The following is a 288,358-nucleotide window of genomic DNA, read 5'->3' as shown; positions in this document are numbered from 1 at the left end:
TACATTAAATAAAGAGCTGCTGAAAAAAGTATTAAGAATCAACTGGAGATTCAATAATTTCATCTCATATTATTGAGAGGTCAAAGAATAAATGATAGAAACAATAGATAATTTCATTAAAGATAATGAAAACCATTAAACATCATACCAGAATTTTTGAGATGCAACAAAAGCAGTTCTTAGGGGAAAATTTACATTTTTAAACAGAAACAGATCAGTGAAAGGGTCATTTAACTGAAAAAAAATTGTTTTTTTAAACTGTCAATTTTGTTAATCTCTTTCTTGATTTTCTGAATTTCTTTTCTAGTGTGTTTTTTTTTTCATTTGTACACTTTCTAGTTTTTTTGCTTTGAGATGGCTGAATTTCATGGCCTTCATTCTTATAATTCTGCCCTTGTCTGTAGTCTTCTCGTGTTTGATTTAAGAAACAATACCATTTCAGGTATAAGTAGCTCTCCTCTACCTTTTAGGTAAGAGCTAAAAAGCACTGACCCTGAAAGAGAAATTAGATTTATCATTGGAAGTGCTTATTATTAGACATTTTTGTACCTTTGGGAGGAAAAGCACTATAGAAATCTCAAATTCTATTAAAATACTATATTGTTCATAGTATTCTATTACCATTTTTAGTAATTCCTTAATAAATTTCAAGGAGCACTGAAAACAGGAAAAGTTTTATAAATGTTTCTTAAAATGTGTAAACATTGTCCTTCTGTATTTTCCCTCAGCCATTCTGGTTTGTAAATGCTGACTGTATTTATATTTTTACAGTCTTAATTACTGAAAAGTATGCAAATGAGAGAGAATTGCAAGAATCCAGTCTTTCTAAGCCTACCAATTTTGTGGGTGTGGTTTTCAAAGACTTCATGTCCTATGAACTGAGGTTTTTTCCTGATATGATCCCAGTATCTACTATCTATATGAATTCCAGAGGTAAGCATCCCTACTCAAGTTTTTGAGAGTTGTATCAAGTAATTTTGTTACGATTTTGATCCATGTTGGAAGTTAATAAGGGAGCCATATTATATGTTATATAGTAATACTTTTAACATATTGACAGATAGTATGGCATGGAGACATTATTTGTGGCATATTCCTATATGCCATCCTTTCCTGGTCTTCTTTGCCAGGTAAAATCCTAGCTCTCTACTATCTCTCCTTTGGATCTCAAGTTTCCTCATCTGTAAAATGAGGATGTTGGTCTGGGTGACCTCGTAAGTCCCTTGAATTCAAATTTATGATCCCATAATATGTTGCATCAGCCAAATTTAATTGCTCAGAGAAACATTGTCAAAAGCAGAAATTTAAATTCAGTTCAATAAAGTTAAATACCTATCTGTGCAAGGCATTGTTTTAGGCTCTGGGAATAAAATTTCATGGATCTTAGTTGGGGATGGAGGGGTTGAGGACTACAACATGTGAACAGATATATAAATTAAATATAATTTGAGGAAGTAGGCACTAAAAACTAGGGAGATAATCAGAGGCTTTGTGTAGGAGAAGATATGACAGAATATAAATACATCAACCAAATGGACATATGCATTATGTAATAATCTTGTCTTTCTTTGACATTTCAGTGTTACAGCTATTCATTACTTTCTTAGACTTTCTCCTTTTTTCTCTCTCAAATTAATACAAGTACTTCTGTGATACTAGTCCTATAGTGTTACAGTTAAAATTAGTAAAGATTTTTTTTTTCCAAGTAACAAAGTTATTTTCTTATTTTGAATAAGGAGCATTGACTTTTGGTTGTGCATCCATAGAAAGTTATTTAGATTAATACAGTACATGCACTCATGTATCTCAGTGTTCATAGCATTGTGCTAGGGTGCTGAGATACAAAGTTCAAATAAGATATATAGCCCTTGCCCTCAAGAAGTTTATTGCCTAGTAACTTAGCATCATCATCATTAAAAGTTTTAGTGCCTGATATGTAGCATGTACTTTGATAGATACTAATTTTGTGTCTCATTCAGAAGTCGTGTTTGTGTGTGTGTTTTTTTTTTTTTCCTTGTCCTGCCATTAGGACTGTCCTTTTATTTGTAGGAACTGAACCTAATGAGTAATTGTGATTATGGCAAGTTTAATTGATTAAAGAAAATTACTTTGTTTTACGTAACTCTTCATTACCAGTTTTACTTTTATTTATGTGATTGATATGACTTTTAGTGTCCTATTGGATATAGATATGTACCACAACAAAACATTAATTATCAAAAAACTTGGCAATACAGTATATTTTAGAACAGTTCTTTTGTTTTCTATGGGTAATAGAAGTTGGTTAAATATATTGTTTCAATAATCATAATTGCGTATAAGTAGACTGTATTATATTACCAAATATAAATTGCCTACAAGAACTGAAATAAATGAGCATTGTCAAGGAGCCATGTTATTAGAGAAGCAGGTAAGCTAGGCTTATTGGAAAATCTTAAAGAAAGCCTCCAGTATGTTAATTAGCAAAATCCTTTATGGAAGATTGATGAAAGTCAGAAAACAGAATACCACAGGAAGAAGTACAACTGAATTGTGATTTCTGCTGGTAGCGTGAGTGTTCATACTGAGGATGAGGATATGCCATTAACATGTATCTTTCTTATTTATGCTGTGTTTAGAGGGGAGTGCTTGTATCATTTTGCAAAATTATATATTGCCTTTTTCCTTTACAGCTGGTTGTTCAAAGTCATGTGAGGCCGCTCTGTACTGGCACTCAGGGTTCATAGCTTTGCAAACCTCCATTGATGCTGCAATTATACAGGTAACTATGAAAAAGGAGTCATAGAAAAGAACATTTTGTAAATTATCTTACTCTTTGCAAAGCAGCTAGCTTGACTTGTAAAAAAAATCATATAAAGTTTTGGCTGTGTTGAATTTTAGAAAAGGGTAAAAAGTAGAAAGCTAAGTTTTAAAATATACCTATAAATATTTAAAATATGAAGACCTAAATTTCTGTAGTTATGTGATTTAGTAGTCCATTTTTGGGTATAATTATTGTTTTCCTTGGATAATATTTTAAAATATCATATTTGATTATCTTCCTTAAACATTTTTTCTTAGCTTAAATAATTGATACAGTTGTTTAGATAGAGTAGTATTTATGTATTGAGCCAAGAATCCATTCCTGTACTCATGTACATGTGTATTTCTACACAAATTCAATTATATACATATAATACTGTAATGCTAAACATTGAGAAAACCTTAATCTGGAGATTTATTATAGCCTAGACTGAGTTTATTCTAGTCAGAACTCAGGTTGTGTTAAATAAGAGTATTTTGCCTATATTCCATATCACTGCTTACTTTTCATTTTACTTCATTCATTTTTTTCTACCTTCATTTCAGTGGCTTGCATAGTAATTTTATTCACACTACAAGTAAATTTTATTTTGAGGTGGACAGCCAGATCCTGGCTACTTTCCTTATAGTAAGGCTTTAAATTTGATATAAGATTCTACAAGGCAGTAGTTTCAGTTGTATTTTACTTGTATAACTACTATTATTAGTATAATCAAGTTTAAATATATATTTGTTTGTTAAGTATAGCAAGAATTTTATTTAAAAGAATTCTTCATGGAAACAATAAAAATTGAAGAATCTTTTGGTGATTTGAATTTCTTAGATTCAGTTCAGCAGCAGTCTGGCAGAAATTAGGTATAGACTGTTGGAATGTTAAATGACAAGACCAAAATCTCACATCATATGTCGAGATAAACTTCAATTGGAACATAACTTTGACATAAAGGGTGACATTATAAAATAATTTCGAGGAATATATCAGTGACTAGGGACAGAGTTCATGACCAGAGGATAAAAAGTATCATGGAAGGTAACATGGACAATTTTGATTGCATAAAATTAAAATGTTTTTGTCACAAAGTCAAATTCAGTGCAGATTAGAAGGGAAGCAGGTAAGACTCATTTATAAGATATATAGGGAATTCAAATTTATAAGAGCCATTCCCTAACTGATAAATGGTCAAATGATATGAATAGACAATTTTCAGATGAAATTCCAGCTTTCGATGGCCATATGAAACTGCTCCAAGTCACTAACAATTAAAGAAATTCAGATTAAAATCACTGAAGTTTCACTTCCCAAACATCACGTCAAAAATGAAAATTACAAGTATTGGAGGGGCTGTGGGAAAACATGCACATTAGTGTGCTGTTGTTCAGTTAGTCCAGTCCTGGTGGAAAGTAATTTGCAACTGTTCCTCCAAAGCTACTAAACTCTTACATATCCCTTGACTCAGTGATACTACTACTAAGTCTAGACCCCAAAGAGATAAAACAAAGTGGAAGAGGACATACATATACAAAAAAATTTTTTTGTAGTCTTAAAGAACTGGAAACTAAATGACTATCCAACAGTTTGGGAGTAGATGAACAAATCATGATTTGTGAATGCAATGGAAGACTGTTGTGCTCTAAGAAAAAAATGAGATGGTTTCAGAGAAAGGTTTCTATCAACTGACATAGAATGAAGTGAGCCGAACCACAAGGATAGTTTTATACAATAACAATAACATTGTAAAAACAAATAAATTTGAGAGACTTAAGAATTCTAATCAATGCAGTGATCAAAAATCATTCCAGAGGAATGATGATGAACCTTGCTGCTCACCTCCTTATAGAAAGGTGATGGACTCAGGCCACAGATTGAGAGGCACATGGTTTTGGACGTGGCCAAAGAGGGAAGTAGTTTTGCTTGATTATTCGTATTTTCTCCAAGGTTTTATCCTTTTTTTTTTCATTAGAAGGATGAGAGGGAAAGAAAATAGGTTTTGTCAGTTTAGAAAAAAGAAAAAAAAAACAGTATCCCAACAAACATTTTTAAGTTGTATAAGTCTGTATTTTAGTATATTAAATTTTCTTTAAAAAGGTCTTATTTATAAATAACTTATAGACAAATGTGACAGATGTCTTTCTTGGGAAAATTTGTTTCAACAACATTATAATTCTTTTCTAATTTTATATTTCAAAGTAAGGCCTGATGATTCTTGGAATGATAGATTAAGAAAATCTTTTGCCAGTTGGTAGAATGACATCAGGGTTATTCATTTTATTTAGTTCAGTTGTGTAATCTGTTGGTGTTTGTTAAAATTTTCAATTGACTTAATTATTTTACAGTTATTCTTTACTTTTCCTAGGGAGAGCTAATTAGAAAGCAAATTGATTAGAAGGGACTTTTCTTTTATAGTTGAAGACCAATTATTCAGCCTGGGAAGAGTTGGAGTCTACTAAAGCAGTTGTCATGGGAGAAACTGCTGTTATGGAAATAGATAACTTTCCTCGAGGAGTCATTTTAATTTACCTAGTTATTGCTTTTTCACCTTTTGGATATTTTTTGGCAATTCACATTGTGGCAGAAAAAGAGAAAAAGCTGAAAGAATTTTTAAAGATAATGGGGCTTCATGATACTGCTTTTTGGTATGTATTTTAAAGTTTTTTTTTTTGTACTGTAAACATCTCTAAATTTTTATTCATTTTAAATATGCTAATTTGTTTAACTTTCCTTTTACATGCTTGTGTCTTCAGTATCAGAGATTAACTTGATATTATCAGGTCAGATTCATACTGCTGTTGGTGTGGCATTAAAAAAATGCATTGTTCCACTTATATTTCTGGCAAGGTGACATGTCGAAGATGAATTTGCTGATCTCCAACTTTGTCCCGCAAATTTTGTTTGATACAGATGTTACGTTGTGAAAGAGAGCAGTGGATTATAGATATTCGGAATGAGAATGACTTTGATCATAGCAGTGTACACTAACTTTAAATTTTAAAATGGTAAATGTTCTCATCTCTTATGAGTATATTAGCATATTAGCATTGGAAAGGACCCAGTAAGGCCATCTAGTACAACCACCTCGTTTTACAGTTGAGGCATCTTAGACTTACAGGGAGGCTAAGTGATGCCCATGATCAAATAGTTATAAGTGTTCAAAGTATGATTTGAACTCAGATATTCAGGACTCCAAGTTCAGTTCTCTACTACACAAAGAATAATACAACTCTGTCTTCTCGCCTGTCCATTATGTAGACATAGGGAATGAATGTAGCCAAGGCAACCTGGTGTCTTCTTTTAATGTCCCTGCCAGTTTTTCATACCATATGCTTCCTTGCTGGGTGATTTGTTCTATTGGCTCTCTTGGCCCTGTGCGCACGCATACACATATACTCCTTAACTTTTCTTACATCATTCTTATGGAGTTGCTGATTGGGTACAACTGCTGTTTAAGGATAAATCACATATAAACAAGTCCTTTTGGACTGTGGATATGTAGCATATATACTACTTTGCTGTCTATAGTTGGTGCTTGATAATTTCTAAATACAATTCAAATGCTGATTTTTTTCTGTCAGTATGATTTTGGTCTTAGTGTTGATTCAATTTACTGTCATGGAAGTTTAGACTAGTTCACACATTTTATAGAATTAATTTGGCTGATAATGCAAGATTCATTTTCATTGTGTATTTTCTAATCCCTTTAAGAGTTTTAGATTACAAATTTAATTCTTGAAAAGCTGGAAAGTAATTAGCTGATCGGTTTCTCAAATACCATGATTTATATACATTACAAATCTGAATGATTTTGAGTATATAGAAAATGAACTTTTCTTCCCAGATGGTCAGAGTAACATTGAGAAATTAAAATTTAGTGAATGTAAATACTACAGGGAAGCACATAAAGAATTTCTATTTTTATCTGATACATAGTTGCATATTCAGTTAAGCGAGGCTTTTGTTTAATTTTTATAAATCATTATCTTATGATTAAAAAAAGACTTGAATATTTAATTTGAAGGAGCATTGTCATATATAATTTGTAATATGAACATGCTAATTTCAGATCATGGTGAATTATGTTGAACCTGATTTTCCTACTATTTAATAAGCATTTTGCGTGGAAGAGTGTAAATTAGCACATTGTCACTAAACCATAGTTTATAAATCTGTGCCATTTGCACAGAACTAACTTTATACTCCTGTTTTATAAAAGGAGTATCTGGCACAAGTGCCTATATGTTCTCTTTTCTATCTTATTCATTATCTTTGGAAATTTTAAAAAAAGTTTTTAGATCCACTGTAGTTTTGGAAATTACCTTTATTAGTGTTTTTGTTTGTTATTTGTTGTTGTTTTCAAAAGCTTCCCATAACAGTTGCATAAGGTCAGACAAGTCACTTAATCTTGTCACCTTTTTTCCTTCAGTTGAAAAATCATAACATTAGACTAAGTAATCTAGTGAGTTCCCCTCCAGCTCTAAAATTCTCAGATACATCCCAAAAGCATCCTTTAGTTAAGTTGGCAGAATGGAAGTTAAAAAAAAAAACACCTAAATAATTCATCTCTTCCACTGAACTTTGGGTTTTATAAAACTCAGGTAAATAATAGAATGGTTTTGACTAAATATACAATAGATGTTACTTTGGTGATGGAGGGTTTCTACATAGTCTTTAAGTTCACAGCTTTCACTTTTAGCACATATTCTAGAGAAAAGTGTCACACTGGCTTTGCTTTTTTGTATTTTGTGAAATTTCAATCGCAGTTTTATGTTATGTGGCTCTTTATAATATTGCTTTTTACATACTACGAGTATGTATGTACAAGTCACTTTAAAAAGTACAATTAGCTAGCATTTGTGTAGTGCTAGTAGTTTTTAACTCTTGGAAAGAAAATAATTTTATCTTCATATTTAACAAAATTTTAAATTTTAACTTCGCAACTATCTTGTTTATGACGTTTAAATTTTAATGCATTATTGTTAGTTTTCACAGATAACTGAGTAAATTATTTAAACATCTTTTGAAAATAAATAAGAGGCTAAAACAGTTTGATATTATGGATTCTTGTGATTCTAGTCCTATATATTTTGAGTCTAAATGTATTTGTATTTTATTTTTAGGCTTTCTTGGGTTCTGTTGTATACAAGTTTGATTTTTGTTATGTCCCTTCTCATGGCAGTCATTGCAACAGCCTCTTCATTATTTCCTCAAAGTAGCTGTTTTGTGATATTTCTCCTTTTTTTCCTGTATGGATTATCTTCAGTAAGTATTTAACTTCAAAACTGGATAAAGAACGGTTCTCTAAATATTTGAGAATTATTAGAAGGATTTTTATTTGGTTGATTTGTAGTTCCATTTTGTCTTCAATTAAGATGTTATCAAGTGACCATTAAAAAATATAGCTGCATATACCATCATTATCACTTTATAGCCTTGCAAAGGACAGAGTATTATTAGCGTCATTACAAAAATGAGTTGTGTTTCACATGATATGAGTTTGTACACTAGGATTTAATTCTGAATGTCTTTATATAACCATACATTTGATAATTTGATAGATCTGTGATTTTACTGATATATTTCCTGAAAGTGCTTATCTTAACAATTCTCACTTTGGGTAAACTCCTGTCCCTCTTCTTTGCAAGTGGTACATTCAGTGTGCTGGGGTACTTTCTCTAGACCTAACATTGGATGGAGTATATAGGCCATACATTGATTGTCTTTCTGATCTTACTGTGTGAACATCCTATCTCTTTTTGTGGTCACACATTTTTTTTTTTTTGGATGATAGTCTTTATACTATATATTTTGCATAATTCTTCATTGATGTTCTGTTTTAGCTTACTCATGCCCACATGTGCTTCTCCTTAGCTCTTTGGATGACACATGATATACATGATTTTATATTAATTTTATTAATTATATGTAAATACATGCAACTTACCTAACAAGGGAGGCATGTGGATTAGTTGAAAGAGCTAGTTTTGGAGTTAGTTTGGACTCATTTTAAGTTCTGCTTCTGACATATACTAGCTGTATTACATTCAGCAAGTTACCTAGCCTCTGATTCCCCATTTGCATTTGTGGAGGAAGTTTCCATACTGTGTTCCCTACATTGATGAAATCATAGTTCTATACTCTCCCCTCTCTCCTCAGTTTACTATGTATGTATTTTTATTTCCATTAAATACTGACTTGAAGATATTGCTGGTATAGAAGATTTATTAATCTCTGAATCTGTTGGTCACTATGTATATGTATACATATATATATAGTTTTATATATATATAAACATATATATAACATATATACTATAGCTTGACAGCAATTCTTTAGTGTTTGTCAAAATTCCTTGCAAGGCAAGTACTTAGTTTCAGGTTCTCTAATACATATACATCTATATGAATAAAATGTGAATATATTTGCAGATATCTTTTATATATCTTTTAATATTTGGGCATTTTGAGTCTGTAAGCTTTTTCAGAATTTGTATAAATAATGATCGATGAAAATTAAATTTATTACTCATGTACCAAATGTTGATTTTATTTTAGATAATAATTTTATAATTAAAATTAATTTATTAACTGTGCAATTTTTTTTTTTAGGTTTTCTTTGCCTTAATGCTTACACCACTTTTTAAAAAATCAAAACATGTGGGAATAGTTGAATTTTTAGCAACAGTGGCCTTTGGATTTGTGGGCCTTTTGATTATTCTGCTGGAGGATTTCCCTAAGTCTTTAGTATGGCTCTTGAGTCCCTTCTGTCAGTGTACATTTTTAATTGGTATTGCACAGGTGAGTAAATGATAACTGTACATTCATTGAATCCTCTCATCTCATATCTCAAGTGAAGTTTTATATGACATTGGACAAATTTGGATATGCTGCAAATGCTAAATCTTAGAATATGAAAAAATTAATGATATAATGAGGATACATTTTATTTATGACTTAATTTATATTCTTATAGTTTTTCTATAACTTATTTAAGCTCTACCTTACTAATTGAATGACTGAATAAAGCATTTATCTAAGAGTTTACTATGTGCAAGGCACTCTGCTAAGTGTTAGAGATATAAATAAAAAAGTAAGAGAGAAGGTTCCTTTTTGTCCTCTTTACGTAATATAGTAATTACTGAAAAAAAATCAAGATCACATGCTCTTATAGCTGTTAGGAATGCCATTTTCTTTTGCAGAGTATAGCACGATCATTGCTGTACTGGTGATTTTAAGATTTTTTTTTTAGATTTTATTTTAGATATTGCAATTAAAACTTTTAAGACAGTTTTCAGGAATACAGTTTTAAAAAATATCAGATTGTATTAAATTGGGTTATATTTTTATACAGAGAAATGTTAAAAGTAAGGATTGTAGTCCTGACCAAAAATCAATACTCTAAACTCGTGTTAAAGAGGTTGTCTTCCTTCTCAAGTAGACTGCCTCCTTAATCTCACTTTAATCTTCAGTGTTTCCTATTTAATGATTCTTTCTTTTTTCCTACAGAAATGCCTAAATCCACCCTACCCTTTAAGGCCAAACCAAAAAAACCCACCTCCAAAACCTTTACTAGGCACTCTCATCCCTTCCAGCTACTGCACTCTGTATATATCTCTTCTCCCTTTGTCCACTTGTCTGCACTTGTTCCCTCTACTTCTCTCCTCTAATTCTTTTCCAAAATTCTACAAATTGTCCTATAAAAATTCTGCAGAAGGGTAATAAATAATGAGTCACTTCGTATTTAACTTTTATTTTCTAGGGTTTTCTTATTTAATCCTCACAGCACTTGTTCATTTATTTGACAGACAAAATTAAGTGAGTAGGCAATGTTAGGTAAGTAGGAAAGATTATCTCTGTTCTGCAAATGAGAAAACTGAGACTTGCAGAGTTTGAATGATTTGTCCAAGGTGACACAGCTACAGAGTGCTCTTTGGTATTACAACCTAGGTTTTCTAATTTCTGCTTCTGTATTTTGTCTACATGGTGAGTTATTTGATTATGAATGGGGACATCCATTATACTACATAAAGCATAAAACACATGGCAAAAATAATGCAATTGTTTTTTGAAGTTGGGCTATTTAAAATTAAAATTAGTATGCTAACATTAATAAATACTAGATATTTTATTAATAGTTTTTCTTAACATTTAGAAAAGTTCTTAAGTGATGAATTGATGATATGGATGACCCATGTGATATATGTCGTCCAGGGAAGTTTGACTTTTTTCCTTAATCAATTTCAGTGTCTCAAGTACAAATGAATTCAGAATTATTTTGATTGATCATTCTTTCTAAAAAATAACTTTTGCAGCATTCAAATATTTAAAAAGTTGCTTATCTCTAAGGCTGTTAGTTGTGATGGATTTTAAGTATAGGACTTAATTGTACTACTTTTTTTATACTAACTCAGATATCCTCCTTATTATTCCAAATAACCTATTCCATTCTTCCTTCAGCCAAAGGCTGCTTCTTCTGAAGGGGAAAAATTTTTTATAAATTTTTCTGCATCATATAAATGTATCACATTGAGGTGTCCAATGAAACTCCATGAGTGGGCAAGTTCGAGGTAGGAACTCTTAGCAATGTACAAAATAAATTGGTTGGTTGTTGTCCTTCGTCTTTGAAGAGGACCAAAATGATATCACCATGATAAAGTGAAATTTCAGCATGTCTGACTGTGGCTAATCAGACCAATATGAGCTCGGAATGCTCTACCACAGGTGGGGCACAGATAGTCAGTGTGAATATTTAGGTTGGATATCCCAAATTTGCACATCGTGCATATATTTTGTGCTATCTCAGTTCTGCTTTGCTCAAAGAGTACAGCACCCTTTCTGATATGGACACGCTGTGTTGTCCAGTCCTGTGCCAGTGTCTCCCACGTTGCACGGCCGAATCCAGAGTTCTTAAGAGAGACCTTAATAGTGTCCTTGTATTGCTTCTTCTGGCCACTTTGTGATCGCCTGTCCCATGTGAGTTCTCCATAAAATAGTCTTCTTGGCAGGCGTACATTTTGCCTTCCAACAACGTGGCCAGCCCATTGAACTTGTGCTCTCTGAAGCATAGTTTGAATACTTGACAGTTCAACTCAAGCAAGGACTTCAGTGTCTGGTAGCTTATCCTGCCAGGTGATCCTCAGAATCTTTCTAAGACAGTTCAAATGGAAGCGATTCATTTTCCTGGCATGGCGCTGGTAGACCATCCATGTTTCACACGCATATAACAGGTTAGCACAATGGCTCTGTAGACCTTCAGTTTGGTAGTCAGTCTAATACCTCTTCTCTCCCCAACTTCTTTTGGAGCCTCCCAAACACTGAGCTAGCTCTGGCAGCGTGTGCCTTAAACTCATTGTAAATGTGTACATTGGAGAGTAAACTACCAAGGTAAATAAACTTATCCATTTGTTGTGACCGATGGTTCCACCTATGGATGGTATGGTGGTGACTGATGGAGCACTTGTGTTTTCTTGGTGTTAATTATTAGGCCATAATTAGCACAGGCAGCAGAGAATTGATCCATACTTTGTTGCATCTCAGCTTCAGAGGCTGCACTGATGCATAATCACCTACAAACAAAAAATCATGCACAAACATTCCCTCCACTTTGGTCTTGGCTTGTAGCCTTTTCAAATTGAAGAACTTAGATCAGTACAGTAATTGACCTTGATGCCATGTTCATCCACATTGAAAACATTTCTCAACATGGCTGAAAACATCATGCTAAAAACATGGGAGCAAGCACACAGCCCTGTTTCACTCCATTGGTGACTGGGAAGGCACGAGATCATTGTCCACTATCCAGAACCCGGGCAAACATGCCATCATGAAATTGACATACAATACTGATGAACTTCTCTGGGCAACCAAATTTTGACATAATTTTCCATAAGCCCTCGTGACTAACAGTGTCAAAGGCCTTGGTCAAATCTACAAATGTTGTATACAGATCTCTGTTCTGCTCCTGGCATTTCTCCTGGAGTTGTCAGGCAGCAAACACCATAACGACTGTTTCTTGGCCCTTTCTGAGGCCACATTGGCTCACAGGTGTATGACCATCTTCCAGGTGCAGGATCAACCTATTAAGGAGGACTCTAGTAAGAATATAGAGAAAGAAGAAAACAGGATGGAGGACAGAGCCCTGTGGGACACTCACCATTAGTGGGAGTGATCTGAATGAAGATTGAGCAAAGGAGACCGAAAAAGTGGTCAGATATGTAAGAAAAGAGCCAGGAGGGAGTAGTATCACAAAAACATAGAAGTTAGCGTCAAGGAAAAGAGAATGACGGTGTCAGAGGTTGCAGAGAAGTCCAAAAGGATGAGGATTGAGAAAAAGAAACATTGTATTTTGGTAACTTTGGAAAGAGAAGCTTTGGTTCAATGATAAGACCAAAAACCACATTGTAGAGAATTAAGAGAATAATGAGAAGTGGAGGCATCTATTTTAGATGGCCTTCTTACAGAGATTAGTAAGGTATAATATGTATCCTTTCTAAGCAGTATGGATGATGATAGTGGGGAATGAATGGATCAAGTGAAGATTTTTTTGATGAGTAGGTGGTGTGGGCCTGTTTTATAGGCAGTAGGGAAGCAGCCAGTCACCAGGGAGAGATAAGCGGACAGTGGTGATGACAGAGTGTACGTTCTGCTGGAGGAGACAGAATGGAGTGGAATCACTTTTACATGCACTTTGGTTTTGGCAATGAGAAGGTCTACTTCATATGAAACAGATTAAAGAAGAGATAGTGGTAGAAGCCATCTAAGTGATGTTAGATAAGGGGGAGTGGTGAAAAGGAAGATTTTGGCAAACAACCCCCTTTTTTCCAATAAAATATAAGGCAGTGCTCTCATTTGAGAAGGTAGGTAGAGGGGGAGCTACGGTAGGTTTGAGGAGGAATGAAAATGTTTGGAAGAGCCACCGTGGTAGGTTGTAAAAATGAATTAATTGTTCTATTGCATCTGACTCTACTTGAGACCATGGACTTTATTCATTGGATTTTTTTGGCGAAGACCCTGGAGTAGTTTGCCATTTCCTTCTCCATTGTGTTCCTGTTTTACAGATGAGGAACTGCGGCAACTAGGGGTTAAGTGACGCCCAGGGCAGCACTGAGCTTATTACAATCAGGAAGACTCATTTTCATGTGCTTAAATCTGTCCTCAGACTCTTATTAGCTGTGTGACCTTGGGCAAGTCACTTAACCTCATTTGCCTGGGTTCATCTGCAAAATGAACTGGAGAAGGAAATGGCAAACCACTCTAGTATCTTTGTCAGGGAAACCTCAAAAAAGGCTATGAAGCATCAGATGTGACTGAAATGACTGAATAACAACAAGGAGACTTGCTCAGGGTCGAACATCTAGTAAGTGTCTGGGGCAGGATTTGAATTCAGATCTTGACTCCAGGTCCTATGGTCTATCCACTACATCACCTCATTCTCCCATAATGAGTTAATTTAGGGACATGTAAAAGAATTGCCTAATAACAGAGAGGGCCCTGTTGAAGTTCTATATAACAGATTTATAGTACATGTATTTAGATTATTTTTGTGATTTTCAGCTTTATTCATCAACATTTGTAGGAATGAAGACACAGGATACTGGGAGTGATTCAAGGTTGAGGGTTGGCAGGGCAAAATTGGTGATATGAAAAGAGGAGAGGGAACTCAAAAGATGAGGCAATGTAAAGGTGAACTGGATCACCAAGAGGTCAAATTGGGGAAAGGAGGAAAGTGCGACAGTCCAAGGATATGATGACCTGGGAGAGAACTGAGGGATGAAGGGATTAGAGGTCGCAGTGTGGATGAAGAACAGGGTTTAGCATTGGAAGGCAAAGGGAGAGGTGGAAATAGTAATCTGAATTCCAAAGTTCATGAAATTGGAGATGGTTCATTTGTGGGTAATAGCATGATCAAGAGTATGATCTTTGTGTATGCCTGGGGTAGGATGATGGAGTAAGCTAATCATATATCAGTTCAATATAAATTCATTTAAGTGTATATGGGGTGTTGAGGGAGGACTAGGACCTCTGTTGTCAGGGTTTGCTAAGACTTTATCAGGATTGCTCATCTACCTTGGTGCCCATCTTTCACCAAACTCACCTGTGGCTCCAAGAAAGTGTAGCATGCAGAGTTGACACACACAGCAGATGGGCTAAACCAGGTTGAGGGTAACAGGCAAATCCATCAATGAGTTAGGCGAATGTGTACCCTAAGCATGTGAAAACTTTCACCAAATAACTTGTTCCAATAGTCATGAAGGTGTCTAAAGCAGGTTCTGTGCACCACTTTGAATTTAGTCAGCCATTAAAGTCACTGAGGTCAACCACTGCATCTTGGACTGTTGCCACTGGACTTAGATGACTCAGGAAGAGAGTGTGAGGCTGACTACTTTTGTGCAGTTCTGCCTCACTTAAATCCAATTTATGTCAAATCAAAATATCAATTGTGATCTAATGGGTCATCTTTGAAAATGAAGGACAAACAACAGTTTAAGTATTCTGGAGAATGCTACATGTTATGAAATTGGCAGTTTTGTCTTCTCCAGTAGATAGGTAAAGATATTCGATTAAGTACAATTGAAAAAGTAGAGTAGTTGATCAATAGTCAGTAAATGTTTATTAAGTACCTACTGTGTGCCAGGCATTGTCTTAAGTGCTACGAAATAAATGTCAGGAAACAGAGGTACTATCTTGCTAGATGTAAGTTAAAAAACTTTTTCCTTAACTTTTGTTAGAGTTGAAGTAGATGACCTATCAATTCAGACATTTTATGATTCTTCACTTTCAGCTTGTTTTAATGTCTCTGTGTGCTTGTCTTGCAACCATTTCATTTTACTCTTATGTACTTGTGGTATATAGGACGTTTAATATACTTAGTCCAACTAAATAAAGCAGGTAGGCGGTGCAGTGCATTGAGTACTGGTCCTGGAGTCTAGAAGACCTGAGTTCAAATTTAGCCTCTAACACTTTTCAGCTATGTGACCCTGGACCAGCCATTCTTCCTCATTGTCCGTGTCTGTAAAATAAGGATGGTAGCACTTTATCTCATTTTATGAGATAATGTTTGTACAGCACTTTCTAAACCTTAAAGCATTATATAAATGCTATTATTTTTGCTATTATTGAACTTGAGTGCTATAAATGTGGATGTTTAAAAATGTCAATACTGGAGATATGTGTGTGTGTATAATTTTTAATGGAAATCAGCCAAATTGTTTAATTCATGTTTGATTTTGATCTGTCAAGGGATATTAATTATATTTCTAGTAAGTATTATTTATTTAGTCTATATATGAAGGTTAGTAAAATATATCCATCAACAAATTCTTATTCATCTACTCTGTGCTAGACTCTAATGATAAAAATGATGGAATAGAGAAATTACTGACTCTGAGTTCAGAGGACTTGGGTTCCAATCCAGATTCTGCCAGCTATTATCTGTATGATGCTGGACAAATCACTTAATCTCTCTGGGTCTCAGTTTTCTCACTTGCTAAATTTCTCACTCTAGCTCTAGCTCCACGATCTTTTCTCTCCAGTTGTTATGTATCAAATATCTAGTTTTACTATTTGAATATTAGCTGTAACTCCTGCATTCTATTAAGAGAGTATTCTTATTTTCAGGTGAGGAATAAAGGTATGATAGTTGAAATCTATTTTTGTAGAATGACCTAGTTACTCCTCTCTTTACTGTTTTCTTGTAACTTCATTGTTGCATTTGAATTACTTCCAACTTTGGCCATGAAGAATAATCTTAGTAACAGTGATAGCTAATATTTGTTTTGTAATCTGTTGGTATGCATTTATTTTGACATAATAATCTTAAAATTCAGTTTACTTTTTTTTTTTTCAGGTCATGTACCTGGAAGATTTAGATGAAGGTGCTTTGTTTTCCAACTTGATCAAAGGTCCATATCCTCTTATCATTGCCATTATAATGCTGGCACTCAATAGTGTATTTTACATCCTCTTAGCTGTTTATCTTGATCAAGTCATTCCAGGTATGTCATAAGGCCATCTTTAGTACATATATATATACATATGTACATATATGTACACACACATATATACACACATATGTGTGTGTATATTTTTAAAGCAGACTTTTTTTAGACATGAGCCCTTTTAGAACACAATTAGAATAGTCATTCTAATAATTTGATTTATTATTATACATTAGTCACTTCAAATAAAAGATTATGTCAAAGATACACTAGTTTAGGCTTTTAAACATAAATTTCTAAATGAACTAACAATTAAAACAAATGTGTGTATTACATGTAAGTTAGATTAAAAAGTAGAGAGTATCTTGGAATTCCACTGAAGACATATTTTATCTTTTCTTTGAATTTTAGAATTCCATTTATGATTTTAGGTTCTAAGTTGTCATAAGTTTCACATGGTTACCGTTATATGTGATTCAGACACTAGCTAACAGTAATTAAAATATTTTAGAAAAATCAGTATTTTTTTCTTTTCAGGTGAATTTGGACTACGAAGACCATCTTTATATTTTATGAAGCCCTCGTATTGGTCAAGGAGCAAAAGATATAAAGAACTGTCTGAGGGCAATGTTAATGGAAATCCTGGTTTTAGTGAGATTATTGAATCTGTTTCTTCAGAATTCCTAGGAAAAGAAGCCATCAGGTGTGAATGACTAGTACTCATTTATAATTTAGATAGAAATCAGAAGTGCTTCAAGAGAGAATGAGTTGCTATTGGTGAGGAAAGTTAGGAAAGACAAAAGATACATTTTAAAATTTACATTGGGGAAAGATAAGAGAAGGATGGAAGATAGGATACTACTACTCTGGATAGATGGGATAATGTTAACTGATGACAGAGAGAAGGCAGAGCTGATTCAGTTTTACTTGTTTTCTCTGCCAAGGAGATTCATGTTGGGGTTGTAAAGGACAGGACAAAACTAGCTGGTAGGCACCTAAAGCCCAAAATTAATAAAGAGATAGTTAAATAACACTGAGGTGCCCTTGATGAGTTGAAATCACTAAGCCTAGTCTCTCCCCTGAATTTAAGTTTTACGTCATTAGCTTCCTATTAGATATTTTAGACTGAGACATCTTTGACTTGGTGTAGCCAAAATAGAACATGTCATTTTTTCCTTAACTCTACCCTCTTCCAAACTTCCCTTTTTCTGTGGAAGGCAGTAATTTTCCTAAAGCGTACATCTGACGTTGTCACTTCCCCTACTCAGTAAACTCTAGAAGCTCTGTTACCTCCAGAATCAAATATAAAATCCTCTCTTTGGCATTCATGGCCCTTCATAACTTAGTCTCCCCTATCTTTCCAGTTTTCTTAATACCCCCTTCCCCACCTCTTTTCCCCATTTGCTATTCAGTTCAGTGACGCTGTCCTCCTTCCTGTCCCTTGAACAAAATATTTTCTTTCCACTTCGGACATTTTTGCTGGCTCTCTCCTATGCCTGGAATGCTCTCCCTCCCCATTTCTACCTCTTAGTTCCCATGGCTTTCTTCAAGTCCTAGCTATAATCCCACTTTCTACAGGAAGCCTTTTTCAGTGCCTCTTAATTCTAGTGCTTTCTCTTTGTTGATTATTTACAGTTTATCCAGTATGTAGCTTGTTTGTACGTAGTATTTATATGTTCTCTCCTCCATTGGAGCTCTGTGGGAGCAGGGAACTTTCATCTTTCTGTGCATCCCCAGAGCTTAGAACAATGCCTGGCACCTAGTAGATGATAAGTAAAAGTTTATTGACTTTGTGTATTTCATAGCAAATGACTCTAAATGAATGGGAAATCAATATCTGTGCTAAAGAAAAGACGGCCTACACTTAAAAAACTTATGTTTCCAAATGAGATTTATTGAAACTGAGCCAGTTGAGACCTCAATATGGATGTAAATGGAAGGGTGCTGCAAGTTCCCAGGTTTTTACCTTGTGAGGGGGCCTCCCCACTCTCTTTTGGTGCCCATTTGGGCAGCATTGAAAATTGCTCCTCAGGTTTCTTTTTATTGCAGACATGCAGCAGTGTTAGTTTATCATTTTCCTTTTTTGAGTGTTTAAGGCAGTGATTATGATCAGAGCATTGTTAGCTCTACTCCCCCAGATCTGTGTTTTGAGATCTCTAAGAATTGTAATTGGTTGAGTAGGTGAAGTAGGGAGAAAAATAAGCAAAAAGAAAGTCTGGCTCACTCTATGGCTAACTTTGGGTTTATTCTCATTGATGGGCATGCTTCCCATGGCATTGAATAGACTTTGCAAAAACATTTTATCTATAAATTTCCCCAACACTTTCCCCAAAGCAGAACAAACAACAATAATAGACAGGTAGTCATTAATTCGTGAGGAGCTTTATGGCAAAATAAGAAATAAAAAAGTGTCATTAAGTTGATTCATAGCCTAGATTATGACTTAACTCTTCACTCTCCTCAACCAGTTTCTGGACTCTAAAGCATACTTTTAGGTGTAGATTAACATTCACTTAGCACTTTTGTGTTCAGTACATCATGTATTGGGGTGTCTTGAATTTGTGAAATGTACCAGCAGGGAGTTACTGCTAACTCGAATAGACTTTTCAGTATTCTTAGTTATCACTGTTTCCATTCTAAGGACTTCCAAACCATGCCATTAGTAATATATTTTAGAATTTTTCCAAAAATAAAGGTCAAGTTCACTAGTCTGTAATTTATTCTCTTCCCTCATTTCAAAATTGGACCTTATTTTCCCATCTCTATCTGTGTGAAACCCCTAATTTGGAACCCCTAATTCTACGTGATTTTTTGTTTTTTAGATGTTACTGCTTTATTTTGTTTTAAAATAGTTTCATTTCTAGATAGATTCCTCTTCTTTCCCATTCCATTACCTAGGGATGGAGAACCTACAGCCTCAGGGCCACATGTTGCTTTCTAGGTCTTTCTGCGTGGCCTTCTGACTGCGTCCAAATTTTACAGAACAAATCCTTTAAGGGAATTGTATTCAGTCAGAGGGCTGCACTTGAGGACCTAGAGGGCCACAGGTTTCCCACCCTTGACTAGTGAGTCATCTATGGTAACAAATAGTTAAAAAAAAAAAAAAAAGAAAAAAAAATAGTTGAGGTAAACTTTAGTCTGATAGCATAAACAACATTCCATATCTTCCATCTCCTGCACAAAATGGGGTTGGATAGAGTAGTATTTTCTCAACTCATCTCTAGAGCCAAGCTTAGTCATTATAATTATGCATTATTGAATTTTTTGTCTTTTAATGTTATTTTTTTATTTGTATTGTAATCATTGTGTATGTTGTTTTCTTAGTCCTGCTTCCTAGTTCTCTGCCTCATTTCATCTAAGTGTTCCCATGTTCCTGAATTCTTCAGTCATCATTTCCTGTGGCACAGTTATAGTCTATTATATTCATGTAACATAATTTATATAGCTATTCGTTACTCAGTTTATAATGATTTTTTTTAAAAAAGAGATTATTGACAGTTCTTTAGCATTGACATCTTTGTTCTTTCAGTAATTCATGTGAGTCGGAATTTAAATTAATTGAATGCAGCTAAGTTCTCTATTGCCCTTCTCCTCTGAGCCTCAGTTTACCGACATTAAACATATTAAACTAAACCTCTCCCAAAAAACTGAACATACAATAGTGCAGGGTCCTGACCTATACTATTGTCTTTTGGTCATGATGCATAATTTTTGGAATCATAAACATGGAGGTGTTCTTGCTGAAAAAATGAGGAAGAAAATATGATTAATATAGTCTGACTTCAGGCCTGTAGGGTTTTAAAAATTGATATTAGCAGTTTAAATTGAATATTAGGTCTTCGAGTTTTTCTTAAGATGGCTGAAACTGAAACAGAACTACTAGTTGCTTATATATATTTTAAAATAACAATGCATTATTGATGAGATGTATGCTGCTTTTAGAGTTTCACAGAAGAGTGTCTTCAGGCTTTGAGAATGGAAGAGAAGAAAATATCTTTCCTGTATAGTTTTTAAAGAGAACTCAGCTTTTGGTTATTTTTTAAATTATTATGTATTCATCAATGTTTGATGCAAAATGGTAACATGTTATTGTGTTTTCTTAATTTCTGTTCCCTTTTCACAAAAATATATCTTCCAGAATCAGTGGTATTCAGAAAACATTCAGAAAGAAAAGTGAAACTGTGGAGGCATTAAGAAGTATGTAATTTTCTAGTTTAATTTACATTAAATTTAAAAACAAATTTTTTTTTTAAAAAGTGGTACATAACTATTGTGAATGTTTTTAAATAAACTTTTATTGTTGCCCAAATTAAATCCTCCTTTACACCCACACCCAGTGACTCTGTCGATATTATCTATCACGTTCTGTCCTTATTGTCTCCTGCCTCTTCTGAGGGGAGTAAGATGTTTCCTTATCTGCTTCCTAAAACCATTATTAGTTTTTATATTGCTCAGGAATTGGCTTCCTTTTAGTGATCTTTTAATTTATGGTGTTATAGCCGTTGTGTATATTGTTCTTCTGGTTCTGCTTATTTCCATATCAGATTATTATCATCATTATTACAGTACTTATATAGTGCTTTATTTACAAAGAGCTTTCCAAATATTTCATTTGATCCCCACAACAACTCTAGGAGGTAAGTACTATCCTCATAGTATAGTTGAGGAAACTGAGGCAGACAGAGATGAAGTGATTTACTCCATGATTTACAGCTAATACGTGACAAACTGGATTTCAACTTAGGTGTTCCTAACTGAAGCTCCAGTGCTTTATCCACTGTTCCACTTCCCACAAATTTCTTAAGTTCCTCATAATTGTGATTTCTTACTGCACAATAGTATTGTTGTACTCATACACCACAACCTCGTACTAATCAGAATGTGCTTTGTTTCAAGTTCTTTGTTGGTATGAAAAAATATTCCTTTAACTATATTAGATAATAAATATGTAAATCTATATTGCACCTTTATTTCTTTTTTTGACCTCCTTAGGTTATGGACCCAGTAGAGGGGTCTCTGGATTGAAGGGAATGAATAGTGCAGTCATCTTTCTTTCATAATTCCAAAATGATATTCAGAGTGGTTAGACTAATTCACAGTTCCACTGATTATTGTGTCTCGTCATATGGTTTTAATAATCTCAATATTCATTTTCCTTTTTTGAATTAGAGTAAGTGCTTTTAGGCTTTCGAGCTTCTCTTCTTAATATTCTTTGAACCTCTGTGTATAGAAAATTACCATAAAATCACATATTGTGCTAAGATTCTGGGTTTAATTTAGGGTTAAATGAAGGACATTCAGATTCTCCTGACTCCTTTGTTGGTGGACTATTTTTCCTGTAGTTCCATTTCCCCCTTCTCCTGCAGTACAACATATTTCAGTAGTTTGATACACCAACTCATATCCAGAAGAAATGCTATATCTGTAGTAGCTTTAATACCATTATATTTTGAAGTTTAGCAAGTAAAGCTAAGGTTTCTTTTACTCTTTCATTCTTCTAGTAGTCCTCACCCGTTTAGAATGTCATTTATTTTTGGGACAATATGGTGACATTTTAAATTTATTTTTTACTTTGCCATAGTAACTAAAAGTTGTTCTGTTGTTGTAAATCCATTAAAAACGGATTTTTTTTATCTGTACTGTCACTATATTCATGATTTTCTCCTTTACTTCTTTCCTTAATTAGATTTATCTTTTGACATATATGAAGGTCAGATTACAGCATTACTTGGCCATAGTGGAACAGGAAAAAGCACATTAATGAACATTCTTTGTGGACTCTGCCCACCTTCAGATGGTAAGAGTTTATATCTTCCTACTTTTGAACAATTTAAAAGATTCTTTCATTTTGGTGTTTTTTCATTCTGTAAAGGTATCATGGTTTATACTAGTGATCTTCAAACTTTTTTCATGGTGCACTGCTGTCATTAATTTTACTTTTCCTAATAGAATAATGCTAATGGTGGGGAAAGAGGCATAAGTATTTTTTTCAATGACCCTTGTGAAGATACTGTTGAGAATCTCCTGTTGTAGGTTATAACTTGGCTCTGAAGGAGGAAAGTTGGAAGGTGGCATAGTAAAAGGAGGAGGCAGAATGGGTGATTTGGGCTGTAATAAGTGAAGGGTAGGTGTGGTTGTATTTGAGACAAACCTCATGATTCACTCTTGCTGGAAGGAATAGGATATTAACTTTTTAGCCCCTCCTTGGTTAATGTCACATTTCTTAATTCCATGAGCATTCCATTCTTTGTTCCTCGAGATCATAGATCCCCACGGAAATAAGCCCCAACTTGGAAGACCACTGGTATAGTCTGCTCTTATTTGATTTAGACTTGTAAAAAGTATCCAAATTGTTAATGATTTTATGTGACTTTTCCCCCCTTTTGAACACATTGAGTATGTGTTTTAAAATTGAATTCGTTTTAGTCTCCCCAAAGCTCTCCCCATTCCCCTTTTACCCCCATCTTTCTAATACCAGTAGCAATAGCTGAAAGTAAGATTTCAAAGGGGAAAGGGAAACCTAGAAGTGACATACAAAAACTGTCCCAAAGATCAAAGGAGCATAATTTAAAAATTGCATCATAGCACAGACTGGTAATGTGTGCTGAATTAGGAGAAGCCATCTAGGCTCTGCTGTCAGGGATTTTTGATCCTATTGTATGTAAATCTCAGATGTATTCCAGAAGACCCACAGAACACCCAGTAGTTCTGATAACTTTGAGTTGATGTGAATATGTTAACTAAAGCTTTACCCCAACAGCTTTGAGGTGGTTTGGATATGTTAATGAACTAACCCCAAGGTGGCAAAAATAAGAGTCTATTCCACTAAAAAGCCATGTGAAAATGAGACCTCAGACTCCTCCCTCTCGATCACCCCCAAGTATTTTTCCATCTCCATCTGGGTCCTTGCTGCTGTGTGTTCCTAACTCTAATCCATGGCCATGTGAATGATTATCTGTTTCTCCCCCTCCCCACACTGCCTGTTTTCCTTAACTACCCTATTTCACATCCCCACATTACATATTTTTTGCTACTTGTCTCTGTTCTTTTTATGCCATTTGTCCTTATGCTCTCTGTGCATCATTAAAGTGAAATTGCAGCCTCATTGCTATTGTGGCCTTTCTTGGCACATACCCAAAGAACCAAGTATATCAGCCCCATTTTATAATTTTATAAATTACGTATCAATTCAGAATAGTTTGGATAGTGCTAATCCAGAGCGTTTAAAAATGAAAACTAAAGACCTCCTTAAATCTTATGAAGCATCGATATGTTATTGATTAAATTTTGTATCTGTTAGATGCTATCAGTCATTATATATGATTTAAATATTTTAATTCAGAATATTTTTCAAGATTTATCATCAATTTTAGATTCAGATTAAATGAAACCCCCAGAAAATTACATGTTTAAGGAAATATTTGTAAGCTTCTAAGGTATATGATGGTAATGAAGAGGATAGGCCAAAAGAGCTAAGGTTTCACATGTGAAGAATATTCTTTTGATTTTTCCCTAGAAGCAGGAAAAGATGTTGCTTATAAAATGGCGATTCAGTTATCCTTTAGAGAGGTAATGTGGTCTAGTAGGTATGGTGTTGGACTCAGAGTCAGACCCCTCACACTTACTGGCTTTGGTGCCATGTCCTTTAACTTCTCTGAGCCTCAGTCTGTAAAATGGAAATAATAATGCCTACAGTATTTGTCTCATTAGCTCTGTTTTGAGGCTTAAATGTTGTATAGTACGCAGTGTTTTGTAAGCCTTAAAAGTGCTTTATGTGTATTAGTTATATAAAACAGTACAATATTTTACTTTGAAAAGTAAAGCATTCACATTTCATCGTTTGGTATTTTCATTGGTAAAAAGTTGCTTTAATTTTCAATTGTTTTATTTTACTCTTTTCCCTCAGTTTAGAATAATTAAAGAATTCAGTTTACAAATGAAAGAAAATGCACCAATATTTTCTGATAGAAATTGAAACTAATGGGTACCATTTAAGAAATAGATTTATATCATTAATCGCATGATAACTCTAACAGGAATATAGTCTATCATATTAAGAGTTAAGGTTTTATATATAAAATAATTTTTATGCCTGTACTTTTAGGGCTTGCATCTATTTATGGACATAGAGTCTCAGAAATTGATGAAATGTTTGAAGCAAGAAAAATGATTGGAATTTGCCCACAATTAGATATAAATTTTGATGTGCTGACAGTTGAAGAGAATTTGTCAATTTTGGCCTCTATCAAAGGGATTCCAGCCAACAGTGTAATACAAGAGGTATGTTGTTCAAACAGAAAATCATATCCTTACTTGCCATACATATAGTAAATAGTGATAATAAGCCTGAAACCCTGAAGGCAAATCTGCCTCATGCCAACTGAAAAAGCTTATGTTTGTTTAAAAAAAAAAAAACAATTAAAAAAGTGTGGAACATTAGGATGAACTTTTGCAAACTTTTGTTCTTACCAGATTCAAAAAATGCTGTTCTTAATGTGGAAGATACTATTCTAGCACTGTGCTGGGCATAGTTAAGTGGGTTTTTTTTACTTCTTTATTTTTTTGATAAATGTATGTCAGTACTTTAAAAACAAGCATTTAAAAAGCAGTATTTACAGTTAAGCAAATTGTTTTCATTGCTATATGTATACATGCATATGTATGTATGCGTACATGTATTTGGGAAAAAATAAACTTATTTTATCTGAATTAATATTATTAGCTACTCTCTCTTTCCCCTGAACAACAACAATAACTAAAGAAAAAAACGCCATCATAAGCATAGATAATCCAGCAAAATAAATTCTAATATTAGCCTTGCCCCAAAATGTATGTCTCCCTGTGCATCTTAAATTCACCAGTCACATCACTAACAGGAGATAAGAGGTATGTTTCACTTTTTAGATTTCTAGACAAGTGGTTCGTCATTTAACTGATCAGAGAGTTTTCCTCTATAATGTTTATTGTCATTGTATAAGTTTTTTTCATAGTTCTGTTCACTTTGCTTTTCATGAATGCACTATGGTCTTTCTCGTTTCCTCTGAAACTGTCCATTTCATCATTTTTATGGCATAATAATGTATTATTTTTTAATGATTTCTCCCCTTTTTATGAAGGTGCAGAAAGTTTTGCTAGATTTGGATATGCAAGTCATTAAAGATAACCAAGCAAAAAAATTAAGTGGAGGTCAGAAACGAAAGTTGTCATTGGGTATTGCTGTTCTTGGAGATCCCAAGGTAAATATTGTAAACTAGTAAAGTGTCTAAACTGTATCTATAGAACTACTACAATATAGTCTTCAAATTGGAAAATAGAGAAGTGGCACTTGATATGTAGATATAGAGGCACTTGAGATACTTAGTGTTTCTGTTGAACAATACCCAGCTTGTTGAGAAAGTCAGACCAGGTTTACTAAGCCTGTACTCGCTGTTTGATTACCTGTTACTGTAACCTCCTCAGAAATGATTTTTGTGAAGAATTTATTGAACCTTAAAGTGATTGAACCTTAAATGGGAAAACCTTAGCATTAAGCAGTTCATATTAGTCCTGTGCTTTATAATTTACTCAGAGCCCAAAGAAATTTGATTACTGTCTATTGTGTCTCCACATCTTAGCTGAATGCAATTAGAAACATTTTTTCTTGCCTTTTACCACAATTTTTTTTTGCTGTCTTATTGTCCTTTAAAACGAAAACTAATCAATATTCACCAATCAGTAAATCTGAATAGTACAACTGAAATGCTGTAATGATGCTTACTTTGGAGTAATGGTAAAATTGCACATTTAGAAATGATTATTTGTACATTACTTTTGTTTTATCATCAAGGCAGTGCCCACATTAATGAGGTCACAGATCTATGAAAGTATTGAAATGCCTTTCCTGTTTTCTTACACCTTTTTATCACCTCCCTCCTGCATTTTCTTCCAGTACAGTGGTACTAGACACCTTGCTCTTCCTTGAACAGGACATTCTATCTCCTCTAATGCTGAGCATTTTCTTTAGCTGTCTCCCATGTCCGAAATGCTCTTCCTCCTTATCTCAACATACTGCCTTCCTTGGAGTTCCAGCTAAAAACTCACATTCTTCAAGAAACCTTTCCTGATTCCTCTTGATTCTAGTGCCTTCTTGTTGATTATTTCCAGTCTATCTTGTATATAGCTTTTTTGTACCTAATTATTTGCTTTTTCATTGGACTGTGAGCTCCTTGACAGTGGGGACTCTTTTTGCCTTTCTTTGTATCCCTAGCACTTAGCACATTTCCTGGCACATAGTAGGCACTTAATAACTGTTTATTGACTGACTGACTGCTTTTTCATATTAATGAAAAGAAAACATTTTAATCTATTGATCTTGGACTGCAGATAGATTTCCTTATGTTCATCATACATTGAAAGAAATTATCAGTCAATAAATAAACATTTATTAGGTACCTGCTATGTACCAGGCACCATGATAAGTGCTGGTGTTACAAAAAGAGGCAAAAGACAGTCGTCCTCAAGAAGCTTATAATCTCATGAGGAGTAATAGGACATAATTAGAAGTGGGAAAGCACTGGAATTAAGAGGGTTTAGGTATAAAAGGTGGGATTTTAGTTGGGACTTGAAGCAAAGATGAATCATTAAATAATTGTTGAGGGTTTCTCTTTTTCTTCCTTGGAGTATATGACAGTAAGGGGAAAGCATGGGAACTTGTGGGAGCCATCATCGCCATTGGGAGCCATGTGGCTTTGACTCTTAAAGAATAGATGTTCCACTCACAGCCCCACCGAAGTTTGGAGGCTCATTCCCTCATTGGAATCTTCTGCTGGGGAGTCTGCATATGTTTTGCTCTGAGTCATTGCCAGTAAGCTGGGACTGGAGGTAGAGGTGTCTTTACTTGATTGATGAGGATGGCTACCTAACCTTTTAGAGAAGAAGTTTGGAAGTTGCTTCCTAATGTGGAGATCCATTCTCCAAGAGTATACAGCTGCTGTGCCTTGAATCATTGTAACAATGGTGCAGTTCTTCCATACCATTGAATGGATTGGATTTTGAAACTTGAGCCTGTTGCCGCCTGTGAAGATGATATTCTGACTAATTTCACCAAAGCAAATGACGAAAACACCACCATCCTAACCATCCATAAACATTGAGCACCCAGGCACTAGACCTCTCATTTCCAGGACCCTAATGAGCAGAACCCTTAGACACCAGGCCTCTTACTTCTAGGAACTAGTATTGGAACAGGGTCTCAATACGTAAGTCTCAATGAGGAGCCAAGGATATACTTCACATGCAGGACTCTACGAATTTTACATTGTATTCTACCATCTCAGAATTACTTCAGGAATTCCTCAGATTTCTGTTTGAACTTCTTGGGCACCTACCATTTCTCTGATGAAGAGGGCTAGCCATAGCTTATTCCCTCAGGGCAGTCACCGTCCTTCTCCAGGAAACAATGATAGGATAAGCCAGGGGCTTTTTAACCACAGATGAGAATTTCCCAGTCTCTGCCTCTAGGCTGCTCCCCTTCTCCAGTCTCATGGCTCCTTTCTCAGTAGGAACCTAACCTCAGAGTCAGAGACAAAAGGGGTAGATTCCTGGCTAGGGCCCCTCACTCTCTACTGATGTCAGGAGAGATCTCTTTACTTGCCTCACCATTAGCTTTGCTCACTTCCCTTTGACTTCATTGCATTTGACTTCTCCTGAAAGTTGAGAACTGAATGTGCTCTCCTGGTTTACTTTCATTCTGACTACACTGACTGTCCAGCTTTTTGAACATAGTCAACAACTAAGGCCTTGGCATTTTGTTTGTCCCCACTACCACACTCCCTTCCCAACATCCTCTTCCAACGCTCACAGAGATAATTTTCCCGAGTGTGAGCGTGCTGCTTGTCCCATAGAGATGGGTCCCCATATGTGATTATACAGAGAAGAGCTCTGGCAACAGGGAACTAGGCACTGTCCCTCCAAAACTAATGCCTCCTTTCCTTTCCTCTATATTTCCTCCAATTCAGTCAGCCATGAGGCCTTCTCCTAACCTGATGAGTACACAAATGTAGATACAACTCTACAGCCAGTGATCACATAGTTCAGGTTCAGTGTTGGGACAAAATTAGGTACTCATGAATCATTGAACATTTAACACAGAAGGAAAATTATGTTCCTCTAACACAGCAAGGGTATGCAAAAGGGGTATGGAAGTACTTAGCTTCTCTGGACATGACCTACCCTTATCTCAGTTGGACATGTATCTGGTCAATCAGTCATCAGGGCATAGTGACTCCCATGGTCTCAGGCCCCCACTGTAGCCGAGAGCCCAAATGGCTTGGGCTTTTTATTGGTCCTAGTCTAGAAAGCAGCATCAGAGAAGCTGGGGCCAGTCAGATCTCCTAAGGAAAGGAAGCTTTACCAGGCAAGATGTTAGGGAAGGTGGGGCTAAATAAAAGAAGTTGTATGGGGACTGTGTGTGGGGCAAAAGCTGTGTCAGAGTAAGGGTAGCTGCATCTGAAAACTGCTGTCCTAACAGAGGCAAAGCAAATACCATTGAATATGAAATAATTCAGACCCTTGATGATCTCTTCAGTCAGATATGAGGTTCAGTTTCCTTTCTTCCCTGGTGTTTGAGAGAAAACAAACAATGCCATTTATAGTCATCATAGAACCATTGAGTTTGGGAGCCTCAGTAAATAGTATTTCCCTCTTCAGGCAGTGGCTAATAAACTACCACCACCCTCTTAATTACTGGGATTGATAATCTATAGGAGCTTACCTCATTCACTTCCTCCTAATTCCTGTAATTCTGAGTGCACAATTCCCTTACCCTGCTACTAGTCTGTACTCTCCAAGTACCTCAGCCTTACCCCTACAGAATGTATCCTCTTCTGGTGGAGCCTCTCTTCCATTGTATTTCCCAAAACCCCCAATTATGTTAAAACATAAAGACATACTTCCCTTCATCTTAGATTTCTTCCTCATATTCCTTCTGTTTTCTTGCACATGTGGAACTCAGTCTAGGGTCTCCCTCAGAAGATACTGGATCTCAAGCCATCCTCTTCAGGACTGGGTGCACCTTCTCTCATCCCCCTCAACATGTTTTTGCTTCCTTTTGCAACCATCACTGAGCAGCCTCTTCTCTTTTGAAGTTCATAGCATCTATCTATAGCATCTTTTCCAAATCTGTCTTTCAGGCATCTTCTAGATTACATTTATATAAACACATATGTAGACCCACAGAAAGAGAAACTAAGACTAAAGATTTAAGGGTAGGCACATAGCATGACGTTCATTTTGAAAATATCAATTTGGAACCTATATAGAGGATAAATTAGGAGGAGAGACTGGAGATAGAAACTAATTAGAAGACTGGTTATAGGGTAGGCTAAAAGTAATTAAGGTCTGAACTATAGGTAGAATATATAAAGAGAGAAAGGGGGAATAGCTATGAGAGATATTGTAGAGATAGAATAAAAAAGATGTGACAGTTGATTAGATGGGGGTGATGAAAGAGAAGGAAGAATCAAGGTTGCCTCCAAGGTGACAAATCAGGGTGAATGGAGAGATGGTGGTACTTTCAATAGGAATGGATAAATTTGGAAGTGGGATGGATTTGGAGGGAAATATGAATTCTTTTGTGGATGTATTTCCTATATAAGATATTTTGGAACATTCATATATGGCGATCAGTTAGTTAATCATTAAGAATATACCAATTCCATACTACGTGCCAGACATTATGTTAAGTCTTAGAGTACAAATACAAAGGATGAAATAATGTAAGGAACTCCTAGAGAAGGAAATTTACATTCGAATGGGAGAGACAAGTACAAATAAAACTAAGTACAGCACAAAGTTAAATAAAAGGTAGTTTGGGAAGGAGAGCACTACTACTAGTAGGAAATCAGGAAAAGTATTAAACAGAAGATGGGGCTTGAGCTACATCTTGAAGGGAGACTATGAGAAAAAAGATAGGGAGGGAGTGTATCCTAGACACATGTTATAGCTGTACAAAAGTACAGAAACTGGAGATACTTTGTCACAGGTTTGAAACAGAAGGCCTTTTTGACTGGATGGCAAAATATCAGAAGGGACATAATTCAAAGTGAAGCTGGAAATAGTTTGGGTCCAGGTTGCAAAAGGCTTTAAATGCTGAATAGGAGTTCTAGTTGGATCATGGAGACATCAGGTGCCATCGGTTGAGTAGAGAAAACACATGGTCAGATCTCTGCTTCAGGAAAATGATATTGACAGCAAGTATGTAGGATAGATGGGATGGTGAGAGACCTGACAGTTGGAGTCACTTTATTAGGAGGCTGTTAACATTAAGTTGGGTGAGAAATATTGAGGGCCTGAACTAAGGTGTTAGCCATGTGAAGAAGGGGTTGGATTTGAGATATACAGAGGTAGAAATGACAAGATTTAAAAACTGATTGGATATGTGGGTTGAGGGAGAGTTGAGGAGTAGTCAAGGTTAATGATAAGATTAGGAATCAGGGATCCTGGAACGATGGTATTTCCTTCAACAGAAGCTGTGAATTTTGGGAAGGGGGAAAGTGAGAGGGAAAGATAATGAGTTCACTTTGGGATATATTGTTTGGAACTGAACTCAAAAGAGAAATTAAAGTCTTGATACATAGAACCAGAATTTGTCTGCATAGAGATGATAATTAAACCCATGGGAGATGATAGCTGATGAAATCACCAGGGGAGAGATTGTATTGAGAAAAGAATAAAAGGCTCAGTACAGAGGTTGGAGGAGGAGGTACCTACACTTAGTGTGTGGGAGGAATATGATTATCAGTGGAAACTGAGAAGGAATTGTCTCAACTAAGTAGGAAATCCAAAAGATCTTCCATTGTTGCAAGGTGCCTGTGGTGAATGAAGGATAAGATAGTACTTCATTTTCCTGGCTACTAGAGTGAAATCATAATTCACACCTAGAGTAGAACTTCACCCAGTATGTCAGGGATGAAGGCATGCACAGAAGGTATTCTCAGAAATGATACCTATATTTCACAGATAACCCTGGTCCTTATCCATGTATCATAGCTCTGAAATTCCTCTCTTGATCACAGGCTCCCATTCTTCCATTTCTCCTTCTCCCTCATATAGCCCTAGACCAGACTATCCCATCCTTTCCAGATTCACTTCACAATATTCCACTTGATGTACTCTATGTTCCAAGACTTAAAGTTTACCAAACTTGGTAACCCATGTCCTACCTGGGCAAAAATTCCTTTGTGTCTAGAATATATTTCCTTCTCACCTCTACATCGTAGAATCCTTTGAATCCTTCAAATCACGGTTTAGGTGTCATTACCTATGTAACGCATTTCTTGATTACTTTAGTTGATAGTGCCCAATCCCTCCTCAGTTAATCATGAATTTACTTCTCCTTTTGCATGTTATATCCTTAGAATGCAAACTTCTTGAGTGTAGGGACTATTTTGGATTTTATATCCCCATTGCCAAGTAAGGGCCTTATACATAATAAGGGCTTAATAAATGTGTACTGAATTGCAGGTAGACTTAAGTGGACACCCTTCGAATATCTCTGTGTTAAGTTCATTGAATAATTGTCTTGGCCATGACTTGAGTTGTCCTGTAGTAAAACAGAAATTGCAGAATTGCATGAATCAGAAATTTTTGTATTATGTTCTCCTTTCCACCTTATTTATTTCTTTTCTTTTCTTTTTTTTAATTAATTAATTTAACTTTTAACATTCATTTTCACAAAATTTTGGGTTCCAAATTTTCTCCTCTTTTGTCCCCTCTCCCCACCCCAAAACACCAAGCATTCTAATTGCCCCTATCACCAATGTGCTCTCTCTTCTATCATCCCTCTCTGCCCTTGTCTCCATCTTCTCTTTTGTCCTGTAGGGCCAAATAACTTTCTATACCCCTTTACCTGTATTTCTTATTTCCTAGTGGCAAGAACAGTACTTGACAGTTGTTCCTAAAACTTTGAGTTCCAACTTCTTTTCCTCCCTCCCTCCCCACCCCTTCCCTTTGGAAGGCAAGCAATTCAATATAGGCCAAATCTGTGTAGTTTTGCAAATGACTTCCATAATAGTCATGTTGTATAAGACTAACTATATTTCCCTCCATCCTGTCCTGCCCCCATTGCTTCTTTTCTCTCTTTTGATCCTGTCCCTCCCCATGAGTGTCGACCTCAAATTGCTCCCTCCTCCCAATGCCCTCCCTTCCATCATCGCCCCCAACCCTGCTTGTCCCTTATCCTCCACTTTCCTGTATTGTAAGATAGGTTTTCATACCAAAATGAGTGTGCATTTTATTCCTTCCTTTAGTGGAATGTGATGAGAGTAAACTTCATATTTTTCTCTCACCTCCCCTCTTTATCCCTCCACTAATAAGTCTTTTGCTTGCCTCTTTTATGAGAGATAATTTGCCCCATTCCATTTCTCCCTTTCTCCTCCCAATATATTTCTCTCTCACTGCTTGATTTCATTTTTTTAAGATATGATCCCATGCTATTCAATTCACTCTGTGCATTCTGTCTGTGTGTGTGTGTGTGTGTGCATGTGTGTGTGTGTAATCCCACCCGGTACCCAGATACTGAATAGTTTCAAGAGTTACAAATATTGTCTTTCCATGTAGGAATGTAAACAGTTCAACTTTAGTAAGTCCCTTATGACTTCTCTTTACTGTTTACCTTTTCATGCTTCTCTTCATTCTTGTGTTTGAAAGTCAGATTTTCTTTTTAGCTCTGGTCTTTTCATCAAGAATGCTTGAAAGTCCTCTATTTCATTGAAAGACCAATTTTTCCCCTGAAGTATCATACTCAGTTTTGCTGGGTAGGTGATTCTTGGTTTTAGTCCTAGTTCCTTTGACTTCTGGAATATCCTATTCCAAGCCCTTCGATCCCTTAATGTAGAAGCTGCTAGATCTTGTGTTATCCTGATTGTATTTCCACAATACTTGAATTGTTTCTTTCTAGCTGCTTGCAATATTTTCTCCTTGACCTGGGAACTCTGGAATTTGGCCACAATGTTCCTAGGAGTTTCTCTTTTTGGATCTCTTTCAGGTGGTGATCTGTGGATTCCTTGAATACTTATTTTGCCCTCTGGTTCTAGAATCTCAGGGCAGTTTTCCTTGATAATTTCATGAAAGATGATATCTAGGCTCTTTTTTTGATCATGGTTTTCGGGTAGTCCCATAATTTTTAAATTGTCTCTCCTGGATCTATTTTCCAGGTCAGTTGTTTTTCCCATGAGATATTTCACATTATCTTCCATTTTTTCATTCTTTTGGTTTTGTTTTGTGATTTCTTGGTTTCTCATAAAGTCGTTAGCCTCCATCTGTTCCATTCTAGTTTTGAAAGAACTATTTTCTTCAGTGAGCTTTTGAACTTCCTTTTCCATTTGGCTAATTCTGCTTTTGAAAGCATTCTTCTCCTCATTGGCTTTTTGAACCTCTTTTGCCAATTGAGTTAGCCTATTTTTCAAGGTGTTATTTTCTTCAGCATTTTTTTGGGTCTCCTTTAGCAGGGTGTTTACTTGTTTTTCATGCGTTGCTTGCATGTCTCTCATTACTCTTCCCAGTTTTTCCTCCATCTCTCTAACTTGATTTTCAAAATCCTTTTTGAGCTCTTCCATGGCCTGAGCCCATTGAGTGGGCTGGGATACAGAAGCCTTGACTTCTGTGTCTTTACCTGATGATAAGCATTGTTCTTCCTCATCAAAAAGGAAGGGAGGAAATACCTGTTCACCAAGAAAGTAACCTTCGATAGTCTTATTTTTTTTCCCCTTTTCTGGGCATTTTCCCAGCCAGTGACTTGACTTCTGAATATTCTCTTCATACCCACCAAGCCTCCAGATCTGCGCAGGCAGCAATTTGGGTCTGAGATTCAAATGCTGCTTCCCAGCCTCAGGGCTTTTGGTGGGGGCGGGGCTGCTATTCAATGTGAGATTAGGTTCAGGTGCTCAGGTCGTGGCAGGGCCACCTCACATGCTCAGTTCCCTCAGGGGGTTTATGCAGAGACCTTCAACAATGGATCCAGGCTCCTGCCTGTTTGGGGAGCCCCTGTCTGCTGCTGCCTGTTTGGGGAGCTCTTGTCTGCTGCTGCCTCTGCTGCTGCCTCCCAAGGGGGCCTGAGTTATGGGGGCACCCCACTCCCCTCTCAACCCGCTGAAGAGACCCTCTCACTGACCCTTGTCACCTGTGGGTGGAGGGACCCGCGCGGCCGCTGGAGATTCCGTCTCTGAAGCCTGCTTGGATCTGCTCCTCTCGGCACTGCATGGCCAAGGCAGGGCTGGGCTGGGCTCGGCTCCGGGTCTGCAGCGCGAAGGACCTTTTGTGAGAGGTTTTCAGGTCACTCTGGAACAGAAATCTCATCTGCTCTGTTGTTCTGTGGCTTCTGCTGCTCCAGAATTTCTTGGGAGTTCTTTTTTATAGATATTTTATGGGCTGTGGGTTTCGGAGCTATCGTATGTGTGTCTTTCTACTCCGTCATCTTGGCTCCACCCCCCACCTTATTTATTTCTATATAGCCAAGTAGGAGTGCAGAATTTAGTTTCTAAAAAATTTCAGTACTAAAGATAAACTCATATTTGCATCTCAAATGATTGTCTCTAGCCAAATTGGAGACATCTATAATCAGTTTTCTGTTATATGTTTAGCAATTAAAAACATCTACTTCTGGTTTGAAATTTTATTTTAGAAAATAAAGCCTTTGGATAAACTCAGAAGTTTTGGATTCTAGATTTCTAGATCTCTCTATATATGTTTTCTGTGAATTTTTTATATTTTCTTTTAATGCAGGTGTTACTATTAGATGAACCAACTGCTGGAATGGATCCCTGCTCACGTCATATTGTTTGGAATCTCTTGAAATACAGAAAAACAAATCGAGTAATAGTCCTTAGTACACATTTTATGGATGAAGCTGATATTCTTGCTGGTGAGATTTTATTTATCTTAAAGAAAATATTGGTGTGGACTGTGGGTACTAAGGAAATAAACATCAAATGTTCCATTTTGAGGAATGGCTAAGGTAGTTCAAAGACTCAAAAATATTACCTAAGAGCATTTGCTCCAAGCCAAAGTTCTTAACCTGGTATTTATGGACCAAGGGGTCTATGGACAGATTTTAAGAGGTCCAGGAATTTGTATGGTAAAATTCTATCTTTATTTTCACTAACCTCTAATTGAAATGTAGTGTATAATATAGTTACCAAAATATCCTGAGAAGAGGTCTGTAAGCTTCAACAGACTACCAAAGGGGTCTGTGACAAAAATGATGAGAAGCCTTTGTTCTACACAAGCAGGTATTTTTTTTTTTTTTGCAGTACAGATTTAATAGCAAGAATAGTTTGTTTTTTTTTTTAAATAGATTGGGAGGTGAAAATTGAATTCTGTGATCTGCTACTAATTTATATCTGAGAGGTCACTCCTAGTGTTCTCTCTGTTAAAGCTTAATACTTAAAAGTGGTTTTTAAATATTGAATTTTTAAATATGTAATTATGAAAACAAAATGACCAGTACCAAAGTATAGCTGTTATGAAAGTGGAATTTCTTAAATTGCAAATTTCTTTACAGATAGGAAAGCTGTAATATCACAAGGAATGCTGAAATGTGTTGGTTCTTCTTTATTTCTCAAAAGCAAATGGGGGATTGGCTACCGACTGAGGTACTATTTTAAAAATTTTCTTCACATTTGGCACTCTTACTGTAGCTCAATTGTTTGTGTGAATTCAGAGTAGTTATAGTTTAAAATGAACTGTTTTCCTAGTTTATTCTGTAATAAACATCATTATAATTTCTGGGTTTTCTTTAGCATGTACATAGACAAGCATTGCATCACAGAATCTCTTTCATCACTGGTTAAACAGCATATACCTGGAGCTAACTTATTACAGCAGAATGACCAGCAACTTGTCTATAGCTTGCCCTTTAAAGACATGGACAAATTTTCAGGTATTTACTTATTTTTGTGATTTCTTGACTGATTAGCCCCATCTGTTGATAATGAGTTGAGATTTAGGACTAACAGAGGTTTTCTGCCTACTTTCCTCTGTACCATTTAGTAGTTGTAGTAAGTTGTATACTATTATTTTTTTTCTAATTAAAGAGAAGGCTTCTTTCTTCTGTTTTACTTTTGATAGAAACAAGAAGCAACCTATACTTTCCAAGGTGTCTTCCTGGTCTGAATTCTGGAATCCTGTTTACATTTCTTTTTTTGTTCTATACCCTGAACTTTTGAGGTTCAGCCCCTGGAATAAATTTCTCAAGCCTCACTCCTTTAGTGTGGATTTCTGAATTCAGTGTTTTCACAGTAATTAAAATATTGAGTAAATAATATCAGCATATTACCAGATCACCTCACTGAGACTAGAGTTTTGCAGATGAAAGTGATATCATAATTTCTAATTTACATCATGGCAGAAGATTGTGTAGGAGTGGGTATGCCCAGTCTGGATTAAAGAAGTCTTATTAACTTCATTTGGGAAGAGGAGTTGGAAGGTGTGTTTCATTTTCTAAAAACATTTTATTTATATGTTATTTTGTATTACTTTTATTTCAGAGTAATATCCTTCCCCTTTGTCTTCTCAGCGAGTCTTACTGACTTTAATGAAGAATTTGTAAAGGATAAGAAAATTATTTGAAGGAAACAAGGTGCTCTGTTTGATTGTAGCCCTACCTAGGACAAATGCACTTGATAGAGATTTTATATTTCCTTCCAGCTTCAGGGTATGATATTAATGGTTGATGAAAACTCAAGTGTAATAGTAAAGAAGATAATGAAGTCTTTATTATAGTTAATCCATTTGCATATCTTTTTATGAAGATAAATATTACATTTTACTGTTTTTTGGAGTTATTTGGAAATCTTCCACAAAGCCTTACTCTACTACATCATCCTGGCATAGAGATATCTGAATTCTCAAAGGCTATAGCGGCTGAAGGTAGGCTCTGCCGTGTTAGAAGTGCTTCTAGTAGTAGCCCAGCAATAGACTCCATAATGTTTTCTGAGGACCAGAGTAATAAAGAGACAAATCACCATTAGGTTGTGTCCACAAGGTAATGTATTCTTTAAGCAATAGCAATGCGTGAAATAAAATAAAAAATAGCACTTGGTCCCTTGCAGCTCTTTTCAGGTTCTATAGTAGTAGTGGTAGAGTAGAAGAAAAGGGGTTAATGGTGGGATGGGGCTAAGAATCATATAGTTTTGATGTAATATTTGCATAATAACTTAACAGTAGATACTTTTAAGTGTTCAGTCATCCAGTGACCAGTGAATGGACATAATATTTCAAGAATGGAAACAGAACAGTATTGATAACTTTTACAATAAGTGAAATAAAACAAGATGTAATTAAATAGAAAGATTGTTTACAGAGTCTCCTTAGAGATGTAAATACATAAATTGACCAAGTTGGTTTCATCTCTTTTCCCAAAGCATTAAGAAATATAATTTCATGAGATGCTTGGCTATCTTACATTAACGTGCTCGTGGTAAACCATAAGCAAAGGAGATCACCATGAAGACAATAGCAACTTATTTCTCATTGTCTAAGGTAGAAAATGAAGAGAATACCTATAAAAAACTTTACAAAATTTTCTAATTCAAGTCAGTGTACATTTTGACACTTGGTGCTTTGATGGGAAGATGGAGGATAGGATAGGACAGAGAAAAGTTTCTTGGAAAATATGGCTCAGGTTTGAGAATATAGAAGAGGCCACGCGTTTATAGTCTAGTCAGAAGCCTCATGTTTCTATATCATAAATATGTCTAGAAGAGATTTAAAAAGTGCTAGATACGATGAGCAGATACAACAGCAGAAATAATGTTGTTGACACCATCTTAACATGCAAGAAATCACTGTTTACAGTTGTGATCAGTACCGTATTGACCGTAGCCAGACTTTTCAACAGTTACACCAAGATCAGAATTACCAACAAATTAAAAGAAAGGGTAATGATGAGAAGACATTTCAAAACAACTGCAGCAGCTTCATCCTGACATATTTAAATGTGCTGTTGGTGATAAAAAGAAATGGAAACTTAAAAAACACCTTGCTTATAACTTTCCTATAAAAGTTTTACAGGTATATAACAGCTGCTGCAACAGGCAGTCCAAACAATCCCCACAGCTTATTCTCCTTGCCAAGCAAAGTATCAGGATAGCAAAAGGTGGCATTGGATTTGAAGTGAGGTAATTGAATGCCCAGATTTTGAGACCCTGAGTTTTCAAAAACTAGACCCAATCTTGGATTGCATACTATCTCTCATTGAATTTGCATCAAATTTAAATCATTCTGAATTTCCTTTGGAAGTGTTGAAATTTGACCTGTATCTAGGGCTTTACAGAAAAGGGAAAGTATAGTTTACCATACAGGGTAAAATTTAGTTACCACACAGGATTACAAAGTATCAAATACAGTAAAGACTAACTTGAAAAAATAGAACAATAAAAAAACCGAAGAAACTCATACCTTAACTCCTAAACAGTAAAGACAACTTTCTTTTCCCTCTTGAATATTGCCTTCCTTCCTTAGAAACTCCTTATCATATATAAAACTATCCTGGATTTCGTTTCCCTTTCCCTTCAGATACTTGGCTTTGCTAGAGTCACCCCTGTGCACCTCCCAGTGCCCTAGTCTTACAGTATTACTCTGGGTAGAACAAAGGAGAAGTAACTTGAGGTAGCTAAGCTGAGAGCCAAACACCCTTTCCCCTTCAGTGAATTTCTTCAAGGATCATTTCAGCAAGCACAGTCTTTCAGATATAATGGTTTTAGGGTGGGTGAATCTCCACCTCTAAAGGAGGAAAGCATTTGGGGTTATTATTGTTATATACTCAACAACCTGCCTCTACTGTGAACCTTACTTCCCAGGGACCTGTGCCATCCTCTAAATTGGATCTTTAAAGGGGGGTGATATTCTTATAGAAGTATTTCACACACGGAGGCAAACTCTTATTCCCTGCAGAGAAATCCTTTGTTTTGGGAGGTATTTACTGTGTGTTTACTCCAGTTACAGGGATGAAGAGAGGGGTAATGGTGAAGTAGTTTTGAAAGTGTTTGTGGACTCTCACTATTAGAACCAGCAGAGGAGTTCCTAGACCAAGAAAAAGCTGGAGCAGGATATGGAGCCACAAGGAAGAGCCAAACCCTGTTCTTGCCCTTTAGTGGTACAATATGTTATCTGGACTGTGCAGTTCAAAGGAAAGGGATCAAGTTGACTTTGTAGTGATCTTGGGTTCTTTCCATCAATGGGAGAGTGCAACCCCAGGATAATACTGTAAGTCTGGAGAATTGTATAGTTCCCTTCAATAGGTGAGGCTCATTAGAGGGTAGAGTTGTTGAACTCCCAAGAAACTCCTGAGTGCTTTTCTTCTTGAAGAAGGAAGGGACAGAGAAGGCTCCACCCTACAACTCTAATTTTTATCTCTTGCTTCATTCTTTCCATCTACTTTGGGAGAATTGTGGCCTAGACATTCTTTTTTTCTAGTGCTTTCTGATATGCACTATGGAATTACTCTCTTGGCTTTACCACTTTGTGATATTATGTTTGTTTTCTTCAGTGTACTCAAATCTCCAGCCTTATTTCTTTGATTGGGACAGGACTAGGCTCCGCTCCTCCCACTATCCTGTGAATGGAATGCCACGTCCTGCTTCTATCTTTTCTACAATCTGGATACTACTACTTTTGGCTTGAAACAATTCATGATGTAATTGCTAGCTTCTAGGATGCCTCCCCATTTTATTCTTTAACTCTGGTCTACATCAAGGGACTAGACCTAGAAGTGGGACTAGACCCCATTCTCTGCCTCATTCCCTGATTTCTGCCTCTGTAGCCTAGGGGCCTAATGCAGGCCCTAGCTTTGACCCCATCTCCTTGAACTAAATAACTAACTGTATATTGGCAACCCCCTACTGCTACCACAACAGGATATAGAGAATGTGCCTCTTAGGGAGCCATGGCACGGACAAACTAAGCATCTCTGTTCCATTTGTATTTCCTTATGTCAACCTATAGGGAGCTGACTTCATTGCTGTGGTTCTGACATTTTGGGATTGATCTTGCTTCGAGATCTTTTTACTAGAGATCACATTAGCTTTGATCTTCCAGCTTGTACTCTTGGTCAGAGTCCCCACAGCCCTACAGTCATCTTCTTTTGAACTTCAAGACTAGGTGGAAGAGCTTACTGGTATTTCCCTTTGATTTGATTGTTTTCTTAGATGATAAGTTGCCCTTTTAAATATTTCCTGAGATGTTTCTGAGGGCAGTTGACTTTAACCAGAACCTTTCATGTCACCATATTTGTCACAAGTTTGAAATACTATAGATCTAAAGAACTATATTAACCCCTGGAGGAAGTAGAAGCCTTCTCTTCAGAAGAGACTTCTCTTAATTGTTTATGAGCTTGAATTGCAAGTCCTTTTTTCTGTTTTATGTCGTGTTATATAATGTGGTTTCTTTATTTGATATTTTTTAGAACTAATTGCTTACATTAGAGCTGCTTTTTTTTTTGAGACCTAAACATAATATAAACCATAATCTGATATTTCCAAGGAGAAAAGCAAGCCAGATTCTCATGTACCTGGGGGAAATCATGGGTGGGAAAATGACAAAAAGAAATTACATCATGGACCAACAAGACTAAAACTGATTGTTATGAATGTTAACTTTAATTCTGGTTAATATCTTGTGGAAATTCATTGGTAAAAGACTATAAAACAACTTGGTAGATTATAAGTTACATAGCTTTGTAAAACAAAGAGAAAAGGACTTGAAGTAAAAACTAGTCTGGAAGAGCTTAGTGTCAGATCCAACTGAGCCACATTATCCTAAGAATTTATAAATGAAAATGATGAGAGAACAACAAATTGGTGGAAAATGTAGCAAATTTCTTAGTCATCAGAAATAAAAGAGCCACTACATTTGAACTGTAACGTTATAGTGTTCAGTATGTTATACGAAGAAATTGAAATGACACATAAGAAGACAAAAATCAGGGGAGTGATTCTTCAGACTAAGTACATAGAGAAGAAATTTGAGACTACAGTTGGCTACATTATCTTGAAAGCATTAGGGCGTTGTCTTATAGTTCAAGGAGAAGAAGATGCCCAAGGAATGGGGAAAAAAATCATAAACTGTTATTATACATGTAAAGGAAGTTGTTGATGCTGATATGGGTAGTTTTCTCAATAGTGATACAACTGCATTTTCTTTTTAAAAATTAAATTAATTTATTTTCAGTTTTCAGTAGTCACATAAGTTTTAAATTTTCTCACCCTCTTTCTCCCTTCCCTCCCCAAGGTGGCATGCCATCTTATATGGGTTCTACACATACATTCTTATTAAATACATTTTCACATTAGTCATGTTGCATAGAAGAATTGAAATGAATGGGAGAAAGAAAGAAAAAAACCAAACCAAAACAGAAGATAACACAAGAGAAAATAGTCTGCTTCATTCTGCGTTCTGTCTCTATAGTTCTTTCTCTGGATGTGGATGGCATTTTACCTCAAGAGTCCTTTGGGAATGTTTTAAGTTCTTGCATTGCTGTGAAAGGCTAATAAGTCTATCAGAAACAGTCCTGGCACATTGTGGCTATTCCTGGGTATACACCTACATTTTTCCCTGAAAGAGGAAAGACTGGTGAATGAGATGACTGTTCCTTCCAGGGGCATGGTCTGGGATAGCTACTCAGTGAAGTCTCAGTACTAGGTGAGACTCAGAACAACAGTTCTGAGATAGACTGATAGCCTTAAGTCTCTTTCATGTTGTGTAAAGATAGGAGTGCTTGCCTGGATCCCTGTATCCCCTCTCCCCCAACCTTCCAGTGCTTGTCTGGATACCTTTATTTTCTTGTCTTGATCTAGAATTTAAAATGTAAAGATCCCTTATGTGAAATTTTATAAATTTATCAAAATTGACTTGTTCCTCCAGTTTCCCCAAATTATTCTAATCATCATGGTAACTTTTTATGATGGAAAGGAAAATACATTGGTTTAATAGAGTAGAATACATTTATTGAATGAAATCAGCATTTTGAAAATACAGTAATCAAACTTACGGAAAATGCACTGTTCTGTAAAGAGCTGAAATCGCCTACTTCCCAGTCTTGTGTTGACTATTCCTGGCAAATCCAAATGATTTTAGAAGTATACCATCAGTGGTGAAGGGTGAGAAATCATTTAACATCCACTCTGGTTCAATAAATAAGTAAGCCATCAAAGGACTTACTGTCTTAGTGTTTTCCTAGAAGTACCCACTGTAGAATCTCTCTTTGGCACCTTCTGTGCATCCTCTAGTTTTTTCTCTGGCTGAGCTCCAGCTGGTCTTTCTAGTGTCTTTTCTTGTGGCCATACCTCCTGACCTTGAAGGCCTATGAGAGAAGTGTGGGATTCCTTTATCAATATCAATTCTTATCCACTATTGTAAGCTCACCATACTCTCGCTGTGTGTATCTATCTTGGTGTCCTAATGAATAGCTATTCTCTATTCCTTTGATTAAAAATGCCATGCTTAGCACTACAATTAACAGCCTTTTGTCTATTTTCTTTACATTTTGAGTTCTAGGCATTTCACTCTAGTGTTCTCTATATTTGCTGTTATTGTCTGGGTTGTCCAGATGACAAAATGCAAGGAAATGTTAAAGAAGACAGCCTGGTTACACAAGTGAAAAACTTCTAAAAAGGTGGATAAAATATTAAATAAAACCCTTATTTTTAAGAGTGCCTCTCTGAGGACTGGGCTCTAATCAGCCATTTTCCCCTCTTTCCTTTCCATTAGCAGAAATAATGTGTCCTACATATTTATTTTGCTTTCACAGGAAAGTATTTGACTACATGCAGCTTTATAAACAAATTTTAGTTTTAGAAAGGATCTTAAATATCATTTAATCCAATTCTCTTGTTTGAGAGACAAGAAAATTGGACTTTAGAGAGGTTAAGAAATGTGCGAAGTCACATATGTGGTTATTAGAAGACCCTAGAGCAGTTTTTAGATTCTCAGTTTAAGGTTCTCACTGTTTTATAGTGTTGCCTCCGAGAGAAATTGTAGAGAATGAGAGATTAGTGTTCTTAAGTAAGCAAGTTTTTTTTTTTTTTTAACTTCTTTTTTTAGGCTTGTTTTCTGACCTAGAGACCCATTCTAATTTGGGGATTATTTCTTACGGAGTTTCCATGACAACATTGGAAGATGTGTTCCTAAAGCTGGAAGTTGAAGCAGAAATTGACCAAGCTGGTAAAAAGCCTTACGTTCTTTGACAACTCAGAACCAGAAATTCAATTCAGTTTAACAAACATTAAGCACCTACTATGTGCAAGGTATAGTGCTAAACAGAGGAGATGCAAAGAGAAAAATGAAACAATCCCTGCCCTCAGAGAGCTTGCATTCTGCTGAGGGGGGAATGCAAATTGTGCACAGATAAGTAAATAGAAATAATTGTGGGAGGGAGAGGCTACTAACAACTGGGAGGTCAGGGAAGACTAGTCAGGAAATAGCATTTAAGTTGTATTTTGAAACAAGTTAGGGATTCTAAGAAGTGGAGGTGAGGAGGTATTAGTGCTACGTGAATATCATGATGTTGATAGAAATGTGTGGTTTTACCATTTTATAGTTTGTTAAATATATGATAGTGAAGGATATGTGATGTTTGCTTAAGCCACTTCCCTATACCTGTACTTCTTTAGGAAGACTGTGCCTGGAACATCTGTCCATTTATGTCCAGGATATTTTCAAGTAGAAAGGTCTTGAGAAGGCATAATTTTATTTAGTCTATTAAATGATCCTTCTATGTCCTAAGAGTACTGAAGCGCAGTCTGTGTGTTCATTGGCCAGGCATGCTATAGAATGAATTTCTTGGATTGGGTGAGAATTTGAACTCTGTAATATGTAAGGCCTTTTCTTCTATGTTTAGCATTATTGGAGGAAAAATACCTTAAGTGTCCTCTAGAGACTGTTGTTTATTTAGTTAGAAGATAGTGGTAAAAGTGATTATATACTAGTACTTTAAGGTTGCATTTCATAATAAAATGGTGACGTGTTAGACTGGTTTAAAAACCCCTCCGCTTTGTTGCTCAGTTTAATCAAAGATGGTTAAAAGATAAATTGATAATTTTTACTTTTTAACTGAAGCACTCATGTAGTTATTTTGGAAATACCTATTTTAAACATTGCATAATTTCATGTCCATCAGTGTTTGAAAGATTTGACATTAATGTTCTTGGATTTGGGCCAGTTGAAGATAAATAGATATTGGAAGTAAATTTATTTTTCTCTGTGCACATTAAAGTGTCTATTACAGGAACCTTTTTACTTTTGAGAGAAGTATACCACTTAACATTAATAAATTTTTCTTTTTGGCATATAGATTATAGTATATTTAGCCAGCAGCAATCAGTGGAAGAAACAGATTCAAAATCTTTTGATGAAATGGAGCAAAGTCTGCTTCTACTTTCTGAAACCAAAACATCCACAGTGAGCACTATGGCCCTTTGGAAGCAGCAAGTGTGTGTGATAACAAAGCTTCATTTCCTTACTTTGAAACGTGAAAGTAAATCATTGAGATCTGTGTAAGTATAATCATCCCTTCTGTCTGAATTTAATTTTCTCCCTTAAAAGAGATATGCACTGAGCTTATCTTCACATTTTTTAAATGTAGAAAATGGTTCATATAATTTAGAAAGCCTAAAATAGCCACTAGTACATATTACCAGAGATGAACAAAAATACTACTATGCTTACAGTTACTTCAGTTAATAGACTGCTGATAATCTTTATTTTTTCATTTATCTATAAAATGAAGGAATCTCACTAAGGTACCTTCCACTCAAAATTCTGTGCTTAAATATTCTATGTTCTTCTTCATTGTCATAACTTATATTTGTGTAGTTCCTTCACCCTTTCCAAAGTGTTTGTATGCTTTTTATCTCATTTCTTCTTCACAGCAATCCTGTGTATTAAATAAAGACATTATTATTATCCCTATTTGATAAGTAATGGAAACCCAGAGAAGTGGAGAGATTTCATCAAGCATTTATGTCAAGAGCCTGATCTCCAGTGTAGTTCTCAGAACTCTCAGTGCATTTTCTTAGAAAACAATGTGGGATAGTGGGAAAAGACTGTACTTGGAGTCAGGAGATGTGGATTCATATTTTAGTCCTGACACTTAATAACTAGTCAGCTGGACATAAGTCATTTCACCTCTTGAGACTCAGTTGCCTTATGAGTAAGACGGTGCTAATTCACAGGATTGTCACGAAGAGAATGCTTTGTAAACCATAAACCACTGTACAAATGTATTTGTGTCACACTGTTCCTCAACCAAATGTCTATAAGGTGTCATAATTACAAATATTGCCTTCATGAAATAAAATTTATTAAGCATCTCCAATGCAAATTGTACTTATCTTCTATGGTTTCTTTAAAAAAACTAATAGAAATTTAACTTAATATTTAATTGAGATAAGTGTAAATGATGTACTTATGAGGTTTTTTCTCATATATATGTGTATTATGTTTTATATATTATTAGCTTTTAATATATGAAATAAATGTGCAAAAGCAGGATCAGTTAGGCCGAACTCCACATTGTCACTGAGTACAAGATACCAGAGTACACAATTCTGAGATAGGGATTTGTGACACCTATTGAAGATAAGAATGTGACATGAAGTCTCTTGCAAAAGAGACTAAATGTCAAGGAAAAGCTCAAACAATGGGCAGTAGACAGGAATTGCTTAATTTATACTGAAAAAGAAGCTAATGTTTAAATAAGATAGGGTAAATTCAGGACTCTCCTCTCTTTGCTTTCACATCATGAAGAAATTTGTAATCACCATGCTGATCCTGCTTATCTGTCTGGGATTTCTCAAATCAAGAGTGATATACTGTCCAATCCAAAGTATGTGTGTTTATACCAGTTTAGTTTTGCATGCTCTGACTGTGTAGAGTTAACTTGATTCAAAAATCTCCTTTTTGCCATTGCTTAATTTCAGTATCAGATATTCTGGCTTTTGTACTTGGAGCTGAAGTTGTAAAATTAATTTGTCCATGGAACTGAATACTGTATGCTTTTTTTTTAGTCTTTCTGCCAGTGCCTCAATCTGTTCTTTTATCACAGACTTCATACCTATCATGTGAATAAGGATTTGTTTAAAACATTTGCTAGTGACTTAGAAAAAATTGCCGTGATTTGCAAGTCCTTTAAATTAATAGGCTTTTTTTTTCTTTTTAAGGTTGCTCCTGCTTTTAATTTTTCTTGCAGTTCAGGTTTTCATGTTTTTGGTTCATCATTACTTTAAGAATACTGTTGCTCCCATCAGACTTACTCCAGATTTATATTTTTTGAAACCTGGAGAGAAAGCTCACAAATACAAAACAGGCCTTCTTCTTCAAAACTCTACTGGTAAGATTTGGGATTCAGGTAGATTCTTAAAATATTCTAAGGTGAAATTTTTAACCAAACATAAAATCTACATAATTTAAAACAAAGTGAAATAATCTTGTTACTAATGAAGAGCAATATAAATATAGACATGACAGTTTATTTTGCATGTAAACATTTATAATTATTTAATGTTTCAATAATATTTATGATAAAATTATAATTATTTACTATCCCAACATATTTTCTATAATTATAATAAATTTGCCTTCACAATACAGTAATGTTGAATTATCTAATTTTTTAATGAACCCCAGATTTTCAAAGTAATTGATATTTTAGTCATTAGGCACAAAATCTTTAAAATTAACTCTTTGTGGAAATTTTTTTGCAATATATTAGATATTTTATTTTTTAAAACAGAATAGAATGAATATAATTTAATGTTTTCTTAGTGACTTAGGGGCATTATTGATACTTCTAAATATCGTGTTGGTTTGTAATACATATATTGGAGTGTGTACTGTTGCTTTCTCTTGTAACATAATTGGTGTGCTTCTGTGCCACAGTAATGACTTGAGAGACAGCTATATATTTTAAAATTGTCTTTTTTCTGCTGTCAACGTCTGTGCTGACTGGTTAGCTCTGTTGCCAATTTTAATGTTTCCCGTGCTTCTGAGTACCAAAGTACTCTTGTTTTTCTATGTTTTTTCCCTCTAAAAATTTTTTGTTTCTTCTACCATTTCCTCTTCTGTTTTATTTATTTTTTTTAACCTGAATGGCTAGAGAGGTGAAATGTGAGGTAGAAAATAGTATCATTTTTGGTTTCTGAGAATTTTTTTTTTCCCGAGTGGAGAAGACCCTAAATTATTTATTTCATTCTTTCAACCTTAACACGCCTCGCACCAAATAATGAAGGCATTCCTTTTCATATTTTTAGCAAAAAAAGGAATTACATTTTGTTTGGTGTAATTTTTGGGTGTTCTGATTTTTAGTTATTCTCAGCTATTCTGGTGGTTGTTCAGTGTGTAGAGATTTTTTTTTTAAACTGTTAGAAAAATGTACTTATCTGTGTATCCATTTGTTTCTTAATTTTCTTTATAAATTTTTGATTCAGCACCATTATAGTTTTGGGGCCTTCACAGAATTAAGGTATTACTATTTTTCATTTAAAAAATTATGAAAATTCCTAAAAGTCTGATTGCCTAACATTGTGCTTCCTACATCTGTGCTTCTTCTCTCCCGTTGCATGCATGAGGAATGCTAAGTAAATCATCAATCATGTGCACAACCTTCCTAAAGCAGAACTGATAACAATACTGACAACAGTAAACTTGTTTATTCATATCTATTAAAAAGAAGCATTTTACTTGTTTTAAAATTGTCAGCACCTGTTGAATTAAAATGAAGAGAAATGCCATTTATAGTTATAAAGTACAAAATTGAGCAGAGTAGATAATGGCATGCACAAAATTTTGATAGCCAAATTGATATGCCATGGATAACAGAATAGACTGTGTAGTTTATTATAGTATGTAAGAATCCTTCACTTCTCAGTTTATGGGTTTTTCACAAAGTGGTATTGTCATATTAAAGACATTGTTGGTTAAATTCAGCAAGCATTTACTAACTAGCTACTGTATGCCAGGTACTGTATGAAGTGTTGGAGATATAAAGGCAAAAAAGAAAACAGTACCTGCCTTGAAAGGCCTTGCATTCTGTCAGGGGAGGCAACATGTATACAATTGAGTATGTGTATGTGTGTGTGTATGTGTATGTATATTTTTTTAAAGATTAATTTTGGGCAATAGGCACTAATACTCAGGGGAATCAGGATAAGGCATATGTTATTAGGTTGAGTTTGAGATCAATCTTGAATAGAGCTAGAAATTTCAGGAGGTCGAGATGAGAAGGGAGACCATTGTGGGCATGAGTGACAGCTCATACAAAGGCAAAGAGACAGGAATGTCAGCAAGAGCAAGTAGACCAATTTTGTTAGTGCATAGATTGTGTGAGAGACAGTAATCTGGAATGATTGCTTGGAATTGTTGGATTGTGAAGTGTTTTAAATGTCAGAGAGAGGAGTCAGAATTTTATTCTGGAGGCTGTAGGAAATTTCTCAAATAAAGGAGTGACATGGATCAAACTAGAGTTTCAAACAGACATATTATGTATTTAAAACTTTATTTTAATATGTTTAATGGTGCAGTTGCTTTTGGCTCTCTGGCTTTTGGTGACCAGACAATAGCATAGTTAATATTGTAATATTCAAAGATTTTCCTGTACTAGAAAGAGCTCAGAAATTTTGGAACTGTTTTCTTCCACATTTTCTAATCATTGCACGTTTCACCATTGTCATTTGATAGCTTGAGCATTGACCTTCACTCTTTAAACCTGGCACATGGAGAACATGTTTATATTTAGATCATCTGTGATGATGAAGACTACACATATCAAAAATGTTTCTTTCTTGATAGGAATTTTAATTTTAAGAAAATCTAACTTAAAATTTAATTTTAAGAATTTAGATTTAAGAATCTAAATTCAATTTATTTTTAAATTTTGTAAGTAAATTATTATGCTTCTGATGCTATTGGCAGAAGAAATTTAACTTACCTAATACAGCCTAGCAAATATGTATTATTTATTATGTTCACTGTTTTCAAGATCTAAAGATGAAAAATGATATAGTCACTACTATATCTAGGAGTTAACAGTGTAAGAGTGGGGATGAAGCATGTGCGGAAATGATTATAAGAAAAACTAGAATGTGGTAAGAGCAAAGGAAGGGTTCCACATGTTAAGAGGAATAGTAAACCTAGGGAATCATAGAGGGTTTCACAGAAAACGTATCATGAATATAGTCGCGAAGGAATAAAAGATTTCAGCAAGTAGACATGAGGAGGGCAAGTATGTTTTTAATCAAGTGAAAACATGAAGGCAGGGGAAGGCTGAACAGGCTTGAGGGACGGCAAGTGGTTCTTTTTCTATGGAATATAGAATGTTAGAAGTGTGAGGTAAGGCCAGAAAGTTAGGTTTGAGTCAGACCATAGGATTTGAATGTCATTCTAAATTGCTGTTGTGCTGTGTGTGTCCAATAAGTGATGGGAAGCCAGTAGAGCCTGTATAGTTTTCTGAGCTAGGAAATGGTAGAAGTATATTATGAAGATTGTTTTGGCAGCAAAGTAAAGAATGAATTGGAGTGGAGAGAAAGACCAGAGACAGGATGGTTAAAGTTAGGAAGGTCTAAATTAGTGTGTTGATTGTATGAATAGTGAACTAGTGTGATGATAGTATGAAAGGCAGCATTGTGGAAAGAGAACCTAGTTTCAAATCTTGTCTCTGCTACTTACCTGCTCTGTGATTTTGGGCATGTCACTTACCCTTTCTGTGCTTTAGTTTCCTCACAATAAAATGGGGGAGAGAAGAAAGGTTGTACTAGATGACTTCTAAGATCCCTTATAGCTCTAAATTTATAATCCAGTGATCCTAAGATCAACAGACTTGGGAAGTAATTGAATGTAGGTTTAGATAGAATTATGGTTTAGGGAATCATAGAATATATATGACTGAGAGAATTACGGGGTTAGGGAAAGGGAAGAGAGAGAAGTGATAACAAAATCAAGAACCTAGGTGACTAGGAATGTTACTGAGAAATGGGCAAGGTAGGAATAGGGAAAAGTTTTCATGGAAAAGGTGATGACTTTAAGTTTTGAAGTGACCATTGAACAGCCAGGTGGAGATGATCAATAAATATTTGGAATTTTGGGAATGAAGTACAGTGGAAATTTGAGAGTCTTCTTTATAGATGAAGCTGATCATTAAAACCATAGGGGAGTGTGTAGAATGATGAAAAGACAAAATACTTGAAATATTCTGTTTTTAAAAAAGTAATTTTTGATTGTGGTGGTATAATTATTTTTTCACCTGAAGTAATTAATGCATTGGTATTTTCTTATTCTTTTGTGCCAGACACTGATATTGATGACCTCCTAAGTTTCTTCACAAGTCAGAACATCTTGGTGGATTTGTTAAATGTCAGTGACTATATCACTGCTGCTCCTCACAGTGCAGCTTTAAATGTAATGAATTCAGAAAAGGTAAGACAAATGTATATAGATAAAGTGTGTGTGTGTATATCTGTATATTAGTTTTTGTTGATAAAACTCGACTTATCAAATGTATATTTCCATGGAATATAAGAGAAGGGGGGGGTTGGTTCATAGTTCATAGTTCAAGGTTCTGTCTTCAAAGTTACACTATTTTTAGTGTTAATCAGGAAATTGTAAACACCAAGTTCAGGAGCTATCAATATCTTAAGAAATATTCGGAGAGCCAAAGAAAGATAGATGGCATTTAATAATAGTTACAAAGTAGCATATCAGTAATAGGCAAATACAAAATCAAATGCACGGTAGCAATTATTTTTCTCTTTTGTTGTAAGATATTTGTAACTTTTCATTAGTACTATGATTCATTCTCTAATATCAGTCACAGTAAAATACAAAATCAGTTGCACTCTAGTAATTATTTTTCTCTTTTGTTGTAGGACTACATGTTTGTAACTGTTTTTAATAGTACTATGATTTATTCTCTACCAGTATTAATGAATGTTATTAGCAATTCAATTCTTTATCACTTAAATGTGACAGAAAATATCCAGATCTGGAACACACCATTCTTTCAAGTAAGTTGACTGCAGATTCTAAGCTAATATATAGAAACTTCCTTGGAACACTGAGAGATTAAGTAATTTGTTCAAGGTTAAACAATTAGTAGGTGTCAGAGGCTGGACTTGAACTCACGTTTTTGACTCTGTGGCCATCTTTTTCTGTTGTGTCATGTTGCCTCTCTACAAGGCTGCAGGAAGCAAAATGCATCAAAAAATGAAAATAATTAAAAATACATATACTTACAAATAGTTATATGACTATAAAATTAGGCTTCATTTAAACATCTTTTCCTTTCTTAACACTAGCAGTAGTTCCTAGAAATCATGTTAATGTTTTTGCTGGCCATTTTCTGTTGGTGAATCTCTTCTCTAATTGTCAGTTTCTATCTAATTGTCAGTATGTTCTTCCAAAAAGAATTATTTGAATATCAAAGGATTCAGGAAAGCTCTTGCAGAAATTGAAGAAACTCTCAAATGTTTTTGCAATGATGTCTATTTTTAAATTCATTTTTTAATAAATAAAAGTCTACTTTCCCTTCTCTCCTCCCAAATTGGGGGGTGGGGAAGGGGCGCCAAAACCAAAACAAAACTCACGTAACAAATATGCATAGTCAAGCAAAACAAATTCCTACATTAGCTATATCTCAAAATATGTGTCTCATTTTTCATCTTTGAGTTCATCACCTTTGTTAGGAGGAGAGTAGCATGCTTCATGATCGGTCTTATTGTAATTGTGGGTAATTACTATGTCAATCAGATTTTTTAAGTCTTTCAAAGTTGCTTATCTTAATGTTTTTGTTACTGTAACAGTTGTTTTCGTGAGTGTTCACTTCTCTAGGATTTTCTGAATATACCATTATATCATATGCAAAGAGTGATAGCTTTGTTTTCTTGTTGCCTATTTTTATTCCTTCATTTTTTTATCTTATTGCTATAGCTAGCATTTCTAATACAGTTTTGAAAAAGAATGGTGATAGTAGTCATTCTTGCTTCACCCATAATCTTATTGGGAAGGCTTCTAGTTTATCTCCTTTACACATAATGTTTGCTCTTGATTTTAGATAGATGCTTCTTATTTTAAGAGAGGCTGCATTGATTCCTGTGCTTTCTAGTGTTTTTAGTAGTAATGGGTGTTACATTTTATCAGAGGCTTTTTCTGCATCCACTGACATAATCACGTGATTTGTGTTGCTTTTTTATTATTTATTATGGTCAACTGTGCTGATAGTTCTCCTGTGCTGAACCTGTCCTGCGTTACTAGTATGAATCCTACCTGGTCATAGTATATGATTTTTCTGATATATTGCTGTAATTTCCTTTCTAGTATTTTATTTAAGAATTTTTCTTTGATATTCATTAGGAAAATTGGGCTATGGCTTTCTTTCTCTGTTTTTGCTCTTCCTTCAGGACCATATTTGTGTCATAAAAGGAATTTGGTACGACTCCTTCTTAACTGTTTTCAAATAATTAATACAGTATTGGAATTAATTGTTCCTTAAATTTACTTGTGAATTTACTTGTGAATCTCTGTGGTCCTGCTAATAGTTTTCTTAAAGAGTACAATTATGACTTATTCAATTTATTTTTCTAAGATAGGTTGAGTATCTTTTATTTTAATCTTATTTTAATGTAAATATTCACTTAGATAATTACATTTATTGGTATATAATTGGGCAAATTTCATCTTCACTGCTGCTGAATTCACCCTCTTTATTTTCAATTTTCTCTTTTCTTTTTTTTAATCAAATTAACCAATCTGTTTTATTTATTTTTTCATGAAACCAGCTCCTACTTTTTGTTAGTTTAATGGATTTTTTACTTTCAGTGTTATTAATCTCTCCTTTGATTGTCAGGATTTTTAACTTGTTGTTTAGTTGGGGATTTAAAAGTCTTTTTTTAGTTTTTTGGGTTGTTTTTTTTTTTACTTGCGTGCTTGATTCATTGATTTGTTCTTTCTCCCTTTTATTGTTGTATATGTTTAAAGATATAGGTTTTCTCCTAAGTCCTGCTTTTGCCGCATCCCACAAATTTTGTTATGTTGTCCCATTGTTGTCATTCTCTTTAATGAAATTAAATTAAATTAAATCCTTATTTATTGAAATTATTGTTTCTATAATTTGTTCTTTGACCCACTCATTTTTTAGGATTAGGTTATTTTGTTTAATTTTTAATCGATGCTTCCACAGCTCTTTATTGAGTATATTTTTTATTGCTTTGTGATCTAACAAGGAAGCATTTAATATTTTTGCTTTTCTGACTTTGTGAGGTTTTTATGCCCTGCTACATGGTCAATTTTTGTAAAGGTGCCATGTTTAGCCGAAAAAAAGGGATACTCCTTTCTATTCCAATTGCTTTTTATTCAGAGGTCTAACTTTTCTAAAATTCTATTCAACTCCTTGATGTCTTTCTTGTTTATTTTATGTTTGGATGTATTTAGCTCTGAGAGGAGAAAACTGAGATCCTCTACTAGTACAGTTTTATTGTCTGTTTCCTCTTGTAACTCACTTAAGTTTTCCTTTAAGATTTTGGTTGCTGTACCATTTGGTGCATATATTTTTAATATTGATATTACTTCATCGTCTGGTGCCTTTCAGCAAGATGTAGTTTTCCTGTTTATCCCTTAGGGTTTGGGGTTTGGTTTGTTTGTTTGTTTTGTTTTTTTTTGCTTTTGCTTTGTCTGAGATAACGATCATTACCCCTGCCTCTTTTACTTTAGCTGCAGCATAATAGATTCTACTCCAGCCCCTTATTTTAACACTTGTATTTCAAGTGTTTTGCTTTTTTTTAAACAGCATCTTGTTTGATTCTCGGTTTTAATCCATTCTACTATTTGCTTCCATTTTATGGGTCAGTTCATCCCATTCACAGTTGTAATAACTAATTGTGGGTTTCCCTACCTCTTATTTTTTTCTGTTTATCTTTCTCTCTTTCTTTTTATATACTGTCCCTCTTCTAAAGTTTGTTTTGCTTCTGACCACTGCATTCCTTTATTTCTCCTCTCTTTTATCTCTCCCTTCCTTTCTCTTATCTCCTTCCCCTCCTGCTTCCCTGTTGGATAAGATAGATTTCCATACCCAGCTAAGAGTATGTGTGTGTGTGTGTGCGCGCGCGCGCGTGTGCACACGCATGCGTGCTCGTGTGCGTGTGTGTACATGCACGCACACTCCCTTTTTGAACCAGTTTAGGTAAGAATGAGATTCAAGCATTGTCTTACCCCACCCCTGGCATTTTTACCTCCACTTTAAAAGTTCTTCCTTAGATTCCTCTATCTCACATAAAGTGAGATGATTTTCCCCATTCTTCCTCTGCCATCCCCTGTCTCCCAGTGCATCCTTCTTTCTTACCCATTCATATTTTTTTAGATCACCTCAACATAATAGATTCATACCAATGCTCTCTGTCTATGTAGAGTCCTTCTAACTGTCCCACTAATGATAAAGTTAGAAGTTACATGTATCGTCTTTCCATATAGGAATATGAACAATTTAACTTTATTGAATCCCATATAATTTCTCTTTCATCTTAACCTTTTAATGCTTCTCTTGAGACTTGTTTTTGAAAGTCAGATTTTCTGTTTTCTTTGGTCTTTTCATCAAGAATTCTTGAAAGTCCTGTATTTTATTAAATGTCCATTCCCCCCCCCCCCCCCCAAAGGACTATACTCAGTTTTACTGGGTAAGTTTTTCTTGGTTGTAACTGTAGCTCCTTTGCCTTCCAGAATATCATATTCTAAGCACTCTTCTCTTCTAACATGATAGCTGCTAATTCTTACGTGATGTTGACTGTGGTTCCATGATATTTGAATGGTTTCTTTTTGGCGGCTTGATATGTTTTCTATTTGACTTAGATTCTGTAGAATGTGTCTATGGTATTCCTGGGAGTTTACATTTTGGGATCTCTTTCAGGTCGTGGTGGTCAGTGGATTTATTCAGTTTCTATTTTGCCCTCTTGTTTAGGATATCAGGGTACTTTTCCTTTATGATTTCTTGAAATATGGTATCTGTGTATAACTGATATAAAATTGCTTACCATCTCAGGGAAAGAGGAGAGAGGGGTGGTATAGGATTGGGAACTCAAAGCTTTAAAAAAGCCCTAATGAATGGTTATTGTTTTTACATGTTAAAAAAAATAAAGAGGAATTTGAAACAACAGTAAAAAAGAAATATAATGTCTAGGGTCTTTTTTGGAGTCCAGTAATTCTCAAATTATCTCTCCTCAATATGTTTTCCAGGTCAGTTATTTTTCTGATGAGACAGTTCACATTTTCTTCTATTTTTTTAGTCTTTTGACTTTGTTTTATTGTTTCTTGATGTCTCATGGAATCATTAGCTTCCATTTTGCCCAGTTCTGATTGTTAAAGAATTATTTTGATCACTAAGCTTTTGTACTTTTATTTATTAAACCATTTGGCCAATTCTGCTTTTTAAGGAGTTTTCTTCAGTGAATGTTTGTGCCTCTTATTAGGCTAATCCTCTTTCTTAAGGTGTTATTTTCAGTTGTTTTTTTTAAACTGTCAGTTGTCTTTTCATGATTTTCTTTTCTTTAATTTCTTTCCCTAATTTTTCCTTTACTACTCTTACTTGATTTTGAAAATTCATTCTTAGGTCTTCTAGGAATTCTTATTAGTCTTGTGTCTAACTCAAATATTTTCTTTGAGACTTTACTTGTGGTTATTTTGACATCTTCATCTTCTTCTGAATTTATGTCTTGATCTTTTCTTGTCACTGGAACAGCTTTTTAATGATCATGTTCTTTTTGCTTATTTGCTCATTTTTTCCTAGCTTGTTTTTTGACTTTGTTATAAAGCTGATGTCTGTTCCCAAAAGGGTTGGGCCAAGGTGGGGGGGCTGGGAGCTGTTGAAGGCTTCAGGCTTTATTGCATTGCTGTTTTTGGAGGTAGTTTTGGGGCTTTGAAAGTTGTTGGGTCACTGCTTTCTTGATCTGAACTCTGATTCTGATCTAGAAGGGGCCTCTGACCCCTCTGTTAATACTGCGTCTCAGGGTTCCTGCTCCCTTGGTAACACAACTGCTACTATTGCTCAGGGCCTTTGCTTCCTCATGACTGAAAATGATCTTCTCGGCCCTTAAACTTGACCTGGAAGTGGGTTTAGGCAGTGAAATTGTCAAACAGTGTCTGGTCCTATGCCTAGTGCTAGACTAGGATCCCATGTAATCTTTTTTATTTAAAAATTATTTTATTTGTTTTCAGTGATCTGCAATACTTCCATAAATCTTACTTTTTTTCCCCCTTCCTGCCCCTCTTCACCCTTTCCGTTTCCACTCCCTCCCCAAGATGGCATGCAATATTTTATAAGTTCTACACATATATTCCTATTAAGTACATTTTCACCTTAGTCATGTTGAATAGAAGAATTAAAATGAATGAGAGAAACCATACAACAAAACAAAACATAATACAAAAGAAAATAGTCTGCTTCATTCTACAGTCCAAAATTCCATAGATCTTTCTCTGGATGTGGAAGGCATTTTGCCTCAGAAGTCCATTAGGAATTTTTTAGTTCTTGCATTGCTATAAAGGACTAAGTCTACCAGAAAAATTCCTTGCACACTGTGGTTGTTGCTGTGTACAAAGTTCTCCTGGTTCTGCTCCTTTCACTCAGCATCAGATCATATAAGTCTTTCCAGGCCTCTCTGAAGTCTTCCTGTTCATCATTTCTTCCAGCACATAAGTATTCCATTACATTCATATACTGCAACTTGTTCAGCCATTCCCCAATAGATGGACTTCCCCTTGATTTCCAGTTTTTGGCCACCAGAAGGAGATCGGCTGTAAATATTTTTGTACGTGTGGGGCCCTTTCCCATTTTTATGATCACTTGGGGATATAGTCCCAGAAGCAGTATTGTTGGGTCAAAGGGCATGCACATTTTTGTAGCCCTTTGGGCATAGTTCCAAATTGCTCTCCAGAATGGTTAGATCAGCTCACAGCTCCACCAACAATGCCATATAATCTCTTTCTGACCAATTGCCTCATGCCCTTACTCCCAAAGCTACTCCTGTTGCTGCTATTGCCATCAACAAGTGCTACCACTGGGTGATACATCCATGTGGGCTCTGGGTTGTTCTCTATTCCCATATCAAAGATCTCTTCTGGAGACCTCATACATTGTCTTTGGGTGGAAGAATGTCTCACCCAGACCTTTTTTTGTTGGCTTTAATGCTCCGGAATTTGAGTTGAAGTGTTATTTTAGAATTATTTGGTCCACATCCAGAAAAAGAACTATGGAGTCTGAATGCAGATCGAAGCATATTATTTGTTCTCTTTTTTGGGAGTTGTTGTTTTGTTTCATTTCTTCTTTTTCACGGTTCCTTCCATTGGTTCTAATTCTTCTTTATAACATGCCTAATGTGAAAATATGTTTAATATGAATGTATATGTAGAGCCTATGTCAGATTAAATGCTATCTTGGGGAAGGGGGAAAAAATTTAAAACTCAAAAGCTTATGGAAGCGAATGTTGGAAGCTAAAAATAAATAAATATTTTTAAAAAGATATTTGGAGAGGAATTTTGGAAGAGCTCAACTGTTATACTTTGTCAATTCTACCATTTTGACTCCACCCCTCAGATCAGCGCTTTTTTCCTAGAATTTTAATTTCTTTTTTATAGCTAAAGTTCACACTTTTAATAGCCAAAGACAAAGGGAAAATTCAACTAAAGGGCTACATAGATCTGAATTCCTATGTTCTAGCACTCATGCAGTTTCTTATTCATTTGTTTTGTTTTCTGTTAGGTTCTGCCTGGCTTGTACTCATACCATACTCTTATTATTATCTGTCTCCTCCAGTATTTGTTCAGCCATTTATATTTCAGCATCTCCTGCTCACCTTCCACCTCATTGGCCCAATGGCCATGTGTTCTTTTTCTCAGAATGTGCATGTTTACTTTAAGTAAAGCATATTTCATCTTTCACAATAATGGAGTGAAGTAGATTTGATAGATTCACTTTCTTGTCTCTATTCCACACGCAGTGAAACAGAAACTAAGTGATTTACCCAAGGTCACACAGCCAGTTATTGGCCTAACTTTGACTTGAGTCTAGGTTTCTAATCAGCCTCCTAACTTTATATATATATGAAATGTATATTTTTATGTGTTACTTAGTCCTTTTAATACTTTAAAAGAAAAGATAAGTTACTTTGGATTCTATATTTTTTTGTTTTAGGAAATTACTGACATAGTTTTTAGAATTGAGTTGTATTTTCAAGCAGCTTTGCTTGGAATCATTGTGACTGCGATGCCACCCTACTTTGCAATGGAAAATGCAGAAAATCATAAGGTAATGTAAATACTTTAAAAAAATGAATTGCATATTCATATTGCTTACATACAAAAGTTGAATTTATAAAAATAGATTTGGGAACAACTTTTGCATTATAAAATTTCTTTGACCAAAATATTTATGCTATAAGTTTTCTTTTAATACTCAAGTCTTTAGTTGCTATTTGTCATTCATTCTCAGAGAGGACCACAACATCAGGGAGATGATGCCATGACATACAAGTTAATTGGATTTAAGTGAGGGAAGGCTGGGCAGTCACTAGTGTTCCTTTCTTCTCCAGAATCATCTGGGTCCAGTGGCAAGATATAGATCAGGACAACTGGAGGTGACTCAGGAAGTAATGGGGGATCTTGGCCTTTTCAAGCTAAGGTTTTTAACAGGTCTTAGCTTAACTGAGGCAATTCATTGATTAAGGCTTAATAAGAAATGAGTCAGAGAATGGCATCTATCTCTACCTAGTCCAAAAAAAAAAAATTTCCACAGAGAAGAGAGTCAGGATTTCTGAGCAAAACAGAAACAATTGCTATTTACATTCATGCTGAGTCAATCAGGACCAAACAATGACCAAGTAGGGCTTGAGTGGGACCTATTGTTGACCAATCAGAGGCAGAGTTAGTACTTAAGTCTTTAGTACATTTTAAATAACGATTCTTTTATACATAACTTTTCAAGAACATAAATATTGCACTTGCTGAAAATGTACTTTTTGGAAATTTTAAATTTGTTAGATTTGTCTCATATTTGTTATAGAGAGTATTCGGGGCTTGATCATAGCTATGATGTTTTAGAGGCAGGTTTTAGAGACATTAACTCTTGCTAATCACAAAGCCAGTTTTCAATATAATAATAATGTTAGCAATAATAACATTTATATAACTGTATGCCAAGAACTATGCCGAACACTTCGCAGTTATCATATTTGATCTTCACAACAACCATGGGAGTGCTTTTATAGGTGCTTTTTTTAATTGATGAGAAAACTGAGCCAAAAAAAGGTTAAGTAACTTGCCCTGTGTCAGCTAGTCTGATACATAGTCTGAGGCCATATTTAAACTCATTTCTTGCTTACTCCCGGCTATGCGCTCTATCCACTGTGCCTTCTAACAGACTGTAAGTTGGAGAAAGCAGGTACCTGTCTCTGTTAGTTGAGGAAGTTCCCTTTAGCAATGAATCACGAATCCAATCTGAAAAACAGTATGAAAACAGAAGTACAAAACCATGTGCTAATGATTCTTGAGAATCATTCATTTGGAAACAGTAATACAATGGTCTTCTAGATCTTCTTACATAAATCAAAGAAACATAGAATTTGAGAGTTGGAAGTCATTTCATTTGTCATGTAATTTAACCTCTACAAGAATGAAATCCACACTGTAACATACTGGATAGATGGTCATCTAGTTTCTGTTTAAAGACCTCCAAAGAGGGACAGCATATGTGACTGCAGGAGTAATTTGACTTTTAAAGTACTGTGTAATATAAATTTTTGTATCTCTCAGTGCCTGTCACATAATGATAGGAATTGGAACTGGGTGGAAATTCCTTCTGCCAGTTCATGATAGGTACTTTTCCTGCAACTTGTAGCCGTACAGAGTTTCCTCCAATACTAAAGGATTATGTCACTTGAGCAGGACCACTCATCTAGAAAGTATCAGAGGCAAGATTTGAACCCAGGCCTTCCCAGCTAACGAACACCATCTCTCTTTCCTCTCTGCCATGCTGCCTTTTGTGTTAGGTGTTGTGGTGAATGTTAATAAATATTAGTTTATTGAAAGAATGAATCTCTTTTAGCTGGCATTTCTACTTTCCCCCAATTTTATCCATAAAGACAAGGAACAGGTTTAAGGCTTTATGTTGTAAACATTTAATAAAGCTTTATTTGCAACTCTGTGTGATTCACTGATTGTGGGAGGGTTATACCCAAAGCCAACTCAATTTTGTTCATCTTTAATGTTACTTAATCTTACATAATATTAACTATCACACTTGAGCATAGTCAGGTACTCCAAACCTTTCCTTTACCCATGACCTGCTCTTATAAATCCTGGGCCTTTTCATAATCTTCATTTTTCTTGACTTAGAACATTGACTAAAGTCAGATGAAAAATTAAATTCAAAGGTAGTATATATTGAAATTCTTATAATTCTGCACTTGCATATTATTTTGTTTGCTTGTGGGTTTTGGGTGGTCTTTTTGAGCAGTTTTGACCTGACTTATGCTCACCCCATGTTTTTCTTAGTATTATTCTCCAACTTTTGTCCTTATTTACATAGAACTATTATAACCTTTCCTGTAACTGCTTGCTTTCCTTTTCCTTATTCTCGTTGATTGTGTTGCACCATTTGAATACTTGATCACCCTCCCTTTCAAAGTTTTCCTGAAGTTTTCTTTGATTGTTCTATCTGCATGACTACTCCCCAGCATCCTTTGCTGAATCATTATCTATATTTAGCCCTATAACTATGGGTATATACTAAAACTGTCCTCTTTTTTTTTTTTTTTTACAATATCTCTTAGAAACCTCAGATTTGTAACTTTGAGAATTATCCTCAACGATTTACCCTTCCTTAGCTCCCATATCCAATCAGTTGCCAAATCTGTCAGTTCTGGCTCTTCTGTACAATCTCCTATCTTTCTTTCTACTTATTCAACCAACTCTTTAGTTCTGGTCCTTCTCAACTTTTACCTGTACTGCTTCTATAGCCTTCTAGCTGATTTCTCTGTCCGTTTATTTTCCATATGGCTTCCAAAGTGATATTCCTAAAGCACAAGTCTGACCATGTCACTTCTTTACTTGCTACTCCAGTAGTTTCCTATTTCTTCTAGGAATAAATACAGACTTTTCTGTTTGGCATTAAAAACTCTTAATAACCTAGGTTCCTTTTTCTCTCAACTCTTCAGTATCTCCCTGTTTGCTAATTCTTTCCCTGACGCCTAGAAATACCTCCATGTCTCTCTCATCCTCAAAAAACATTCATTATCCTGTTACCTTTGCTAGCTAATGCCTTATACCTTGTCTTACCTTCTCTGCTAAACTTTTTGAAAAAGTTGTCTACACTTGGAGCCTCCACTTCCTCTGTTCTCAGTCTCTTCTAAAGCCACCATAGTCTGATTTCCAATCTTCTCTTTCAACTGAAACTGCGGTCTTTTCACTCACTTGTGCCTCTGCTGGCCTTTCCTTAATCTCATCCTTCTTCAGCTTTCTGTAGCATCTGATATCATTAATCATTATTTTCTCTTGGGTGCATGCTTCTCTGTAGATTTTACTGACACTGCTTTTTCCTGATTCTCTTCCTACCTCCCTGAGCAGTGTTTCTCAGTTTCATTCATTGAATCTTTATGCTTGTCCTGCCTCCTAACTATGGGTATATCCCAGAGTTGTATGATGGGTCCTCTTCTTTTTTTCCTCAGAGCTTTCTCTCAGTGAGCTCATCAGTTCAATTATCATTTCTAACATGAGTCCCAGATCTGTCTGTCATACTGTAGCAGAAAACACCCTGACATACACAGGAGGGCCTGCTTTCTTTGATCTGCTTTTCTAAAAGGAAAGGCAACTATTGGGGGTGGGGGTCAACAATCACTTTAATTAAGCTCATGTATCATTTGCTTAGTTCAGGGGAAAAAATCAGCACCCTGAACTTCAAAGTTCAGAAAAAATACGGAGAAACAAAGATGAACCAGCAGAGAGGGCTTCCACGTGTCTGACATAAGCAATATATACATGATAAATCCACAGACAGATCTAACTATCTGACCATACATACATGGCTACCAGAGTGGGGAAATGGGGCTCCTCAGCTGCGGCCCAGAGTCTTGTCTGGCCAAACAAACACTTTTAACGAGTAAGCCCCAAAGTAGAACCTCACCTCAGAGTATTTATACATTTTTCAGAGCCAGAGGGCATCACAACTCTTGAGAACAAGAACTTCATTAGAAAATTAAACAAAAGGTGTGGACCTCCCCTAATCAAGGTTTCCTTAATGGGCAAGCCCATTAATGGGTGGAGAAGATCTTTAAACTCTCATAGTTACCATTACACATTCCCAAGTCTGTCTTCTGAACTGTAATTCCACATCTACTGCCTACTGGAGAAATTGATTGACTTTCCCTTGAAATGCACTATACTTGAACTCTTATTAAATCTTGGAAAAATTTACAGCCTCAGCATCTCCCTTGACCCTAAACTCTCATTCATCTATCAGAGCCAATTAGTTACTAGATCTTATCATTTCTACCTTTATAACGTCTCTGCTCATTCACACAGCCCTCTAGTTCCGGTCTTATGCAGTGACCTTCTTAATGGTCTTCCTGCCTATTGTCTCTCTCAACTCCAATCTTCTTTCACACTGCTGTCAAGCTGATTTTTTCTAATGGGCAGTTCTGATCGTGTCACCTAATCTCCAACCCCTTCTTAAAAAACTGCAGTGGTTCTCTCCTACTTCTGGGATCTAATATAAAGTCCTTCCTTTGCTATTTAAGACTCTTCTCAACCTGGTCACTTCCTATCTTTTTTCACCCTTTACTCCTTTCCACACAACTCTCCTTACCTGTGCCTCTTAACATCTCCACCTTCTTTCAAGACTCAGCTCAAATGGCACCTTCTGCAATACTTCCCAGTCCCCTTAGTCACCTGAGCCCTCTCCTCTTAAGATTACTTTCTTTCTTCTCTGTATCTATCATGCATGTGCCTACTTATTTACATTTGGTCTCCTCGATTGGTAAGGAAACTCCTTTATGTTTTTGCCTTTATATCCTGAGAGCTTAGGACAGGGACTGTGCATAGTAGGTACTTAATAAATGTTGTCAATTGAGCTTATTTGGTCCTTCCAACTTAGGTACAGAGATGATTATGGAATTAAAAATGAGATTTGACATAAAAGGGCCATTCCATTAATAAATTATATAAGTTGAATTAAGTAATTGCTAAACTCAGAGAACTTAAGGATTTAGCAGAGTTTTTGTTCCTTAATTAAATGTTTAGGAAAAGGAGGTGAGTTGAGATACCTTTAGCATCAGTTATAGCATAGGTAGGGGAACTAAATCTATTTAGCACCCTTTTCCTAGACTTAAAAGCATTACAAAATCGTATTTTTCCTATTGGTGTTTTTTCAATTTTTTTACTTTCCCTTTATTTTAGTAGTGGCAGTTTTGGTGGTAATAAACAAACTGTTACTGGACTTGGGGGCAAATGGATTGTTTAATTGGATATTTGTAAGAGACTAGAGACAGGGACATTCCCTCTCCCCCAACAATTCTAAATCTCCCCCGTCCCTATTAAGCCTTTTTATGAATAACAATACAACAAATTAAATTATTCACTGGAAATGAGTACAGATAGTCAATAAACATTAAGTAACTACTATGTGCCAGATACTGTTTGCAATTGCAAGTCATTTTTATTTGGCTTCATGATGTCTTTTTATATGTTCATTTGAGTGTAAGTGTTTTGAAATTTGTCATTTCACATAAAATAATGAAGGGTCTTATGATATGTGAGTTGGAAAGTTGTTCATTTTTCCTTACTGAACTTTCTTCTTCACTTTTTTTTTTCTCATAAAGCATGCTGGTTTCTCACTGGTTCAAGGTTTATCTTCTCTCAAAACTTCCCTGGAACAGAAATGTCAGATACTTATACACACACACTCACACACACATATATGCATATGTACACATATTTTTAATGTTTAAAAGCAAAATTTGACTTTGGGAAAATTGATGATCTTAGTTTGCTCTTAGACACATTCTCTGTGTAGATTGTCCTCAAATTACCTGATAATTTTCTATTTTCAATTTCATTTTGGCCTAGCATACTGTGATTTTAATAGTCTTCCTGTTCTTGAAGACTTGTTGAAATTCTTGAAGATGAGAAATATTAGCCAAGTTGGATGCTTTATGTAAATTGGTGTTGGTGGTAGGAATTTTCCTTAGCTTGCAGATGAGGAAGTGGGATTGGAGATGTAGATAGGCAAATGACTTTTGTATTTTTTATGTCATGTTTCGATTATTTCAGGAATTCACCATTTTATATGTGTGTATGTATATGTATATATGTATATAAAATTTTAATTGTATTCAGGATAATTTGGTTTTTCTTCCCTTTCTTATAGATCAAATCTTATACCCAGCTGAAGATCTCAGGTCTTTTTCCGTCTGCATATTGGACTGGTCAAGCTCTAATTGACTTTCCCTTATTTTTTGTTGTTCTTGTTTTGATGCTAGGAAGCTTATTTGCATTTCACTATGGAGTTTATTTTTATGCTCTGAAGTTCCTTTCTGTGGTAAGTTAATGTCTTTTATATGTCAGCTTGTCTTTGTATACTTTAAAACAATACTTTGAAAGTTCTACAATTTTTTGATGTATGGTTATTTACCAACATAGATCATTTAATCTTCACTTTCTCTTTTCCTCCTTCTCCTCTCCCATCTTTTACCAGAAAAATGAATTGCATTTAACCAAGGTGGTCTGCAGACACTAGTTACTCGGTTTGTGACTGAGCAGTATAACTTGGCAAATCTTACTAAAATTATGTTCCTTTGAAATTGCAACCTCACTAGTAGGTGAACTTCAGTGGACGATTTATGAATTACTCTGTTTTAATAACCAAATCTATAAAGTGTCCTGGCCATTATCACTTAGCTAGCATAGCCAGTATGTATGGTATTAAGATTTTGAGGAGTTGAAATAATAATCAGCATTGTAAATTTCTTGAGAGCAAGCAAGAGATAGGTAGGTCTATGTAGTTCTCCTTATATAGTGCCTAGCATGCTACTATATACAATTAGGTGATAATATATGCTTTTTTAAGAAGTGATCACATTTTATAGTTCTGTCAAGGAGACAAGGCCACTTTCTCACATCCTAGTTAATTTACCTTTTATGATTGTAGGGGTGAGTGGTTTCCTGTAGCCTTTCTCCTACTTTTTGAAATGTATCTCACCGTTGAAAAGCTCGTCATTTCATAATAAAATAAGATTTAAATTGCATGTACTCCTGAAAGAATTATTCAGATAATTTAAATTTACAATAATGTTTGAAAAAATTAGACACTGTGAAGTTTGGAGGAAAGGGTGCTGGACTTAGAGTCAGAAGGGAGTGGGTTCGCATTCAGTTCCAGCTCTGACTAGCCATACAAGCTTGACTCCTAGTGTCCTCATGTGTAACGCATGGATACTGATACCTCTGTTGCCTGCTTTAGAGAGGGAGGGTTAGGATTGGACTGTGATTTCATTAATTTGAGAACTTTCAGGTAAGGAAATTCTATCAGTGCAAGTCAGCACTTTCCCTACAGCATTGTAGTCTTAGAGGATTTCCTAGAGCCCTGAGAGGTTATATGACTTTGCTGGCATATAGCTAGTTTGTGTCAGAGGTGAGACTTGAACCTAGGTGTCCCTGACTCCAAGGCTGGCTCTCTGCTCTGCCATGCTGCCTCTCTGTTGACAACGAATGTACATGAAATGATTTTCAAATCTTAAATGGTTATATGAGAGGCAGCATATTATAGTGGACAGAGGCCTAAGAGTCTGGAAGAGTAGCATTCAAGCCCTGGGCATATTTATGGGGTGTGAGACTCTGGCCAAGTCATTTAATCTCTCTAGTCACAGGCAACTGAAGGCCATAAGTGGCAGAGTAATTACTGACCTGTGTTAGGAGAATAGGTTTCCTCACTGAGAGAATGAAGTCATAGATCCTGCCCGAAACGTAATGGCTCTACAAATGTCAACTACTATATGAATTTTTTTGTAGTGGGAGGAAGAATAATATAACAAATAGAGCAAAAGGTTCCAGTTGTCTGATGTGCAAAGGTGTGGAAGGACTTACATGAAAGTAAGGTTGGAGGTTTTAAACCTAACTTCAACTATTTGATAGTTTTGCCTAAGGGAGAAGAGAGGAGGAACACTTAAGTAATTTACTTCAAACTGCAAGTAAAATTCCAGGTTTTTGTTAATAAAGATTACTTTGACACCAACAATTAAGGTACTGGTTAAGCAAATTGTATTATATTATGGAGGAGGAAATGAAAGTAGTGTTAAATTCAAACAAGAAGTCTTATTTTCTTTTGGAGGTTACAGATGACTATTTTGTTTCTTACTGACTTTGTGCTTTGTTTCCTGCTAAGTTTGATTAATAATGCACAGATGAGGAACCTTTGGCCTGGAGTCCATATTTAGCCTTCTAGGTCCTCAAGTGTGACCCTTCAACCTATCCAAACTTCACAGAACAAATCCCCTTAATAAAAAGATTTGTTCAGTAAAGCTTGGACTCAGTCAAAAAGACAATACCCAAGGACCTAGAAGGCCACATGGAGCCTCAACACTGAAGGTTCCCCAACCCTGGTGTAGGAGAAAGCACATGGTATTTGGTTACAAATCATGGCTTGGCTACTTCGGGCCTCAATGTCCTCAACCATAAAATAAGGGGAGTTGAACTAGATGGTCTCTTAATTGTCTTCCCAGGTCCTATAATCCTATATTAAGTAGATAAATACACTTATCTCTCAGTTATCATAAGTTAGTGAAAGTGTATTAGTCATGAGGATATTGAAAAATGCATTTGCATATTCTATGGAATACTTTGGTATTTCATATGAATATAGGTTTATTTTAGGAAGTCATAATTCTTCAAAACTACAATAATGAGATTACACAGCAGAGACTAGCCCCCAGATCCCTGCTTTTCATGATGAAAATCTCAGACAACTGCAAAGCACTAACCTAGCATAAACATAAAGTTATTGGTTTAGATTTTTCTCTCAGGTGGAAGTGATTGTCTTTAGTTTAGGGGTCCTATGGAGAAGCAACAAACTTCATAGGGTAAAGGAAAAGTAGACTAATGATGATTATTAGTAAAGAACTTGGTAACCTAGTACTTTACATAATTTTATTAAAAAACTTTAAGACCTAGATATGTGATAGATAAGGAGAAAGGTGACAGATTCCATCTTAAATTATCAAGCATTTGTGTAACTCTTATTTCTTGAGAAGTCAAGGAGCACAATGTAAAGAGTAGATTTTTTGCTCTTTTAAAATGTGACTCTGGCATTCTCTGTTGCACATAAATTTTTCTGGCTATTGATATTTTTTACATAAAGCATGCTTCTCTCTTTTTTCTGCAGGTTTTTTGCCTTATTGGTTATGTACCATCTGTTATTCTTTTTACCTATGTTGCATCTTTCACCTTCAGAAAAGTTTTAAATACTAAGGAGTTTTGGTCATTTATCTACTCAGTGGTAAGTTGTATTTTACTTTACTTTACAAAAATCTGTTAATTCTTAGTTTTCTTATGTTTCTAGTCCTAAAAGTCTTTTAATTGCATTCAAATTTTCATGAGTAAAATACGTGCTGTGGTAGCATCCCTTTTTGAGTCATTTGTCACATCTGTTTATCAGTACTATCAGTAATTTTATCAAGAATGGGAAGAAAATATAGGTAATTGAGTGTAGTTTAAATGTCTAAGGACATTTATGTCTATTTTCTCAATTTTTTAGACGGCCTTGGTTTCCATTGCAGTCACTGAAATAACTTTCTTTATGAGATACTACACAGTGACAGCTGTCCTTCATTATGCCCTCTGCATAATCAATCCAATCTATCCACTCTTAGGGTGCCTGATCTGTTTTATAAAGGTAAGTTTATTATCTCAGTCTATATATATTTAATAAAAGCCAAAAAAATCTTGGAATTTGATTCTTTAATTAATATTAGAGGTTCTTTCTCTCTTTGGCTAGACATTAGTAATACAACCAGTTAATAACTGGTGAAATTTTAGTAAGTTCCCTTTTAGAATGGAAATTCTTTAATGAGGAGCATGTTTTTCATGTTCTGTCATGCTTAGCACAATGTAGGTAAGTAAATATTATCACGGAGGAAGGAACATCATTTTAAAGATTTTTTTTTTTTTAAATATGAAGTCTGGACTAAATGTTAAAATATCCAGAATTGGAGTGGGAGGAAATGAAGCATAAAGGGATTTTAAGAAAGATTAATTCATCTAAAGAATGAGTACCTACAATGATTGGGTCACTTGATTACAAAAAAAAAAATTGAGTTCTGTCTTAGTAGGACCACTGATTAACTCTATGCCAATCACATAGTAGTTCTACCTCTTAATTAGTGCTGGCCCTGTCTTCAATAGACAAAAATGTTTTAGGAACCACTGCATGAATTTAGATCGCCCCCAAAAGAAGACTTTGCTGAAACATAGTGGAAAACCATATACTTGTATAAATGAAATCATAAGAACTGACTTGGTACTAGAAAAGGAATGTTTATTATTATTATTATTGTTATGTTTATTATTTAATTTTGATCATAATTTATTTTCTCCTATAGAACACGTTTAATGATTTAATTTTTTATGTTAGATTTCATGGAAGAATGTACAAAAAAATGAAAGCAGTTATAATCCATGGGACAGGCTTTTAATAGCTGTTTTATCGGTAAGAATCCGTTCAGTTCTTTGCAGTTGTATGTTATTTTAGCATGCTTTTGACTTATAATCATGTCTTTTAAAGTATTATCTGATTCCTTCACTCTCAAATAAATGAGTGTCTATGAAAGATGATAGTTTGATAGTTTGACTACTTGGAAGTATCTGCTTACCAAACTGAGGTCAAGCTTGGATGGTGATGCTTTGATTTCCCACATATATTTCATTAAGAAAAGACTTTTTTATTAAATTTCTGGTCTCAAAACCAATCCAAGAATGCTAACTAATCCCAAAAAAGATGATCTTGGGTCTTGTGTTCGTTTATTTATTCACCATGTAGTCATTTTAGGTAATGCTGTCATTAATGCCTTTTGACCACAACCTCTGATTATTTATAGGCTAAAAGATGACTCAGCTTGTTTAGTTTTATTTCAGTTGTATTGAATTGTTTATATGCATAATTATTACATACACAGTTATTTATGTACAATAAAACAAACTTTTCTCATGAAATTTGCAGCAAGAAATATTTCACACTTTCTCAGGAAATTTCATTCTCAGGAATTGTGAGAAAATGTGAAGGGTACTGCGTATTATAAATTATTTAGTTCTTTTTGAATTAGTATTACTTTAATTTCTTAATCATATAAGAATCTCAAATTGTTCTGTGAATAATTCTTTGGCTTGAGAAGGAACCAGACTTATTTGCATTTTATTTCATAGTACATGAAAATGCTAACCAGTTTAACAATGAGTTTTTAGAATTTGTTCTTTTTGTTTTAGCCTTATTTGCAGTGTGTGCTGTGGATTTTCTTATTACAATATTTTGAGAAGAAATATGGAGGCAGATCAGTAAGAAAAGATCCGTTTTTCAGGTCAGTTCAAGTTCAAAGAATGAGCTAATTATAAGAGAAATTACTGATACTAACTTGAGAGTGTAAATTTCCTAATATATAATTGTCTTGAAATCTCACATTGTTCCTTTATATACATATAGAATCTTTTCAGCTAAACTCAAAAATAGAAAATTTCTGGAAGTGCCAAACAATGAAGATGAAGATGATGATGTTAAAGCTGAAAGACTAAAAGTTAAAGAGATGCTAACTTGCCAGTGTTGTGAAGAGGTAACCTTGTCCTTTTAAATTTACTGGTTGGAAAAATGCTCATTTCCTAGGATATTAGAAATAACCCATATTAGGTTTGTAGCGAGAATAATAATTAATAAACATTTATTAAGCATGCATTAGCTGCCAAGCATTGTGCTAAGCCCTGGGAATTACATGCATGCACACACACACACACACACACACACACACACACACACACACACACACACACACACACACACACACACACACACACACACACACACACAAACAAACACCAAATATGAAACAGTTCTTACCTGAGGATATGGGGATATTCTACTGGTTGTGTTGGAAGGGGAGGACAGCAGAAAGGAGATATGAAGTAGGTAATACATAAAAAAGTTTTCATTAACCAATCTCACGTACACTGGCCAGTGGAGTTACACCATGCTCTAGTTGAAAAACTAAGCGCTGTTTTGCATTTGACAACCAAAATTCAGGTCCCAGTTCATTTACTTTTTATTTTGTCAGAAATTGCCCAGTTACATTTTAATTTGGGTGCTTTGAGAGTATTACAGACCTTTGGACCATGTGTTTGACAGCCCTGATGTATAGTACGTGAAATATTTTGAAAGAAATATGAGTGTTCCACAATGCAAAGAAGTTGATAGTGGTACCTATGATCATTTGTTTGTTTTCAATGATTGCAAGTTGCAAAATATTACAATTTACATATGCCTTGTTAAGTGGAATTACAGTCCACTTACAATTTATATCATCTAGTTTTAACTAAGGTTATCCTTACAAAGTATGCAAATGGATTTAAAAAATTCCTACAAAGAAACTGTTGGTTGAAGATAACATTGGTATTGCAAACATGCATAAACAACAGAAAATGGCAGAATTGGCACTTCTTTTATTTCTAGTGGGAAGCTCTTTATCAGCCAAAGAGGTAGGAGTTTATGAAGTAAAAATGACATTCTAATCAGATCTAACAAGAAATTGTCCAAAAAAGTTCAAAATTATTTGAGATAATGGATTTATATCCATTGTTGTTAACAAAAAAATTAACCTCACCCTAAGTAGGTTGTGAATAGATTGTTGGTCCTGGAATCAGGAAGACTTAAGTTCAATTTTAACCCCAGACAGTTTACTCTGTGACCCTGGACAAATCACTTCACCTCTGTCTACTTCAGTTGCTTCATTATAAAATGAGGATAATAATAACATCCAGCTCACAGGGTTGCTGTGAAGATCAGCTGAGATAATATATTTGAAGTGCTTAGCACAGTGTCTGGCACATTGTAGAGGCTTAACAAATGCTTGTTCCCTTCTCCTTCTCCTTTCCATTCCCCTCTCAAACAATGCTTTGCCTTGAAATATTGAAGAGAAAGACTAGACTAGACCTTTGGTTATATAGACAAAAGGGAATTCCTGGGTTAGGTAACTCCCTTCTTCAGTGCAAGTCAGCACCTTTTCTGCAACTTACACACATAGAGAATGGCCTAGAGCATTGGGAAGTTAGTGACTTGTCAGGATTGTACAGTTAGCATGTGTCAGAGGTGGGACTTCAATTCAGATCTTCTTAATAACCAAGCCAAGTTTTCTACTATGTTGTTTTTTTGAGACTAGTACCTAATAGTAATATGAAGCCTGATTATCATGATAAGCAGAACATTTAAAAAAACTAAACTTTTTTCCTCAGAAAACTATGTGTATCATCTCTTAAAACTCATATATGCATGTTAGAAATTTAAATATAATTTCATAAAAAATTTTGTATGATGCAATATCTTCTGATTTGTTTGTAAGAGTAACTGGTTGGTATTTGGAAAGATGGAAATTTGTTAGTCAAATTTCAACAAAAAAATCTTTGCTTATTTGGTGGATACAGTTGATAAATGAGTATTACGACTTAGTAAATGCTGCCAGTGATGCATTTCTTCCACTTGGATAGAGCATTGGCTCAGTATTCAGAGGATCTCGCGCCAAATACCACCTCTCATACTTCTTACTTTGGGCAGGTCCTAAGTGACCTTAGGCAAGCCATCTGTGGTCCCAAGTTTCCTCATTTATAAAATTAGAAGACTAGACTACATGGTTTTTGATCCAAATCTATGATCCTATGAAGCAGACCTTTGGATGAACATATCACAAAGTGTTAAAATATTGACTGTCACTTGACAGCCATCTTCCCTTGGACCACTGGGGAAATGGCTCCAGAATCCAGAATTCAAGAGTCCTAGGAATTTTAGTGCTCTCTGACCTCCAGCCCCCATAGCCACAACCAAAAAGAACAATACTTATGTAAAGAGGCCCTCCAGGGTATCCCTGCCCCACCAACGACAACATTGACCTGTTACTAGATCAGTAATAAGCAGGTAAGACAAAAAGACCAGGAGCAGCAGTACTCCCTCATATTCTTTCCTGTTTAACACCCTCCCCCACCCCAATTCAGTTACCAGCTTGGTGTCCATAGCCAGGGGAGCAACCCTTGTAGAGATTCAACCTCTCTGCTGTCCCTTCCTCCTCACTATCTACTGAAGACTAAGAAAACAAAGTTCTTGGCATCAAAGTCTTTGTCATTGTCAGATTGTTCAGTATAAGAAACAGGTGAGTTTTATCAGTGAAAATCCCATGAGACAAAAATGCATTGCCAGCACCCTAACAGTCACTAAGCCTTTCCATCTGACTTGCAGCTAGAGTTCTTTCATACATATGACTCCTCCCTTATTGGAATGGAAGTTTCTTAAGAGCGGGAGTTGTCTTTTCTTTTTGTGTCTCAAGTTCTTAGTACAGTGCTTTGCACATTGGAAGCACTTAAAAAATGCCTTTTCACTGATTCATTCCATAGAAAAAGATAGAGTCTGGAAAATAAAAGTTTATCAGAAATTCTTGATTCCTTTAATTGGTGATTGAAAACAAAAGTCAAATTAAAGAATTAAGTTAATACAAGAAGACAAAGAGACAACAGCACAAAGAACAAAAACAATTCAACCTCAACTAAAATCTTTAATGTAGAAGCTTGAGAAGCAAGAAAATAAGAAGGAAGGAGAACTCTTGGAGTAATGTGTAGAAAATTTCTGATTTTCTGAATGGCCATAAGACATGTGACATTACAGAGACTGCAAATAAGATAAAATGAAAAAAAAAACAACAGCTTGCACACCATTAACAAGATGAATGGTCTAGTAGTGAGTAAGAAAGGTAATTGAAGCTCTAGATTTTCTCCAAAACAAGAAAGCTGTGGGCATAGATAAGATAGATGCTTATTAGCCCAAACACTTCACAGTGGCATGTGAATTATTAGCAAAGCACTTTACCTGCTTCTCAGATATGGTCTTGATCTCCCTTTTCTTAACAGAAGGCATCACCCATCTGCTATCAAAAGATGAAATCACCAGTGACCTTTCCAAATATATTTATGGACCTTATACAAAACTATACACAACTTACATTGCTAAAATTTAAAACATTTATGAGATAACAAAATTTAAAACATTTATGAGACAAAATTTAAAACATTTATGACATAACAATATTGTGGGCTGAGGTACAAAAAGTGTGTGCCAACCTATAACACACTTTTAAAGAGCAACTTTTTTTATTACTGATCCTGAAATTGTAGAACAAGCCACCCCAAAGTACCATGAAATTTATCGATTATTGCAAAACCTTTACTTAATTTCATACTTGTGGCTAATTCATGCAGTAAAAATATATAAAATAAATTCAAGTATATATATATATATATATATATAGTAAGCACACTGGGGTATTTTATATTCTTTGACAAAAGTGTTCTCTCTTTCTCTCTCTCTCTCTCTTCCTCCCCCTTTCTTTCTTGGAAGTTCAGTAGTATTGGATTTATTAACTTAATTGCTTAAAATGTATATTTTAATATATAAACAGAAAAGACAATGAAATTTTGAACTTATATACAGTTTTCTTTTTAAATATATATTAAACATGGTTAGTACCAACATTGTTCTGTTTGTCTGAATCCCCTCATTAACTTTCTTCTGTTCTTTTCTGTGTAGGTCTTTTCATTGTTTCATTGGTGTTATTGCCTTTTAACTCCTACCCCTCACCCTGTACGTCTGCCTTGTAACAAATAAGTAGTCAAACCAAACAGATGAACACATTTGCTATGTCTGAAAACGTGTGTCCCGTTTGCCCCTCTAGTTCATCATTTCCTAGCCAAGAGATGGGAAGCATGCTTCACCATCAGCCCCCTGGAGTCATGATTGCAAGTACATTGATCAGAATTCCGGAGTCTAAGTTGTTTCCCCTAATACTGTTTTCATTATGTAAAGTCTTATTCTGTTTAATTTACTCTGCATTAGATTGTGCAAAAAGTGTTGTCTTTAAGAAACATCACAATAATGTTAAGAATAAAATGAAACATGATATTTTTCATTTTAACAGAGCCCATCAAGGTTGACCAGGTAGTGAGAAAATCTACTACTACCAAGGCATACTTTTCTCTTTGATTTTTTTTTCCTCTTATATTCCTCCTCCCTCTTGCCAGGGGCTGTCCAGCATCCATCATGGCTTCTTGAATGGTCCCTTGGCTTAGAGTTGGGAATCCCCAACTTTATTCTTTCTTGTCAGATGGAAGACCAACAGGCCTTATCACCTGCCATATTCCTGCCTCCAGGTTCTTCCAGGCCTTACCATTTGCCCTGCTTTTATGCCCCACAGACTCCAGGCACTTAAATGCCTGGTATTGCCATCTCCTCCATCAGTGTACTCTTAGGACTTTACCACTCTACAGCTGAACTTTTTATGACATGTTCTTTCCCCCAATTAGATTATGAGCTCCTTGAGAGAAGAGGACTATCTACCTTTTTCTGTTTTTTTTCTCCCAGCGCTTAGCATGGAGCTGGGCTTGGTGCTAAATAAATGCTTTTCCGTATTATAATATTCATTTATTTATGTTTCTATGTAACATTAAATCTAATATCATCTCTCCTAAATAAAACTAAGTATGGTTTCCAAATTAAAGAGAAAACTTAATAACTTTCATTTGCTTTAGGATCAAATATAAACTGCTGTTTGGTTTTTAAATCCTTTCGCAACCTTTCTCCTCCCTGTCTTTCTAGCCTCAAACATTACTCCCCTCTGTTACTGTGCAGTATAGCCAAACAAGTTTTCCATCTATTATGAACAAACAATAACATCAGGGAATGGTGATATGACTTGAACTTGACTTTGTTTTGAATGAGGGAGGGCTGTGCAAGGTAACCACTCTCATCTTCTCCTGAGTCATGTGCATCCGGTGACCAAATAGTCATCAATATGGCTGGAGATGGTCCAGGTTGCAACAGTGTAACAAACAATACTTTAGCTTGCAACTCTGCCTCTTTTTGCAAAACAGCCTTTGTGGTAGCTGTTCTCTACCCCTAGAATCCACTCCCCTCCGTATCTCAGCCTTACAGATTCTTTCTCTTCCTCCAAGATGTACTACCTTCTACATGAAACCTTTCCTGGTGTCCTGAAACTTTTATCAAACCAGCTTGTCGTTCATTACTCTGTATTTATTCTCTATATTAACTTATACTGAGAGAGGCAGGGAAAAGAGACCTTGAGACCACATGTGGTCCTTTAGATCCTCAGATGCAGCCCTTTAACTGAATCCAACACATTCACTTAATAAAAGGACAAGTATAAAAAGTATGTCGTATACTTTTGTTTTCTTTCCTTTTTGAAAGCAAGCTATTTGTGAATAGGTATTATTTTGTTCATTGTATTTATATATCCGTAACCTTATACTGGATTGATTACATAGGTTTAAATACAGCAGTCTGTTAGCTTTTATTCTTTGTCTGTAATGAGCTCTTATCCTTTTCTGGTTATATATCCTTTTGATGCTATTTGTACACTGCTTTAGTCACAGTTCATTTCTAGCAATATGTTCTGTCTTATTTACACTCATATGATGTCACACTCATATGATGTCTCTTCATTGCCTATTTGATTTCCTTAGAGATTGTGGTATTCTTTGATTTTATGAAAACAATAATGGAAGAATTCCTATGGGGTTTATTCAGTCAGTGTCATGTTTTATGGTAGAAAGCTAATTTTTAACCATTCTTATTATAATGTTTCTTTTACTAGAAACCAGCTATTTTGGTTAGTAATTTGCTTAAAGAATATGATGAGAAGAAAGATTTTCTTCTTACAAGAAAAAGAAAGAAAGTGGCAACTAAATATGTGTCTCTCTGTGTGAAGAAAGGTTGGTATTAAATTAATTTTGTCTCCTAGGAAAATAGCTTCCAAATTTTACTTAATTTCATATATGATAAATTTATTTTTATTTTTTAGGAGAGATACTAGGGTTGTTGGGACCAAATGGTGCTGGGAAAAGCACACTTATTAATATGTTGATTGGTGATATTGAACCAACTTCGGGTCAGGTATAGTATGCTTTTTTAATTATAGAATACATATGTGTATGAATTAAATTTTTATTGAAGTAATTTTCATGCTGACAAGTTAAGATTTGGACTTTTCATTAATTTCAAATTTTGTTCCAGCATTTATTTACAGTGTAGCAACAGACAGATCACTGTCTATTTTCTTATCAATGAAAACATTGTTTTCTTTTTAAAATCATTGTTGAAAACGGATCCATAGAACTTAGTGAAAGATTTGTAATAATGTACAGACACTTGGGATATAAGCTTTGCTTTTTATCACTGACAAGCTATGTAACTTCTAAAAAGTCACTCAGCTCAATTAGTGGGAAAGACAAGCAATATAAGTAAATAGATGGTTTTAAAGTAAAAGTGGAAGTTGATAAATATCTCAGTAAAACTGGTTGTTTTGTTGCTAGAGGTATGTTTTACAGACATAAGTTGGAGATTTGTATTTTTGTGGACAATTCAAATGGACAGTTTTTGTTGCTTGCCCTTTGCTCTGGAAGAGAACCAGTGGCATCATGGAGGTGATTGATGTCTTTGAGTGAAGCAGAGCTGTGCAAGGTCATCAGCCTCACTGTCTTCTCCAGAGTCATGAAATCCACTGGCAAGACAGAGGTCAAGATAGATGGACCAGGATGCACTGGGTGACTTTGGTTTTTCTCAGTTAAGGTATTCACCGTGTCTCAGTTTGTCTGAGGTCACTTCAATTCAGTGACTTAAGGGCCAGGTAAGAATTGTAACAAAAGATGGCCCAAGTTATCCTCACAAAGATATCAGTCTGGGAGGGGAAAGACCTTCAGTTTCTGGCAAAAACAGTTGCTCTTTATACTCATTCTAAACTATTCCAATCTGAACAATGAGCCACCAAGTCTTAGGCTGGGGCTATTACTGACCATTTAATGAAAGCCAGAAGTTTAAAGGGTAGTCCAGTAGATCTACTTAAAACATAATGGGCTTCTTTTCAAGTCTATTTTTGGAGATCTGTATTTCAAGAAATTTCAGATGAAGAGGGAGGAGGAGGAGGAGTAGGAAAAGAAAAAGAAGGAAGAGGAGAAGATGATGTGATGATGATGATTTTAGTATTGATATTGTTTTGTTATATATGGTATCTTTACCCACAAGACAATTTCCCTGTTTCTGTCTTTTAACCTTATCTGTTTTTACTGTTGCCTGTTCTGAGATCATAATTGCTACCTCTGTGCTTCCAGATTCACCTGAAACATTAAAAGGTGCTGCTTCAGCCCCTCTTTAATTCTTTGAATCTTATTCATTACTCATGTTGTCACTACTATTTTATGTGTGAGTTTATTCCATTCACATTTGCAGTTAGGTGCACTTTTTATGTTTTTGCCTTCATCATATTTCATTATAAGGTTATCTTGCTTTTCCTCTCAGTCCCTTTTTACAAAGAAAAATGGAAAGAAATGGAATGACAACACCGTCCTCCTTTTCTTCACCAATCCTGATTCAAGTTTTTACTAAGTCTTTCCTTTTTTCTCTTTCTTTTTAATCCTACCTTTATTATCAGACCTTTGTAGTTGAAGTTTCTTTTGCTTGTGACTATTCCCTTCACAACCCTGTCTTTCAAACCTCCCTTTTCCCTCTTCTTGTTCCACCTATTCATTGTTCATTTTGATGTTTTTCTTGACTAAGCTCTTTGGGTGTATTCATCCTTCTTTGTCCAATTCACATAATAATGAAGTTTTTGAGATTGTCTGTCATGTCTCCTCCATCTATATTTTATATATTCTTCTTTTCCTGTCTCTTGTGATTATGTTTTAAACATCCAACCCAGCTCTGGTTTTCTCAAAAGGAAGTGCATGAAAAAAAATCTATTCCATTAAAGGAACGTTAACAACTACACAATTACACTTCGTTTTGTAGGATACTGTTTTACCTTTTGTGAGTACATCATCTTCCAGGCTTTCCTTTATTTTATAAGTTGTTGAATAATCTTGTGTGTAATCCTGGCAGTGGTTTCTTATTATTTGATCTCTCTCTTTTTTTCCTTCATTATTTTTTTCTTTTTCCTGTTAGCTCAGAATTTTGGATGTAGCATTTGAGGGGAAGTTAAAGTTGGGGTTTCAAGTGCTGACTTGTGGGGTTTTTTTCTGTTTTCACTGTCTTTTAATAGTTTCTGGAAGTTTTCTTTTATGATTTCTTGAAACATAGTATCCTGATCTCTTATTTGGTCATGGCTTTCAGGAAGTTTGATGAGTCTTAAACTATTTTTCATTTATTCTGTTCTTTGTCGTAAGTTTTTTACTAATATACCTCAAGTTTTTAAACTTTTGTTTTCATTTTGTTTTAATATTTCTTGTCATATCATTGAATTTTGTTGTATTCTGTTTGCTACATTTTGTCTTTCTGAGTATCAACTACTTGAGTAACATTTGTTCCCTTATGTTGTTTTGTTTTTTTAAAATAATTTTTATTAAGAATTTAATAGTTATCAACAAATATTAACATTTCCAAATATGAAGGAAAGAAAAAGATTTGCATAGGAAACGCTGAATCTCCCCTGTATGTTTTGCTGTTGTTTTTTTTCAAATGTGCATCAATTTTAATATTATAATACCATTAGTACTTTTCATGTCTCTGCCCTCTGAATTTCCTTTTGCTCTCTTCTATGTGTTTTTGTCTACTAACTAATAATTAAATATAAATACACCAGTGAGAGCTTGTGAACTATTGTTTTAGTAGTGTAAACCCACAGAGTACCTTAAACCTGGCCTAGTAGTTACTCCATGAAATTTCTATCCTGTTGGTGTCTGGTTGGGGGGGTAGCTTATGTGTATATGTTGTTTACTGTGATAGAATGTCAGATCTTTGAGGACAGGGTCTGTTTTATTTTATCTTTGTATCCCTAGAAACTAGCACAGTGCCTAGTGCCTAACTGGTACTTAAGAAATGTTAGTTTGATTTTTTATTGGCTGCAACTTGGAAGAATTGGAAATATTAGAGATGGTGGTAAGAAATGAGGTATTTTTCAGGACAAAGCCAGATTTCCATGAGCCAGAAAGTTCAATTCAATAAATTAAATCAGTTTAACAGACAATTTTATTCAATGCTTAAAATGTGCAAAGGCCCTGTGTGAGGAGACAAAAAAAAAAAATGGTTTTTACCCTCAAGGACTTTTAATTCTGTAAAAAAATGTAAGAGGAAGATATTTAGGATGTAGAGGGATGTTTGTTGTTGTTTAAACAGTGGAAACAGAGTTCCAGAAGGGAAACTTGGAATGGGAGGGTAAAGGAAAGATAGCGACCAGGTTGAAGTGGGTACAACTAGAATTTAGACGTGTTATAAGAATATGGGAAAAATTGACAGGTAAAGGTATTTTTTGCCTCATCAGAAGACTCTTCTAAATCACAGGCTTTAGTAAAGCTGGAGTTAAAACTGACAGTAAAGTCAGTATTTGGTACCAAAAGCAAACAGCCTTTAGAATAAATTGGCCCCAGTTAGAATAGTAATGTGAAGGTATCTTTGCTTATGTGTAGCTTTCTCCTTTGCGTAGTCTTCCAAATTCATTGTGGTGATGGGGGGACAGTTGGGCCAAGGTATGGGGGAGCTGCAAACATATTGAAATTAGCCTTCAAATGAAGTTCCTTGGGTTGAACCCCCTAGGTTAGTTGTAGTGGGGGAAAGGTGAGGCAGGCTTATGGAGGTTGAGAAGATTCTAAGATAAAAAAGAAACTTCTGATGATGACTGTTTAGAATCATCTTGTGTGTCATGACCTCTGGTTTAGATATTATCTATTACCTTTTATAATAGCGTTTATCCAAAAGTAATATAATTCTGATTAGTTCTTGACCCAGATGATGATCAAGTATTCAGTTAAACAATTATCTTTATGTTAAATTAATAATATTTAATGCACCAATATTTAGTAAAAATGAATTTATGTTTAAATAGGTACTTCTGGGAGATTATTCCTCAGAACTAACTGCTAAAGAGGATGATTCTATTAAGTACATAGGATATTGTCCTCAAACAAATCCGCTTTGGCCAGATATTACATTACAAGAGCACTTTGAAATATATGGGTCTGTGAAAGGAATGAATAGGAGTGATGTGAAAGAAGTCATAAAAAGGTAACAGGTTTTTTTTTCAATCTGTATTTGTGCTTGTCTACTTACATAACTGAGTAATTTATTTGTGGAGATGATTAAAAAATGGTAAAAACTTTAAAAAAAGACACCCTATATTTTTGCTTGTTTGTAAAGTTTGTATTTTAAAAATTATCTGTATCATTTTATTTATGAAACCATATTCTTAATAGAATGAGAAACTGAGATGATTTTGTTCTTATTTACGAATAACAGCCATCAATTAATTTTCTTCCTAAAACGATTGGCATTTATGAGACTGATAAGCTTTTTTATGGATACTTATATCAAAGGTATACTATATTTATGTCGTCCATTTTCAGAATCACAAGTGCACTTGATTTAAGAGAACATATTCAGAAAACTACAAAGAAATTGCCTGCTGGAATAAAGCGAAAGGTACTCCTATTAGAAAATGAATATATGTGTATTTTATTGTTTGCATAGTGCTTTGTGTTGTTGTCATGGAATTATTAGTTATTTTTATTTCTTTGTTTCTAGTTGTGTTTTGCACTAAGCATGCTTGGAACTCCCCAGGTTACTTTGTTAGATGAACCATCTACTGGTATGGATCCTAAAGCCAAGCAACATATGTGGTGAGTATGCATGCCACAAGAGAAACAAAGAACATTAAATTTTACCATATCCCAACCAAAACATTTAGAGAATCAAAATTATTTGACTTAAGAGAGTTGTGGTATTACCTTTGAATTGTAGGTATATCTCCTTTGGAAAGAACAGTGGATGGGGAAATAGGACACTTGAGTTCCAGTACCTTAGCTGGTAACTGGCTGTGTTTCTTAAGGGTAGTCATTTTATCTCTTGGAACCCTCATTTACACATCTGTAAAATGAAGATGTTAGACTGGCTGACCTTTAAGGTTCTTCTTGACTCTAACATTCTGTGATAGCATAGGAAGAAGATGCTGAAATCATAATTGTGGTTTATCAAAGTGAAAAGTCCTATTAAATATAATATAGCTTGTGTATCATTTTTCTTAAAATATGGGTTTATTTTTAAACCTACATTAAGTTATTATATGTATAATTAGAAAAAAGATACATAGTTCAAAAACATTTTGTAATTTATTATTTCTAAGGATTTATCATTTTTACAATGCATATTTACATGTATACGTTACATATATGTAATAGTTCTGAGTTCCTCAATTTATATAAAAGTAGTAATATTTCAAGAAATTTGGAATTTTAAATAGTTAACTCTCTTGTCCTCAATATGTAAAATGAGGGACATGGAAAAGATAATCTCACATTTCTTTTATCTGAATAATAACAATAACTTGCAGTTTTATAGCACTCCAAGATTTTCAAAGCACTTTACAAATACTGTTTCATTTTACCCTCACAACAATTCTGGGGTGGAGGTGCTGGTATTATCTTCATTTTACAGATAAAGAATCTAAGAGAGACAGAAGTTACATGACTTGCTCCACAGCTAGTAAGTGTCTAATGCTGGTTTTGAACTCAAGCTTTCTTGTCACCTGGTCCGGTATTCTATCCAGTGTGCTACCTAGATACATGTTTAACTTAGTTTTAATATTTGTCATTTAAAAAATATTACTATAAAATTACCATTTTACCTTGATAAAATAAAAAACATGAACACTCTTCTTTTTAAAACTTTAGAATAAAAGTGCAAATAAGAATAAAACAATTGAAATAAGATGGGGTGAAATAATGACAATAATATTTGATAAATTGTTACAAGTCAAATAATTAGCTTGAGACTTAAACAGCTTAGGTAATTGCAGTAAGACCTATTATATCTATAGTAACACAGAAATATAAAATTACAAACACCTTCCTTTGGGTTTCTTGTAGGAGAGCAATTCGAGCTGCGTTTAAAAACAAAAGGCGAGCAGCTATCTTGACTACACATTATATGGAAGAGGCAGAGGCAGTCTGTGATCGAGTAGCTATTTTGGTATCTGGACAGTTAAGGTAGGAGCCTGTAGTTAGTATAATATCTCAAATATATCATAATTTCAAAGACATGCAATAAATATACTGCTGGTCTATATTAAGCTTTTTTCTCCTTTAATTTAGGAGGAAGTCCTTACTTACGAATCAACTTGAGGAAATAATTTAGGTCCAAATATGGGTAGTTACCTCATTTAGATTTAATTTATGCATACAGTCAATAAAAATTTTTGTTTATGGTATTGGGTAACTTTTTAAAAATAGTGTTTTGGGATTTAAATATGACACCTTCCATTAAAGTGTGTCATTTTGTGTTTACATGTCTTAGGGTTTTTTTTTTTCCTAAAATTGCTACAGATGTATTGGCACTGTACAACACTTAAAGAGTAAATTTGGCAGAGGCTACTTTTTGGAAATTAAATTAAAGGACTGGATGGAAAATCTGGAAGTGGAACAGCTTCAAAGACAAATTCACCATATTTTTCCAAATGCAGTTCGTCAGGAAAGGTAAATAGTATTTCTTAATATCTCAGTTAAAGATAATCTGTTCTTTTAGGAAGATTTAAAATTTTTCATTTACTGGAAAATATATGCTTAATTATGATACTAAAAATGATACTATAGTCTAATAGTATGTCTATAATTATGGTTCTGCTGTTGACTTGGTAATTCTCATATTTTGATCTATAAGTACTTTAAGAAAAATGACTTTTTGTGCAATCAAAACATTTTTAAAAAGTGGAATATTGTGATTCAGGACATTTTATATGTCAAGACAGATTCCTACCCTGAAGCCTCTTAAAGAATATACCATTGGTGCATAAGCTTGAATTCAGGGTAGTTTTGGCAACATATGAGGCCTGCTTTCTGAGAACTAATCTTGCCAATCTGAAGAAATAAACCACATCTGCATTGATAGTGTCTTGAAAAATTAATTAGAAAACAAAAAGTAGTGTCTTCTTACTCCTACTCATCTTCCATTGAGCCACCAAAGTGATTCCCTAAAATATAGGTCTCACCCTTTGTATCGACAACACAATATTCACAGCACCCATGGAGGCCATGAATACACCGGCATAATTCTGAATCACAAAGTACAACAGACTCTCCACATAGAAGACAAAACCAAAACATTTATTCAGACTCCAGAAAACCACGTCCTTCATAGCAACAAAGAAATCCGTCATAGTAACCAAGAAGTCTATACACATTATCAGGCCTTTCCATAAACACTCACAATCCCAGCTGTCTGCTTCCTCTGTCTGTCCCAGCTCTGACTAGTCTGACCAACTTCCTCTCAGCTCTGCTCCAGCTCCACCTCTTCCTATTCCACCCTTCCTGCTCCACCCCTTCCTGTTCTACCCATTCACCAAGCTCCTCTCACCACAGATTCATGTGACTCAAACTCATGTGACTCAGGCTTCCATGTGACTTAAACAGGTCACATGGGCCTATTAATGGCTGAGAAAGATCTTCCCATTTAAATTACCATTCAAAATACATTAATTCCATTAAAAATACATTCACAATAGACCTTCTACTCAGTAAACTCCAGCATCTTCCTCTTTCCTTGACGATCAAATATAAACTCCTCTATTTGGCATTAAAAAGTTCTTTGTAATCTGGCCCCTTCTTAGCTTTCCAGTCTCTTTATACTTTATATTACTCCATGTGCTCTCCAGTTCAGCTACACTGACTTACTTCTTGTTCCTCACATTTAATGCCCTGCCTCTTATTTCTATACATTTTTCACTGGTTATCCCTCATGTAGAATGATTTCTTTGTCTCCACATCTTAGTTTCCCTGGCTTCCTTCTAGACTCACCTTAAATCTCACATTCTGCAGGAGACCTTACTCTGTTTCCCTGCACGCAGCTAGTGCTTCTCTTTGTTGAGGTCAGGGATTGTTTTTGCCTTTCTTTTTATCTCATACATTTAGTGAAGTGTCTGACACATTGTATGCTTAACAATTGTTGACTGTGGAAGGATGACCTCTTCGGTGACGTGAATTTGGCCAAGATGATTTCCTAGTATATCTAAGGACAATAATAAATACCATTTCATGAGATATGTGGTCATCTTGGGGAGGAGCCAAGATGGCGGAGTAGAAAGACACATATGCTAGCTCCGAACCCACAGCCCATAAAATACTGTAAAGAAGAACTCCCAACAACTTCTGGAGCAGCAGAAGCCACAGAACAATGGAGCAGATGAGATTTCTGTTCCAGAGAGACCTGAAAACCTGACACGAAAGGTCCTTCGTGCACTGGACCTGGAGCGGAGCCCAGCCCTGCCTTGGCCGAGCAGCTGCGAGAGGAGCAGATCCAAGCAGGCTTCAGGGATGGAATCTCCAGTGGCCGCGCAGGTCCTTCCACCCACAGGTGACAAGGGTCAGTGAGAGGGTCTCTTTGGCTGGTCGAGAGGGGAGTGGGGTGTCCCCATAACTAAGGCCCCCTCGGGAGGCAGCAGTGGGGGGTGGCAGAGGACAAGGGCTCCCCAAGCAGGCAGGAGCCTGGATCCATTGTTGAAGGTCTCTGCATAAACCCCCTGAGGGAACTGAGCCTGTGAGGTGGCCCTGCCCCCACCTGAGTACCTGAACTTAATCTCACACTGAATAGCAGCCCCTCCCCTACCCAAAGCCCTGAGGCTGGGAAGCAGCATTTGAATCTCAGACCCCAAGCACTGGCTGGGTGGATCTGGAGGTGTGGTGGGGGTGGAAAGAAAACTCAGGAGATATTTGGTCATCTCATCTTGCAGTATTCAGGATGAATGTAAGCAAAAGGGACCATCATGAAGAACATTGTTAATGTGCCAATGTTTGTTTCAGAAAACGAAGAAATAGGAAAATATTACAAAGGACTTGACAAGAATTATATACTTTGATATTCAATGATTTCAGTGAGAAGGTGGGACGCATATGAGAATTGGAAAAGGTACATTGGCAAATATGGCTCAAGTTTGAGAAACAAAGAATGTTGGAAAGCAGTGCCTGTGACAAGCAGTGAAATTAGATGTCAGCATGCAGGAAAAAACTGATTAGTGATGTGGGAATTTTATTAGAATCAGCTTTCTGCAGTCAAACCATGGAGAGAAAAAGTCCAAAATCAGCGTCAAACTACAAGAAAAGTTAAAAAAGATACTTTAAAAAATAATCACAACTTTAGCCTTACTTATTCAAAAAGAATTGTCTGTTTAAAACTGGAAAAAATGAGGAAGGTGCTGATCATCACTGTTTCCTACAAAAATTTACATGATATCCAACAGTTGTCACAACGAAGAGACTGAAAGGCACAGGAACTGCTGCAGCCAGCATATGCTTAATGATCAAGCAGAAGAATATGGCAGCCAAAGGCAATATTGATGTAGAATATAGCTCATTTGTAAAATGGTGTGGAAGACGAAGATGAAAGATTATGTTTAGCAAGAAACTGCTGAAGTGAAAACAAGTTTCAGTGAAACTTATGAGCCACATCGTTCCAGAAATGGTCATAAATAGAGCTTCAAGGATGACAGTAAACTGGTATAAAATGGTATAAATTTGGTCATGTTTCTATGTCAAATTTTGTTTTCATGGAAGAGCAACCATCCCAAGAGTCTTACAAAGATAAAGAAATGGTTGACCAAATCAATGAAATATACACTAAGAAAATCTTTGCTGGATGTGCAAGCTAGTCTTGACATTACTGTGGGATTAATTCAGTATGTATCTCAGGGATGAGAAGATACTGAAAAAGAGAAAAAGGAAAAAGAATGGATGATGCCTCTCTAAAAAGTAATCAAGATAACACTACTTTCTCATCTTTTTAAGGATGACTTTATGAGAATGATCTAAATTTTTATCAGGACTATCTTTAATTATACAGTATGAGAAGGAAATAGGCAAGCTTTCACAAATGGTTTTCTAGCTGAGTACATCTTTATAGTTGCACAGTTGTCCAAGCAGTACAGAAAATAGAAAATTCTACTATTGTTTTTTAATCACAAAACACATTTTAATTCATTTGAATCTTTCTTCCTTCAAGACTTAAATCATTTACCACCTTCTACTTGAAGCCTTTCCTGATCTTAACCCCCTACCTTCCACTCTAGCTGTTTCTCCCAAAAGACTGTGTTTTTTTTTTTTATTATTTTGTATATATTCTCTTCATTATTACTCTGCTTATCCTGCTATACATAGTATTTCTCTTGTTTTAACGTCAGTTGCCTGGGAATAGGAATTGTTTCATTCTTTGTATTTGTTACCAGTACCTGGCATATGTTAGGTGCTTAATAAACACTTGGTTGGTTTTATTGAGTAGAACAAGACAGCCTGAGAAGCATTCTTTTAACAAGTAGTCTTTCATGTATATTCTGAGGCCATACAAGAGTTTATTAAATTATATTTTGTTTTTTCAGTGAATAAAATTCCTGCCTTCCTGCATTGGGAAGGCAGGGTAGAACATGTAGCAAATATGCATAGTCAATCAAATTAAATTTCCTCATTGTCTATGGCATCCTTTATCCATCATTTATCAGGAAATGAATAGCATATTTCACCCTGCCTCATCTGAAATTGTGGGTTTGGGTTGATCCAAGTTCTTAAGTTTTTTAAGGTTGTTTTTATATAAATTGTTGTCCTGTACTCTCCATCAGTTCATACAAGTTTCTCTGAAAAAAAAAAAAACAAACCCAAAAACTCTTTATTACCTTCATAATCTCTTAAGCATAATAGTGTTACATTCATGTACCATAATTTGTTCTTTCTTTCGCCAAGTGATAGGAACTCCCTTCAATTTCCAGTTCTCTGTTACCACAAAAAGAGATATGCTGCATAAATATTTTTGTACATGGAGTCCTTTTCCTCTTTCTTTTATCCCTTTAATGTATTTATCTAGTAGCAATATCTTTGAATCAAAAGGTATGCACAATTTAGTAACTTTTGGGGAATAGTTCCAAATTGCTGGAGATTATATAATATTATTTGACAAATATGACGGTGGATATAACTGTTCTTTGATATGCTTAATAGTAAGCAAAGCAGAAAACAAGGAAATATTGCTTGCCTTAGATGCTCTTGTGTAGAGTATCCTGCACAAAGTACAAGACTGAAGGATTCCTTATAGATGGCAGGATCTTTTCCATTTTTTAAGGATGGTATTGAACTGATTGAATCAAACCCTGAATTTGCAGGCTTCCTCATTAAAATCTATTATTTTTCTAATGAAATTAGCCTATGAGAAAAACTAAATGGAATAAAAATACCTATTGTCCAAAATATATCATTGAGTTAGTTGCCAGTTTATTAAGTTAACATATCAGTTCACATATTTGGGGTAGTCACTGCATATGAGCTATGAGTTGGATCCAGAATTTGAATAGGTATGATAGAAGAAGGAGGATAATATTTGGAAAACTGCGTATTGCTTTTAAAGATCCCCATCTGTTCCACACTGCAGTGATCCATCGTTTCAATGTAAGTGTTTTCTTGTTGATTCTATATAATTGCAAGTCTGAATGGTTACAGTCTCCAAGAAAAATTGAAAGTAACTCAAAGGGCAATGATTAATTACATGGTGGGTGACATTAAATTCCAGTATATTTTCAATGGTAGTATACTTTCAAGAAGTGGTGTTAGGGGTATCATTGAGGAAATGAATAATCCAAAAAAGGAAGTGAGCAAGTTATTCTAGTATGGGCAAAAGACAGCAAATGGAGGCATCCTTTGGTACTCTTGAAATATAGAAAGACCTTGAGGACAGTCTCCAGTACATTGAGCAGATTATCTTTAAAATATTACACAGGATGAGGAGGCAGAAGAGGGGTTTTGATATGTGCTGATAAAATAGATACCCATTTCAGTGAGATCGCAACTTCATTGATACTTGAAAATAAATTTTGTTCACATATATGCTAAAATTGTGGTTTTTAATCTTATAATTTTGATTTTTACCTTCAGAACACAGGAATGGATAATTAATTATTTTTATTGGCTAATATAATATAGAAATTATCACCTTATAACTTGTAATTCATGCTTTATTACATTTTTCAGTTTTTCTTCTATTTTGGCTTATAAAATTCCTAAAGAAGATGTACAGTCTCTTGCACAGTCTTTTTCTAAGCTGGAAGAAGGTATGAAATATTTCCAAATCATTTGTACAACATAGTCCCCAACTTTTTAAACGTGTATCCCAGAAGATCATTTATAATTCTGTTGTTTGGAACTCAGAATTCAAAATGGTACTGCTAATAGAGTCATGTGTTAAGTTTGTTTTTCACTGAGTAGTTTATGGTAGATTATTCAGAGTATTCGCATTCAGTAGTCCTGTACCTCCCTGAAGACCCAGCTAACTTTTCTTGCTAGGCTAGCTCTAGGTATGCTTTATTAGTCCAGCCACTCATCATTTTACCTTTCTACCCTAATTCATGGAAAAAATTGATCAAAGGAATCTGAGGTTAAGATAGTCTGTCAATGCCAGTTTAAAATGGTTGGGCCAGACAGCTATCATTTGTCTCAGCCACAGTAGAAGGCGTGATGCGATATGCTCTTAATAGATTTATTAAGAATGGATAAAGTTTATATCATTGAATTCTGACTGACCTAATTTTGACCATAGTTAAACATGTTCCTCTTAAATTGTTTGAATATACTGATGATTAAACCATTCTTTTTATGTCATTTTAATAGCTAAACATACTTTTAGTATTGAAGAATACAACTTTTCTCAAGCAACACTGGAGCAGGTATAGTAAAGTCAAGTAATTTTATTTTAATATTGTAAAACATGCACAAATGATGATTGTACAAATCTGTCTCTTAAAAACTTAAGTGCTCTTTGTGTTAACCTTGGTAAGGAAGTAGGGGGCAGCTGAGCTGTGGAGAAGGTAAGTGTCCATAGCTTGTGGGGGGCAGATCAAAGCAGAACGAAATTCCTGGGCTAGTGTTTTCAAGACTGGCCCATTCTACTACTCTTGTGTACCTCATACTTTTGGAAGAGAGGTGTTGTGGTTGAAATCAAAGTAAACTGAGGCACAAAGTTGTGAGCATGTTCAACTGATTAGAAAGCCTAGCAGTTAATAATAAAAAGAACTCTCAACTCCTTAGTTAGTAGAAAAAACCACGAGATAGGGCTGACCAGCCTTCATGTTGGGAAGTATAAAAGAACATGGAATAGGAAGCATATAAAAAAGCATAAAACAATATGATGGGTTTCAAAGTCTGAATTATGGATGGAAGTGGAGAATGAAGGCCTGCCAACAACCTCTCCTTCCATCTTGTTGCTGTGGAAAACTCATTGGTAATGTCCACCTGCATGGCTGGAGTCCCAATGATAACAGTTCAGACTTTCTTGAAGGACAGCCAGCATTGCAGAGATAATAGACTTCCTGGCACCCACCTGCATCTTGCAAGGCTTATTAGGAAGATAATGGATCATCCTTAATGATGCATGGGCAATAAAATGTGTAGAGACAATATATTTCTTTGAATTAAGGTGATTTGTGGGACAATTTAGCTCAGAGAGGAAAGCTGAGCTTCTGAACTTAAGTCAGAGACAAAGAAACACAGGCAATTCTCCAACTTATTGAAGGTGACACGATAGAATCAGCTACAGAATAGAATTAGAATCAGTTTGATTTTTTTAAGGGAAAGAGAATCGTCCAAGTATGATCACTTTGTGGTAAAGCAGTGCAACTTCAGGAGTTTGTTATTTCTGAGTGGTTTTCCCTGTATTGCTTTTTGTTTTCTAATATACTGTGTATGCCTGGCAACATCTTGCATGCTGAGCCATGCTACAAGCTGCTTGAAGTCATGGGTGTAGAGAAGGGTTTGGGAATGATGAGTATGTTACAGAGACAACGTACTCCTATGAGACTGTTCTGTCAGAGTATCTGTATTAGAAATTCTAGGTCTCTGGCTGATAGTGACTGTGGATCTCTCACATTTTTGAGTAATTTCAATATCATATTTACATAGAAATTGTATAAAAAGGTCAAATGTTCTTACTAGCAGTGCATTCAAAGGTCATATGTGGTTATTCTCTAGTTATATTGCTTTACTGTCTCTTTAATTTAGTACCATTGATGACTGACAGTGCCATGTGAATGTGAAATAATTTGATTTCAGTGAAATAATTTGATAAAGCCATGGCACAGAATCATTCTTTACTCTTAATGTACAGGCTACTATTTCACACTTTGTGTTGCTAGTGTCAAAAAATTCATTTTGATATTTAGAATCAAAACTTAGAACCAAACTTTAGTAATTTAAGAGATTTGTCTTCTTTAACACCACATTTATTGGACTTGATTTCTTCTCCCATTAGGTTTTTGTAGAACTCACTAAAGAACAGGAAGAAGAAGATAACAGTTGTGGAACTTTAAACAGCACTCTTTGGTGGGAAAGAACCCAGGAAGACAGAGTTGTATTTTGAATTCTTACCTTTCAAATCCTCTAAGAGGATTGTTTTCCTTCCACTTCATGTTATTTTTATATCTTTGTAACATGTCCTGTGAACCATGAAAACATTTGGGTCATAGGAAATGATCTTATCACTACATTTCCAGAATTCTTTAATTGAAATACTGCATTGCTGTGTTTTGGTTTTCTTTTGTGTAACTAATTGTATTTTAGTGTTACTATCTAAAGGATGTTTAATTCTAACTTGTTTTTTGAGAGAAATATTTACTTTTGTTATTTTCCTCAGGTTTTATAATAGTGTTTCTCTGTTTACATATTCACTAATAGTGGAAGAGATCATTTTTGTTTTGACAGTCCTTTTACATTGAATTTTTACATTTACTTCTGGGGGGAAAATCCACCTCCAACTTGACCAGAAAATAAGCTTATTATATATTGCAAGCCAACTAGGTGAATTTAAGTAGCCATGTAAGCTGACACTTAGGAGACAGACTGAAAGGATATTGCAGACATTTCTTTTCTCTCAGTTTTTAGAGTTAAGCCCTCACAAAAAGCTGCCTATCACAGGTCTTTAAAGAAGCAGCAGTAGAAAAGATCTCTTCAATAGAAGTTCATATGAAAAAAAAACATGACCACTAGGTGGCAGTAAGAATGAATGCTTCAGATTGGATGTTAGGTGCTTTAGGTTAGAAGAATATTCATTGTATTTTCAAGCTAATTGAATTGATTTCTGTTTTAGTATATTTTACATGTGGGGGTAATGACATTTCTTCATCATTATAATATTTATTATTGATTTGTCTGATAACCCTGTTTTTTTGATGTGCAGATATCTGGAATGGAGAAATATGCTAGGCTGGGATAATTCAGTTTTCCCTTACTAGGTGGAGTATTTTCTCCCCTATTTAGTATAGAAGGGTATGTATTTGCTTCTTGAGAGATAAGACTTGTTAATTTTTATTAGCATTTTGACTTCAGACAATCCTTATTTGACTTTTAGGAATTTTAACCATCATTGGTTAGTTTTATTATACAGATGAGTCAAGAATAAAAGCTACTGTCTATATTAGGGGAAAACCAGAATTTTTATCATTTTCCAGAGCTAAAGTTTGGAAAGATTAATTTGTTATAATTTACCATAATTATTTCATGTAATAAAATTTCAGATGTTATACAGGTATCAAGCAACATGATCTTCCCATTAGCTGCTTAAACCTTATTAATTTAAGCTAGACACTGCCTAGATCCACCAGTGATTGTAGATGGCACTGACAGACAGTCCATGGTGCTGATGCACAGTATATATGGTTCACAACATGAGAAGACCAGATGCCCAAAAATAACACTTGGAAAAGATTCAAAAAGAACACTTTGAAAAGATTCATTAGGGTGATTATTTACAGAGCAGAGTGTTACTTCAAAATGATTGATTTCAGGGCTCCTTTAAATAGCAAGTTTACTATTGTATTTTCAGTTATTTGTTTTAAGAAAATTAGATTTACGTCAGACTTTTAAGGAACATAACTGTTGTATAATGCTAATTATATCCATACCGAATAGAAAGAAATATGTAAATGCCTAATAGTTTCTGTTTTTTAGTTCCAGTATCAATCACCTTGATGATCTTCCCGGCTGATACAGCTTGGTAAAGAGTACCCTCCGTGATCTACTGTTCATTTTGTTTGTTTCTGCCATACCAGCTATCTCTGATTCCTAAGTAGTTAAAAAAATAATGACTTTGAGGTTTACCTTTCCTTAGTAATGAACTGCAGCCTTGAATTTTTGTTGTTTTCTCAGATAATTTCCTTTTGATTGCTAAAATTACTTATCATTGTAACAAAGTTTTCCCAAGATAAGATAGTCTATAATTCTGTTTTATTTATTTGAGACTATCTCTTGCCTTGTTCTTTTTACTCTTTTTGACTTAAACATTGCTCATTTCTGTACTGGCAGCATGAACCCAAGGAATACAATTGCCCGTTGAAGGGCAGGCTTAAAATAAAATGGCTTGCTTTTCTAGATAAATTCATAAATAAATATTTTATGTTTGAAACAGATCATTGTTGAAAAGAGCCTTAATGTCACTGAACAGATAAAAATCATTGTTATACTTAAGGCTGATTTTTTCTTAAATATCAAGAAGAGGTATCTCACCTGAGGGTATAATTTTCTCTAACCATTTGGACACCAAATAAAAAGGAGCAATTAGCAAGTTACATTTATAGTTTGAAAAAAATATTAACCAAAGAGAAATTGAATGCTTGAGAAAATCCATTTGCATTGAGAAAATTTAATATAAATTTTAGCTGAAACGTGCATTCATTGTACAAGAGATTACATGAATTTTTTAAAATATAAAAATATTTTTCATTTGGTATATATCAATGTACATAGAAGTAATCAAGTTAATCTTTTTTTTGAAATGTGAAGTTTAGATTCTTTTCACTAGTCAAGTTTGCATTATTAGCATGGTAATTTAGTTGCTTTTCTGTTGTGCTTTAACATGTGTCCTTGTACAAATTTGGGGATTTGTGGGCATTGCAGTTTTCTTGATATTTATTCCTGGAGCACTTATTGCACCCCAATAGACTGTCAAAGATAAAGAATGGCTCTGTGCTTGCTTGGTAACACAGTTTTATTTTATCCTAGTTGCATATGTGGCTAATGTAGTCTTAACAAAGGAGGAAGGGCCAATTGCAATATAGTACATAATTCATACTTATGGAATAATACTGCAATGCACAATCCAGAAATATTTATATGTAATAGAACAAATCTAAATATTACAAGGTCTATTTGTCTTGATAAAAGTTGGTTTAAAAAAATAAGAACATCCACTTCACTGAGAATAATTATTTTTTCTGAAGCAGAAGTTAGCTGTTGGATAAGGTCAGCACTTTGTAAAAATTATAACTTGAGAAATGAAGAGCAATAGGAAATATTTATAATTAAAATTATATAATTAAGCTTATGGGAACTTTATTGCGTCATTAAGTTTATCTCAGAAGAAAAGTTGTCAAGCCTTAATATTGGCATTTTGCTTCTCAACCTGGCATCCTTCCTTAAATTCTTTTGATTTTAATGAGTTCATGGTTAAAATTTGATAAGCATAGAAAAAATTTTACTCAGTGTTTCATTTTGACTTCATTCTATTGGGTTTGTACTCAATATGTTCCATACACATTTTAAAAAATCTCATTTCTTGAAAACCTTGAGATTAACTCCAAATGTATTATATAGCCATTGATTTTGAGCAAATGGAAGTAGTTGTGTTTTTAATTGTTTTCATCTTAAAAACATCCTATCACCTGACCATTTTTCCTTTCCTTGACCTAAATTAGTAAACTTGCCTTTCAAAGTGAAGGCCTTTATTTTTTTATGCACATATCTTATTTTTATTTTATATTGTCTATCTCTTACTTATTTTAACAGGAGAAAAATTATTGAAAAGTCATGAATATAAATTAATAATTGTAAATATCCATCTTTATATTTTTTGGTCTGAGAGTATAAATGTAGCCTTTGCTTTTAGATGGCTGTAACAATTTACTTTTTAATAGAAGTAGAAAAATTTTCTCAGGTTAATATTTCGTTTTCTGTATAAATACATGACTTTTGGCACATATTGGCAGTTCAAGAACATGAGCAGCCCCTCTGAAAATGGAAAGTGTGGCACAAAAGTGTTTTCTGTTTTTTTAAAAAGCAAGTTTGTCTTTCCCAATTACTGGTTTTTAATGATAACAGGATATTGTCTTCACTTAAAAAGGCTGGGGAAGAAAACTTTTGAGAATTTGTGCTACAGTTTTGTTATCTACACTGCTAATTGTTTTATTGTCTTAAATTTTTATGCAAATATACAAATTTTTTGTAGTTTTCAGAAATTATTTTGGGTGGTTTAGATATGTCAGTGCTCTAAAATTGGTCTTATATGAGGCAAACCTCATTTTTCAATGCTACATCATTGCCTGTAATACCACAAATATGTTTAATGCTACAGCCTGGTTCAGTTTTTAATGGAAACACTGTTACCCTTTAATAATAAAAGGTAGTGAGACAATGAACATTTCATTTGATCACACTGAATTTGAGAACAATATTTAAGATACCAAACTAAGTGCTTTGAAAATATGACTTCTGATGTTCACCTATTAAAGAATCAATATTATAATTCGTATGTGTCTATTGCCTAAATTCATAACTTTTATCCCACTCCCCAGGGTCTTCTTGGAAACAGCTGGTTAGAACTATTAATTTCAGTCTTTGTCTTCATCTGGTATATTCTTAGGGCAAAATTATGTGTACCTGTGCCATGACAGACTCAGATGGATCTGCTAATTTTGTTGACTGACTTAAAGCCAGACATAACCCCATTTGTCTTTGCATAAAGTCCTATTTCACTTTCAGCTCCATATAAAAAAGTATGTTTCCTGGATAATAAAGTTAAAAAGAAGTGTCATCAGACATAATGAAGAACAACAGACATCTATTTTAGGAAATATTTGTAAATATATCACATAATAAAATATAGGACTTTATTTAAATTGAGATATTGTTGATCACACAGCTTTCACTGGAGAAACAAAAAAACCTTTCATTTGCTTGATACATTCTAGACCATTTCCATTGTAGCATATATATCTTTTTATGTTTTCCTTTTAAGTGGAGTGATAATAGGTAGTTTTTAATCCATTTTGTAGACTATAATAAATGTAAAATTTGACTTTAGCATTAGTTCTTTTTAATGGCTGGAGGGAATTACATTTTATTTTTTAAAAAAATTTTATTGATGACTTTCATACTTTACTGCCATTTTCCAGTGAATCTTACCTTCATTAACTCTTCATAAAAAGGAAAAATAGTTTAACAAATAAGCAGTAAATATGTCTAACAAGATTGAGCATTCTGCATTAATAACTACTACTATAAAGAGGGGTCGTATGTTTCGTCATTCCTCTCGAGTCAAAATTGACATTTCATTGTCCCGAAACTTTCACCTAGAATTAACAAATCAGACTAAATTTCTACATCTTAAACTGCAAACATTTAAGGGCTCCCTTATTAGAATACAGAAATTGTTCTTTGAAGGTCTCTTTTTTCTTTTTCTTTTTTCTCCCCTTTGTTAGTAGCAAAACAAAAAAGGCATACAAAATTGACCCAAACTGCATCTTAAATGCCTCTGTGTGTGTTGTTTTCATTTTTGGTGAGAATGGCAAAAGAGATCTGGTTTGGTTCCTCCAGCGATGGAATGAAAGCAGAACCATAAAGAAGCTGCCACAAAGAGAGCTGACAGATCTCTGGAAAGGTGATGCATATCTTGGCAGACCTGATTTCATCATATTCCCAAAGGCAGCAAGTGCTGTCCTCCCTCCCTGGAATTCACTCCCTTCTCCTCTCTGCCTCATTGAATGTCTGGTTTCCTTCAAAACTCAAGTAAAATGCAAGTCCTAAGTGAGGCCTATTTTGATTTCCCTGCCTCCTCCTTTTCCCTGTCCTTGCCCTTCCTCAGTTGCTAGTGCCTCCAGAAATTACTTTTGTTTTTATTTAGTATATATTTTTATCTGTGTTGTCCCCCTACCCCCTGACCATCATATCGAAAATGAGTTCCTTGAGGACCAGGACTGTTTCCCAGTAAATGAAACATTCCATAGGGCATTTGGAACATTTGGAAAAACATTTCACACTGTGCCCCTTGTAATGAGCAAATAGACAACCATGAAGAGAAATTTTACTTTATGTACCCAGCATCTTTTGTAGGAGAATAAGTAGTAAAAATCTGTGAAGAACTTGACAACGTGTTATAAACCAGATAAATGGCTAGTTGAGAGTGGTTGAAAGCACTGGACATGGCAAGCATCAGGTTAACTTCACAGAAAGTTATATTGACTATCTTTTTACAGGCCAGAGTAGGTACCAGTATGTGAGTCATTTAAAAGTCACAGTTGTCCATATGATGAAACAGAGGACTAGTGCTGTGTCCATGGCCCCATTTGGGCTTTTCTTGGCAGAGATACTGGAGTGGTTTGCCATTTGCTTCTCAAGCTCATTTTACAGATGAAGAAACTGAAGCAAACAGGGTTAAGTGACTTGGCCACTGTCACATAGCTAGTAAGTGTCTGAGGCTGAATTTGAACTCAAGAAAATGAATCTTCCTGACTTCAGGCCACCAATACTCTCATTTTCACAATATTAATTCATATTGCCAGTGTTTTACTGACTACTAAAGAGCAGTTCACCAGAATAGTCAAACTCCAATAACAAGTAGTATCAATAACAGTATATCATTTATCATCAATTTGCTGGCAATACAAATAAAATAGCTATAATAACAATGTAATTCCACTTGCATATCAACCAACGGTTGTGTGAGAGCATCTTCTCTGGCACTATCAAATAACAGTAAAGTTCATATGCAGTAGATTGTAGATTCAGGATTGAGATAACAATTATGCAAGGTTAAAAACAAAATCCAAAGAAGTTAACAAAATTAAGAAAATAGAATTCAAGATCCAAATATAATGTGTGAAAGAAAATAAAATGACAAGAATAAAAATACATAAAAAAGAAATTGTTGATGTTGAAACAAAAATGTTAGGAAAGTACAAAATTCCAAGAAAATTCACTAAAGTTCTTCCTCAAAATGAGTCAATGTTGGGCTAAATAAAAAGAATTAGCATAAAATATCTTTTTTGCATAGGTTTATTAAATGTGTGCAGCAGTAATGCAAGAAATTCTCTAAAAAAGCCAAACCATGCAATTGAAATATTATCTAAACTTCCAAATGAAATTAAAGTAAAAAAGAAATACCACATATAGTTACCACTTAAAACCAACAGATACCTGTGGAGCTAAGTTGGTCACATGGGATAATGACTATCAGAGGAAATTAGGGAGGGAGTATAAGAGTTGTTACTTAAATAGGATCAAAAGGATTGTATATTTGGGGAAGAAAGTGAGGAATTAATATTAGCCCCTTCCAACAGAATAATGGGTATGAGTTTAACCTTCCCAAGCCATGATCTCATATCACTGAGACATCCAGAAGCATAACTTTACCTTTGGTTACTGCCCTTATCAATCTTATCCTTTGGCTGTGTGACTTGGACAAGTTACTTAAACTTTTGGTGCTCCAGGTCTCTTTTCTGACCTTTAGTTTTGCTTCTCCAACTTCGTATTGGACATCTTTAAGTGAATATTCTGTAGGCATCTAAACAGTAAGTCTAAAACTGAAATTATCTCCCACCCTCCCCAAACCATCCCTTTTTGCTAGCTTTTTTATTACTGTAAAGGGCACCACTATCCTCACAGTCGCCCAGGCTTACGACTTGATGTCATTCTAAACTCTCATTCCAAAATATCCAAGTCCTGTTGATCGTACCTTAGTAACAACTCTCATTTTCACCTCCTTTTGTGTCCCCTGACAATGCCCTCTCCCAGGGGCATGCCCTTGTCATGTCAGAACTGGACTTTTCCAATAACCTGCTGTTTGGTTTTCCTGCCTCAAGTCTCTCCCCACACTCCAGTCTCTTGCCAGCTTGTCAAATCGATCACAGTAAAGTGGAGGTCTAACCCTACCACACCCTTATTCAAAACCCAGTGACTTTATTACCTCCAGGATCAAATATAAAGTTTCCTATTTGGTTTATAAAGTCCTTCATGACCTGGTCCCCTCTTATATTTCAAGTCTTTTTGCTTCCCCTCTGCTCTCTCCCAGTTTCCTCCATACTGTGATTCCAACCTACTTGATGCTTCTTGTCAGTTAACAAACATTTATTAAGCATTTACTATGTGTTAGGCACTGAGGATACAAAGAAAGGTCAAAGACATTTGCCGCCCTCAGAGCTCACCATCTAATGGTAGAAACAACATGTTAATAGATATGTACAGACAATCTCTGTAGAATAAATCATAAATAGAGGAAAGGCATTAGAATTTAGAGGGATTGGGAAAGTCTTCCTGTAGAAGGTGGGAGTTTAAGCAGCAAGAGAAGCCAGAAGGCAAAAATGAGGACAGTGAGCATTCCATCTATGGGGGACAGACAGCTGGTGAGCATCCCAAGTGATGGGAGGAGTGCCTTCTTCAAGGAACAACAAGGAGGCCAGTGTTGTTAGATCATGGAGTATATGATGAGATTTCACATAGCCATTAATAACTTGGATGTCTTTTTTAGAAAATCATATCTTTTGATTGCATGTTAATTGTGGAATGCTCTTGTAGATCTGAATATATTGCTTACATATCTTGGAAATGAAACAGTTATGAGGGAGATTTTATTCAAAGATCCTTTCCCCCTTGCTACCTGTTTCACTAAGGTTAGCCACACTGATTTTATTTCTTACTGTTTTTTGTTGCTGTGGTGATAATAAAAGGAACACTTTTTGACATTTCCAAATACACAGCAGAATAGAAAAAGAGGATTGTACATGAAAGTGCAAATCTTGCTTATCTCATGTTTTATAACCAATTTAGCATATTGCTTTCAAAATTATCTTGCTTCTCTGTGATCCTTTAGCTTCTTTTGTTCTCTACTATATATATTAAAGAAATTCCTTTTCTTTCTCTTTTTGACAAATCTGTCTTTAGCTTCTTCTCTTCCAACAGCTCCTCCTAAGGTTTTGAAAAAAAAAAAAACGACACAAGCAACACTTTGTAACAAATTTGTCTGTAGACAAATCAAATTCCTTCATGTCAGACACTCTCCCTTATTCTGCAACTTGAGTCCATCACCTCACTCCTAGCCAGTGAGTACCATACTTCAGTTTTTGCCTTCTGGAATCACTATTTGTCATTGCATTAATCTTAAGTATTTCCAAGTTTGTTTGTTTTTTTTCTTTACAATGTTGTTTTCTTGTTGTAGTTTGCTTTCTAGAGTGGCTGGATCACTTCACAAGTTCTAGGAGAGGAGGGAAGTCAACAATACCAAAGCAGCAGATAGGTTGAGAAGGATGAAGACTGAAAAAAACCCAGATTTGATAATGAAGGGATTGTTTGCAGCTTTAGAGAGAGCACTTTCAGCTGAGTGATGAGTACGAAGCCAGCTTTAAAAGGTAAGAGGAGAGAAGTTAGAGGCCATGAATGTAGACAGCTTTTTCTAGAAGTTTGAATAAAGAAATAAATATTTTGAGGAGAGGGGATACTTGGACATGTTAGATAGTAGAAGAGAAGAAATAAGTAGATAGGGAGTTTGAAGATGACGAAGAGAGAGCATCTGTCAGATGTCTGGATAATTTAAGTTTCTTATCACTACCTGTAATGCCAATCAGCACAGCACACTTGAGGGCTGCTGCTGTGAATATTTTAAGAGTTCAATTGCAAGGCATAATGAGCTCTCAAAACTGAACCTTATTCAGAAAACTAAAGCCTAACATTTACAATCTATAACATTATTATAGCCTTAAATAAAACATATTGTTCAGTATGTAACATGGCACATGGGATATATCATTGCATTCAGTATGTCTTATACAATCAAGAGGGTCCCAGGCCAGGGTCTTCCCTGGCACAATATATCCCAAGAGGTAGCAGAGAATACCACACACTCCACCCTTAGGTCACAATAGGTTACATTTAATCAAAATATAGTGTCTAAGTAAATTCCTCTTGGGGGTCTCCTCATGCTACTGTTGTAGGCTCCCACCTGGCACTCTCGGGAGAAACAACTTCACCCCCTGGGTCCCAAACAATCTCTGGGGGGCATGGCAGGAAAATATTCTCACTGCTCATGCCTTGCTATAAAACCTCCATCTCGACTTGGGACCAAGTCCGGAGGCCCATGGCTCTTCCTGCAGGTCTGTGGGTCAGCCATTCCTAGCTCCTACCTGAATCCTGAGGCAAGCAGCTCTCCACTCCCGCTCCTTGTCTCAGATCATGGAGGAAGGGACTGCTCCATTTTAAACTCTCCCTGCTCCTTCCTGACAGCAATCTCCAGGGGCTCTGGGAAAACAAAGCTTAACAGGGCAACAATAATATTTACAAACCTTACCAGCACCACCATCTCAATTCACTTTTAAAGCTTGGAGGCTCCTTGATAATAGTTCTTAAAAGGGGCTTAAGCTAAATCTCCTTCTGTGGTCAGGTCTCTGCCCTTCAGCTCAATTCACAACCCCTTCTGCTGCTGCCGCCACCACTAGCCTTCTCAATGCTCCACACTCAATGCTCATCGACTTCTGGAGTCAAGAGGCCTGAATTTAAAGACAATCTAAGACACTTACTAGCTATGTGATCCTGGACAAATCAGTTATTTCATCTGTAAAATGAGCGGGAGAAGGGCAAACCATTCCAGTATCTTTGCCAAGAAAACCCCAAAAAGGAGTCACAAAGAGTCAAACATGACTGAAAACGACTGAACAACAACCATAAAGTCTGAAAATATTTCTTGTTCTTCATTTCATCATCAATCTTCTAGAGTCATTGTCAATTACCATGTTTATTAAATTAATTCTTTCAAAGTTGCTTTCCTTTGCAATGTTGTTATTATATGTTATTGTTCCGATTTTACTTGCTTCACTGTGCATTAATTCATTCAAGTCCTTACAAGTTTCTCAGAAACCATCCTCTTTGTCACTTCTGTCTTTGCAGTAATATTCATTTGGATTTATATACTATAATTTTTCCAGTCATTCTTCAGTTGATGAATATCTTCTTCATTTCTAATTCTTTGTTTTAAGAAAAAGACCTGCTATAGATATTTTTGTATATCACCTTTTCCTATTTCTTTCATCTCTTTGGGCTTATAAGCCTTATAGTGGTATTACTGAGTCTGAAGAAATGCATAATTTAGTGACAGAGTTCCAAGCTGTTTTCCATAATGTCTTTACCAATTCCCAATTCCACCAATCTATTAATTTGCTAGAACCCCTCCAGCAATTGTCACTTTTCCTTTTTTTTTTTTTGTCATCTTTGACAATCCAATGACTGAGGTGCTACAGCCTTCTTTATCTTCCAAACACCTTCACTTGATTCCATAATCTCTTCAGTAATCGTCTTATGTCTCTTCTCCCTTTCACAGCTAAACCCCGATGAATAGGAATATAAATATACTTGTTGCTCCTAATTCATCTCCTCTTAATAATTTCTTATTCCTTTGCAATTTGGCTTCTGACCTAATCATGTAACTGAAACTGCTTTCATGTAAATTACCAATGACTTCTTTGTTGAAAATCATGACTTTTTTTCCAGTTCTCCTTCTTGACCCCTGCAGCACCTGCCCCTGTTCCTCATATTCTCATCCTAGATTTTCTCTTTTCTGGGTTTTTGTGACACTACTCACCCTTGGTTCTGCTCCAGTTTTCCTGGAAGATCCTTTTCAGTCTCTGCTGGATTTTGATGCAAACCATTTCCAAAAACTGTGGGTGTACCAAAATATGCTATTCTCTACACTTTCCTGTTGACATCAGAATCAATGGATTTATCATCATGGGTCTGCAGAAGATTGCCAATCTATGTATCTATCTTTCATTTTTCTCTCAAAGCTTCAGGTCTGTATCACCAACAGCTTGGATATCGGCAGCTGGATGCCCCATAACTATCTCAAACTTAACATGCATATATTAGAACTCATGCTCCTCCTCCACTCTACTAAAATAATTCTTTAAAAATTAGAATGGAGCAAATGGAAGCTAATGACTCTAGAAGAAGTCAATAAATTAGAAAACTAATGAAAAAATAAAAGACAATGTGAAATATTTCATTGGAAAAGCAACTGACCTGCAAAATAGATCCAGGAGAGATCATTTAAAAATTATTGGACTATCTGAAGGTGATTACTTAAAAAAAGAGCCTATACATCATCCTTGAAGAAGTAATCAAGGAAAATTGCCTGGTATTATAGAACCAGGGGTAAAATAGAAATTGAAAGAATCTACCTATCACCTCCAGATAGATATACCAAAAGGAAAACTCCTAGGAATATTGTAGCCAAATTCTAGATTTCCCAGGTCAAGGAGCCAGAAAGAAACAATTCAAGTATTTTGGAAACACAATCAGTATAACACAAGATTTAGCAGCTTCTATATTAAGAGATCAGAGGCCTTGGAATATAATATTCCAGAGGTCAAAGGAGATAGAATTAAAACCAAGAATCACCTACCCAGCAAAACTGAGTATAAACCTTCAGGGGAAAAAATGGAATTTCAATGAAATAGAGGACTTTCAAGCATTCTTGATGAAAAAACCAGAACTGAATAGAAAATTTGACTTTGAAATACAAGACTCAAGAAAAACATGAAAAAGTAACTAGACAAGGAACAGAGAGAAGACCAGTTTGATTAGGACACAGACTACATGATGGAAAATAATGTCTGGTAAACCTTGTAAAGGTAAGCTGAAGTCAGATCACCAAAGATGTTTAATACCAAATAGAAAAATTTGTATTTTACACTAGATTCAGTAGGGATCCAATGAAGTTTTTGAGTGGGGAAGTGACACAGTCAGACTTAACCTTTAAAGATACCACTTTGGAAGGCAGACCAGATCTGAAATACTATGTTCAGTCCTTAGTAAAACATTTTAGAAGGATATTGACAAGCTGGAGGATAATTATAGAGTCATTGGACTGGAGTTAGGAATTTAAAAAGCATTTAAAAACATGTTCTCTTCTTAACCTGGAGTTTAGGACTCCAGCTCTCAACTCATCATTCATTGGATTAATTCTTGAACACTTCTCAATAATTATTTCTATGGCTTATGGTCCACTCAGGATTTTCTCTAGGAATTTCGGAATTAGGATTTGACTCCTGTTTAATTCCCCATCAAGAACAAAAAGTGTTTTTGACTCCAATGCAAACAGTAAAGCTAACAAGGCATCGACTATAAGAAAGGTTTTATTTAAGCCAACAGAAACAACACACACACACACACACACACACACACACACACACACAAATCGCAGTTCAATCTATTTCTTATCCTTCAGTGGTTCCACCTACCCTAGAGACCTTCATAGTCCATATGACTCACAGGTCTAGTGAAAGGACACTTTCAGGTTCTTCCTTAAAGCCTTGGCTCCTTTTTTTCCTGGGAGACTACATGGAAATATAGGCCCTCCAGCATGCCCTCCTTCTTCCTCTCTATTTCTAGTGGATGGGTCTATGTCTGTTACTTTCCTTTCTCTGCTACTCTCTCTTCTCCAAATATTTCTGCCTCTAGTCAATTATTGTCTCTCTGCTTTTAAAGAATCAACTCAAATGTGTGAACTTCATTCAGGTGGTATTAACTCAAAGATTCTCATGGAGGTTGCAATACCTTTGCTTTCAAAGTCATTGCAAAGGGCAGAACAATGGGACAAGTACCCAGAACAAGGTAGAGGAACCTTTCTAGGAACTCAGTCTTCTTCGGGATATTTCACACCTTGTTCAGGAGGTTGTAGAAAGTTCAAGGGGTCCATGCAGTACACCTATACACATTTATTTAACATTATCAGCCTTATTCTTCTGAGTCCCAGAGCAAAGAGCTAGAATGAATAGATAGAAGTTGCAGAGGTAGACTTCAGATAACTCTAAGGAAAAAACTTCATAGCTGATAGTGTTATCCGAAAGTAGAATGAACCACTTTTGGTGGAAATAATTATTTGTTCATTCAGTGCTTTAAGATTTTGTAGTATCTCATTCAAGCTTTACAACAACTATGTGAAATAGTTGCTACAGTTATAATTTCTAATTTACACATTAGAAATCTAAGACTCAGTAGGTTAAATTACTTGCCTTTGGTCACATAAGACCATCAAGAATGGGAGAAATGATTTGAACCCAGGTTTTCCTGGTTCTAAGTTCAGTTTAATATCCACTATAATATGCTGCCTCTCCACAGTTGTGAGTATCTCCATTGCTGCAGATACTCCAGTAGACACAGGTAGAGCACTTATCAAAGACATTGTAGAAAGGATACTTGCCTATATATGTGTTTGCACAGATAGACTCCGAAGTCCCTTTGAATTTAGAGATTCTATTTATACCTCTCTGAGAGACAGCTAGTGAAGCAGTTTATAGAGCACTGGGCTTATAGAAGACTCATCTTTATGAGTTCAAATCCAGCCTCTGACACATGCTGACTGTGTTGCTTAAACCTGCTTGCATCAGTTTCCTCCTTTATAAAATGAACTGGAGAAGAGAATGGCAAACCATTCCAGTATCTTTGCCAAGAAAACCCCAAATGGGGTAACAAAGAGTCAGGTATAACTCAACAAATACTTTTTTTGAAACATAAAATCAGTGGTTGAGAAGGGACAATTTAATTTTTAAAAAATATTAAGGCAAAATATAATATATCCATTATTCAGCAATGATAGTGCCAAAGAGCCCAATCTAATCAGCCAGGTATTAATTTGTACCTACTCTGAAGATAAATGTACCTTTTAAAAACTGGATTGCTATAGTACAATGTTATGACCTTGAAAGTTATGTCACCAAGTTTCCATTTCCTTGAAACTCTTCATTTTATTCATAACACGATAGCTCTTTACCCAAAAAACAGGTGGTTTTAAAGACCCACTTTGTAAAACTTTGTGACAAGATACTGGGACAATTAATGAGAGATATCTTTTTTTTAATTATTATTTTATTTGTTTTCAGTGTTCTACAATCACTTCCATATGACTTAGATTTTTCCCCCTCCCTTCTTCTCCTTCCCCCCTCTCTCCTTTAGACAGTATACAATTTTATATAGGTTCTACACATACATTCCTATTAAACACATTTTCACTTTAGTCATGTATAGAAGAATTAAAAAGAATGGGAGAAATCATAAAACAAACCAAAATGTAATAGAAAAGAAAATGATCTGCTACATTCTGCTATCAAATTTCATAGTTCTTTCTCTGGATGTGGAAAGCATTTTGCCTTAAGACACCATTGGGAATTTTTTAAGTCCTTTCATTGCAATGAAGTTTTAAGTTTACCAGAAAAAAATCCTTGCACATTGTGGTTGTTGCTGTGTATAAAGTTCTCCTGGTTCTTCTCCTTTAGCTCAGCATCAGTTCATTTAAGTCTTTCCAAGCTTCTCTGAAATCTTCCTGTTCATCATTTCTCATAGCACAATAGTATTCCATTACATGCCTATACCATAATTTATTCAGCCATTCCCCAATTGATGGGCATCCCCTTGATTTCCAGTTTTTGGCCACCACAAAGAGTGCTGCTATAAATATTTTTGTACATGTGGGACCCTTTCCCATTTTCATGATTTCTTTAGGATACAGTCCTAGAAACGATATTGTTGGGCTAAAGTGTATGCATATTTTTGTAGCCCTTAGGGCATAGTTCCAAATTTCTCTCCAGAGTGGCTGGATAAGCTTGCAGCTCTACCAACAATGAATGAGTGTTCCAACTCTTCCCATATCTTTTCCAGCATTTATCATCTTCCTGTTTTGTAACGTTAGCCAATCTGACAGGTGTGATGTGGTATCTCAAAGTCATTTTGATGTACATCTCTCTAATAAATATTAAGTTAGAGCATTTTTTCATATGACTATAGATAGCTTTAATTTCTTACTCTGAAAACTGCCTGTTCATATCCTTTGGCCATTTTATCAATTGGGGAGTGACTTGTATTCTTGTAAATTTGACTCAATTCTCTATATATTTTAGAAATGAGGCCTTTATCACAGACACTACCTGCAAAAATTCCTTTCCAGTTTTCTGTTTCCCTCCCAATCTTGGTTGCTTTGTGTTTGTTTATGCAACAACTTTACAATTTAATGTAATCAACATTATCCATTTTGCACTTCATAATGTTCTCTATCTCTTGTTTGGTCATAAATTTCTCTGTTCTCCATAAATATTATAAATTATTCCTTGCTCCCCTAATTTGTTTACAGTACCAGCCTTTATAACTAGATCATGTATCCATTTGGACTTTATTCTTGTGCATGGTGTAAAGCATTGGCCTATGACCAGTTTCCACCACACTGTTACCCAGTTTTCCCAACAGTTTTTCTCAAACATTGAGTTCTTATCCCAGAAGCTGGAGTCCTTGGGTTTATCAAACAGTAGATTGCTGTATTCATTGATGACTGTGTCTTGAATACCTAACCTATTCCACTTGTCTATCCCTCCATTTCTTAGCCAGTACTAAGTGATTTTGATGATTGCTGCTTTATAATAGAATCTGAGATCTGATAGGGCTAGACCACCTTCCCTAGCATTTCTTTTCATTAGTTCCCTTGATATTCTGGACCTTTTGTTTTTCCAGATGAATTTTGATATTATTTTTTTCTAGCTCTACAAAATAATTATCTGATAGTTTGATTGATATGGCATTGAATAAGTAAATTAATTTAGGTAGAGTTGCCATTTTTGTTATATTGGCTTGGCCAGCCCATGAGCAACTGATGTTTTTCCACTTATTTAGATCTGACTTTATTTGTGTGAAAAATATTTTGTAATTGTGCTCATATCATCTCTGGGTTTATTTTGACAGGTAGACTCCCAGATATTTTATAGTGCCTACTGTAGCTTTAAATGGATTTCTCTATCTCTTACTGTTGGGCTTTGTTAGCAATGTATAGAAACACAGATGATTTAGGTGGATTTATTTTGTAACATGTAACTTTGCCAAAGTTGTTTATTATTTCAAGGAGTTTTTGCTTGATTCTCTAGCATTCTCTAAGTATATCATCATATCATCTGCAAAGAATGATAACTTTGTTTCTTCTTTGCCTATTCTAATTCCTTCAATTTCTTAGTGTTAAAACGAACATTTCTAGTACCATATTAAAAATAGTCCTGATAAGGGACATCCTTATTTCATCCTTGATCTTATTGGAAATGGATCTAGCTTCTCTCCATTGCATATAATGCTTGCTGATGGTTTTAGGTAGATACTGCTTATTATTTTAAGGAAGACTCCATTTATTCCTATGCTCTCCAGTGTTTTCAATAGGAATGAGTGTTGTATTTTGTCGAAAGCTTTTTCTCCATCTATTGAGAAAATCATATAGTTTCTGTTAGTTTTGTTGTTGATCTGATCAATAATGCTGATAGTTTTCCTAATATTGAACCAGTCCTGAATTCCTGGTATAAATCCTACCTGATCATAATATGTTATTCTTGTGATAAGTTGCTGTATTCTTTTTGCTAATATATTATTTAAAATTTTTGCACTTATATTCATTAGAGAAATTGGCCTATAATTTTCTTTCTCTGTTTTGGCTCTTCCTGGTTTAGGTATCAAAACCACATTTGTATCATAAAAAGAATTTGGTAGGACTCCTTCAGTAATTTTCCCAAATAGTCTAAATAGTATTGGAATTAACTGTTCTATCCAAACTGTGTTTGATAGCATTCACTTGTAAATCCATCTGACTCTGAAGACTTTTTCCTAGGGAGTTCATTGATGCTTGTTTAATTTCTTTTTCTGAAATGGTTATTTTACTTCCTTTTCTCTTAGTCTGGGCAATTTATATATGTTTTTAAATATCCATCCATCTCACTTAGATTGTCGTATTTATGGGCATGCAGTTGGACAAAGTAATTTCTAATTATTTTAATTTCATCCACATTGGAGGTGAGTTCACCCTTTTCATTTTTGATAGTGGGAATTTGGTTTCTTCTTTATTTTTTAAAATCATATTTACCAAAGGTTTATTAATTTTACTGTTTCTTCCATAAAGCCAACTCTTAGCTTTATTTATCAGTTCAATAATTTTCTTAATTTCAGTTTTGTTAATCTCTTCTTTGGTTTTCAGTATTTCTAATTGGTATCTACTTGGAGATTTTCCATTTGTTCTTTTTCTAGCTTTTTCAGCTGCATGCCCCACTCATTGATCTCCTCTTTCTCTATTTTATTCTTACAGACATTCAATGATATAAAACTTTCCATAAGAGCTGCTTTTGCAGTATCCCACAAGTTTTGGTAAGTTGTCTCATTATTGTAATTTTCTTGCATGAAGTTGTTGGTTGTTTCTGTGCTCTGTTGTTTAATCTACTCATTCTTTAGGATTAGATTATTTAGTTTCTAATTAATTTTTGGTCTATCTTTCCATGGCCTTTTATTACATATAATTTTTATTGTATTATGTTCTGAGAAGTATGCATTGACTATCTCTGCCTTTCTGTATTGGATTGTGAGGTTTTTATGCCCTAATTCATGGTCAGTTTTTGTATATGTGCCATGCACCACTGAGAAAAAGGTATGTTCCTTTCTATCCCCATTCAATTTTCTCCAGAGATCTATCATACCTACCTTATCCAGAGTTCTATTCACCTCCTTAACTTCTTTCTTGTTTATTTTGAGGTTAGATTTATCAAGTTCAGAAAAGGGGACATTGTGGTCTCCCACTAGTATAGTTTTGCTGTCTATTTCTTCCTGCAACTCCCTTAACTTCTCCTCTAAGAAGTTCATATGTTTAGTAATGATATTGTTTCATTGTCTATGGTGTCTTTTAGCAGGATATAGTTTCCTTCCTTATCTCTTTTGATTAGATCTATTTCTGTTTTTGCTTTGTCTGAGATTAGGTCTGCTACCCTTGCTTCTTTTACATCAGATGAAACATAATATATTCTGCTCTGAACTTTTACCTTTATCCTGTGTGTATTCCTCCTGTTTTAAATGTGTTTCTTGTAAACAACATATTGTTGGATTATGGTTTTTAATCCATTCTGCTATCCACCTCCGTTTTATGGGAGAGTTCATCCCATTCACATTCACAGTTGTGATTACTATCTGTGTCTTTCTCTCCATCCTATTTCCCCCCATTCATGCTTTTAGTTCTCCTTTCTCCCTTCCTGTCCAGAAGAGTTTTAATTTTTGGCCACTGCCTTCCTAAGTCTTCCCTCCCTTCTATTAGCCCTCCTTTCTTTTATTCCCCTTTTCTCTTACCACTTCTTCCCTACCTTTTCACCTCTCCTCCCTTTTCTTTCCCCTTTCCCCTCCTTCTGTCTATAAGGCAATTTTGATTTCTATGCTTGACTGAGTTTGTTGTTTCCTTCTTCAGTCAAGTCAGATGAGAGTAAATGTCAAGCAGTGCTCATCTCTCTCCCCTCTTTCCCTCTACTATTATATGTTTTTGTGGCTCTTCCTGTGATGTAATTTACCTTTTCCTGCCTCCTCCTTTTCACATCTCCCATTACAATACCTTCTCATCCTTAAATCACATTTTTTATCATCACATCAGTTAATTTATACCCACTCCCCCTGTCTATGTATATCCCTTTTATATATCATAATAAATATACAATTCTCCAAATTAACAAGTATCATCATCATAGGTATGTAAACAGTTTGTCCATAGTGAATAAAGATTTTTCCCCCTGTTTACCTTTTCATGTCTCTCTTGTGACTTGTATTTGAAAATCAAATTTTCTATTGAACTCTGCCCTTTTTGTCAGGAAGGTCTGGAAATCCCTTATTTCATTGAATATCCATCTCCTTGCCTAAATGTTATGCTCAGTTTTGCTGGATAATTGATCTTTGGTTGTAGTCCAAGTTCCTTTGCCTTACAGAATATCATATTCCAATGCCCCCGATTCTTTAATGTAGAAACTGAAAGGTCCTGTGTGATCCTGATTGTAGCTCCTTGATATTTGAATTATTTCTTTCTATCTGCTTGCACTATTTTCTACTTAACTTGATAATTCTGGAGTTTGGCAACAATATTTCCTGGCATTTTCAGTTTGAGACCTCTTTGAGGAGGTGATCAGTGGATTCTTTCAATGACTATTTTGCCCTCTGGGTCTAGGACCTCAGAGTTGTTTTCCTTGGTGATGTCCTAGAATATATTGTCCAGGATCTTTTTTTCATCATGGTTTTCCAGTAGACCAGTAATTCTTAGATTTTTCTCTCCCGGATCTACTTTCCAGGTCAGTTGTTTTACCAATGAGATAGTTTTCATTTTTTTCTATTTTTTCATTCTTTAGATTCTGTTTGACTGATTCTTGATGTCTCATAGAGTCATTAACTTCTGCTTGTCCAATTCTAATGTTTAATAGATTGTTTTCTTCAGTTAATTTTTGCATCTCCTTTTCCATTTGTCCAGTTGTTCTCTTTAAGGAGTTATTTTCTCCAGTTAGGTTTTGTGCTTCCTTTTCCATTTGCCTAATTTTCCTTTTTAAGGAGCTGTTCTCTTTAATGAATTCTTTTTTATATTTTTAAAATCATTGGTAAATTTTTCTTCTCTCTAATTTGGCTTTTAAAATCCTTCTTGAGCTCTTTCAGGAATGATCTTTGGGCGTGAGACCAGTTTATATTCCCTTCTGAGGTTGCAGATGGGAATACAGTCTCAATCTTGACCTCTTCTATATTTATGTTTTGAACTTTGCCCTCATAGAAAGATTTTATGGTCTTTTCTTTTCTGGTTTGCTTCTTGCTCATGGTGATTGCCTTTTTCCATCTCTGCTTCTTGGGTTCCGGGGGCTGTGTCCCACAGTTCTTGTGCTGAGAACTTGAGGCTTTGTGTATTTTGGCCTCTGTTTCTTTCAACTAAAAGCTAGAATGCTGCCATGCCCTGGCTATTTCTTAAACAGGCCTATTCAATGAATTGGTGTTACCTAACCCTAAGTGAGTCTCTGCAAAGACCTTGACCTGAAGGGCACAAGGTCTCCCAGTGCATCCTGGATCATCTCTAATCATCCTGATGAATATCTGGTCACTGGATTCAGATGGTTCTGGAGGAGAAGTGAGGCTGGTGACCTTGCACAGCTCTCTCTCACTCAAAACAAAGTCAAGTGCAAGTCATGTCATCATTTCTCTGATGGTATGGTCTTCTATGGCAACGAATGACAAACACAAGTATGCTGCAACTTACCTGGTGTTGAGCTGCCTGATGTGCCAGGGCAGAGGCCAGGTGAAGTCTTTCTGAATTTCCTCAGAGTTACCCTGGAGATCCCTGCCTGAGGTATGGGAGAAGGGTTGTCTGGCCACAAGAGATCTCCTCTCCTGAGCTACAGCATAGGCAGGTTCAACAGTTGGTGAACCTCCATGTGTGCTAGTGTCTTCCTGATTCTCTTGGCTGTGATAAGGCACTCCTGGGGTCCTGGTATTGGCACTTCCAGGCTCCAACCCCCTGGGTACCAGGACCTCCTCCTGGTTCACTGAGGTGGGGCTGTCTGGGACAGCTCTGGTCCTGCACTGGTCCCCTTCAGCCATAGCAAGATGGTCTCTCTTTAATGATTTTCTTGGCCCCTGGAGCAAAGAGATTGTTTATCCCTTTGACTGATCCCACTATTCCAGGATTTTTCCTAGGGAAACATTTTCTGTGTTTTTCAAAGTCAACAAGGGGAGGGTATGAACTCTTACCGGTCACTCTACCATCTTGGCTCCTGGAGGTTCAAGTAGGTGACTTACAGACATTTAATCTGCTAGCTGATAGTCTCAGGAGTGCCTGCTGTTGTTACCAGGAGTCCTGTGCTTCTCTCTCACTCAGTTCCACTGGATTCCCATCCTAGACTGATATGTTTGACAATCTGCACTGTTGCTTCTACTTCAATCTGCCCCAGCAGTTCCTGCTCATCTCTGCTATAGCTTCTGTTGATCTTAATATCTAGAAGAGGGTTTAAAATTGAGAAGGGTTTACTCAGTAATTGGTATCTACTTCTTGAAAGACAACTGAGGATAAACTTCCATCTGACTTCCTACTTCATAAAAACTAGAGCCTGAACACATTAGTTAACCAGAAAAGTCAGAAATAGTTTAATAACACTAACAACAACTTTCATTTAAATAGCACTTTGCAATATACAAATGTACTTTGTTCACAATAATCCTATGTGATGTGTGGCAAATATTATTATTCTCATTTTTACAGGTGAAGAAACTGATGCTAGAAGAGAATTAGTGACTTTCCTAAATTATATCTGTCCAAAGTGTTTATTTTTACCTAAGTCTTTCCTGATTCTGGTCAAACACTCTTTTCATTGAACCAAACCAACTCCTCATTTATAAGCAGTTGTTTGAAATTTTGAGTTAAGAATACATTATTCATACTCAACTTGATTAGAATAAGTTTCTTGATAAATAAAATTTAAGCTTATATGGACTATTTTATGATATATTTCTGTACAGTAAGTACAAGTGAGTAGACCATTCATGATATTGCTATTATTAACATTTCCTGAATTTGGTGGTGATAGGCCAGACCAAAGCAGGGCAGTTGATCCAGAGAAATTTCAGCCATGGATACTAATAGGAAGTCCGTATAGGAAGCTGTTATGTCAGTGTAGTTTGGCAGTAATGACCAGGAGAGAGTCAGGCAGACAGGAGGTTAACATCCATGGAGTCTAGTAGTGGGCATTTAAATGAAAGTATGTTGTTGGAAGGTTCTGAGGCTCAGAGGCAGAGGTCCAAGCAATGTGGATATGTAGTATCCAGGAAAGTCTTGTGGAGGAAAAAAGAGTCATGTTCCAGCAGCTGTATAGAGCATGGTGTGTAGGCAATGTTTGGCCCCAGGAAGGAATACAATCAACTAATCAGCCGTTATGGATCTGACAGCAAATAATAGGGAAATAGAAATTGGGCCCTTTTTTGTGGTCCAAGTTTCCTTAGGTCTCTGGAAAAAATGGTTAAAAAAAGAAGTAGAATATAGGGGCAGGTTTACATCAGAATAGCACAGAGGAGACAATAAGACAAGGACCCAGTCCTGGGACTTTGCTGATACAGGGCATGGTTCTAATGAACAGTTGCTAGGACAGTGATAAAAGGTTAGAGCAAGACAAGTGAGTGACAAGGTTGACAACGGTCTGAGTTGGAGACTCATGTATAGAAATCTCTGTTGTTAATGTCCTTATCATGATGATAAATGATAGAAAGTGGTTAATATCCAGCCAGAGAAACGGCTGTATGAGAAAGGGGTGGGACCTATTTGAGCTCTGTAGCTCTTGACTATTTTTCTTAGGGTGCCAGGAGGGGACTATGCCAAAACAAGAAGCACAGTCAAAAATGGTCAGATAGAAACAGAAATGACATGGAGGCCATAGGTGGGCTGAAACTCCTGAATGGGAAGTCAGGAATAAGACCAAAACCAAATGCTAAAGAATCTCATGGGAGGGGCAAAAATGTAGAGATTCAATTCAATTCAAGAAATAATTGTCTGTTAAGTCCAAGGAACTATGTTAGGCATGAGAGTACACAAACAAGAAAAATACCCAGACCCTTCAGTCAAGAAACTTACTCACACTATTATTTCTTCTTTTTTTTTGGATACAATCGGGGTTAAATGACTTACCTAGGGTCACAAAGTCTGAGACCAGATTTGAATTTAGAGCCTCCTGATTCCAGGGCCAGGGCTCTATCCACTGTACTTCCTTGTTGCCCTCTACAATATTATTTAAAAGAAGTGACTCTTTGGAAGTCAGTCACCAGATATGTGGGTCCTTATTCTCCTTCTGTAGGGGTTGTGCTGACTGCAAAAACTAGAAATGCTAAGCTTTTAGGTAGGAGGCTAAGTGACTCACCTGCTATCTCCGTACCACAAATCTACCACATTTAGACTAAACCAGGGTTGGAGAACTGGCAGCCTTGAGGCCACATGTGACCCTCTAGGTCCTCAAGTGTGACCCTTTCACTGAATCCAAGTTTCACCGAACAAATCTCTTTAGTAAAAGGACTCAGTCGAAAGGCTACACTCAAGGACTTCAAAGGCCACACGTGGCCTCAAGGTTGCAAGTTCCCCACTCCTAGACTAAACCAATCTTGTAACATCACAGAAGTACACAAATTTTAAGACATTAATTAATTAATTACTTTTGATAAGAAAATAAAGCAAGATGCCAAATGACAGTGAGAGGATGTTTGGGAAATGGGTTATAAGAGGAATAATGATTTAAAGCTGCCACTATTACACAATAAAAAGGGAACACAAAATAAGGAATCTAGTTCTTAAGAGTGCATACAGAAAGAGTTTGTAAACAGTGACTTACTCTGGATTGGGGAATATATGTTTTAGATGATATCAGATGAAACTACTTAATTGCAACCCTATGGTAACATAAAATCAAAAGAGGTAGAGTCTTTATAGAATCACCTTAAGGAATTCTGTGCAAACCAAGATAGACAAAGACCAATACCTGAAATCTAAGAAAGCTAATGTATACTTATACATAATTCATCAGCATATTCCTTCAGAAATCATAGGATGTAGAGTTAGAAATCATCTGGTATGACAGGCCCTATTTTTTTTTTTTTTTTACTAAGAAAACTGAATGTCAGAAGACTTATGTGACTTGCCTAAGGTAACACAGAAGTAAATAGTAAAGCCAGTATTTGAACCTATGTTCTCTGATTTTAAAGCACTGATACTTTCCATTGAACTATGCAGCCATCTACAGAATTTAGAGAAGAGGAAATGGACTGAATAAGCATGTATAAAAATAGCTCATTTCATAATATGAGAAAAATAGTGGCAGAAGGATTAGAATACTTATAAAATATGAATAAAATTTGAAAGATAGTTCTGGGTAGTAATTGTTGATTTAAGAACACTATGTATTTGATAATCTGAGCAAGAAATAAATATGAAAGTTGGTTATTTCCTATTTTTGAGCATTTGTTGAAGTTCTGCTCTTGGCAGCACCCCTTTTCCCTAAAAGGAAGAGAATCTTCCTTCTGCTTTAAAAAATAAAACAAACAAACCTCTAAGTCTGAAGGATTATCCCCAAATAGCTCCAAGTCCTACAATATTTTATTTCTTCATTATGTCTCCATTGTGCTCCTACCATTCCACTGGGATTCTTTTTGTGAGCAAAGATGGATGAAGTTTCCATTCATCTGTTTATTCAAGCAGAATAACAGATGCTCTCAAATTGAAGGAATAGTTTAAAGAACCTAACAAGAAATTACAGTATCTGTGGAAGAAACTAAAACAATGTGTTTATTGTTTAGGTTTTCTTATATATGAGTTCCATGTTATTTCTGTGCTGTATGTGATTTTAACAGTTGACCCTTGAGGGCTTCTAAACATTTTTTAAAAAATGTTCCTTCTCAAGACTTCATTATCTTGCCTTTCTCCCCCCACTGGGGATTTTCAGATCTCTATCCTTTGAGACATTATATCTATTCATTGTACTGTCTTTTTTGGATTATCAGTTCATTTTCCCTTTTTTCTTCATGAGTCTTACTCTTGTATTATATTCATGGGAGTATGGCATCTACTCTCCCTTTTTTTTTCTATTATTCTTGCCTTCTACCCTTTTTCTTCTTTTCCAGGTAGCAGGCCCCATCACTGTTTGTCCTTTTCCCCCATCCACTGACACTGCTTTTTGTCTATTGTGACCACAGGGTCTGGAAATCTTTAATGCCTTCCTTTGAGAAATGAGGATCACATGAGAGCAAATCTCACTGCATTCCTGCTTCACAGAGACTCCATGTGGAGACAACCATAGCTAAGTGTATGCCTTCCCTTTTCCTTGTGGAAGACTCTTTTGTCCCAGTTGGCTTTGTTCGGATACACTTCTCCTTTTTTCCTGATTTCTCCATGGTCAGGCTAGGTGAATTCAGTGTTCCTGCTTTCTCCTTTAAGGAATTGAAGTGAGGAAAAGACTAGGTCACTGTCACAAGGGGATAGAATAAAAAACCACAATAGAGTCAAGCCAAAATTTGAACACACAGGCCTATGAAGGTCTATTTCACAGCTGGCCTGGGTGTGGTTAGAGGAAGTGGTCCTTCATATAACCCTCTGTAATTAATTTTGTAATGTGGCTTGTAAGGAGTATGCCCAGACATTCCCTCTCTACATCTAGATGACCACATGTGTGACTCAGAATTTTGTTATTTTGGAAATGAATTCTCTATCTCCTTCCAAACTTGCAGTGATCCAGATGTGCTGGTTAGTGTTTAACAATTAACTCTGCTCACCTCCCCCCGCCCCCGCAAAAAAAAAGTAGATTTGACACAGTTTTATATTTAATCTGCATTACTAACGTTTTCTCCATTACTTTAAGTGATGGTGAAAAATCACCAAAACAATAAATCAACCTTGAGTGATAGTGGTGTTCATAATGTGTCTGAGATATAAATGCTCATACTGAGAATTTTAGCAATTGACTCTTGAAAGTCATATGAGCTGACTCCAGCACACTACTACCGTGGCCTTAAAAGATTTGGTCTTTTGGTATGATGCGGCAAACCTGTGTATTGCTTGGTTCTTCCCCTGCCTTGTGTTAGTATTAGAGGTAAAGAGCAGTATCGTTTAAAAGAAGAGATAGCTTCTGTCTCATTCTCATGCTTCAACTCTCCTATGTAGTAAGTAGTGCATTCTGTATCTAGACTCCTCATGAGGGAGGTGGAGAGATGGGATATGTGCTCCTTTTAACAATCCTGTGCCTGGTCCCCAATGGAACATGGATTCAATTACTTGAGCTTCTTCCTGGATTCCTGGCTGCCTTTTCCACTTTATGATTTTGGTTCCTCTATAGGTGATCAAGCAAAAAAATAAACAAAGTGAATGTGTTCAGACTTGGGAGCAACCTTGAGAATTTAGGAGATGAAGACATTGTAAGTTGTTTGTGGAGAAGACCCATTTAAAGGGAGAGGAGAGAATTTCTCCTCTTTTCCCTTCTTTCCCCTGTTGGTCATATAGCATTGAAAGAGACCTACCTATTCAACCAGCAGGTTACATCGCATTTAGCAAGAAGAGACACAGTCCTAACAGACAGAGAAACAGAGAGGCAGTCATCCAAGGGAGGATGCAGCTCAAGACTGGCAGCAGGGAAGAGAGTTAGACTATGGAGAGAAGTTGACTCTGAGAGTACAACTTAACAACCACTCAAGAGAGATGCTATATACAAGCAGAACTGTGTGAGGACCCTATTAAGAGAGAAAAGACTTCTAGGATCTTTATTACCAGTAGCTATGAGTTATTTTTACAATGTGTGTATCCTACATGTATGTTTTACTCCCATTGTGCTCTAGTTGAACCTCTCATTAACATGGACACTGCATATTTTGGAAGAGAATACTCCAGATTTATAGGAGAATGTTTTGTAGCTGCTGTTTTTACTACGTACATATCTTTGCTAAGAGTCCATTTTGGCTAATTGTTAATATGAAGCACATGGATGGGGGCTCATGAATTTTAGTTTTTGGAGGGTGATGCTACAGGGTATACCCTTGAATGCTGGGAGTAGTAGAGCCACTCTTCAGGCGTCCAATTTTTGAGTGCAAGTTGAGAGAGCATCCCAGATGTGATGCTACTTTTTAGAAGGCTTTATATTGTGTACAATTGTTCATTTTCTTTTTGTAATTTGTTTTACATCCCTAAATATATTTCTTGCTGTTTAGAAGTTATAGGAAGTATGGGAGAATTAATTAAGAGTCACTATGTGCCAGGTACTGTGTCAAGTACAGTAAATATAATCTCATTCGTTCATCACCACAAAAGTAGACAGAGATTAGGTAATTTGTCCCACCAGATTTGAATTCTAAGCCCTCCTCTCTATTTACTGAACTACCAAATTGTCTAAAGTCAAATAAGAGTTGGAGTTTTGTTGAAAAGCAACTGTCTACTGTTCTACCTTATTAGAAGATGTCATATCAATTTACATGTCATGTAAACAAATTCTGTATCTTGGAGTATCGTCACATTAGGACTTCACTTCCTTAAGAAAATCCGGAATTCAGGAGAAAAATTCCAACTTGATTTTCTCAAACTATGCCTGAAGGACTATGACATGCATAGTTTATTTGTTTTTTGGCTACTGTATTTTTTAAGAATCCTATTTCTGACACTCTTTAATAATTATCTAACAATAATATGCTCTATGTTTGAATTCCTTCTTATTTACAACTATTCTTTTTAGATGCCCCTGTTACATTTGACAGAAGGTGCTATTTTGTAGTGTTCTTCTATTAATGGTTCAAGTTCTAAACATCATAATTATACTTCAGTACTGTGATTTTGTTCAGGTAAGTACTCCCTCCACTGATGCAGAAGTCAACCTCTTTTACACTTTAGTACATTGACTCCAAGTCTTACTATGACTTAAAATTTCATCATCATGTTTTATACCTGTAAATAAAGCTCTCTAAAATTATCTGACCTGGGATGACAGACAAACATCTATAACTAGGCCTATACACAAAGTCTTTCTAACTTGGTGGGACCTGAGTGAGCTCATGTGCTACTGGCTGGATCCTTTAAAATCACAGAATTTGAAAAGTGGAAGAAACTTCAGCAGCCACCTAGTCCAATTCATACCCAAAAGGAATCCCCACTACAGCATACTGAACAAGTGGTCATCCAGGCTCTGTCTGAAGAACTCAAAGAAGCAAGAGCCTACTACCCTTGAAGTCCTTTCTAGATGTGGAACTTTGATCCTGGTGTCCTATGACATCACGAGGCAGCACAGTCCACCTCAGTGAAAGCTCTAATTGTTAATAAGTTTTTCCTGTCATCCATCAAGTCCCATCATTACTGGTTCTTCCCTCTCTGGCCAAATTAACAAAATTTTCACACCTCCAAATAGCAGCTCTTCAAATACTGAAGACAACTATCATGTGTTTCCTGAGTCTTCTTTTTTAATTTAGGATAAATATCTCTGGTTTCTTCAACCCATCCCCAAAGATCCTCCCCATCCCAATCACTCTCCTCTGGATGTCTGCAGCTTATTAATGTCCTCCTTAAAATGTGATGCCCAAAACTGAACATTATATTCCAGAGAAGGTCTGAACAGCACAAATTACCATCAAACTATCGCCTCCTTATTCCTGAAGCTATGTTTCTCTTAATTCAGCCCCAAATTGAATTATTTATCTGCTTGTTTATTTTATCTTATGATGTTTTGGTGGTTGGATTACACTGATATTGAATAAATATTCATATCTTTTTTTCAGACAAACAGCTGTCTGATCACATACTACCTTGTGGTCATCTAGGACATAAATGAGAACATCTGAGAAGGCTATCTTTAATGGAAGAGATTTTAAGTAATCCTCAGAAAATTTAAGAGTAAGAGCAGTTATTTTATTTTTTCTAAACTTGTTGAACCTTATTTATAATAGAAGATGTGTTTTAAAGGTCCCCAAATAAGATAGTCACTTTAGTGTAACTGCAGTATTTTCCTATGGCTCTAATTTTTTTTCTACAATCTTTGAACTGCCAGTGTGTAGCAAAAAAACAAGAACAAATATGAGACAAAATGAAGGTGAAGCTCTGACAGCGAATATATGCATGTATATTATATAGACACATCTTTCTCTAATTCTGGAAATGTTGTCATATTGTGACACTGAGGATCATTTCTTTAGTCTGCACAACACCCTAAATATATAGTGATAACCTTTGCACAATATTTCTGCCTTCACAGCAAAGCACCTGTGTTCTCTTTACAAAAATAAGATATTTTTGATGCATTGATATTTTTTAAAATTTCCTGTAGGAAGGATGAGGATTTTTAAAAACAGCATAATAAAGATTATTTTTTCTAATTAATTACTTAATTTTTAGTTTTCAACATCTACTTCCACCAGATTTTGAGCTCCAAATTTTCTCCCCATCTCTCTCCTTCCCCACCCCAAGATAGCATATATTCTGATTACCCCTTACCCCAATCTGCCCTCCCTTCTATCACACCCCTTCCTTCCCTTATCATAGATTTCTATACCCCATTACTGGTATTTCTTATTTTACAGTTGCATGCAAAAAGAATTATCAACATTTGTTCCTAAAACTTCCAGTTCCAACTTCTCTTCCTTTCTCCCTCCCCACCCATCCCCACTGAGAAGACAAGAAATTCAATATGGTCTATAAATGTGTAGTTTTGCAAAAGAATTCCATAATAGTCATGTTGTGAAAGACTAATTATATTTCCCTCAATCCTATCCTGCCCCCATTTATTCTATTCTGTCTTTTGAACTTGTCCCCCGCCAAAAGCGTTTGCTTCTATTTACTCCCTCCTCCCATTTGCTCTCCCTTCTGTCATCCCCCCAGCTCCACTTATCCCCTTCTCTCCTACTTTTCTGTAGTGTAAGATAAATTTTCATACCAAATTGAGTGTGCATGTTATTCCCTCCTTAAGTCAAATGTGATGAGAGTATGCTTCATGTTTTCCCTCTCACCTTTCCCCACTTTTCCCCTCCATTGAAAAAGCTTTTTCTTGCCTCTTTTATGAGAGATAATTTGCTCCATTCCATTTCTCCCTTTCTCCTCCCAACATATCCCTCTCTCACCCCTTAATTTTATTTTTTTAGATATCATCCTTTCTTATTCAACTCACCCTGTGCTCTCTCTCTGTGTGTGTGTGTGTATAATCTCTCCAGCTACCTGAATACTGAGAAAAGTTTCAAGAGTTACAAATATTATCTTTCCATGTAGTAATGCAAACAGTTCAATGTCAGTAAGTTCCTTATGATTTCTCTTTACTGTTTGCCTTTTCATGCTGGCCTTGATTCCTGTGTTTGAAAGTCAGATTTTCTATTCAGCTCTGTTCTTTTCATCAAGAATTCTTGAAAGTCCTCTCTTTCATTGAATGACCATTTTTTCCCCTGAAGTATTATATTCAATTTTGCCAGGTAGGCGAGTCTTGGTTTTAATCTTAGTTCCTTTGACTTTTGGAATATCATATTCCAAGCCCTTCAGTCCTTCAGTGTAGAAGCTGCTAGATCTTGTGTTATCCTGATTGTATTTCTGCAATATTAGAATTGTTCTTTCTAGCTGCTTGCAATATTTTCTCCTTGACCTGGGAACTCTGGAATTTGACTACAATATTCCTAGGAATTTCTTTTTATGAATCTCTTTCAGGGAATAATAGGTGTATTCTTTCAATATTTATTTTACCCTATGGTTCTAGAATATCAGGGAAATTTTCCTTGATAATTTCATAAAAGATAATGTCTAAGCTCTTATTTTCATCATGGTTTTCAGGTAGTCCCATAATTTTTAAATTTTCTCTCCTGGATCTATTTTCAGGTCAGTTGTTTTTCCAGGGAGATATTTCACATTGTCTTCTATTTTTTCATTCTTTTGGTTTTGTTTTGTAATTTCTTGCATTGTCATAAAGTCATTAGCTTCCATATGTTTCATACTAATTTTTAAAGAACTGTTTTCTTCAGTGAGCTTTTGAACCTCCTTTTCCATTTGGCTTATTTCTGCTTTTTAAAGCACTCCTCCTCATTGGCTTTATGGACCTCTTTTGTCAGTTGAGTTAGCTGATTTTTAAAAGTATTATTTTCTTCAGCATTTTTTTTGGTCTCCTTTAACAAGCTGTCAACTTGTTTTTCAGGATTTCCTTCCTCTCATTTCTCTTCCCAATTTTTCCTCCACCTCTCTTACTTGATTTTCAAAATCATTTGTGAGCTCCCGCATGGCCTAAAACCATTGAATATTTGTTTTGGAGGTTTTGGATGCAGAAGCTTTCATTTTTAGGTTTTCGTCTTATGGTATGCATTGTTCTTCCTCATCTGAAAGGATGGAAGAAAATACCTGTTCACCCAGAAAGTAGCCTTCTATAGTCTCATTTTCCCCCCTTTTTTGGACATTTCCACAGACAATTACTTGACTTTTGAGTCCTTTGTCAAGAGGAGGGTATACTCTGGGGACCTGTAAATTCTCAGTTCCTCCAAGGTGGCACAATCAAGGAAGAGGAGTTAACTCCTCTCCTGGTTTGCACTCCAGTCTGAGAGCAACCACACACTTTGCTGCCCCAGATCTGCTAGCAGAATTCCCTCTCCACAACTGCCTCCAGCTCCACCACACCAGCCAGCACTACTCACACCAGGGCTGCCACTCAGGGCTGAGATCTAGATCAGCCACTCAATTCCCCCAGAATCTTTAAGCTGAGGGCTCCAAAAATGGATGCTGCCACTGCAGTGGCTGCTGCTGGTGGGCCCAGATTGCATTCCCTTCTCACCCAGATGAAAGAACTTTCTCACTGACATTTGAAGCTGCCTTTCATGTTTGTGGGTTGAGTAATCTGGGAACCACAGCTGCTGCTGGGGATTCTGGGCTCTGAGACCTGTTCTGGTCCTTTCCCTACCATGTTGCACACCAAGGCTGGGCTGTATTCCTGAGTCTGGTGCTATAGACCTTTCCTGTCAGCCTTCTGCACTGTCTTGGGCTGGAAATCTCTTTCACTCTGTCATTTTGTGGCTTCTGCTGCTATAGAATTTGTTTAGAATCATTTTTACAGGTACTTTATGGGCTGTGAGGGGAGTTTCTACAGGTCCCTCCTTCTACTCCACCATCTTTGCTCTACCCCCAAAACAGAGCACTTTCAAGCATTCTTGATGAAAAAGACCAGAGCTGAAAAGAAAATTCCCCTTCCAAATGCAAGAATTGAGAGAAGCATGAAAAGGTAAATAGGAATGAGAAATCATAGGAGATTTACTAAGGCTGAACTGTTCACATTCCCATATTGAAATATCTGAGGCCCAAATAGGTTAGCTGAGTTGGCTAAGACATCACAGGTATTAAGTGGGAGATGTAAGCCTTTGAAAGCAAGTCCTATAACTCTAATTTCAGGACTCTTTGCACCACTAAAATATGTTGACCTGAGAAAGTCTTACAAAATAGCAGTTATACCATCCTGAGAAAGAAACTGGAGTAGTAGTAGTAGCAACTAATCACTTCAGCAGATGGTGGCACTTTAGGGGAGAAGCAAATAATAACTACAGATGGAATTGACCTGGATTGAGCCCAAGTTGGTTGCCAGCCCTGTGAGAGGTGTTCCAAATACAGTGCAACCCTTCCGATCCATAGAACATGCATTTCTAGAGAATTGCTTCCTTTTTCTCACCAGTGAGGAAGTCTGTGGGAGGCTGTCCCCGTGTGTGTGTGTGTGTGTGTGTGTGTGTGTGTGTGGTGAGAAGTAGAGGAGGAGGGGGGAGGCAGACTCTGAATGATCTTGTTCTTAGATTTTCTTACTTATTTTACTATTTTGTTCCAATTTATTTTTTTGTAATTGATTTTTGGACCTATTGGATCTATAGGCAAAACAATATGACTTGACTTGTATTTGTATGATTATGATTATCTGAAGCATCCCACACTAACTATCCTGTTGCAAGGGATTTCAGAGTCAGTAGTAACCCTGTTACAATTTATTTCCTGAGCATCTTCTGTTTCTCTCTTTCTCTTGGCTTCTTTTTCTTCCTGTCTTCTATAGATACATAGGGTTCATCCATCATGTGAAAATCAGTTTGGTCAAGATTACTTATTGGAAAAAATGTAAGAAATTTCTTCAAGCAGTTCCCCTTTTAAAGTGACTTATAAGACTACTCAGAAGGAATCCCTCTAGTTGTGGTAACTGCAAAGGGGCCAGTGCTTGCTCATGTTGAGGCAAAAGTATCTCATTGTGGCAGTCTTTTTGAATACCTACTTTTTGAACATTTCCACTTGGATACAGTCAACTTATCAGTCAACAAACATTTCTTAAGTCCTTAGAAGATGTGCAAGACACTATGCTAGGGGATGGGGAATCAAAGAAAGGCAAAATACAAGCAGTTCTTGTTCTCAGAAAGCTCATAGTCTAATGGGAAAGCCAATGTGGAAAGGGGGATGGTGAAATGATTATGGGGCTATAGAAGGACTGACATGTTTTTCTATGTATTGGTTTCATTTTAAAGTTTTCATTTTCTTCTGAGCAAAATTGTTTCTTATAATGACACGTTAGTAAGCAAAATTCTATCTATACTCCTTTTTGCCTGACTTTACATTCTTCTTGACTTTAATTCAATTTCTTAAAATTTTTCTTTTAACTATCCTTATAATTAAAAGGGCCCAATTGAGAGAAATTCTTGGTGTACTCGGTCTCACAGTTTCATGATTTTCTCTGTCTTTGTTCAGTAGCATGTAAATAGGAGCAAAGGAAGAGATATTGGGAATCACCCAAGACTGTGGTTTGGTAGGGCAAGATGTGTGATAAGATAAAGGGAAAGGGACTAGAGAGAATGCTTGCTCATCAAATTTTCGGATGATAGTAGGCTGGGAAAAGTTGCTAACACAATGGATACATTCAGAATCCAAAAAGGACTTGACAAGCTCAAACCTTGAACTGAATCTAATAAGACATAATTCTATAAGAATAATCTTAAAGACTTAAACTTGGGTTCCAAAAATCACCTTCAGATTTCTAAGAGAGGGAAGGCATGATTACATAGAATTTTGTCTAAAAAACATCTGGGCATTTGATTAAAATGCAAACTCAATATGAGTCAGCTGTATGATGCAAGAGCTTTCAAAAAACTATTTTCTTGGGTTGCATTGAGAGGAATAGATTCTAGGACTAATGAGATGATAATCTCTTCCTACGCTATCTTGCCAGAGCTAAAAAATTGTTATGAATATCACAATTTAAGTAGAACATTGCTGAAGAGTGTTCAAGGAGGACAACTAAACACAAAAATGAGAAGGAAATGAGTCTCTTATGACCACATCTCAGACTATACTATAAAGCAGAAAAAAAATTTTAAATTTAAAATTTATTTTTAATATTTATTTAAAAGAAATTTTGACATCCAAATTCTCTCCCTTCTTACCAACACTCCCCTACTCAGTGAGAAGTCAAGTAATATGATGTTAATCACACACTTGAAGTCACGCAAAATATAATTTCATATTAGCCATGTTGCAAAAAACAAATACACAAACAATGCAAAAGCAAGAAAAAAAGTATCTTTCAATCTGCATTCAGAGTTCATTGAGTCTCTCTCTGGAGGCTTAAAGAATTTTTAAAGGAAAACATTCAAGCTATCATAAAGTATATAAAATGTCTAAATCAATCACACTTAGAGAAATTCAAATTAAAGAAACTCTCAGATTCCATGTCACACCTATTAGATTGTCAAAGATGACAAGAGAAGAAAATGGCAAACGTTGCAGAGGCTACAGGAAACCAGGAACCCTATGTTGTTGGCAGAGCTATTCTAGACAACATGTCAATTCAGTTCAACAAACATTTATTCAGCACTTATTGTGCATCAGACACTTTTCTTAGCACTGGAAATACAAATAGAAGCAGAAAGAAAAACAACTCCTGTCCTTAAGGAGAAGACAGCACCTAAAGAAAAGCTAAAGAGGGGTTTCTGAGGAAGGATAGCAGAGTTTCCATCCAAGAACATGGTAGAAAGAGTTTGGAGAGTCAAGTGGTATAACCTAGAGAAAACTGAAACATGGTAACTTGGATATCCTTCTAAAATGGAGGTTCTGAGAGGAAGCAGTCAATCAGAAAAAGAGGCTAAGTGTGTCTTCCTTAAAATGGAGATTCAGGAAGAAAGCAGTCAATCTGAAGAAAAGGATGGAGGGATGGAGGATACTTCCAGTGTAAGAAGTTCAAAGGCAGAGATTTCTATGACATGGCAGAGAAAGTTTGGACAACTGGAAATGCAGGGTAGAGAGAAATGAATTCAATAATTTGGAATCTGCCACCAAAGTTAATAAACTGTAGATATAGATACCCTTTGACCTAGCTATACCACTACTAGACATATACCTCAAAGACATCAAGGAAGAGGAAAAAGAAAAATATTTATGGAAGCTTTTTTCATTGTAGTCCAAAGCCATAAATTAAGCTCATCTATTGGGGAATGGCTAAACAAATTATGGTCTATGAACGTGAAGGAATATTATCATGTCAGAAGAAAAGATGAAATGGATTGTTTTATAAGAAACTGGAAAGACCTCTTTGAAAAGAGGAAAATGAGCAGCACTAGAAGGACAATTTGCACAAAGGCAACATTATAAAGAAAAATAACTCTGAAATACCTTAGAACTCTGATTAATGCAAAGGTGAACCACAAGTTCAGAGAATGGAAGATGAAAAATGTCATCCATCTCTTTCTAAAGAGGTAATGGCCTTAAAATGCAGAATGAAATACCCGTTTTTGGATTTGGGAATCTTCTGCAGAATTATGCATATTTATTACAACTTTTCATTTTCTTATTGTTCACTTGGAGGAGACAGTGGGAGGAGGTGAATATAAATAGAAGAATAAATTTTTAAAAATGAACCTCATCAGAATATAAAGCAATGTCCAGGACTGCTAATTGGTTATTTTACATTCTATCTCAACTTTGCACAGTCTAAACATTTCTAGTACACTCCAGTTTGTAAAACAGTCAGGCTTGAGTCAGTTCTCTTGTGGGTGGTCATCTTTTTTTAAAAAAAATAATAATTTATTTATTTTTAGTTTTCAACATTCACTTCCATAAGATTTTGAGTTTCAAATTTTCTCCCCTTCTCTAACCTTGCCGTCCCCAAGACAGCATGCATTCTGATATAAGCTCTATTTATGCATTCTTATTAAACATTTTCACATCAGTCATGATATAAAGAATTAAAACTAATGGGAAGACCCATGAGAAAGAAGAAACAAAACAAAACAACAAAAGAAAAGAAGAGAAAATTGTATGCTTCCATCTTTATTCAGACTCCAAAGTTCTTTTATCTGGATACGAATAGCATTTTCCATCATGAGTCTTAGATCCTTGCATGGCTGGGAAGAGCCAAGTCTATCAAAGTCAGTCATCACACAATGTGTTTGTTACTGTGTACAGTGTTCTCTTGATTTTGCTCATTTCACTCAGCATCAGTTCATATAAATCATTCCAGGTTTTTCTGAAGTCTGCTTGCTTATCATTTCTTAGAGCACAATAGTATTCTATTACATTCATTTGCCACAACTTGTTCAGCCATTCCCCAATTGATGGAAATCTTCTCAATTTCCAATTCTTTGGGTGGCCATCTTCTTTAAGAGTGCTAGAGCTGTTGCTGGGGACTCCTCCTTTAGCCATTCAGATCCAACCTGATGAGACCACTGAACCTCTGAAATTCACAAGAGAACCTTCCTGACTGGCTCTGAATGTTTTGTGTATGTCTTGATACTCATGCACTTAACATAAGGAAGGAACAAATGAGATACAGCTCAAACTGAAGCAAAGCTGAGACTTATCTAGCCTGGGCATGTATGTTAGATGCCATATGTGCATATAGAAAAGAGAAGGGCAAGCTACCTCTTTTCATCTACCCACTTCTGCCACTGCTCTGGAAGACACTTAAACAGTCCTAACATAATTCATAGCCAGAAAGGAAGAGAGAGAGTGAAGGTGTGGTGACTCCTTTTCATAAATCCACTGACTCATTAGGTATTCTAGCTCAGTAGCCAGTATGAGGACTCTGTCTTCTTAAAGTAAAGTTGTTTAGCCTTCAGTTATATGTGGTTAGAAGTAGTCTCCAAAGCTTCCAAGCAGTCAACTGTAATGAAAACCCTGCACATATTCCACAAGATAGCCCCTCAAAGCCAATTGAACCTCACAATATATGCATCTTGAAATCCTTTCATTACGTTTAATTAAAAAATCAACATCTCAGTGGCAAATATTTCTTTTTAGCTGTGCAGCAAGGATGAAAAGGGTTAATTCACAATTCTGAGTCTGTTTGGTTTAGGCAATTATCCAAAGCCAGTTGAAGACTGAATGTAATTATGGGGCAATCATTAAGGTCTGGCATTTTCTGTTCATTTACTCTAAACCATTCAAAGGAATAAGTGGGGACTGGGTTTTGTTATTTTTATTAGCATCATTTGCCTGAGGTGCAACTGAATCTTAGATTAAACTTCTTCATGCAAATTATCCTCTTCTCTTATTGGAAGCATGCTATTTCTTTCTCACTAGTCATCTTTTTCCTTTTTTTTAATCTACACTTCTTTGATTTGTCTATTTTTGTTAAAAAAAATTACGTTGGAGTTTCTGTGTTTTTAAATTTTAAATTTCGTGACTTTTCCCTTGTGCCTGGACGAAGAGAACCTAATGAACAAAAATGGGATTTCTCTTTGCAAGAATGCTGTGCTTAGCCAAACATCTGTAACTGCTATCTCCCTGCAGAGGAAGTGACTGGGAGAGAAAGAAATGGAAAACAGCACAAAAGTCATCATGTGAACAGTATATTTTGGCAGCTTGACTGAACTGAGACCATAACCCCCTTTCAGAAAGAAGTCTGAGGAGGAGTTCTTCAAAATAGGCAAACTTTTAAAGCATTATGTAGTGGAGACTATGAAGGAGTTTGAACTGTTCTTGTGGACATAAAGAGACCAAAGGATTAACGTTTTTCCTAGATTTCTTGCTTCAAATTTCCTGCAAGTAAGTTAAACTCCATTTTCTTGTTTTATTTGCATAATGATAATATTTTGGATTTTAAAATGACATAAAGATGATGTCAGGAAATGTTTACACAAATGTTTGGCTGGAAGTTTTAAAAATCAGTCGTTTATGCAAGAATCATTAACTAGTTCATTATTTGATATCATATGAATTAAATACGAAGAAAAATAACTCAATTTTAAAATGATCAACTAAGCATAGATGTGAACTTAGATCTTGGCTATTGAAATGAAGTTTGCTAATGGGTCTATTAAAGAGAATTTATCTGACTTGTGAATTCACTTACAGTTCTGACTAATTTTTGAATTTATTTTTAAGATTAAACAAAAAGTCAGTACCACGGTATTTAGCAGCATTCAGGCACGCAGCTTTTTCTTTCATCATTGTGATCATCATTATTTTGCTGACTTTGAAAGTAGTTTACTGAGAGATCCGTAAAGAGATTTTTCTGTTCAACAAATTGGAAATATTTTTTATTTCCTTGGTTTCTCAGTCTTAGACTAAAAAAGACTGGAAGTTAAACCAATATTTCTTATTTTCAGATACTAGCAATCCAGTCTGAAAGGGAAATAGACAGTTTTTGCTATTATTATTATCACACAGTTATATGGTTATTATTTTTAGCTGACATGACTTCCTCTGAGGTTTCTTGAGGTAATATGATATGGAGGGTTTTATGATTTTGGCTCTGGAATTTTCATCAGAATACAAAGTGCAAGGAATAACCAAGTAGAAGCAGGTCTGTTAAAATGGAAAACTACCATTACTTTGCTAATTAGTTTCATGATTTTAATGTTTATTTAAATGTATTTTTGCGTACTGCCTGTATGAAACAGGAAAGATCATTAGCTCTCGCAGACCCCAAGGTACAACTATTAATAATATTGTATAGTAATAATTTACTAAATGGTCACCTAAAGTCTGAAGGTTAGTACTCTACTCAGAGTGAAAACTTAACTCCCAGAGGAAATAGTGCATGGCTAGAAACAACATTGAAACACTGTTTCATTCCTGCAAGGTTATTTTCTTTTCCTCAATCAGTCAATAACTTGTAACATCTTGCCTTTTCCAGTTGTGTTTTGCTTTTGGTAAAAGTCAGAAAGTAGGTAATGAAAAAAATGACTTCAATGTCACTGGGTGAAAGAATTCTGACCACTTTTGCCCCCCAGGAGAAACAGTCCTCAGTAAATAAGTCCCTTGAGGGAGAATGCTATTAATGCTGTCTAGGAATCATTTAGTAAAGTTCCTCCTCCTTTTTTTTGAGGTTGTGAAAGATGTCCTGCAAAAGATAGAGAGCAAATGTTCTCTTCTAGGAAAAGATTTAGTAATGTAATTATTTCCTGTTACAGTTTTTTTTGGGGGGGATGGGGAGGAGACAATAATGTTTTCCCTCAGGCCACATTCCATTACATTTACTTTCTCTTTTCCCTCTCTTTCTTAATAAACAGGCAAAAATGAATGAGAGACAGATAAGTGTGTGTCAGCAAACTCAGGCCCTTCTGCATACAAACTTTCTTAAAAAATGGAGGATGAAAAGAGAAAGCTTATTGGTATGGTTCAAAAATCTGTTTCTGCTCATCTATAAAATGTGAAAATGTGCTCCTTTCAGGTTGCATGTATCCTTTTCCTTTCCTTGTATACTGCTCTCCATGAACTGTGTTTCTAAGAGCAGACTGCCTTGTTTGATTTTGGCTGCACTATAATTGTAAATGTTCCAGAACAAGACTGTATTTATAATTGAAACTACTACTAATTAAAGAAGTCTAATCTCTGAAAAATAAGGCACTTAAATTTATAGAGTAGATACAGCAGTTCTCCAAGTTATTAATCTACCAGGCACCAGAATTTCATTAAATTTTTCCATTTAACAGCTTCAGGGCCTGCAATAAAGATGGTAGAAACACTTATCAAGTAGGTTATGATTGAGACAATAGTAAATGAAAAGGGCACATGACGATATTGACTAGCAGAAACCGAGAAAGTAATATTTTAAAAATAACAAATCTACAGCCATGCATTTTTAAAATAGAAAGTGTTTTTAGTTTATGGGTTGTGAATGACTAGACACGATGACTAAGTAAACATACAACTGATTCTGAGATTCTTGGCACACTATTGAAATTTTAGTTTCAGATTCTGGTCACCCTGTCAAAGATCTCTCTTGTTTCTTGAAGAAATAGAGGTTTTAAGAAGAAAAAATGTAGCAGTCTACTTTCTGGTTGAATATTTCAAAGGCAACAGCACATTTTTCCCCAAGCTACTACTACATATTTTATGACCCAATTCAAATATTTTGGCACTGGTATTAAAACAGATTCCATACTTTCAGGCTCAGTGAGAACTTAGTGGAGTTATTGCTATCTCCATGGTCAGTACCTATATTTCAAGGAATGCATAGGAAAGACCAGTGGAAACTGGTGATAGGCAGAAAGAAAAAAAAAAGGGCAAATGAAAGTGACACTTTTAATTAAATATCTTCCTTGTTTTTAACAAAAATATTATATTTTATGTTTTCAATCTTTTCTGTACTATATTTGTATCAGTGTATTTTACTTTAGAATATGAACTCCATGAGAGTAAAAACAAGGTTTCTTTTAAAATTAACTTGTATACAAATACCTAGTCCAGAGTTAAGCCCACTAGAAAACTGAATGTATTAGTGGATCCCAACCTGTTGATGGAGGGTGCTTGCTGTACTATGGGGAAAGGGTGGTAAGGAGTTCAAGAATCCATATGAACGTCAAAGATTTTCATTTTGTTCTTCATTTTTTTTTCTTTTGGCTTCAAAGTAATACACATAACTCAGTGTAGCAAATAAACAAACGTATCTTCTATATACTGAATAAATCATGAGATCATAGATTTAGAGTTGAAAGAGACATTAGAGAACATTGAGCAAAACCTATTTCTTACATATGAGAAAGCTGGGTCACAAAAACATTAAGTGAATTCCTCAGGGTCATGCAGCTAGTAAGTATCCAAGGAAAAATTCATACTCAGGTCTTCCTGACTCTGAGTCCAATGCCTGATCCACTATGCCATGTTGCCTTTGTATATCAGACACACAAATATGGTTACTTTTCAAATATATTCAGGTGCTTTTGTGATTAACTACAAATTTGTCTAGAAGTACAGGCATCAGATAGTAATAATTGTCAGTATGGCTTGATCTGCCAGTGTTCTGGCAAGATGTGACTTTCTGTTTGCTCCTATCTTAAGGGCAAGTCTTTTCTTTCAAACCCAGATCACCAAGAATAACCACTGGTGGTTTGAAAGTGAAAATACTTTTACTCATGCCTCATTCCTTGCAATCTGCTTGTTCACCCACTCATGATTCATTTCTAATGACAGCTAAAATCTGAATTCATATGTTGGCCTTGTCCAGTCTATTATTAGCTCAGTTACTTTAATCCTCAGATTACTTCCTGATGACCAAATACCTTTTTCTTGTACCTAGAATAAAGAAAACTCTTTCTTTCTTGACCTCTTTTTATTTGTAATCCTTGCATAATATACAAATGGAGCTTAGCATTTCAGTTGGATAACTGGATTTTATGGTAGGCAATATATATTTAAATTCAAATAACAGTTAAGAAAGAGAAAAGTTTGCAACCCAACTTACTGAAAGAGGGAGGAACTATTTTTCCTTAGATGTAGAAGAGGTCCCTAGGGGTCCTGGTTCAGGCATTCCCATTGGGTTGAAGTAGAAGATCAGTCTAAATTTTCTAGCAGATTCTCATGACATCTCTCAGCATGCTCCCTACTTCTCTGTTCAGCTCTCTAAAACTTTTTTCCTTTTTTATCAGTGTTTTCATGTCTCCTTTTCCCACACCTCTTTCTTTTCAAAGAAAGAATAGGGTAAGTGTGAGATTCAAGGTCAATTCCTTTCCCAAGTCTCTTTGTCCCAAAGCATGGTTGCAAAAATGTTCCTGAAAGCTAGCATGAGTTAGCTTTCCCCCATCATTTATTTTCTTAATCAATGGATACTAGCTGCATAGTATAATAAATAAAAGGCAGTGTAATATGGTGGAAATGAATACTGTAAGTCTTATTTCTCCACTTACTTCCTGTATGAACTTAACAAGTCAATTAACTATCCAGGCCTCAATTTCTTCATGTTTAAAATAAGGAAGTTGGCCTAGACTACCTCTTTCATCTCTAAATCTATGAGACTACTGTTATAGTGGGAGGAAGAGAGGGTGGGTGAATAATTTTTTTTAATTGTAAAAAGGAGCACTTATCCCAGAAAATGGTTGGGATCCACTGAAAAAGATGTTTGATTATAATGTCCTAAAAATGTCCTATTTTTTAATGACCACAGTCAATTTTTTAAAAAATGTTTCCCTTTGTGCTTTGTAGGAATGGCTCATCTCCTTGCTTCTATTACTGTACTTGTTCCTCTTTTCAAAATATAATCAAGTTAATCACTTTTCTGAACTGTCTCCCATGCCCTTGGGTCGAGTAGATAAATTTAATGACTCCGACTTAGTGGTTGCTTACACACCAATCTCCAATACAACCCAGAAGATCATGGATAAAATGGCAGCTGCGCCCTTCATGAGAGGTGTGTTTTCTATCAGTCTGAGGGTAATATCTGATATCATTTTTCAATTCAATTCAACAAATGCTAATTAAATTTATAACAGGTGCAAGGCACTATGCTAAGAACTAGGGACACAAAATAATGGGAAGAAAAGGCATTGCCTATCCTCAAAAACTTATACATTACTGGGAATATGGCTATGATATGTATACCATTAAATGAAAACAAGGTGATTTCAAGTGAAAATGAGCATTGACAACTAAGGACAATCAAGGAGCGGCTTCACAGAGGGTATAGGGATCTGAGCTGAGCCTTGAAGAAAGATAAGGAGTCAGAGAAGTAAAGACAAAGAGGGAGTGAATTCTAAGCTAGGGAAATGCTTGTACAAATGACTGGAGGTAGGATATTGAGTCCTTGGAGCTGCTAGTGGGTGAACTATACTGGAACATAGGACATGTGAATGGGAATAATTATGTTCCAAGTCTGCAAAGGTAAATTGCTGTTAGATTGCGAATGGTTTAAACGCCAGGCTGAGGAGTTTATATTTTATCAAACTGATGAGGAAGCACTGAAGGTTTTTGACCAAGGGGAATGACATGGTCAGACTTATGCTTTGGGAAGATGATTTTGGTAGCTACGTAAAGGGTAGATTGTTTAGGAGAGAGTCTGCAAACAGAGACAAAAGTTAAGATTTTTTAAAAATAATAAACCAGGTAAGAAATAATGGTGCCTAACCCTGTAGGGTGAGTATATGAGTAGAAAGAAGACATACACTAACAAGATTGTGGAACTGGGAGTCTGAAGGGCACAATTAGAGAAACAAAAAAGTCAAAGATGATTCTTGGGCAATAAATTAAGTTACTAGGAAGATGGCGATGCATTCAACAGAAATTTGGGAATTAGAAGGAAGGGAAAGGTTAATAGAGAAAATAAAGAATTCTAATTCAGACTTGTTAAATATGAGATGTTAACAGTATTCCTAGGTAGAAATGTTTAGCAGGCAGTTGAAGATGTGAGCTTAGTAATTAAGAGAAATAGGGAGAAATAGGGAAATTAAGAACAAAACAAAACAAAATATATATCAATGTTGGTTAGCGAGTTCCATGGGGATCTCCATCAGCTTCTTTAGACATCTTCTCCTCAACAGTATTGTTCTTTCTGCCTTCAGAATTTTATTTCTGTCATTTCCAGGCTGACTTTCTTCTATCAGATTTAAGTGAATGTGATCCTACATATCATTTCTCTGGACCTTTGAATTTTTTTCTCCTCAGATCTAGGGCTTATGTCAAACTATGCCAGGCTTTTCACTCCTTCTCAATCACAAATTCCAAGATTCAGTTCCCGTTATTTCCATCTATGTTCCTATAATTTTTACCACTAGCAACCAGATCATGATTCTTGGTGAGAATCAGGTCCAGAATAGAATTTCCCCTGATTAGTTATTTACCTTCTCTGGAGTAGAATTCTTTAAGGTAAATCATGAAATCAATCAATCAGTAAGTATTTATTTCACATTCGTTCCATGCTGGATGCTGTGCTAAGTACTGGGAATATAAAAAAAGTTTTGAAAAAAAGTACCTGTCCTCAGCTTACTTTGTGGAAGAGATGATGTATAAATAGCTTACTTCACACAAGCTATATAAAAAGCAGATGGAAAGTAAACTTAGAAAGACTAGCCTCCGGAAGGATGGGAAAATGACTCCCAATGAGCTTGAAGGATGCCAGGATGATCAGGGAGGCTGCTAAGAGGTAGAGATGAGAAAGTAGGGCATTCTATGTGTGGAGAACAGCTGGTATAAACACAGGGACATAGGAGATGACAGGGGCATTGCTATGTGTGGGAATAGCAAGTAAGCCAACATGGCAAGATTATGTTGTGCACGGATAATAAAAAGCAAGCTGACTGGAAAGGAAGGAAAAGTTCTCATTTGTGAAAAGCTTTAACTGTTAAATGATCCTTAAATTAAATGAAGCTAAGTGATCCTGTAGGTAATAGAAAGCCACTGGAATTTTTTGAGCTTGTGAAATGTGGTCAGGCCCATAGTTTGTGAAGATCACTTTGTCAGCTGCATGGAAGTGGATTGAGGCAGGAAAATCAATTAGAAGACATAGCAGTAGTATAGGTGGGTGATAATGAGTGCCTGAACCAGAATGATGATTGTGTTGGTGAAAAGAAGGGGGCATATGCAAGAGATTTTCTGAAGATAAAAATGATAAGACTTGGCAACAAACTGGATATGCAGAGTGAGTGAGAGTGATGAGTGGAGGAAAATAACAAAGTTATAAACCTGGTTGTCCTGGAGAATGTTGGTACCCTCAATAGTAATAAGAAAGTTGGAAAGAGAAGAGGGTTTGTAGGAAAAATAAGGAGTTGTTTAGGACATATTGACTTTGAAGTGTCTCTGTAATACTGAGTTCAAGATGTCCAAGAGGCAGTTGATGATGCAACATTGTAGTTCAAGAGAAAGATTAGGGCTGGATACACACACACACACACACACACACACACACACACACACACACACACACACCCCACATTAGAACACCACATTTACATATTCATATATATGTATATATATGCATGTATGCAAGTAACTATATGAATACATGTGTATGTATATGCAGTACATATACACACATATATACATGCACACTGATAAGGTGCTCCAAAAGTCTTAACGTAGTTTTAAACTTTTAAAGTTTAAATTTAGGTTTGACAATTAAAACCATTGGTAACTTTGGAGAGAGCAAATTTAGTTGTATGGTTAGATCAAAAGCTAGAATGTATAGGGTGTAGAAGAGAGTGAGGAGAGAGGAAGTGGAGACAGCTAGAATGTCAGCAATCTCAAGTGGAGTCACTGAAGATATCAGCTGCTCTGCTTTTGATGCACAGGATGATCCTTCAGATGTTTGGATAGCTGAAGTCCCCCATTGCTACTAACAACATATCTCATCCCTTGCCAGTTTTGTGATCTACTTCCCAAACTCCCCATCTATCTCCTCTGATCTCCAGGTGGTTTGTAGTATCCTCTAATGACAATATTGCTTCTATTTTTGCCTTGTTTATCTTTGTCCAAATGCTCTCCACCATATTTTCCCATCTTTGTTTCTTGGAATTCCTTACATAAGTCATCTTCTTAACATATAATACCATTCTATTTACCCCCCACCCATACTTTTGCCTTTTGTCTTCTTTTTGAGTAAGATACAACTTCCAGAGCTATATTCTTGTCATGGGTCCCATCTTATCAAGTTTTAGTGATACCCATGTTTTAAACTTCTTGCTAGTTCATTTTGCTTGTTACACAGATTTCATGCATATACATGCATACATGTATGTATTTAATTTTGCATTCAAGTTTTGCTAAATGGATTAATTGTCAAAGTGTCAGATCAGAGGATTTTAACCTTTTTTGTGCGTATCAAGAACTCTTCTGAGAATCTTGTGAAACTTATTCATCCCTTATAAGAGTAATGTTTTTAAATGCATAAAATAAAATATATAGAATTTCAAAGGAAACCAATTACATTAAAATGCAGTTATCAAAACTTAAAAAAAGTTCACAGATATCAAGTGAAGAATCCCTGGTCTAGATGATATAAAAATTGTGTTATATGCACCTCTAACAATGAGGGTTTTTATCCCCTCAGTTTGGTGGTAGTCAATTTATGAAAATTCAATGCTCAATTTGTTTCAATTCAACAAGTATTTATTAAATACTTACTATACGCCAGGCACTATGCTATGTTCTGGTACTTAGGCAAAATAGAAATGATCAAAATTACAATGTTACATGGAGGGAGAATTTGGTTTCTCTCTATTCTCAGTTGATATAGTCATAGGATATAATCACAGACTATGAGGTGTCAGTGTGTTAATAAGGTATGACTGTTAATGGAAACCACACACGTTGGTTATTGTGAGCAAGGCTTTTAGAGGTAGGTATCAACATGGAAGCCTATGATCCAAGGTAGTTACCACCTTTTGAGGATTCCTTGAGAATGAGTGCAAGCTGGGGAAGGATAGGAGTGGGTAGATGGAGATTAAAAAATAAATATATTCTATATTTATATTTATATGCTATAAACAAAAGAAAAATAAAGTCATTGTGGTGGTTCTGGTAACACTGAGAATTAGGAAAGTCCTCTTAGAAGAAGAAGCTTGAAGGAAGCTAGAGTTTAAAAGGATCAGAGGTGAGGACAGATAGCACTCCATGTATGAGGAATAACCTATGTGAAGGCTTGGAGATGGGAAACTGAATGCAATATATAGCTTAACAACTGCTTGTTGACTTAGCAGTTGAATCCTAGAGCATTGCTTGAGGTACATAGAGGTTGAGTGATGTCCAAAGTCTCAAAGCTAAATGTGCAAGGCATTGTGCTATATGCTGCTAAGTTATTGTCACAGGCAGATGTCACATCAGGAGTTCCCCCAAAAATAACATTCTTCACATATAAACGAAGGCAAGAAAACATGAATAGTTTCGGATGTTTCAATTAAAATGTAATAATTGAAATCTTTATCTCAATTAGGAATTTTAAAAATTGTCAAATTTCCATATCATGGACAATTTAACCAAAAGAGAGGGAGGTTCTTCAGGGTATTCTGAAAATGCTGGAATCAGTAAAGATCAGGCCTAGACCTCTTGGTAGTAGTTAACTAGAAGGCAGTCAATTTAATCCCTTGATGATAAATTGTCTTACAAAACAGGAAAAAACATATTTCCCTGATTACATCTCTTAGGAATATTTGTCCCTCCCACTCCGCCTCTTCTGTTTAGTGTACCCATTTATTCCTATGTTGGGTCTATGCCCTATAGAAGGAAATATGTCAGGAATCTTGCATGATCCATCTTGATATGATATTGCTCAGGTCAACTGTGTTCCCAATCCCCTTCTCTGTCTGTTATTTAGTCTTTCAATATCTAAGGATGAATTTATTCATGGTAGGCAATGTTTCTTTAACGAGTATCATAGTACTTATAACAGGGCCCTCTGTTGTATGAAGTGCCTGGCTCACTTTTAGATGATAATTCTCCTGTTTCTGGCTCAAAAATCTTAGGGAAACATCTCTGTAATGTGAAACTTTACCCTTATAATCAATCGGGCTATAACCTATCTGAAGCAGCTTTACTGGTTGGTTGGTTAGTTGTTGTCCTTCTTTCTTGAAGAGGACCAAAATGACATCACCATGATTAAGTGAAGTTTCAACGTGTATGACTGGCTGATCAGACCAAAATGTGCTCAGAATGCTCTACAAGTAACACAGAAAAAAAGGAACCTCTTTTTCTTCCTTCCCTCCTGTTTTAGCTTGCTGCAATGCCCATGTTCACCAAAACTTCAGATGAATGTCTTCAAGAGTCCTGATCTTATAAACCGAGAGCCTCTATCAAGGCTACTTGTCCACAAAATTTTCTACTACTCTATACTTCTTAAATGAATTTATTATCCCACTGTCCACAGAGGCTGTTCTAAACATTCTCATCTTTCCTCTAGCTGCCTGCAGAATGCTTCCCATGGTGCTCAGCTGAGGATCTTGTATCATAAGGAATCAAAAAAAGAGACAATTCAATGAAAGTTCCCCCCTTTCCTTTCATCTCACATACATGTCTTCCTTCACAATCTCCTCTTTCATTTATTTCCCATGAAGAGATGATCCTTCTCCATACAAGGCAAACAAATCCCTCTATAGGTACTCTTGATCCCATCTACTTCTGATTCTCCAGCAAACTGGTCTCACTATTCTCTCTACAATTTCTTCTATCTTTAATCTCACCCTATATACTAACTCCTGTGCTGCTTACAAATATGTCCATGTCTTTCTCCATCCTAAAATACAAAACCAAAAGAAAATCCTTTCTTGATCCTACCATTCCTGCTATTATTCTATATGATGTTTCTTCTCTCTTGGATAAATTCCTCGAGAAAGCATGTATTGCCTTCACTTCCTCTCCTCTTACTTTTCTAATCCTTCTGAAATCTAAGCTTTGATTTCATCATTCGTCTGAACTGCCAAATGAAAGGACTTCTTCTCAATACTCACCCTTCTTGACCTCTCTGCAGCAGCACTGTTGATCACCTTCACTGGGATTTTCTTTCCTCTCTAGGTTTTTAGGATGTTACTCTCTCCTGGTTCTCCTCCTATCTGTCTGTTTTTGTTTTTGTTTTTGTTTTACCTTTATTCTCCTTTGCTGATTCTTCATTCTTCTTTTGTCTATTCATAGTGGACCTTGTTTTGGGCACTCTTCCACCTTTCCCCCACGCTATACTATCTCTCTTGTAAATCTCATCAGGTCTAAGATGTTCAATAATTATCTTTATGCAGAAGATGCCTAGGTCTACATATGTAAATATAACCTCTCCTGACTTCCTGTCTTGCATCACCAACTACCTATTGCAAACATTGCAGACATTGCAAACTACATGTCCTATAGACATCTCATAATTTTATGTCTGTCCTCCCCCTCAATAAAACCCCTTTTTTTCTCACTCATATTCCCCTATTATCATTGAAGGTACAATGATCTTTCATCATTCCAGTTATTCCGTGCTTATAACTTCAGGTTCAACCTTAATTCCTCACTCTCACTCACTGCACTTTTCCAATCTGTTCCCAAATCTTAGTTTTAATTTCGTGAAATCTCTCATATGTGACACTTTCTCTCCACTCACATAACCACAGTCCTAGTTCAGACTCTCATTCCCTTTCAACCTCTCACTGGGGTTATTACAGTAGTAATTTAACTGGTCTTCCTGCCTCAAGTCTTTTCCCATTCTAATCTGTCTTCCATTCAACTACCAAGATGATTTTTCCAAAGCGTAGGCGTAACCAATATCACTTTTTTGATTAATGATCTCCTATTCCTTCTCAGATTTAATATAAATTATTCTGTTTGGCATATAACCCAAACTCCTTCCAACCTTTCCATGCTTCTTACACTTTACTCCCCTCCACATACTCTGTGATCTAGCAATACTGCTCTATTCAAGATTCCTCATAGTTGTTGCTCCTCCTTCTGTCTCCATGGCTTTTTATTAACTGTCCCCAGACGCTTGTAATACTTTGCTCCTTCACTTCTGACTCTTGGTTTCCCTATCTGCCTTCAAGATTCTGCTCATCTACTTTAAGAGGCCTTTTTCATTCCTCTCTCCTTCCCCTAGCACCTCACTGCTGCCTCTTCCTCTTAGATTACTTTCCATCTACTTTGTATATATCTCAACTGTAATTGTTTGCACATTTTCTCTCTCATTAGAATGCATATATATATATATATATATATATATATATATATATATATATATATACATATAGTGTGTGTGTGTGTGTGTGTGTGTGTATCTTCCGCACTTAGTGTAATACCTGGCACTTAGTAAGAGCTTAGTAAATACATATTGACAAACTGACTAATGTTTTTCATATGACTCTTCCATATTGAGCCCTGGTCTTGGCCTCTGACTGCTCCCCAGACTGTTCTCTCTGGTCTCTTTTTGATTTCTTTTTATCACTAATGTCTTGTCTTTTTGTTGATGGCTTGCCAACACCTAAATGATACTCCTCAGTAAAGCCTTGTTATGATGAGTCACTTAAGAGAAAAAGTTTTTGGCAGTCCCCTTCTTGAAAGATCTATCATGATTGAGCACACAGATCTCTACGGTTTGTATAGGTTTCACAATCTTATTCTTTTGTTCTTGTTACCCAGCTTTTCGGTGTCTGGGTTCTGATGGACGGTGACCCAACTCTCTGTGTCATCCATTTAGTTTTACTGGTTGGTTTTAAAGTCTGTGTCTATGCCCCGTTCCTTGTGGACTGGACACTCCAATTGTGTTCTAGCGCCTATAATCCATTCTCTCTATTGCTAAAAAAGACTGGCATATACTTCTATTTCCGGGTTCCTATAATTTCATCTCTATAAGCCTTGCTTTGATTTCTATTTCCTGCTTGATCATCTCCAGGAAAGGAACCTTTGCCTGCCTGATTCAACAATATTGCCTGTCTCCAACATACTAACTGAACACTTACAGAGGCACACAAACCATTTATTCCACCTGACTGGTTTTAATGCTCCAGGTTCCAAACCTAACTATTGCTCAGTTTAATTAAACATAACAATTTCTGCCCTGATGAAAGTTGCTTTCTTTTGGGGAATATAATATGTATGTAATAACATGAGTCAGGCACTGTGCTAAGTGCAGGGAATAGAAAGAAAGACAAAAGCCATCTTTGACCTCAAAAATCTCACCTTGTAATGGAAAAGACAATCTTTTGCTTTCCACAAGCACAAACCATAGGGTATCTGGTATAAATTGGAGGTAATTTCTGAAGGTTGGGGGGAGGAAGTAGAAGAGGACTGATCCTCACAGTAACCTTGAGATTCCTGTTTGATTCATTACTGTTTGATAACTGACGAAAGTGATGCAAGCAGAGGATACATGAGTTGCCCAGGGTCACAGAGCTGGTGTCTGAGGCTAGATTTGAATTCAGGTCCACCTGACTCCAGCACCACCTAGGTCCCTCATGGTGAATACTTTGCCCAAATGATCAGAGACAGGAGATGGAGAGTTGCGGTTGCAGAACAGCTGAAATGTGGAGTTCCTGGGGGAGGAATGAAGCAGAATGAAATAAGTTTGGAAAATTATGTGGGAGCCATACTTTAGAAGGCTTTAAATGTTAGGGTAAGGAGTTTATATTTTATCTTGTTGACAATGGAAAGTTTTTGAACAGAGAAGTGACTGGTATAATTTACATTTAGGAAAAATGATTTTAACAGTTAAACATGGATTAGAGGGGAGAGCAAAGGTCCAAATTTGTGGACCTTATATTCAGCCTGCCTATTGGAAACCAGCTTTTAAATAAAGATGGTCTATCCCAGTCTGAGCCTTGGTCATTGGATCCAGTTTAATAGTGTACTTTATAATATCTCTTTTCCTTGCAACTTGTACGATGATGATGATGAAGACAACAATGTATAGCTTTAAGTAGTAGTGCTTTACAGTTTTCAAAGTGCTTTAAAAATATTTCATTTTATCCTCATAATAACCCAGAGAGGTAATTGATATTATTATTGCCATTTTGCCTATGAGGAAACAGAGTCACATAGGAGTCTATTGACCTGCCCAGGTTCACGCTGCTATTAAGTGTCTGAGGCTGAATTAAAACTCCAAACTTCCTGACTCCACATTCAGTGTTCTATCCATTGTACTACTTAGATGCTAAAGTACTTGTGTATCACATAACCTTTTGATTCTCAGTGATCCCAACAGGCATTCCCCTTTCCTCTCCAGAACTATAACTTCCATCAACCTTATAAGGTTGCTGCCTAAAGTCCAAATTCCAGCTGAAAAAGTCATTGCTTATGCCTCAGTCCTGATTGGGTTATTGAAAGTAATTACATTGGATTAAAAGATTCTTAGAAAACAAATAGTTTTGTGGTGTTAGTTCTGCTACTGTGCAAATTTGATACTTTTACACTATGGGAATTGATGAGAGAAGTATGAATGTGCCTGAAAAATACAGGACACTTTAGATTTGTTGCTATTATCTCAAACATGTCATACTCTCAATTATTTTGTACAAAACTGAATTAGATTGGCATACCTATGTGAACAAAGTTGGTTCATAAGATTGGCTGATTGGATATTAAGTGTTCATTGCCTATGTACTCTTACCAGCCCTAGAAAATTAGAGTTTGAACCTCATATTGGGGTTCCACTGTTTAACTTGATTTAAAAAAGCATTTCACTGTAAAATAATTAGTTACAACATTGTACCATTTAACAATAGTCTAACATGGCTAATTTTTCTTACAAATATCAGGAAGAAAAATCATTGGGATGCCCAATCAAGAGTCAATGGATGCAATAATTCCAAAAAATTATTCTGAAATGGTGGGAATCATCTTCACAAATAATTTCTCCTATGAGTTGAAGTTTAATTGGGGATATAGGACACCTGTTATGAAGGAACATTTAGAACACTCAGGTAACTTTCTCATTAGAAAATCATACTGATCCTTTCTGTGTGACAACATGTTATGAATTACAGAAGAGGACATATGATAGAAATTATAATATTAATGTGGAAGTATAATATTTATTTCATTCATTATCTCAAATATTGTGTTTCTTGTCTAAGGCAAAATATATCTATGACAGTAAAATTCAGTGAGTAAGTGATTGTTGAAAGAGCACTTTTCTGTCCTAGCTTCTTTTGGTTTTTTAAACAACTATAAGTTTTTACATTTTTATTAGGAACTTAACAGTTATCAATAAATGAGTACCTTTCAATATGTAAAGAACAGAAAAGGGTTGAAATTGAAACTATGAATACTTATGCATAGTTTTTAAAGTGTATGTTTAATTTAATAGTAATGAAACTGACTTGCTCACCTGTCTCCTTCTGGATTCCATTTTGCTCTCTTCTGTGTATATTTCTAATTCTTTTTGCTCTTCTTTTCTTCTGTTTTGAGTCATTATCACTACCCATCATCTCTCCCCAACTCAAACAACCCATATACCCTTTTACTGATAAGCAATGTCTCTAATCAACAAATGAATTTCTATGCTACTTCTAGTGTTTGACTTTGAAACAATTCTTTTCTCTGTATAATTTTTGGATATATGTACTTTTGAAGCACAGTAAAAGGACTCACTCCCTGTAATGATTAGTTGTGTTTTTCTTCCTCTTAAAGCTCACTGTTTTGAGATGTTTGGGGAAGTCACATGTTCCCTTACAAGCTACTGGGAAAGAGGTTTTGTTGCTTTTCAAGCTGCCATAAATGCTGCCATCATAGAAGTAAGTGCACAGTGAAAACAGCCTAATGATTAATATGAATTAGTAATATCAGAAATGTCAATATTTTGGTATATAATAATAACTAGCTAACATTTATAGATCACCTACTTTGTGCCAGGCACTTTATAATTCTCATCTCACTTGATTCTTACAACAGCTCTGGGGGATATGTGCTATTATTATCCTCATTTTACCAGTGAGGTAAATGACTTGCTTGAGGTCACACAGCTAGTATGTGATGGAGGTCACTTTAGAACTCTGGTCTGCCTAACTGTACACCAGTACTCTGTGCACTATGGAGCCCTTAGCTGCCTAGCTACAGAGCAGAAGACTATGCTTGTAGAAAGTATTCTAGATTTAGGTCAGAGGTTTAGGATCAAAGAAACATAGATTTAGAGTTGGAAAACGCCTAGTTCATCTTTTTTCATTTTACAGATGAGGAAACTAAGCTAAGAGAGGTTAAATGAATTGCTGAAAGCAGTGAATAAAGAGTTAACATCTAAATCTCAAAAAAAAGTTACTTTGATGTACTTTTAAGTTCAATCTTCATTATTGGCATTTTCCTCCATGGCTTTCTTAAGTCTAAAACATCAACCGAGCAAAAACTTGAGCCCTGATTTTGTAGTGTTTGCCAGTTTCTGAGACATAGATGCTCACATTGAAAATGTGACAATCACTCTTGGATTGAGCTGGCTTTAGCTCACCAAGGTCATATAGATGGTAAATAGTTGAGGTGGGATATGACCCTAGGTCCTCCTTCTTCAGATATCTTTGAACTTACCATTGCACCATAGTGCCTCTCATTTCAGCTAGGTCATTTGTGCCTATGTGACCTTGGGCTGGGGTCTGTCAGATTTTTAAAAATAGTAATTTACTTTTCCAATTATATGTAAATATGATTTTTAGCATTCATTTTTGCAACATTTTGAATTCCAAATTTTTCTTCCTCTCTCCCTCCTCTCCCATCTTCCTAAAATGGTAAGCAATTTGATGTGTTTAGTCAGATCTTCACCTATAAGCCTATGATGTACATGAATGACTTGATAATTAAGGAATTTAGTATGTATGCGACTATTAAAAACAGAAAACATTAGGAGCTTATGCAGTTTCTTGATTTCTGCTACTCTACAATATAATGATTTTTTTGTGTTGACATTCTAGATTGCTACAAATCATTCGGTGATGGATATGCTCATGGCGGTATCTGGTATAAATATGAAGACGTTACCTTTTATTGCCCAAGGAGGATTTCTAAATGAGATCTTTATTTTTTTCTGCATAATTTCTTTTTCACCATTGATATATTTTGCATCACTCAATATTACAAGAGACAGAAAAAATGTTAAAGAGTGGATGACAATGATGGGTCTCCAAAGTTCAGCCTTCTGGTAAATTAATTACTTTGTCTATGAGGAGCACAAATGAATGAACTTGGCTCCAAAGCCAGAGTTCTTGTCTAATCACACAATACACATTTATTAAGAACTTATTGTATGTCAGGCTCTGTGCTAAGCACTGGAGAGGCAAAGAAAGGTCAAAGATGGTCTCTGCTCTCAAGGAGCTCACAGTCTAATGGAGGGACAACCTGAAAACTACTATATACAAACAGAGCTATGTACAGGGTTAATTGGAAATCATTAACAGAAGGAAGGCACTAGAGTTAAGGGGGAGTTGAGAAAGCCTTTCTACAGAAGGTAGGATTTTATGGGAACATAAAATGTTGTTATAATATTGTTATGTGTTATATTAAATTTTATGTTGTCATTACCATAATAGAATATCTTTAATTTAAACTTGCTCTATTTATTACTTCTTCATATGTTCCTATCTTTGGATTAGATGGCTCTCATAGATGTTTTTTGGGTTGGAGATAAGAAATGATAATAGAATTTTTCTTTTTCTTTGAGGTAAAAAATGAATGTAATGCTTATTCCATGGTTTCAGGAAATGTGGGGAAGGCAAGTCATTATTAAAGTGACAGACTAGGAAAATGAATGTAGCTTAGGCCATTGGAGACAAGGGCAGCTATGTTTCCCTTTCAATTGTCTCTCCTCCAGTGTCTCTTCATCTCCAGCAGTCTTGACCTGTGTTTTGCCACTGGACTTTGATGAATCTAGGGGAGAATGAGGCTGATAACTTTGCACAGCTCTGTCTCACTTAAATCCAATTCAATTGCAAGTCAAGACATCAACCTCCTGATGTCATTGGTCCACTTCCAGACTGAAGGCCGAAAAACAACAATCCAGTGCCTCCTCCTATAGCACAACAGCATAAGCTGGCAAAAGGCAGGCAGGAAACAAACATTTATTCAGCCCTTACTATGTGTGTTACCTGTTGGCCAGGCAGCAGGAACCCAAGGAATGATTGAAATCAACACCCAGGATCACCAGTTCAGAGCTGGAAGGGACTTCAGAAGTCATTGAGTTTACCTCCTTCATTTTGTAGATGAGGATTATGAGACCCAGAGAAGTTAAGAAACTTGCTCTGGGTCACACAGGGTCACACAGGGAGCAAAGTGGCAGCGCCTAGGATTTGAACCCAGGTTTTCTAATTCTAAATCCAGTGCTGTCTTCAATAGGTGATGATGTAAGGGGTAAGTGTCTAAGGTGGGCTCTGGATCTGGGTCTTCCTGGCTCTAAGTCCAGTGCTCTATCTGCACCTTCTTTCTACCTCTACCCCAATTCCTACAGTTTTACAGAGGAGAAAACTGAGACCTAAAGAGGTTAAATGACTTTGCCCAAGATCACACAGGAAGCAAATGTCAGAGGAAGAATTTGAATTCAGGCCTGATTCCAAAGCCAGTGTTCCTTTCATTGTTACCTCTAACAAGATAATGGCAGGACAGTATATATCACAATAATGAAACATTTTTCATAGGCAACATTTTTGGATCCAATTAAGCATATAGGGAAACTTCTGTATTCACTGGTTTACAATTCTACATTTCCTCTTATGGAAGTTTTTCTATCTCCCTAGGGTTTCCTTCAGGGAGGTTTAGAATCTATGAGTTTTTCTATTTATTTCCAGGAAAAAAATTAACTCTCTAGAGAGAAACTTCATTGATCTATGTCTGTGGGAAAGAGTCAGAAGCATAGTCTGACCTGGTCAAATCACAATGGGAATAATTCCCTGCTGACATCTGGCTCTGGGGTCTGTTAGTTCAAAGCATGCTCAAAGGACTATGTAAGACTTTTTTCTCCTCATGAGGGAAGATTATTTCCATAGAAAAGAAGTTGTTGGTATACAGGGAATTGCCAGCTCAGTGAAAAACTGCCTCTACTATAGCAGATCACTTTCCCTGTGATCCATAGTTAGAGTTGCCTGGGCTAGAGTGACTTCCTCAGGGTCACACAGTCATTATGCCTCAGAGGGGCCCCTGAATTCATGCCATTCTGGCTCTGTGTCCAACTTTCTATCCAGTAGAAAACACTGCTTCTCGGATCTTCTTGCATGCATGAGCAAGTATTCTGAAGTGGTGACCAATTTTTACTGCAAATTGAGAATGAGTTGTTATTGGAGTGGCATTGTGAAAAAAGCCATCATGATTCAATGGCACACACTGATGTTTCAAGGACCTAAGATAATTTGTCTAAAATGCTCTTCTGGTGTCATACTCTGCTACATGTAGTATGCACCACTTTGAGATATTTGAATAAGGATATGGGAAAACTATGAGAAGATCTGAGTACGGTGAAAAGAAAATTGGTTTTAGAGTCAAAATAACTCAAAGGACCTAGGCTTGCATTCCAAACCTGTCAGTTACTTGGGATTTTGATTAGCTGTAAGAAAAATTATTCCTACTGGTATGTGACCTCAGCCAGGTCTCTTCACCTTTCTGGAGCTTAGATTTCTTGACTATATCACATGAATTTCCTTATCAATTTGACTAGCTAATGAGAATAAACCAGAACAAATCAGAAATAGGTTTTATTATACTTAGAATGAAGCATGTCTCACCAGCAGTTGATGAGAAATGTGTCATTTACAATTTAGCAAGTAGTGTGTATGCATTATATAAAACATTACATAAAGCAGCATCTATACATTACATAAAACAAAAACAAAGAAAACAAAGACTGCTATTCACTAAAATGCCAGTGGCCATAGAAAGAAACACAGTATATTTGTTAAAAAAAACTTTTATCATTTGCTACAGGTTATCTTCTTAGGATAGCTAGTTATACTAAATCCAAGAGAACTGATTGTCAGGTCAGACAAGAGAGGAGGATGTCTCAGGACTCTACCTTTATCCATTAAGTCTTTTTGTACAAATATAGGAAGAAAATGAGACTCTGAAGGACATGATCTGCCCCATCTGATATTTCCACTTATCAGGGGTCATATACAGCAAAATGGTTAATACAGAATAAATGGAGTCAGTCATATTCTTCTAGAAATTCATTTTCAAGAAATGTAAAATGAGGGGATTGGATTAGGTCAGAGTTTCTAAATCTTTTTAGAGTCACGGACCCCTTTGGCAATCTGGCAAATCCTATGGATAATTTCTAAGACTAATTTTTTAAAATAGAAAATTAAAACATGGGACTTATGCAAGAAGCCATATATGCTGAAATTCAGTTATCTAAATATTTCTGAAATTAAGAATCCAGGATAAGAACTCCTGGATTAGATGATCTCTAATATCTCTTCCTGCTCTAAAGTGATGACCCTATATTTCTTTCCAGGTTTAAACTTCTATGATTCTGTGAAAAGCAAAATAGGACCTTTCAATATAGGTTATAAAAATTTGGATTGATGGTTGGCTTGAACAAAGAGAGCTCATGGGTTCTTTCATTGTCTCATATGAACAGCTTGTGAACAGTATTCATAGGAAGGTGATGTCTATATCCACAGAGGAATGAACAAAACAGGTTTAAATCAAAAGGCTAGAAATTCTGGCTAGCCGTAAGAATAAAAGGTTTCTACAACTAAGGGAAGTTGTGGAGTCACTCTGGTGATTTTCAAAGGAAAAATATTCATGTGTCCCTGAGAATAGGTGGAGTTATTTGATGGAAAGAAAAGGACTGTGGTGAAAGATCTATGGTTCTGTGTTTCATTGGCATATGGAATAACTCAATGTCTTTGCCTTAGGCTTTCCTGGAGTTTGCTGTATGCTGGCTACATCTTTATTATGGCCACATTTCTGGCACTTGTGACATCTACTCACCTTGTCGTCATGACTGGCTACTTTGTGTTATTCACTCTTTTTCTTCTATATGGCTTGTCTACGGTAAGTTGCTGAGCTACATACTACTTTCGCTACTTCAGAGTCAATTATTTGAGTGAATAATAACATCGACATAGGCTGTTAAAGGAGGCCTCTTTTTCTACTTGACATGGTTGTTACAAGGAAAATGATGAATCAGCTTCAGATCTGAGCTGCTTCAATTCTCTGGCCATTATTGTTTTTCACATTCTTTTAAAAATATGGTAATTGAAAAGGTATGTAGTCCATTTGGCAGAATATGACAATGAAAAATTATTTTAGACAAATTACCTGGAACTTTGCATCAATGTATTATATTAGATTGGCTTTAAAAAAAAAGCCACGCTGACTTCTTTTTTCTACGTTATAATTCTAATATGATGTGTACTATGCTTGTGGTTAAAAATGATTACCATTTTTGAATAAAAGGACTCAATAAACTCTTGCTTAGTAGATAGAGAGCTGGACTCAGCCAGAAACACTTCAAGAGAGAAAGATTCCATAGTTAAAACAACCTAATACATGTTTATAGCAACAGAGAGAGGCCCCTATATGTAAAGAGAGGGCCCAAGTGTAGTGAGATCTACCTGTGGCAGGTTATTGTGTGGCTCAAAGGGATGCAGAATAAATATCTCTCACCTTTTCTCTCCTACTCTTCTCCAAGAGAGACTTTAATTCTGGCCAGGAGGGGGAAATGGGAATTTGGCCACAACTCTGTTCTCAGAGAATGGGGGTATTGGGCTAGGATTATATCTTCTGCTACCTTAAATATTACTACTCTAGGGAATATGGCCAGGTTCCATCTAACCTCTGAGTGCTTTGTCATTTTGGGGGAAAAGAGGACTACAATTCTATATCCAAGGTTTTGCTTCTTTCCCACCAAATACTAGTTCCACAATGAACACACATAGTGAATAGTAAAGAAACATATGGATCCAAATTATAGTAAAACAGGAATCAGAGAAGGTATACGTATGAGAATATATACCAGAAAATACAAAATGAAGGAGCTCTCCCACTGGGAGCAAAATAACTCTGCTTAACCCAGAGAGAAGGTCCTGAACCTAACCCAAGGGGCAATTCCCCAAAGTCTTTAGAGTAGCAAGCTCGATATAGGGACATGATGGAGACTGCCTGCCCCCTTTTGCAGAGATGACTTCCTATGTTTTCCCAAAGTCCTTTTCATCAGCAGCTGAAATGAGGTGGCCCTCTTCCATCTCATCTCCTCTTTCAAAGCTGAGAACCAGAAGCACCTGAAGCAACTTGATGTGAAACTTGAAGAATCCCAACAGGGAACTGCCCCCAAACTGGAGCTGTCTTGCCAACCCTTTCCTGCTCCTGACTTAGGGCAAGGCATTCATCTCCACCAATAAAGAGAGAACACCATACCAATGGGCCTTGGGACAGGGGCTACATATTTACTTTTTAATACAAAGATCCTTATTACAGTGTACCAATCCATTGCTATCCAAACATCAAATTGCCAAATAAGGTTATTCTCTTTCAGATAGCTTTTGCTTTCCTCCTATGTGTATTGATAAAGAAACCTCTGCTAACTGGACTGATTGCCTTCCTCCTTACTGTGTTTTGGGGATGTTTGGGATTTGCTACATTGTACAAGCAACTTCCTGCCTCTTTGGAATGGATTTTATGCCTCCTAAGCCCCTTCGCCTTTAGTGCTGGAATGGTGCGGGTAAGTCTAATCTGAGCTATGAGATATCTTCATGCTAAAGGTTTTAGAACTTGAAAATTTTCATGCTTAACCTGTTAGCCATTAACATTTTCCAGTCAATGGTATTCTGACTTTGCTCCAGTAATGAGATCACTTAGGAGGGTTCATTATTCACACGAAGCGGGACTTAGCTGTATTTATTGCAGTAGCTCTCAGACTGCTTTCCTTGTGGTATGTATTCATTGCTTTAGAAATTGAGGCATGTGGAATGGTTAAATGGACAACATTAAGGGAGAGCCAAGAGACTTGCATATATTCAGTTTCTCTTTAATATAAAAAGTAATTTTCGTTACATCCTCTGGAAGTTCAAGGTCTGATGCTTTGAGGTTAGTGCATATGTGTAACAGGCAAGGGTGTGTGTGTGTGTGTGTGTGTGTGTGTGTGTGTATGGTACTAAACTTGCTATACTTTGCATTCTGACTAGATAAAATATACATTAAGCAAAATTATTTAAACCTTTGCTTTTATCTGAGATGATATAACATTCAAAATTTTATGGCCTATTTAGTAAAACTCATAGCACCTTTGTGTACTGTGGGACACCTTTTGAGAACCACTTGTTCTCAAAGAATACTGGTCTGCAATGTGTCTTGTATTTGCATACTTGATAGAAATGTTTTATAACAAAAAACAGAAACAGCCTTGTAGAGGAAGCCTATGCCTCTTTGTGTATTACGCAATGAGCATAGCCATTTCCATCAGGAACTCTGTTTTCCATATATATCCTAAATAGTCCAACCTGATGACAGGGGGCCAAGACTTCCCTAACAAGAGAACTGAAAAGGAAGAAATAAGCTTTTATTAGGTACCTACTATGGGCAAGCTAATTGTGCTAAGTGTTTTACAAATATTATCCCATTTGACCCTCCCAACAACTTTGGAGAGTGGATGCTATTATCATCCCCATTTTACACATGAGGCAACTGAGGCAGACAGAAGTGAAACATTTTTTCCCAGGGTCAAATTTGAACTTGTTTTCTTGACTCCAATACACTGTGCCACGTAGTTGCTTCATAGTTAGATGGGAAGTGCTAAAGCAGGGCCAAAAGATGCTCTAAGTAATTAATACAACCATCTCTGTCTTGTTTCCCTGGTCTCTGCTAGTCTAGACAGCTAGGCTACCACTTATCTGTCAATATTTAACCAGCTGAGAGAGGTGTGATATATTGTTTGGCCACCAGGTGCCCCAGATCCCTGTGAGTAGCCTACTCTCATCAGTCCCCTATCCCCCACTGCCATCCTCACCACGTCTATTCTTTTGTTCTTTCTTTTTTTGTTTTTTTAAATCAAATTAACTAAAGGTTTATCTATTTTATTGATTTTTTTTAAATAAAAGCAGCTCTATTAGCTTAATAGTTTTCTTAATTTCAATCTTATTAATCTCACCTTTGGTTTTCGGAATTTCTAATTTGGTATTTAATTGGGGATTTTTAATTTGTTCATTTTCTTGTTTTTTAAATTTCATGTCCAATTCATTGAGCTCCTCTTTGTCTATTTTATTCATGTAAGCATTTAGAGATAAATCTTCCCCTAGGAACCACTTTCTCTGCATCCTATAACTTTTGGTATGTTGCTTCATTATTTTTATTCTCTTGGATGAAGTTGTTGATTGTTTCTTTGATTTATTGTTTGACCAACTCATTATTTAGGATTAGATTATTTAGTTTCCAATTAATTTTTAGTCTCTCTTTCTGTGACCCTTTATTACATATAATTTTATTGCATCATGATCTGAAAAGGATGCATTTAATATTTATGCCTCTATGCATTGAACTGTGAGGTTTTTATGCCCTAGTACATGGTCAGTTTGTGTAGATGCCATGTACCACTGAGAAAAAAAGTATATTCCTTTCTAGCCCCATTCAATTTTCTCCTGACGTCTTCCATTAAATTTTTCTAAAATTCTATTAATCTCCTTAACTTCTTTTTTTGTTTATCTTGTGGTTAAATTTATCTAGTTCAGGGAGGGGTTTTCCACTAGAATAATTTTGCTATTTCTTTCTGTAACTCCCTTACGCTTCTACTCTTGCCCAGTGAAAGACTAATCTGGCTGTAGCTTAAATGTAAGTCTATTGGTTTGGTTTATAACATACTCCTCAAATAACACACACACACACACACACACACAGACACACACACACACACGAAAATAAAAGAAAAAAAAGTAAATCTCTTCCTAACACCTTGAAACCCCACCTCTACCTTCCTCAGTCATAGGATTTGACAGTTTTCTGTCAATGGCTCTGTGATTTTTTTAAATGCACAATCACGTATCAAAAGAAACACAAACACACAAAATGACAAAACTTCAAATAGTAGGAGGCAATGTTGTTTCAGCTTTGGTTAATTTTTTTCTTTCTCCCTTGTACTCCCAGCTGGTCTGGGGAGATTGGAAAGGAAATAGATGGTGAGAAGGTTAAAAAAAAAAGCAAAAACCCAGCAGGAGTTTACTCAGCAGTGTTCTGAGGCAACAGGGGACACGGGGAGAAAGAAACTCTGGCCTGGAACTCTGCTAGTTTTCGTGATGACAGCAGTACCATTGATAGTGCCCCAGGTAGCTCTCAGTTTGCTGTGCCCGGCATAGTGCATCTGCTCCAGATGTTGAACACCTCTGTGTCCTCAGATCCTCTATTTCTCTGCTTCCTCCAGTTTATAGCAAGTCCATGAATACCCTCACAAAGTGATCTCATTTCCGTTCCTGCTCTGCTTTCCCCCGTTTGCAATTCCTGGGATAATGCGCCCCTGTCCTGCTTGCCACATGGTAGGAAAAACACTGGACTCTAGTTGCATGCTTCTTCTTATTTGAAAAAAAACCAAAACAAAAATCTAAGCCCACAAAAAGTCTATGTGTGAGTCTCTCCAAAAGCAAAGGATATAGAAACCTGAAAATGTTTAGAACTGTATGCCCAACATACATTTCCTACCTTACTTCGGTCTCTGTGATCCCTTTACCGTAACCCTCCTGGGAGGTCTTAGAAAACTTGGCTATATTTTGAATTTCTAAGGGATGATGCTGTGTCATTTCTGAGAGGCTGTCACAGTGTGGACATAGACAAAGAATAAAGAAAAGCAGAGCCTTCGGTAGGGATAGTACGGAGTCCCTAGTAATGGAAATCTCCAGGATCAGACCATAGAATTAACTACACAAGTAGGCTATTGATAAAACTGTGAGGGGGTGAGAAGCCGAGCTGTTACGATGTTATACTGTTTCCCCCCTGAATAAAGGGAAACTACTTTTCCAAACTTTCCCCCAAAATGAGGAGACTGGGAGTGCAATCATTTGGGTAGTGTTTTTTTAGAGTGCTTCTAATGATTATTTCTTCCAGTTAAATGCTTTTCTAATTCTTATCCTCAATTCCCATGACTCTCCCAGTCAGCCTATAAGCTCCTTCCCTCTCTGCCCCTTTTCCTTTGAGCCTAGTGTTGGCCCCTTTAGGACAGTTATAACCTAAATTAACTCCTGCCTATAGGAACTGCCTGAGTACTTTTGAGAAAATTCAACCCTTGCTACTTTCCCTAAGATTACTTCCTGGCTGTGGCAGGCACACCTCAGACTGTGCTTTGGGATTTGGGGGCAATGCCCAGAGAGTAAGAAATCTGCCTCCTCCCTTTTTACATTTTGAATAGGTCAGAGTGAGTCAATCAAGGTAAGCAGGCACAGACTGTGGTCTGTTTTCCCGATATTTCATATCTTCTCTTTATTCCCACTCCCAACATGCCTATCTCCCAAGCTTCCATTTTACTGTTGAAGGCACCACTTTTTAGTCACACAAACTATATATAGTGTCACCACTATAGTCACCACTACAGCCTTGGGGTTTTCTTTGACCTTCACATTTGCAATTAGTTACTAAATCTTGATGTTTTTACCTGTACAACATTTCCTGAGTCCAACCTCTTTTCTCTACTCACAGAGACACCATCCTAGTTCAAGATCTCTTCAACTGCCACCTAGATTATTATAATAGCTTCCAAATTGGTCTATCTCCTTCAAGTCTGTCTCTACTTTAAACCACTATCCACAGAACTGCTAAAGTGATTTTCCTAAAGCTCAAGTTTGAACATGTCTCCTCTATACTCAATGAAATTCAATAACTCCCTACTGACTTTGGGATCAAATATTATTTCATTGTCACCTCGTCATTTCAAAATATCTATTTTGTGAATAAGTTTTAAAATGTATATTTGCAGTCTGGTAGTATGCATATATGTGATTTATTAAAAATAAACCCAACTAAATATATAAATGTTAGGTATGCACATTCAAAACTTTTTTTCCAGTGGGGTGTGTGAAGAAAAAAGTTTCCATACCAATGACATAGGAGTCCCTAGTTTCACAATGAAGTGGAGATTAAAATCATAATTGAAGTACACTTATTTATAAGATATTCCATGTTGCCCTCAGGAATTTGTGAGTACTACAGAGTGATGGAAAATGAGCTACACTAATAGATATAGTTAAGATGGTTCAAATTAAAATCCAATTGCATAATCAAAAACTAAACCTGATAAATGCACAAGAATGATGATTCTAACATTTGTAGCAAACACTAGAAAAGCCAGCAGTGGACTATCAGTAAAATTTTTTAAGTTTTTATTTTCTCCTATGTCATTCACTTCTTTTGGAACACTGACTCTCTGTGAATTAGGATTGATAACAATGAAAAGTTCATTTTAACTAATCAATGAAGTTGATTGCAAAATCAAATTGTAATGCCTGTTGTTGACAATTTTAATTCTGTTCTTCTCTTTCAATTATTTTGTTTATTTTCTTTTCAGATCATCCTCCTGGATTATGACTTAAGAGGTGTTACCTTTCCTGATCCTTCAGGAGACTCATATCTAATCCTAGCAACATTTTCCATATTGCTTTTTGATATTCTTTTCTATCTGGCATTGACGTTGTATTTTGACAAAATCTTGCCTAGTAAGTATGAATGTGGTTACAATTCAATTTAAATTAATTTCAAAGCTTTGCTTCCAAAGTATTTTCTGAAAATTTGGTGTTTCCACATATTAAGAAATGTTTTCTATTGCAATGGGATGTTATTATCATTGATGGAATGATTTCTTGACCTTGAGGACATTGCTAAATTTTTTCGATTATTCCAAATGTCTCCTTGAAACAAAGGTCCATCTTTTTAACATCAGTATTCTGCTGATAGTGTAATAAAAGCAAAGATAATGAATAATAAAAGCTAACATTCCCTGTGCTATAATTATCTCTTTATACTTATTATCTCATTTGATAACTCTAATAATTATTATATAATTAATAGTGATACAAATGATAAATAAATATAATATAATAAAATAAATATATAGTATAAATAGTAATTATTATAATTATTTCTTTGTAATTATCTCATTTGATACTCATAACTATCCTAGGAGGCAGATGCTATTGTTATCCCCATTTTACTGAGGCAAACAGAGATTAAGAAACTTGCCAAAGTTCACCTAGTTAGTAAAGTGTCTAAGGTCGTATTTGAACTCAGATCTTCCTAACCTCAGGTCTAGCTCCCTAGCCACTGTATCCCCTAGTGACTCAGTGTTTATATGGCTGAAAGTCATGGAGTGTTATAGTCTCTGAAGACTGAAAAATGAGCTACATTAGTCGTCTAGGTGGCACAGTGGAATAAGTGCCAAGCCTAAAGTTAGGAAGACTCATCTTCTTAAGTTCAAATCCAGCCTCAGAAACTTATCAGCTGTCTGACCTTTGGCAAGTCACTTAACCTTTTTAACCTCAGTTCTTCATCTGTAAAATGAGCTGGAGGAGAAAATGGCAAACCATTCCAGTATCTTTGCCATGATGCACAAGCAGTTATAAAGAGTCAGAGAAAACTGATAAGTGACTGAAATAATTCAGAGGGCAAAAAAGAGGCTCACAGTGGGTATAAACAGGCTGTGAGGCATTCTAAAACAATTACGTAGGGGGAGTAGTGTAAAAGATGTTACAAATAGTTATAGAAGCAAAAACTATGATGACTGATTTCATGGTAAGAATAAGTGAGGGATAACTGATGAACAACTGCGTCTTACACTAATTGTCTAGAGATATAGAAGAAATCCTTCAACATGTTGGGTAGACTCCTTATAGCAAAAATATGAGAAGACAGGAGTCATACAAGGGGATTAGGTTATATTAGTGCACTGAATACCCATATTGATGAGATCATGGATCAGTTTGAGGTAGGAGTCCAGGTTCTGTTGAGAGGCAAAGGACCAGAGAGGCTGTGTCATGGTTTAGAGCTGGATTGGGAAGTGACACAGTGCCCTGGTTCCAGAAAAGATAAGGTGAAAGCTCACCTTTCAGAACCTAGATTATTTAAGTATCCCTACCCTAGAAGTCCAACGTGGGGTTCAGTGAGGGAGAAGGGATTGTTTTAGCTCTGTACATATGGCTCAATTTGATTTAACTCAACAAGTAATTATTTAGGACCTAGTATGGGCTAAGTGCTGGAAATTAAAAAAAAAAACAAACCAAGATGAAAAGTAATCTCTCTACTTAAAAAAGTTTCATTCTCTAGGGCCAATGAAACACTCAGATAAAATTTATAAGGTAACATGTCCAGTCAATAAACATTTATTAAGAGTTTGCTACATATACTTGTGCTAAGCTCTGGGGATATAAAGAAATGCAGAAACAGTCCCTGTTCTCAAGGAGCTAACAGTGTATTGAGGGAGACAACATGCAAACAATTACATGCAAATAAGATTTATGTAGGATACTGTTGGGGACAATCTCAGAGGGAAGGTACTAGCATTAAGAACTGGGAAAGACTTCTTGAAGAAGGCAGAATTTTAGCTGAGACTTGAAGGAAGCCAGAGAAGCCAGGAGGTGAGTTGAGAAGAGAGAGAATTTCAGGCACAAGGGACAGACAATGAAAAGACATAATCAAAAGATGGAATGTCTTGTGGGAACAACAAAAAAGCCAGTGTCACTGTATCACAGAGTATGCAGAGCGCAATAAAGTGTAAGAAGACTGGAAAGGTAGGAAGGGGTAAGAAGGGTTTTCAGAACCAGAATATTCTATATTTAATTCTGGAGATAATAGGGAGCCTCTGGAATTAATGGGCAGAAGGAAGGGACAGTAACTTTCAGACGTCTGCTTTAGGAAGATTAATTTGGCAACTGAGTGGAAGAAGGAATAGAGAGAGGAGGGGACATGGAGAAAGGAGATCAACCAGCAGGCCATTGTAATAGTCCAGGTGTGAGGTGATGAAGGCGTGCACGGAGGTAATGACAATGGCAGAGGAGAGAAAGGGAATATATGAAAGAATTGATAGGACTTGGTAACTGACTGGGTATTAGAAGGACCTGAGAGAATGAGAAGAGACAATGAAGAGGGAGAGAGCACAAAAATCTAGGAGGATTAAGAAATGCTTCTTAAAGGAAGTGGAATCTAGATTGAAACTAGCCAGATCATCATGCACTTCCTGGCCCCTAACTGTGATTAAGGGACTCTGTCCTGGGCCCTCTTTTTTTCCTCATTAAACTATGAGCGATTTAGTAACCATCTTTATGTAAATGGCTCCCAAATCTATACATCCAGTTCTAATTGTCTCCTAAGCTCTATGTCCCAATTACTAACTGCTGTTAGATATCTCTGTCTGGATGTCTCATAGGTATTTTTTCAAACAACATATCCAAATTAATCACTTTCTTCTTTTTTAAGAATTAAAAATAATTTTATAGTATTTTATTTTTTCCCTGATTACACATGAAGACAATTTTAAACATTCATTTAAAAAAATTGTTTTCTCCCTTGCTCTCTCCTTCTCTCATCTCCTCCTCTCTAAGACAGTAAGCAATTTGATATTGGTTGTATATTTTCAATAATGTAAAATATATGTAAAAACATAGTCAAGTTGTGAAAGAAGAAATAGAAAGAGAAAAGCATGAAAAAATAAAGTGAAAAATAGTATGCTTTGATCTGCATTCAGACTCCATCAGTTCTTTCTTTGGATATAGATAGCATTTTCTCATTATAAGTCCTTTGGAATTGTCTTGGATCTTTAGCTTATGCCCTAAACTTATCCGTCCTCCAAAATTTCCAAATGCAATTAAAGTTCACTTTTCTTCTTGCCCGGACCGTTTTAAAAGCTCCTCAGTTGGTCTACCTTCATCCAGTCTCCCTCTTCACCAATCAATCCTCTACACAGTTGCCATATTAATATTCTTAAAGCAAAGGTCTGATCATATTACTCCCTTGCTGAAGAAGCTTCAGTGGCTCCCAATTGCCTTTCTCATTAACTAAGAACTCTCCTTTTTATTATTTCATTATTTGCATTTCATTATTTCATTGTTTACAACTGAATTCCTATCTTACAGAATGATTCAGATTACTGTTCATTAAACACCTTGCGATTTAGCCAAACTGTCTTACTTGTTATACTCAATTGATGATATTTCATCTATTACTTTGGTAGGGTCCACTCCCATGTATGGAATTCCATCTGTCCTCACTTCCACTTCTTGTAATCTCTAGCTCTTTTCAAGTTTCCATTTAAGAACTTTTTCCTTGGAGAAGCATTTTCTGATTTCCCATTTTTTTGTGCTCCCTTTCCCTGAATTGACTTTGTATGAGTCTTAGTATTTATCTGTGTTTATGCCCACTTTCCCCACCTCCAGTAGGATGTAAGTTCCCTTAAAGCAGGAATTGTTTCATTTTTATCTTTGCCAGTGTTTAGCATATAAGAGGAGCTTAATACATACTTGTTGAATTTATTTAATGATAATGGAGACCTGGTTATATTTATAAGCAGCAGAAACTGGGTCAGTAGATAAGGAAGATTGACTAGGAGAATGAGAAAGAGGATGTTGAAAGAAGCAAACTCTTGAACTTAGAGAGGAATGAGATCAAGTATGATTGACCTTGAAAGAGCCACAATTTTGTCAGAGATTTGTGTGAAGGAGCAATCAATGGGTGGTTCTGGTATGTGTCAAGCAGTTTTGAAAGTGCAGAACAAGGGAGAACAGGAAGTTAACATAGATGGTGTCTATTTTCCCCATAGAGTAGGAGGGAAGGAAGATCTTTCCTTGAGAGGAAGGAGACAAAAAGTAGTGAAAGAGACTTAAGAAGATTTGAAAAAGCCATCGTTATTTTAGTATTCCCTGCAATTAGAAAATAATAAGTAAGATGGCAATGCTGCACAATTGAGTTTACTTATAAACCCAAGACCCAAATGGATCTGCAATCTCATTGGTGTGATATTTTCAGTGGTGGCATAGATTGCAACCCTTCCATGCTGGACCATCTATGTGGTTTGTATCCATTCCTCCCATAAGTCTGCTGCTGGGAATACACCCAAAATGCTAGGAACATTTACTTTCTCTTGACATTGTGATGATACCAAAAATGTTGTCCATCAGCTATCCCCTCGTTCTCCCATGTTACAAGCTTACCTTTTCTTTTGTTTGTACATATTTTTGATGACAGCCTTCATTTCAATTCTCCTTCCTAATTCCTTGCTTCTAATGTATTGCAGACACATCATACTCACTATGTACCTCTCTGCTGCCCTTTAGGTGATACTCAGTTTCAATTCCTTAGAATGTTTCATGACTCACAATCATACAATAATATCTGTAAAATATTGGTATCTAAAATATATTCCTTTGTTTCAGGGAGAGGTTTGGGTTCATTGAAATAACTTTGCAATTTCCCAAAAACAATCCCTTAAAGCATATGTCTAAGATTATCTACATACATACATACCAGCACACATACATACATGCAACCTTACTGACAAGTTCTGTGGATTATCAATTGAACTACATGTCAGAGTTCAGAAAATAGTTTTCTTCATATGTGTACTCTAGCTTTTCACATGTCAATAGTTAGGGCAACTATCTTTTTTTATTAGTTTATTTATTTTTAGTTTTCAACATTCACTTCCTTAAATTTTAAAATTTCCCCCCCTCCTTTCCCCTTCCCTCTCCCCAAGATGGCATACAATCTGATATGGGCCATTATTTGTGTCTCTTTTTAGCTAAAAACTTTAAAAGGAACATAAATATGATTATGTTTTTACATTAGAGAGAAAATGTGATTCATTTATAGTTGCCTGATACTATAATGCCTCCATTAATAAATCTCCTGGAAATTTATAGTGAAATTGAACATATTTTAAAACAAAGGAACATTCTCCTCATAAATCATTGGAAAAAATGGTTTCCAGAAATTCAGCCCTATAGCTTAACTTCATGCTGATTTAAAAAAATGTATTTTGCCAAGTTAGTTAGGTGGCACCATGTATAGAGCACTGGACTCATAGTAAGGAAGACCTTACTTTAAATCTAGCCTCATGGTTGTGTGACACTGGGTGAGTCATTTAACCTCTGTTGGCCTCAGTTTCCTCATCTGTAAAAAAGGGGAAAATTATAACACCTACCCCCTAAAATTCCAGTGAAGGTGAAATGAGATAATATTTGTAAAATGCCTTGTAAACAAATGCTTGTTATTATAATTATTCCTGGAAACTTCCATTTAGATACTCTGCTTGCATCTTAAACTTAACTTGTCTAAATATGAAGCCTTCCTTTTACTTTAAAAATCCCTCCTCTCAATTTTATTTCTGTTCAGGGTACCATCATCCATCGAGTCGTCTGGGTTCAAAATCTTAAGAGTTATCTTTAATTCTTCCCTCTCTTTCACTTCACATGTTCAAATACTTGCTAACATCTGTGAGTCCTGCTTCAGTTAATATCTCTCCCCTATATTTCCTCTTTTCCACTTCCATTACAAGTTTAGGCTTTCATAATCCATCACTAGAACTACTTGAATATCTTCTAAATAATTTTCCATTCTCTTATCTTTCCCATTTCTAATACCTTCTTCACATTGAAGTAATTTGCCTAATGTATGATTCTGATTGCTCACAGCTCTTATCATTCTAACCACTACTACTTTTGAGTAGCCTTTAATAATTTTCCATTGTCTATAACTCCTTTTTCCTAGCACTAAAGATCTCACATATTCCCATCTTTTTCTAGCTTTTAGAGCTCAGTAGAGCAAGGGAAGAAGGCTAGGAATAAAGGGAAAGATTTCCTCTTTCTCAGCTCTACTGTAGGTCTGGACAAAACTTTTTCCACCAGCGTAGACTGGCTTGCATCACTGAAAGGCTAAATAGCTTGTCTGCTATAATCTTATATGTAGATCTTCTTTCTAAGTCTCATCTTCTTTCCATTATTCTATGCCAGTTCTAACACATTTATTATTTCATACATTTATTATAATTAATAATAATAGGCTGCCATTGCTAAAGTATTAATCTCCTAATGGCTAGCCTATTGATGATGAACATTCTATGTTAACAAGACAATACTATAAAGCCTTTCAGAATAGTTGGATCAACTAGAATTAATATTTGACTGTTCTGGCTTTTGAGAACACATCATAGATCAACTGAAGTATCAAATAATCCATCAATCAATTAATCAACAATAATTCACTAAATGACACTATATATGAGTCATTGTCTTAGGTAATAGGGAGAACAAAATAGTTCCTGCCCTCAAGGAGCTTATAATCTGTTAAGGGGTTCAGCTTGTGCATATAAATGTGAGTACAATCATCCCTTTAACATCATGAGGGTTAAGGTGTGTTGCCCCTGTGATCTAGAAAATTCAAATAAATTTGTTTTGCCCTCCCTTTGTATTAAAGAAGGTCTGATTTTTTTCTTTTTCTTTCATGGGTATTTACAGTACTTTAATAAAAAATTTGGGTTAAATATTTGGTCATAGGCACTGTATTGTTTGCCGAATGTTGTCTTTAACTCCACAAAACTCCCCGCAAATTCCCATTTAATTTTTTATGCCAACCTGTGAGGTATTGAAACTGTGATGGGGAAAGCTTTGATGCAGAAGAGATAACTATTCAAGACATATATACAGTGAATCTAAGGTCATCTTGGGGAGAAAGGTATTAGCAGCTGTTAGACAATCTACATGCTAGTTCTGGCACTGCCACTAGCTGGAGAAGCAGCTTTACCTTTCTGGGGCATAGTTTTTCCAAATCTGCAAATTAAAGGGGTTGGTTTAGATCTCTCCGGGTTCTAAAATATTCTGTCAATAGATCAATAGAACTTCCAAGGTTGAAAGACTTTAAAAATATACTTCTAAAAATAAGGGATGCAGGTTGGTTGTTGACCTTTGCTCTTGAAGGGGAGTAAGTTTACACAGTGTTTTCACACATATTATCACATTTGGTCCTCAACAACCTGGCAAGGTAGACAGAGCAAAAATTTTTACTCCATAGTATAAATAATGAGACTGAGGCTCAGAGAGCTTAAACAACCTACCTAAAGGTAATTCAGATATTAATGAAGCCGAGGTTTTGAATACAGTTTTTCTTTCAAGTCTCCTGTTGTTCAGGAGTGTTCCACTCTTTGTGATCACATTTGGGATTTTCTTGCCAAATGTGCTGGAGTGGTTTGCCATTTGCTTCTCTGGTTCATTTTACAAATGAGGAACTGAGGAAAACAGGGTTAAGTGACTTGTCCAGGATCACCCACCTAGTGTGTGTCTGAGGCTGATTTGAACTCATGAAGATAAGTCTCATCAATTCCAACTCCAGTGCTCTCCACTATGTCACCTAGTTGTCCCTTACATACCACTACAAAAATACAGTAAACTATTTCCCACAAACTTTTGGTTAATTGAATTTCATTTTCTTAAAAATTCAGTAATGTCAGTTTTTTTCTGGATCATTTTATGCATTTCCATTCTTTAGTATTTTTCTTGATTTGAATAACTTTTATCCCCAAGACAGGATTTACCTCATCCTTAAAAAAAGAGAAAGGGACCTTTACTGGACCTTGGCATCCCTTAGAACTACTGCCCTACATTTGTCTTTCTTTTTACAGCCAAAATCCTAAAAAAAGTTAACTACCTCTGTTTTTTTTTCCATTTTCTTGCTTACTCACTTCTCAAGTCCTTGGAATTGAGCTTCCTATTTCACTACTACAACTAAAAGTGATGCTGTCTTCTAAGTTATCCATCAGGAGGACCTGAGTTCAAATCTCACCTCAGACACTTGACACGCACTAGCTGTGTGACCTTGGGCAAGTCACTTAACCCCAATTGCCCCATCCTGGATCATCTCCAGCCATCCTGATGAATATCTGGTCACTGGATTCAGATGGCTCTGGAGGAGAAGTGAAGTTGGTGAACTGCACAGCCCTCCCTCACTCAAAACACAGTTGAGTGCAAGTCTTGTCATTATTTCTCTGATGGAATGGTCTTCTTCAGCAATGAAGGATGAACACACACACATATTGCTTGCTAAATCTTAAGATCTTTTTCTCTGTTGATCTACTTCTTCATCTTTCTACAGAATTTGATGCTGTTGTTTATTCCTTCCTCCTGAATGCTCTCTCCTCTCTGGATTTTTGTGACCCTTCTTTGGCTTGGAGATCTTATTTCTCAGTCTTCTTTGCTTAGCAGGGCATGAAGCAAACTCTGCTCCCTAAGCAAATGAGTGCCCTCCAAACTTTGTCCTCAACTTTCTTCTCTTCTTTCTTTTTGGCATAGTGGATAGAGTTCTGAACCTGTTGTCACTAGACCTGAGTTTGACTCCTTCCCCAGACATTTATTTACTATGTCACCCTGGGCCTTAACCTCTCAGAATCTCAGGTTCCTCATCTATAAAATGAGCCCAATAATAATAATAATAATATCTCTTTCACAAGAATTTTGTGAGACTCAAATAAGTTATTATATTTAAAGTGCTCTGAAAACCTTGAAGCACCACAGAAATGTCACTTATCATCATCATCATCATCATCATCAACATCTTCTTATTCTTCTTCTCTCTTTTGATAGGGTTTAGATAGAAACTGTCCTGGGACTCCTCACTATCTTGTTATTTTAAAAAAATGGAATATTCTACAGACTATTGGAGTGGAAGATAAAAATAACTCCTTTTCTAGTTGAATAGAAGTGTTGGCCTATAAGTTCATTATGTTCTGGAGGCTCACTGAAGACATCCTTGGTATACAACTTCAGTAGTAGACAGGCCTATAGAAATAATATACATCTCACTCTAGTTCCACATGATTTTGATCTACTCAGCTTGGTTGGCATATTTAGAAAGGTTTTCATTTAATGTAGCTAAGAAATCATTAGTGTTTGGCATAGTGATAGCTATGAAAAATGCAGTTTTTTTTTACAAATAATTGTCATTCCTTTTATTAATGTTATCAATCAGTTGTCTCTATGCAAATGATTCATAGATTTTTATCTCGAATGCTAGACTATCTCCTGAATACCTGTTGAATAGGTACAGCTGGATGTGCCATAACAGCACAAACTCATCTTGTCCAAAATAGAATTCTTTATCATCCATGCTTTGTCCACTTCTCCTCTAAATGTCTTTTTGCATTAAGGGCACATCGCTCTGTAGGCTTCCAGCAAATTGGAAAGACTATTTATGGAGGATCTGAGGGCAAGAATCTTGAAGGATTAGAAGGTGTGTTAGTTGCTGCCTCCAGTTAACGGAAAGGAAGAGCATATCACTGAGGCCAATGATCCACTGAAGTACAATGGGTTAATCAAGGAACTTTCTTTGGTGAATTCAGTTTAATCAGTTTACAGGGCATTGAGCCTTTATTTAAGACATTAGATTGACATCTCCCCACTCCGGACATGGATGGAATGTACCCCTGGCACTTTGTTAAGAAGACAAAAGATTGGTCTCTGGAACTAGAGCTGCCTGACACCCTTTTACTTGGCTTAATCAGCTAGAATTCACCAAGACTCTTAGGTTGCTTTTCCTTTCCACTTCTTTTCTAAGAGAGCACAGCAGATCCAGGGAAGGGGCTTTATCTCATCTTCAACACCATCACCATGATTAATGGAAGGCTTGAGTCAGAATCACATGGGAGTTTCATGTACTTATCTGAGCCCATATAGCCCAAGAGGAGAGTTCCTGGACATGTTTTGTTTTTCTTCCTACCCCTGGCCCCCCCTTCCCTTCATTCCCATTCTTATTTCAGGTAGAAATCAAAGACTTAAGAGTGAAATCTAGGAGATGGCTGGTGCTGGAGGAGGGGTAGAATTTCCAGAAAGAATATATATGTATTGTTACCCATGTGGTCCTAGAGGGAAATTAAAGGGACTATTCATTTGTTTCAGTTATGTCTGACTATTTGTGACCCCATTTGGGACTTCATTGGCATTCCCTTTTCCAGCTCCTTTTACAGATGAGGAAACTGGAGCAAACAGGGCTAAGTGACTTGCCCAAGGTCACACAGACAATAAGTATCTGAGATCAGATTTGAACTCAGGTCTCCCTGTCTCCAGGTGGAGACCTCTATCCACCTATCTGCCCTATTTATACCAGTTACCCTAAAGAAATATATGGGATCAAAAGGAATATTAAACTAAAAAGTTACATGTTATGAGACATGAGAGATTAATATATGCTACTTTAAGATAGGCTGCTTTAACTATTGTGATCTGACACATCTAATATTTAACTCTGTCCTTATTAGATGAATATGGACAGAAGCAATCTCCCTTGTTTTTCCTTAAGTCTTCATTTTGGTTCCAAAAGCAAAAGGCTGTTCATGAGGTTCTGGAGAATGAAATCAACCCTGAGCATTACTCTGACTCTTTTGAACCAATATCACCAGAATTCCATGGAAAAGAAGCCATCAGGTAAACAATTTTTCAAGCATACAAATTAATGCTACAGGCTAATAAGCTAACCAGGGCACCATAGCCACTTTTAAATGAAAATTTGAAGTATCCATTCTATATCTTTCCTCTGAACTGGTCTTCTGAAAGCATACTTGGACCTTTCCTACTTCTATTTCAAAGGAAAATTTCTATAAAGTGTATGTATTCCAACATTTCAATTTATTACATCTGTGTACTAGTTCTAAGCCCAATTTTATATTGCCCATAATTTTAGTCCACTTTCTTTCTATTCAACTTCTGTCTTTTACCTTGGTTCTTCTACTCCATCTTGTTTCTTGCTCTGCCTCTTATTTTTTCCTAAACTAATCTTTTTTGTCTCTTTTCTCTTCCCTTCCTATTGCTTCCTCTGCTTTTTTGAATTGGGAGTATAAGAGAGGAAACTGAGAAATAAGGAGCCAGCTTAAATTTGAAGGGAATATTGCATTCGTATGTATCCATATTTTATTGTGTATCATTTTTAATTTGATTTAAAAATTACAAGTTTTTTCTTTTAACAATTTTAAGGACATGAAATATCTCATTTGGTAGTATTGTCTTTTTAAAGTGTTTTTGGGCAACGCTAATAAGAAATCCTTCTAAAGTGACTATTATCCCTTTTCTCCAAATTATAAAACTGAATCTTGGGAAGACAGGATGCTCCTTTGATTATCTGTGGGATCTTTGTGATCAGTGTCCAATTAAGGGATTGGATGATGCTGACCATACTTATCTTCTCAAATTGAGACAGGTTTTTTGTTTGTTTCTTGAACACCAAATGAATGTTTCAGAGGCTGAAAGCCTGGTCAGGTTCTCTTTTACACTGTGAATTTCCTCCTAATATTTATCTATTATATGATTTCTGAGAATAGAGGGGAATCTGGGACTATCCCTTCCCTGAGATTCTTTTTAAAATTATGGAGTTCCTTTGGACACAGGACCGAGGAGACTGTGTTTCTGTACCTTGTATCTCTTGTACCCTCTTCCTCTTAACTCATCTCTCTCTTCCATATCTGCAAAGCCCTCCAGGACTGCTGCAGCCTATACTAAATCTCTTCCTACTCTGAACAACTAAGTGATAAGTACACTTATTATTTAAATTATGCAAAGTAGAATGAAAGAATTTAGGAATAATAAAAATGGACTTTTATCTTGTCATATTCTCTTACGTGTATAATTGTAAGCTGTAAGAGAGCAGGGACCATTTCTTAAACCTCTCATCTGTCTCTTATGATATTTAGCACAGTTTAAGGAGTAAGTAGATACTTCTATTAATATATACAAAATTGGAATAGAAACAGGTATAGAAAATAGAGGTTAATGGTCACTTTTCTGGATGAAGTACAGCCAACAGAGGTCCCCAAAAGTAGTTCTGGTAACAGTTTAATTGGACATTTTTGTAAATGATCTGGAAGTAAAAATTCTCAGTGAGTTCTACAAGTGTGTTAATAATATTAAGCTATTCTGATGAATGAAATGCTATACCAACAGGGATTATTTACAAGAACTTATGAAGAACTCTCAAAATTATTGAAAAGGGGGTAAGATGAGACTCAATTTAGACATACATAAAGTAATTTTACAGAAATAAATAACATAAAATATGGATTAAGATTATGTTTTCTGGGTGTGGTTTATAACCCAATAATAATATCCTAGAAGTCATTGATAACTCAACCGAAAGTCTCCACTGAATGTGTTGTTATGGTCAAAATTCTGGGCACTGTACGAAAGACTATTAGATTTAAAACAGAACTTTAGCCCATCCTCAACAGGTACACCTTTACAAAGAAATTTCAGATGCACGAAATTCAGATTTACAAAAAGGATAGATTGAGATATAGTTTGTTTGCATAATGAAATTTCTCTATATTTGGCACTTTTGAGTAGCAAGTCAATAAGTACAATTAACATTTTGATTTAAAAATACTCTATGAATATGTGTTTTCAGGAACATCTCTCTTGCATAAATCAAGATACAATTGTTAAAAATGTAGTGTACCTGTAGTAAACATAATAAATAAAAATAATAATAATAAAACAAAATAATAATAAAAGATAAAAAAAATTAAAAATGACCAAGAAAATGTAATTGAAATGATCAAGAGGAAGAAATAACTTTCATATGAGGATAGAAGACCATCAGATTAGAATTCTTCAGTTTAGAAAGATATAAGCTGATTGAAGACATATTAAACATGAAGAATATAGAAGGTGCTTCCCACTAAAGTATTGCTATTGTACCTCATTTCAATGTGGAGATCTTAGATCTTCAAAGACTCTGTCAGTAGAGCAATAGTTTGGCAAATCCTACCAACCTAGAAGGGATTCCAGTAAAATAAACCAGTAGTCATTGTATGAGTTATTTTTTGCTTGTTTGTTTGAAATCTGAGAGCCAGAATAGCAAAGTGCTGAAAAACTCATTATGAGAAGTTTAATCATTGGATGGTAAAATCTTTTGGCCTCAGTACTTCGTGAAAAGCATGGAGACATTTTAATCTATGATGGTGTAGATAGTAGCATCTTTTGAAATATCTGTGTATGGGTAAGATGAATGCAGACGTGGCTTCTAAATTATGGAACACTAGAATTAAGGAGTTACTTTTCGAAACTTGAAAAGGTTTATTTTAAAATGAGCATGACAATTCTATTTTTCCTGAGAAGTACTGAATGTATGGAGTCCTTTGGATTAGAGGATCTCCAAGATCCCTTCTGGTTCTAAATTTGTGAGTCAGTGATCTCCAAAAGGTTTTAACAGGAGTAGTGTGTGTGTGTGTGTGTGTGTGTGTGTGTGTGTGTGTGTGTGTGTGCATCCTTCGTTGCTGAAGAAGGCCATGCCATCAGAGAAATAGTGATGTGACTTGCACTTGATTTTGTTTTTGAGTAAGTGAGGGTTGAACAGGAGTAGTATTGTTCAGCCTCAGGGAGTGACTGGTAACTAAAAATGAGGATATTGATGAACATAAGGTCTTAGTTTAAGGCAATCTGCGACATGATAAAACCAAGGGAAACCCATGGGGGAAACAGATTCTTGGAATTAACCCAGATGGTTTTACCTTCATATATAAATAATACAGATTTCTAGGAACAGGGATGAGCCTTCACCTCCAAAAGAATTATGTTTGTCCTAATTAGGCAAGGACCTTTAAGGTCAAAAGAACATTCCTTCTTGGTTATGCTGGAATCTGCTAGAGCAGGCTCAGGAGAACCAATTGTTAAATATTCTGTGTGAGCATTTACACCTCAGAAATTGCAAACATTACAAATTAGGGCTTGATTTATTGTTTGCGTGTTTAGACTTAAGAAAGTGATGGAGAAAATGTCAATAATGCAGGTTAATTAATTAGTTATAACTTAATTTAATATATAATATATATAATATAATATATAATATATGACATATTATTATATTTAATAATAATATATAATTTAATTTAATATTTAGTTTTTCCCAATTACATGTAAAAGCAATCTTTCACATTTGTTTTTAAAATTTTTTCCCTAAGTCTCTCCCTCTCTCCTCTCCCCTCTTCCAGTGAGAAGGCAAGCAATTTACTATAGGTTACACAGGTTTAATCATGCAAAGCATTTTCCCATATTAACCATGTTTTCAAAGAAAACACATACAACACCCCCCCAAAAAAAATTAAGAAAAAGTCTACCTCAATCTGTATTCAGACCACACCAATTCTTTCTCTGGAGATGGATAGCATTTGTCATCATAAATCCTTTAGAATTGTCTTGGATCATGGTATTCCTGAGAATAGCTAAATCATTTATATCACAATCATATACAACTTGTTCATCCATTCCCCAATTGATGGACATTTCCTCAATGGCCAATTCTTTAATGTGGATTAGACTGAAAGTGTACTATGTGTATATTTTGCTTTTTTGGGGGGGCAGTACTAACTTTGAAGTTTGGAAACCTTGCTGCAGAATCCTCAAAATACAACATGTGTTTTGCTTTGCCTATCTCTTAGGTCATCTCTGAATTATATTATTTATGCTTTAAGTTTTTAGTTGGTAGATGCTAAGTGATCATAAAACATTATTCACTTTTCTTTCAGAATCAGAAACATTCGAAAAGAATATAAAGGGAAGCCTGAAAAAGTAGAAGCTTTGAAAGGTAAAGAGCAAAATTTCAATATATATAATGTTATATTAGCAATGGATTGCTTATGTAGATTAAATTTTTTCTTATGGTGAGGAATAGTGCAGGCACCACAAAATTTATTCCTCATTCTAACTTATATATAGTTTTACCTTCTTAGTGAAATACAACCAGCTTCTCATGTTTAGGAGAAGAAAGTGATATGGTCATCTCTGAAACGTGACACGAATAGGATATGAAATTCTGAGCCCTTTTAGGGTTTTCAGGGACTTCATAGGACCATAGAACGATTCTGTAATTTCAAAACTGTTCTTTTACCCAATTGTCTTTTTTTTTTCCTTTTAGAATGGTGGGATAGTTTGTTTAAAGTACTTTTAGCCACACAGTAGTTTCTTACTGACAATTAGGTGTTATAGTTTGTAGAGTCAGAAAGGCTTAAACAACTCTTTTGGACTTTATATCTTCTGGCAAGAACATAGTTTTGATACTCATTGCCTCAGACACTTGTGAACAAGGGCTAGATAACTAACCTCAGTCTGACTCAGTTTTTTCATCTGTAAAATGAGGGTGATAAGGCTATCTCCTCATTGGGTTGTTGTGAGGATCCAATGAGATAATACATGTAAAGCACTTTGTAAACTTCAAAGTGCTATATAAATGCTACTATATACAATATAATACATAATGATACATAATTTTATTGAGTTGCAATTTATATATAATTTGGATATGAGATATATAATTTTATATATTTTATAACAACATGAATAGAGTGCTTCATAAATATATATGCATCATCATATATGGCAAGTATTATGCTAAGTATTATCTCATTTGATTGTCACAATTAGTGGGTATTATTATTACAACCATTTTATAGCTGAGGAAATTGAGGCAAGCAGAGGTGAATTGAATTGCTTGGCGTCGCGCGGATAATAAGTGACTGAAGTTGAATTTGAACTTAATTCTTCCTGACTCCAGGTCTGGTGCTGTATCTACCATACCACATGCCAATGAGAATAAAGCAGAACTCTTTGTCAACATGTACTTTTATATTTTTATTATGTCTTCTGTGAGGAAGAAATCAATTTATTATTCAGTCATTCATGTTCAACTTTTTGTGGCTCCATGCACCATAGCCTTCTGTCCTTCACTATCTTTCAAAGCCTGTCCAAGTTCATGTTTGTTGTTTCCATGACACTATCTATCCATCTCATCTTCTGCTGTCCCCTTTTCCTTTCAATCTTAAAAAAGCAATTATTACTATGATAAGTATAGCTAGCATTTAAATAGTGCTTTAAAGCTCAGAAATCCTTTACAAATATTATCCCATGTTACAGTTACAACCATTGAAGGTAGACATTATTGTTATTCCTATTTTAATGATAAGGAAACTGAAGCAAATTGAGGTGTCGCGGTTTACCCAGGGTCACACAGTTAGTAAGTATCTGAGTGCAGATTTGAACACAGGTCTTCCTGTCTCTAGGGTTAGTGCTCAGATATTAAAATATAAGACATTCTGAGAAACTGCTAAAAAAAAAATTACATCTTCACCTCATTTCTCCTTTGTCTAAACAATACCTTCAAGGTTTACATCTTCTGGAAAGCAAGAGCATTGCTTCAATACTTACTAATATTTATGGTCATCTCCTCCAAGAAGTAAGTAGTCATAGAAAACCTCCTCCACCGCCAATAAGTATTGAGTGTGTTACCTAAGAGCTCCCAACCTCTCAAACACATAAGGTATATATCCAAGTCTAGAAACGTCCATCTCAGAATTACTCTTTGATCACCTGTCTTCAGGTAAAGGAAACAAAATAGATGAGGCACTTATGGGTCAAAGATTCAAGCAGGCTTAGTCAAAATTAATTTTCTTATGACCATATTTGAGCAGTTGCCATAGCTTACAGGGAAAGAGAAATTCATTTTCCCCACCTCACAAGAGATCTAAGAGAGAATTCCAAACTTTCTATACAGTAGAGAGAAAGAAGAGATCGAGAACAAACAGAAGTTGTTTCCTGTAGAAGTCTACTAAATGAACAGCTAGCTCTTCTTGACTCAGTGGTCAGTCCTTTTTGATATAGCTGGAGCTTCAGGGCACCAAGGGATTGTTATGCTTTCCCAAAGTCCTTTGATGTTGAGCACATATATCCCCAGAAATGGCCCAAAGGAACTCAGTTCAGGTGCATGAATACTCCTTGGGATGAGCTCTAACTTTGCTCTATTGTTAAAAAACAAAACAGAATTTTAAAAATGAGAATATCAGAGAATTGCTGAGTGAGTTTAGTTTGTCCTATTCCAAATTCCTTTATTTCCTTTTCCCTCCATAGTCCCCTTCCATCCTCTCCCCTACCTTTCCCCACTCCCCATGCCCAAACCATGCCTAGTGGTCTGGAAGACACAGAATTCTATGTCTAGTTTTAACATCTCAGATAAAAGGTAGATTCTTCCTGTTTTAATTTCAGGTTTACTACTGGATATCTATGAAGGCCAGATCACTGCAATACTTGGTCACAGTGGAGCTGGGAAATCAACCCTGTTAAATATTCTTAGTGGATTATCTGTTCCATCAGAAGGTGAGAGAATCATTTCACAAAGGCAGATTGATAAATCAAGGATCATGTGGGAGCCAATAGACAGCATTCTCCCCAAATAGATGCTTGCCAGAGTGTATTAGAAATTTCTCTAAGCTATAGTTTTTCTGAGTTGTGCAATTTTCAATTGGAGAAAAAAGTGTTTGTTGACAATTCCATGAGAATGGCTATCTTCAATCAGTGTGTATTTCTGTGAAAATTAACATTTGTGTAAATACCATTTTTTGTCAATGATGTAATTATCAGTATTTGTAAAATATCCCATATCTTAAAAATCTGTTATTTGAATAATCTACTAATGATTTAATATATTTTGGAAGTTAAGGCATAATTTTCACTTGATTATGGTCTAAACAAAAGTAAAGTATGTCACCCAGCTTAACTTCTGATTTTAGGCTCAATTACAATCTATAAAAATAGACTAAACTTTACCCAGCACATTGTCACTTAGATATTAACTTGTTTTAACTTATGTTTTTAGGTTCAGCTACCATCTATAATAATAAACTCTCTGAAATGACTGACTTGGAAAAAATAAGGAAGATCATTGGTGTTTGTCCACAGTGCAATGTTCAACTTGACTTTCTTACTGCACGAGAAAATCTCAGACTATTTGCTAAAATAAAAGGGATTCATTCACAGAAAGTGGAACAAGAGGTAGATGAGGATGAGAAAATTGGCTAGATGGATCCTTATTTTTTTGACTTATTTATGTTCTATTATTTAAAAGCTATAAAGTGTACAAAATTTAGAAAGGGAAGTCCTAGGAAAGTTCCTTTATATATATAATGAATAGTAAATATAAAATAATTCACCTATAGCATTTTGGATTTTTGAATTTAATATTCTCTCTTGGGTAGGTACAGCTAATTTTAACACAACTGGAAATGAAAAATATCCAAGATACCCTTGCAATAAATTTAAGTGGTGGACAAAAAAGAAAGCTATCTTTTGGGATTGCCATTTTAGGAGATCCTCAGGTAAGTGGCACAAGACTTTCAAATGATTGAGACAATACTCAAAACTGTTAGGAATAGTTTGTGATTTGTTTTGTGATTCGAAATAATCAGAGGGAATAAATAGCAAAATTGAATGCATGGTTTTTAAGTTCTTAGCATCTCCTCTCCACACCCCCCCTAATTAATTTCTGAGGATTGATATGAAGGTTAAAAATATACATTTTAAGGATGTTTTCTGGAAGACCTTGCATGCAGAATGAAAAGTACTGTGGCTTCCACATAGTGCTATTGGCATTTAATGTGTGTTAAAGTTTATTAGCATTTAACATGTGTGAGATTCAATTTAAACGTTTTCACAAAAATCCTTTTACATGTGTTCTTCCTTTACAGGTTTTGCTGTTGGATGAACCAACTGCTGGATTGGATCCCTTTTCACGGCATCAAGTGTGGAACCTTCTAAAAGAAAAGAAATCAGACCGTGTGATCCTCTTCAGTACCCAGTTCATGGATGAGGCTGATCTCCTAGCTGGCGAGTCTTAGTTTCCTTTCACTATTATAATCAGGAATTGAACAGGTCAAAGAATGACAGGTGTTACCTAAGCCTCTGTCTTTACTGGTAATCAAAGTGAAATGGAACAAGAGAGTCTTGCTTCCAATTCATTTCTATACTTTCAGTTATCACAGTATCTTTTACTAATAGTGAGATTTGAAGAAATCTCTAGTGAAATTTCTAGTGAAGAAATTTTATTCTTGCCTCCCAAGTTGGGCAGTATTATATTATATTGTTATGTTATGTTATATTGTATTATATATTATTATATTGAGACATCCAGATAATACTGAAGCATGACCAGTTGAGAAATGAAGATATCTCATAAATATCCAAAGAAGAGAGCATGACAAGGTTGAATTTTTTTTTTCGCCTTAAAAAGTGTTCCAAGTCGTCAGAAGGACATGCTCAAGTTTAGAATGTTTCACCTTAACTGGGTTCTAGGTTTCACTATGTCTTAAACTTTAAACTGCAATCAATGTGTTAAATGTAAAGGGATAATTATTTTTTTGGATCTGTGAATTACCTCAACTAATCCATGGAGTGAAAGAACTCCCTAATCTAGGTCTCATTTGCTTCTTTTTGCTCAGATCGGAAAGTGTTTATATCCAGTGGAAGGTTGAAGTGTGCAGGCTCTTCATTGTTTCTGAAGAGGAAGTGGGGGATTGGATATCACTTAAGGTACAATGTTTATGGGAAGTGTGGGTCCAAATCTGATGCAATCATATATGAGGCATTCATATATAAGGTAATTGATGGATTTGTAAAAAAGATGTAAACTAGAAGTGAGACTCTTTTTGAACCATGAAATACATAGCTTTTAACAAAATAATTTTTATTGATATCTTCAGTTTTTCAATTAGTTAAATTTCCTCTCTTTATTCTGCCTCTCCCTCTAGAAAGCCTTCCTTTATAACAATTTTAAAAAAGAAAGAGAAAGAAAAGGGGGCAAAAAGTAAAGCCAATCAATACATTACAAAGAAAATTCTGACATTATATTCAATATTTCATGCCCCTGCTCCCCCCACATCTGCAAAGAAATGGGGAAAATGTCTTTGCATATCTCATCTTTGGGGCCAAGCTTGTTCTTTGTAATTTTGCCACATTAATTTTTAAGTTATTTATTTTTTAAAGAGCATTTTGTAATTGAATCTATACAAGTATTGAATGTATTTTTGGTACATTTACTCTCAAAAATTATATTCATTTGTAGTTATTTTGAATGGGATTTCTCTATTATTGACTTTTAGATGTAGTTGTATAGAACATAGAGGCATATAAAATATAGAATATAGAAATGATGCTAGTGTTATAAGTTTATTTTATAGTCTAACTTTATTGAAGGTATTAATTGCCTTAGTTATTTTCTTCTATGATTCTTTAGGATTTAAAAACTAAACCATCATTTTATTTGAAATCTTTGAAGTTATCTGTCTTTGTTTATCTGTCCACCCACAATTTCTTTGTCTTGTCTTATTACTATTGCTAGCATTTCTAAAACTATGTAGAAATCATAGCTGAGTGAATGGACATCCTTGATTTACTCCCATATTTATTTGCAAAACTTCTGGTAAATACCTATTCATATAACGTTTATGTTGGGTTAAAGATGGATACTTTTTATGACATCCAAAAAGGATATTAATTTAACTATGCTATACAGATTTTTTAAAAAGTCAATATTGTACATTGTTAAAGGCTTTTAATATGTTCATTGGGGTAATCACGTAATTTGGGATGTTTTTGGTTTTAATAATTATGTTTGTTTTCCTAAAGTTGAAACACCTTTCTTTACCACTGGTACAAATGCCACTTGGACATAATGAATAATTTCTTGGATAAGTTACTGTGATTTCTAAAAGAATTTCATTTAAAAATTTGAGTTGAGTAAGGATATTCACCTATATCTCCCTTTCTTTGCTTTGTTCTTCTTTGATTTACACGTTAGAATTATAATTGTCTCATAGAAGTCTAGTGGAGTGTTCTTGGAGTTTGAGAATAATTTGAATAGTATTGGTATTAATCATTGTTTAAAAGATTAATAGAATTCTTCTATAAATGCATCAGAAATATGAAATTTTTTGGCTAGTTGTATTTCTTTTTCTCACATTTAAGGTCTCTTTTTAGTGTTCTTTTAGGATTCTTTATTACATTTTTAAAGATAATCCTTTGTTTTGCATTTTCAGTTTTGTTGGCTTATAATTCTGCATATTAAGTTCTGATAGTTATTTTTATTTCTTTTGGTTTACCTTATATACATATTGTCCATTACTGCTTCTTTCTGTTGTACTTCACTTTTTGAAAAAGCATCAATTCATCAGAGAGATAATAATGGTAGAAGCATTTCCCCAAGGTAGAAATTTCCACATGTCCCAAATTGTGTTGTGTAATCCCTTCTTCATGTTTGCTTTCTTTCCAATGGGCCATGATGCATCCCTTTTTTGGGTGCATGCCCTTCCACCCTTCTCATTACTGATCGTCTCTAAGAACTTTGATTTCCCTTCTTTTGAGGTAGAGTGTTGTTTTTGGATGTACAGCCCTAATGCTATAAGCGCTCTCTGTGTACCTTTCCTTTTTTTCTTGTTTCAGTCATTCTTTTTGTCACCTCACTCATTCTTCTCATGTTCTTATTCTTGTTATGAAACTTTTAGGAGTTATTTTCCTTATGTTATTTACCTATAGATTGGATTAGGATGCCTCATATGCTCTCCTCTATCCACTACCTTCCCTTTCACTTTTTATGCACCCTTCCACTTTGTAATTTAATGCCACCAAAACACTGTTTCATCTATGGAGATGATGGTTATAGTTAAGATCGTTTAGTCAATGGTACTTCAGGCTTGCTCCTCCACTGTCCTTTTTTCTTCTTTAAATTGCTTTTATCATTATCCCCTTGTGTAGTTTTAGAAATAAATCTCTGAATATGCCCCATAATTTCTTTGAAAACACATAGGAGTCTTTAACTTTCAAGTTTTTTTCTTTTAAATAATTTCTAGAAATGGGGTAATTTATTTCATTTCTTGTACTTTTCTTGGTAGCTATGTTTAAATAATAAATTGAACAATCTGGTTACATTTGAGTTCTCCTTCTTCCCCCAGAAAGCTCCAACTGCTTCTCTTTTAACAAATGGTCAAATTATTTTCTTTATAAACTCATATTTTTAGGTAATGTTCTTTGAGGTTGCATCTTGAGCTTCTTTGCTTTTTGTAGTGCTTCATCATCATCATCCCTTTCTATAGTTTCCAGTAGGTGTAAAATAGTAGTGTGATAATCAAGTTCCCTTTCTTTTACATTTGAATGTCTTTATACTGGTCACTTGCAGAATTTGTTGTCATTAGAATTGTTAAATTTAACCATTTTATGCCTTAGAGTTTGGAGTATATATATTTTGTATATTTTCTGGAAATCTGTAAATTCTTCCAGTTGGTGCTTTGTTTCCTGATTCAGAAATTCTGGGCAGTTTTCTGATGTTACTTCTTGTATTTCAAGGTTTTGTCTTATACTGATTTTCTGGGAGGTCCATGATTCTTAAATTATTTCTACAAATTCTGTCTTCTAGCTTAATGGTTTTGGGTTGCATAGAAATCATGTGTACTTTTAAAAACATGATTGCTTTTTATTTATCTTCTTCTAGATTTTCCTTTAGCATATTTGTATTCCTGGTCTGTTCTCTTTTTCACTTCTTTGGAAAGACTTGCCCTTGTGCATTCAGGTTTTTCTGTTTTTTAAATTATAGTTTTTTACCATTCAGGCCTTAAATTCTTTCATTTCATCATTTCTGGCTTCCCTAAAGATTCTGATTTTCCTTTAAACTTTTTTTGAAACATCCTGCTTCAGTCTCATGATCTTTTGGAAATCCATAGTGTTCTGTCTTTCATCAGTTGTTGACTCAATTTCTTTTGTTGCAATATTTTTTTTAGAGAGCTTTGTAATTTTTGGATATTTTGGTATTCATCTTCTCTTCCAATTTTAGTATCTTTTCTGTTGATTTCTCTGATTCTGATTTATCTTTTAAATTGAATTTTCTTCCTTTTGAAATATTTAGAGGCTTTAACCCTCACCCCCACCCCAATTATTCTCCTGTTGCTCATTTTTTCTGAGCTTTCCTTCAGTACTGTGTTATCCTTGAGCTTGAATCTAAAGCTGTCTCAGTCTCTTTCTACTTTGAGGGATTTACTTTTCACTAGCATTGGTCCTTGTTCTAAATAACTTCTGAGGTCACAGGACTGGCCCCTGCTGGATTTCAGTCCCCTTTCCTTAAGATCTATGAGTCACACATACTGGCCTTTAATCCTGGCTGTTCAATTCTCTGGCTGGGCTGAATCAGCACCTGCTGCTTTTTTTAAGGGTTCTCAAAGGGATAGGTGAGTATTCTAGGCAGAGCTACTCAATTCTTATCTTACTACTATTTTCTCTGCCAGGGAGAATGACCCTTGGACTTAAAAAGTCAGAATGAAAATAAGGAATAAGATAACAGTATTAGTAATAGCTAATATCTTTATAGCTCCAATTAGGTGCTATTTTAATCATTTTACAGATTAGGAAACTGAGGTTAAAAGCACTTAAGTGACTTTCCCAGGGTCATACAACTAGTAAATGTATGAAGGAATATTTCCATTCAGGTCTTCCTGACTCCAAGTTCAGCACTCTATCTACTTTGCTGCCTAGATGCCTCCAAGATAAACTGAGAAATAATTAGAGAGCACCTATTGACTTTGGATGAGCTCCCATTATATTGAAAAAATGTATACTTTTTTTCTTGATTCATTGTCAGTGACTTTTGAAAGATTCTGGAGAATGGGAAAGATAATTAGAAGTCTGAAATCTTGGAGAAAATTAAATGTTCCAATGTTCCAATTTTTTAAGAAAGAAGATAGTGGAGTATAAGATTCATAGTTCATTGAATTTGACTTTTGGTTCTTAGTTTTTCTCCATCTGTCTCTCTCTGTCTCTCTGTCTCTGTCTCTGTCTTTCTCTCTCTCTGTCTCTTTCTGTCTCTCTGTCTCTGTCTCTCTCTCTTTTTGTCTCTCTCTGTGTCTCTGTCTTTTTTTCTCTCCTTTTCTTTCTCTCTCCTCAAAGACCAAACCTTAAATCCATTTCACTCTGAATCTCATAGATTTGACCATGATAGGTATATTTTGGGCCCTATTGGCTGTGAGTGAATGTAAGTAATAACTGTTTCTCTTTTGATCAGCAACCCCGAAGGTCTTTCCCTCCCAATTTGATTTTTTTTTTTTTAATTTAAGGGGCTATCCCTTGCATCACTTCTTAAAGAGGCCTATTCACTGAATGGTCTTTACCTCACTCAAAATGAGAACCTGAAAAGGTCTTAGCCTAAAAGGGCCAGGGTTTTCCATTGCATCCTGGGCCACATCCAGTCATCCTGGTGAATATCTGGCCATTGGACCCAGGCTCTGGGGATGGCTCTGGAGGAGAAAGTGAGGTGGTGACCTTGCACATCCAGAGGCTGTGTATTAAAATGCTGAAAGACCTTGAGATTAGATCTTATGAAGATTTGCTGAAGTTAAGTAGAAATGTTTGAGCAGAAGAGGACACTGTAGGGGGAAAATAATAGTGGTCTTCAAATATTTGAAGGTCTACACAATGGAAGAACGACTAGACTTTTTCTGTATGGTCTTAGAGGGCAATGAATGGAAAACCTATAGAGTTCTAGGTATGTTGTCTTTGCCAATGAATGATAAGCCTTTTCCAAGCAAAAATTATGTTTTCTACTTTGTAGTTTCAAATGCTTAGTAAAACATTATTCATACACTCTACATTTAATTCAATTCATTATCTCTAAGTGCCACTGTGCTTAATAAATGCATTTTAATAGTAGTAGCATTGGATAAAACTCCCAATGATATATGTGTATTTTGCTATTTTTCTGCCTGATATCAGTTTGCATAGGAATGAGATATGTGATCCAGAAAGAATAACATCACTTGTCAAACACCACATCCCTGATGCCAAATTAGCAGCAGAGAGTGACGAAAAACTTGTGTATACATTACCTTTGGAAAGGACAAATAAATTTCCAGGTAATTTACTACATGGATGTAAAACAATGAAAATAAAAAAAACTGTATCAATATCAATCTAATAATTCCTGACAATTTATAGGTTTGAGTTTACAAGGCACAGGAAACTGATTGCTTACTCAAATTGCTATACCTGAAATTCAGATAATCCGGCACTGGATAATATGGTAACCTTACATTACATTAGATGGGTAATGTTATCCCTTGTCCATATACCAAAAGTTGTCATAGATAGAGTTATATACATATGTGAAGGATCACAAATTTGTGAAGAAGTAATTTTGGCGGTGTGGGGAGCTCCTGATGAGAAGACTCCCTCTACCTTCACAGATCACAACTCACCTGTAAGTTGGTAGATAAGTCCTAGTGAGTTGTTGGAGGCCAGTGGAGTTTAAGTGGCATGCCTAGAGTCACACAATGAGTAAATGACAGAAACAGAACTGGAACTTGAGTCTAGCACTATATGCTTGATGCCATGCTAGGTTTGAAGGACCTTGGCAGGGTTGGTTAATGAAGAAAACATATTAGCATACTTCTGCACTTGATTATACTTTTACTTTGAGAATGGGATTCTTTATTAGAAGAATAAAGCACAAATATTAGCTACTTGTTAATTAGGAAAGTTTTAAATGTGATTAACAATTTAGAGCAAAATTTAAATTTAGAGCAAAACTTAAAAATTAACTGCAACTGTATCTGAAACTTATAGTCATTTTTGTTACTAATATAAATGCCAATAAAATCAACTTTAGTTATTGATGAATCTTAATCCTTTACATTGCTTTAAACAAAGTCATTTAATGCTTCCTTTCACTAGAAATACTTTAATATTCAACCATTATACAAGATTCTCCTGTTAATTGAAATGAATTAATTTCTTCTTAATTGAAATTAATGTTCCCCTTCATAGTTTTTTTTAATACTGTTAAATACCTTAGAGGGTTATCCTAGAAATTATTTCATGCTAATTCTAGGAAAGACTTTAGGTCATTTCCCCTAAATTTCTGTTCAGGAAAGCACAAAACAAAAGAATGATTACAGCCTCATATACTCAGTGTGCTTTCTTTTTTGACTATCCTGATCTACCCTGAAGATTTTTCTCCACCTGATCTGATGACTCATATTATTTTTCCCTCTTAATGTTAAAAATTCAAGCTGTTTCTAATTTATCATAGTTATCTACCAACTATCATTAAACTAAAATTAAATACCTCTGCCCTTCAGATGTTTTTTTCTTATTTGAGTTTAATCTTAGAGAATTATTAGCTTTTATCATGACAATTTTAAAAATTAATTTTTATACTTTGTGTTTCCCCCACAGACACTCAAAAAATTTCCCCCTTTTTTAACATAGAAAACAATTAAGAAAACACGCCAAAAAGCTGATTGTGATTCTTACTGATAGATAGGTACTTCATTTTTAAAATAATTTAAATGGAATCTAAAAAGGATTTAAAATGAGAAACAATTTTTTCAAGTGAGAAAATACATGTTCAGTACCTGAACAACTGGATAGAGATTGACAATAATGTAAAAGATTTGAAGGATAAAGTCACTTCACTTGAAAAGTTTGCAGTGAATGAATGTTTTTGCACGTTCAGATTATCACAAAAATTATTTCAAATTTTTCTGTGCTATATATTTTTGAAAAGAGCAGTATTTATTATCAGACAATAATTGATTTTTTGAATCTGTGATTCTTTAGACCTTTACAGTGATCTTGATAACTGTTCTGACCAAGGAATTGTGAACTATGGTGTTTCTGTGACAACTCTGAATGAAGTATTTCTGCAACTAGAAGGAAAGGCAACTGATGAATCAGGTAAAACAAAAAGAATTTCGGTGTCCTCTAGACAAATCAGTAAGGGAGATATGTATAGTCTGTTATACATAAATTTCTTGCCAAAATTTTACCTACAGCATATACTATTTCTCAAATATGGGCATGTTGGGAAGTACCATAATTGTTTTAGAGCTTGATCTAAGCAAATTTTAAGACAGGTAATTGTCTCTGGTGACATTCTGTCTCTTGCTTGAACGACTTGCTTTTGTTCTAAATATCTTCCTTTGACACACAATGTTCCCTTCACTTTTAGGGCTGTCATCCAGTGTCCCAGTCCCCCTCTGCTTCACAGCTGTCATGTCATAAAAAATCTAGTTTTGATAGCAGATATTTCAACATTAAAGCTGTCAAGGACATTTGAATTTTAATGTGGGATATAAAGTAACAACTTAACAGGAGGAATCACTAATTGTACTTTAGACATCAGCGACAGAAGAGAGTCATGAGGATTTACCTGGGGAAAGAAGAATCATTTCATTATCCTTTTAAAAATCATTTAATAGCAAAATTAGTTTTACTATTAAATATTTAATTTTTACTAAATTAATTTTTTAATTAAATTTTTTATTAATAATAAAAATTATTAATATTAAAAATATTTTTAAAAGTCAACATTTATCACCCTCTAAGATTTGCAAAGTGTTCTGTATATGTGATCTCATTTTTTTCTTCACAAAGGCCCTGGGAATTAGAATTATCTTCGTTTTACAAGTGAGAAAGTTGAGTCAGAGAGACTCACTGTTATGTTCTCATTATTATTAAATGTCTGAAGCAGGATTTGAATTTTGGTCTTTATGACACTAGGTTGAGCCCTTTATACCCCTTATAGATGTTACCTAACTCCCACTGCCACAGTTATGTCAGTCTAACTCTAATCATTATATTGCTTTTTGAAATCAATCAATTAATCCATCAGCGTTATTTAATTAGTAACAAGGTATCATCAGCTATGCTAGGTGCTGGGATACAAATCCAAGCATGAAATGTCCCCTGCCCTCAAAGATCACACATTGTACTGGGTGACAGAACATGTTAACAGATGATTAAGTAGAGAGCACATACATCTAACACCGAGAGCAGCTGCATGCAGGCCCACAGAAGTGGGGGCAATGTGCCACTGCTTGTCATTATAAGGGAACCTAGGCATGCAGTTTGGACTGAATCTAATCTTAAGCTCTCTATTTTCACTGTCTTTATCTCATTAAATCTTCTTTCCTGGCATCCTTGGACTGGTTTTACTTATAGTAAATTAGATTATGGATCTAGGACCATAGATGTTGGGTCACCTCAAGAAGGAGGAACTCCGTGTACAATATAAATTATGTATGAGGTAGGTAACTGATTACTATAGACAGAAAGGATAGTAAATACAGGATACTTAGAAGTATTCTTTTGACAAGAAACAAAACATGATTCAATGACTTATAACTACTGCTAAAAATGGCAAGGAGGATGATACTTAAGCCACATCAGAACATAAAGCAGTTTGTAGGACTGCTAATTAGTGATTTTACATTTCATCTCAGGTTGATACTGTTAGAATAACTGCCAGTTCTTATCTGCTGGTAAAACAGTCAGATTTATAAGGATCAATCTTCTTAGTGGATGCACTCTTAGATTCAGAAGATACCCCCCTACTGTCAGTGACTACAGCTCTGATGTTACACTCAAAAACCTCCAGATCCTTCTAACTCACAAAATCATCTGTGAGCCTGTACACAAACCCATTTTAAGGTCACTGCTGAGTCACCTACTCAGGAAAGGAAACACAAAATGGATTAAGTGCAATTACGGTTTCAGATACAAGCTAACTCCATGGAGTCTCATTGTCTTAGTTGTTTGGTCATTGCATCCATGATACTGGAGTGGAAAAAGTCCAGCCCCTCTCTAAAAGTCCTGAAGTTATGAGATATATCTAGAATCAAAACCAAAGAGGATAAGATGGAAATTGTCTCTTTTTCTGACACCATATCCACCCCCTGTCACAGTGGATGAGGAAGATCAAGGGATAATTCAAGAATGCCATTCAGAAAACACCAAGTCCTCTAAGTTCTGGGCCACTGCATGGCTAGAAGCACATCTCAAATTTCTGATATAGTTCACCAGAACCAGGAAGGACTATGTTGATGTTAGTCTTGATTACATGCAAAATATGTACAAAGGTATTTCAGAAAGCAGTAACAACTACAAGAATCGGGAAACACTTCTGAAGGGAATTCTTTGTTCCAAGAAGCAAGGTAAGAGTAAAGAGCATTGCAGACATTGAGGACAGCTTTTGAAATGGCACAAATACATTTGTTTTATTTGCACAAAATCTTTTTAATTTAAAGTAATCCAAATTATCCACTTTATATCTAACTTTGCTCTCTGTCTCTTGTTTATTCATAAATCGTTCATCTATCCACAAATCTGAGAAGCTATGTGTTCCGTATTTTAATTTTCTTGTAATATTTCTCTTTATATCTAGATCATGTATCCATTTTGACCTTATCTTGGTAAATGATGTAAGATATTGACCTATACCCAGTTTCTGTAATACTGCTTTCTAGTTTTCCTGACAATTTTCTTTTACCCATGAATGGTTTACCAAATGAATGAATTTTTACCCAAATTTTAAGTCTTTAAAAAAATTTTAAATTAAATTTACTTATTTTCAGTTTTCAACAAATTTTTGAATTTCAAATTTTCTCCCTATCTCCCCCTAACTCCACCCCAGGACAGCGTATATTCTGATTGTCCTTTCCTCCAACCTACTCTTCCTTCTATCACCCCCCCAACACTTTTGTGAAGGAGAGCAATGTGTAATCAACCTGGAAAGATAGTCTAGAGTTAGACTGTTAATGACTTTAAATATAAAGTATTTTATATACCAGTCAATAGAAAGCCACAGAAGACCGTTGAGCTAGAGAGTAGTCAGACCTGTACTTTAGGGATAACAGTTTCTTAACTCTATCTAGCGTCAGGTCCAGGTAAGAGTTAAGGAGGGTCTGAATTATTATAGATTCTTCAAACTTGAGAACTGCAATGGGCATCAGCAGCTAGTTTGTCCAACTCATACATGAAAAGATTCTCTACTCAGACATATTCTACCCATGGTTGTCTAGCCTCAGCTTGAAGATTTCAGAGGAAGAAGACAGCACTCCTTCTGTAGAGTTAATTCCAATTTTGGAAAGTTCTAATTCTTAGATACACAGAGCATCCTTTAAGCACATACAAAGTGCCAGGTTCTGTACTAAGTGCCAGGATACAAATACCATCAAGGTAGTTTCCACCATCATGGAGACTATATTTTAATGGGGGAAAATAACTCATAAAGGGGAGCTGGAAAATGGAAGGTAGGACAGTATGGTGTGCAGATGTCCAAGAAATGAGGTGGAGAATGAGATCCATCAAGATAAAGGGAATGCTAATCAGTATTAGTGAGAAATAGATGGTCTCAATGTTCTAACTGGGATGAGGTAGAGATGAGGTAGTTCAAATGGAGAAAATATATCATGGAAATTCCCAGAAACAAAACTTCTTAAGAAGTTTTTCTTGCCATTAAATTAAAATTTACCTCTTTGTAGCTTTAAACTATTGCTCCTGGTTCTGTCCTCTAGGGCCAAACAGAACAATTCCAGTCCTTCCTTCATATGATTGCCATTCAAATCCTTAAACTATCCTTGACTATCATGTCCCCCTCCTAGTGCTCCTCAGTATTCTCATCTCTTGGCTTAACATGCACTATTTTTTTCCAACTGATCTTTGTGTGCAGTGGATTAAAATTCCTTCATCATCTTGATCACCTTAGACTGTTTTCCAGTTTATCAATGTCCTTCTTAAACTGTGGCACTCAGAACTAAATACAATACCCCAGATGAAGTCTGATGAGGGAAGAATACAATGGAATTACTGCCTCCCTATTCCCAGAATTCATGACTCAGTACAGCTGAAAATTGCATTCTTTTTTTTTTTTTGGCTTCCATATTACACCACTGACTCATCTTGAATTTGTAATCTACTAAAATCTTAAGATATTTTTTTCAGAACAACCGCTGTCTAAGCATCCCTCCCCCACCTTATACTAGTGAAGTTAATTTGTTTGCCCAATTTAAATACTTTAATTTTTAAATTAAATTTATTCCTATTGAATTTCATTTTATTTGATTCATCCCAATGATCTAGCCTGCCCATATACTTTTGAATCCTGATTTTGTCATCTAGTATGTTAGCGGTCCCTCTCCACTTTGTATCATCAGCAAATCTAATGAGCATGCCATCTATGCTTTTATTCAAGTTATTGATAAAATATTTAAAAACATAGGGCTATTCAAAGATTACTGACATAATCCACTAAAGAGCTCCTGTCATGTTAATACTGATCCATTAATAAATAAATACACTTTGAGTCCAGCCATTCCATTAGTTAATTCGTATGATCATATTATCATCTAATCAGTATCTCCCCATCTTCTCTTCAAGAATAATGTGAGATACATTATCTAAAGCTTTGCTAAAAATCTAAGTAATCTGTATCCAAAGTATTCTTTTCTTCTACTAGTTTAATAATCTTGTCAGAAAAGAAAATGAAGGTATCCTGAAATGACTTGGTCTTGATGCAGCAATGCTGAACCTTTGTAATCACTATTTCTCTTTCAGGTTTTTCTTCTTAATGATCCTTTCTAAAAATTTCCCCAGAATCACAGTTAAATCCTGTTCCTTTCATTTATTTGAAAATGGGGACATTTGCCCTTCTCCCATTTTTCATTATCTTTCAAATAGCACTGAAAGTGACTCAGTGATCATATCTGCCAATTCTTTCAGGACCTATGATGTTATTCATCTGGGCCAGATAACTTGAATTCAACTTGAGTAGCTTACTTCTCTTGGGTAACAACTCTTTGTCATGTTTTGTTTGTCATATTTTGTCATTTCCAGTGTCAAGGTTATTCTCCTGTGAAGAGGAAAAGGAAACTAAATAAAAATTGAGAAACTCTGCATTTTCTCTCAAATAATGAAAGATAGATATCCCATCTACCCTAAGTAAATTTGTACTTCTATGGTCTTTTTTTTCTCCTCCCATGATAGCTATACAAGAAAGTCAACTAAACAACAAAATTTGACAGCCTAAACCCATTCTAAGTTGCAGAAGAGACATATGCCAGCAGGGTCAAGTCATCCCCACCACCTCAACCATTCCTTAGAACCTGGGGAAGATAGACCAGGACCAGTAGCTCAAGAGCTCCAGGAAGAGCAACACTGCCTACATCAGTGGTCTTGGTTCCAGCCTGGCCCTCAAAGCCATAAGCAAGACAAGGCCCTTTATGAGAAAGGGACCTACTCTCCCATCACCACCAGAACCAACTGCCGGTGATAGACCAATTGCTGCTGATAGATAGATAGATCCATAGGAAAAGTATTACTTCTCTTCCATCACCCTGATGACTGAAACTTGCTGACAACCTGGTCCCTATGGCCATCATTCAAGGAAGCAGTTCTTGAGAACATTTAACCTGTCAATTGCTTATAAAGGTGTTGCACAGCTTCTATCTCCTCAGTAGCTACAACTACTGAAGAACTGGAAAAGAAATCAGATTCTCATCCCAGAATACATGGCACGAGGTGCCAGAGTTTGGTGTATTTTTGTTCTATGTCAGATGCAGATATGGTTTAATCAACGGAAGGATATATTACCATCTGTTTTGCTGCTAAACCCTAATCACCATGGGGTCTTTCCTTCTGACTTGCAGCTCTTACGTGCATTGTTTCTCTTTATTAGTAAATGATTTCCTTCAGATTGGAGAAATGCTTTTCTTTTGGTATCCCCAACACTTAGCAAAGTGTTTATAACCTCATTCATTATTTTGATACTATTTTTATAGGACTCCTTATTCGTTCTGTTACCTGGCTTTGCTTTTATCTTCTGTGTATTTCTTTTTAAAATTTAAGTTAATTGGTGAGTTTCTTGTGCATCTGCTTAAGTCTTTTTAAACAAATCCCATTTTCTTCTTCATTGGAATTGTTTCCCCTTTGTCTTCAGAATTATATTTCAGAGCAGCTTCCTCCTGGGTCCTTTCTCCTGAACCATTTGAATACCTGGGATCCTATCTGGTTTCCTTTAAGTCCCAACTAAACTCCAACTTTCTATAGGAAGCCTTTGCTAATCTTTAATTCTAGTGTCTTTCTAATGTTGATTATCTTCAGTTTTTCTTCTATTGAACTCATTTGTACATAGTCATTTGGATGTTTTCCTCCCATTAGACTGTGAGCTTTTTGACAGAAAGGACTGTTTTGTGCCTTGTTATTTATTTATTTATTTATTGCGTCTCTAGCATTTTGCAGAACATCTGGTAAATAGTAAGTGCTTAACTGTTTTACCTATATTTCTTTCTTTACAAATCTGCTTCTCAAAATCTATAATTCAGCATTCTATTATGTCCAAATTTCCTCTCCAACCATTAGCATGGCAGTGTGAGTAGAAGGAAGAGGACAATTCTGAGAAATAATGTGTTGACAGAGTAGACAAGACAGTAACTTAAAAATGCTGATCCTATAAGTCTGAAAGGATAAATAGTTTTCCAAAATATTTGCTTAATAGGCGTACTGACTTTAAAATCTGTAAGGGAGATGAGATATAATATAAGCCAGTCTACTCTGTTTTACACATAACTAAACTGAGATTCAGAGAAATTAAAATGTTTTGTTCCTGGTTGTTTAGTGTATAAGAGATGGAGCCAGAATTCAAACCAATGTCTTCTAACTCCAGTATCCAAATCTAGTGTTCTTTGCTACTGAGCTACAGGTCTATTTGAGAAGTAGTCTGTTAGTCAGAATTGAGCTTCCCAAATGAAATTTATGTGCACATAAAATATCTGGAAAGAATCTTTAGCATCATTTATTTCTTCTTCTTTCAAATACTATGAATCCTTTAAACAGTTTGAACATTTCTAAAGAAGTACCTGAAGTACACTTAAAATTGAGATAGTAACATTATAAGGAGCTCTAGATTGAGAATTTTCCTTCTGTCAATATTGATCAGCACCTTCTCAGAAACTCAGATAGTCTTAGAGAGTTGCCTAGAACACCAAGAAGCAAAGTGGTCACCCAGTAAGTATGAATCATAGAAAAGACCTGAACCTAGTCTTCTAACTCTGAGGCAAGTTTTCTGCCAACTACACTTTGTTGTCTCTCTTTTATTTGTAACTAAGATAGCTTTTTTCAATGACTTATTTTGTATTGTGGCTTCCTTGATGTATCCATAGATTTTGACATGAGGGGACAGGAGCAAACAGAAATGACAAGAGATGCAGGGTATTTTGTTGAATTGGAACAAGCCCTCTCTTCAGTTCCTGAAATGATCAGTGGAATGGCTCTGTGGAGGAAGCAGGTCTGTGCAATAGCAAGGGTTCGTCTGTTAAAGTTAAAGCATGAGAAAAAAGCTTTCCTGTGCTTGTGAGTATCAAAGGACTTCACATTTTTTTGGCATGTATATTTATTTTTTTTAAAAAAGCATTTTTATTTAAAGTTTTGAGTTCCAAATTCTATCCCCGCTCCCTTATCCTCCTTCCTCTCCCTTGTCCCTGAGACAATAAGCAATCAAATATAGGTTATGCATCTGCAACTATGTAAATCATTTCCATATTAGTCATTCTGTACAAGAAGACTCAAATGAAAGAAAAAAAAAGAAAGTGAAAAAAAGCATGCTTCGGTCTGTATTCAATCAATATCAGTTCATTTTCTGGAGGCAGATAGCATACTTTATCATGAGTCCCTTGGGATTGTCCTGGATTGTTGCATTGCTGAGAATAGCTAAGTCATTCACGATTCTTCATTGAACAATATTGCTGTTACTGCGTATGATGTTCTCTTGGTATAAATTGTGTTTTTTGTAACTATTACTAAGGCTTGTCATGGTGGAAGGATGATACATGGGAAAAAGAACTGCCTTCAGAGATAGGAAGACCTGGGTAAAAGTCTCACTTCTGATACAAACTGGCTATGTGATGTTGGGCAGGTCACTTCTCATTGCTGCAGGCATCTCTCTAACTATAATCTGGCAAATACATTTAAAACAGATTCAAACACAAATGGAAGGAAAATCATAAAGGAATTTCTACAACTCTATCTGTCTTTCAATTTCTTTTTATTATCTATAATCTTTTTTAAAAAATCAAACAATATATCAAAAAAGACCATTTTTACACATGCAACAGAACACTAAATGGAGTTTATATGAACCTCCATTTCATATTGATTTTTTGAAAAAATAGATATAATAGATTCTATCCATAAAAACATTTTTCTCTACACTTTCTGTTCATCATCTCTGTTTGTTCACAGATCTACTGAAAACGTGGTTATCAGGTCAGTGAGCTACTTCAATGTGCCAGGCTACGTGCTAAGTTCTGGGAATACAAAGAAGGGCAAAAACAAAATAAAACTAAAAACAGTCACTGCTTTTAAGGAGGTCACAGAGTAGTGGTTGCTGCACTGATCAGAGCTCTAAGGTCTTTCAAAGTTTTTGTTTTTTTTTTTTACCATGTTGCTCTCCTTTTTATAAACTGTTCTCATAATTCTACTCATTTTGTTCTGTCCGTGCATGCTTTACCCAGGGTTCTCTAAAATCATCTCTTTTAAAATTTCTTATGCTATAATAATATTCCATTACATTCATATATCACAATATGTTCACATTCCTCAACTGCCTAAGAGGCAATTTAAGAAATTTCTAGATACCAGTTGTTTTGTTTTGTTTTGCTTTTCTCTTCTACTCTCCTGTCTTTTTTTTTCCTTTTTCCTTCCTTTCTTTTTTTCCTCTTTTTTCCCCCTTCTGTTCTCATTTCTCTAGTCTTCTTTACCCTCTTAATCCTGCCTTCAGGATTGGGAAATTTGTTTTTCTTGTGACTATGTTTCTACTCCCTCCCTGATATTATTCTCCTCTTAACCTCCTCTCCCCAACCTATTTTATTTTCTTCTACCAAACTGTGTGGAATTCTCCTTTGTTTCTGACAAGAGAGGCAACTTCTCAAAATGAAAGGCAGAATTTATTGTTTTAATTTATTCTCTAGGATTCAAGTAGTAGAACACATATTATATGCAAAAAGTAATAATTTTGCTTCCTTCATTGCTTATTTCTTCAATTTCTTTAAAAAATCTTATTAATATAACAAGTAGTTAAAAAACTGAATCAACCTGCAATGATGATAATTGATATTCTTGCTTTATGCTTAATTTTATTGAAAAGAGCTATAGTACTTCATTATATGTTAAGTTCACTATTTGCTTCAGATAGATACTATTTTCTATTGGAGGGAAAAGTCCATTTGTTCTTATAATTTTAATATTTTTAACAGAAATGGGTATTGTATTTTTGTCAAAAACCTTTTCTGTATGTATTGATGCAACGAGATTTTTGTTATTTCTAGTATATTATGATCTATCATGTTTATAATTTTCCTAATACTGAACCAACCCTGAATTCCTAATTTGAATCCAACCTGGTCATACTATGTTCTCTATTTGATATACTGCTGTAGATGCTTTACTAATATAATTTATTTTTTTCTTGAATATTTATTAGGGATATTGGTTTATAATTTCTTTTTCTGTTTCTTCTCTCCCTGGTTTAAGTATCAAGATTATATTTGTAGCATATAAGGAACTGAGTTGCATTTCTTCCTTTCCTACTTTTAAAAACAGCTTATGTTGCTCAAAGACTACATGCTGTTTTTCTTTATTATTTCCCAGAGCACCCAGCACAATGCATTATACATAGGAAGCACTTGAGAAATGTTGATGGAACAAATGAATAATGAATCCTAGAACCTCAATGCCCAACCCTATCCCTTTCCTTGGGTATCTGGAGGCCAAACTACTTATTAGCCAGGGGAGGGGAGGGGTCCCAATAAGTTTCAGAGTTAGATGTTGTTGTTCAGTTGTGTCCAACTCTTCCTGACCCCAAAGGGGTTTTCTTGGCAAAGACACTGGAATGGTTTGCTCTTTTCTTCTCTAGTGGACAACTTTTTGTCAGAGGTGGATACTGCCTGTCCAAAAGTAGTCTGCTCAGCCCCTTATGTTTAACATGCTTGATGCTGGCCTCACTCTCTCCTGTTACCTTTTACCCATGACAGAGTTCTCAAATCTCTTTTATTTGCCATTAACTTTAGTCTTGAGTGTCTGCGTTACTCCCATTTTGGGGGGCCTCATGATGAACGCCATCATTATATTTAGCTACTTAACAACAGATTAACTTTAGCATAGAAAGATTTACTTAAAAAATATGACAAGAAAGAAGTGCAATTTTTTTTTTTGCCAGCATCTCAGGGACATAATCACGAGTATACTCAAATTGTACAGTGGGTGATTGTGATCACAGTTTAGTTCAGTTCCAATATAACATTAGTCCTACCAAGTTTAACTCCAAAACTGGGTATTTAGGAGTTAATACTGGGTAACTGTGACATCTGATCTGAATTCCTGGACTCCCAGGTCCTCATAACCTGCACTCTTGAACCATTTTGGAGATTCTCTTCCCTGTACCTGGAATGGAAAAAAAAATAATGAAAAGGCCAAAGGTCTAGGACTATTTCTTGGGGTTACATGGCCTAAGAGGCAAAGGAAGAAGGCAATTCTCAGATTCTCCCCCTTTACCACATTGCATGAATGAAGACATTCACCCTCAGATGGGAATGCCACCAAAAACCACCTGTTTTTCTAAGTCACCTATCTGCTTTAAAGACACTGACCATTTTGGGTACACCGACAATGGAATAAGACTGCTCTTATCCATGTGGAAGGTCAATGCTGACTATCCACAAATATGCCAGGTCTCCCATCTTTTGGAACCAGGTCCCTATCCTCATCCACGTGGATGACACCATCATAGGTAGTTTAAGCATGTGTAAAATCTTCATTATATATGTACTACTAGATTATGAATTCAAAAATCTTCAGAGGCTCCTCAGTATAGGTTTTGTTCTTGTTTTTGTTTTTATATTGCCACTATAACATCTGACTCTGTCTATAACATTTGACTCTGTTCTGTTGTTTCCCCTGGGAATGGACTCTGACATGGCCCCATGTTTCTATTTCACAAAGGAACTGCCCCACCAGACTAGGTGGGGATCTGACATTCTATTGGAACAAGTCAAAGTTCCTTTGTGTCTTTTTACCTTCCTTCTACATATACAATTAACTGATCTACCATTTTAAAGAATACAATAATGATTATGGAATAGGGATAGGGACAGGGTCTGTGATTTCCCTGGTAGTGGGAATTCTATGGTAAGGAAACTCCCTCTATTAATTTAGGTTGGTGACTTCTCTGTTTTATAGAATTAGAAGTAGCCTAAAGTATTGGGAGGTTAAATGACTTACTCATTGTCACATAGCCAGTATGAGTCAGAAGTCGAACTTGAATCCATGTTGGTCAGGCTCCAGAATCAACTCACTATTTACTCCTCCATGCCTCCTCTCTTGGTGATTGTGATTATTATTAAATATGTTGGATGAACTCATATGCTTATCAATTTTTCTTATATCAGCATGTCTACTAATTTTAAAATAATTTGCCCACTTGAATGATTGTTTCTAAATGGAGCATGATTAAATGTCACAAACAAATTGTCAATTTTTTTTTCCTATTTCTTTTCTATTTAGATTATTGGTGTTTGGAATTGGTTATTTCCCTTTCATTATGGAAAACATACTGTATAGAATATTTCGTCAAACCAATTCTTGGGGAATTTCTCCTAACATGTATTTCCTTTCTCCTGGACAACATCCACATACGCCTCTTACTAGCTTGTTGGTAGTCAATAACACAGGTAAAAAAAATATATCTATATCTATATCTACATTTATAAATATATTATATATATGCATATGTAGGTAATTGACATCTATCCTTCCATTTAATTTATTCTTAAGAAATAATAACTAAGAAAATGAAAATATTCAGCCTCATTCAGCATGCATAAGATATCACTGATGAGGCAAAGGAAAAATTGCCCATTTAACTTTTGTGCTGGGATAGGAAGGGGGAGGTTAACATGCAATGGATCTGGGTTATGATAAATTATATTTTTATATTTCCCTTGGGTCAAATCCCAAGAAACCCAAGAAATTCTCTTCTTCTGACAGATACATAGACAAGGTCTGATATTAAAGGCAATCATGCAAGTTGTAATATATGAGAATAATGGTTTATTAGGAAAGATGCCTTATTATATTATGTAAATGAATGATAGCACGCCCAAATTCTATAGGCTTTCCCCAATGCCACTTTCAAGAGCAACATAAGAGTCTCCTCAAGCTTACAACCTGTGTTATACTATACACTGCATCTGCTTCACAATCTGTAATGCTTCTTTCAACATGATAATTGGTTTCTACAGCTGTTTCTATAGTACTCTGTTCTGCTGTTCTCAGCTAAATTCTCCTTCTTGGCATCATCTCTTCTGTCCATTAGTGGGACCTACCACTCACTCTCTTTGTCCATCTGGTATAAATAAGAGGAGTCTAGGATTTTCTCTCCCAGTATGGTAGGAAGGTTCTACCTATTGTAACTTTCTCTACGAATCTCATAACTTTAGCAACAAGGTGTTAGATTGGGTATTATCTTTTTTCATAGATTTTCTCATCTACCCATTAGAGAACCATCAATTGACATTCCTTTCAGTTTCTGCATGCACTGTAAGATTTACTCAGAATCATGTTCTTTGGGTTTCCCTTCACAAAATTACCTCTACTTTTTTCCTTGTAGTTTATTGCTTCCCATTCCACATGCAATTATTACAAAGTCTCAGATGCAAACCTGGGACCATAAAGTTGGCTTTAAAAATATTTTGATAATTGTATTTCAATATAGTTGGTCTCTTTTGTAATCTTTGTAATATTTTATGCATTTAAAAACATTATTCTGAAAAAAGACTATAAAGGCTTTGAGAAACTGCCAAAGTAATTCATGATACAAAAAACGATCAATAGCTGTTGCTCTAAAGTGACTTAAATTCCATTTTAATATCTCTTCTAATCCTTGAGATCAGAGATATCCAACCCCAAATGAACAATGTCTTATCTCTGCTGTTAAGCAAATACTTTGATAAGGGATAATAAGACACTGAATGTTTCCCAACTCATTTTCTCAACTCGTTGGATAGGATTATTAAATCACATTTGGAAAGGCTGTCTCTAGGCAGCAATCAAAACATACATGCCTTTGGCATAATTCTCCAAAATTGGTTAGGGTTGGGGGTAATGACAGACTTTGAGAGAACAGCAGCCTTCCAGGAAAGTGTGGGTGGCAGGAAGACAAGCTCAACTGAACCAGTTGAGAAAACAAATTTACTATGATCTGGGGAAAATGACAGGTCTTAGTAGAAAAAAGTGGAATTAAAGTCTTCACTAAGATTTTCAGATAATGGAAAATAAATAATGATAAAACCCAGAGAAGTACAGTGTACAAAGGACGTTTTGACAGCTATGTTCCGCTGAACCTTCAACTGACCAATTAATAGGACAGAAAGATGTTTAAAAGCAAGTTAGATAAATGCTATTCATTTACAGCAATAGAACATTCCTGGATCACAAATTCTTTTCTACATCCGTTATTGAAATTTCATTAATAACTAGTCTCTGGAAAAATAACATAAACCATGAGAATGAAATGTTTATTTGTACAAGGATTACCATGTTCACAAGTAAACCTTTTTATATTCTAGGATATTTGATATTTCTACATACAGTGGGTTGATCTTATCCACTTAAATTGTGATGAGTGTTAAAATAAAACTATCTTTTTTGGTACTTTTTCTGTGATTGAATCCTATCTTCTATTATTCCCTACACATTAGGATCAAGCCTTGAAGATTTTGTACGTTCTTTGAGGCGTCAGAATATTGTTTTGGAAGTAGCTAACTTTAGGAATAAAAATGGAATAGAAGATCCATCATATAATGGAGCCATTATAATCTCTGGCAAACAAAAGGTATGTTCTCTATTCCTTTATGTGTGTGTTTCAGTGTGTGTGTGTGTGTGTGTGTGTGTGTGTGTGTGTGTGTGTGTGTGTGTGTGTGTTTCAGTGTGCATGTATTTAACTAAGGGATTTAACACTCCATTTCATAAAAATAGCAGCATGGCAATTCATCTAACTTTACTTTATTAACACAAGCACCTTCATCCTTTTTTAAAGACAACATGATATTCTGCAAATTAAACAAAAAACAGCTTTGTGAGACACTCTTGTCCATGACCATAACAATCATTACCACCTCTAAAAATCCAACCCATCATCCACTTCCCACAGGGAGGGGGCCTTGACCAAAGCAATGTTAGGGATGTAAGCAAAGGCGATGCGTAGAGTGTATATTATGGGATTGTTTTGGTAAGCTGTGAAGGCCTGACAGCAATACTGACATACTAGCAAACTGGGCTATGAAGATACCGTTTATTGGATTAGCATCTCAGTTAGTGTGATGAAACTGATCCTAGGAGTTAAAGAAATCAGTCTGGATGGTCTAGGGTTACAAGTTGACCTTACACAAAACCAGTTCAATGATCAGAGTGACATGAAGGATAGCTGGCAGAGAGGGTACTTTGTATTCTGTTACAGGAAGGAACAAAAATCAGAAGTACCCATACCCCACATGCTGGAAATACTTCTGTACAGTTGGCGTTTATCACTATGCTTGAAATAAACTGAAGACATGATTGTTTCTGTCTTATGCCAGTACCTCGCAATAACAAAATTAGAAAGAGATACTATAGGCAGAAACTTCAGGGTTTTTTGTTGTTGTTGTTGATGCCAGCTTCAAGTCATAGAACAATGTCTTACTGACAATAACACTAGCTAATGTTTCTATCAGAGAAGTTAGGTGGCCCAGGGAATAGAGTGCCTGACGTGGAATAAGGAAGACTTGAGTTCAAATCTGGCCTCAGACACTTACTAGCCACATGACCTTGGTCATTTAACCCTATTAGCCTCAGTTTTCTCATCTGTAAAATGAGCTGGAGAAGAAAATGACCAACCATTCTAGTCTTTTTGCCAAGAAATCTCCAAAAGGGGTTGTGAAGAGTTAGACTTGACTAAAACGATAGAACCACAGAAATAATGACATATATCGTGCTTACTATAGGCCAGGCACTGTACCAGGCACTTTTCAACTATTTTCTCATCTGATTCTCACCACAACATTAGGACGTGGGTGATACTATTACTCTAATTTTGCAGATGAAGCTAGCAGTGATGAGCTGGAGGTGAACTGGGTCTTCCTGACTCCAGGCCAATGAAGCACGGGATAATCATAGGAAATAATTTCATTCCTAAGCTTAACCTATCAATCAATTAATCAATTGATAAAACATTTATTAAGAAGAGCCTACTATGTACTGGACACAGTGCTAAGTGATGGGGATTCAAAAAGAAGCAAAAAAAACAGTCCCTTTCCTCAAGCATTTTTCAATCTAATGAGGGAAACAATGTGTAAATACACACACACACACACACAGAGAGAGCAAACTGAATACAGGATAAACAGGAAATAATTAAAAGAGGGAAAGCACTGAAATTGAGAGGCAAGGGAAGGCTTTCCATAAAAGATGGGATTTTAGTCGGGGTTTGAAAAAAGCCAGGGAGTTCGGTAGTTAGAATGGAAGAAGGAGAACATTGCAGGCACGAGAGATAACCAGTGAAAATGTCTAGAGCTGAGAGTTGGGATGTCTTGGTCTTGGAACACCAAGGAGGCCAATATCATTGGATCAAAGAGTATATGGCAAGGAGTAAGGGCCTTGAATGCCAAACAGAGAATTTTTTATTTTCTCCTGGAGGCAATAGGAAGTCACTGAAGTTTATTGAGTAGGTGTGGTGACATGGTCAGACCTCTGAAAATAACTTTAGTTGATGAATTGAGATTGGATTAGGCAGACCCACCAGCAGCCTATTGTAGTAGACGAAAGAGAAGAAATTTAGGAGCTACTGCAATTTGAAGGAAGGAAAGCTGGAGAATATGGGGTAATTTAAAATCTTTACTTAACACAAGAAGTTATATCAACTAATGAAGTATGTAACCAAAATAAAACTGATGTCTCAGATGATGTTGAAAAGGAGATGAATATACTTTGTCTGGAATTTCAAAATACTATTAATGATAATTTATCAGTAGACCCAATTATACCAGAACAGAATAATTTATTTAAAGCTACCATTTATTGTAGGCATTATGCATTCTCCCACAACATTTTTTTTTCTCCCACAACATTTGATAAAAAGTATAAAAATACACCCAGAACTGGGTACAGTAGGATTTATGGTGGTCATTGCTATGGTAAGAATTGTAGGATGAAAGATGGAACTGTCAAACTATACTCCTTAAGAATGAAGATTAAATATCACCATGATAGAAGTGACTTGAGAGATGTATATGTGCACCAAAAAAACTTATGAGTATAAAGAGGAAATCATTTATTTATTCAATAATTATTGAATAAATTATCCAAGTCTTTTGATATTTATACTGTCTTAATTATTGCAAAATTTTAGACTGAGTTCTTCATTCATAACTTTAAAATTATACTACTCATTTGTAAAAATAGACCAAAGTATAGTAAAAATGCTACATTATTTGATTTTTATGTGGAAAATTATTCTCTATTTAAAACATGAAGCCAACACAATAATATTCAAAATTGTTATAAAACAATATTTTTCAGGAAGAAAATTTTAGTCCATCATAGTTCTGTTTAGCCTCACTGTTATTATAATTCCTTAATAGACTTATGACTTAAATAGACCTATGACTTCTAAGTTAAAGGAGTGGAATCAAAGCTTCTTGTTAATTGCCTGATGTACACCGATGACATCAAAGTATAGGGTTCCACTGCAAAAACACATTAAACACTTTTTCCATTTCTTAGAATCTTTTCCCAATGATATACAAATGTCAGTTGTTCTCAATAAGTGTAAAAATCTTACTGTGTGCCAAAGAAAGGTAGAGATAGAACAAATATTCTCAGAAGAAGATAACATTTCACTCAACAATAGTAGAACCTGACAACAAATAGAACTGTTGGATTTGTTAAGTGTAAATCTAGATGAAGTATATGGGGCATCTAAGTTCCAAAAGCAGAATCAAAAAAGTCCTTTGTAAGTGAAATTCACATGAACTTAGCCAGTAATATGTTGATAAAGAGGAGCTGAACAAGTGGTGGTTTGATTTGTTTATGGAGATTAAAGGATTTATGTCCCTTAAAGACTGTGAACCTGGGGATAAATACAGTTCATGCAAGGATTGATAGAAAACATGTAATGTGCTGCTTCAGACTATAAATATTTAATACCTATCCTACAAGACATGACTTGGTGACTGGAGCCCTCCATCACAAAGTCAGTATCTTTCATTGACTAATAAATGGCAAATCTCCGTATTACAACTATAGACCCCAAAACTGCATAGAGAACTAAATTAATAAATTTTATGACAAAGGGAGCATCATCGCAGACATGTTTATTACCTGCAGTTGGCCAGACATAACATCAGTACAAAAAAGTTAGGGAAGTCATTTTAAATAGATGCTGCCACACCAAATACTCCCAACCTCCAAGCTCATAAATGAAAAGTATTCAAATTATAAGGAATTATAAGATAAAAATAAAAATTATGTGAAAATAGGATGACATATATATTATTTCTATCATCCTGTCTGTTACTGGGGTTAAATTGAGGATGTTTTTAGTGAATCTACAGAAGATGAGTTTATATTCTAATACTTTTGTCCAACTTCAGGTTTTTTTCTTCTACATGGACAATAGTCCATAGAAAACTAAATATAATATAATAGAAGCAGATGTGTTCCAGGGTTATTTCTAGCTTCACTCTGTCAAACAAAGTGGTACTTATATTTCTATAATAACAATTTTAATAATAACTTACATTAGCATAGCTTTATAAAACACCCTCTCTGCACAACTCTGAAACAGGTCGTATATATATATGAAGAAAACATTTTTAATATGTTTGAATTATGAATGAGTTGGACTTCAACCTTATTTCCCAAACTCAAAATATAAGAAAATGTTTTAATTTGTTAATACATATTGTTAATAGTAATAGTTACAACCATTGACATAAAATGTTAATTTTATCTGCTGAAGTATCTGTTTTGAAGTGCATGAAAATAAATCCTCTAAAACATCTTCTATATAATCATATACGTACATCTATATTGAGTTTAAAAAATACTAATTTTTTTCAATTTGTGTGTGCTTTAAGCAACGAAAAGAATATGAGAGTATTTAAAAGGTAAATTTGATATGACTAATTCTAAAATTGGTTTTTGTTAACATTACCTAACTTCTTCATATCAACCAAAATGAGTGGTATCTAGAAGAGCAAAAGCAATATGTGGTACTGGGTGGTAAATTAATTTGTAGGGATTGTCCATATTTATTAAGATAAATATGCCCAAAGTTAAATTTCTCACGTTTTGTTTATTCTAGATATTATCCCTCAGAGCTGCAGACAAATTTAAAGACAAAATTCTACTAAAACAATGGCAAATCAATTTGTAGAAATGACACTGTAAACATAAGGAACTGTTTTTTGCTCTTAGGACTTTTACTTCATTCAGAAAATGAGGTATAATTATCAACCATTTGCAGGTCAGAGATGCTGATCTCCATTTCGTAATGGAAAGCCTGCTATCTGAAACCTTAGGCAAAAGCAGTTCATAAATTATTTTAAAAGACTTAAGTGTGTATAACATACAACAGTCAAGGTCATTGACCTTGGACGATCACACCTTCTAGTTTCTCCCACTCATCTCTAATTTCTATTCTGGAAGAAAAGAGGAGAAAACAAAAGACAGTAATTTCTTCTCTATTTCATAATTCAGTTTAAAATCTCAAGAAAATGCAGAAAAACAGCAACTTTGCACTGAATTCAACACAATGACAGCAAATTATATTTTAAAAATAAAATAATGCTTAGCTCGTTTACTCCTACAGGAGTACAGCCAAAATAAGAATCCAATCCAATCCATCTAACCTTTCATTGTTCCTGTTGGATTTTTTTTTCTCTTTAAAGAAAAATTGAAAGTTGGTAGAGGAGATGCTAGATAGAACTATTCTTATCTTCCTTCAAATTACATTTGGTCAGCCTCATTATAAATATTTTTAATGGGCATTGCTTTTCTTGAGGTCTAAATGGGGAGAGGATTTGGAACGGTGAGAAGGTAGATTATTGCTGATTGAAATAAAATATTAAATAAAACTAACTGATACAAAATGAAATAATTAAATTACTGGCTTATAATAAACCTTACAACTTAAGAAAAGAAAGAAAAATTGATCAACTCCCTGATAAGGAAAAAATAGGATAAAAATATCAGAATTTGTTTTAGAAAATATTTTTCTCATTTTAACCTAGAAAGTCAATTTTGTCATATTTAACTGGAATTAGAAGGAACTAGTAACCTTTTAAAAGTGGGATTTTGTTGGGTGCTATCTTGCTTGAGAAATACAAATTCACTTTCATGGCACAATACTGCCATCTATTGGACTTTTAGGATATAGTTTGCTAAAGACCATTTGAGGCAGTATATACCTTACTTTATTTCATGGACCCTGATGTTTCTAATCACATAAATAGGAATTTTATGAGAAAATTTTAAGACAATGTATTTTCTCTAAAATATTAAATTTAAAGTTAATTATATATAAATGCCATGATCAATAATTTTTATTATGAAAATAAATTTCTTCTATGTTCTTTAAAATTTTTTTCTGATTTCTCTTTATTCTAGAGGCTTATATGTCCTTAGCACTCCCCTACTCTGATGAGTATTTAAGATTTCCATCCTTATTTTTTTAGCCTCAAAGTGTTCCATGGTTCAATTAGTTTGGGATGCAGTGATTTAAAATATGCTGCTTTTCTGTATACATATAAAGTAACCATTATTCCTAATATCAACATTAGTTGACAGTTTCAAAATATTGAGTTCTTGAACACAAATAAGGTATGTTGCCAATAATGTCAACATTAACTTCATTCAGGATCTTAGCCAGAACATAGTGATTTATAATGTTTTCATGTATCATACACTAAAAATTTTGTTTTACAAGCTCACATTTATCGTTCTTAAGCATTACAGGTTTTCAGTTGCTTGCAATACCAAGAGGCTGAACTGTTTTCCTGTTCTCATGGGGGTTATTAGCAATGGGCTACTTGGAATTTTTAACCCATCAGAACATATTCAAACGAAGAGGAGCACGTTTTTTCACGTAAGTATAGTAATGCTTTATTTATCCAGCAGTCAGTAAGTATAATGTTTTAGAGAGTGACCTTTCTAGATAAATGAAATATTTTATTAACCATGAAGTTTTTTCCTTCCTCCTTATTAAGAACTTTTAGGGGAAATTTTTCCAAAATATGTGCTATATTTCCCTATTTTATTAAAAAGTAGAATAAACATAATTTAAAATATTCATGATAACTTGATTAATCATAAACCACAGACTCCAACAAATTTAGGGTATGAGAAGACTTTAGAATAATCTAATCTAACTTTATTCTTTTAAAATTTAACTTTTATTAATTAATTTATTTTTATTTTATAAGACCTTAATTTCCCATTATATGCCTCCCTACACCCTTTTTTAGAGAGCTATCCCTTAAAACAAAGAATTGAAAAAAAATCAACTTGGCAAAGCTAACCAACAGATCAATGAATCATATATTCTATATGTATTCTATATGTATATATTGATATACACATGCATAGGCGCATAGATGTGTGCGTGTGTGTATGTATGTGTGCAATGCTCCACAACCATTGTCCCTTATCTTTGCACAGTTTAGTGACTTGTTAGATTATATTCCCAAATTACTTTCCAGAGTGGTTGGACTACCTCACCATTCTAACATTTGACATTCTCACCTTCACTGCCACTTTTTTGTTATCTTTCCAAATCTGATGGCTATAAGATGGAACCTCAGAGTTAGGTTAATTAGTAAATCCTTTGACCATTTACAATCTATTGAAGAGGGTCTCTTGTTCTTATATATTTGAATCAATCACTTAATCTTTATTTGCCTCAGTTTTCTTCTCTGTAAAAATGGGTATAATAAAAGCAACTACTTCTCATAGTTGTTCTGAAGATAGAATGGGATAGTGATTCTAAAACACAGCACAGTGCCTGGCACACAGTAAACGCTATATTACCATTATTCCCTGAATATCTTGAACATGTAGAGAAATTTCCTACAAAGATTACCCTACTATTTTTATTTCCTTTCTTGGCTTCCCTTACACTTATAATTATGATTTTCTGAAGGCGGTGAAAGAGAAAGAATATGATCAGTACCTGTGATTTCTAACAGAGATGATCTGCTTCTTTTCCAATGCTTTTCTAGGAAAAGTCACTTGACTTCTCTGATGCCCAGTTTCCTTATCTGTAAAACGGAGAAAATAATACCTCCTATCCAATAGGGTTCTTGGAAGGATCAAGTGAGATAATATACATGAAGTATTTCACAAATTTTAAAGTGTCATAAATATGAGCCATTATTACTATTAATTTTGATTTTTAGTTAGTCTGATGATTTTTAAATTATCTGTGATTGAACTGTTTTCTAGGTTAGTTGTTTTTGTATGGTCTAGCACAAAGTAAGTGCTTTATAAATGCTTCTTGCCTGACTGACTGATAGCAAATATCTTACTTTTAATTCTATTTTTTTCAATCTTTTGATTCCCCCCCTCCCCCGTTATTTCTATCTTATTGATTTCTCTTTGGTCTTTTCTAATATTTAAATTTAACCACTTTGTTTTTTCTGAGATGTTTATTCTCTTTTAAATTCTTTCCTAAAATGAATGTAAAATGAAATACAATTTCATTTTTTTCTTACTTTATTTCCTCAAGGTATTCATGCATTTCTTGTGGAAAAAATTTTTTCCTTTGAGTGTCTCTTTGAAGTTGTTATGGAATTGTATTCTTCTTCTAAGTTGGATTTTTGGATACCTCTGGTTCTATAATATTTTTAATAATGGTTGGTGTCTTCTTCTTTGGATCAAGGAGGTTAACAGTAAAAAGAAAATTCCCATGTATATCAAAATATTTATTCCAACATCTTACTTCATAAGTGAGGAAACCGACAAAGAGAATTTGACAGTTGCCCAGTGCCATGTAGTTAATAAATGGCAGAGCCAGAATTCTGTAATCCCCTTTCTTGAGTAGCACCTTGGCTGCTGTGGCTGGGAGCTGAGTCTTAGATTCCGTGCTCTGAGTTCAGAGCAATAGCACTATGGCTTTGTTCTTCAGTCAGGAATGAATCTAAGTCCTTTCTCAAGGGTCAGAGAGATAATGCTATGGCCCTGTTCTTTTCTAGAGGTCTGAATCTATAATCCTTGCCTACAATCTGTCCTGGTCACTTGCTGTTCTGTTGATTTTGTGATTTTTCTGTTGGAAAGATGACCCCTTGTGCTTACTTCCTAGATTTCTAGCCACTAACTTGGGGTGCTGAACTACACTGCTTCTTACTACTCCAACATTTTGGGTAACCTATTACAATTTTAATCTTTAAAATTCATGTGTGTGTGCTCTTTATATTCTAATGCCTTAAATGAACCCAGAACGATCATGAGGTCTAGGACTCTGGAGACAATAATAGTAATTGAATGGAAAGTGTGCATCCAAGTGACTTTTCAAAAGAGAAAATCATAGGCTAAATGGAATATAAAAGATGAAGAAGGAAGGGTCAAAGATGACTTAGGATTTCTTGCCCAGAATCAATCTGTCAACAAGCATTGATTAAGTGCTTACTATGTGCCAGATACTGTGTGCTTAGTTCTGATTTGCAAAGACAAAAGTGAATAGTCCTATTCCCTCAAGGAACTCACGTTCAAAAGAGGAGAAGTTATGTAAATAACTACATACACGTAAGAAATATGGACAGTAGATGAAAGGTAATGGAAAGTAATCTGAGGAAATCACAGACAATTAGGAGGACTGGCAGAAATCTTTTGCAGAAGGTGGAATTTGAGCCAAGCTTTGAAGGAAGCCTAGGAAAGGTCAGGTGATAGAGCATTCTAGACATGGAAGACAATCATGTGTTGGTCCTGAGCCATAAATAGCCTTAGGTATGGAAGAACACGGCTGGGGGCTGATCATGTGACTTCTCATTCATAGACTCTAGCAAGGTAAGTATCTAGGTCAGTAGATGATGGATCACCTGTCGCTCTTTAATTGTCTTAGAATGCTTTATCTGAATTTTTTCTTTGCTCTTATTATATTCTACCTTATAGCATACATATTTATGCATATGTTATAGGCTCCCTATTAAAATCCAAGTTCCTTAAAAACACAAATTATATTGTTTTGTATTTTTGTTGTTTCCAGCACCTTGAAACATTACCGTGCATGCATGAAAGCTCAACTGTGGTAATTTTTGGCTCCTGAATTTATTCCTTTTGTCTTTATGACTTGGAAAAGCTCTGTGGAAGGAAAATGGAGGCAAATGATGTGTATGTTCTCTGGGTGGCTATGTGCATCTTCAATTACCTACTTAGGTGGTTCCAGAGCCTAGGCATAGCACTTAGGAGAAAGGGGAGCAGAGAGAGGATAAACTTTGTTGGAAATTCAGCCTAAGTGTTGTATAATTGATTTTGCAGGCAGAACTCCTTGTTTCTATTGGTAACAGAGGTGAAGCTTTCTCAAGTGGAGATATTTTTACCTTCTTCAAGTCTCCTCTATATTCAAGTCTCAGCTAAAATCCTAATTTCTACAAAAAGCCTTTCCCAATCCCCCTTCCTGCTAATGACTGTTGACTCTCTCCTTTCATTCTTGTCTTGTTTGCACCATGTTGTTTCTGTTTTTTCTCTCCACTTTAGGCTATAGCTCCTTGAAAGTAGGGACTTTTTAAAAAAAATTCTAACATTTTTAGCACAGTTCCTGGAACATGGTAAGCATTTAATCAATGCTTGACTTGATCTTCCCCAAATTTAACACTTTTTGATGGAGAATAAGTTGTAAAACTTTTAGTATTTTTATTCATTTCAATAATATTTATGATTTTTCTGATTTACTCCTCATGATTTACTACCTTACAGTATTTATTCTTCACTTTCAGGATGATGTATCGATAGGGGTTGGTTTTATGGAGGCATCCTTTTTCTGCATGTTTATTGCAACCAGCATTTCTCCTTATATTGCAATGGGCAGCATCAGTGATTATAAAGTAAGCATGAGTAACTAAAATTTGATTTTTAGTAATTGTAGTATTAATGTTTTAATATGCATTGATTTTCTCCTTAAACAATCTGTGAAAATTTGTTTATGGAACACTTGGTCTAGCTTTCATTTACATCCTCCCATGAGTTTGATTAATATTGTTTTAAATAGCTAGATAAAGGGGATTACTAGTTATCAGGTTTTTAATGTGGAAAATTTTCTCTACTTGAGAACCAAAATAAAAATACACCATATTCAAAGGGAATCACTTTATACAACCCCATGTATTTATTCATGAATTTTCTTCAACTGCCAGATATCCATTTTCTATCCTACAGAAGTTCAAAGCTGATTGACCTATTGAAATTCAATATCACATTTAAGAAAGATTAAGTGACCTTTCAAAGGGTGCAAAGATAGTTAGTAATAGAGCTAGATTTAGAGCCTAAGTCATCTGATTCCTTGCACAAGACTTTTCTCCCCACTATATCATTTAGTTCGTTGTGGAAGGAATGTTTTAATCATTCTTAGGCTTGTATGGTACCACCAAGCCCTTTATACTTATATATTTCCCTTATACTCCCTTTACACTTCCACCAACCTGAGTGATGTAAAAAAGAAGCAGCGTTACAAGGTATAGGCTTCATGGCATAATACCTGCAAGATCCTTCATATACGTGGCATTCTTGTTCCTTAACATGTAAGCCTGACCATGTCACACCCCTCCCACGCCCTACTCAAAACCCTTTAACAGTTCCCTGAAGGTTAAGATACAAGCTCTTCCATCTAGAATTTAAGACTCTCTGAAAACTAATTGTAATCTACCTTTCTAGCCTTTGTTCACTTGGACTGTATCTGATTCTTCATTGTGTCCTGGATTTTCTGTGATTTGATGAAAGTCATTCCCTTATGCCTAGTATGTACTTTCCCTTAATCTCCAACTATTGAAATCCATTTTTTCCCTTCAAGGTCAAGCTCAGACACCACTTACTTGATGAAACATTCTATAATCTTCCGCATAGTACTACCTCCTCCTCCCCACTAACATCAATCCTGGTCAAATGTGATCTCTTCGCTTCTCAATACCTCACATTTCCCCTAAGTATTTCCTTCTTTTTGTTTCTAGCCCTTGACACTTTCTATCTTTTATCATGCTTATTTGTACATGTGTCTTATTCTATACCTCCTTCCTCATGATTATAAGCTCTTTGAGAGGAGGGGCTATGATACTTTGAATGAGTCATTTAGACTGGTCCATGCAATATGTCTAAGATGTATGCAGCATTCATCATTTTAAAAATGAACATATTAATGTAACTGACATTGTTAAAATTTCTCTAAACTTCCCAAAACCACTTTGTATCTCTTCTGTTTCTCTACCAGATAAAAGCTCAGTCCCAGTTATGGATTTCAGGACTCTACCCATCAGCATACTGGTGTGGGCAGGCACTGGTGGATATTCCTTTATACTGCTTGATTCTCTTTTTAATGTATGTCGTTAACTACCTTATAAATAATACTGATGAGGGCTGGCCAACAAGTTTAATCCTGTTTGCTCAGGTATGTCACAAAATTTATAGAGCAAAGAAATTTTCATTAGAAAGTCCGTGATGTCAGACCTGTACAATCAGTAATGCTTATTTATCATATAGGAAAGAATTGAAGCATGCTTGTACTATACAATTATTTTTTTAAATCAGTTTTTATCAAGGGCTTATTAAGTGTTGGGCATTATACTGATACTGTAGATACAAAGACAAAATGGTTTCTTCTCCCAAGCAGCTTACATTCTAACAGAGGAGACAACATGTAGGTATAGACTGAAGCATGGATAAGGCAAGGGATAAAGGGATAAAAGGATGCAAGAGTTAGAGAACAGAATAGAGTGAATTGGTTAGCTAAAGGGTAGTGACTGGGAAGGGAGGAGAGTGTAATTAGAATAAGAGTAATGGGCAAGCAAAGGACTGAGGGGTGGGGATTATGGAAGCACATATGAATGACTATCCTTATGTGTAGATGAGTTGGAGTAGCAAAGTAAATCACAGTTGAATAAATTGATGAAACGGGAGATTATGGTATTTGAAGAAAAATCAGTCTGTAAACTGAAGTGCCCTAGTGTAAGGGAAAGGATTGGGTTGGAAAGGAAGACTACAAACCAAGAATTGAACTGAGATTTGCAACCAGTAAATAATAGCCACCATGATTTGGATTGGTGACAAATTTGTATATTATAACCATTAAAGGGTGAGAAATAACTGAGCGATGTTGCAGAAGTGAAGTATAGAACTGGCCATAAGGAGCAAGGAGCATTCTGACTTACCTCCTAACTCTCCAGAACTAGTGTGCCATATCAGAACCAACTAGGAGAGAAGCTGAAGCTTCTCCTGGAGGACTATCCAATCACAGATAGGCCTCTGTGATCGCCAGAAGGCATAAGGAAATGAAGAATCCTAAAATGAAAGAAAGCTTATTAATAATAAAACTGGATTTCCACATGGCATAGTGGAAGGGGCAGATGGATCTGGAGTGGGGCATTAGAGATATAGGATGGAGATAAATGGGGATTAGAGAATGCAAAGTGTGATTTGGGGAGTTGGATTTTGAGGTTTACTCATAGTCAATGTGTGATTCTGTACTACAGTGACTGGGAGAGTAGGGTGGGGAGGGAGTTTGCTCACCACAGAGGTAAGCATCTGGTCAGAATAATTATTCCAGGTCTTGGTGTGGTCTCCGTGCCACCTCATGTCTATCTGGCAGAACAGCTCCTGGCATATAGTTCTTAGAATGTGATGTATTTTCTCAGACAATATTTGCCATTCTAGTACTTAATATCATTTTCTGTTAATTTCAGATCCTGTGTACTATTGGTTATGCAGCATCTGTTGTTGTCTTCACATATGTGATTTCATTCATTTTTCGTAAGAGGAGAAAAAATAGTGGCCTTTGGTTTTTTTGCTTCTTTATTGTAAGTACAGAATGTACTGTATATTAATTTAATTTTTTACCTGCAAAGTTAAATATTGCCTTTTTCATATATGTAATGAACTATAAAACTAATATTATTTTGTAAAGTTTTTGTATTAAAATTGGATCATTTTACTGCCTCTGATTTCTATCTATACCTATTTCTCTTGATATCTCTTCATGTCTTTCACTCTTTTGTTTCACTGAAAATAATTGAATCAGAATTTTAGAGCTGGATAGGACTTGTGAAATTATCTAATTATCTAATTCAGCCACAGAAACTGAGAAACAAAGACATTAAGTTTGCTTCTCCAAAGCCACAAGGATGGCTAATGAAAACGGTGTAGCATTCCCAGGTCTTTAGAACTTTAACCAAGTGCATCACACTTTCTCTTATGTCTAATTGTGCAAGAAGTGTTTATATTGATTCACAGTTTTTGCAAATCTCTTTATAATTGGACTTCCAAAGAAGCCTGGGACAATTTGCATGTTTCTGTGTAAGCCTAAAGATGACTTCTAATTGGAGAAGGGAATGTTGAGCACAATATGACACTGAGTACTTGTATAAAGGTGAGGGTAATGCCAGAACTTTTTGGAAGAAAGATATGTATTTTAATAACCGATTCAGAAGAGAAGCAGAGAGAGAGAGAGAGAGAGAGAGAGAGAGAGAGAGAGAGAGAGAGAGAGAGAGAGAGGGAGAGAGGGAGAGAGGGAGAGAGGGAGAGAGGGAGAGAGGGAGAGAGGGAGAGAGGGAGAGAGGGAGGGAGGGAGGGAGAAGGAGAGCTTGGAAGATGAGAATATATTTAAAGGAAGCCAGATCCTCAGTATGTCTCTGATTTCCAATTTGTCTCCCTATAGACTTTGGAGACTTTCCCTTTGGTTAAACCAAACCCTCTCTGTTTTGGTTGAAATGAGATCTCATCTGGTTCTCATTCAAAGAATTTTCCCACTCATGTATTTTCTAGTATATTCTAATTTGATTTCTGGTTTTGTGTACTTGGATACATAGATTTATTTGTGAGCATTTAGAATTTTTTTTTTTTGTAATTAGAATTTTATGGGAAAGGGGCAAATAAGAAGATGTAAGCTAAGGACTAATGACCAGATAAATTTTATAATTTTACTGTGGATGGGTTTCCACATGTAAGCTTTGTGTAAGTATAAAAGGTCCAGGGAAAGTCCATCTCATACTCACTCTACTGAGTCAGATTCAGAAAGCAGGCTACTGCTCTGATCTTTCTCCAAAGAACTGCATTCAGGGAATGAAGGAATAATAGGAGACACAGAGTCTTTTGCTGGTCTCCTTTTTGGTCAAAATCCTACAAGGCGCCATATGATTAGTGTATCAGATTTCAATTTCTACTCCCCCCTCCCAATATATTTTATAAGTCCACAATCTTAGAGACCAGATGAGTCTGTAACCTGTGGCTATCTCTATGGGTGGGGCCCCAGGGTAACACCTATACTGTAGTCAGTTTCCAAATATTATCTGTTATAGTGGGTAAGGTGACTAGAAGAAAAGTGGACTTCTATTCCAAAGAATGGTGGTAGGACACTTAGCCCTTGCAGATCACAGTTTATTAGTTTATTTCTCATCATCAGAGTCAAAATGTGAAACATGCTGCTCTTGAAGCAGAGGTGTAAAAGATGAGGATTTCTCAGAGTCACTAAATACAATCACAGCATTTGACCATTATAAGGGAATTTGGTGACCACACAGTTCAACCCACAGCAAAAAGGAATCCCTGCTATACCATATCCAACAAGTGATCATCAAACCTCTCTTTGGAGAAAAGGAACCCACTATCTCTTAAGACAACCCATTCTTTTTTCGGTCAGGTCTAACTATTAGGAAGTTTCTCTTGACATTTTTCTCAAATTTGCCTCTTTGCAACATTCACCTAATGTTCTTACTTCTACCTTCTGGAGCCAAATAAAGCAAGTCTGATTTCTTTTCCAAATGACAGCCCTTGAAATACTTCATTCTCTACTTTACACTGAATACAACAAAGTACTTCAAATTATCTTCCAATGGCAATGGACTCAAGGCTCTTCACCATACTAGTTTCCCTGCTCTGGGGATACTTTCTAGTTTATCAATGTTCATTCTAAACTTTAGTGCCTAGAACTGAACACAGTATTCTAGACGTAGATTGATAAGGGCAGAGTACCATGGGATTATCACTACTCTATTTTTTGGAGCTATCCTTTCTTAATATGCTCCAGGATTGCATTAGCTTTTTTGACTGCTACATCATATTATTGAATCATATGGAGCTTGTTGTACACTACAACATTCAGATCTTTTTCAGAACAATCACCCTCTAAAGCTGGCATTTCCCATTTTATACTTGTGAAGTTTGCATGTATTCCCAAACATAAGACTTTATTTTTATCTCTGTTGAATTTCATCTTATTGGAATCAGATGAATGTTGAAAAAAATCACCTTATCTTTTTGGATCCTCACTATTCTGGATTCTTCTTTATGGTTACTTCATCCCCATCTCCAAGATACATCCTTAAGATTTTTCTACTTACATATCTAAAATGTTAATACTATAGCACTTACCCATCTCTCTACCCTATTCCACCATCTCTAGTACTGCTTGTTTAGTTCAAAGGTACCCTAAGGGTAATACCATTTTCTCTTTTTCTGGTTCTATCATCAGTAATAAATTTAATAACCAATCAATCAACAAGTCTTTTTTAAGTAACTACTTTGTGCCAGGTTGTGTTCTAGGCTCATGGGACACAAATATAAAGAATAAAACATTCTTTACTCTCAATTTGTATGAAAGAGGTGAGGAAATCCTTAAGCCTCATGAATTGAAGCAGCTTAGGTGAAATTAAACCCTTCTATAAAATGAAAGTTAAAGTAATGTGGCATCTCCTCAGTCAATGGTTCAGAAACTTCCCATATTTAACTCTTTAACGCAGTTTAGCAATTTTTCAATGAATCAGTGCTTATTAAGTATCTCTTGTATGCAGAACTCTGCTAGCTTCTGAAAAAGCAGTAGCAAAAGTTAGCGAAAGTGTTCCTGGAGTCTAGGATGGGTTCATACAATAACTTCTGTTCTTGTTAACATTCTCTAACCAGGAAATTTTTAGTCATTTCAGTTCCTCTACCATTATAGTCTGCCCTATGCTTCTCTACTGTTCTTTTCTCTCATGCTCCCCAAGTGTAGGACCACCATTGTTGTTATAAGTAGCTCTCACAATTATTCAATCTTACCAAAAGTTGAAAGGTGTATCCCTTAAGCTCAAGGTCCAACTTGGCACCTCTGCTCAACCTCAAACTGATGAATCTCTCTGCCCCATTTCTATAGCTAGGATTACTCTATTTGTTCCACCCTATGTAGACACCTGTAGCAGTAAGCACCCTAACATACACAGGAGGGCCTACTGTACATATTCTTAGGTCTGTTTTTCTAAAAGGAAAGCAACTTTTGAGGGGTCGACAATTTTCTTTAATTACATACCAACAGAGAAAATACAAGCAGAGAAATAAAGACCAAGAGACTGGGCTTCCAGCTGTCTGACCATAAGCAATACATACCTCACAGATCAACAGACAGATCCAACTGTCTGACCATTACATACATACATAGTTACCAGAGAGAAAAGCACCAATATCAGGGTTTTCAAAGTGAGGGGGTGGGAAAGGGGGATAAGGCTTCTTAATGGGATGTAATGTTAATTATGTAAATGAGAGTTAAAGATCTTCCCAGCCCATTAATAGGCCTGTTCATCAAGGGAAGCTTGTTTAGAAGAGAGTTGTTTTGTAGGAAGGCCTACGCCTTTTGTTAATTTCAAATGAGGCACTGATTCCCAAGGGTTGTATTCCCCCCCACTCACCTCACTCTGAAAAGTGAATAAATACTCTGAGGTGAGGTTTTGCTTTGGGGCTTACTCATTGGAAGTGTTCCTTTGGCCAGATGAGACTCTGGGTAGCTGTTAAAGAACCTCCCCTAACCCCTCCATTTAAAAACCCAGATGTTGGTGCTTCTCTGTCTGGTAACCATGTATGTATGTAATGGTCAGACAGTTGGATCTGTTTGTTGATCTGTGATGTATGTATTGTTTATGGTCAGATAGCTGGAAGCCCTGTCCATTGATCTTTATTTATCTGCTTGCATTTTCTTTGTTAGTGAATGTAATTAAAGAAGATTGTTGACCCCTCAAAAATAAAAACAGATCTGAGAACCTGCGCAGCAGGCCCTCCTGTGTATGCTGGGGTGCTTAATACTACAGCATCCTAGTTCCTGACTCTGTCCAGCTCAATCCTGAACTCTCCCCTGGAAATCCCCTCTACCTAAGTCCACTCTAGTCCTTCTCCCTGACCTCCCAGAACTTTGTTCTGCTGCACTGACACTTTTTTTTTTCTGCCTTCCTGAGGCTACTCCAAGCTGTTCTACCAGATGCTTGGAAATTTCCCCTCCTCATTCCAAACAATATGCCTCTCATTTATAACATTCTTCTAGTGGCATCAGTTTTATCTGAAGTCATGTATTCATGGAGTTATAACTTTTTTTCTAATTACGTATTCATGAAATTAATTAATGACACTAGACAATATATGTCGATTTCTACTCTGTAAATAATTGAAAATAGTGTGCGATTCTAACCTATTTGCAATTTTCTTTTAGATCTCCATGTTTTTATTTGGCATTCTATTTTTAAATAATTTTGATTTACTTATCATGGTCCCTTGCATGATATTAGTGCCTTTATACACACTGGTCGGCTGTCTACTACTTTTTTATGAGGTAAGCAACGCTATTATTTTTACTTGGATGCTGAAATATATGGCTATTTGAAAAAGCTTTGTTGTACATGGGGAAATATGCTTTCTATAAAATCTTGCAATTTTATAAAATATTCTTCAATTCTGTTTGACTTTGAGACCTCGTTTGAGCAAGGGGTGGTGTTAGCAAGTAAATGCTTGACATATAACATATATTTTAAAAATATTATCTCATTTGAACAACCCTGGGGGGTAGGTGCTATTATTATCTCCTATTTTACAGTTGAGGAAATTAAGACAAACAGAAATCAAATGGCTTACTCAAGGTCATATAGCTATTAAGTATCTGAGGCTGGTTTTGAACTCAGATTTTCCTGACTCCAGGCCCAATGTTTTGTCTACTCTATTTTTATCCACTTCATTTTATCCACTCCTAGTTTCTTCACAAAAGAGAGATATGAATGAAGTCTTCTAACAATTAATTGTCTTTCCTTACTTGTAAGGGAGAGGCTAAGCTCATGTATACTTGGAAAAACTCCAATAATATGTGCAAATCAATGGAGAATCTATTTCTGTCTGTAGGAGGCTAGAGTGCAACTAAATGGTCTCTTCACCAATATATTTTCGGTGGCTATGAAGGCATGTGTCTATGGAGGATCAGTCTTACCAAAAGGCAGCATGATTGTCCCCTACTCTACTGTGCTTTTAGGGACTCTAGGAAGTTTGCATTACCTTCTCCTTATCTCTACCATACCCCTCTACCACCACTCCCACCGTGACACATATACCATTTCACTGATGACTAAAATTCTACATTCAGAATAAATTTATTCTTATGGTTTAAGATTTGTTTTTCCTTGAAGAGGTGATATATTAAGGTTTGTTAGTCATAAGATCACAAAATTCTTAGTTAAAGCAGAATTTATTACTCAGAATCCACCTAGTCCAACCATATCTGAGCATGTCTCCCATCAACAATTCATCAACAAGAAGTCACCCAACTTCTAAGCTCCCTCAGCTTAGACATTCAAGGTGTTCAGGAGGAGTAGCACATCTGGTGTAGAGGCATGCCAAGCCCTTTTTAGAGCTGCTCATCCATTTTTGGTGTCCATTTGATTCATCCAGCTCTCACCTGTGGCTCCAAGAAGCTATGGCATACATAGCAGCCACACCCTAAATGAGAACAATTTGTTCCAGTGACCATGAAGGTTGCTGAAGCAGGCTCTGTGAAGTGCTTAGAGTTTGGTCAGGCACTGAAAACAACAAGGACATCCATTGCATCTGAGGTCATTGCCAGCTTTCTTAACTTTTGTCTTGCCACTTGAGTTTGATGTCTCAGGAAGAGTGAGACTGACAACTTTGTGCATCGTGCCTCACTTAAATCCAGTTCATGCCCAGGTCAAGACATCACCCATGATGTCACTGGTCTACTTTGAAAATGAAGGGCAAAACAAGAGCTATGAACAAGGCATTGTGCTCAGCACTAGAAATCCAAATGCAAAATGAAAAATAGTCCCTGTCCTCAAGGAATTTACATTTTATTGGGAGATTCATCATGTAAGCATATTAATGGTAATTTCAGAAGAAAACAATCACTAATGAAAGGGATTAAAAACAACTGCAGAAGAAAGCTCAGAATTCTAAGAGGTAGGGCTAAAGAGCAAGTATTCCAGGTGTGGGAAATGAGGCAAAGAAACTAGGGAATTGAAGATGGAATGTTGACATCAAGAAACTTGGCCAATTTGGCTAAATTATAAAGAATATGGAGAGGAGTATGTAAAATAAATTCAAATAAATAGGCTTGGGTCAGATTATGAAGTATTTTAAATGTCAGGTAGGTGGCACAGTAAATAGAACCTTAGGTCTGAAGTCAGGAAGATCTGAGTTCCAATTTGCCCTCAGAGACTTACTAGCTATGAGGACCCTGGGCAAGTCACTTAATCTTTGTTTGCCACAGTTTCTCCAACTTTAAAATAAATATAATAATATCACCTGCCTCCTAGGGAATCTTGTGAGGATTGAATGAGATAATAATAATTATAAAGCACTTAGTACAGTGCCTGAAAGATAGTAGGTACTTCATAACTGTTAGTTAATATTATTATTTCAAGTTCAAGAGTTTATATTTTGGCTTAGAGATAATAGGGATCCACCAAAGACTTTTGAGGGGGAGAATCACATATTTAGCATGATGAAGTAAGAAGCAAGTTGGGCTTGAATTCATGGGTCCAGAGTTTGAATCCTATATCTTCTACTTATTATCTCTATAACCTGAATGTTACTCAAACTCTCTGGGACTCAGTTTCCTACTTTGTTGAAGAAAAGGTATTAGACTGGATACTGTCTCAGGTCTCTTCCACCTATAGACCTATAATCCTTTGAGACATGCTTTAAGGTTATTTCATAACTTAGAAAGTTATTATTAGATTAGAGAGTTACTATTCGCTGGTAGTCCAATTAAGAGACTCTTGTAGTAGTTAAAATAAAAGGTACTGAGTGCCTAAATTGTGACTATTAGAAAAAAGAGAAGAGGATGACTGCAGAAGAGTTTGTGGAAGTAAAATAGACAAGACATAGTTATCAGTTACATCTGAAGGGAAAAGGAAATTGAAGACTTGAGGATGTGTAGAGTTTCAAACCTGGGTGACTGGAAAGGTGATGATACCCTCAACAGGAAAAGAAAAATTTGGAGAAGGAATGGGTTTGGGGGGGTTAAGATAACAAGCCTTTTCTCAGAATGTCTCAAGTTTGAGATGTCAAGAAGACATCTAAATGATATCCAACAAGCAGCTGGTAATTTGGATGATGATGATGATGATGGTGGTAGTGGTGGTGGTGGTGATGATGATATTCAGAGGACAGATGATGGCTGGATACATTAATAGGTGTGAAAAATAATTTTCTAGAGATAATTACTGAACCCATGGGAATTGGTGAGGTCACCAAGATGGATAGTTAGAAAGTAAAGATAACAAGACACAGGACAAAGTCTTGGAGGACACCCACAATTAGGGTATATAAGATGAACCATTATCCATTAAAGGGGCCTGGGAAGGAGAAATTACACATTTAGAAACCATAAATTTAAGAATAGATGACAGTGTATAATTGAGCTAATTGACTTCAGGGTCAAGAGTGTAAAGATTCCAATGTGAGGCTAGAGCAATAATGATGACCCAGGAGAGCAGGAAGAATGATTTGAGTTTATGGCAAGGATAAAGGCTAGGATTAGGAGGAATCAGGCAAAGGGGAGGTGGAAAGGTTATTGTCAGTTGAAGGAATTTCCGAATTGTAGATCCTAGAGGTGGAATACTAATGGGTGATGGTTAGATTAAAAGTATGACCATTGTTGTGTGTGACTGAGGTTGAGAGGAAGTACATGTTGTGGGAATGAGAAATTTGGTGAACTGAGATGGCAGACTGTTTGTGAAGGATATCAACATGTATGTTGAAATTCCAGCTATATGGCCTTGGCTTGAAGCAAACAAGAAGACTGGTACTTAATTCCTTGAGGAAAAAAAAGGGAAAATGAAATAATTCATAAATAAGTGTCCTTGCCATTTTCTTAGTGTGATACAGTTGAGATTTCAAAGATGGAAAAGTTGTTAATTGATGGAAGCAGGGGAAAGTTCTTTAAGTGAGAGTAAAGAGCAATTTGTTTGGCTATTCTCCTTTCTGAAGCAGCATCTCTAAGATGGACAAGAGAGAATGTGAATACAATGAAGTTGGTGGTTCAGGAAGTCCATTTTCAAAGAGCGTAAGAAGATAAGATGGTGAGAGGAAGAGGTTTAACACGAAGGGAAAATTGATAATGACAAAAGAAGGATTCTCTAATATTTAATGGTAGCATGAATGAATTTATCAAATTATATTCTGAGATGATATCTCACAGGGGAAATATAGCACTAAGAATCTAGATTGGAGGTGGCATTATAAAGGTAGAAAAGGGCACAGAAAGGGTAGAGTAGGAGCACCAAGAACAGACTTCCTCTCTTTCACAATTTTGGCCAGGGATAGCTTCACTTTCCTCATTGTTTCAAAAGTAAATGCATAATGCCTGATTCAATGGGAAAGAAGGAAGAAAAGAAGGAAGAAAAGGGGAAGAGGGAAAAAGGGAGGAGTTAAAAAGGTAGAGAGGGAGAAATTGAAACTAACAGTAAAAAGACTCATTGAGAGAACAAAGGAGTATATCATAGATAAGACTCTTGCCTCTAATTCTGAAGAATGCATTTTTCCTAGAACACAGAGGAAATTCAAGCACAATAAGGGAAGGAATGTTTGCTGCTTGAATTTCTTGTTAATTTAAATATAATTGATCAACAAATGAACTTCCATTTGGTCTTTGTTTTCTTTTGACAGCTCTCTTATAGCTATTCGAAAAATCCTGAAGATGAAGTAAATGGAGTCAGTCAAAGCAGCCTCTTTGTACTTTTAATAGTAAGAAGAACTTTCTTTGGGGATCATGGGGGAAAGGGAATAATATTTACTAAATTGAACTATGTAAAGCTTGTGAGTGTTTGGCAAACGTTAAAAATGTTTAAAAATCCACGTGAATATATATTATGTCCTAAATTTGTAAGATTTTTGTTGTATATATGTGCATTATAAAAGACAAAACATTGCCATTACTGCCCCCACCCCTCCAGGTTATTTGATCTTACTAAAGTTCTAACTCCGTGATGCTGTGACAAATGAAACAACAGCTCTGTGAAAGACTGCAGATATGGGATTGGCGTTGTGTGAGGTTTAGTTTAGTTAAGTTTAGAGAGGCTCATTATTAGGTTGTTCTCTGGGTAATGCATTTCTCTAAGAATATCTAAAATGAGTTGCTTTCTGCATTGGTAGAGGGAGTATCTACACGGACCTCATACCATAAAGGTCTGTGACTGTAAATACTTTTGCTCTTTTGTCATATTGTAACTAATGTGGTTATCTTTCTTTCCTGCTAGCCTTATCTTCACTTTATCATTCTCCTTTTTGTTCTACGGTTTCTGGAAATGAAATATGGAAAGAAATCGATGAGAAAGGATCCTGTCTTCAGGTAGACAAACATTTAAATTAATTTAAATATTAGATGTTTGACTATCACACTATGCACAAATAATTCAATTAAAAATATTTATTGGATGCCTATTAGGGGCAACTACGTGGCACAGAGGATAGAGTGCTGGACCTGAAATCAGAAAGACTCATCTTTGTGAATTCAAATCCAACCTCCAACACTTATTAGCTGTATGACCCTAGACAAATCACAGTGTTTTTGCCTCAGTTTCCTCAAATGTAAGATGAACTGGAGAATGAAGCGTCAAACCACTCCAGTATCTTTGACAAGAAAACACCAAATGAGATTACAAAGATTCAGAAATGACTAAAACAACTGAACAACATTGTGAGCAAGCCTTTCGTAAGGTAGTATGTTGGATATAAAAGAAAGATAAGGAATGGTCTTTGCTCTTGAGGAACTTAAATCTAATGGAGCAAACAAAATTCACTGATAAAAGCAGAATAATTAAACTCTAAAGTAGGTGGTACTACGAGTGAGCAGTGTTCAAATGAGTGAAATCAGAAAAAAGTTTCATAGAAGTGGTAGAATTTAAATCAAGAAATTGAACAGGAAGAGAAAAAGATTTTAAGTAATCATGTTAGAAAGGTGGTCACTGCAAAGATCTGAAGGTGTAGCATTGATGTGGCATAGGTTATAGGAAAATCAAGCTAGCGTCTTTCTTTTCTCTTTCCAGAGAAAAAGATTAAATTAGAAATATTTCGAAGAAAATAAATGTATAGTATGTGGGTATTCCAAAACTCCTAGTGAAGTTTTAAACTATGCATATAAAGATACATACACACACATACACACACACATACATACATATATGTATATATACAGCATATATATCTATAGAGAATTATATATATAGTTATTATATTATATATTGTAGTTATATATATAATTATATTTAGAGAGATGCACATTTATGAAGTTGCATATATAAAGCACACTCTCTATAAAGCTATATACAAAGCCAAATATTGGTACATATGTGAAGCATATATATATATATATGCACAAACACATATATAGTTTTATACATGTATATATACATACACACAAGCACATATTTGATGCCATCTTAGCTACAGAAAACAGACAACTTGTGAGAAACAAACTGAGTTATATATATTTAAAGAACAATCTCATGGAATGACTCTTCTCTCTGTGGAAAAACTCAATGATGTCAATATATTTATTATTATATTTAAAATGTAGATTCTGTAGGTTATTAAAATGTAAACTCAGGCAGAAGTATATTGAATTCATGGAAAATTTTGTCATCACGCATTTTCTGAAAGGCAACATTGTGAGGCTGATAGTCAACCCAGGAGTCTGGAAAACCAGGGATCCAATTCTGGTTCTAACACATACTTGTTATAGATGAGCAGGTTAAGTTAAATCAAGTAAAAACATTTAACCTCGGTGCTCCCAGGCAATTCTCTAGAAGTGTGTATTACAGATGCATTACCAATGTGTACCAGTAGAGGGAATTTCCACACCGTGTTTGCCACACTGTTGAAGCTATGTGTCTGGACATACCCAGATTACCCCATCCCCACCAAATCCTTCCACCCTCGCCAATAAAACATTTCCTTAATTCATGGATACAAAAAGCACATGTTATTGGATGCCTATTAGGGGACAGCTAGATGGCACAGTGGATAGAGTACTGGGCCTGAAGTCCGGAAGACTCATCTTTGTGAATTCAAATTAAAAAATTCTACCATGTAGGAATCGGTGACAATTTCCAGTGCCAAAGACGAAGAGTTCAGAGCAGTGGTCTCTACCCCTATTTTGATAGCCTTCCCCTATCAGTAAAAGTTTTTAAGCATTCCCCATCATATTTATAAATTAATAATTATATATTTGTATATTTACATGATATTATTATATATAATGATATATTTATAAATTACATAAAGGTATCAATACATTGAGCACATAATAAAATACATAACATAGAAGAGTAGAATGTGTGAGGTAAAGGTGACCTAAGCATTATTTTTCTTTTTTGGTTTTTTTTTTGTTTTGTTTTGTTTTTTATTAAACTTTTAACATTTATTTTCACACAATTTTGGGTTACAAATTTTCTCCCCTTTTTTCCCCCTCCCCCCCCAGACCCAAGCTTTCTAATTGCCCCTGTGACCTATCTGCTCTCTCCTCTATCCTCCCTCCCTGCCCTTGTCTCCGTCTTCTCTTTTGTCCTGTAGGGCTGGATAGCTTTCTTGACCCCTTAACCTGTATTTCTTGTTACCCAGTGGTAAGAACATTACAGTTGATCCTAACACTTTGAGTTCCAACTTCTTTAGCTCCCTCCCTCTCTACCCCTTCCCCTTGGAAGACAGGCAGTTCAATATAGGCCATATCTGTTTAGTTTTGCAAATGATTTCCATACTAGTTGTGTTGTATAGGACTAACTATATTTCCCTCCATCCTGTCCTGTCCCCCATTACTTCTATTTTCTTATGGTCCTTTCCCTCCCCATGAGTGTCGACCTCATATTGCATTCTCCTCCCCATGCCCTCCCCTCTATCCTCCCCCCCCATCCTGCTTGTGCCCCTGTCCCCCACTCTCCTGTATTATGAGATAGGTTTTCCTATCAGAATGAGTGTGCATTACATTCTTTCCTTTAGTGGAATGTGATGAGAGTAGATCTCATGTTTTTCTCTTGCCTCCCCTCTTTATCCCATCACTAATAAGTCTTTTGCTTGCCTCTTTTATGAGAGATAATTTGCCCCATATAACTTCTCCCTTTCTCCTCCCAATATTTCTCTCTCACTGCTTGATCTCATTTTTTTTTTTTTAGTATATGATCCCATGCTCTTCAGTTCACTCTGTGCACTCTGTCTCTATGTATGTGTGCGTGTGTGCATGTGTGTGTGTGTGTACTCCCACCCAGTGCTCAGATACTGAAATGTTTCAAGAGTTATAAATATTGTCTTTCCATGTAGGAATGGAAACAGTTCAACTTTAGTAAGTCCCTTATGATTTCTCTTTGCTGTTCACTTTTTCATGGTTCTCTTCATTCTTGTGTTAGAAAGTCAAATTTTCTTTCCAGCTCTGGTCTTTTCATCAGGAAAATTTGAAAGTCTTCTATTTCATTGAAAGACCATTTTTTCTCCTGAAGTATTATACTCAGTTTTGCTGGGTAGGTGATTCTTGGCTTCAGTCCTAGTTCCTTTGACTTCTGGAATATCCTATTCCATTCCCTTCTATCCCTCAATGTAGAAGGTGCCAGATCTTATACTATCCTGATTGTATTTCCACAATACTTGAATTGTTTCTTTCTAGCTGCTTGCAATATTTTCTCTTTCACCTGGGAATTCTGGAATTTGGCCACAATGCTCCTAGGAGTTTCTCTTTTTGGATCTCTTTCATGCGGTGTTCTGCGGATTCCTTGAATATTTATTTTGCCTTCTGGTTCTAGAATCTCAGGGCAGTTTTCCTTGATAATTTCATGGAGGATGATGTCTAGGCTCTTCTTTTGATCATGGTTTTCAGGTAGTCCCAGAATTTTTACATTGTCTTTCCTGATTCTATTTTCCAGGTCAGTTGTTTTTCCAATAAGATATTTCACATTATCTTCCATTTTTCGAATCTGCGCGGTATGTTCTGAGATATGTGTCTTTCTCGAAAAGTCCAAAGCGTCCATCCGTACCATTGCAGATTTGAAAGATCTATTTTCTTCAGTAAGCTTTTGAATCTCCTTTTCCATTTGGTTAATTCTGCTTTTGAAAGCATTCTTCTCCTCATTGGCCCCTTGCACCTCCCTTGCCAGCTGAGTTAGGCTAGTTCTCAAGGTGCCAATTTCTTCAAGATTTTTTTGGTTCTCCTTTAGCAGGGAGCTGATCTGTTTTTCATGCTTCTCCCTTATCCCTCTCATTTCCTTTCCCAGTCTTTCCTCCACCTCTCTAACTTGATTTTCAAAATTCCTCTTGAGCTCTTCCATGGCCCGAGCCCATTGGGTGGGCTGGGACACAGAATCCTCGATTTCTGTGTCTTTGCCTGATGGCAAACATTGTTCCTCCCCATCAGAAAGGAAGGGAGGAAGTGTTTTTTCTCTGATAAAGTACCCTTCAATAGTTTTATTTCTTTTCCCTTTCCTTGGCATTTTCTCCACCTAGTGGCGTGACCTCTGAATGTTCTCCTCACACCCACCTCTCCTCCTGGTCCTCCCAGCCAGCGTTTGGGGACTGAGATTCAAATGCTGCTTCCCGCCTTAGGATTTTTGGCGGGGGCAGGGCTGTTATTCAGTGTTAAATTAAGTTCAGGTGCTGAGGTCAGGGGCAGGGCCGCCTCTCTGGCTCAATTCCCTCACGGGGTTTATACACAGACCTTCCACAATGGATCCAGGCTCCCGCTCGCTTGGGGAGCCCCCGTCCGCAGCCGCCTCTCAGCCCCCACCTCCCGGGGGGGCCTGAGCCATGAGGGCACCTCACTCCCCTCTCAACCCGCCAAAGAGACTCTCTCACCTACCCCCGTCAGTCACCTGTTGGTGGGGGGGCCCGTGCCGCTGCTGAAGATCCCGCCTCCGGAGCCCTCTCAGAACTGTGTCTCTCGGAGCCGCGGCCGCCGTCGCCGCCGCAGGTCCGGGCTGGCCACCGTGTCTGCAGCGCGATGGACCTTTTGAGAGAGGTTTGCAGGTCCCTCTGTGGGTGGGGGGACCCTCATGGTCGCTGGAGATCCCATCCCGTAGCCCTCTCGGATCTTTTTCTCACAGTGTCGCTGCCGCGGTAGGGCTGCTCTTTTCTTCCCGCCCCGGTGCCCAGTCCACAGCGCGAAGGACCCCCCGTGAGAGGTTTGCAGGTCTCTCCAGAACAGAAATCTCCCTCGCTCCAATATTCCGTGGTCTCTGGGTGCAGAATTCGCCCTGGGTTAGTCCCCTCTGCCGTTCTGTGGTTTGTGGGTTCGGAGCTATGTGTATGTGCGTCTTTCTACTTCGCCATCTTGGCTCCGCCCCCCCCAAGCATTATTTTTCATTTGAAAAATTAATGATATAAAATATTTTGTGCTTCAAAACAATGTGATTGAATAAGCTTCATCAATTTTTAAAAAATCCTTGTTTGTGTTTGAGGATATGAAAGATATAAATAATTATTATTGTAATTATTCAATTAATTTGATCTTTGTAGCTAGTCAAGCAGGTAAATTTCTTTTTTTAAAGATATTTTAAATGGAAATATACACATTATAACAATCAAAAGATAGGTCATAATTACTGAACATAATTCTTCTCTGGGTATAGATATTCACCATACAAATAAATAATCCAAAGTAGATTTTCTCTGATTTCAACTCAAATAATTTGCAGTATAAATCCACTCTTCATTCTTTATCTGGTCATACTTATTTACCTATTCATGTCTGGATATTTTAGTTATTTTTTTATGCGTGAGGAAATCCAGAAGACCAGTTTAGCTGGACAGTAGAGTGCAGCAAGGGGAATAATGTATAATAAGGCTTGTAAAGTTGGTCAGGGCCATCTTGCAAAGGACTTTAAATGCCAAATAGTGGATTTTGCATTTGATTCTATAGAAAATAGAGAGCTACTGGATTTTACTGAGGATGTATATGTGTTGGGGTAATGGTATAGTATGGGCAGAGCAGATCTTTAAGAAAATCATTTTGTCAAGTGTATGAAAGATGGATTAGAATGGGACAAGAGAAGGTCTTAAGGCTAGGCAACCTAGTAGAAGTCTATTGCAATAAGTCTAAGTGACAGGTAGTGAAGACCTGGGGCAGTGATGTGGTATAGTGGATAGAACATAGGGTTTGGAGTCAGGAAGACTCATTTTCCTGAGTTCAAATCTGACTTCAGACACTTATTCCTTCCACTTGGGAAAGTTACTTAACTCTAGTTGCCTTACTTCCTCATTTGTAAAATGAGTTGGAGTAAGAAATGGCAAATCATTGCAGTATCTTTGTCAAGAAATCCCCAAATGGGGTCATGAAGAGTTGGACATGACTGAAATGGCTGAACAGAAAGAAAATGAAGACCTGAGCTAGGGTGGTGACTATATAAAGGGAGAAGTGACAAGCTTTTGCAAGTGATTAACTACATGGGGTCTAAAAGTGAAGAGTCATAGATGTCACAGGAATTGCAAATCTGGATTGCTAGAAAGACAGGGGTGCTTTGGATAGAAATAGAAAAGTTCAGAAGAGGTTTGGGTTTGGGGGAAATGATAATGGAATGAGATCTGCAGCTTACTCTGTCCCACCAAAAACAAAGAAGAAAGAATGGAATTCTGATTGATTGATTACTGCCCCAGCAGAGGGAGCTTATTCTCTGAAGAGTGTCTGCTATAGCTACAACATGAGATTTGGGGAGAAAGAGAAGGATATGCTAGGGAGAAAGTGGATTTTCCCAATGGTACCTAAGCAACTGTTTACATGGGTGCCTGGGTCGCTGTCAGGTTACAAGTGACCTCAGAGCCTAAAGGGGGAAAGGTTAGTTGTACAGGAGCAAAAAGGGCAGAGTGGGGATAGTGTTGGATTATATTAGATGAAATATTGTATTGGTGTGACTGTGTTGGAGACTAGCCTCATGATTTGCTGGAAGGTGAACAGAGAAGTACCACCATATTCCTACATCTCAATGATTTGATTATATGTTTCTTGAGGTCATATCTTGGTTCTAACTTTTGAGACCAGTAGCACAGAAGATGAAGGAAAAGGAAAGATACTTTATGAAACTAGAAGAATATTCTGGTATCACCAACAGAAATGGGATAGTTGCAAATGGAAATTGGTTTGATGAGGGGCAATGAGGGAGTGATAAGAGGCTTTTCATCTTTTTCCTGTTCAATCAAAGGAGCATTTTATTAGGATATAGTTTTCTTGACACTACCTTTTCATCTAAAAAGCCATCCTCCACACAGCTGCCAAAATTGTTGTTCAGTCATTCAGTCATGTACAATTTTTCATGACCTCATGGACCATAGCATGCCAGGTTTTTCTATCCTCCACTGTCTCTTGAAATCTGTTCAAGTTCATGTTCATTGTTTCCATGATATTATCTATCCATCTCATTCTCCGTGTCCTCTTTTCCCTTTGATCTTTCCCAATATCAGAGTCTTTTTCCACCTCATTATATAGCCACAGTATTTTAGCTTCAGCTTTAGCACTTGACCTTCCAATAAATAACATGAATTAATTTCTTTAAGTATTGATGGATTTAATCTCCATGTTGCCAAAATAATTTTTCCTAAAGCAGAAAACTGACTATATCACTCTCATAAAGTCATTAGCCTCCATCTGTTCCATTCTAATTTTGAAAGAACTATTTTCTTCAGTGAGCTTTTGAACCTCCTTTTCCATTTGGCTAATTCTGCTTTTGAAAGCATTCTTCTCCTCATTGGCTTTTTGAACCTCTTTTGCCAATTGAGTTAGCCTATTTTTCAAGGTGTTATTTTCTTCAGCATTTTTTGCGTCTCCTTTAGCAGGGTGCTGACCTGCTGTTCATGCTTTGACTGCATATCTCTCATTTCTCTTCCCAGCTTTTCCTCCACCTCTCTAACTTGATTTTCAAAATCCTTTTTGAGCTCTTCCATGGCCTGAGCCCATAGAGTGGGCTGGGATACAGAGACTGTATCACTCTCTTTAAAAAAACAAACAACTAGGTGCTCTAGGATAAAATACATATTCCTATTTTTATCACTTAAAGTCTATCAAAACCTTGCCTGTTGTCTTGTTGACTCATTGACTTTTCCATCTGATTATATATTACTGTCCATTCATACCCTTTGTGATCTAGTCAAACAACTGTACATGACACTTTATCTCCTGCCTCCATGACTTTTCTCTGGTCATCCCCAAATCTTGAAATGTCCCCCCTCCTCATCTCGGTTTCTTAATAACCTTAGTTTCCTTCAAAGTGCATCTAAAGGTCACCTGCTACATAAAGCTATTTTTGATCTCTTCTTACCAGTTTCTAGTGTTTTCACTCCCCAAAAGTGACATTGTATTTAATAGATAGATGTTCATTGTTGTACAGCCATTTTCAGTCATGTCCAACTCTTAGACAGATAAATACTATATATTTATATTTGTACATGTTGTCTCCTATAGAATACAAACTTCTTGAGGGCAAAGATCGATACGTTTCTCTTTGTATGACCATTACCTACTGTAGTACTTGGTTCATGGTTAAGAGCTTAATAAATGTTTTTTTGGTTGGTTTGTTGATTGATCTTTATGGTATTCTCTGTAGAATTTCTCCAAGAAGTAGTGAAACTTTTCCAAACCAAGAAGAACCAGAAGGTGAAGATGAAGATGTTCAAGCAGAAAGAGCAAGAACTGCAACTGCATTGGCTGCTTTAAACCTTGATGAGGTGAAATCAAATGAGTAGATATTCCTTAAGTTGTTTATTTTTTCTTTTATACATTAATTTATTCAAATTTACCTAGATTTTTATTTGGAAGATCTTATTGATGTCTTTTGTTTTCTATGATCTTTATTTCCAAATATATTTCCGTCTTTCCCCATATCCTTTTTGCTTAAAGAACTATCCCCTGTAACAAAGAATAAAAAAAGAAAAGAGAAGCTCAAGAAACTATCTCATTAACCAAATACTAATATATATTCTGTGTTCCACATCCGTAATGCCCTGCCTTTGTAAATAAAGGGTGGAGTTATATTTTCTTATCTTTTTTTGTGGGACCAACCCAACCAAGCTTGGCTGTAAGCTTATTTAGCATTCAATTTCAAGTTTCTTTCCCCCTTGCATTTCCATTTCTGTGGTCACTATGCATAGTTTTCATGGTTCTGTTTACTGCATTACATCAGTTTATATAAACCAAAAACATGATTCTCAGAATGCTTCTCATTTATTTTTTCTTATAGTGTAACAGTATTTTATTGCATTCATATACACAACATATTTAGCCATTCCCCAAACAATGGGGCATCTACTTTGTTTTCAGTCCTTTGTTACCATAAGAAGTGCCAATATGAATGTTTTGGTATATATTAGGTCAGGGGTGGGGAACCTGCAGCTTCAAGGTCACATGTGGCCTTTTAGGTCTTAAGTGAGGCACTTTGACTGAATCCAAACTTCACAACATCATTCTTACTGCTCTCTTGGTCCATCTCTATTGGATTCAAAGAGCCTCACTTGAGGACCTAGAGAGTCACATGTGACCTTGAGGTCACAGGTTCTCCACCCCTGTAGACTTTTTTCTTTTATATTTATCATTCTTATAATATATGCCTAGCAATCTGATCTATGGCTCAAAGGATTTGGATATTTTATTCACTTTCATAGTACAATTCTAAATTGCTTTCTGGAATGGTGAGAAAAATCTACAACTCTACCAACAAAGTACTTGTATTCCTGCATGACCTTCCTAATTGACTATGTCCAATTTTTGTCATCTTTGCCAATTTTATGAGTCCAAGATGAAACCTTAGTGATATTTAAATTTCTGCTTTCTTCATTATTAGTGATTTAAAGCAATTTTTCATCTGACTGTTAATAACTTACAATTCTTTTGAAAACTGTTCATATCTTTTGACGACTAGGAGATTACTCTTTATCTTACAGATTAGAATTAGTTCATATCTTGGAAAATAGGCTCTTATAAGATATATTTCATAAAACAAAATTTCCCCCTCACCAACAGTTTCCCGTATCTTAACTGCATTGAGTTTGTTTGTCCATAAGATTTTAATTTCATGTCATTGAAATTACTATTTTGCCCTTTATGAGTTATTCTATACTTTCTCTAATGAAGAATTCTTCCTGTAGTTGTAGATATTGACATCAAGTTTTTCTCATTTTTATGTTGTGATTTTTGCCATTCATGTTGCATTCTGAGCTTTGTGTGGTATATGGTATAAGATGTAGTTCTATACCTAAATTCTTTCAAATAGCTTTCTTGTTTCCTCAACAGTTCATGTCAAATAAGAAATCCATCCCCAGGTGTTTCTGGGGATTTCTAACACTCGTTTATTGAGTTAGATTGTTTCTGATTCTTTTTAACCAATTCCAAATAGTTTTGATGATTACTGATTTATGAATGCAACATTAGGTCTAGAAATTCTATTCTTCTATCTTTTTATTCATGATTTCCCTTAATAATATAGATTCTTTGCTGTAGGTCTAAAGAGTACCTCCATCTTGGAAATCTGCTTAAAATGAAATATGTCTTTAATTGAATTTAAATAGTGTCATTTTTATTCTCTTGGCACAACCCAGACGTGGAGTAAATATCCCTTCAGTTATTTAAGCCACTCTTTGCTTCTTTAAAGTGTTTTATATTGTATCTCTATTTTTAATGTGCCTCAACAGATTGATTCCAAGGTATTTTATGCCTTTAGTACTTCTTTAGAAAGAGATTTCCTTTTAAATTATTTTCCTCTGAATTTTAAAAATAGCTATATAGTAATGCCATTTATTTGAGGGAATTCTATATTGTCTTCACTGAAGTTATTCATTGTGCTAGTTGTTTTCTTTCTTGATTTACTGGGGTTTTCTAAGTAAATCATCATGCTGTTAGCCTGTGTTTATGCCTTTAATTTCTTTCATTTGACATACTGTTTTTCACTAGCATTTTGAGAGTTATGTCAAGTATGGGAGATAGAAAGCATCCCTGTGTTTCTCCTACATTTATTGTGCAAGTTCCTAGCATTTTCTCATTACACATTAAAATAGCTTTTGGTTTTAAAGAAATACTTTTCATCATATTAAAAGCAACTCTCTTATGCTTTTTCTTTAAACACTTTTTAGTTTAAGCGAGTGCATATATTAATATGGTCGTGTAGTTTCAGGTGTTTTGTTTTTGATATAGTTATGCTAATTAGTTTTCTTAATTTTGATTCATCCTCAAATTCCTGATAAAAATTCAATTTGGTTATAGTGAATACCTTTCTTTTGGGGGGAAAGTATATTGGTGAAGTCTTTTCGCTAGAATTTTCTCAAAAATTTTGAATTGATATTTATTCCTTATCTTTGTCTATGCTTCTCTTTCTTTGTTATAAGTATGGGAGCTGCATCCTATAAAAGGAGTTTAGTGTAGAATGTTTTCTTTTTCAGTTTTTGAGAATTTGTTTAACATACGTATTAATTGTTTTGTAAACATTTGATAGGATAGATAAAATTCACTTGTACATCTATCTGGACTAGGATCTCCCCCCTGACTCCACTTTTGTAGTTTCTTAATTGCTAATTTTATTTCACTTTCTGAGGTTAGGTTGTTTAAAATTTATTTCATATTATCCTGAAACATTTAGATGGTTAGTTGAACATGTTGTTAAGCAGAGTTGATCTGCCGGCTTTAATTTAAAATTTTACTGAACTTTTCTCATCCTTACACATATGAAAGGAATTCTACTTGATTTTGAGTAGGTATTCAGAGCCACTGAAATAAAGGGAGTAAGGACAAAGGATGTTTTTATTTTTCTTTTTGAGAAAAAATTGGCAAATATAGTCATACTTGCAAGATCCAAATAAGACCTTGTGAATTGAAGAACTTGAAAACCATTTGTTGCAAGGAATGCTCAGTAGGAATCAAATCTGTACTTCAACTTTTTCTTATACTTAGATATTACAATGGTTAGTCAAACTAAATTGAATGATTCTTTAAAGCTGGACACTATGGTTGTGTAGATGGGCAGCTTCACACAAAACATATACTGCTTTTCCAATTTACCTTCATAAAGAAGGATTGCTACTCACTGATCTATAAGTACACAAAAATAAAAATAAGACATGTCTTTTCATACATGAACGATGTGTCGATTTTTTTGTTTCACTATTCTTATTCACATAGTAGAAGTTTAAAGTGGTTGCCTACCTCTACAAGAATCCTAGGTGAGGTAAGTCATCTCTCTACCTGCTACTGGTCTATTTTTCACTATTCATTCCTACCCAGGTTTCTAAGGTAATAAAAGACTATGTTCTGACACTTCCAGATTAAACACTGTAACAACATCATTGTTCTCATTAAACAATTAGCCTTGTGCCCCCATTCCATTAACAAATAGCTGATTTAATATACTGGAGAAGTCTCTTTTTTCCATAATCATTTGTTCATCTCTTTTTCTATCAACTCTGCTAATCTAGGCTTAAATAAACATCAAGGTGATTAGTTAAATTATTTACTATTCTTGTAACAATCAATAAAACAGGTATAACTATTTATTTTTCTTCCAGCTGCAAAGATCACAGCCTAAGTCACCTCTTAACCATCACTGTAACTAAATGCTAACTTTTTAGTTTTAGAAAAACAGTCCTCTCAGGCTAGCAAAGTCAAAGTTTCTTTGTAAGATAATAAATACTGACCTTAGGGAGAAGGTTCTCTTAATTCTCTCTCTGCAATTGACTCAGTTTCTCTTCAAACCATGACAGGAAGTCTCTCCAAAAGGAGTTTAACTGTCAACCTCCTGAGGTTCTATTGCTGCCTAAAACCAGTATCTTTAGCCTCTATGGGAGAAGTTATCAATGTCACTGTTACATTTGTTAAAAAAAAGGAGGACTTTGGGGGATTCGAGAAAGGAGGTTGAGTTCTTGACTTCTCTGCAGGAAAGTCTTGACCACCCTCTCTCTGCTCCTGAATACTTTCTCTTTTCTGGATTTTCATAACATTGCTCTTTGCTGGTTCTCCTCTTACCTGTCTGACTGCTCCTTATTCATTCCCTTTGCTGGTTCATCATCCATGTCATGTATCTTAACATCACCAAGATTCTATCCTGAGCCCTCTTCTATTTTTTTCTCTTCACTTTCTCAGTTGGTGACCTCATCAGCACCCATGGTCCAATGATCATCTCTATGCAGATAACTCCAAGTTCTATGTATTTAACTCTAACTCTCTCCTGAGTGCCCGTCCTGAATTGCCAATTGCCTTTATGAATTATGTCATAATGTGACATTATGAACTATATGACCCATAGCAATCTCTAACTCAAAGTATCAAAACTGAACTAATTATCTTACCCCTCAAATCCATCACTCTTTGTGACTTTCTTGTTTCTTTCACAGATACCACCATTGTTCTAAAGTCATTAGGAACTAGAACCTGAACTCCACCCTTGATTTTTCATTCTTACTCATCACATATATCTAATCGATTGCCAAACCATATGTAGCAAAAGTTCATGGTTTCATATACAATTCTTTTTTTGTGTGTTTTCTTTATATGTTGTTCGTATTTATCTATGATTGTAAATAATAACAAATAAAAGAAAAAGTCAATAAAGAAAACATGTAACTCTTTAAACATTCACTAGGACCTTGCAACTTAATTACAGGTTTTTTTTTTTTTGTTTTTGTTTTTTTTTTTACAACTTAATTACATGTTCCCTTAATGCAAAGTATGATTTGTACCATAGTTTGGAGTAAAAAGAGGGCTATCCAGGAGAGTACAACACCCTTCTGAATTTTAATGAGGAACTATCTTTTTTCAGAAACCAGTCATTATTGCCAGCTCTCTACGTAAGGAATATGAAGTCAAGAAGAAAATTTGCTTTTCCAAGAGTAAGAAGAAATTGGCCACAAGGAATGTCTCTTTCTGTGTTAAAAAAGGTTAGAAATACTAGTCCCTCTAACAAAAATAACTCTGATATATGAAGTTTGGAATGTCTGAGGAGAAAAACGGTGGTGGTGGTAATGTGAGTGTGTGTTGGAAGGCAGAGTGCAGAATCTTGTTAGCTATCTTAAACATTAAGTGAGTTCACATAGGGAAAAGAGTTTGATCTATTCTCATGGGCCCCAAGAGGAAGAAAAAGGAATCATTGGCAGAAATTAAAAGAAGTCACATTTCAGTTTAACATAAGAAACTCCTTAAGAATTAAATAAGGATAATAACCGTGCCTCTCTTTTCCTTGGCCTGGCAAACTCTCAGGTGAGTGCCTTTCCAACTGAATTTTCTAAAGTACCAAGAGATCTAATAGTCTTTTTTCCAAGGTCATATAGTTAATATAGGGGCAGCTAGGTGATGCAGTGGATAGAGTGCTGGCCCCAGAGTCAGGAAGACCTTAGTTCAAATGTGGTCTTAGACATTTATTAATTATGTAATATTCAGCAAATCATTTAATCTCTGCTTAATTTTCCCTAAAAGTAAAATGGGGAACATAATGGAACCTACTGTATAGGGTCGTCATAAGGATCAAATAAGGTAATATTAATAAAGTGCTTAGCACAGTGCCTGTTGGAAAAACACACTATTCCCTGGGTTGGGAAATCATCATATCTATATGAAAATAATTCTACTAAGGTGAATAATGTAGAACTCAAAATAACATGATGGATTTTATGAACTTGATGTCTATCCACAAAGAAATTGACTGAGTAATGATTTCAGAAGTGTTATCAAATTAAAAGAAAACAGCTATCTGGTTAGTGGATATATAAATTAGAAAGACTGACTGCCCAATTTCTTTCAGGTGAAGTTCTGGGTCTGCTGGGACACAATGGAGCTGGTAAAAGTACATCTATTAGGATGATAGCTGGAGAGACAAGACCAACTGCTGGAGAGGTAAGTGAAACAGAAGGAAAATATTTTGATAATGATTAAAAGAGAAGATTTTAAATACTAATGATTATCTTTAATATAAATAAGTTCTCTTACTACTGTTTTAGAGTCATTTGGATAGTAAATAGGTGGATGAGTTAATTCACAGATAATTTCCATGCTACTCACAGCATGTAGAGTAGAGTAGAGGGTAGGGTCTCTATCTCCTTTAGTAGGTAAAATGATATTAACATACATCAGCAGAGGACTCTGTCTAGAGAAAGCTATATCCATTTGCATATATGAATGGGTAGGATTTCCCTTTCAAAGAGTATTGTTTTCATTATTTCATGAGGTAAATCTTAACAGTTACTTATTGAGCATTGATAGGAAGTATATCATTGTGTAAAGTCCTGGAAATAGTAATAACATTAGTATAATGCCTTTCAGTTTTGTAAGAGATTCCATACACACTTTTGATACTCACAACTGTGTGAATAAAATGGGATTAGTATTATTACTATATATTTTGTGTGTAGAGAAGAAGAGGAAAGGGAAGTAGAGAGAGACTATACTGCTTGTCCTAGGTCAAATGGTTAGCAAATGATGGAGCTAGATTCTAACCTCAGTGCTTCTTCTCTTACAACCTATCAATCAATGATAAGGTCTTCCAGAACTTATACAATACAGGACACAGTAAGTACATAATCAACAGAAATATTCTTGAACATGATCAAGAAGAGTAGTAATTTGGGTGTTGTGCTGGTAGTTAGAGAATCATTGCTGTTAAAACAGGGAAATCCCTTAAAAAATTTTTAAAATGAGACTAGAAATACAGTTTTCAAGAATAATGGGGGGGCGGAGCCAAGATGGCGAAGTAGAAAGACGCACATACACATAGCTCCAAACCCACAAACCACAGAATGGCTAGAGGGGACCAAGCCAGGGCGAATTCTGCACCCAGAGACCACGGAATATTGGAGCGAGGGAGATTTCTGCTCCGGAGAGACCTGCAAACCTCTCGCGGGGGGTCCTTCACGCCGTGGACTGGACGCCGGGACGGGGAGCAGAGTGCAGCCCTGCCACAGCCACGAAACCGAGAGGAAAAGATCCAAGAGGGCTACGGGGACGGGATCTCCAGCGGCCACGCGGGTCCCCCCACCCACAGAGGGACCTGCAAACCTCTCGCAAAAGGTCCGTCGCGCCCAGCCCGGACCTGCGGAGGCGGCGGCCGTGGCTCTGAGAGGCACAGATCTGAGAAGGCTCCAGAGACGGGATCTTCAGCGCCGGCACAAGCCCCCCCACCAACAGGTGACTGACGGGGGTAGGTGAGAGAGTCTCTTTGGCGGGTTGAGAGGGGAGTGGGGTGCCCCCATGGCTCGGGCCCCCCCAGGAGATAGAAGCTGAGAGGTGGCTGCAGACAGGGGCTCCCCAAATGGGCGGGAGCCTGGATCCATTGTGGAAGGTCTGTGCATAAACCCCCTGAGGGAACTGAGCCAGAGAGGCGGCCCTGCCCCTGACCCCAGCACCTGAACTTAATTTAACACTGAATAGCAGCCCTGCCCCTGCCAAAAACCCTAAGGCGGGAAGCAGCATTTGAATCTCAGTCCCCAAACGCTGGCTGGGAGGACCAGGAGGAGAGGTGGGTGTGAGGAGAACATTCAGAGGTCACGCCACTGGTTGGAGAGAATGCCAAGAAAAGGGAAAAGAAATAAAACAATTGAAGGGTACTTTATCGGAGAAAAGACACTTCCTCCCTTCCTTTCTGATGGGGAGGAACAATGCTTGCCATCAGGCAAAGACACAGAAATCAAGGATTCTGTGTCCCAACCCACCCAATGGGCTCGGGCCATGGAAGAGCTCAAGAGGAATTTTGAAAATCAAGTTAGAGAGGTGGAGGAAAGACTGGGAAGGGAAATGAGAGGGATGAGGGAGAAGCATGAAAAGCAGATCAGCTCCCTGCTAAAGGAGAACCAAAAAAATCTTGAAGAAATTGGCACCTTGAGAACTAGCCTAACTCAGCTGGCAAGGGAGGTGCAAGGGGCCAATGAGGAGAAGAATGCTTTCAAAAGCAGAATTAACCAAATGGAAAAGGAGATTCAAAAGCTCACTGAAGAAAATAGATCTTTCAAAACTGGAATGGTACGGATGGATGCTAAGGACTTTATGAGAAAGACACATATCTCAGAACATACCGCGCAGATTCGAAAAATGGAAGATAATGTGAAATATCTTATTGGAAAAACAACTGACCTGGAAAATAGAATCAGGAGAGACAATGTAAAAATTCTGGGACTACCTGAAAACCATGATCAAAAGAAGAGCCTAGACATCATCTTCCATGAAATTATCAAGGAAAACTGCCCTGAGATTCTAGAACCAGAAGGCAAAATAAATATCCAAGGAATCCGCAGAACACCGCATGAAAGAGATCCAAAAAGAGAAACTCCTAGGAGCATTGTGGCCAAATTCCAGAATTCCCAGGTGAAAGAGAAAATATTGCAAGCAGCTAGAAAGAAACAATTCAAGTATTGTGGAAATACAATCAGGATAGCACAAGATCTGGCACCCTCTACATTGAGGGATAGAAGGGAATGGAATAGGATATTCCAGAAGTTAAAGGAACTAGGACTGAAGCCAAGAATCACCTACCCAGCAAAACTGAGTATAATACTTCAGGAGAAAAAATGGTCTTTCAATGAAATAGAAGACTTTCAAATTTTCCTGATGAAAAGATCAGAGCTGGAAAGAAAATTTGACTTTCTAACACAAGAATGAAGAGAACCATGAAAAGGCGAACAGCAAAGAGAAGTCATAAGGGACTTACTAAAGTTGAACTGTTTACATTCCTACATGGAAAGACAATATTTGTAACTCTTGAAACATTTCAGTATCTGGGTACTGGGTGGGAGTACACACACACACACACATGCACACACGCACACATACATAGAGACAGAGTGCACAGAGTGAATTGAAGAGGATGGGATCATATACTAAAAAAAAAAAATGAAATCAAGCAGTGAGAGAGAAATATTGGGAGGAGAAAGGGAGAAGTTATATGGGGCAAATTATCTCTCATAAAAGAGGCAAGCAAAAGACTTATTAGTGGTGGGATAAAGAGGGGAGGCAAGAGAAAAACATGAGGTCTACTCTCATCACATTCCACTAAAGGAAAGAATGTAATGCACACTCATTTTGATAGGAAAACCTATCTCATAATACAGGAGAGTGGGGGACAGGGGCGCAAGCAGGGTGGGCGGGAGGATGGAGGGGAGGGCATGGGGAGGAGAATGCAATACGAGGTCGACACTCATGGGGAGGGAAAGGACCATAAGAAAATAGAAGTAAAGGGGGACAGGATAGGACGGAGGGAAATATAGTTAGTCCTATACAACACAACTAGTATGGAAATCATTTGCAAAACTAAACAGATATGGCCTATATTGAATTGCCTGTCTTCCAAGGGGAAGGGGTGGAGAGGGAGGGAGCTAAAGAAGTTGGAACTCAAAGTGTTAGGACCAAATGTAATGTTCTTACCACTGGGTAACAAGAAATACAGGTTAAGGGGTCAAGAAAGCTATCTGGCCCTACAGGACAAAAGAGAAGACGGAGACAAGGGCAGGGAGGGAGGATAGAGGAGAGAGCAGATAGGTCACAGGGGCAATTAGAAAGCTCGGGTTTGGGGGGGCGAGGGGATAAAAGGGGAGAAAATTTGTAACCCAAAATTGTGTGAAAATAAATGTTAAAAAAAAAATAAGAATAATGGAAAATAATGCTTTCATTCACGAGAGAGAGTCTAACAAAAGCCTCAGAGGTAGAAAAGCAGTGCTGGTTGAAGTAAGATTGAACAGTAGGGAAAGTGTTTAGTTAGATTTCATTTTCTTTATTTATTGCTATCTTCTCTATGGGAAAATAAATCATAAACCATATGGAAGTTAAGAGCATTTTAATTTATTCATTTTTACTTTTTGTCATCTTTGAGAAATAGAAATTTGTTTCTTATTTTATCCATTTATTTTTATTGATAAATTTTGTTTTAAGAGATGAGTGAATTGGAATACTCTTTCTTCCCCATGGCCAGGTCCAAGTTCTCCCTCTATCACCATCACTTGGTCACCTCTCCTTCTTGGAGGTTTACTCAAGCCGTGTTTACCACTCAATCAAGATTTAAATTGCTGTCGTCTACGGAACTCCAGGGAATTTCTCTCTCTCTCTCTCTCTCTCTCTCTCTCTCTCTCTCTCTCTCTCTCTCTCTCTCTCTCTCTCTCTCTCTCTCTCTTTCTCTCTCTCTCTCTCTCTCTCTCTCTCTCTCTCTCTCTCTCTCTCTCTTTCTCGATATAAATATAGATATGGATGTATAGAGATATATGTTCTTGTTATTGTTTAGTAGTTTTCAGTCATGGCCAACTCTTTCTGAGCCCCTTTGGGATTTTCTTGGCAAAGATATTGGAGTGATTGGCCATTTCCTTCACCACCTCATTTTACAGATGAGGAAAATGAGGCAAACAGGGTTAAGAGACTTGCCCAGGGTTACACAGCTAGTATGTATTGGAGGTCACATTTGAACTCAGGTCTTCCTGACTCCAGGCCTGACTGTGTATCCATTGTGCCACCTAGCCATATATACACACATAGATAGATAGATAGATAGATAGATAGATAGATAGATAGATAGATAGATAGATAGATAGATATTCCATCATACAGCCTAGCCTCCCGGTTCTTCAACTTACTTATTTCCTATTCTCTACTTCTTGACCTCACCTCAGTTAGGTCAAGGGATGGTCATCCTCTTGATCTTGCCATCACTTCCAAGTGTTCCACTTCTACGTTCATGAACTCTAAATTCCTTTGTTGCTCATTATTTGTTGTCCTTCTGCATCTCTCTCTGCCTTGTGATCCCAAATAATGTTCTTTGTCCTCACTACAACCTCCAGTCTCTCTGGCCCTCCATTCTTTCCAAGGCCATATCCCTATTGACTACACTCTCTTCCCTTTGCCATTGTGACCCTGGGGGAACTGGCTCAACTTTATGCTATCTTTTTCTCTCAAGTTCCTTGCCCCATTATCATTGATCTTTCCCTGCAAAGCCTCAGACTTGGATGGCTCACACCATTTTGTGTCTTTGCTTTTACTCATGCAGCTGGAAAAAATCATGAAACTTTGCTGACTGGGTGTGCTATAAATTTATGTCATCTAATCTCAACTAGGCCCTCACTGCAGTGAGGCAATCCTTCAATACTTCCTTAATTGATTCACTATTGCACTCACCACAGCATTCTTTCTAAATCTTTTTATCTCTTACCAAATCTCCACGGTTGCTTCTTTCCTCACCTTCTCAGCTAAGAATTTGGCCTCCTATTTCACTGACAACAATGAGGCCATTCACTAAGAGCTCTCTCTTTCCCTCCCCTCTTTAATTTACTTCACTAAGATGTTTACCTCCACTATATGCCTTCAACCATCTTTCACATGAAGGTGTGACCCTTTTCCTTGCCAAGGCTAGCCCCTTTACATGCACAAGGGATCCTATTCTATCTTACTTTAGTAGATTTCCTCTTCTATCATCCCTACTCTCTCACTAATCTGCAATCTCTGTCTACTGCTGGTTGCTTTCCTACCGTTTATAAAAATGTCCATTCTCTCCCATGCTACAAAAAACAAAAAAACCCCTCACTTGATCCATTAACTTCCACCCCCAGCTATTATCCTATATCTCTCTTCTTAGTTAAACTTTTTTTGAGGAAATTGTCTATAATTATTGCCTTTTCTTCCTATCCTCTCACTCTGTTCTTAATTCTGAATTTCAGTTTCCAAAGTCATCATTTACCTGAAAATACTGTCTCCAAAATTACCAATTATCTCAATCACCAAATCTAATGGTCTTTTAAAAAAATCATCACTGTCTTGGTCTTTCCACAGCCTTTGACACTGATGATCACTTTCTTCATCAAGATTTTCTTCTCTCTAGATTTCTGTGTCATGACTCTCCGTAATTACTCATCAGTCTCTTTTGCTAGATCTTCATCCAAGTCATGCCCACTAACCATGGCTATCCTAAGCTCTCTCCCAGGCCCGCTTCTCTTTTTCCTTGTAATGAATAAAGACAGCCCTGAGAGACACATTTTCTGGGTAATTAACAATCAATTTTTATTAGGCTAGCTAATAATCAATATATTGATGGTCATTGCTTTCTCTTAGTAACCAAAGACTCCTAATGGAGACACTGAATGTTTTAAATATTTTTTTTGGAAAAGGGATGCCCTGAGAGGAGAAATCAACCTGCATTGGTGGACATTTAAATGAGGAGGTGGGCTAAAAGTCTTCAACTCTTCCTGCTGAGAACATAATTGGATCTTGAGACTCAATTGCCTCTAGTAATCTAGACAGAGAAATCTATCTCCACCCAGACCACTCTAATTAACTTTCTCTTTAGTGAGTTGGGTCACCCTAAACTCCAATGCATGGACATGGGCTTTATTCCCTAAGAGCAAAAATGCATCTGGATTAGATTCTGTTTACACTCTAAATAAAAGTAATGTCACCTAATTAGGTGGGGTCCTGTCAAAGATAGAGGAGCATGTACTTGGAGGAGTAGAGCAATCTCATCTATTAGCCATGTCCTTCACAGACTGGCTGATTAACCTACAGGAGCTGGTCCTTGAATGAGGAAATAAAAAGCCCGGATCTTAATTGACAATGGGTTATTAATGTAATAGAAAATAATTATTTCACTCTCTTTTCTACTTTGCTTTGTGATATCATGATCTCTCATGGATTTAATATTTACTTCTTTGCTAATGATTCCAGATCTACTTTTCTAGGCCTAACCTCTTTCCTGGCCTCTAGTCCTCCATTTCCAACTACCTATTTGATATCTCAAACAGGATATCTTGTAGCTATTTTAAGCTCAACATGTCTAAAACTGAACTAATTATCTTTCCCCCATTTTAAACTTTTCTATTACTTTGGAAGATACCACCATCTTACCCAGGATCACAACCTAGGTATCATCCTCAGTGCCTCACTCTCTCATCTTTTTCCCCTGTCCAATATGTTGCCAAGTTCTATTGATTCTACCTTCATACATCTTATCTCCACTGACACTACCTCTGTTCTAGTCAAGGCTTCATTGCCTCATACCTGGTTTATTACAATAGTCTTCTAGTTGGTCTCTCAGCCTAAAGTCTCTTCTCACTCCTGTACATCTTCCACATTCTGCTGCCAAGCTGACCTTCTTAAAGCATAGATCTGCCCTTCTTGGATCACTACCTTGTTGTGGTGGAGGGGCTTGTATAATTCAGTGAACTATGAGCTATCCATACAGGGTTATCCATGATGAATAGATCATAGTGGAGAGTTCTGACAAAAGGTGATTCACTGGGGAAGGAAGTGGTAAGCCACTCCAATATCTTTGTGAAGAATTAAAATACTAAAAGATATGACATTAGAATGGCATGCTATGGTCCACAGGATCATGAAGGGTTGGACACAACTGAATGACTGAACAGCAACAAAACATAGGTCTGACCACGTATACAAAAAAACCTTCACAACTTGTCCTCCATGCTAGAAATGTTCTTTCTCATCTCCATTGTCTTGCCTCCTTGACTTCTTTCAAGTTCCAGCCAAAATTCCACCTTCTACAATAAGCTTTTCTTTATCCCTCTTCAGGCTAGTGTCTTCCCACTTTTGATCATCTCCTATTTATCCTAAATATAGCTTGTTTGTACACAGTTGTTTTTATGCTATCTTACATATGAGACAATAAGTTTTTTGAGAGCAGGGACTGACTTTTGACTTCCTTTTGATCTCAGTACTTAACAATGTTCTCAGGACATAATTAGAGCTTAATAAATGCTTGAAGAATGACTGACATAAACCTCATTACACTCGCATTTAACTCCCTCCATATAAGTCATAAAAATTTCATCATAAAAGAGAGATTCTATTTGATAGTAATATAACCTTATGCTCTAATAATTTGCTTCTTATTAAAATAAAGGATGTTTATACTTCACTTTTGATGAGTAGCAATGTTGTCAGTTGTATTTGATTAGAGATTTATTGCCATTTAAAGTTATTTTAATGTACTTCACTGTGGTCATTGTGCATATTGTTCTTCCTAGTTTGGTCTCCTTCACTGCTCATCATCAATTCATATTATTCTTCTATATTTCTTGGAATAACTCATATTCATTGCTCCTTAATTTGAAGTAGCATTCTACTATCTTAATGTGCTGTAATTTGTTTATCTGTTCTCCAAGTGTTGGACATATAGTTTGTTTCTACTTTGTCTGAACAGTACTGTTATTTTTTATATATATATCTCTTCTGCTGTCAATAATGTCTCTAGAGGGCCAGCTAGGTGGTGCGGTGGATAGAGCACCAATGCAGGAGTCAGGAGGACCTGAGTTCAAATCTCACTTCAGACACTTGACACTCACTAGTTGTTTGACCTTGGACAAGTCACTTAACCCCAATGGCCTCATCCTGGGTCATCTCCTGTTATCCTGATGAATATCTGGTCACTGGATTCAGATGGCTCTGGAGGAGAAGTGAGGCTGGTGACCTCCACAGTCCACCCTCACTCAAAACAAAGTCAAGTGCAAGTCATGTCATCATTTCTCTGATGGGGTGATCTTCTTCAGCAACAAAGGATGAACGCACAATAGTGGAATTGCCAAATATAAATAATTTTAATTTTTTTCTTGCATAAGTCCAAAGTGTTTTCCCATATGATTGGATTAATTCAGAGGTCTGCTAGAAAACTTAATTCAACAATAAATTAGCATGCCTGTTTTCTCAAATCCTCCCCAATATTTACATTTCCATATTTTATAATCATTGTTAATTTTATGACTGTAAGGTATACAGGAATTCACCTCTAGGTGCTTCTCAAATGCATCCCTTTCCTTCTTAAGGTCCAGGAGAATGGCAACACTGTTATTCCTCCAAACATTGCTCTGGTCCGATATGATGCTGACATAGGAAGTGAATGTGAATGTGAAGTCTCTTTCCTCTACTCTTTTCCTCTATCTTTGTCTCTTCTTATCTTTTTTTCTCCCTGTTAGGAGTTGGGAAGTCTCCATTACTATCTGCATATGCCCAGCTGAGACCAAAAATAATAGTAAACCATTGCAATCATCTTTGCAGGAATAACTGTAAACTAATAAACATAACTTTCTAATTTTATCATTATTGTCAAGGATTCTATTTCCTATGCTATATGAATAATTTTGTACTGATGTATTGAATTGATGGTTCATTTTATAAACCAGGTGAGGATAAATTGACTTATACTATATTGCTCTGAGCTAAGAATTCCCTTATAGTTCATATGTTGGTAGTTTCTACTTTTTTCTTCTTTCTTGAGCAAAACTGTGCAGTTCATTTTGTAGAGTTCAGCTTTTTAGGCACATTATGGGCATATTAGGGTACCAAGCCCTAAAATTATTCCTGTAGTACTAGAGTTCCAACAGATCTGTGAGTGAAGCATTCTCAGAAGTTGGTGAAAAGTAAGGGTTTAACCTCATAAGCAGGCTGCATTATCCTGGACCTTTGGAAGGAAAGGGATGCATCTGAGAAGCACCTGGAGGTAAATGTTCTCATTCAAGTTAGCAATCAAAATAATGTGATAGGAAAATATATCAAGAATGAGATGTCAGAAGCTTTGCCTACTACTTTCGGTTAAACCAAGTCACAAACTTCCAGATATATATACTTTCTCCCATTAGGACCAAAATCTGAACCTTAGTTTCATCTTCCTGAGCAAAGTAATGTCCTATTGTATCTCTATCAAGAAGGAAGGAGTAAATTATTAATGTGAGGGAATCTCACTCTAAAATTTCTCTTTAATCCAGTCCGTAGTTTATGCACTTGCCTGCTTTGACCACAGCTACATTTGACTCTGGTTTAAATAGGATCGTCATGTTAACAGTAGTTAAAAAATATTGCAATGGCTGAACAAATTGTGGTATATGATTGTGATGGAATACTACTCTGAGTTCAGTGATCTGAGAAAAATGGTGAGCTCAGTGATCTGAGAAAAACATGGATAGAATTGCATGAAATAATGAAAAGAAAAATGAGCAGAACTAAGAAAACATTGTATACAGTAGCAACAAGATTGTTTTAAAAAACAGCTTTGAGCAAATATGTCACTTTGACTCTTATAAATACACAAATTAACTACAAAGGACTTACAAAGAAAGATGTTATCTGCACCCAGAGAAAGAAATAATAAATAGAAGTATTTATAGAATGATTTTACATACATATATACACACATTTTTGTGTCTAACGGTAACTTTGGGGGGGGCATGGAAGAAAAAAGGGAAAAAAAGAAAATGACATGACAACTTTATTTTATATTTAAAACAAATAGCAAGTTGTACATAATAGATATGCAATTTCATGTGTAATTTTTTTTATTATACTATGTTTTGTAAATGCTTGTTTTATTCCATAAATTAAATAAAAATTTAAAAACATATATCACAAGATAGGAAACACATAGTAGTTCTCCATTAGTTGTAATTACTTTCTCTGTTAATTATACTAATAATCTAGTTGAAAGATATAACTTGAAGGTTAGGGACCAGATGATTATCTCTTTTTTTTAAACCAGAGCAGATAATGAAATTGCATGTGTAGGAAATGATAATGCTGAGGAAATCACCAAACGTCTTAACTATTGAAGGAGAGCACAGCAAGTTCTTAAGAGTTCTTTCAAGGAGTATAAATAAAAGTAGAAGAGTGAGGAACTTCAGCTAGAGGGTTGAGGTAAGGACAGGGAAGAGGCAGTGAATGATATCGATAAACTGATTTGGTAAGAGAACAACCAATATTCACCATGTCCCTGAAGAAAAGACCAGATAGAGTACTATTTGGTAAAAAAATGTTGACTCCTGAGGAATACACAAGGATGATGGTCCTGGTACAAAGAATGGATGGTATCCAGTACAAAGATATTTACTGAGCTGGGCCAAGATGCTGATGAGATCTTACTATGGTGAGGAACTACAAGTCATACTAGAAAAGGTACGGTAAATGTGGGACACCTGTCCTTTATACATAGATTCATTTCTTACCTTTGTGTAGACTTCATATACCATATTTATTCTGTTACATTTTTTCAGAGCTAAATTGTTGCAGGTTTTTTTTTTCTCCTTTTGTATGAAAGGTTTATGAAAAGAAATATGTAGAATACAAGCTGCATGGAGGGGCTGAACATTGATTGTTTTGTATAGGTGGTACTGAAAGGGAAGAGATCATCTATGAGTCAACAAGATGTTAACCCAATCAAGTTCCTTGGGTACTGTCCTCAGGAAAACTCATTGTGGCGAAATCTTACAGTAAGAGATCATCTGGAGGTATACGCTGCAGTAAAAGGGATGAAGAAAGAGGATGCCACAATTATGATTTCACGGTACAGTATGCAGGAAAACTCCAGTTCTCTGTAAGAGGGAACAGGGAAGAGTATGGGCATAGCGATTTTAAATATTGTTCTCAATTTCTCATAAGTCATCAGACATGGACTAGCACCTTCTTTCCTATGTCTCAGTCCAAAGATATTTTAGACAACTTAGTAGGATATAAATCTGAAAGTATGAAACATTGATCATGGGAAACTGGAAATAAATAATTAAAAACTATAATAAATTATAAATGCAAGTTTTTCCCATGGGGTTTCCAGGAAACAACAGAGCTTATGGTTATTAATACTTGTAGTTTCAGAATGGTCATGCCAGCTTTTCTATATCATAATTACTCCATTTTTAATACATTCTCATGATATTCCTCATTGATCAGCATGCCTTATAAAACATTCTGTGTCTTTCTCCCTTAGATTAGCAAATGTTCTCAAGCTACAGGAGCATATGAAAGTTTCAGTCAAGGAATTATCAACAGGCATAACACGAAAGGTATGTTTTAGGTTTAACAATATTCTAGTGCTCACATTATGAGTATGGGGTAACAAATACTGTTTCTCTTGATTTCAGTTGTGCTTTGCACTGAGTATCCTGGGTAACCCAGCTGTTGTGCTTCTGGATGAACCATCAACGGGAATGGACCCAGAAGGACAGCAGCAAATGTGGTAAGAAATAGAAGCCTTGTACAGATATATGCTTCTTATGGAGCCTATGACAATTAGTTCTCAAAAGAGCTATTTCCTAATACAGTTTACGTGGTCAGACCTAAGGAAATTAGTTCTTAGCACAAATGATTTCTCTTTCATTTCCTATCTAATTTTTATTCTGAAAAAATACTTCATATAAAGGTCTAAAGGTTCTAAAGATTTTATTGAATTCCTATATTATATTGATTAAATTTTTTCATTAGTTATCAATTTAATACTCTTCCCTTTTCTCCTAAAGCATCTCTTCCAGAGAGCATTCACTCACTGTGTCTTCTGTCAGTGTTTTTCAATCCAACTCCTCCATTCCATGCATTTAGAGTCATCTCAGATGGTATGGCTCCTTTCCTAACTCTACTGTCTTCCCCCCAAATCCTCCCCTTAAATATAATCTTAATTCTTCATTGTGTCTGTTCAAATTTGCTTTGACAAGTTCTCTCAAAATATTGCCATGCTTCTCATAGCAGCAATCACTTTTTTAAAAAAAAATTTATTTTATTTTTGTTACATTGTAAGTTCTGAACTATCTCCCTCCCTCCCCATACCACACCAGAGAAGTCCACCATCTGATACACATACACACACAGCATATATGTATACATATATATATATATAATATGCATATACACCAAGACATTATATATGTGTATGTGTCTATCTGTATATATATCTATATCTATATCTATCTATCTATCTATCTAGTGTGTACGTGAAACCATACTGAGCATACTTTTATTTATCAGTTCTTTCTCTGGAGGTGGATAGCATCTTTCTTTTAGTTGATTTGAATATTTATAGTACTCAAAAATAACTTAGTCGTTCACAGTTGTGCTTTGAACAATATTGCTGTTACAATATTCTCTTGGTTCACTTTCTTAACTCAATTTCAGGAAGGTGATTGAAACAACATTCAAAAACAAGGAGAGTGGTGCTATCTTGACAACACATTACATGGCAGAGGCTGAGGCTGTGTGTGACCGGGTAGCCATCATGGTGTCAGGACAACTAAGGTGAGTCAATATAAGTTGCAGAACAATATATTCATATAACTGATGACAACAGAGTATGAAGGAAAATTTCTTCAGGGGAGTAATAATGTATAAACCTATTTACCTGGTGAATAGCTGGATTTAACTTTGACTTAAAAGTGAAGGCTCATCTGCTCCACTCATAGACCAGGAAATAATAGTAATGGATTAAGTTGTAATTGTATATATTTTTAAAATTTCTCTTTATTTTTCCCCTCTCTCTTCTTTCCCTCTGTTTTTCCTTCCCTCCTCCTCCTGCAGATGCATTGGCTCTATTCAACATCTGAAAAGCAAGTTTGGCAAAGATTATTTACTGGAAATAAAAGTGAAGGAACCTGAGCAAGTTGAGCCTCTCCATGCAGAGATTCTGAAACTTTTCCCACAGGCAGCTCGGCAGGAAAGGTAAAGACTTTTTTTTCCTTTGGTGGGAAAATAGACTTTAGGCTGCCATCAGTTACTTTTCCTTTGTGATAGGTTTCAGTGGAGTCTAGATCCCAAGGGAGAAAGCCAGGAAGCAAGGGGATGAGCTTTTCAGGTCTCAGAAAAGAAAAAAGAAATTAATCCAGATGCCCCAAATTTCAATTCTGAAAGCTACTTATATATGTATATATATACATATATATACATATATGTATATATATATAATCAAATATAACATATTTAAAGTAAAAATAACATTATATTATACTATTGAATATGTTTAACATTTATTTGACAAAACATATATTTTAACATTTAAAATTTTTTTCAGTTCCTGGTTATCTAAGTCTTTCCCTCTTCTACCTCCTCTCTTGCCCACTGAAAAGACAAGCAATGTTTCAATTATACAAGTGAAATAATGTGAAACATATTTACATATTATCCATGTTACAAAAAAAAGCAAGAAAATATGGTGAAAAAATTAGTCTTCATTTTGCATTCAGAGTTTATCAGTTCTCTCTGGAGGAGGATAGCATTTTCCATCAAGGGTTGTTTGGATCTTGGATCACTGTATCGATCAGAGTAGCTAAGTCTTTCACTGTTGTTCTTCCTTATAATATTGCTATGATTATGTACAATGATCTGGTTTTGCTCACTTCCTTCCACATGAATTCATATAGGTTTTCTTAAAGCACCCCTCTTGTCATTGTTTGTAGCACAATATTATTCCATCACAATCAGGTACCACAACTTGTTCTTCCCTCTTTGAACCAATTCTGATGAGAGTGAGGTTCAAGCATTACCTGCTACATCTTTTCTTCTTTTCCTTTTCTTTCCACTGTAAAAGCTCTTCCTTGAAAGGCTCATTTGTAGCCTGAAGGATTATACTCAGTTTTGCTGGATGGGTTGTTCTTGGGTTTAATCCTAGCTCTTATCTTTCAGAATATCATATTCCAAGTCCTCATGATAACTTAAATCCTCTGTGATCTTGACTGTGGCTCCATGGTATTTGAATACTTTCTTTTGGCAGCTTATAATATTTTAACCTTGACCTGGGAGCTCTAGAATTTTATATGTAATATAATATAATATGATATGATATGATATGATATGACATGATATGATATGATATAATGTAACATAACATAATATGGTATAATATATTATGTGTATGTATATGTGTATGTGTGTGTGTGTATGTGTGTGTGTGTGTGTGTGTGTGTGTGTGTGTGTATATTATAATGTTCCTGGAAGTTATCATTTTACTCTCCCTTTCAGGAGGTGATTTGAGGATTCTTTCACTTTCTATTTTCCCCTCTGGATCTAAGATCTTGAAGCAGTTTTCCTTTATAATCCCTTAAAATATGTCTAGGCTCTTTTTTTCATCATGGCTCTCAGGTAGTTCAATAATTCTTAAATTATTTCTTTTCGATCTCTTTTCCAGGTTAGTTGTTTTTCTGATTAGATAATTTACATTTTCTTCTATTTTTTTCATTTTTTGACTTTATTTTTGCCTTATTGTTTCTCAGTGTCTCATGGAGTCATTGGTTTCTACTTTCATAATTCTAATTTTTAAGGAAATATTTTATTTAGTGAATTTTTGTACCTTTTTGTATTTGGTTAAGTCTTCTTTTAAAGATTTTTTTCTTCAGTTAATTTTTGTGCCTTTTTTACATTAGATCAATTCGTGTTTTTGAGTGTTATTTTCTTTGATATTTTATGTGTGGCTCTTTTATCAAGCTGTTGATTCTCTTTTCATAATATTCTTGCATCACTTTCATTTCTCTTTCCCCCCTACCAGTTCTATCCTTTTCTTTAACTCTTCTAGGAATTGAGCTTTTGTCTAGTTTTCATCTTTCTTTGATGTTTTGCTTGTAGCTCTTTTCATATTGTTGTCTCATTCTGAGTTTGGGTCTTGACCTTCCCTGGAAGTATAGTAACTTTATACAATGGGATTCTTGTTGGTTGTTTGCTCATTTTTCTACCCTGTGTCTTGACTTTGAATTCTATGTTAAAACTGAGCTTTGCCCATCTGGGGCTAGGGAGGCATTGTTAAGCTTCAGATTTTTTTTTTCGTTCTGCTATTTTCAGAGATAGATCTTGGAGTCTGCAACTTTTGGCGGCTTTTGAAGTGGCTTATCTTGGGAGAGGTGTGTTCACTGCTCTTCTTGTCTGTGCTCTGGACTTTATCCAGGAAGGGACCCTTTCTCCTGAAGCCATGAGTGCCAGTTCTCCTCTCTCCTCTTAAACTTATCCTGATCCATTTTGACCAATCACAAGTGTTTTTCTGTGCTGTGACACTGCAACCCAGAACTGTATAGATAATGGAATGGTCAAATAGTGCCTAGTCCTACACCTAGGGTCAGCTCAAGGTCCCTTGTAATCTCTTTCTAATCAGTTGTCCAGTCCTCTTTATTTTCTGTAGGATGAGATCTGCTTGTGCTATTGTCATGGTGACCTCCAAGGTCCAACACTGGCATCATTACTGTCTGCTCTGGGCCAGTACCTAATTACCTATAATAGACCTCTACTACCAGCCTCCTAAGTTGTGTTGAGCTGAAAATGTCTCACCTTGACTTTTTGTTGGCTATGCTGCTCCAGAATTTGATTTGGTTATTTTAATGTTATTTGGAAGGGAATGTTGGGAGAATTTGACTGATTTATTAGCTTCATTCCACCATTGTGGCTCTGCTTTTGAAAGCTACTTTTGTAGTGAACTAAGCTGGATTTTTTTTTAATTAAAGGGGCCATCTCTTGATTTACTTCTTAGAGAGTTCTATTCACTATATGGGCATTTCCTCACCCAAAGTGAGAACTTGAAAAGCCCTTAGCTTAAAAGGGCCAAGGTCTCTCACTACATCCTGGGTCATCTCTAGTCATGTATATCTGGCCACTGGACCCAGATGACTCTGAAGGAGAAAGTGAGGTTGGTGAACCTGCACAGCCCTCCCTCACTCAAATCAAAGTCAATTGCAAGTCATGTCATCATCTCCTTGATGTTATGGTCCTTCTTGAGAATGAAGGACAAACCACAGTGCAACCCACACTTAAACCAAGGAGCTTGTCTAAAACATCTCTGAAAAGTTGTCACCTAGATCCAAGAAGGGGATTCATGTAACATTTGAGCAGCTCTCATTGTTAAGAAGCTCTTCCTTCTATTAAGCCTTTCTGCAACTTTTATCCAGGTATGCACAACAGCTGTTTTAAGAGGATGATTCTCTGGATATTAGAAGGTGAAAGGCAATATCTCCCTTCAATAAAACAAGGGGACAAGAAAACCCTATAGTATACTGTACATGGCCCTAAACCATAATTCCAGTTAACCTGAGGCAATGGTGGGGTGAGGAAAGATGATCTAAGGAAACCATATAGGATTTGGGGACATATGGCCCAATGGGAGAAAGTTCCAGAATACTATCCTTAAATAGGGAGATAGGGAGATAGAGGCTGCTGCTGAAGAGGCTGCCACCAGGGTAGGGAACTGAGGAGGAACATGCTTGTATTGTAAGAAGACCTTGGAATATCACCTTAGCTATTATACAGAGACACCTTGATTTTGATCAGGGCATAAAGTCTAGTCTTCCATAATTGGTTTCAGTCATGAAAGAAGCAGGTGTAACAGTGCACACCTTTCAGAATCTAACACATGTCAATAATGCAGTTGATCAATCCTGTGCTCCATAGTCCAGAGGAGAGGGCAGAAATGGGAGAGGTAGCAGGCGAGGTATGGCAATGGGGAAAGGTATGGCAGCTGTTCTATTTCTGGGATCTAGCAAGAATATGTTTTCAGCAAGGCAGGCTACCCAGCCTCAGCAGATCAGAATAACAGTTGCCAGGATCATTGTGAATGCTAGTCAGGTGGTGTAAACAATCAATTAATGTTGACAAAGAGTTTGGAGAGCAAGACCCAAGAGAACAAAGAGACATGGGAGGATAACAGAGGGAACTAAGTTCAATGTGACCCCCATATTGGTACCGTGGGATAAAGTTCTGGTTGCCACACGCTGTTTACAATTCCGTTATACTGGAAGATGGTTGGAGAAGAGAAATAGAATGGGAAAAAGCTGGGCCCTGGGGGTGAAGTACAAAATCAACTACATTTTCATTCCAGTGTGAAGTGTAACATAGTAAAGCATTGTATGTTGATGAAAGTTGTATTGGGAGATCCGTATCAGAGTATGTAATAAACCTATGAATTGAAATGACCAAACTACCTCTTATTTCATGTCTAGTACCTTTTCCTGTTGCTTACCTTTGAAATAGCTCCAGAGAATTTTCTATAATTACATGGTATTTCCATTTCCTTTGTGGTAGGTCTTTGGAAAACACTTTTGATTGGGATCAGAAGAAGGGTCGTAGAGTAGGAATGAAAAACGAGTGAAGTGATTTTTTTTAACACTGACAAACTAAGGGGCTTTAGAAGGAAGAACTAAGCAGGGTGTTATAACTGGGGTCTTTGGGCAACCAAAATGCAGAGTTGAGGGATAATGAGCTCCTGAATGGAGAGGGAAAGGGCAGAAAGTTAGAGATTAGACAGGGAGGTGAGGAAACCTGAATCTTTGTGTATACGAATTGTCTCAGTTTCATGCCTGTCAATCTTTAAGGCTAAACCTTTTTTTTTTAGTAGATAGAAAATCATTACCAATAGTGCTGTGCTTTTTTAAGATATTAAAAATAGAGAACAAACATCATTTTATCTTCTTCTTAGGTACTCCTCATTGATGGTCTATAAATTGCCGGTGGAGGTTGTACACCCTCTATCTCAGGCCTTTTCCAAATTAGAGGCAGGTAAGAGTGATGATTTCAAAAAAAGAGATTCTATGTGGTAGATAATGACAAAACAAAGATTAAAATAATGATGACAGAGTTCCTGGCACATACTTATTCATTGATGATGATAGTATTTGTATAGCATGTCAAGAATTATAAAATGCTTTCCTCACAGTAATGCTATGAGTTAGGTAGTCCAAGTATTATCATCACTATATTACTGATAAGGAAACCAAGGCTAATAATATCAGAGAGCTAGAAGGTGTTAGAGCATAAGCAAAATCAAAGCAACAAAGTAAAATAAAATATAAGCAACTGAGGCAATTAATAGAATGATAAATTTTAATTTAATTAGCATAAATATAATGAACATTGATATTATAATATAAAAATATATAATGGCGTTATATGGTAATGTTAACATAATTACATAAATATTAATATCATCAAACATTATGTAATATGGTGATGATATTAATAACATACTCTTATTATTTTGATAATATAAACATTAACATAAAATAAAACAAAAAATCAGAAAACCTATGTTTACATCCTTACTTAATATTTGCTAAAGTAGTATGAACAGAGGCAAGATACTTAATCTTTCTAGACTTCAGTTATCTCATCTGTAAAATTAAGGCACTAGACTTGTGATAAAAAGGTCTGTATTTAATTTTTTCTGTGCTAATCAGTCAATAAGCATTTCTAAAGCATTTATGGGATATCAGACACAGTGCTAAGCACTGGGAACACAAATACAAGTGTTTGAAAGAAGGACAATGACATTTATTATCTGTGTGACCTTGGACAAGATACTTAATCTCTTTTCACCTAATTGCATTTATTGATAGTAAGACAAGATTACCTTTAAGATCTCCTTCCAGTTCTAAATCTATGATCAAATGATGCTAGAAGGAGAGTGGTAGAATTTCAAGTAAGTCTAGCACCACGTTTTGAGTTGACAGGGTCATTTCCTTTGCATGATTAAGCAGAACTCACCACTGAATTATGTATAGTCTCAAGACAGAGCTTGAGCGACGAGTGGATAGGTCTTAAAAATCAAAGAAATCTCAGAAGAAAAGGAGCCAAGAGAATGATGAAGAGGAAAAAAAACCTGTTATCTCATCTTGGATTCTATATGAGAAGTATACAGAACAGCAGTATTATAACACAGTAAATTATATGCTGTTCAGTCATTTCAGTCACATCCGATTCTTTGTGACCCCATTTGGTGCTTTCTTATATTGGAGTGGTTTGCCATTTCCTTCACATACGTAAAGTGCTTAAAAATCTTAAACTACAGTATATATGTTAATAACTAATACTATATTAGTTGAATTGTTTCTTACCAAAAACCTTCACCAATTGTAGCAATGCATATTGACTTAGTAAAAAATAAAGAAAATAGTAGTATTCGTACGTCCCAGGGAACGCAGAATTTTCTGTCATTCAATATGTGTCTCTATATCAATAATATTGAAAAGTTTTCTTATGGCATATCTGCCCCTCATGTTGCACCTCTGACAGCTAATTTTGGCACCTATGTCTCTGGTCTTGTTTCTGCTTCAAGGAACTTGCTTACAGTGTGTTGAGATGATGAAACACATACATATAAAGGAACTAAACACAAAATGGGCAGCTAGGTGATGTAGTGGCTAGAATGTGGGGCCTAAATCTTACTAAGTTCAAATCTGGCCTCAGACACTAACTGTGTGACTCTGGGCAAGTCACTTAACCCTATTTGTCTATTTCCTCATCTGTAAAAAGATCTGGAGAAGGGAATGACAAACCACTCCAGTATCTTTGCCAAGAACACTCCAAATGGGGTCACAAAAAGCCAGACACAACTGAAAAACAACTGAACAACAAAATATGAAATTATTTGTTTTAAACTTCAAATGTAAACCAAATAATATATTTTCTTTAACCATATAATGACTTTGGCCTCATACTGTGCATTTTGTGCTTGTGCTATGTTTTTTTTAAGTTCAGAAGGAAACACAAATTTCTGATATCGTTTTTTTTTTCTTGTGCAGCTAAATCTACCTTCAATCTTGAGGAATATAGTCTTTCTCAGTCTACTTTGGAACAGGTGTGTGTATGTTCTCTTTTTTGTCTTAATTTGCTACATATCTTGTATTAAAGATACAAGATTTTTCTGTTTACTTGTGGATAAAATAACCAAAATTTTATTTCTTTTTTTTCTTATTCTTCTCTTTTCCTTTCCCCTCTTTCAGGTATTCCTTGAGCTCTCAAAGGAGCAGGAGCTAGGAGACTTGGATGTGGAACTGGATACCACAGTAAAATGGAAACTTCTCCCTCAGGAAGAGCTGTAAAGACCCAGACCACCTACATTTATTTTTAATTTCATGACTAATTTTAGTTTCCTGAGTTTGCTTTATTAAGCCTCTATATCATTGCAGAAAAAGTTAACCAAGTATTTTAAAAATATTTTATATTTTTACTTAGTAACTAATTAAATGTTGTAATAACTTTTCTGTTTAGAGTAAGGGAAGGAAGGCTTATAGTCAAAGCAGTTACCATCACTGACAATGGCACTAAGTGAATTGAGTCCAATGTGCAGTGGTTTCTCATGTATTTGCATACCTTCCTAAGTAAATTTTCTGCAAAATATGAATACAGTATAGATTTTGTGGGATTGTTTCAATATGCATAGCAATGGTGGTAATGTTTCTAATAGTGTGTGGTGTAGAAGGTGAAAGATTGATGAATAGAGCTAGTTACTACCTCCTTCTGGTTCCGACCTTTATGTGAATAGTGCCCCTCTTCTCTAACTTGTCTCTTTAAGCTAGACTTTTCCCTTAGTCAATGCATTGGGTCCTGCCCCTTTAGGATGGTTTATTTTTCAAACATGCAACAGGAAGAACTAAAAAAAATAGAATGTACTTGAGGCAACTACCTCAGAAGGCTAGCCCAGTTCATTTACAACTCCTCTGCTCCCTACAACCAGAACTACCTTGGATTCATTGGTTCTAGATATTGAGCTAGATTTATATATTCTTTCTGCTTTGGGGAAATTATAAAATATCTATCAATAAAATATCTTTTGTTGCTCCAGGTCTCTGAATTTTTCTGCTGAGAGTACCTCCTAACATTCCTAAGCTCTGTCAGTATCTTGTGTAGCTCACTGACCAATTTGCCACTTTCTCAGTTGTATATATTCCAAGGACACAAACTACACCAAACAACTAAATTGTCTCAGAGCAGTGGTTATCGATATGTTACTTAGGGATTCCTGGGGATCCCTGAGACTCTTTTGTGAGAGTTTATGAAATCAAATTATTTTCACAAGAATATTAAAGTGTTTTCATTTCTAATATAGTAAATACTGATAGCTATGACTCACAGAAACAAAAGTTCTTTGGGTTACTCACTAATATTTAGGAATACAAAGAGAAGCCCAAAGTTTGAGAACTGTGCAGACAAACTAATTTCTTTTACAACAGAGGACACAGCTCCTTTAAGAGAACAAAAGGATGGATAAAAAAGAAATATATGGAAAAGCAGAATTCACTGGGTTCTTTCTGAACAGTACAATGCATGTCACAACCTCCATGTCTCTTTACAGGCTCTTTTCATCACATTCACATGCTCTCTATTCCTGTGGCCTCCTCCCTTCCCTCTTCTGGCCTGTACCTTTCCTATGCTATGAACCTCATAACTCACCCTCAGCCGCAGAGGATGCAGAGAGGTGGTAACAAGCTACTCTGACTTCTTTCTTCTTAGTGGCTATGGTCATACACTTGATGATCTGATGTCTTTCCCTTCATGCATCTGCTTGTTTTCTACCTCCTCTGTGGTTTCAGGTCTCACCACTTTCTTAAGGTGTGTGCGTGCGTGCGTGTGTGTGTGTGTGTGTTTGTGAGATGCACACACAGAGGGAGAGAGAGAGAACTATGAGTGAAAGAAGGAAAGAAAGGAAGGAAGCAGAGAGGTTATTTCAATCAGTTCCAGTCTCTTTGGTGCTGGCCAGGTCAAAGCATGCTGGGAGTTCTTTCCCTGACCTGCAGGGTTCACTCCAGCTTCTTGGCCATCCTTAATGTGGGGCCATATATGTGCTAATGTTCAATTTTCTGAGATATATATGTATTTATATATATGCATATGCATATTTATACACATACATACACACATTAATATACTTATGAAATAAATGTTATATTTATATGTGTGTACGTATATGGGAAACTAAGTGGCACAGTGGATAGAGTATTGGACTTGAAGTCAGGAAGCTCAAGTTCAAATCTGACCTCAGACACTTACTAGCTGTATGACCCTGGGCAAATCACTTAACCATGTTTGCCTCAGTTTCCTCATCTGTAAAATGAGCTGGAGAAGGAAATGACAAATCGCTCCAATATCTTTGCCAACAAAATTCCAAATAGCATCACAAAGAGTCAGATACAGTTGAAATGACTGAAAAATAACAAAAATATGTATACCATGTGATGATCCATGGGATTATGAAGAGTTGGACATGACTGAATGACTGAATAACAAAAATGTGCATTATATATGTGTGTGTGTGTGTGTGTGTGTGTGTGAAGCATTAAAGAGGTGTTCTCAAAGTATGTATATACACACCCATAGGCATAGTATATGTCTGAGGACTGGTTTTTCAATATATTTCAAATATATTAACTATTTCCATTTAAAATTTAGTTTAAACACAGATAAAATATTGGCTTTAGGAAGAAATGGTCAATTAAAGGTTGTCAGACATATCCCATATCCCCTCTTTCAGGTAGTCTTCAATTTTATTTAACTCATTGGGTTCAATTTGGCCCAATAATAGTACAAATATAGGCTGAATTTTCCACATAAAACTGATTCATATGAAACCTGAGTATGATCTGAGCAATCACTGTCTGTATACAAATTTGCATATACACACACACATACATATATCTATATCTATGTCTATAGGATCTATGTCTATATGTGTATACAAATTTGAGTGCATATGCATATATGATATATTTTTATGTGTGTGTATGTGCAAATGAGCATGTGTGTGTGTGTGTGTGTCTATTTCAGTGTGTGATGGGAAAGGGAGATAGAGAATCAGGGAAGAATCCAAGGTTTGCTTTGCTATAGTGAGAGCCTGGGTGAAGTTGGATAACACGAATTTAATTTGTAACATACCAGACTGAAAGCCAAGAGATAGAAGGTCAAAGGATTTGAACAAACATTTCTAAAAAGGAGAACTGCTAAATATTAATAGCCATATGAGATACTGCTCCAGAAGTACTCCATAGGTATAGCATGGCTTTCTGTTGGGGTCCATATAGATTTCCTTCAGCTGTCTTCCCTCAGTGTTCCTAGTTTATTCTTGTCTACCAACGCAGATAGTACCAGTAGTCACTGCTAATCCAGAGACATGGCTAAGAGACCAATAGGAAGTAAAAATCATTCAATCCTTAGAAGTTTTCAGTGTCTCCCTCTGATCAAGGTATGGGTAGGAGGCTAGAGAGGCTCTTCTTTCTCTACCCCCAAGCAATTCCTTCTCAGGGATTGACTGGAAGTGTTCTCTCCTGGTTCACCACTTAAACACTAGTTCACTGTTTTATACAAGCTACACTGTAATTGAGTCTCTTCAACCAATCTCAGTACATTTCCTGTGCTGCATCACCTCACATCATCTAACAGCCTTTGCTTCATTCAAATTGATCAAGGATTTTTTCCACAACTGTTCAAAATGTCTTTGATTGATTGATTCAATGGAAATTCAAGGCATTGTTTACATTTAGTTCATATCTCTGATTGATTATTGAAGTAACAATATTAAATATCTTTCTCAGAGTATAAACAAAGGTTTCATAAGCACTAAAATAGTTATAACAGCCATTTTTGTAGGAGCAAAGAACTGGAGACAAATTAGATGATCAGCAGTTAGATAAACAAAACTAAGTTCATGAATGTAAAATCACTCCGCTGAAAGATATGATGAATAAAGAAAATATGAGCTGAATAAGCAGAACCAGGAAAAACTATACAATAACTGTAACCATGTAAACTTAAGGTTCAACAATAAAATGGCTGAAACAGAATCCTGTGAAATTATAATGAACAGCCTTGGACCCAAAGAAAAGATATAAGCATATGAACTATATATATAGTATATCATATACAATTTCAGTTTTGATTTGTGCATGGGCTATTTTGCTTACCCCTTTCCACCACCTTTACTTTTAAAATTTTTTTTGCTATATAGAAAGGATTTCTAGGAGGGGGCTGAGGAGGAACCTATTGGCATATGTGAGTAATATAACAACAAAAGACATCAGTAATTTTTTAAAGCCAATACAAATTGACAATTCAAATGACCTATACTTGTGCCTTGAAATAGATATGCCTATGTATTTAAAAGGTTTAAAATGGTCCTTCTGAATTCTGGGAAGGCAGTGGAGTAGGTCAAAAACTTCAGATTCTCTAAATAGCCTCCACAATCCAGCCAAAAAAACCCCAACAACAACATCACCTTAAAAAAATGTAGAGAAGTAGAAATAAACAAAAGTCTGGGTAAAGCAGTTGTCCTAAAACAACTTGAGAACACTAGGAAAGACTTGACCTCTAGGGGTGGAGGTTTGGTCTGAGTGAAGTGCAAACACCTGCAAGCCCTCTCCACAGAATCAACAAAAATCTGGGTAGAGACAAACTTTTACCTCAGAGATGGTGTGGGGGTAGGGATAGCTGAGTAGGAGAAAACTGAAGTGCCTTCTACTGTGAAGGAATGCCAAACAGAGCTGTGTTGTCCAGACATGGGCCTGGGCTGCAGCTGTGGGCAAAAAAGAGTGAGCACATTCCTGGTGAGTATGGTTGTAGAGGGGCAGGAACCCTGCTGACTGTGGGCACTTGCAGGAGAGCAGAGTTCCTGGCTTCAGTCCCAGGTCAGCAAGGACAGTTGAAGTTTGCAGTCACCAGTTGGAAGTCAGGTAGCAAGATCATATATGGAACAACATGGCTGGGAGCATGGAGAAATGTGCCCAAGGTTGTGTGCCAAGACAGAGCTCAGAGAATAACAGTAAGAGAACCCTGAGGCTTGGGACATTATCCACCACTCAAGATTAAAATTTGATTACAATAGTAAGCTGCTAAAATAAAATAAAACAAAACAAAACAAAATGAAAATGAGTAAACAAAGGAGAAAGAACTCAGCTGTATATAGGCACTCTGGGGATAGAGAAAATCTGGGTTCATATTCAGAGGAAGATAATGGAGCTAAAACAAAACATACCGAAAACAAAATAAAATAAAATCCTTACCTTTCTCAATGAGAAATGTCAAATGGTTACAAGCCTCAAAAGATTTCTTGGAAGAACTTTAAAAGGACTTTAAAAATCAAATAAGAGAGCTTAAAGAAAAATTAGTAGAAAATATAAGAACAATCCAAGAAAATCAAGAAAATTATGAAAAGCCAACCAACTCGAAAAAGAGAATCAAAAACTTAAGGAAGAAAGTAATTCCTTAAAAACTAGAATTGGGCAAGGAGAGGCTAATGATGTTATGAAGACATGAAAAAATTATAAAACAAAATAAAAAGAACAAAAAAGTAAAAGAGCAGATTTAAGAACTTGTGCAGCAGGCCTTCCTGTGTATGTGGGTACTTAATGCTACAGCATCCTAGTTCCTGGCTCTGTCCAGCTCAGTCCTGAACTCTCCCCTGGAGGTCCCCTCTACTTAAGTCCACCCTAGCTCTTTTCTGTTATTCAGTACATCTCTGAGACAGAGCTTCCAGAACTTTGTTCTGCTGCACTTAGAACTTTGCATTTTTTTTGTTTTGTTTTATTTTTTTACCTTCATATTTGCCTTGGGAAGGCAAAAAAAGGAGGCAGAAGTAGAAGAAATCAGGTGGTGACCAGTGGATTTTTCTACTTCTGCCTTATTTTCTTGTTCTAGAATTCCAGGCAAGTTTTCTTTAATAATTTATTATAATATTGTATCAAGATTCTTTTTTATGATAACTTTCAGATAGTCTAACAATTCTTATAATGTCTCTCGATCTATTCTCTAGACCAGTTGTTTTTCTGAAGTGATATTTCACATTTTATTCTTTTTTGTTCTTTTAATTTTATTTTATTTCTTCAGGTCTTTATAACATAATTAGCTTCTCCTTAGCCAATTTTAGTTTTTAAGGATTTAATTCTTTCCTTAAGTTTTTGATTCTGTTTTTTGAGTTACTTTTCTTGAATTGTTCTTATGTTTTCTACTAATTTTTCTTTAAGCTCTCTTATATGATTTTTAAAGTCTTTTTAAAGTTCTTCCAAGAAATCTTTTGGGGCTTGTAAACATTTGACATTTCTCATTGAAAAAGGAGTGGATTTTTTGTTTTGTTTTGTCTTAGCTCCACTATCTTCCTCTGCATATGCATATATATGCATATATATGCATATATATATATATATATATATATATATATATATATATATATATATATACACATATTCTCATTGAATTGTAGCTTTCTCTAAAGTGGGGAGGGAAGGGAAAGGGAAGGAGGAAGAAAAGAAATAAGTGCACAACAGAGAATAAAAGAAAATCTAGAAGGAAAAGCAGAAAAGCTGGTTAGCTTTGAAAACAATGTTTAGCATTATTACATAGGTTTTCTTGAAATGAAAATTTGTTGTTTTGTATTGAACCCTCTCTGAAATTGTTCTTTTTTCTTATTTGTATTCAAGTTTAAAATGAATAAAAAATTTTAAAAGATTTACAATGGAGTATAATAGATAAGAATTTGAAGTGTATTTTTATATGTTTAATTGGATCTGTCAATGGTTGAATAACCAGGTGGAGCATTGATTAGTGAATGGATTTCCCCATGGAGCTAAGTCTCCTGCATATTGCAGGCTTGATCCTGCTCTGTCCAGTGTTTTAATAGGTGATGTGAATAAAGTTATGTACTTGGCACCTGGATAACATTTTCAAAGGACATCTAATGATAGCTGGGAGGAAGAGCTAATTTGGTAGACGACACAATTGGAATCCAAAATGATTTTGACAAAATAGGATGTTCGAAAAAATTCAGCTAAGCAAGAACAGAATGGGGTATACATTCATGTGATATACGAGCTCAATATGAGTCAATGAGAGTAGTATGGCCAAGAAAAAATGCTGACTTGTTAATTTTGCTGAGATAATAAAAATATGGTTTCCAGAATAAGGATAGTGCTGTGCTCTGATCAAATCAGGAGGCACTCTTTTCAGTTCAGAATATTAACAAACCAGATCATTGTCAGAGTAAGGTGATTGGGATGGTAATTAGACTCAAAGTCAGGTTATATGAAGGAAGAGTTTAAAAACAGAACAGGCTCCTTCATTAAGAAATTAGTTTCCCAGCTCCCTACCAAAGAATGTTTTTGAGCAGAGGTCTAGATGTTTTACTTGTTCTAGGTATTCTGCAAATACTTCTGGGAGAAATGGGTTGGGTCATGTGGACTAACTTTTGAATAATTTTATGATTTTTTTTCCCCTAAGCACTCAAGGCAGTCCTATATTAAACTATCAAGTCTGTTTAAGTGTTAATCATCTCTGACAACAGAAATTAGAACAGTATAACTGATCAAACATCAAACTGCGTTTGTCAGCCCATCAGGCCTTTCCTAAAACTTATATAATGTGCTTATTCTGTCCATTTTTAGCTTGGCATTATGGTTCTTGTTTATCTTTCATAATAGTAAAGGAAAAGAAAGGGGGGCACAGTATCACTATTCCATGAAGAACATGGAACAACTCAAGAATGATAAAGCATGGCTCTTATCCTCTGTGAACTTCCAATTTGAGTAGGTAAGTGCTTTATACCTGGGGTTTTCATCTCTTCAATTAAATTATAAAGTCACTTAGGGTAAGGACTATGTCTTATCACTAAATGTATTTCTATCCAAGTAAACGTAACTTAATTTGCTCTATAATCATGGGTGTGTTGGAGCTAGCTTATACTACTCATGAGCAGATTACTAAATCTTCACTGTATTTATACCTCAGAAATGAGCAAACCTATAATTAAACTTGATTTTTTTTTTTGTTTATTATCTAGGCCAGCTATGTTAAATTCACATAAAAACAGGGGCCACTAAACTATATATGAGGATCCCTATTGGCTGCATATGTCTTCAGAAAACCAAATATTAATATTAACTATATTTTATTGTATTTTTATTTATTTTGTTCAATATTTCTCAATTATATTTTAATCTGGTTCAGGCAGCAGCAGGAATGTTATGGGCTATGTGCTCTGGTTTGACACCTCTGGTCTAGACTTAAGGTGTATTACTCTTCTAGTTTAGGCTTAACAAAGTGTTTGAGAAAATTGTAATCATGAAGCATAAGCTAAAAGATTTGTCTCAGGAATCTGTTTTTCCCTCAGTGAATTGGTTGTTAAACATTTAACAGAACACCTCTGCCTCTAACCACAATATTCTTGAAAATGTAGAGACGTTCCTAGAACAAATCTCCTATAAGGAAATCGTGTAATTGCCATTTAGTAAATAAATATTTATTAAACACCTACTGTGTGCCAGATACTTTGCTAATTGTTGAGGATGTAAGAAGAGCCACAAGACAGTCCCTACTCTGAATGAGCTCAGTATCGGACAGGGGAGAAAACGTAACAAATATGTGCAAACAAGATATATATAGGATGAATAGAAAATAAAAGAACTGGAGTTAACAGCAATTGGAAAAAGCTTCCTGTAAAAGACAAGACTTTAGTTGGGACTTAAAGGAAACCAGAGAAATCAGGAGATGGAAATGAGGAGGGAGAACATTTTAGGTATGGTGCTGAGATGGAGTGTCTTGTTCATTGAACAGAAAGAAATCCTGTATCACTGGATCAAAGAGTGCAGGCAGGGAGTAAGGTATGATCAGACTGAAAATGTAGGAGGGGTCTAGATTATGAAGAATTTTGACAAGCAGAGGGCTTTTCATTTTATCCTGGAGGTAATAGGGAGCTATTGGAATTTATAGAGTAGGAAGGTACCATAGTCAGCCCTGTGTTTCAGGGAAATCATTTTTGTGGCTGAATAGAGGGTGGATTGAAGATAGGAAAGACTTAGGAAAGCAGACTCACAAGTAAATCATTTTTTTAGTCCAGTCATGAGGTGACAAGGGCCTGTACCAGGATGATGGTAGTGTCAGAAGAGAGATAGGAGTGTATTTGAAAGATCTGGCAAAAGTGACATCAACTTTTCTTGGCAACAGATTGGATATGACAAGGTAAAAAGAGGTGAGGATGGCACCTACGTTGTGATCCTGAGGGATTGGGAGGGTGGTATTGCCCTCTACAGTAATAAGAAAGGTAGGAAGAAGGCAGAGTTTGGGGGGAAACACAATGATTTGGGGTTTGGACATGTTGAGTTTAAGCTATCTATTGGGCTTCATGTGTGAAAGACAGCTGGAGATGTGAGACTGGAGGGTCATCAGAGAGGTTAGGGCAGGATAGATAAGTCTGAGAATTATAAGCATAGAAATGATAATTAAATCCATGAAAGCTGATGAAATCCTCAACTGAAATAGTATAAGGGGAGAAGATAAGAGGACCCCAGGAAAGAGTCCTGTAGGATACTCAAAGTCAGAGGGCATGATTTGGAAAACTGAGATAGAGTAGCCAAATAGGTGGAAGGAGAACCAGGAGAGAGTGTTGTACCAAAAACCTAGAAAGAAAAGAGGACCAAGGAGAAGGAGATGACTGATAATGCCAAAAGCTGCAGTCAAGAAGAACAGAATTAAGAAATTAGATCTGGCAACAATGAGATCATTGGTAACTTTGTATAGAGCAATTTTGCTAGAATGATGAAGTGAGAAGACAGGTTTGTTTTTTTGTTTTTTTTTTTTTGTTGTTGTTTTTTTTTTTTTTTACCAAAAAATTATTTTATTGAACTAGGAAAAATAACAAAAGTCATCTGGAAGAACAAAAGGTCAAAGATTTCAAGTGGTAATCATCAGAACAAGCTGGTACTGGCTAAGAAATAGAGTAGTGGATCAGTAGAATAGATTAGGTAGGTACACAACACAGAGAAGTCAATGTCCATGGTTATCTAGTATTTAATAAATGCAAAGATCCAAGCTTTGGATGGGTGGGTGGCAATTTGCTATTTGACAAAAATTTCTGGGAAAACTAGAAAGCATTTGGCAGAAAACAAGTACAGACCATCTCATACCAAATACCAAGATAAGGTCAAAATGGGTACATGATTTAGACATAAAAAGTGATATCATAAGCAAATTAGGGAAACATGGAATATATTACCTGATAGATCTACGGATTAGGGAATAATTTATGACAAAATAAGAGATAGAGAACATGATGGGAAGTAAAATGACTAATCTGATTACATTAAATTTAAAAAGTTTTGCATAAATAAAAGTTTTGCCAAATGTAGAAGAAAAGCTGACAATTGTGGGGAGAGAAAGGAGAATTTACAACAAGTTTCTCTATCAGAGAGACCTCATTTCTCAAATATATAAAGATCTGAGAGAAATTTAAAATAAAATGAGTCATTCTCCAATTGATAGATGGTCAGAGGATATGGCAGGGAGTTCTTAGGCAAAGAAACCAAAGACACATGAAAAAATACTCTAAATCACTATTGATTAGAACAATGTAAATTAAAACTACTCTGAGGTACCACCTCTTATCTATCAGTTTAGCTAATATAACAGAAAAGGAAAATGACAAATTTTAGAAACAATATGGAAAAATAAGGACACATGCACTATTGGTGGAGTTGTGAACTGATCCAACCATTCTGGAGAGCTATTTGGAACTATGCCCAAAGGGCTATAAAACTGGGCATACATTGAGTGCATATGGACCTAACAATAGTACTCCCAGAACTGCATCCCAAAGAGATTTTTTTTAAAAAAGGAAAAAGACCTATGTGTACACAAATATTGAAAGCAACTCTTTTTATGGTGGCAAAGAATTAGAAATTGAGGGGATGCCCATCAACTGGGGAATGTCTGAACAAACTGTGGTATATTATTGTGATGGAGTACTATTGTGTTATAAGAAAAGATGAGCGGAATGGTTTAAAAAAACCTAAAAAGACTTATATGAACTGATGTAGGGTAAAGTGAGCAGAACCAAGAGAACATTATACATACTAACAGCAACACTGTACAATCGTCAGCTCTGAATAACTTAGCTACTCTCAGGAATACAATTATCCAAGAAAGACCTGAAGGACTTGTGATGAAATATGCTATCCACCTCCAGAGAAAGAACTGGTAAAGTCAGAATGTAGATCAAAGCATATATTAAAAAACTTTATTTTCCTTGAATTTTTTTTGGTCTGTGTATTCTTTTACAACATGGTCAGTATGGACATATGTTTTGCATGACTGTACATGTATAGTCTACATAAAATTGCTTTCCCTCTCAGAAAGGAGAGAGAGAAGGAAGGGAGGGAGAGAATTTGGAACTCAAAATCTTTGTTTTTTTTAAAAATTTATTTATTTACTTATTTTTAGTTTTCAACATTCATTTCCACAAAATTTTGAGTTCCAAATTTTGTCCCCATCACTCTCCTTCCCTCACCCCATAACACCTTGCATTCTGATTACCCCTTTCACCAATCTGCCCTCCCTTCTAACACAACACTCTCTACCCTCATTGCCTTCATCTCTCTTTTCTTGTAGGGCAAGATAGATTTCTGTACCCCATTACCTGTATTTCTTATTTATATGCAAAAACAATTCTCAACATTCATTCCCAATTCTTTGAATTCCCACTTCTCTCCCTTCCCCACTCCCCACCCCTCCCCAGTGAGAAGGCAAGCAATTCAATATAGGCTATATATTTGTAGTTTTATGAAAGGCTTAAAATATAGTCATGCTGCGTAAGACTAAATATATTTCCCATTATCCTATCCTACCTCCCATTTATTTGATTTTCTCTTTTGACCTTATTCCTCTCCAAAAGTGTATACTTCTGATTACTCCCTTCTTCCATTTGCTCTCCCTTCTATCATCCCCCTCACCCCACTTCTTCCCTTCTCCCCTACCCTTCTGTAGTGCAAGATATACTTTCATATCAAACTGAGTGAGCATGTCATTCCTTCCTTAAGCCAAATGAGAAGAGAGTAAGCTTCCCTTTTTTCCCTCTCACCTTCTCACTTTTCTTCTCCACTGAAATTATCACTTTTGAGTGATAATTTGCCCCATTCCATTTCTCCCTTTCTCCTCCCAATTCCCTCTCTCACCCTTCAATTTTATTTTTTTAGGTATCTTAGGTATTTTAGGTATCAGCCCTTCTTATTCAACTCATCCTGTGCTCTCTCTCTGTATGTGTGTGTGTGTGTGTGTGTGTGTGTGTGTGTGTGTGTGTGTGTAAAATCCCTCCAACTACCTAAACACTGAGAAAAGTCTAAAGACTTACAAATATTATCTTTCCATGTCAGAATGTAAACAGTTCCACTTTAGAAAATTCTTTATGATTTCTCTTTCCTGTTTACCTTTTCATGCTTCTCTTGATTCTTGTGTTTGAAAGTCAACTTTTCTCTTCAGTTCTGGTCTTTTCATCAAGAATGCTTGAAAGTCCTCTATTTCATTGAATGACCATTTTTCCCCCTGAAGTATTATACTCAGTTTTGCTGGGTAGGTGATTTTTGGATTTAATCCTAGTTCCTTTGGTTTCTGGAATATATTCCAAGTCCTTCAATCCCTTAATGTAGAAGCTGTCAGACTCTGTGTTATCCTGATGGTATTTCCACAATACTCGAATTGTTTCTTTCTAGCTGCTTGCAATATTTTCTCTTTGACCTGGGAAATCTGGAATTTGGCTACAATATTCCTAGGAGTTTCTCTTTTCTGATCTCTTTCAGGAGGTGATTGATGGATTCTTTCAATATTTATTTTACCCTCTGGTTCTAGAATATCAGGGCAATTTTCCTTGATACTTTCATGAGAGATGATGTCTAGGCACTTCTTTTCATCATGGCTTTCAGGTAGTCCCATAATTTTTGAATTGTCTCTCCTGGATCTATTTTCCAAGTCAGTTGTTTTTCTAATGAGATATTTCACATTATTTTCTATTTCTTCATTCTTTTGGTTTTGTTTTGCAATTTCTTGGTTTCTCATAAAGTCATTAACTTCATCTGCTTCATTCTAATTTTTAAAGAACTATTTTCTTCATTGAGCTTTTGGAGCTCCTTTTCCATTTAGCTAATTCTGCTTTTTAAAGCATTCTTCTCCTCATTGGCTTTTTGGATCTATTTTGCCAATTGAGTTAACCTATTTTTAAAGGTGTTATTTTTTTTCAGCATTTTTTTGGTCCTCCTTTAGTAAGTTGTTGACTTACTTTTCATGATTTTCTTGCATCACTCTCATTTCTCTTCCCAATCTTTCCTCCATGTCTCTTACTTGATTGTCAAAATCCTTTTTGAGCTCTTTCATGACCTGAGACCACTGAATATTTATTTTGGAGGTTTTGTGTTAGGGGCTCTGACCACCACGCCATCTGGGATGCCACACTGACAGACATCAGATAACTGAGTCCGGTGCAGGGAAGGATGAACAAGATGGCGATGGAAGGGACAGCCCCACCCCTGGTTTGTGCTTGTTACTGTAGTTCCAGCTTGTGTTCATTACTATAGTTTCAGGTTTGTTTGTGTGTGTTACCATGGTTCACTGGGCTGGCTGGCAGAGACTATATAATCAGAGTGCTTGCTTGAATAAATTGGAGTTGCTTCATGACCCACTCTCCCGCCTCATTCTTTTACTCGTGAGCTCCACAGGAGGATGAGTAACCTGCTGGTCAGGCATAAGACCTGTTCCTCTCAGTAAGCTATGCCGTCACCATAGCAGTTTTGGACATGGAAGCCTTTACTTCTTCTGATGTTATACTTTGTTCTTCTTCATCTGAAAGGATGGGAGAAAGTATGTGTTCACCAAGAAAGTAACCTTCTATAGTCTTATTTTTTCTCCTTTTTTTGGGCATTTTCCCATCCAATTACTTGACTTTTGAGTCCTTTGTCAAGAGGAGGGTATATTCTTGGCACCTGTAAGTTCTCAGTTCCTCCAAGGTGGCACAATCAAGGGAGAGGAGTTTACTCATCTCTTGGCCTATGCACTTGTCTGAGAGCAACCAAAAAGTTTTCTGCTCAGAATCTGCAATTGAAATTCCCTTACCACAACCACCTCCAGCTCCACCTCCAGTGTGGTCCTCCTTAGCTTTGGGTGGAGCTCAGGGCTGAGAATCAGATCAGTGGCTCAAAGCCCCCAGAGCCTTTAGGCAGAGGTCTCCCAGGACTGCCACTTGGGCCTGAAATTCAGATCAGCTTTTCAATTCCCCTAGGGACTCTAGGTGGAGGGCTCCAAAAATGGCAGCTGCTGCTGCAGTGCCTGCTGCTGGAGGTCCAGACCACAATCCCCTCTCCTGTCTGTGATGTTTGTGTGTTGAGCAATCTGAGAAATGCTGCCAGTGGAGCCCTGAAGAACGTGCCATGCTGGTCTGTGTGCCACACGCTGGGTTGGTCCCAGAAGCCAGGTTTTAGGGGATTAACAAGAGAATGAGAGCAGAAAAAGTGGAACAACTTATTACAGATTATTCTTTCAAGAAATTTGATTGCAAAAGGCAGAAGAGATATAGGATAATAATTAATAGAGGTGAAAAGATCAAGTGAGATGTTTTGAGGATGGGAGTGACATGGACAAATTTATAAGCTATAGAGAAGGAGACAATAGACACAGGGAGACTGAAAATAAGTGATAGAATGGGGATGACAATGGTGCCAATCCATTGTTGGAGCTGGGATAGAATAGGATTGTTCAAGCAATCAAGTCTTGATAGGGAGTAAGATCACTTCACCATGTGAGATAGGAGTGAAGAATGATATAATGGCAGAAGGCTTCAGAATGACAAGAGATAGGGAAGAAGGGAAAACATGGAACTCTTTAGGAATAGCTCAGTGAATAATATTATGCACCTTGGGAAAGTAGCAAAATAATTGTTTTAGCTTTTACCATTCATCTGATGCTCCTTTCTTCTCTTTTGCAATGATTATTTAAGGTTCAGTCAGTGCAAAGTCCTTGAACTGACCCATGCAAAATGCCTGCACTCTTCTTGTTCTGTTTATATTAATCCAAATATATCATCTCTCTTTATGATTGCTTGTTAGTTGCTAAAGGACATACTTCATTCATCGTGCTGAGTATTTGTGGCCTCTGTTTAGAGCTTGGCTGATTTTATCTCCACTTGAGTGTTCTAGAGGTAATTCTGAAGTCTTGATCTAATCTGTTATTGATTTCTGTCTTCATTGTGAATGTTTTCTCCACTGTTAACTACCAGTGACTAGCAACCCAGTTGCATTTAAGCAATTAACATCAACTAGTTTTTGCAAAGGAATATTTATTTCAAAGACGTCATAAAAAGAAAAGAAGAAACATTTGCTCTCTGAGACCTGGTGGGCACACTCTCTCCTTTAACACCTCAGTCTTTGGAGACAATATATTCAGACTCAATGCTTTTTCTACATAACATTGTCTTAGATTCAAATGACTTTTTCACTACTTATTAACTATGTTAATTTTAAAGACACTACATGTTTCAGAGTCTATTCCTCAATTTAATAATTTTAATGACTCCCTGGCTAATTGTACAGTTCAAATATGATTACTTATATACTTTGTAAATCCTAAAGCACTATAAAAATTCAAGCTATTATTAATGTAGGCAACCAGGTGGTGTAGCAGATAGAATAGTGGCCTGGATTCAAGAAGATCTGAGATCAAATTCATCCTCAGACACTCACAAGGTGTGTGATTATGAACAAGTCATTCAGTTGCTATCTGCTTCAGTTTTATCAGCTGCAAAATACAAATAATAACAGTACCTATCGTTTTGTGGATCAAAGGAGATAATATTCTTTGCATATTTAGCACAGTGCTGGCACATAGTAAAAGCTTAATAAATATTATTTCTTTTCATCATATTATTTAGAACACTTGTCTGAGTTGAAGTCAAATCTTTATATGACACTTATAAATTGTTTTTTAATGAGTTATAGATTTATTAATTGTTTTCTGTCTCCTTATTCACCTTCCTTTTGCTGAAATCTGCTATTGTTTAGCTTGACTGTTTTTGTTGTTGTTGTTTAAAAATGTGCGGTGGTAATAATTTTCTGTGGTTTTAAAAAACATTTAAATTTGTCCACTTCCCTCTTATTCTAGGAAGTAGGGTGCCAAAGGAACAAATGTGGACTTTGTCTTTGCAAGATTATTCCTTAGAGAATGACATGCACAGTCAACCATGAATAATTACTCTCTCTTCACTGACAAAGGGAGAATGAAAGGGAAAAGAACCCGAAACTAATTACAGGAATTGCATGATCTTGGCAGCCTGAATAAACTAGGATTTTAATCCTTTACAAAAATCAATATTGGTAGGAATTGTTCAAAGGATGCAAACATTGTAAACATTATGTAGAGAAAACTAAGGAAATTCTAGCTGTTCTCTTGGATATTTAAAGACCTGAATGAATTCATATTGTTTCTAGGTTTCATGCTCCAGTTTTCCCGATTCTTTTATAGCTTATTTTTCTCCTGTTTGTATAATTTAATTACAAACCCTCTCACTTTGCCTTTTCTGCAATGGGAACTCACCCAAGTCATTGTTAAGCAAATACATGAAATTAGGTTATGTCAACTCAGATCAAATATCTAAAGGAAAACTAAAAGCAAATCATTCAGATGATTCTAAATAGTAGTATATTTGATTGAAAAAAAAAAACCTGCATGAATAACCGAACTTTTGAATTTCCTGCAAGATTTGTAGACATGGGTGACAACAAGCAATAAAATGAAATAAGTCAATAGATTTGGAGAAATTCATGTAAGTCATATGAGTTGAAGGATTTTTTAAAATTAATTAATTTGGTTTTAGTTTTCAACATTCACTTCCACAAGATTTTGAATTCCAAATTTTCTCCCCATTTCTCCTCTCCACCCACCCCAAGAAAGCATGCATTCTGATTACCCTCTCCCCCATTCTGTTCTCCCTTCTAACACATCCCTCCTTTCTCTTATCCTCTTCCCCTCTATTTTCTTGTAGGGCAAGATAGGTTTCTATATTCCATTACCTGTATGTCTTATTTTTCAGTTGCATGTAAAAACAATTTTTTCTTAAAAAACAATTCATTCTTAAAAATTTGAGTTCAAACTCTTCTCCCTTCCTCCCTTCTCACCCACCGCCTTTGAGAGGTTAAACAATTCAATAAAGGTTATATATGTGTAGTCATGCAAAACATTTCCATAACAATCTGTTGTGAAAGACTAACTATGTTTCCCTTCATCCCATCCTGTCTCCCATTTATTCTATTCTCTCTTTTGACCCTGTCCTTCCTCAAAAGTGTTTACTTCTAATTACCCCCTCCTCCCATTTGCCCTCCTTCTATCATCCACTCCCCTACCCTGCTTATACCTTTCCCACCTACTTTCCTGTAGGTTAAGAGATTTTCATATGCAATTAAGTATGCATGTTTTCCCCTCCTTAAGTGAAATCTTTACTCTCACCTTCTCCCTCTTCTCCATTGTGAAAACTTTTTCTTCCCTCTTTATGTGAGAGATAATTTGCCCCATTCTATTTCTCCCTTTCTTCTTCTCCTAATACATTACTCTCTCACCCCTTAATTTTATTTTTGCAGATATCATCCCTTCATATTCAACTCATCGTCTGCCCTATATATATATATATATGTTATATATATATATATATATATATGTATATATAAATCCCTCTAACTACCCTAATACTGAGAAAACTTTCAATGTAAATATGATCTTTCCATGTAGGAAGGCAAACAGTTCAACTTTAGTAAGTCCCTTATGATTTCTCTTTCCTGTTTACCTTTTCATGCTTCTCATGATTCTTGTATTTAAAAGTAAAATTTTCTCTTCAGTTTTGACATTTTCTTCAGGAATTCTTGAAAGTCCTCTATTTCATTAAATGACCCCTTTTCCCCCTGAAAGATTATACTTAGTTTTTCTAGGTAGGTGATACTAGCTTCTTTGACCTTTGGAATATCATATTCCAAGTCCTTTGATCCCTTAATGTAGAAACTGCTAGATCTTGTGTTATCTTGACTGTGTTTCCACAATACTCGAATTGTTTCTTTCTGGCTGCTTGTAATATTTTCTCCTTGACCTAGGAGCTCTGGAATTTGGCTACAATATTCCTGAGAGTTTTCCTTTTGAGATCTCAGTAAGCAATCAGTAGATTCTTTCAATAACTATTTTACCCTCTGGTTCTATAATATCAGGTCAGTTTTGATAATTTCTTGAAAGATAATGTCTAGGCTATTTTTTATCATGGCTTTCAGGTAGTATAATAATTTTACACCTACCATGACATTCCAGGCTAATCTGTTGGTTCTGCAGCTCCAGAATTTGTTCAGTGATTTTTTACAGGTATTTGGCTGGGTGTGGAGAGAGAATTCAAGCAAGTCCCTACTTTTATTATACCATCTTGGCTCCTCCCTGAGATGAAGTCTTAATAGACAAGGTTTGAAAATGCTACTGTTATTATTTTTGCATTATTAATGCTGTTATTATAATACATAAATTTTCTGATATATCCTTGGCAAATCTACTAATCAGCAAGATGCCTTTTTAACAATGATTTTTTTTTCTTTTTTTTAAAATTTATTTATTTGACATTCATTCTAACAAAATTTTGGGTTCCAAATTTTCTCCCCTTTTGTCCCCTCCCCCCCCAAATACTGAGCATTGTAATTGCCCCTATCACCATCTGCTCTCTCTTCTATCATCCCTCTCTGCCCTTGTCTCCATCTTCTCTTTTGTCCTGTAGGGCCAGATAACTTTCTATACCCCTTTACCTATATTTCTTATTTCTTAGTGGCAAGAACATTACTCGACAGTTGTTCCTAATACTTTGAGTTCCAACTTCTGTACCTCCCTCCCTCCCCACCCCTTCCCTTTGGAAGGCAAGCAATTCAATATAGGCCAAATCTGTGTAGTTTTGCAAATGACTTCCATAATAGTTGTGTTGTATAAGGCTGACTATATTTCCCTCCATCCTATCCTGTCCCCCATTGCTTCTATTCTCTTTTGATCCTGTCCCTCCTCATGAGTGTCGACCTCAAATTGCTTCCTCCTCCCCATGCCCTCCCTTCCATCATCCCCCCCACCCTGCTTATCCCCTTATCCCCCACTTTCCTGTATTGTAAGATAGGTTTTCATACCAAAATGAGTGTGCATTTTATTCCTTCCTTTAGTCGAATGTGATGAGAGTAAACTTCATGTTTTTCTCTCACCTCCCCTCTTTATCCCTCCACTAAAAAGTCTTTTGCTTGCCTCTTTTATGAGAGATAATTTACCCCATTCCATTTCTCCCTTTCTCCTCCCAATATATTTCTCTCTCACTGCTTGATTTCATTTTTTAAAGATATGATCCCATCCTCTTCAATTCACTCTGTGCACTCTGTCTCTATGTGTGTGTGTGTATGTGTGTGTGCATGTGTGTGTGTGTAATCCTACCCAGTACCCAGATATTGAAAAGTTTCAAGAGTTACAAATATTGTCTTTCCATGTAGGAATGTAAACAGTTCAACTTTAGTAGGTCCTTTATGACTTCTCTTTGCTGTTCACCTTTTCATGCTTCTCTTGATTCTTGTGTTTGAAAGTCAAATTTTCTTTTCAGCTCTGGTCTTTTCATCAAGAATGCTTGAAAGTCCTCAATTTCATTGAAAGACCATTTTTTCCCCTGAAGTACTATTCTCAGTTTTGCTGGGTAGGTGATTCTTGGTTTTAGTCCTAGTTCCTTTGACTTCTGGAATATCCTATTCCATGCCCTTCGATCCCTTAATGTAGAAGCTGCTAGATCTTGCATTATCCTGATTGTATTTCCATAATACTTGAATTGTTTCTTTCTAGCTGCTTGCAATATTTTCTCCTTGACCTGGGAACTCTGGAATTTGGCCACAATGTTCCTAGGAGTTTCTCTTTTTGGATCTCTTTCAGGAGGTGATCAGTGGATTCTTTCAATATTTATTTTGCCCTCTGGTTCTAGAATCTCAGGGCAGTTTTCCTTGATAATTTCATGAAAGATGATGTCTAGGCTCTTTTTTTGATCATGGCTTTCAGGTAGGCCCATAATTTTTAATTGTCTCTCCTGGATCTATTTTCCAGGTCAGTTGTTTTTCCAATGAGATATTTCACATTATCTTCCATTTTTTCATTCTTTTGGTTTTGTTTTGTGATTTCTTGGTTTCTCATAAAGTCATTAGCCTCCATCTGTTCCATTCTAGTTTTGAAAGAACTATTTTCTTCAGTGAGCTTTTGAATCTCCTTTTCCATTTGGCTAATTCTGCTTTTGAAAGCATTCTTCTCCTCATTGGCTTTTTGAACCTCTTTTACCAATCAAGTTAGCCTGTTTTTCAAGTTGTTATTTTCTTCTGCATTTTTTTGGGTCTCCTTTAGCAGGGTGCTGACCTGCTGTTCATGCTTTGACTGCATATCTCTCATTTCTCTTCCCAGCTTTTCCTCCACCTCTCTAAGTTGATTTTCAAAATCCTTTTTGAGCTCTTCCGTGGCCTGAGCCCACAGAATATTTAGTCTGGGTGTTTGGGATACAGAGGCCTTGACTTCTATGTCTTTGCCTGCTGGTAAGCATTGTTCTTCCTCATCCGAAGGGAAGGGAGGAGATGCCTGTTCACCAAGAAAGTAACCTTCTATAGTCTTATTTCTTTTCCCTTTTCTGGGCATTTTCCCAGCCAGTGACTTGACCTCTGAATATTCTCCTCACACCCACCTCACCTCCTGATCCTCCCAGCCAGAGCTTGGGGTCTGAGATTCTAATGCTGCTTCCCAGTCTCAGGGCTTCCGCAGGGGTGGGGCTGCTATTCAGTGTGAGATTAAGTTCAGGTACTCAGGTCAGGGCAGGGCCGCCTCTTGGGCTCAGTTCCCTCAGGGGGTTTATGCAGAGACCTTCAACAATGGGTCCAGGCTCCTGCCTGCTTGGGGAGCCCTGGTCTGCCGCTGCATCAGCTACTGCCTCCCGAGGGGGCCTGAGTCATGGGGGCACCCCACTCCCCTCTTGACCCGGCAAGAAGACCCTCTCACCGACCCCCGTCACCTGTGGGTGGAGGGACCCGCACGGCCTCTGGAGATCCCGTCCCTGAAGTCCGCTCGGATCTTCTCCTCTTGGTGTAGGGGCCGGGGAAGGGCTGGGCTGGGCTCCATGTCCGCAGCATGATGGACCTTTGGCAAGAGGTTTGCAGGTCCCTCTGGAACAGAAATCTCCTTTGCTCCACTGTGCTGTGGCCTCTACTACTCCAGAGTTCGCCGTGACTTCCTTTTTACCAATGTTCTATGGGTTGTGGGTTTGGAGCTATGTGTATATGCGTCTTTCTACTCTGCCATCTTGGCTCCGCCCCAAGATTTTTTTTTCAAAAAGAAGAAAAAAGATATTTCTACAAAGCAACCAGCACATTAACTGTGTCTGTCAGTGTATGTAGTATTTCCGATTTGTAATCCCCAATTTCTTCAATGAAGTGAGGGTTGTGATTTTTCTCATCTATTCATATGGCTAAAATTGTTCATTATAATTCAAATGTTCTGTTTCACATTAATGTTCTTTTAACTTAAAACACTGTAGCCATTGCATGTTTTATTTCTCACACTCTGCTTACTTCACTTCTAACTACTTTATATGTCTTCTCATGCTTCTCTGAATATTTTTCCTATCTCACTTCTTCCATTCTCTGGCATTCATTGAGACCTGACTTCCTCTCAAAGACTGGATTTCTTTCTAATACTGATTTGACTTTCACTCATTCCCCTGACTGAGAGAATTACAATATTGATTGTTCCCTGTTGCCCTTCCTTACTTTCCTTCTACCACAGTCATAGCAAATAATGTCTCCTTTGAGGATTATGCTATCCAAATCAACCACATTGTCAGATACTGGGGGTTCTTATCCATTGACTCATACATCTTCCTTCCTTCTTCAATGTCTTCAGTGCCTAGCCACAAGCTTTTCTCTTCACAACTCCCACACTTATTCTAGAGGATATCAACATACAAAATAATATTTCCTCAAGTCTCTTAACTTCCAGGTTCCTCAGTCTACTATTTTTCCATGACTGTTTTCTTCATTCACTTCAGTACACAGAGATGATCATAACCTTCATCTTACTATCATCCACAAGAGTTCAACTTCCATTTTCATTAACTATAAAATCTTGTTGGTGTTTTGAGGATTCATGTTGTTGCGTGCATTTTTTGCTGAAGCTGTTATCTCAATTACTCTCTGATTTCCTAGTATTTTCCATGATTTACTATCATGTCATCAGTAAGGTACTAACTTTAACACTTCTTTATTTATCTTTACAATTTTTAAAATTTCTTTCTCTTATCTGATTGCTATTGTTAACATTTCTAGAATTATATTTAATAATAGTGGGGAGAGTTAATAACCTTGCTTTATTCTGATTATTTGGAAAAGGTTCTAATATCCCTATTATACATGAAGTTTGGTTTTGGGTTTACATAGATAACTTTTATGATATTCTTCTAAAGACTGCCCCTCAACATGCCTATAGGGATGAATTTTTACTTAATTTGTGTAATATTTCTACTAAATTAAGTATTATACCATGCCTAAAGCTTCCCCCCACATACCTCCCTGCATCTGTTGAAATAATTATGTAGTTTTGTATGGTTTTACTTTTAACAGTTCTCATAATTTATTATCAAATAGGAAGTTCTTTCCTAAATTATTTTGATTTTGGAGTTTATCTAATGCTGACTTATTGAGTTCAATCGTCTCTGGTTTCTTCTTATCTAGGCTGTGCCATTGAGCTACTTACCAAATTTTTTTGAAAACTGTTGCTTTCTAATATGGTTTAAGGTCTGGAGGTGCTTTTCATGTCTATTTTCATTATTTCCATTGATATTCTAAATCTTTTGTTTTTTCAAATGATTTTTTTTACTGTATTTAAAAAATATTCTATATGGTACCTCTTTGATATTTCATTAGCATGACTAGTTTATCATTAAAACAGCGAATTAATTTAGGTAGTAAAGTCATTTTTTATGCTGGAATAGACCAGGCATGAGTACTGAATATTCCCACAGGTAATTAAATTATTCTTTTTCCTTTTAAGGAACATTTTATAATTGAATACAAATATCTATTTTGTTCTCTTTGTTATAATGATCTCATATGTCTTATTGTTTTTTTTTTCATTTTATGGTTTTTAAAAATATTTCTTTTTCTATTGCTGTCTCTTCAGGTTTGTAATATTCATATAGGAAAACACTTGACTTTTGTGGTTTTGTTTTGCAGCCTGCAACTTTTCCAAGACTATTGTCTCAAAAGTATCTCTGTTAATTCCTTGGAGCTTTCTAAGCAAGCCATCACATTGTCAGCAAATAGGAGTTACTTAATCTTTCCTTCACTTTTTTGGTTTAATTTCTTTCTCTTTACACTCTTCTGCAGAAGAGTGTGGCTGTGTGTGTGTGTGTGTGTGTGTGTGTGTGTGTGTATAGAAGGGAGTATTACACAATTGTTCAACATTATATATATTGCAGATTTTTTCTTCCCTATTTTTTTTCACTTTTCATTAAAAAAAATTCTTTGTTATAAAGGATGGCTCCCTGGTAGAGAGCAGGTGAGAGATACTGAGGGAAATCCAAGGTATGTGAAGACAAAAATGATCAACAAAAATCATGGATTGCATCTTAGGTTCCTTCCTTTTGGAATGTACTATTCCAGAGGTGTTGCCAAGATGGAGAAGTGAATGGAGCATTTTTGATGAGCTCTCCCAACCCAACCATTTAAATAACTTTTAAAAAAATCAAACTAAAGTCTGAGGGAGATAACAAAAAAGTCACAGTAACTCCTTTTTCCATTCTAAGACAGCTTCAGAGGAAAGAAAGAGAGTAATGCAGACAATGGGGCGAAGGTTAGCTGGGAACATGGACCTGCTATTGAGTCTGTAGGTAATAGCAGCAGCAGCCTTGGCAGCAGCAGCAGTGGTAGCATCAGGAATGCTTGGCACCTAAGGATGGTAAGGGGACTAAATGTTTAGTCAGAAAGACATAACAGGACATCCTTGTACTGGGTACAGGATTGGGTGCCATTTGGTAGTTCTTTTCCCAAATACTCAATTCTTGGTTGCAGTTCCAGGATAAAGAGGAATAATTATGATCTGGGGTTGCAAGGGAACAGAGGCCCTACTTGGGTAAGGACTAGAGCACAGACCAGGAGGATAGTGACTAGAATGCTCCCCAGATCATATCACCTGAGAAACATCAAAAACCTATATGCCTACACACCTAGCCACAGAAGTTCAGGCTAGCCATGCTTGTCCACTGCATCCCAAGAAGTAAGCAGAGCCTAAGTCTAACAAAAAGTCCAAAGTCAAGCTATAGATGGAAAAATGAGCAAATAATAAAAAAGAACCTAAATATAAAAAGTTTCTGTGATGATAGGGAACCTCAAGATACAAAATCAGAAAGATAATTACTTGGAAACATCTGCAAATAAAACCTCAAAGAAAAGTGCAGATTGAACACGAGTTCAGCAAAAATTATTAGAAAAGGGGGCAGAACCAAGATGGCAGAGTAGAAAGACGGACCTGTAGAAGCTCCCCTCCATAACTCATAAAATACCTGTAAAAATGACTCAAAGCAAATTCTAGAGCAGCATAAGCCACAAAATGACAGAATGAAAAAGACTTCCATCCCAAGACAGCCTGGAAGGCCTACAAGAAAGGTGCAGAGTGGAGTCCAGCCTGGCCTTGGCTGCTATGTGGCAGGGACAGGATCAGAACAGGCTTCAAGGGTTGAATCCCTGGTGGCAGCTGCAGTATTCAAATTGTTCAACCCACAAACACCAAAGATAGCTTCAAAGGTGAATGAGAAAACTCTTTCATCTGAGTGATAAGGGAATGGGGTCTGGCCCCACTGGCAGCAGCCACTGCAGTGTCACTATCCATTTTTGGAGCCCTCGGCCTAAAGCACCTTGTGGAATTGAGCCACTGATCTGGATCTCATCCCTGAGTGGCTCTCCTGGGTTGAAGAAGAATGCTGGTATGGTGGAGCTGGAGGCAGTTGTGAAGAGGGAATTGTACTCACAGATCCTGGACAGAATAGAGTGCTTGTGATTGCTCACAGATAAGAGCACAGGCCAGGAGAGGAGTAAACTCCTCTCCCTTGATTGTGCCACCTCGGAGGAACTGAGAACTTACAGGTCCCCCGAGTATACCCTCCTCTTGAAAAAGGACTCAAAAGTCAAGTAATTGGCTGGGAAAATACCCAAAAAAAGGGGGAAAAATAAGACTATAGAAGGCTACTTTCTTGGTGAACAGGTATTTTCTTCCACCCATTTGGATGAGGAAGAACAATATACACCATCAGTGGAAGACCTAAAAGTTAAGGCTTCTGCATCCAAAACCTCCAAAATATGCAAAGGTCTCAGGCCATGGAAGAGCTCAAAAAGGATTTTGAAAGTCAAGTAAGAGAAGTTTGGGAAAAATTGGGAAGAGAAATGAGAGCAATGCAAGAAAATCATGAAAAGCAAGTCAACAACTTGCTAAAGGAGACCCCAAAAATGCTGAAGAAAATAACACCTTTAAAAGTAGGCTAACTCTATTGGCAAAAGAGGTTCAAGAAGTCAATGAGGAGAAGAATGTTTTAAATAGCAGAATTAGCCAATTGAAAAGAAGGCTCAAAAGCTCAATGAAGAAAATAGTTCTTTAAAAATTAGAATGGAGTAAATAGAAGCTAATGACTTTATTACAAAACAAATCCAAATCCAAAAGAATGAAAAAATAGAAGATAATGTGAAATATCTCATTGGAAAAACAACTGACTTGAAAAATAGGTCCAGGAGAGAAAATTTAAAAATTATAGGACCACCTGAAAGCCATGATCAAATAATAGCCTAGACCTCATCTTTCATGAAATTATTAAGGAAAACTGCCCTGAAATAAATATTGAAAGAATATAAATAAATAAAATAAATATTGAAAGAATCCACCAATCATCTCCTGGAAGAGATCTGAAAAGAGAAACTCCTAGGAATATTGTAGCCAAGTTCCAGAGTTCCCAGGTCAAAGAGAAAATATTGCAAGCAGCTAGAAAGAAACAATTCGAGTACTGTGGAAGAACAAATAGGATAACACAAGATCCAGCATCTTCTACATTAAGGGCGTGGAATATGATATTCCAGAAGTCAAAGGAACTGGGATTAAAACCAAGAATCACCTACCCAGCAGAACTGAGTATAATACTTCTGGGGAAAAATGTTCATTCAGTGAAACAGAGGACTTTCAAGCATTCTTGATGAAAAGACCACAGCTGAATAGACAATTTGACTTACAAACATAAGAATCAAGAGAAGCATGAAAAGGTAAACAGGAAAGAGAAATCATAAGCGACTTACTAAAGTTGAACTGTTTACATTCCTATATGGAAAGATAATATTTGTAACTCTTGAAACTTTTCTCAGTATTTGGATAGTTGGAGGGAATACAGACACACACACACACACACACACACACACACACACACACACAGCCCAGGGTGAGTTGAATAGGAAAGGATAATATCTAAAAAAGTAAAATCAAGGGGTGAGAGAGGAATATATTGGGAGGAGAAAGGGAGAAATGGAATGGGGCAAGTTATCTCTCCTGAAAGAGGGAAGAAAAAGCTTTTTCAATGGAGGGGAAAAGGGGGGAGTGGGAAGAAGTGAAGCTCTCATCACATTTGGTTTAAGGAGGAAGTAACATGCACACTCAATTTGGTATGAACATCTATCTTACACTACAGGAAAGTAGAGCAGAAGGGGATAAATGGGGTGGGGGAGATAATAGAATGGAGGACAAATGGGAGGAAGGAGTAATTAGAAGTAAACACCTTTGAGGAGGGAGAAGGTCAAAAAAAGAATAGAATGGGGAGTAGGATACGATGGAGGGAAATATAGTTAGTCTTAAACAACATGACTATCATGGAAATCTTTTGTCAAACTACACATATATGGCCTATATTGAATAGCTTGCCTTCTCAGTGGGGATAGGTGGGGAGGGAGGAAGGGAGAGAAGTTGGAACTAAAAGTTTTAGGAACAAAGGTTGGGAAATTGTTTTTGCATGCAACCTGGAAATAAGAAATACGGATAATGGGGTAGAGAAATCTATCTTGCCCTATAAGAAAAGAGAGAAGATGAAGATAAGGGAAGGGAGGGGTGTGATAGAATGGAGGGTAGACTGGAGGAAGGAGTAATCAAAATGCACAGTGTTTTTGAGCGAGGGAGAGGAGAAATGTGAAGAAAATTTGGAACTCATAGTTTTGTGGAAATGAATGTTGAAAACTAAAATAAATAAATAAACATTAAAAAATAACAAAAAAGTGCATTGCAAAATCGAAAAAAAGCGAACTTACAAAGAGCAAAAATTATTTTAAAAGTAAAACAAAAGCATTAGAGGAACAATTGGGTAAAGAAATGAGAGCATTGGAAGAAAAGTTAAGTGTATTACAATATGAAATAGTAAAACTGTACTAGTGGAGGACCTCAATTTATCCCTCTCAGACCTAGTAAATCTAACAATAAAATAAACAAGAAGAATGTTAAGGAAATGAACAGAATTTTAGGAAAGGTAGAACTCTGAAGAATATTGAATGGAAATACAAAGAGTATATCGTTTCTTCCTGTTCTTCAGCTGTACATGGCACCTTCACAAAAACTGACCATATATTGGGGCATAAAAACAAGCAAATGCAGAAAAACAAAAATATTAAATGCACCCTTTTCAGACCGTAATGCAATAAAAAATTACACTCAGTAAAGGGTTTTGAAAGCATAGACTAAAAATAATTGGAAACCAAATAATTCTAATCCTAAAGAATGAGTGAGTCAAATAACAAGTCATAGACACAACAATTTCATGAAGGACAATGATAACAATATGAAAATTTCTGAAGTGCAGACAAAGCAGTACTTAAGGGAAAATGCATATGTCTAACATTTAATCAATAACACAGAGAAAGAGTAGATCAACAAAAAGCATGCAGCTCAAAAAAAAACTAGAAAAAAATCACAAATCCTCAATTAAATAGAAAATTCAAAATTCTGAAAATAAAAATGTTTAACGAAATTTAAAGTAAAAAAAATCCACTGAAACATAAATAAAATTAGGATGTAGTTTTTTGATAGAAAAGCAGCAAAAATAGATAATTTGCTTTGAAAAAGAAAGAAAACCAAATTACCAGTACCAAAAATGAACAGTGAATTACAACCAATGAAGGTAAAATTAAAGCAATTATTAGGAGCACTTTTTGTTCAAGTAGATGTCAATAAACGTGACAATCTAAATAAAATGAATGAATATTTGTAAAAATACAAATTACTCAGATTAACATAAGATGTAACAGAATACTTACATAATATTGTCTTAGAAATTGAACAAATGCCTTAAGACAAATTCCCAGGATCAGAGTGATTAACAAACAAATTCTACCGTTTGAAGAGCAATTAATTCCTGTGTTATATAATTTTAGAAAAATAGGTAAGGAAGGTATTCTACCAAATTCCTTCCATGGTACTAATATGGTTTTAATACCTAACCTAAGTAGATCCAAAACAGAGGAAGAAAGCTATAGGCCAATTTCCCTCATTAATACCGATGCAAAAAATTTAAGAAAAAATCTTAAATTTGCACTGAGCTAACAGAAATGTATCACAAAAATCATACACCATAACCAGGTTGGATTTATACCAGGAAGGCAATACTAGAAAAAGCTATAAGCATAATTGATTATACTAACAACAGTTTATTTTTCTTGCTTTTCATTTTTTACAATATGGCAAATTTGGAAATTTTTAAAAAAGGAATATATTTGATTTCTCAATGTTTTTTTTTTTGTGGGTGGATGCAGTATAATTTTATGATCTTCAAATTCTTTTCTTTTATATTTAAAAGTCTTCCTCCTGGTCATTTTTATTTGTCATTACATAAATTTGTTCTGATGTATCTTTTGAACCATTCTGAAATATACTGCTGTGATTCCATGCTCAGTTTAGAAATGCGTAGAGTTTTGCTTATTGCATACTGATTTCAATTTATTTTTCTTTGAAGTATTTTTTTAGAGATTTTAGCATCTTTTAGATGCATTGTTACTCATCCTCCATTTTGATTTTAGTATCTTGTTTGTTGATCTATCTGTGCATGCTCTATGTCTGAGTTTTCTTCCTCATGAGAACTTTTGGGTTTTAGTATTATTTCCCTTTTATTCACTTTCAGACTTTCCCTTCAGATTCCACGTGTCACCTCCTAGGAAGGGACAGTCATGATTCATATGGGGGACCAAGCTAGAAATAAATTCTCATAAAGAAGTGAAACCACTTTTAACCAACAGCCCTTGCCTTCTTTTCTTAATGTCATTGATGTACAGCATCAAAATCATGCTGCTTAAAAAATGCTCGTCTCATCTTTGGAATAATGCTTTTTTGAATACTCTCACACTTCTAACTTTATTACTGTCCTGCAGTGCCCGGGCAATGTGCAACCCACATCTTTAACCAAAGAATTAGTGTTCCCCTTCAGGCTCAATGGGATTGATTATCATAGAGAAACTCTATTTTGATTATGGCTTTTGAACCTGATAAATTCTTTCCCTTTCTTCCTTCTTCCCTAATGCTCACTTTACTATGACATCTATTCCCATGGTTATTTTCCCAGTCATTCAGAACTAATATACCTTGCCACAAAGAAAGAAGTCACAATTAACATGTTACTTCTAAGACAAAGAACTTCTTTAATACAACTTTTCCCCGGGATAAATTCTGATGATTACATCGGAGGTTTTGTCTTCAGTAAGATGTCTATGACCACTACTAGCTTCCCAGTAGCCCTCCAAAATTAAGCCTCAGCTACCAATGAGATGATACTATAGAATTATCTCAACTTAGACTGTCTGCTAGTTTCTAAAGATAGAGTTGGGAATTATTGAGAATGCCAGTTACACTTTATTCCAGATATTTAAGGCAACATCTTTATACCTCCTGTCAGGGAAAAAAAAAGAACTATTGTTGTTCAGTTGTTTCAGCTGTGTCTGACTGCTTATGACCTCATTTGAGATTTTCTTAGCAAAGATACTGGAGTGGTTTACCATTTCCTTCTTCAGTTCAGTTCAGTGAGGAAATTGATGCAAACAGAGTTAAATGACTTACCCAGTTATACAGCTAGTAAGTATCTGAAGCCAGATTTGAACTCAGCTTTTCTTGATTCCAGGCCTGGCGGTCTATCCACTGCATCCAAAAGTGATATGGGTTGCTTTCAAAGGTAGTGAGCCCTTTGATTCGTTAGTTGCTATTTTTGTCCCAGGTTCCCTAGAAATTACAATTATAAGTTACATCTCCTCAGCACTAAGTATACTTGAAATCCTAATACTAGGTCTCATATTAGAGCATGATGTTTTCTGGCACTTCATCGGTTATCAAGCCATTTGTTTCAGTTATGACACAATGAGGTAGACTTTATGGTCCTTGATCTTTTTCAAACATCATCTGTCTCTTTCTAAGACTGTTAGGCACCTACTGTTCATAGAGTACAAGAAAGTCATTGTTTTTATCCAGGACAACCAACCTTATTCTCTCTAGAATCCCTAGGACTAATATATCTTTGAATTCCAAGAAGCTGAACAATATTGCAAAGAGCTATGGGTAGATTAAGTATTATAATCAAAAGATTAAGTATTATAATCAAAAGAACTATAGGAAAATACATTCCCATAGGAACCTTGCCACTTTAGGCATTATGGTGTGAGTACTTTTATAATTTTTTATCTTTTCATCAAATTACGTCAAGATTGTTCATTGATGAACAATATTATATAAGTCCATTAATATCCCAGTTTTATATGCCTTAAATTATCTTGCCTATCCTGCACTATCTTAGTTTGATTTTTGTCTCTCCAAAGACTGACAAAATGTTAAGCCTTGCAAAACAGCTGAGGAGAAGCTTGTTTAGGGCAATAAAACCCAAATTTGTGTTTAAATGCATCTTCTTTTTTGATCATAATAAATGGTTGTGCCTTAATCAAATAGAAATCACATTACTTTTGGTTAATTCTTCAAAAGAATTAATAGAATTCAGAACAAAATATAATAAACAAAGTTGGTTCCAGATGGCAGAGGTTAAAACATCCTTCCTTTCTGTTAAGAAATGGGAAACTTACAAGAAGTGAAAGTTACATGAGCTGTCAGTTGCTTTATTAGATGATTTTGGGTAACTTTTATGGGAAGTTACTTTGGGGGAGGAACTAGTTATTAAGAACATGACTGATACTTGAAAACAAAGTGTATCAATACAATTTTTTAATCCACTAGGAAATTCCTCCCAGTGGGCTCCCTTGGCACAGTTTTAGTGTCTGAAGTTCTTGAGTCATAATTGACTCCACAAGTTCAACAGATGTAGCATATTGAACAGTATCCTGGAATGCAGTCTTTAAGGACTGAAGTTATTTATTCAGATTTTGTAAGTGTGTGTGTGCCTGTCTGTGTGTGTTGTGTGTGTGGATGTGTGCTGTATCTTCACAATAGTAGTCAACACTAGGGCTGCCCACAAAGGGATCTGTTTGAGTAATCATAGATTTAAAGGATTTCAGTGTTAGATGAAGATTCAGCCACAAAATAGTCAAATCCATATTCAAAAGGAATTCTTTTTTTGTTACATAAATAGACAAAATGGTCATACAACTTCAGCTGGAAAATCTCTGAAGAGGGTGATATCAATTACTTCCTGAGACATCCTATTCTACATATACAAAGGTAGTTCTAATTGTAAGAGTCAGGTCAAACTGATTTGCTGCATTTTAGCCTAGATAACTTGACTACATGTAAATATGTTCCAAATAATCAACTAATCATAAGTTTAGACCAAGTGTGAAAGGCAAAGGGAACTGCATAAGAACAGGTCAAAGAAATCTGATCACCCCCTAAGACTCTATACAAATTATCAAGTTAGTTGAGAATGGAGAATTTTAGAAATTGGAGTAAGCATGGATTCTAGCACACTTCTCAAGAGTAACTTCTTCAGGGGAAGGAGAAGCCTTGACCAGATCACTTTCCCTTCTCTTACCATTTAATTCTTCAACTAGAGAAGAACCTTATGAGTTTGGAAGGGTCTGAAGAACGCTGGAAAAGGCAAAATCCTTTCTGTTCATGAAAAATAAAAAGAAGTGTCAGAACCTGCAATGCACAGTTACATGCAAACATAAATGAGAATAAAAATAGAGGAATACCTCTAAAAATATAAAATGGCAAAGGGGTCAACACACCAAGTGGATATCTAAAATCATCCAGTCTTACAAAATCAAATTGAATTCTCTATAAAGGAAGTACAAAAAAACCTCTTCTATGAAAGGTATATACGATCTGCTTCTTTTCTAATTACTTCTATGGTGTAATATTTAATATTAAAGTTGCCTTCGTTTTTCTAATTTAGTTAAGATGCTGACCTAAACCTAATTTCTGCTGGACTGCTTTCAGTTTCCTCAGCAGTTCTCATCAAATAGGGAGGTTTTTTTTTTTTTAACTAAGTAATTTATTTTTGAAGGTTTATTTAATACTGGATCACTGAATTTCTGGTTCTCTCTTGCCATGGCATTGATCTACTTACTTATTTTTCAGTCAAACTCCAATAGTTTTTATGGCTGCTGCTTTATAATTCAGTTTGAGTTCTGATAGAGCTACTCTCCTTCCCTTCCTATTTTTTTTTGAATTCATGAATAAATTAAGCACGTATTAAGTACTTACTATTTCAAGGATCTAACATCTGGTTTTCAGCACACTATCTAATACATTGTAGGAGCTTGAAAAATATTGATTGATTGATTGATTCTAATGTTACACATGAAAGGTTTTCATCTGTAAGTAAGATGGAAATATTCCACCATGCTTAAAGAGTAGCAGCAAAGCAGATGAAAATACCTCTTTTAAAATGTTATTTCCACAAATAATATCAATCAAACAATAGGCAATTATTCAGAGCCTAATATGTGCCAGATACTGTGCTTAGTTTTAGAGATACAAAAAGAGGCAAAAGATAGTCTCT

At 35.8% G+C, this 288,358-nt stretch overlaps 2 protein-coding genes across 9 annotated transcripts in view; both read left to right on the top strand.

The window, feature by feature from the left end:
• Positions 1–95,595, top strand: part of ABCA5 (ATP binding cassette subfamily A member 5) — a 116,296-nt gene extending 20,701 nt beyond the window's left edge. For 5 of the 6 annotated variants that reach the window (XM_072645529.1, XM_072645530.1, XM_072645531.1 and 2 more), the window contains 36 exons: positions 772–933; positions 2,673–2,761; positions 5,207–5,436; positions 7,915–8,056; positions 9,403–9,591; positions 16,640–16,787; positions 17,268–17,433; positions 20,869–20,927; positions 22,417–22,527; positions 24,835–25,010; positions 25,847–25,966; positions 35,490–35,628; positions 36,268–36,358; positions 36,506–36,645; positions 43,806–43,925; positions 45,055–45,256; positions 46,922–47,091; positions 51,043–51,170; positions 51,620–51,757; positions 58,927–59,040; positions 65,152–65,322; positions 68,158–68,271; positions 68,530–68,667; positions 69,406–69,480; positions 70,254–70,345; positions 70,468–70,594; positions 76,679–76,796; positions 76,886–76,977; positions 80,897–81,075; positions 81,414–81,489; positions 81,592–81,686; positions 82,932–83,051; positions 83,388–83,537; positions 89,061–89,140; positions 89,697–89,752; positions 91,333–95,595. In XM_072645529.1, coding sequence (XP_072501630.1) covers positions 772–933; positions 2,673–2,761; positions 5,207–5,436; positions 7,915–8,056; positions 9,403–9,591; positions 16,640–16,787; positions 17,268–17,433; positions 20,869–20,927; positions 22,417–22,527; positions 24,835–25,010; positions 25,847–25,966; positions 35,490–35,628; positions 36,268–36,358; positions 36,506–36,645; positions 43,806–43,925; positions 45,055–45,256; positions 46,922–47,091; positions 51,043–51,170; positions 51,620–51,757; positions 58,927–59,040; positions 65,152–65,322; positions 68,158–68,271; positions 68,530–68,667; positions 69,406–69,480; positions 70,254–70,345; positions 70,468–70,594; positions 76,679–76,796; positions 76,886–76,977; positions 80,897–81,075; positions 81,414–81,489; positions 81,592–81,686; positions 82,932–83,051; positions 83,388–83,537; positions 89,061–89,140; positions 89,697–89,752; positions 91,333–91,440 — 4,625 coding nt within the window. In that variant the 3' untranslated portion in view covers positions 91,441–95,595. The other variant, XM_072645533.1, reaches the window with a different exon arrangement.
• A 4,384-nt stretch (positions 95,596–99,979) lies between these two features.
• On the top strand, positions 99,980–256,344 carry LOC140528062 (ATP-binding cassette sub-family A member 10-like). Of its 3 annotated transcripts, XM_072645535.1 has the most exons (42): positions 99,980–100,165; positions 100,282–100,471; positions 109,213–109,271; positions 129,163–129,417; positions 130,887–130,988; positions 133,798–134,002; positions 143,796–143,960; positions 144,670–144,773; positions 145,935–146,161; positions 149,865–150,003; positions 151,487–151,672; positions 156,491–156,638; positions 167,210–167,375; positions 171,464–171,522; positions 173,973–174,083; positions 174,583–174,758; positions 174,962–175,081; positions 175,451–175,589; positions 176,201–176,291; positions 181,512–181,651; positions 183,357–183,473; positions 190,736–190,925; positions 195,132–195,298; positions 197,327–197,460; positions 203,611–203,748; positions 207,593–207,700; positions 209,077–209,253; positions 210,545–210,658; positions 215,305–215,424; positions 219,762–219,839; positions 220,352–220,443; positions 228,665–228,785; positions 233,858–233,975; positions 234,836–234,927; positions 246,159–246,337; positions 246,758–246,833; positions 246,912–247,006; positions 247,936–248,055; positions 248,335–248,475; positions 253,202–253,281; positions 255,303–255,358; positions 255,504–256,344. In XM_072645535.1, the coding sequence occupies exons 5-42, from the start codon at positions 130,893–130,895 to the stop codon at positions 255,600–255,602; spliced, it is 4,884 nt and encodes a 1,627-aa protein (XP_072501636.1). In that variant the 5' UTR covers positions 99,980–100,165; positions 100,282–100,471; positions 109,213–109,271; positions 129,163–129,417; positions 130,887–130,892; the 3' UTR covers positions 255,603–256,344. The 3 variants fall into 3 exon arrangements, with proteins under 3 accessions (XP_072501636.1, XP_072501638.1, XP_072501637.1); XM_072645537.1 differs by lacking the exon at positions 133,798–134,002 and having other exon boundaries at positions 99,981–100,165; XM_072645536.1 differs by lacking the exon at positions 151,487–151,672 and having other exon boundaries at positions 99,981–100,165.
• The last annotated feature ends 32,014 nt before the right edge of the window (positions 256,345–288,358 follow it).

This window comes from Notamacropus eugenii, chromosome 2 (assembly GCF_028372415.1).
Source record: "Notamacropus eugenii isolate mMacEug1 chromosome 2, mMacEug1.pri_v2, whole genome shotgun sequence".
NCBI classification, from domain to species: Eukaryota; Metazoa; Chordata; class Mammalia; order Diprotodontia; family Macropodidae; genus Notamacropus; species Notamacropus eugenii.
This window is presented reverse-complemented; position numbering and strand designations above follow the sequence as displayed.

Excerpts from the sequence above, each read along its gene's own strand:
- LOC140528062 (XM_072645535.1), top strand. The coding sequence starts at position 130,893 with ATGAATGAGAGACAGATAAGTGTGTGTCAGCAAACTCAGGCCCTTCTG. Across the intron at positions 146,162-149,864 it reads CTCCAAAGTTCAGCCTTCTG|GCTTTCCTGGAGTTTGCTGT; the intron begins GTAAATTAATTA and ends TCTTTGCCTTAG. Across the intron at positions 220,444-228,664 it reads AGAAAGGATCCTGTCTTCAG|AATTTCTCCAAGAAGTAGTG; the intron begins GTAGACAAACAT and ends TATTCTCTGTAG.